The sequence below is a fragment of the Channa argus genome, chromosome 10, assembly GCF_033026475.1.
Source record: "Channa argus isolate prfri chromosome 10, Channa argus male v1.0, whole genome shotgun sequence".
NCBI lineage: Eukaryota > Metazoa > Chordata > Actinopteri > Anabantiformes > Channidae > Channa > Channa argus.
The window spans coordinates 21,960,194-22,228,080 of NC_090206.1; the positions used below are offsets into that span (position 1 = coordinate 21,960,194).

The 267,887-nt window shown below is 40.3% G+C and overlaps 7 protein-coding genes across 26 annotated transcripts; 4 read left to right on the forward strand and 3 right to left on the reverse strand.

The window, feature by feature from the left end:
- Positions 1 to 16,561: 16,561 nt before the first annotated feature.
- On the reverse strand, positions 16,562 to 26,308 carry gask1b (golgi associated kinase 1B). Its single transcript, XM_067519023.1, has 4 exons — positions 25,277 to 26,308; positions 24,156 to 24,373; positions 22,343 to 22,569; positions 16,562 to 20,783 (listed from the first exon to the last, which is right to left on the reverse strand). The coding sequence occupies exons 1-4, from the start codon at positions 26,139 to 26,141 to the stop codon at positions 20,576 to 20,578; spliced, it is 1,518 nt and encodes a 505-aa protein (XP_067375124.1). The 5' UTR covers positions 26,142 to 26,308; the 3' UTR covers positions 16,562 to 20,575.
- A 33-nt stretch (positions 26,309 to 26,341) lies between these two features.
- Positions 26,342 to 35,357, forward strand: tmem144b (transmembrane protein 144b). Of its 2 annotated transcripts, none has more exons than XM_067519025.1 (12): positions 26,342 to 27,279; positions 27,369 to 27,527; positions 27,655 to 27,777; positions 28,655 to 28,754; positions 28,862 to 28,942; positions 29,073 to 29,151; positions 29,252 to 29,331; positions 29,745 to 29,863; positions 30,206 to 30,325; positions 30,977 to 31,074; positions 32,148 to 32,201; positions 33,341 to 35,357. In XM_067519025.1, exons 1-12 carry the CDS (start codon positions 27,201 to 27,203, stop codon positions 33,356 to 33,358), a joined length of 1,110 nt encoding a protein of 369 aa, XP_067375126.1. In that variant the 5' UTR covers positions 26,342 to 27,200; the 3' UTR covers positions 33,359 to 35,357. The 2 variants fall into 2 exon arrangements, with proteins under 2 accessions (XP_067375126.1, XP_067375125.1); XM_067519024.1 differs by having other exon boundaries at positions 26,344 to 27,279; positions 33,310 to 35,356.
- Positions 35,358 to 63,528: 28,171 nt separating this feature from the next.
- Positions 63,529 to 120,139, forward strand: rxfp1 (relaxin family peptide receptor 1). Of its 3 annotated transcripts, XM_067519336.1 has the most exons (18): positions 63,536 to 63,918; positions 69,931 to 70,068; positions 91,251 to 91,334; positions 97,364 to 97,469; positions 100,902 to 100,973; positions 101,691 to 101,762; positions 102,961 to 103,032; positions 103,288 to 103,359; positions 103,543 to 103,611; positions 103,740 to 103,811; positions 104,017 to 104,088; positions 107,478 to 107,549; positions 108,118 to 108,189; positions 108,708 to 108,779; positions 109,538 to 109,767; positions 111,147 to 111,557; positions 111,680 to 111,898; positions 113,391 to 120,139. In XM_067519336.1, exons 1-18 carry the CDS (start codon positions 63,876 to 63,878, stop codon positions 113,816 to 113,818), a joined length of 2,376 nt encoding a protein of 791 aa, XP_067375437.1. In that variant the 5' UTR covers positions 63,536 to 63,875; the 3' UTR covers positions 113,819 to 120,139. The 3 variants fall into 3 exon arrangements, with proteins under 3 accessions (XP_067375438.1, XP_067375436.1, XP_067375437.1); XM_067519337.1 differs by having other exon boundaries at positions 63,529 to 63,918; positions 102,961 to 103,359; positions 111,680 to 111,885; positions 113,391 to 113,592; XM_067519335.1 differs by having other exon boundaries at positions 63,534 to 63,918; positions 102,961 to 103,359.
- A 1,306-nt stretch (positions 120,140 to 121,445) lies between these two features.
- On the forward strand, positions 121,446 to 132,617 carry etfdh (electron transfer flavoprotein dehydrogenase). Of its 2 annotated transcripts, none has more exons than XM_067518411.1 (13): positions 121,446 to 121,685; positions 122,582 to 122,740; positions 123,035 to 123,264; positions 123,429 to 123,510; positions 123,919 to 124,037; positions 125,006 to 125,083; positions 125,454 to 125,600; positions 126,618 to 126,758; positions 127,157 to 127,300; positions 128,323 to 128,488; positions 129,398 to 129,580; positions 129,764 to 129,985; positions 132,074 to 132,617. In XM_067518411.1, exons 1-13 carry the CDS (start codon positions 121,655 to 121,657, stop codon positions 132,235 to 132,237), a joined length of 1,866 nt encoding a protein of 621 aa, XP_067374512.1. In that variant the 5' UTR covers positions 121,446 to 121,654; the 3' UTR covers positions 132,238 to 132,617. The 2 variants fall into 2 exon arrangements, with proteins under 2 accessions (XP_067374512.1, XP_067374513.1); XM_067518412.1 differs by lacking the exon at positions 121,446 to 121,685 and adding an exon at positions 121,733 to 122,501.
- On the reverse strand, positions 132,613 to 140,286 carry ppid (peptidylprolyl isomerase D). The gene is made up of 10 exons (XM_067518413.1): positions 140,079 to 140,286; positions 139,382 to 139,522; positions 138,788 to 138,894; positions 138,302 to 138,490; positions 137,664 to 137,786; positions 137,018 to 137,124; positions 136,216 to 136,357; positions 134,138 to 134,224; positions 133,691 to 133,733; positions 132,613 to 132,994 (listed from the first exon to the last, which is right to left on the reverse strand). The coding sequence occupies exons 1-10, from the start codon at positions 140,161 to 140,163 to the stop codon at positions 132,906 to 132,908; spliced, it is 1,113 nt and encodes a 370-aa protein (XP_067374514.1). The 5' UTR covers positions 140,164 to 140,286; the 3' UTR covers positions 132,613 to 132,905.
- Positions 140,287 to 144,733: 4,447 nt separating this feature from the next.
- On the reverse strand, positions 144,734 to 147,468 carry LOC137134561 (protein SPMIP2). Its single transcript, XM_067519484.1, has 3 exons — positions 147,405 to 147,468; positions 145,938 to 146,167; positions 144,734 to 145,758 (listed from the first exon to the last, which is right to left on the reverse strand). The coding sequence occupies exons 1-3, from the start codon at positions 147,466 to 147,468 to the stop codon at positions 145,702 to 145,704; spliced, it is 351 nt and encodes a 116-aa protein (XP_067375585.1). The 3' UTR covers positions 144,734 to 145,701.
- Positions 147,469 to 149,011: 1,543 nt separating this feature from the next.
- On the forward strand, positions 149,012 to 242,347 carry rapgef2b (Rap guanine nucleotide exchange factor 2b). Of its 16 annotated transcripts, none has more exons than XM_067518000.1 (31): positions 149,012 to 149,714; positions 172,415 to 172,485; positions 175,987 to 176,043; positions 185,577 to 185,660; positions 195,759 to 195,834; positions 198,121 to 198,288; positions 205,218 to 205,235; positions 219,778 to 219,909; positions 224,705 to 224,882; positions 225,991 to 226,127; positions 227,115 to 227,273; positions 227,881 to 228,033; positions 228,218 to 228,382; positions 228,619 to 228,726; positions 228,873 to 229,076; positions 230,658 to 230,766; positions 230,922 to 231,198; positions 231,876 to 232,033; positions 232,502 to 232,516; positions 232,964 to 233,204; positions 233,294 to 233,677; positions 233,872 to 234,083; positions 234,735 to 234,858; positions 235,322 to 235,345; positions 236,537 to 236,754; positions 236,907 to 237,074; positions 237,594 to 237,743; positions 238,881 to 239,082; positions 239,186 to 239,706; positions 240,340 to 240,761; positions 242,208 to 242,345. In XM_067518000.1, the coding sequence occupies exons 1-30, from the start codon at positions 149,646 to 149,648 to the stop codon at positions 240,711 to 240,713; spliced, it is 4,956 nt and encodes a 1,651-aa protein (XP_067374101.1). In that variant the 5' UTR covers positions 149,012 to 149,645; the 3' UTR covers positions 240,714 to 240,761; positions 242,208 to 242,345. The 16 variants fall into 16 exon arrangements, with proteins under 16 accessions (XP_067374101.1, XP_067374100.1, XP_067374099.1 ...); XM_067517999.1 differs by having other exon boundaries at positions 149,013 to 149,714; positions 236,537 to 236,760; positions 240,340 to 240,757; positions 242,208 to 242,347; XM_067517998.1 differs by having other exon boundaries at positions 149,013 to 149,714; positions 236,537 to 236,760.
- Positions 242,348 to 267,887: the final 25,540 nt, after the last annotated feature.

Consider the following 267,887-nt stretch of genomic DNA (forward strand, 5'->3'; position numbering starts at 1 on the left):
TTGCAGGTGGGTTGCAAAGGAACTGCTGGCTCGCCAGCTGTCATAAAGCTAGCTCTGGGACTTTAATGTGTGGGCTGTGAGCTTCTCCTTTAACTCAGTGTCTCCCACAATCTGTGAGATAATGTCTCCACTTATTTACATGACTCTCTTTTGCCTCTGATGAAGATGAATTATGGGTACAGAATACTGCCTGGTTCCTGGATGTCCTGAGGGCAACTATGGCTCGAAATCAAAACGAAGGTGAGGTGCCTACTAATATCTTTTATGAACAGTTTGTGGAATCCAAGTACGGATAACCCCTTTTTATTTTGATGTGTTATACAAAACAAAGGAGAGAATGTGGCTTCAAGGCTCCAGAAGGTTCAAGGAAAACCAAAGGAACCGCGACACAGTCTAGGAAGTGAAGGTGAAACTACTCTTTGTTATAGGAGAGTAAAAAAATTGAACCCTATTTTTAAAACCTGAAGAAACTACAGGGTTTACAGAAAAAGAGCATTCTGTATTCACCAAGCGCTGGGGGAGTGGTGCCGCCTAATGGCACTGCATTAAAGTTATCCTGAAAAGAGACTTGTTAAATGAAGAGCTTCACTTTTAGTTAGAGGATTTAGAGGCCAAAAGCTTTACATCAGAAACCAGGATCTTTCACTGGTTTTTAGAAGAACGTTTAAGATAAAAACCTGTGTGAAAATGTCTTTTTGTCGTTGAGATGACAGTTGATGGAAGCATGTCAATTAAAGCAACGAAACCTAACAGGAAATAAGATCAGTGCGTCGAGCAATGAAGAGACGCTAAGATTCCTCAGACTGATGCCCAAAACAAACAAATTTACCGTCGTTTAAGTGTGTTTCTGACCTGAAGCCGTACTGTACACGACAAAGAAGGAAAAAAGCAGGTCAGAATATCTTATTGATCACTCCATTCTGTGTAGCTTCTGCACCACTTACAGTATAAAAAGGTGACAGGATCTGTTGTTAGAAAGATGCTGCTGTTCACCATCTCCCTCTGCTTTCCTGGCTGCAGTGGGATGTCACTGCCACTGCTGTAAGAACAGAGTGGGCTGGGAGACAGAAATCCCAGCATATAATTAGGACTTTAACTGATTTTGCTGGCACCCACTCCAAAGAACATTTGAATAATGTTCTCAATAGAAAATGAATCATGTTCTTTGATTTCTTAAAGTGAAATTCCCGCTAGAATAGTCTCTAAAGCAGGTCTCCAATTATGCTCAACAGCGCAGAACTAATATTGTTGTTCAGGCTGCATCTCAATAGCATCCAGTGCTATATTAAGTTACTTAATGAGGTGATTCTGGTCAAGTCAAGTCCAACTATACTTTACTGTACTGTAGTCATCAATTCCAAGTAAATGCAAAATGTCACAATCACACGGGTAAAATGCACCTATAGTTGGTATAGTATCACCTGGACACTGGTGTGATGTCTGATACAGTATTTGTCAGCTTCACTTAGGTCCATTTTCAAAAGTTTGGACACCCTTGCTTTAATGTGGAGAGACGGCACTGGATGCGACGCACAGCGATATTGACCACCAAGTGTTTGCGCGACGCTCGGCCTTCTGACCAATCAGAGAATTTCATACTTTTGGCAAGTTTTGAAGCATTTTTGTTGGTTTTACATTCCTAACACCTACTGTGAGGACTGTGCAGAGTGAAAGAGGAGCTGGTTCAGAGCCGGGAGAGGGAGAGTTGGTCAGAGGATGGAGTTGCGCAAGTTGCATATTGTAGTTTTAACAGTGGACAGAAAGCATTTGTGATGGTTTGATCCCAACAATTATTTCCCCAAATCCTTTTTGGAATTCTGCACATTGCATGTTAAAATGTCACAAAAACCCAAAAGAAAAGTATAACAGAACAACCTGATTAACGTATTCCTTGCTTGTTGTCATCCTGTTTATCTGCAAAAATGGATATAAATGTTATTATGGTTTCTGGAAGTGATACCACCAGTGACTTAGGTCACTGCAGGTATTTAGTAGCTTTAACTCAACCTCAAGCCGAGTTTCAAATGTAACAAATAGTCGGTTCTCTTTTTAAAAATGTCTAAACCATAACATACTGTACAGTGGTTCTCTGATGGAGAGGAGCATCCCTTCTAATTGAAGCTTCAGTTTAACAGGTACAGACTGTAATTTCTCTACAATAAAGGACAAATTGAAGACCTGTCTTCTTGGCCGCAATCAGAATGTGCGAGAAAAGGCTCGGCTCAGCCTTGTTAGGTCTTTTGCCTCTTTGGGACAAAAGAGGCAAAAGACCTAAGGAGGCTGAGCCGAGACTTCGTGTAACACGCAGGTGTCCCTCCGTGTAAAGCATTGCAGACATCTGAGCAAGCTGCAAACATTTTTTTTTTTTAAATGTCTTTTGTGGAGCAAAGAAGTTAAAATACTTCTGGATTAAAAGTTGTCCTAGTGTTTAGGAGCATGTTGTAATGAAATCGCCTAAAGGAGCAGATTTGGTTTTGGTGGTGGTCCTGCAACTTTGTCCAGAATTGGACTGATTGGCTGACTTCACGATGGAGCTTCAGCTGCACACAGTGCGGCTGAGCAAATCAAACTGTTTATCCTCGAAATGATTAAGCTTCTCTCCATCTTTGCCTCTCTCGTCACTTCCACTTCATCTCTCTGTGTGTCTCTCTCTCTCTCTGTCTCTCTCTGTGTCTCTGTCTGTCTCTGTGACTCTGTCTCTCTCTCTCTCTCTCTCTGTCTCTCTGTCTCTCTCTCTCTGTCTCTCTGTCTCTCTGTCTCTCTCTCTGTGTGTCTCTCTGTCTCTCTCTGTCTCTCTCTGTGTCTTTCTCTCTCTGTCTCTCTCTCACCCTCTCTCTGTCTCTCTTTCTCTCTCTCTCTGTCTCTCTCTGTCTATGTGTGTATGACTCTCAGTCTCTCTCTCTCACTATCTCTCTCTCTCTCTCTCTCTGTGTCTCTCTCTCTCTGTGTCTCTCTCTCTGTCTCTCTCTGTGTGTCTCTGTCTCTCTGTGTGTCTCTCTCTCTCTCTGTGTGTCTCTCTCTCTCTCTCTCTCTCTCTCTCTCTCTCTCTCTGTGTCCCACTCTCTCTCTCTCTCTGTGTCTCTGTCTCTCTCTCTCTCTCTCTGTCTCTCTGTCTCTCTCTCTCTGTCTCTCTGTCTCTCTGTCTCTCTCTCTGTGTGTCTCTCTGTCTCTCTCTCTCTGTCTCTCTCTCTCCCTCTCTCTGTCTCTCTCTCTGTGTGTCTCTCTGTCTCTCTCTGTCTCTCTCTGTGTCTTTCTCTCTCTGTCTCTCTTTCTCTCTCTCTCTGTCTCTCTCTGTCAATCTGTGTGTGTCTCTCAGTCTCTCTCTCTCACTCTCTCTCTCTCTCTCTGTGTCTCTCTCTCTCTGTGTCTCTCTCTCTGTCTCTCTCTGTGTGTCTCTGTCTCTCTGTTTGTCTCTCTCTCTCTCTCTCTCTCTCTCTCTGTGTCCCACTCTCTCTCTCTGTCTCTCTCTCTCTCTCTCTCTCTCTCTCTTTTTTTCTGTGTCCTTCTCTCTGTTCTAATTGGCTCTTCAGTGAGGGAGACATGTCTTGGAGGAGTGGGTGTGTAACTGTGGCAGTTAATTTAATCAGTGGCATGCTTGGTAAGGCAATGGTTTCTCAGCCAGTCCACTCACTGACCCCTGTGTGTGTGTGTGTGTGTGTGTGTGTGTGTGTGTGTGTGTGTGTGTGTGTGTGTGTGTGTGTGTGTGTGTTTGTGTGTGTGTGTGTGTGAAGCAGGTGATTGACAGGCAGAGTTTATTGTAACAGCTCACTGTCCCTGGAGACCACAGCTATGTACTTTCCCCATACCTTTATTCACCTAGCTGTGCCTCACCAACAGGGGAATATTATGGGATAAGCAAGAGTCCAGGAGGACGAGGGTTTTGTGTGTTTGTGGATCAGATGGGTGCTCAGCATGGTTGCAATGTTGTGAAGCAGCTTCTTCACCTCTCTGTCCGTGTTCATCTGCAGGGTGCAGCTCGAGCTGCCTTTCTTTTAAATTAAATTGGCTTTTGGTTAAAAGTAGGAGCACACAGCATGAAGCATTACAATTAGCATTAAGTGTCAGCCCAGCATGACATGGTTTGAATTAGCGGTAACTGTTTTAAAAGGTTTCCCCAATAGCTGGCAATTTCTCCTGCCAGTTCAACAGATTGACAGATACTGTAAATCTAACATGGGGTACACATCCCAGGAGTTTGTGCTTAAAAGCTGTCCCCTGGATTTGTAATGGAGCCACATTTCCTCAACGCTCTTCAGCCACCTCCAGAAAACATGCGGGAGAACTCGTGTGTGTGTGTGTGTGTGTGGGTGGAGAGCATAGGAATAAATCTCCGCTTCAGATGAGAACAAGGTGATGCGACCGGATGGTGATGAGACACTGACCTCTGATGGAGTACAAATTTCAGCTCAAATGATGAATATAAATACAATTTTTATCATCGATTTCCAAAGGACTGAGAAAAACTGTCATAATGTACTGCAGATGATTAAACGGCACATGCACTGCAGCTTCATTAAGAACAGCTTGTCTGTATTTGGTCGTGTTGACCCAAACCCAGCAGTTAGAGGATTTAAAGAAATGAGTCCACACTTTATTATTCTTATTATTGGTATTCACTCACTTTGCACTTACGCAAAGTCTTTTCTTTTTTTATCATCACCAACATAGTGAGAAGCACACTATTTGAATCATGCTTATGCCAGGTGCATTGCACTAAGGTGCCTCTGGGCGCAGACAGAAAAGGAAACAAAGATTTAAGGGATTAAAACTGAGTCGTGTGGCTGAAGCCCGATCCTATGGTATCAATCATGTTTTAATTCAATTTGAATTGATCAAACTGTGCAGGTGTTCTGTCATCAGAGACTGGCTTCAGTTATAGTGCCACCCTGTGTTCTCTTTGACTCCATGCATTCGCTGCTTTGTCAGCCTTCACCAGTGCTGATGTACTGTGTGCAGTATTGCTGTCTTCTGGCGGCTGTTGGCTGGTTTTAATCTTGGCCGTGCCCTGTAGTCCCCCACTGACAGATTATAGATGCAAATGTTTGGACATTGCTGTGTGAGCTGCCCTGCCTCACCCTCGTGGACTGTGCCCTCACTAATTGAGGCACAACAGCGCAGCCCGGTGGCCTAAAGTTTGTCAGTTAAAGAAGCAAGATTAACTCTCCCTCTTTGTGGTATGTTCCTCTGTTTATTTTGTACGTAGGACTTTGTGTTTTGTATGATTTCTTAAAATTTTTGCCTAATCTTAACCACACATGCAGGACTCAGGTGTCCCCCATTTTTCGCCTGTTCTTCTCATCCTCCTTTGCAAGTTGCAGTTTTTTCTAAGTAGCAGTGTTTAATTCCTCCTAATGTTCCGTCACACTTAGTGTATAAAGGCTTCTCGTATGGGTGATATTTTAATGCACTGACACTGTTCTTCATGCAGCACAAACCGTTCCTCAGCCGATGACTCATTAAGACAGGATGTCTTACTTTTTTTTTCTGCAACAGCTAACTGATGAGGTGATACGTGCTGTAATGGAGCTTTCATGAAGTTACAGCTGCAGAACCAATAACGTGTGAGAGGTTATGATTTGATGTTCTTGAAACGATGAGAGATGAAATATACATATGTACACAAAAAGACCAAAACCAATAATGAGTTTTTCCCAGAATAGTTTCCTGTTCTGTCGGGGGGGAACCATCCCCCAGACATCAATAATGTTTTTAAAACAGGTCACAGATGCATGGTTTAATTCTTTCATAGAGCTTTAATAATTACATTTCCATCATTTCCTAAAGCGACTGAGCATTTTGCTTTTTTGCAAACATTCCTCAAACACAAGCAAATAGCTTTCCGCAGCATTAATTTAATAAAGTATAAAGCAGCAGAGCCGTGCAGATCTGATTGAATCAAAACAACTTGTCACGTCCAACCTGTTGTTCCCCCGAACATAATTTAGCAAGCAACTGACCCCACAGCTACTGTTGTAGTTGCTGTATGGGCTCTAGGACACATCATTGGTCTGACATCACAGAAATGTATTCATGGAAAATTTTATTGTTTTGTAATAAACCACTAATCTCTGTGGAAAATCTCTTGTGCGTTTGTAAAAATATGTCTACCAGTTATCTGATGCTGGCATTTCTGCAGTTGTGCTGTACAGTTTCACAAATGTCGTAAAAATATAAACTAAAATTATTCTGCAGTGCATTTAGAGTCATGTCTGCCAGCTATCTGATGATGGCTGCCTTGTGTCTACAGTAAGTGTAGTAGTATAGTAATAGTCCCTAGTACTAGATGAAATTGTCCCTCCACCCAAAATGCTGCTTTTTATGCAATAAGTTGAAATACTGTGATGCTCATTTTGTTTTGTCATATTGTTGTAGAGTATTAAATTAACTTTTTCTATGATCCCTTTACACCTTTATCCTCTTACACCTGACTGAAAGGTCCACTTAGGATTTCCAATGTGTAAGTACAGTTCTTTGTACTTATATCTTATGACACTCTGCCCATTTTACCTGTGTGGCAGACGTCCTTGGTGCCCAGAATCTCCACAGATCTGTGGCATGTGAATGGAACATAGCATCATGTTTACTGAGCTGCAGGAGGAAGCAATCTCATTCTGACTGCCACTGTATGTGATGGATGTCCCCCTCGTCACAGATCCAAGGATTCAGCCTCACCCTGTGTCATGTTCAATCCACAAAGCTATGACATCTCGCATCTTCCTTATGGCTTTCTCCCTTGTTCTTCAACTTTGTCTGTGTCCCTGTCATGTTTCAATACATCGCTTTTTTCTCTTTGTCTTTGTTTTTCTGTCATGAGTGTGTGTGTGTGTGTGTGTGTGTGTGAGTGTGTGCGGGCACTTACCCCTGTTGTTCGGACTGAAACGTGCTTCCGCGATCATATTTTGGCTTTTTTTCTTTGTGGGGACAAAACGCTGGTAAATCACCAATGTTTGAGGGTTGGACAAGTAATGGGTATAGAGTTGATGCTGGAGTGAGTCTCCAGGAAATGTATGGAAGTCAATGTTAAAAACCCTACAAGGCGTCAGGGCAAAGAGCTCGTTCGATGAAGATTGAATCAGGCTTTCGTGCAGAGTGAACTAACTGGACTCTATAGTGAGTTCTACACTGAATGCAAAGGCACGAAAGTAGTTTGCTGTGAGTATCTGGTCCAACTTTAAGACAAGGGAGAGAATAACTGTTAGATTGTTGAACTCTTCCTTTTTAAAGTTGAAAATCTAAAAAATGAAAAACCTCTATCTTTGTCCCCCCCTTTGGCTCGTTCTCTTGATAATTCTGTGTGGTTATTCTGTTTATCTGTCTGTCCTATGACCATTCTCACTTTCTATGTTCTCTTTGTTCTCTCCTCTCAGTGCTTAGTGCACTATTCCAATTGTTCCATTTCCTGCTTTCTTTATCGTGTCCTCCCTCTTTCTTTGCCATCTCCAACTCGGTTATAATTCTCTTCCCTCCCCCGAGAAGGACACAGAAGAAGGAAAGGACCCGCTACCAACTTGCACTGTCCAAATGTTATTTCCCCTAATTCATCAGCACCAGCTTTTCCCCTCAGTGGAGAAGCAGGATGTTGGTGAGAGGGATGTGATGAAAGCCCCGTGATAGACAGGCTAAATTACTGGCAGTTCCAGTTCCTCTGGGACATGTTCCTCTTGAATACCACAGAATTGGTCGTCTTAGAATTCCAGCATTGAATTAAGGTTTCTTGATATATAGTAGCACCCAAAATGGAAAGAAGACCTCTTAATGAAAGTTCACCACTATATGTCAGACTGCATGCATTTAAAGCTGTTTTCAGATCATATTTTTTATTATTTATTTTTTGGATGAGCTTCTATTTGATACAAACTGCATCGGATTTTGCTGCTCATTTAAAAATTAAGCTGATTGCAGCTGCACTTTCAAAGTCCTTAGAAAACATCACAGTAAGAAGGGGAACTTTTTATTTAAAGTACAATGTAAATTCTAATTTGTTAACCGTAAATAAAGCATGAGAACAGAAAAAAAAGAAATTTGGAATAGGAATTTGTCATTTTCTGCAACACACCTGCCCTTCTTATCTCTCTTTCTCTGATGTATGCAAGTGCTTACCCAGTGCTCATATCAGTCCTTCTGTAGTCTTTCACACTGTACTGCATTAACATGAAATACATTTTACTTGCAGCACTGAAGAACTTAATTGTCCCTCTGTCCCTATCAAATACCAGCAGACGGCACTTCAAGGGCAGTAAAAGGTCAACGGTCAGCAGCACTGGGTTGATGAATTGCACCAGGCTGCTTTGACCCTGTTAAGTTTCCCTGGTGACTTTCTGCTTCCCACTGGTGTAGTAGTGTCATTGCCTCATTTGTTGTTACTGTAATCATTCAAGTTAGCTTTACTCAAAAACAAACTTTTATCGTCCCCGGTTGCTACAGAATCTGACAATTTCAGTTTCCTGTTTGGGCCACGCGCATAAACATGCACGCTCCCCGTTTAAATTCGCAAGCAGGTCAGTCTGACAGATCTCCAGCTTGACATGGAGCAATTAATTTCGGAAGATCAAAACAGCTATTCATGAGTGCATATTTAGCATATTTCCCCAGTTCGTGGAATGAGGCGTTTATGTCAAGCCGTCTGTGTAAAGTGGTGACAGCTGCCTGCCAACTGGTGTCCTGTCTCATTATCTCACACATATCCTGAACCCATGCTGCTACCGAAAACTACCTGACACCCCCAATGTCAGATGAAGGGAATATACTGTCAAACATTTAAGAGTCAAGTGGATGAGATTTCTAAGAGTCGTTTACGATTTGTGGAAATGTGGTGATATTAGCAAGTCTCATCAAAATTTAAATGATGTACTTTAATTTCAAATATTGCCATATTTTTCGAATCCAAGCGGCCATATTAATAAGTTTGTGGAAGGTCACATTTCAAACTAATCCTAAGACCTTCCCACTGATCTCAGATGCATTGTATAAAGTCCACAACATCTTGCTTCTCCATCCTCAGCGACCACATCCTTCTTTTTTCATTTGCCCCATGGAAGCATCTTTGGTAAAAGCACCTCTATTTCTCCTTTGTCGCCATGGAAACTGTCATAAACACATGATTGTGGAGCCAACCATGTTGGGGATTGTTCACAAAACATTTTTGCTGCAAAATGTCTTGTGTAGGCTTTGTAAAAAGATCACTGTTTGCATTTAAATAAAAATATATCTAAGTGCCTCCTAATGGACTTTAATCACACTGGAACTGAAGGTTACGGAGTTTCAGACCCATCCAGCTAATTCCAGTTCTTCCTATTACCGACTCACTCACCCTGTAACAAACTTGATCCTTTGCTTATGTTGTAATAACTATGGCTGCAATGGCGAGTGTGATGTTAATGCCACGTCCCCATGTTGAATTTGTGTTTGCCCGCGCTATGTTGTGACAATCTCGCTGCCTTTCTGCTGGTGACTTAGTCCATGTTTTGACTTGTGATGGTGAGTCTGAAAAGTGCTGCCATTGTCATCATCCAAGCAGCGTGGGCACATACCTCACATACCGATAGTTAACACAGGGTGAGGTAACTTAACTTTCTCTGTATGGACTTCAATGTGTGGAAAGTCCCTAATCGTTAAGCTTAGTGATGCAACATCCAGATGTGTCCTCAAGTGCTGTGAACCTGCCTCTGACATGTCTGTCACAAAGTAATAACAGTCTTCATGTCAAAAGTCTTTAGAGGGATGACATTTATTTCTCTGACTTAACAAATGTTTTGTTTTGTTTCTTCACTCTCCAACTCCACAGACGATTGGAAACAAAAAGCAGTCATTTCAGAAAGAGGTTAGAAATGTGAAGTGGAGCATTCAGCCAATGTCAGTTTGTCACTGTCAGCTGGGTCACCAGAGACCGTCGTCATGTGAGGCAGGAGGGGTTTGACACAAGGAGGTCGAAGTATTTCTAGTTTCCCCATTTCCCGAAGGAGAAGACATCCTGTCAGAAAACTGCATGAGCAGAGAGACAAGAGAGGAGCCACTCCGTGGGTGTAAATGATGCATTTTTCATCACACAGCATTGACGGTGGCCCTGGTTCACTGTGAAGGTGGGAGGTGGCACTGCGGGAATTCGAGTCTACAGTATATTTGCTCCCTGGTTTCAGTCACGCTGGATCCACTGGTGATTGGAGTGAGACTAAATGCAAATAATACAGTTGACTTCAGCTGATTTTGTTTTTTGTTATACAGATGATAAGAGGCAGATGTAAATCACGGGAGATTAAAAAAAAAAGGTGCTGATCATCTGTCTATGTAAATAAGTACTACACGTAAAAAAAAAAAAAAATCCAGCTAAAAGAGACAAGACTCTGATCACAGCGTGACTGAGACTTAAACAGATCGAGACAGAGAACTCTCAGGCTGAAAAAAAGTTTACTTTAATAATTATTTATAAAATTAAATAAAACTATATGAAAATATTAAACAGATATTATTTTATTTTGTTTTTATTTCTTAAAAAAAATAAAAAATAGCCTGTAGAATTATTGTCACTTTGCATCACTTGGTCTAGTTACAGTGGCTATAAAAACATTCAAGCACCTTTGGGAGTTTTCACCTCGTTCTTTATTAGAACACTGAATCACAGTCAATTTATTTTGGCGTTTCTGACAAGGAAAAACAAAACAGACTATGTTGTGTCAGAATAATAAGTTTACTTTATAGAGGTTTGTTTAATTAATAAAATAAATATAAAACTGCAAACAAGTGATTGCATCAGTTTTCTTCCTTTTGAAACCAAAGTCACCTAAATTACCCCTGCTGCAGCCACAGTCTCTAAGATCAACACACCTGTTGTGACAAAAAAAGGAAACTCATCATAACTGAGAGAGAGAAGTAATTACCTATTATATAATTACCATGGTCTTTCCAGTGTCCATGTTTAAGTCATGCACTTGTTTTGAAAACGTTCTACAGAAGCTTTATCTGTGTTCAACCCCACAGTGCGTTTTTTTTTTTTTCATTTAAAAGACTTACAGATGTTGGAAGTAGTGATTGATGGAAAACAGGAGTTGATGACACTGTGGGTGATGACGGTGAGGGTTGTTTGATTTTTAACAATCTTATTTAGACCTTTTTAACCTGCAGGACTTTTAGTGCTCTTGTACTCTTTTATTCAGAATCTATCAGCAATGTGCAGATATTTGTTCATTCTACTGAGACAATCAAGTCAAGTCAATTTGAGTTAAAATACAGAGACTAATAGTAAAAACGTACCATATATTAACTTTTGACACCTGCAATAAACAGTCAGAAAGTGAAATGTTACACGCAATTTTTCTAAACAGGACATTTAGCTTTTATTTTTTTTCCATGTTTTTTCAGTGACCAACGACAATAAATGAGTGAAAAAAACAGTTTGTAAATAGTAAGTAATGCAGATGTGGACCCCACACTGTAACCAACATTTTATTGTACGGCCTTAAATGTGTCTGTCTTCAGCCCACAGTCAGCTCAGCTGGAACAGACTGTATGACTTCACACGAAATGTGCTAGACCTTCAAATTTACCTGCAAATCTATACACCTGCTCCACATTAACTGTAGCTCCATAGTGAATTTTTGTCTCAGTCCTGTCCTTTACTATATGCACAAACCCAGGTATAGGAAATATTTATGATCATGTTTATTTATTTTTCTCTATGTGCAGTATAACGTACTTTTTTAAAAAATTGAATACCTCTTTCCTTTAAAACTTTAAGTTTAAGTTTGAATTCTGATACAACTGGCTTTAAAATCACTTATTAGAAATTATTTTAAGATGTTAATCGTAGGCTAAATCTCTAAATGTCTGTGTCACTTTTAAGGTTTTGGTTTAGACCAAAACTCATTTAATAGTATATGTGATCGTAGCTGAAATAAGCTAAGAATGACTATTAGAAATCGAACGCATTCAACTATCAAACATTTTCAGCCTTGTGAGAAATATCAAAGACACACTACATAATTGCCCTTACATCAGCTCAGACCGATATACTTCTCAGCTTGTCATAACTAGTCATTTACAGTGTTGTATCACACTTTTTGGACCAGCAGAGGTCAGCGGAGCAGCTCTTCTAAAAAGGCCCACATCCTTGTCAGACCCTGTCAGAGCTGCCACTAAACTCCCCACATTAATGAAGCCCCGCTGCTTCTGCAGCAGCTTCAGGGACGTCCTTTAGTTTCCACACACACATTCCCGTAATGACTGACTGAGGATCACTTTACTCCCCCACATACCAGTGACGGGCTTGTTTTGCTCATGTCTCAGGGATCTGTGGTATGTACAGTAACAACATCGGAGGCATGCTTTGATTCACCTTATGTGGCCAGGAGATATTTTTAAAGCAGTGCAGCCAGCGCAAGAGTGGGTTTTATTTTTACCGGCAGTTTATCAATACAATCAAAGAAGCAAAGAAAATTAAAATCTACTAGTTTGGAGGTTTTAGTTTCTGTGGCTTGGTTTTTCCTTGAATGCCTCTAGATGGCACTGTTCTCCTGTCTTTATGGGGCATTTTCTCCACTTTCCTGTACATTCTTTTTACTCTAACACAGTTTCCACAATTTAAAAAAATACTGTACTCTTCTTGCCTTCGCATTATTTCTTTATTGATACATCAGCAGTGTATATCCAAGAAAAGCCAACATGTCAAAATCTTATAGATGTCAAGATCCCCCAATGTCGTCACTCCTTCTCACATACCCTACAGCCCATGCCAGATATGAGTAAAGCAGAATTATTCACCTGATGGTCAGAAAATATTGAACATGAGTTTTCCATTTACATTTATGTTTGCCTGGAAATGAGTCTTGGATTTGTTTGTAGCAGAGCTGCACTTCAGACTAAATGTTAATTTACTCGCCACACAGTGAGTATTTGAGACTGAAAGGTGACGAGCAGACAAGCAGGCGTGACCTATGATGATATATCATGTCAGAATTTAGCATTTTCCCCTTGCAGTAAGTTCTGTCAGCTATTGCCAGCAGCTTCCAAAACTCTGCTTGGCTTGTGATGTCACTGAGGCGGGAGACTACTGGGCATGACTGTTAGATTGAACCCACCGCACCCGGAGGCTGGTCTTAGTCATTTCCTCTTTGGCCCGCGCCGTGTGCCTGCTCAGCCCGGGCCAGACCGTTCCTGTTTGGATTCCTGCAGGAATGGGTAACATTCACCGTGGAAGATTTTAGTTTGGAGCCTTGCCGCCGCCACAGTGGTGCCACATTCTTTCTTCTTTCCTCTTCACACAGGCTGGAGAAGAGCAGACCCATCTGAAGACATGAAGAGGAAAAGAGGTCTTTCGGATAGGACGCCAGTCATCCGGGTGGAAATTTGTTCCATCACATTTCAAAAAGGGTTCATGTTGCCTGTGAAGCGCTTCCTGAGTGACATTTGCTTTAATTGGAGAAATACAATATGTATTTTTACTAGAAAAAATTAAATATTTTATACAATAAACTGTTGCCGGTTTGTGTAACTATTCTTCCTCTGCAGGTGTTGGTGAATCCTGTGTGGTGTGCTCCTGTACTGTATTGACATTGTTTTAAATAAGGAAAACATCATCATCCTGAACACATGTCCAAGGTCAAAAGATGCTTCAATATTATCATTTCACCAGGAAATTGTGAATTGTAACGTGACTAATCTGTGATAATTGAATTTCACAGACATTGAAACAAACCTCCTACGTCAAGATTTATATCACAACTCTCATCCAGGCTGATTTAAAATGGGTTTAACAGCAGAATAACAGCTTTAATCCAGTTAGGGAGCTCGAGGTCAGAGCAATCTACAGGGCCGACATCAAGTTTTAAATTCTTCCTGTGAGACTAATCTTAACTTCTTCTTTGAAAACTGCCCAAACAGGGAATTATTCATTGTGACCCAGTTACGTTTCAACCACATGCTATTAACTATAACCATTCTTTTGTCTGTGGCATTTCCTTAGTCAAGTCTGATTAAAATTATCTTTGAGCTGACTCCGGTTGCAAGGCTTAAAATGGAAATATTTGTGTGTAATATTGCACATGGTCCCTTTAAAAAGCAAAAAACAAAAGTCATTTTTGAAGGTCTTCACAGCACAGTTTGCAAGATGCTGACAGTATCGGGTGGGTTTGCATTTTTGATTATATTGGGATCTAAAAGAACTTCTGCGCTGACCGAGGTGCCCTCGGGCAAGTCACTAAACCCAAAGTTCCTCTCGGTGAGTCAGGTCAGCTCATGGCAGCTGCTGTCACCAAAATGTGTGTGTTGGTGTGTGAATGGGTAGAAAGCAACACTGAAAACTCCTTTGATGAATCCGCTGCACAAGCAGACAATTTACACTATACTATAAAAGTAAAGTAAAGTTGTTCCTGAAAAAATAAAAAATAAAAAAGCAGCTGGATAAACTTCACAAAATTGTAAATTTCATCTTCAAAACAACTTCCAGTGCAGTGTGTCAGACGAATCCTCCAGAAGTCATCTGCTGCCGTGCTCCGACACCATCTGGCTTAAAACGTGCCTCTGGAGACACACAGATGCAAGTGCTCATCACCAAATAGCAGTTGGTTGAAGCATCTTAGACGCCCTCTTTGGTAGGTTGTACACTACGTGAGTCTTACTGAAGTGTTTTACACAAGAAAACTTCTTCCATCATGTCAGCATTGAGTGTGCTGGTTATTTTGACCAGGTTTTTTTTTTTTTTTTATAAATCTCTTTCCTAAAATGTTCCCAAATGTATGAAAGTGCATTACTAATTGCTGGAGGCTAGTTGACTATCTGCATTGTGTACTGGACACTCATCCACAGGGACCTACTGTCTCAGAAGAATGAGAATGTGAGACTACTTCTTGTTTTGGAAAAGTTTTTTGTTTTCATTTTAAAATATAAATTATTATTATTAAAATAATAATTTAGCTGTGACCAATTTTGTTAATTCTGATGTTTTCCTGCAGTGTTAATTTGCACGTAGGAAAACAGCATTTTTTTTTGTGTGTGTGTCCTTTCGTCTTATCCCGTGAGTTCAGGGTCGCCACAGTGGATCATTGTCCGCATGTTGATTTGGCACCGTTTTTACGTCGGATGCCCTTCCTGACGCAACCCTCCCCAATTTCTACCGGGCTTGGACCGGCACTGCACAGCTGGGAAGGGGAATGGGCTGTTAGGGGTTCAGCCTCTTGCCCAGAGCCACTTTTCCATATGGCAGAGACCGGGAATTGAACCACTGACCCTGTGGACGACTGCCTTTATCAACTGAGCTACAGCCGCCCTACCTGAGAAAACAGCATAAAAGCTGAAAAAAGAAACAAAAACACAGACACAAGCAACTTATGCCATGGTCCTTCCCCCCAGTTTTTTTTTTCCCGATGTCCCTCAAAAGCACAGCTTAGTTCCTACACCTGCTTATACAACGCACAGTGAACGGCCTCCTCTATGACTCATGACTGGGGCCTTGCTCACAGTGCTGATGCTTGGGACAGTTGGTTTTGTACATTTACACTCACTATGCAAAAGTAAAGAAACGGTTATGTGACTTACTGTGTTTGTGTCTAAGAAAAGGTGAAATAACAAGGTGAAAAACACAAAGAGAACGATTTAGCATCATGTGATGCGTTGGCAGCTAAAGTCTCGACAGATGAGTAATCCTCCTCAGTCTGCTGCGTGCTCCACATGCCACACCTCTCTCATCACAAGATCTCTAAATATAGAATGTGACATCTACAGCCCACGATTGTTTGATTGTCCCATGGCTGTCTGGACACAGATGCTCGAGATGCCAGCACATGGAAATGTCTCGCCTCCGTTTTTAGTTTGTGTGCCCACGTTTGTCTCTGCTGATTCTGGTGCAGGTTTCATACCTTAACTTAGGAAGTAACAGCACATGCTGCAGTATGTTCTGTTACAAAGAGGAGAACTGACCCTCGTGCAGGCACAAAGACTGTAGGGAAGACATCCTTTAAAGGCTAAGTTTAAAGACCAAACGACTTCCCCAGCAACTAAATCTATCCCAAGATTCTTTGCATGCCCCCTGAGTTAAGACATGGCTCTTGGTCGGGAAGGCTGTCCACTAATAACGGGGTCTGTGGTTTGATCCCTGTCTCAGAGCCAACACAGAGACATACACAGACAAATGTCCAATCACACTCACGTTCACACATACGGGCAGTTTTCGAGTCACCAATGAACCTAGCAGGCATGTCTTTGGACTGGGGGAAGGAAACTGGAGTGGCTGGAGGAAACCCACGCAGAACTCCACACAGAAAGGCCACGGTCGGCCGGGGATGCGAACCCTCAACCTTCTGGCTGTGCAAATGTAATTTAATGAATCTTTATTATGAAAACTAAAGCTCATGACGATGTACCTCTTAAATATAACTCAGTCATTCGCTAAAACCTAGTGTTTGGTTTTATTTACTTTTTTAAACTTACTTTTAGTTTCCTGATGCATCTTCATAAATACATTTGTATTTAATCGTCTTACCACAAACTAAACCAATCACTAAATAATGCAGACAGCAATAATTGCACCCTGTGTCACTGATGTTGTTACTGTTTATGAGACCAAACAAAAACCAAAGACTACATCGAGTATTCAGAGTATGTATCCAGGCCAAAGTTGAATGTTTAGAGGAAGGTCAAGAGGTTTTGTTTGATGGAGCTTGTTTTCCCTTAAAACTGCTCATTAATCAGCTAAAGCTGAATGGAACAAACTGTTGAGGCACAAGTGCAGTAAATGCTTTTCTTTTCTTGGACCCAGCATTGTATCTTTACCGGGAAAGGATTGCCCCAAACTTTCCCAATTGCAGTTTGAAAATAAAAGCAGGGCCAACCGGTGGTTAACGCTGCCATGCAGCCCTCTGAATGATCCTCCTCAAATGTCTGTGAGCAACACTTTGAGCCAGCTCCAGGAGAAATGCTATGCCTCTGACCCTGCATGAACTTCCAGCCTCCCCCAGAATCAGAAAAATGAAAAGTAAGTGGGAAATACAAAGCTTTGGTATAACATGCCACAGAGTAAGGCTTTATCCATGCAGCTGGCAGGAGCCTCTGCCGCACATCTATCCCCCTATAATCCTGATTTGGACGTGATCACAGATGCACATCATTGCACTAAAGAATGTGTCTCCTACTTGCTTTGTGCTTCATCTGTCACAGATGAGATTGAAGCTATTTACTGTAAAAATCTCAAATGTCTCCCTAAATGATTTTATTTGATTGTATTGATACGCAGCAGAGAGACACTTTTTGTTGGAATTGTTCATTTCTCTTAAACCTGTGATAAATAGAAGGGAACATTATAGAAAACAAACCATCAAAGCTACAAGCCCCGAATCAGAAATGTGCTTTAACAACACATTTTGTGGTTTGCATATAAATCTATACATTCAAACTAACAAGTGATGGCAAACGGAGACGCTCACAGAGTCGGAGTGGGATTTGTAGTCTGTGATAAATTCAGCCAGGACAGCTGAGTTAAATCTCCTCTGAGTTAGTTTTTCCTCACAAAGAGGGGATGTGATTAAGAGATCCTGGGAGTGTGCCAGGCCTGCAAAAGATGTTCCTTTGTGCAGCCAAAGAAATGAAACAGACTCTTATTCATTGTGTGCTCCGATTCCACAAATCTCCAAGCTCTGAATTACAAAGTACGTGGCTTTCTGGTGAAACAAGCAAGTTTTGACACGACTTTATCTGACACGTGTTGACATTCTTTCAATCTCCTTTCTAAAGTCCTTATCAGTGTGAGGTGAACTTGATCCAAGAGGTGTGTGGCAGGACACTTGTGTTGTGCCTGGTGGCTTTTGTGCTCAAGGAGACAGAAAATAGGTATTTTTTGGTGCCGTTGTTTATTTTTTTATTTTCTTGTTATCCTGCCGTGTGTGGGACTTACTGGGTGTTCTGACAGTGGCCAAACTCACCTGGAGACACTGGGCATCTACAGAGAGTCTGTAATGCTCCAGGTGCTTCCAAGACGTTCTACATGGCCAAAGAGTTATTAAGGCCTTTCAAAAAACAGCGTGAATTGTACACTACAACCACGCTGGGTTCTATTTAAAAAGGTCTGACAATAAATAAGCTACTGAGCACTTTTTTTGCAGACATTTGCAGCAGAGAAAATGTCACGGTGGCAAACCAGAGTGTTTATCAGGGCTGAGCCAAGGTTACAAAGATAAAGACTTTGTCTGTTTGGCTGTTGTTTGGATTCTGACCAGGCAACAGCCGGCTGGGCACAGCTGAGACCCACTGTCCCAAATTATTCTCATAAACTGGCTCCAAGACGAAACTCCCCCCCCCCCGTTTTCGTATCCCGTGGAAACAAGGAGATAAACAGAATAGTTCAACGGAACTCAAAACATGAAGATAAAATGAAGAGAGAGCGAAAGAAATATAAGCTTGTTATCTGAGAAAACAAGGGTCAAACTGTGTATATACTGTAAGAAACAGGAACAGAGAAATTGTAAACACTTCACAAATCATCCTTAAACTAAACCTTGTGACATTTCTCTTATTTAGTACATTTTAAATACTCCAACTCCTTATTTAACATATTTTAACATGGTCGATCTACCTGAGGACATGGACGTGCAAAAGCATTGTCCTTCAAGGCACAGGAATTTTAACGTGACACCCATTTTATTTTTCACCCCACTAATTAAACTTTTATCATGGATTTAAATAATGCATTTCTTTGTTCAGGGTCAAGTTCCGTTTTGGTGTTTTGTCAAATCGGCCTAAACCCACTGATGTAGTCGGCGGAGGGTAAAGCATCACCTTACTATGGGGTCACTTTTGTGCACGTTCAACTTTTTGTTACAAGATCACAGGATTTGCCTTTGTGCAGACCAGATTTCATTGGTAGGGAGGAAATTAATTTGGATTTCATCTTTAATGCATCAATAAATGACAGAACTTTGGAACGAGTGATTTGGTTCCAGATACTGAACTTCATCTGGATCGTGGTTGAATCACATTTTTCTAATACTGAAAACAAATGCTTGAGTGTGCTGAATCAGCTGAGCGGCTGTTTGTAAAGGCTCGTTAGGAGGGTGGCACATGACCTGCTGAGCTGTACACACCGTTTTTTCAGTGGTCTAGTCACAGTGGGATGGAATATGGTAACACTGGAAAACTGTCAGGGAAAGTCCAGGTCCTAAAGCTTGTATATCAAATGATCTGATCTTAAACGTTTGTTTGTGGCGAAATGAGGTTGAACCCCTAGGATTATTAATTTAGTAGAAGAAGAAATTAGAGCCAATCAGGTGTCAGTCTGGGAGGCCCTATTAGTCCAAGAGGTCACGAGGAACTCCAGCGTAACAAATCAGTACTCATGAATCCACTATCAGGAGAACAATCAGCTGCAGTAGAGGGGAAATAGAGAAAGCGTCTACAGTTTGCCTTCTATGTGGATAAGCCTGGAGGCTGTTGGCAAAATGTTCTGTGGGGAGATGAGACCAAAGTAGCACTTTTTGGCTCAAATAAAAAACATTTTGTTTGGCGATGACCAATCGCTGCATTCCAACAAAAAGTAAGAACCTCATTCGATCTGTGAAACGTGGTGGTGGCAGTTTCCTGATTTCTGCTTCGCTGCCTCTGGTCCAGGACAACTTGCCAGTATTGATCGAGCCATGGATTACGAGTTGTTCAGCCAAACAAACCAAGCGCTTAAAGTGGGATTAGATTTTAGCCCATATTTGGGAAGAAATACACACAATTCTAAAGGGTTCACAAACTTTCGAGTGCCATTGTTAATTGTTTTACACATGCACAAATTGACATTTGTCTCAGTATATATTTTTGTGTGAGGATATGCACAAACACATTTGTTGGAAGGAAGGAAGTTCCACTGCTGAGGACTCTGGGAACTAGAGTGGTTTTCTAACACAATCACACAAAGGTACAGTCTCCAATGATGAAGTAATGAGGGTGCGGAGGAGTTAAAACAACAGCCAAGTGAACGGGTGGCAGGGACACAAGAAAACAACCCTCAGAGCCCCGTCGACTCCAGCTCTGAGCCCCAAACACGCCGTGTTTACAACAGCATAAAAAAGCAGACTTGCTGCTCCGGCTCAGCTTACAGAGCCACAGATTATTTCTGACCGTGCTTTGACTGATACCCATGAGAGATAAATGCCTTTGGAGATGCATTGTTATAAGATGAAAATGAATAAACAGAAAAGTGCTCGTAAAAGGGAATAACGCTGATTTATGAGCTTATACACTTCATAATGTTCAGTCACTGAGCTTCCTCTGAATAACATGCAATATTCATAATGACATGGTTAGTGATGTTTTGATTCCAAAAAACATGAAATTGTACTGACAATGTTGTAGTCAAAGCAAGTGAAGCGTCTTTGGCGTTGGGAGGGTTATTGACCAATTATTGATCTTGCTTTAAAAGGATTGCTGGTCACTCAGGTGTCATTAGCAATAGCATTTATGCGCAGTATTGAGAATCAGGGCTACTTGTGCAACTAATATTGAAGTTTTAGCTGAAGTTTTTATCAGATCACCTTAAAATATCGAGAAACTCTAGCTGGGTAAAGGTCTGCAGCGTGATGAAATTGTTCATTTTCGACTGGCGTTGATCTCATCACGACATCATCGCAGTGATTTTGATCCCATGAGCATTGATGTAGGTGAGGAGGACTTTGGCCCGTCTCTCGATAACGTCGATCAGCTTGTCGATGCCCTGCCGGCCACCCTGGCTCTCCCAGTAGGTCTGGTCCAGGAACAGAGACTGGAGGAGTTTTTCCCTCAGCTTCCTGCTCCTCAGCACTGATACTGCCTGCTCCGGAAGCCTGGAAAGACATAGGCACAGGAACAGCTTAACCTAATGTTGGAAACTGCGGCAACTTTAGGAATGTTTCACAGAGAACAATGATGAACTAGCTGATGGCCAGAAATAATCTAAGCATTCTTCACTGTGTGTGTAAGTGCACGACTATGGCACAAACTAAACAAAGGACAGGAGCTGGAATCAATTCCCAGTTTTTACTGAAAGCAATTGTCTAAACTACTGAGTGTGGCTACAGTCGGAAAAAAGAGGCAATACAATTAGTTCAGAGCTTTGTTACTGCTTCAAACAGTTGGTTAACACTAAAATAAGCCCACCAAACTGAAAAGATAGTTATTAACTCAAACTCTAAGGACTGTAAAACAGAATAAATTAAGTTCAGGGCATGTTAGTACAGTATGTGTAAGCAACCATTTAATGTAGCTGCATGAACAAGAGCTACAGTAGTTTTAACTACTTCATGCAGATACTAGTCCAGTACTTCCTATCTAAAGTGTGGACCTCTCTAACTGGTCCTAAAGTACACTGCCCTGCTTGTTGAGGACTGAGGACCTCTCAGATTCGGCTGTTCCCTTTCAGGGGTCACCACAGCAAATCACCTGCATCCATCTAACCCTGTCCTCTGCATCCTCTTATCTCACACCAACTAACTTCATGTCCTCTCTCACTACATCCATAAATCTCCTCTTTGTTCTTCCTCTAGACCTCCTGCCTGGCAGCTCCAACCTCAGCATCCTTCTACCGATATATTCACAGCAATGCAATGTGATAGATTACAGTTGTAAATTAAATGCAGTGAATTTGGCTCCGAATGTGGAAAGGTAGAAATATGAAGTACTATCAAACTGAAAGAATCAAGTAAAGTACTGTATATCCAAAATACAGTGCTTGGCTTGGTTACTCCTGATACTGCTGTAGCAAAAGAACATACATGAGTTATGACGTATAGTATTTTCTGGCCATTTTACCAGTTTTCTAATGGGTTAAAGCTCCACAAATCAACAAAGGTTACCATGACACCTCATGTCTTTTCTTTGCAGTTGGTTCCAATCAAAAACTAAACGAGTGACACATTTTGTGGTTCACCTCCCTAAATTCCAAGAGTATTTTATTTCCGTCACCGCCAGAGGAGTTTACTCAAATGTAAACTAAAATGACAAACCTCAACAGAGAACGGTTCCACGTGATCAAATAAAATCTAAAGCTTTACACCAGATGGGAAGCTACCGCTTATGAGGATCGAGAAGAATCCATGTTTGGGGAGGCGTTCTTGCCAAGCCACTGTTTGTTTTCTGCCTCCCTGGTGTCATGACTCACTATGATTTATTGATCAAAGATTGTAGGGATGAAAGCAAAACCTACCCTTTGTTGAACCCGATCTAAATATTTGTAAATGGCACAGTATAAGGTTATAATAGGGTTGTAGCCGTAGCTTGAAAAGTTCACAACAGGGTTTGAAAGATAAAAACACTGCGTTTTGACATATTTGCAAGCTGGAATCTTGTACGAACAAATGTAGAGACATTTGGAAATTTGAAATTTATTGATATGATCTGAACATACTCTTTGATTCCCTCTAGCAGCCTGAAATCCAGGTTGTCTTCATTGCGATCGAAGAACCCCTTGTTGTCGGTGAAGACTACGTGTCGGGGGTCATGGTTCCTGTGGACGATATTTGCCACTTGTATGTGGTCCTGGTCCCCACACTGAGCTTGCTGGCCCAGTCCTACACACACATCCTCCTGCCGGGGTCTGAATCCACAACAACTCTGATCCAGACGGTTGTGAATCTGACAAAGAAACATAATCTATCAGAGATTATTGTTAAGGTAAAGATGCAGTCAAAGATAGTATTGGTATTCATGTTTTTTCCTTTCTGCAGAGCTTAAAGGAAAAAACATTCTGTTTTTTTTATTCTGTAACTGATGGTTCTCTGTCGATTATTTCCCTGACCGAAAGCCAAAGTCATAACGTGACAGAGACAGAAACACTAATGTGATAGGTTTGTTCTTTCTCTTTTTGACGAGTGCTGTTGGTTTATTTGCTAAAAATTGAACTTCAAGGAGACCATTTGACCTCTGAGTGTCTGAGATTCAAAACAGCTTTTTCAACTTTTGATGCTGCACACTTTTTAACCCTATTGCAACATCACTGACCCCTTTTCTGTACAGGAACACCAACGCCACATTCCCACAACAGCCCCCAACTATTCTTCATTCTGAGTGCATCATTAAACATTTGACTCTTACAACAGCGTCTTCACTATATTGAAGAAAGCAGGAAAAGCAGCATTTGAGATGTCAGATGTTTCAGGAAGGTTTAGGTGCCACTAACGGGCAACTTTCTGAGAAACCAGTGAGCTGGAGCAACTTACACAGGTGCTAGAAAGGAGTTTTAAAAATCTGTGGATAGTTAAAATATGAATGTGATGGTTTGTACAGTGTCAGAGTCAGAGTCCTTAATTCCATATAAGTTCACTTATATACAAAGGTTATTATAGGGCACGTGTAAAGGAAACCGGGGAATGTTAGTGTGGAACTATATAATAAACACCGAGACGTGACTTGACCTGCTGAGCTCCTAACTTCAAACTGTGTACAGTCCAAAACAGTCCAGTATGTGCATGTGGATGCATTTATACTGGAGTAATAATGGATAGTTCTATATTGCGTGAGTGTTCATGTTGTTCTTACTTTGGCAACACGTCCTGCAGAGGCCAGCTCAGAGCAGGTAAGTATCTTTGTATATTATCAATAATTGCAGTTTGATTGTTATAATTCAGTTTTATAATGTCTTTGATAAGATGTTTTTACTGCTCGGAGACAATATTCATTCCTTTATTTGTAATGAACCGTAACTAATGGACACAAATAATCAAAACTGTCGCACTATGACAGTAACAGTTATTTAAGTAGTAGGAATTTAATAGTCCAAATAATTTCACAAACTCCCTCTACAATATTTGGTCCTTCCTGTTCTCGCCGTGGATTAAAGAATTCTCCAGGGATGGGTCAGTTAACCCCCTTTTAGGTTTTAATTGGAACCAAAATGTCGCCTTGTGAGGCTTCCCACACAGGAAACAAGCCCTCTGTGCAGCCAAGAGAAAATACCTCCGAGAGTATTTAACCATTTTTTTTCTGCAGTAACAGCTGTGGGAGCATGTTGCTGATGTCCGACAAAAAGACGTCTACAAAAGTTATTTGTGAGGCATGTTTGGAATCCAAGCTAGGGGAGGCTTTAACAGGACAAAATCAAACACACACTCAGAAACGTGGTGGGCATTTTCTTTCTACGTTCAGTAAAATGTGGAATCGATCCAACTTCAGTGCTTGTCACTATCGCTGTAAGCTTTCATTTTTCAAACTGCCTTTATTACCTGTAACAAGAAGTCAAACAGAGCGAGTTTACTCCATTCGTAATGATGAATGGTGGAGCAGCCTGAGTTGGGCTTTGGGCTGATGTTTTTATGCCAACATCTTTGTTTCAGGGAGGTCTGGTACTCCCCCCACGTTAACCTCACAGTGGCTGAAGGTGCAGCAGGGCCTTCTGGGTAAAGGGACGCGTCCCATGACACCACTGGACAGGGTCGACCATCTAAACAGGGAGCATAGAGAGATTATGTGGTCGAGGTTGCAGCAGTGTGTTTCATCAAGGAAACAGCGAGCGTTAGCACTTGAAATGACATTTCTTGTTTCGCAAAAAGACACATTTTTACCAGCGAGTCCCTGCTGCTTTCCGGAACATTTGCTGAGATAAGAGTCCTTAAGGGAATTGTGATTTGCATTTCTACAGCAGGGCCAAATGCTTGGAAGATTAAGTAAATTAGCCTGCTGTATCAAATGCGTTGGCTGCTCTTTGGCTGTAGTGAGTTTTCAAAAATGCCTGTTGTGTAAAAATGCTGCGCTGTATTTGGCACAATCACCAAAGTTGAGAGCTGGACGTTCAGTAAATGCAACCAACAATACAACACAACTGACGGTTCTTCGTCACAGACTTTGAATATGACTGGCCTGGAACCAACCCTCGCTCGCTGTCTCGAATAAAGGCCTGCGGAAACCTGTGCAGGTAACGTTTCAGCTTCTTTCTCAAAAGCATGAGCTTGTTTGGTCAGTAGGCAGCTTCACAGCACCTTTCATCTGTCCATAGCCTGTAGTGAGCAAAGCACCACCAGAGGTTTACTCTGTTGATTAGTCTCTGAGTTAAAGGTGAGTACATTTTGTGCTTGGGTGCAGTGCAGTATAAATTATAATGACGGCCTCCATAACCACCTAAATGTGTGACAGAGCTGCTCAGATTCTTTTCAGGGTGATCACGAATCACGCTGGTACTATTTGTGGTTTCAACCTCATTCTCCACTCATGGACAGTATGTTCCCCCAAACCTGCGACCTCTTTGACCCCTCTGTTCATCACTTGCTTGCATCATCAGGTAACAATACATTTGGTTTTATAAGCTCTCGATACTGAGGAAAAGAAGCTAATTTAACTGGTGGCCTACCGTGTAAAAAGCTGAACGCTCTGCTTACAGCTGGTAACGTCCTGTTCAGCCCCAGCACCCTGTCTAAATGGAAAGCAAAGACCTCAGTGCTGTCCACGGGATTGGTGATGATTCCACACTGTCCTCCGCAGACACTGTTCCGTTTGTCGTTGTGTGGACTGGTGGATGCCAGCTTTGGTTCACCCTCAAACATCAGAAGTGGTGGAAGTTCTCCACGGGAGACTTCTCTGATGCGCAAAACGTTGGCATCCGCCAGAAAGCGCATGGCGGCCACGTCCTGTGCGCTGAACCATGGCGGCGCCCTTTGGCTGTAAATTCTTATAGTGCTAACGTGGGGGTCTGCCACTCCATCTTTGTGAGATTTCGGGATTAGACGCAAAGACTTGTAATCAGCCTCCTTGGTTTCTGTCCAGGAGCTCTTGGGTGCAAAGTTGCCTTTGGTATCAGGTTTGTTCTGCGTAAAGGTTGAATTGGTAGATTTATTCCTCCTCACTTTCCTCCTTAATTTTGGTCTGATTGTGCCCCGAATATGTGCTGGTTTAAGCCTCTTAGACTTCAGAGTTATGTACACCACATTGGACCGGTTCGGGATGACTAAGCTCGCCCCGGTTTGCAAGTCCACGGAGCCTAGCGGGGCATCATTGGACTGTAAATTATACGGTCCACGGGCGTGCCGGTTTTTGTCGCGGTCAGTCCTTCTGTCCCGGTGCTGCTGCGAGTATCCAACGTGTGATACCACAAAAACCAAGTACACGACACACACGGTCGCAAATATCAAACTCCTTTTAGAGAGCGGGCGCCTCCGAATTCTGCTCGTCAGGTTTAGAAAGGGGAAGCACAGCCAGTGAAAGCGACACTTCCCCATTAGAACCTATTTTATTGTCATGGTTTTGCGTCTTTTTGCGCCTAACCAGGGAGGAGCGCACAACTTCCGAAAGTCATTTTAGAAGGGAGGATTTGTGCCCACACAGTGCACAGAGGCAAAACAGCGCCGTGTTGGGAAACTACCCTCCAATCTGAACTTTTTTTTAAATTATTATTATTATTTTATTTATTTTAATGTCGACACAACTTCTGCTGTGGATAGCTATAACATCATACTGTGCCGAGAAATCCGGTCATGTGAAAGCATTTAAAACTGTCCGTAAATCCCCAAAAGGTTCTAAAATGAAGCAAGTCACTGTTTGGAGAACCTTCGAATGTCTGATGTAATAACCAGGGGGAATTTATCAGCGTCGTGGCTCTACGCGCATTTAAGTGTAGGAACTGAAGGAGTACTTTAAGGTTTTATGTCGGCATACTAACAATAGTTGATCCATGATTCATTCATGCGGTACAGGCGACATCTGCTGGTTCATTTCCCTAATTATTATTTAACTGAGTGCATGCTGATCATATGATGGAGATAGATTAGACTGGAATCGAATAGCCACACATTTACCTGCAGGAAGCAAATATTTCCTCTGCTGCTATAGGGCTGGACGCAGCAGCCCATTTAGAGGATTTCCTGACTCCAATAAAAGCAAGTTTAAATATAGATCTATTGTATTGTGGCCTGTCACGACTACTGGTGTTAGGATAAGTGTTGCCCTCCTTAACATTCTGGGCACGTGAGTCACACACACTTTTAATTTGAGTTTAAGGGGTTTTATTTTAATTTTTTATTTTTTTTATTCATTTTAATTGCAGTGGTAAACTACTGTAGATGGAGGTGCGGCACCTTAAAACTTGAGCCGCGGCTCTTGCACGATCATTGTCTGACGCTGTTGGATGAGGACGTGCTGCTCAGTTTGATGATCAGCTGATTGGCAGCAGCCGCAGACTCCTCACCGCCGCCGCCGCACACACGCAAACTCACGGCCTCCGGCGGCTTTTAACACTGTGATCCTGGTTACATCGCGGAAAACAAGTGTTTTCTTTTAACATGCTGCGAGCAAAATGCCCACGTCTGTTTGTATTTGTTGCTGCTCTATCGATGGTGAGCTGCCGTCGGACTGAACAAGGTGCGTAAACTCTAATTGGTCAGTGAGGAATGTGGAGCCGCAGGAGGCTAAAAGGTACCTTGGATGTTAGCTTTGCTTTATTTCAAAAGGTGATGGACACGATGCGAGTGAAAAAGTGGAAACATTTGATTTCACCTTTAATTCAACCAATATGACTCACTTCGCCTATGGAGTTGCAGCAAACGCAGCTGCTGCGTTGCTGTATGGAAGCACGTTTGTTCCTGTCAAGCGGATAGAGACAGGAGATGGTGAGCGAGCAGGATTTGACATTATTACATTTTCTGTATTTGAAGTTCATGATATTTAATAGCATGATCGTTAGAGCGTGATGTGAGGCCTGCGGTGTTTGTGAACTTTCCTCTTTTGTGTTTACAGGGATGTTCTTTCAGTGGGTAATCTGTGCGGCCATATGGGCTGTTTCTATGGTTGGAGACATGATGCTCCACTCACCTAAATTTCACCCTTTTGCAATGCTCGGGGGGGTGATTTGGGCTACAGGTATGGTCTTGTCAAAGTTCTGTGCAGTTTGAGATGGGGATGAAGTCTGGCTGGATATCCTGTCAGCAGCAGATGGACTGTTTAAGGATATGTTTTTATGTCCATCTGCTGCTGCCCATCATAAAAAAACTGGCCGACGTGCTTCCTGTGAGAGATGACCAACTTTGAGGACATTGACCCAATTAGGAGAACACATGACCGCTTCCACTGTGGGATGATATCCTACTTAATTTAATCTTCTTTAAGCACACTGACATTTTTTTTTAACCTGAGTTTCAAGTGCACAATGTTTGATATGAAACAAATGGTTTCCCCTGGTTTCATCCCAGTTTCGAACGAATGCTGCTTTGTGTATTGCGTGACAGCACTCTAGTAGACAGTCATCCTGTGTGACAGCAAAAACATTCAGCTGACAAAGTTTGCATCCCTCTCATGTTAAAGGGATCCGCTGTGGCCACCCTGATCTCACGGGATAAGCCGAAAGGACCAAAAAATAAAAATAAAATAATAATTTTTGACCGTTTTTTTTACTACTTATGATCAAAGACCATTTGTTCTAGCTGAGTGTACATTATGTTTAGGGGGAAGCAAACTTAACCCTAAACCTAGTACAATGAACGATGTATGTTCAGCTAGTGCAAATGTTCTTATGATCATCAAGTAACAAAAAATGTCTAGAAGTGTTTGAAAATGTTTGACTAAAGTAATGGATTAGATTAGCCCAAAAGTTTGCATCCCCTTTACAAATCTACAACTTTAGTAGCGACTTGTGCAGAAACATGTTGATGATACTCATTTTGCCATTGCAAAATACTAAGGACATGCAGACTCACTCAAGTGGACATGTCGCTAACTTCTCCACCCATGTCGCCCACAGGAAATTTGGCGGTTGTTCCAATTATTAAAACAATTGGCCTCAGTCTTGGGGTTTTAATTTGGGGATCCTCTTGTTTGTTGATGGGCTGGGCCAGTTCTAGGTGAGTTATATTTTTGCATGGTCTTCTGCCCGGGTATTCACCTATTTATTTATTTTATAATAATTTGACAATAAAAAAATTGAAGGCAGTTTTGTCCTCTTTCACAGATTTGGCTGGTTTGGGATTGCTGCTCACGATGTGTCCAGGCCAATATTAAACTACTGTGGAGCTGGGTTGTGTCTGCTCAGGTAAACTGGGAAGTTGAAAGTAATGTGTTCATCCTATTGCCTGTGCCTTAATCTCTGCTACAGGGATGGAACGCAGGCTCCCAGGAGCTTCCTTTGGTTTTATTTGGGATGACTTTTGTTTTCCTTTCAGTGGGCTGGTCTTTTTCCTTGTGAAAACGGATGTGGAGCTTCATCCCAATTCAGACTCGATCCCACTGCTTATTGACAGGGTGAGTGCGCTGTGAAATAGGATGCTACTTGTCAAGGCGAGTTCTGATCATTTTCAAACGACATCATAGCTCAGTGTTGGGACGCTCGTTCTACTTGCAGAGAACAAATTCAGGCAGTTACGGACAAAGTTCCTCCGAGTTCTGGATAGACGTCATCCGACCAAAGACCAGGCGCTTCATGTGAGCACAACTCCTCAACAATAAGTGGGCTTTGTGCACAATGGCACAATTCTTGAAGACGAATAAAAACCACACCCAGGGATGGTTTAGAAGCATTGGTTCTGATTTTAGTTATCAATAGATCTTTCAAGGATAACTTCAAGTATTTCTCATGCTGCACTTTCACAAGCGGCAGTTAGTCATTCAATCTGTAATGTGGCAAATTAGGCAATAATTAAATAAATGCTAAATCATAATCTTGTCAACGTATAGCAAAGATGAGGCCACAACTGCTTTGTAAATAGGTTTGGATGTGCGTCCCTGCCTGTTTTCCACATCTCATCTCCACAATCATTACGTGAACTTGTAGCTAACTTTAGAAATGGAACCATACTGTACATCCACCCACATTGTCCTTCACCCCCATTCATCAGCGGCTGCCTGCTTGCTCATGTGTCGGGCCTGCTGTATGGTTCATCCTTTACACCCATCCTCTACATCAAGAGCCATTCATCGTGCCGTGACAGCGTGTTCCACGGAGCCAGCGTCTACGGTAGGGTTTCAGTGATCAGGCTGCACCTCTTACGGCTGACTCCACAAAAAGATTTAAACATCATCTCAAATTTAAGAGGTGCCACCCACTGGTGGTTTATAAATGGCACCGGATGCTACAGGGGGCAGCGTTTTAATTAGAGTGGGTTACTCAAAATAAATGTCCAGCAGCTCTTTTTGTATTGCTTCAGCTGTAGTTTGGCTACTAACTCCGTCGACTGACCGCTTAAAAACAATTTTTTGTTTTTTGTTTTTTTGATGAATTTTTGCTGCTGCAAATCTACATGGATAAATACAGGTTGTGTAAAGCTGATAATTCATGTTTCAACTTTTTTTCCCACAGACCTCGACTATGTTTATGCACAGTGCTGTGGCATTTTCGTTGCAAGCACGATTTACTTCACAATATACTGTGCTGCAATGAATAACAAGCCCAGGGTTTACTCCAGAGTCATTCTACCAGGTAAATGACCTCCCCCTCCCTCCAACTCTGTGGTGTTTTTAATATGTGTTGCTTTTGATGAACAGTACAATCGATATTAGTCCTATGTGCCATTTGTATATATGTATGTATGTATTGTAAAATGATCATTGTTCCATTCATATTCTTCGTGCAAAACAAAGGAAAAGCTGCTCATGTCAAACAGAGGCTTTGGTGAAACATTCCTTCATTTTTAAGGGGTCATAATCCAGAAAGGTTGGGAACAACTTGTCCTCACCGCCCGTGTGATTGGTTGCCCAGACCTCGAGCTGCTGCATCAGAACTGGACTCTGATTTAAGGCACTGTTAAGCTCAGTCAGGGACTCTATAAGCTGGGGTGACAAGCTACAACACCCTTTTCCGCCAACTCTATATTTATTTCCGCGAGCCATGAACCAAAGCTTCAGTTTGACTCTCTCAAAGATGGGGAGAATCAGCTGTTGGTGGGGTGGGGGGGGGTATGCTGTAACCGCATTATCTACTGATCAATGGCAACTGAGGTACATCAGTATGTTGTACCTGGTCTTCTCACTGTTTAATTTTTTTTCTATATTATAAATCTATTATACATTTTGTTTTGTTTTTTACTGTTTGATTTTAAGCACATCTTCTCATCTGCTTCTTGTTCTTCAGGTCTGCTGTGTGGATTGATGTGGGCACTGGCAACATTTTGTTGGTGCCTGGCCAATAACTACCAGAGTGCAGTTATTACATTTCCTATTGTCAGTGCAGTAAGTACATCATGACCTGAGAGCTGAGTGGGGCATGTAATGGAAATAGGCTGACAAACTGAAGATCTACTCACTGCTGAGAGGATTCAGAATTGGTTTAGAAGAAGTCAAATATTAAACCGTGTAGAACGAATTTACTCTGGTATCTAGCCACACAAATGCTGGAGGTTGGTGGAGACAGTATAAGAGCTCGATTGCTCAGTCTAAACCACATTACATTTCACATTTTTGTAGAAAAGTGGTCTTTTTTTAAAAAAAAAAAAATGCCAAGTCACAAAATGCATTTGGATTAGGATAGAAGGGAAATTGTCAACTCATGGTTCTTTCAGAAACTGACAGGGGCACCAAAAATTGTCAGTGGTTATCCTCTGGGGTAATTTTAATCGCAATTTTTTGTTCAGCTCGGTTGCCTTGTTCAGTGCCCAAGCATGATTGTGCCCCCTCCACTCTGGCTTACACTGACATGCACTTAATCTTCTGGGCCTCAGTGTGGATACCATAATCCTGCACACCCTGATACAATAGAGTCAGGGCAGCATTTACACTCTTTGTTGGTTTGGAATCTGCTAATAAACAGGAAGGAGGAGGGCCTAAGGATGCTTACATCACCACAATGTGACAGTTTGAGGAGAAACACCCTCATAAGGTCACAGCATTGGAGTAGTGATCACACAGGATCCATTCTGGGCCTGAGCCTAAGTGAACGTGGCCTGGCCCGCCTCTTCAAGCAGCCCGGGACACAGTAGGCTGGGATGTGCCTGAGAAAGGGGCAGAACGATCACATTAGTTGAATGAGACTGGACTTTGCTCAGGCACAGTACAGACTACTTGGTGTGCGTGCACCCTACTTCATCTTCCTCCTTGCTTGAATGTTGCACACTGTCATGTGTTTTTATTTTTTAATTTAATTTTGCCTTTCAATGTGGAATGCAATCTAATCACTATAAAGTAATGCATGTTATGAAAATGCCTATCTCAGGCTTTTAAACTTGTACAAAGTGGAAACGGACTCGAGATAAATGAACTGAAATTGTAATCTGTGATCAGATACGTTTTGTTTGATTCCTTCATAGGGATATGGACTGGTTGCAGCATTTTGGGGAGCTTTGGTGTTCAGAGAGATTAAGGTAAGGTTTACAACACTAATCATGATCAATAGTTTAGGGGTGGGTGTCTTTGTATTTTTTGTTTTTTATGTAGTATATTTTATAATCTTAAAACACGCTCTACTCCCTCAAAGTGTACAAGCAGAACATAACTGCAAAGCTCGGCTGTAACGGTGCACAAACATTTTTGGATTTACGATTTGGTGTAGATGTGTGTTAACAGCAGGTTTGTGTTGCACGTGAACACAATATGCAACTTTTGGTAAAGAAGCAAGAGTCAATTTATCCCAGGGGTCAAACACTAAAAGTGAGGCCAAAGTGTCCTTAAAAGAGTTACAAACTCTGGAGTCTCACATACACACTATGCACAAAGTTCCCTTTTGCATCACAGTTTGACCTCCTCTGATTGGGTAGAACGGTGATCCTCACTCAAAAGCGTTTGGAGAGGGAGCAGCTCTCCACATTAACGTTTGGAGCAGATTTCTATTCAAAGAAAGTTACATACTGACTGAGCAGCTTGCTGAACTAAGCCAAGTCTGGGACGAGCGGTGGCTCGTTGGTCACCGCTGCTAATTCATATCGGCCACAGCCGTAACAATGTTTTTAAAGCAGCTGATCAATGTCCATATTATGTTGCTGAAGACAGATTTTAAGCACACATTCGAAGGTGATTGAGCCCATGTGGGGAATTTTCTATTTGTTGTAATTTTAGCCAGGAGCTCATATTAGCACTTTATGGACAAGCTGCTGTTGTCCAAACTGGTCCAAAGCATTTCCTGCAGCCCTCACGGCTAATGGGTGGACATCCAGAACTATACTAAGGAGCTAGAGCAGCCGTATTTCTTCCATTTCAAATTATATTTAAAAATGTATAAACTGAAATTCACGATAAAAGACAACAGATTTTAGATCTAATTTGTTTTTCCCTTTATTGGACCAAATGTTAACCGTAAATTTAAAACCAAGGAGCAAACCATAATTTTGTGCACAGTTACACCCCTATGATAGACTTCTTCTTTCTACTAGCAGCCAATTGTTCGAACTAGACTCATGGGAGATTTAGATGCTTGAACTATTTCCTTAGAATATTTCATTTTTAGTTCTAATGTTAAACATCTATTTTCCTCAGGGAACAGCCAACTGGTTTATCTTTTTCTTAGCCACCTGTGTCATGCTGATGGGTTCCTTGTTGACTGCCATCTCAAAGCTGTAATAAAGCGGAAGTCTTGTTAAATGAGAACATCTATTTGTCATTTTCCACCAGCTCCCCACATTAAGAAGGGGGGGGGGGGAAGGTGGAAGTGGAAGTACCGGGTTTTTATAAAACTCTTTAATCCCCATCTACATTGAATCCACGATGGTTGAGCTAAATGTAAGAAAATATGTGATATAAATAATGTAATATAAATTGACTGATCGTAGCCTGATCTTCTTGTAAAATAAATGGAGAATGAAAGTGTCGTCGTCATTGAGTAAACATGGTTGACCTACAGTGTGACATACATGTTACAATGAAATTTGTCCTCTGCATTTAACCCTGTACCCCCCCTGAGGGGAAGCAGTGGGCAGCCACAGGCAGTGCCCAGGGAGCTGGGGCTGGGTTTCTTGCTCAGGGACATAACAGGTGCATGAGCTGGGATTCAGTACAGCAACCTTCCACATCCCAGCCTGATGTTCTACCCACTGAGCCACCAGGCTGCAAAATGAGAAGCCATTGTTGCCACTGATGAACAGGTGAAGTATTGCACACCTGACGTAATGGAGTCTCGAAAGCCCGAAATGCCAACGCGGCACAGTGGACGTCCTCAGAGCAGACTCTTATCTGAGCGACACTCTGAATCTACAGCTTACAAACTTCATTTACAGTGTGACCAGTGCTCTAAATGACCACTGTGTCCAGTGCAAGTGATTGATTGAAAATGCCACTGTACAGCATATTTGCTGTCTGTCCACCTATCGATATCCTAACTGAGTCTCCACTGGACACATTTGACTGACCACTGAAAGTGTGAGTAACCGGTAACACGTCCCTGTTCTGTGTTTTGCAGTTCCCCAGTTGCATGTTTATAACCATTAATACTTATTCTACGAAAAACAGCAAAATAATTAGCAGTCCTATTTTAAAAGTAGGCAGCTCGTAGTGACCACTGTGCCTGACTTCAACATTTTGCTTTTGTCAGTAAAATATGCATCGTAACTGATCAAGACAAGCGCAGGATTTTTATTTATTTTATTTTTTTTTATGGTCTGCTTTTTTGCAACTATGACTAATTATCATTTGGTGAAACAGTGTTTTAACAGCTGGAGTGAACCTTTGACAGCCACTTGGTGTCCAGCTCAGCCGTGCTCTGTTCATATCACTATTTTAAGGCAACTATAGCCACGCGCATAGTTTTCCTTTTTATAAAGTTTGTGTTTTACCTTTTCTTGAAAACTGTGTCGTCCTCAAATTGTCTCCCTCTCTTCCTCCTCCTGAAGCGGATCAGAGGTTTTTGTTCTGACAGATTAAAACACTAAAACTAGATGCTGTAGGCCTACGTATGGTATGATGCTTTAAAGAGATTTTTAATTGCAAAGCAACAGTATAGCTACCATCATAACCGGCTAAAAGCCCATCTATCCCCAACAAGGCAAAACGTTCTGTCGGAGAGCGAGTTAACGGTTGTACAGTATTTGCTGTTGTGTGTACTGAATATATCGTCACCTGTGCTATGTTCAGTTTTTGTGAAGAAAATAACCATAAAACATGTTTAACTCATTCCTCAAAAACACATCTTAGGATGGGTTAGGTTGGTGTTCATCACATTGGTTCATATTTTGGCAAAATAACGAAGTTGTTTTAAAGAATGAAATATTGTCCTCAGGTGTCACTATATTGATCTTTTTTTTTTGTTGTTGTTGTTGATATTGACAAAATCAGTTACATTTCTTTTTGTTTCAGTAATCCTGTAGACTAACTCAATATGTTTGTGCTTCAGACAAAATTGTTGGTGCCTTTATAAATAAAGAAGTGTGTGTGGATGGGTGTCATGTTGACATGCAGACCATGTGTTTTCACCACACAGCCCACCCTCTGGACCAAGTTTAGTTCCACATTTAGTTTTTTTTTCTGAATAAATATATGGTGCTAATGAAATAATTTCAACAGAGGCTGTGGAACATAAAGGTAGTGTGATATAAAGATTAACAGTGTATCTGTGAAAGTGTGATTCCAAATTGACTTTGAAAATAAAGCTTTATCAACAGATTGCTCTACCTTGGTCTGCATAAAATATTTTTCTAACTGTAAGCTAGTTTTGTAACTATTCAAATAGTTAAATGTTCATTACAACACACCAGAGTTTAGGTTTTAGAAGACGTGATTCAGTTTGACTTAATTACAGTAAAGCAATGCAATGGTTAGGTTTTTTTTTTTTTTTTTCTATAATTCAGCTGTAGTAGCTCTAGAGCAGAGAAGTTCAAAGATGTATTGTACCTTGACGTGAGGCATTTAATTTCTGCAGGCAACAATAGAGTTCTCATTTTGAATCTAAATTGAGCCATTGAGAGGTTCTGGGCATGAATTTGATTGTCGTCAGCTTTTTTTTTATTGCATAGATAAAATTTGCAAGCTAAGTGAGAAATAAACCTTCAAGTGGGAGAAAACTTTACAATTAGAAAAATAAATGTGCTCCTCTCTGTACTTCATAACAACTGAAGATCGATTGATTCGGGGTAATGAAATTTGAAATTGGATGATCTTTGAGGCACCTGATGGCTCAGAGTAAACAAACATCTCACATGGTGCTTTTGTCTTTAAAGCTGAGCTCTGCACCTCTACGGAAAGTGGGACATGAAATTGAAACCGATTTGTTTTGTTTAAACAGAAGCAGTGTTCGCCATCCTTCATGACTTCTTAGCAAGGAGTTTTAGGTTGAAAGGCAAACATGTCATAATGGTGTTATGCTCTTAAGCAGGATCAGAGGGAGTCCTAAAATGCTGCATCAGGTGTTAAAGCACCTTAATTCTTCACACACAATGCAAGTGTGAGGTCTATGTATCCATGATGCAATGTGGATCAAATATTTTATACAATTGGCAACAAGGATGAAATATCTGTTAACTGCGTACAAATTGGCTCATAGAGGCTTTGATGTTTAAAAACATGCAGGTTTTAAAGCGTTTTTCAATTATTAGCTACACCGAGCTCAACATTACAATGATTAAAGGAGCAGTTTGACAATTTGGAGAAGAAGCTTCCTTGATGATCAGAGAACACATTTTCTTTCCATTAGACAGAGCCAGGCTCTTTGTTTCTCGTAGTGTTCATGCTAAGCCAGAGTGGCGGCTTTAACTCGTATCTAACGGAGAGACATGCAGTGGGTATCAGCTTTCACAAGAAAGCAAATCAAACACCTGAACTGTTCCTTTAACGTCAAACATCCTGTGCTTTTTTTAAGGTTAGGTTTTGCAGACGACTCATATTCTAAACTATTACCACATTATCCATAAGCTTCGAGGCACAATTTCAACAATGTGCCAATGCGAAATAACTTCTATGGACATAAGAACTTCAAAATAACCTCATAACTCACTGAGAAATAAAGGAATGAAACAATGTTTTCAGCTATGCAGAAATGATGGTGTCCTCACAAATTTGCAGCTTACAGTCGCAGAAAGACAAGTGCATAGGTACACGACAAGCTAGGTAGCGCGATGGTCATCAAGACAGGTGTACGCAGATGAGAGCGGATAGGCCACCTGGCAGAGAGCGACTGATAGCTGTCTCCTTTGGACATGGGCTGTTCACAAATCAGAAGAAGCTGGGTAGATGGTGGACAGAGATGGGTAATGAGCTGAAGCAACTGGCTGAGCAGGGATGGCTGGTTGACAGGTGTGGAATGAAAGGTGTGCGATAACAGCACAGGTTGGAGTGAATAGCAGAGGTGTATCAGATGAAGACGAGTGGAGAATGAGGAGGGCGAAGCAGCTGCCGCAGTGACATAAATAGGGAATGAGGATCTGATGCTTGGATAAGTGTCACGGTTAAAATTAATAATTAATTGGAGGGATTAACCACTTTAGTAGCAGCACGTGCAGGAGCTGTTTCAAATAAATCGTCAGTCAAGATCAGTTTATCCATAAGATAAACATGCTCTCAGTGATTTTTATTTAAATCTGTTACGCTGTTAAACAGATTGCATAAAGAGTCAAGTGCACATTCTTGATTCTAGCAATAGTCACAGACCAGTCGAAAGCATGAGAAACTGAGCTCAGGGAGGATGGAACTATACGGTCCTCTGCTTTCCTCTGTGTGCAAAAATGCCCGGGCAAATTATATGGAAGGAGATGCTGTACACTGAGACCCCCCCCCAAACCAATCCACATCCCTTAACCTTTGTAGAAAATCTCAGAACAGAATGAACATGTCATGCATCCAAATCCAGGTGAAAAGGCAGTATTTCTGAAGGTACTGTTCAGTTTGTAGGATTAATAGTAGTAATACACCACAACCCTGACTCATTCGTGATATTACGTAGAAACATTTCAGGGTTTCGTCTGAGTCAAGAGAATCTGAATTGTAGGTCTCTTCTAAGTCAAATTAAAGGTGCATTATTCAAATTGGTCTTAATGGCCTAACTTCTGGGTTTGCCAGCACTCGGTTATTCGTTCAGTTCAGAAGGTTTCACACGAAGCACGGAAAGCTTTGTATTTAGCATGTAGCAAGCTATTAAAGTAAAGCCTAATGTGCTCTTATGCTTCGTTTTAGTTTTCCATAACATGGATTCCTCCATTGCGTTTCACAGCTCTGTGATGGCTTCACAGTGTACGTGACTCCATTCTTTCCATATAGAAATCATTTGCGGCTCTGGAAAAAACTGAACATTAAATGTGTATGCTTTTAAAAGCCTAAAGACAGGTCGCCTTTTTTTTTTTTTTCTTTTTCAAATCCCTCCCAAAGCACTGCTTAGTGTATGTAAACTGGCTGCACATCAGAGGAGGCAGAGATGTGAGATACTCCATGAGGTGAATAGAACAAGTGAATGCTGCTGTGCCGAAAACAACCACACTTACTGCAGTTTTGGCCCATTGATTCAGCTGCTCGTCAGCATGCTTAGAGGCGGCAGCTGCAGCAGTGGCTGTGACATATAGCCCACGGTGGCAGTTAAGATACTGAAACATGATTGATTTCAAATGTCTCGTGCTTCTAGCAACACCCAAGTCACTTAGGTCACAGTGAAAGTTCGGCCTTTGACGGCAGCTTGACAGGGCTGCACGAAGCATGATGCAGCAGAGTCACCGTCTTTCCTTGTTTTCCCGTGACCTCTCTTTCAAAACAACTTCCTGAGCTGTGATTGCTGTGCTGCCTTTATAACGGGCTTTTACAGGACAGGATGGTCTGAAATGTTTCACAGTGGGAATCTAGTGAAAGTCATTGCCATGCAAAGGCAAGTCCTGCATTGGCCAGTTTAAATAACACAACCTAGCAATCTTGTGAATGGACTTTTCTTTTCGTGGGTCACCTTAGGACACACCTCAGAAAAGGTGCAGTTTAGATGAAAAATGCAATTACTGCTCTATTGATCTTTACAGTCTTAATTAAATAGCTAATTTCCTGTCACACTGTTACCTTCAAGCTTTTAATATTCCACCTATTATGACTTTTGTGATTGTATAGCACTTATAGCATACTAATACACAGCAATAATTTTATCACAGAGAGGCTGCAGCTTAGTTCTCCTTCATTTATTTCATGGGAAGCCATAGCCATTCTTTTCAAGTCACCGTGGGATTTCAAGCTGTTGCTAAAGCTGCTGCCGAAGGGTTCTCAGTGGAAACAGCTACTGTACTGTGGGTTTCATTTGAATGGTTATGGTTATATTTCTCTCCCTTCGTCTCATGCCATCTTCCTTAATTTGTCAGATAAGACCAGTCTCAAATCCCCCTGCTGAGCTCCTGCAGAGATTCCTGACTGAGAACACACTTTAAATTAGGCCCCACAAGTGGGTGGGACATTATGTCGGAAAGTGGAATTCTCGCATGTGAATCCATGTAGACTCACTTCTGCAGGGCCGGTGGTCATTTGGGTCACTTTTTTGTAATCAGAATCATTCCAAGTCACAGTGACGTAAAAGCTAACAGTGGCCTGAATTCAGTGAGTGCACCATTTGTCTCAAGTTTGCCGAGAGACGAGTGAGTTTGCATAAAGGGCACAAATGAGAATTAAACACCTTAAATTGAGCACAAGTAAACGCAGTCCTACGTGTTGATTTAAACGAAGCCAAGCAGCGTGTCACAGCAGTAATGGTGTAAGTCACGCCGGCATGACCCAACTCTGGATTTCTTTGCTCTATATTCAAACACCCAAACCTCCCATGATGATGATAATACATTAATACACAACAGGGGTTAGGGTTATAAATCAGTGAATCTCACTTATTTTAATGAGTTGCATTCTAACATAGTGACGTCAGCAAGCATCGCCCATTGATTCCAAAAGAACACTGCAACGGATGAACTCAAGCCCAGTCCGCTCATATTATCATGCAGAAATGTCTGAATCTTTTCATTCTTTTAATGCAGGCTTAGGCTCATTCTGGAAGATTTCAGTGTACCTTACTCTGACCTGTAACTTTGTGACTGTCCGCTTTTTTCTTTTTCAAGAAACTAAAAATATTTGTTTGAGTGACAAAGTCCTTGTTAAAGTATTCAGTCAACTCCTAAGCATCCGTGCACACCTTAAGGTATTATATCGTAATAACAATATTTATATAAGACTAAGAAAGAGCGGCATACTTAAATGCAAATTTATACTTACTTAATTGCTTAATACATTTCTCTCCTAATACTTAAATACCAAATACTAAAATGTTGAATCCAGGACTTACAGTAATTGTGATGGAGTAGCCTCCTCATTGTAGACTCAGATTTACTCAGATCTCAGACGATAGCTCCTGTATTGTCCCTCAAATTGGGTATGGCGACTGCCTCTGTTGTAGATACTCAGGGAAATGTGAAAGTGTCGGAAAGCCCTCAAAATAAACACGATTTCGGTCAATTCATTTTTCATGCTTTTGTTTGAGTCAGAACTAAAGCAAGTGTGACCTATCGCTGTCTGGCATTGCCTCTAAAGCTAATGGTTTGGGACAATACTTCAGCAACTTGCTGGCTGAACCAATCACTGGGTAATTTTCTTCTGCAGCGTGTGAGGCTCTGAACCAGGGAAAAAATCTACTTAGATGCTAGTGAGTGTCATCATTGTTGCCGTGTGTTACTGTGTCAACCATTTTGTTCCCAGTCTTTTCTTCCAGCTCATTTTTGATAAGTGAAACACAGTCTCCTGGACAGAAGGGTTGGCTGGTGCTGCACATTCGGTACTTTGATAGTAGCACAGCTAGGATCACTCTCATCTGTGGCCACATTGGTCCCACTGTTTGCAACAAAAGGTTTCTTTCTAAGTCAGCACTGGAGAGCAGTGACCGCAGGAACACGGCAAACACTACACTGTAAATAAACCGATTCTGGGGTAACGATGTGCCTGAGTGATCGATTTTGCCAGCAAGCTACCCTGGATCTATTGTATATCCCTCTGTAGTTAGTTATAAAGTCTTCCCCAAACGGCTAAATCTCAAAAGAGCTTTTGTTCAAACTCAAAAATCAGAGATTTGACTGAAATCCCAGAATAATGAAGGCTGTAGAATCACTATACCCAGTTGTAGGGAAAGTGTATTACTTCTTGCAACACTGATGATAACATAAGTTCCCAAACCTGACCAGGAAAAAACTAAACTCAACTCCTTATCCCTAGCAAGTAGTTTTCATGCCTAAACTTACCTCTCACCTCTAGTCTTGCAACCATTAAGAATGTTGCTTAATAATTTAATTTGAAAACCTGGCACAATTTGCACAATTTCCAACCAAAGGAAACGGTGATGTTTGGAAATATGAAATATAATTTTTAACAATGGCATCTCATTCTTTTTTCTACCAAACTCTTAGATTAAACAAAGGCATGTACATTTTCTTTTTAATTTTTTATCCTTGAAATGTAGAACATCAGCAGGGTAACATTGATTGATGGCCCTAATAAGAAATTAACCAATAGTAACCATTTCATAGAGCCTCCCTGTTTGACCAAAGCAGCAGGAATAGTGGACCCACAGGAAGAGCGCAACATGTCAGAATGCAAGAAAATGAACGAGCTTTGCCATTTGTAGTTCGGGGAGACAACCTTCTGTGCTTGCTATAAATGTTGCTTTCCATAACCTACTCTTAGCAGCCTCTTAATTGGAGCTTTAGATGATTTCTTCATTAGCCACAAAACATCAGGTCAGCATGCCTGCTTCAATTATTTAAAAAAAAATGTGTTTTTAATGCAACAACGTAACAAACCTTGTGGGGAGCAATGATCCTAAATATACATCATGTGTATAGAGCAGTATATCTCATGCAAACTGTGGCGACGTTGAATATGCACCTTCACCTATGAAGATGGGCTGAGCTGACACTCAGACTGTGAGTGGATATAATGGGGTGAAACACATATAACTCCATCTGATTCAGACAGTCTAAGAGAAGAGGAATGATTACGCTTGTTGAAGATGAGAAGTTTTAGTTATTAAGACTCAAAGCTTTTGGCAGCATACAGAGCAGCCCTTTCTCTGTTATGAGAAGTGTGATCTTTGTGGTGATTTCACCTTTGTGATGCTTGAAAGCCATGTCAAGTGGGTTTCTGATTGCTCTTCCATTTTAACCATCCAGACAGACTTGGCTGCTTGTATTTAAAAAGCTGATGCGACAGCTTGTGCCCGTGCTGATGGACCACACATTATGGTCATTATGCACGATGTACCATCCAGTCCGATCAATGCATTGTCACAGCGTTGTGCCTGCCTAAATGCATGTGGCCGGGCCCCGAGTCTGGAAGCAGTGGGAGGCATAAATGTCAGACTAGCTGTAGTCAGACAGGGAATAAATACATTAGCACTCAGTCACGTGCGAGCAGGTGGAGATGTGGCAAGATTGAGTTCAATTTTAATCTTTAGTCTGTATTATTTCAAGTTTCCCAGGCGAACACGCTTTGACTTCTTTACATGAACGAGATCAGTGGGTTACTGACTGGAAACGAGGACAATTCAAAGCCTGTTTGAAGTGTCATGGGATATTCTTCCCCTGCTGAGCTCTTTGACATTGAGTCATCTTTCCATTCAGCATTTACTGTAGGTAAACAAACGTGTATCCATGATGCCATCTATAAATCCTATGTTCTACACTTTTTTCCCATGTCAGTGTAGTCCTAGGTCAATTGTCCTCGCCGTTGATTTGTAGGGACGGCCACTGCACCTCTCATTAAAAGTTGTGGACCTGCGCTCCCAGTCGATCCGATTGACAAAAGAATCATAATAATAATAAAACTTTTTTGTATTTATTAGCATACATTTTAGAGAGAGCTGTTATTTTCTGCTATTAATAATCTTTTCGTGAACGGGAGGAGAGTGCAACATTGTTTGGCAATTAACACATTTAAATTATCTGTCGGCCTTTGAATTTTTCGGTCACATGAGGCTCAAAATCCCCAAGTGTCGGGTAGAAATGCACTTTGAAAATATTTGCATAATTTTCATTTGTCTAAAACATTTGGCTTAATAAATCACTGATCTACACGATCAGTTATTGTCACGCGTATGAATGAAAAACAGATTTACAATCATCGTAGCAACAGATGGAGATGCAAATAATAATTTTTTAAATGTGTTGCTGTTTATTTATGCGCTCATGTGCATACACACACACACACACACTGTGGTTTTAAAATGAGCCCAATAAAAACACAAAATCTTACGGACGTCAAAGTGTTTTAAACACGTTTGGAAAGAAGAAACAGTCTTTTTATACCATTTGGACTCCAAACATCACCACAGTAACTCTAAAGTCTGACTGACAGTTAATCCAGCTGAGGTGGCGTCGTCAGGAACAAACGTGGCTGCAGATGACATTTGAGAGGACGCATCATGTCTCTGAAAACACACTTCCTCAGTTTGTCTCTCCTCGTGTTTTCACCTTGGATCCATGGAATCCATGCATCTTTAGTGAGAGGGACAAGGGTGCAAGGATAAGGCACAAGGGAGGAACACAGTAGTGCTTAGAAAAGACTTGGGAGGACTCCAAGCAGGCAGCCATCATTTTGGAGTGCAAAGCCATTTACTGTGAATTAGTTACAGCTATAATTGCCTGCTGGTAGAAAGCAGTGAACATCTCTTTTCTTTTAATTTCCCCTGTGAAAGTGAGTTTATGGTTTGTCATTTATTTTATTATCTATTCATTTCTATATTTATATACTGTACGTTTCATTATATATTTTATGTCCTTTATGTTTTACCACTAAAATGAAGAGTACTGAGTGATTGTGTTGTGCGTCTCAGATGATAAACAGAGAATGAAAAAGCAGGTATGGAGACGTTATACAGGTTAAGTTTTGACACTTTTTGACGTTTGTTAGCCAGTAGTTAAAGTTTCCTTTGTTCTGTTTTCTATCAAAGTGCATGTACTGGGATGTTTTGCTTCGAAACCCTTCTCCTGTGTTGTAATACAACATTATATTATTTGCAAGTGTTAAGCAATAACAGACGTTTTACACAACACCAGTCACTAAAGCACTGACCTGCTGTGAGCTATGTCAATCCCAAGCCACAGCAACAGGTGGGTTCCCCATCAGTGCCGCAGTACAACAAGCAAAGAAGACGGCAAATACTAGACTTTGTAGGAATCTGTCTTCTAATAAATTACTTTTCTGTACAACTAAGTTGCAAACACAAATGTGTTTAAGTGGATTACATTTGAAATTTTGTTGACAATAACTGTCCACTCGGAAATATATCAATACTGAATGTATTGGTAAAATGTTTGCATACATTTAGTTACGTTCAGCTAAAGCTGCCTCTTTATTACTTAAGTCTGGCTTCAATCATTAATAAATGTGTTGCTTGATGGAGCCAGTGCATAAAGTTTCCAGCAAAAAATTAGTTGCAAGTTTTAGGAAACAGGTTTTGTTGGTGTACACATACTGTATATATGTCTCACTTCTTGTTCCTATTTCATTGATTTGTGATGAAATGTCAATTTTGTAGAGTGGACCTCCATGAGCCAGTGTGTAGAGACAGTGAAAGGCTTAGCAATTCTAGTTGTGGGGGGTTTTTGACATTTGTCTTTCAATCAGTACTCAACCTTAATGTGACACACAGACCTTCATTTTGACACAGGAGAATGGTCAGTCAAAGACCTCAGGGCAAGTCCTTCCACCTAATGTCAGTGACCCTGAGCAGGATAAGCAGTTGAAGATAATGGATGGATGAATGCATGTGACAAAAAAGCTGTTCTCCTTTTGACTTTTGATTGTGACAGTATGTCCATAAGTCTTTCTTTCAGCTCAGATTGTTCAGGAGGATGTTGTCAAAGGGAAATGGCAAATAATGGTGTAAGACATGTGTATGGACATAATGTTTCCTCCTTGTGCTCTCTGAGGAATAATGAGCTCAGCTGATGGAAAATTATTGTCACCACTTTATTTTTAGTCCATCTTTTCCAAAACTCTTGACAAATGAAGGATACAACCAAGTAGAATTCTGCCTGTGCTGCTCTTACATTTTACCAGCCTGTACAAGTGTTTTTAAAAGAACCAAATAAAATAAGTCGGCAACAATCATCCAGATTTTTAGTGACAAGAAAAAATACCGGCTTTCTTTCAAGCACGTAAAGTGCCGACACAGTATCAGTAGCATCCAGTCAAAAATATTATACGGTAAAAGTAGACACAGTCATGATTTATGTGGACCCTGCTAGGTGCCTTTTGCTTGTTTATGCATTGATACTCGAGCTCTTCCAACTCGATCCAGAGCTGAATAAAATCGAATCCCTTCTTTACTGAACGTCCTTTTGTTCGCCTCGGCTGCTCTCCTTCATATCCACACTTTCCAAAGGTGGAAAGTAACTAAGCGTTTTGATCCTCGCATGTGTAGCCTGAGGTCTGCAAAACCTGGTCAAGCTCTGACACATTTTATCATCATCAAATACATAACCTGATGTGAACTAAGTGATATCAATATGTCGATAGGTCCAACTAACGGCAAATAGACAGTCACATTATGACAATATCATTTAATTCCTATTAAGTTTATAGACCTAATATTTCTGAACCAGGACCTTAAGTATTTGGATCAAAAAGCTCTCTTTATGCTATGTCCGAATACGATACAGCTACAGTTCTTATTTCAGTGTTTCATATATATTTAATATACTGTACACATTTGTTAAACTATTTAACTTATCTGTTCAGTGGGTCTGGCCGTGTGGATGATCCATCACCCTCTTAGAACGTAGAAAAATGTCTGTCGCATTGGAGCCTTCAGAGAAAGTGCCTCTATAGTCTACACAACCAGAGGGAAGGGAATTACACCTGTTGCTGGAGCTTATCATCAGCAAATGTTTAAAGTCAGTTTTTTTTTCTTCATGCTTTAGACATCTTCACTATGCTCTTTAAACACTAAAGCAGTAAGTAGTTTCATTTTTTTTTGCCATAAACCCGACTCTAGTCCACCATCACCACCAACTTCCTCATCAACATCAACAGCTTCATCTGACTGAAGACATATTTGACACATTTTCCACGTTACTTTGAGTCCTTGAACTTCCCTGAACCTCAACAAAGAGGCAGCAAGTTCTGCTTTAGTCCAAAGTCAGTTCCGCTCCCTGGAGGGAAACTAAAAGTTTCCTCATCTCGCTGCAGATGCAGACAGAGAAGGAGCAGATAACAGGCACTGCGAAAGAGACGGACAGCCTGCCTAATGTAACTAATCCCAGAAATGGCAGGGAAATCTTGAAAGCTTGGGCTTTGGTTCAACCTGGAGGAAGATCTGTCCGCTTCAGTTTTAATAAACTTAACCCTCTCTGGGCATAAAATAATCACTAACTGCTGCCCCTTGAAAGCTCAGAGAAGTTAAATTTGCATATTCAATTCCAGAGGTTCATCCTTTATACAAAACATACAGTCAATCAGAGAGGGAGCCACAACATGCTGTTGATAGATCAACTATTAATGCACCTCCAATGTTTGATGCGCCTAATTTAAAATACATTCGACTGAATGATGCTTATCCTGCAGCCACAGACACTATGAGTTTAAGGGCGTCGTATATAATGTGATTGGACACGGCTTACATGTTACTGTACACAAATTATTGTGCGTGTATCCACTAAATTATTATTCACATAATCTCACACATGCACAGACGCTGCAGCATAAAGCTGCTGGCTGGTCCATGACAGGGTTTTGATACTATCGTTATCAAACTATTTAAGGTGGCGTTTCCAAGTGTTTTTAGCTCAGTAGGTACATGTAGCCTTTTACCTTCCAGACATGTGACGGACATGTGACATCAGCCCCAGTGAGAGTTAACTGGGAGACATCAGTTTTTTATTCTTGCTTCCACATAGAGACTAGATATTTGTACTTTAGTAATTCAGAATTTTACCTAAACCAGTTCTTCATGTTTTTGTCGACCTCGTCGACTTAGTGCTTAAACCCAAGAAGATTGAAGCTCAGTGGTGATTTTGTAGCTGCAACAGCAACAGTTGGGTGCAACAAAACGCATGATAAGAACCAGCTAGGAGGTCAAAGGTCGTCTCCTGATGATCACAGCCTTTAATGTGTGCTTTTGCATGTGTGTGTCTGAGTAGTTGCGGTGACTCATTCATTGTGCCTGTTTCCATTCGTGTCTTTTCAGTCTCTGTTGTCTCACAGCAGTGATGACAAAACTGTTTTCATCAGATTTTTTATTTGCTTTGACAGATACACAGCTCAGCACATTTGATCTTCTGCATGGAGACCGGGCCCACCAGGCAATTCCCATCACAATTTTATTCATCTGAAGTAAATAACCCAACTGACGACTCAGCATAAACAAGCAGTATCTCAAAGGGACAATTAAATGAGACACAACGACTCTCATTTTTTAAGTCCTCTCAAAAGAATGAGTGTCCGCGCCTGTCACTTGCTATTACAGCAAAGCAAATACTTACTTTTTTCATCACAGATGCATATTCGTCTTACATCTGTTAATGTTGAGTGACCGGAGCTAAAGCACTTATATGTTCCAACACAACATATTTCTGAATGTATGAATGAGGTGCTGCATTTATTAACGGCGAGTCGCAAAGGAGGAGGGTGGCAGAGGTACAAAACACAGGACTGTCACACCACAGAGCCAAGTCCAACTCCTATGTGTGGTCGAACTCTGACGAGAAAAGCATTTTGGTTGAGGCTGGAGGGGGATTGAGGTTTTGTTTAAAGGTTAATAATCACATTAGCACATTAACATGGCTTGAAAATAAATAACTTGATAAGCCGACGATAAATATGTTGATTGTAATTACACCTACAGCCTCAGTGCAACTCAGATTATTGTGTAGCTTTCCCTGGGAAATTGCTTGTTTTTCATCCCACTGCTTTAGTGATGACACACCCCTGTGTGCGTGCAGCATGGAGTAGTGCACGTTGAGATGTGCTTGTATTAGCATGTAGAAAAATGCAATACAACAATATACATATGATACAGGCTCTTTCAACAACAAATGTATCATCAATCCAGTCCTTAATATTAACTACAGTATATATAGTACCTATAGCTACAGTAACATTTAAATATATTTGAACCTTTATCTATTTCATTTACATTTTTCATTTTTGCCCTTTATGTTACTGAGTCCTTGATCCAACACTTTGTGAATCTCACCAATGAGGAGAAACTGACCGTGTTCATGCTTGACAGCCTTTTACTGTGTAGATATATACTGTATTTTAACATAGCGAAGCCAGAACAACGTTTAAGACGTCCTACAAGGTTATTGTACTTTGACCTTGTCAAATTTGTTTACTGCCTGTCATATTGCAGATCAGAGTTTCCAGGTGAGACCCTTTTCAGTTCCACTGTGATTAGTTTTAATTAACTGTATCTATGTTAGAAAACATTACAATTATTCTACCTCTGCTCAAAACATGTCAGAAATAGTGAAATAAGGCAATGACTAACTTCTCTAGGTATTTTTTATGTTTGCATGGTTCAGTAGATTTGATACAATGCAGAAACCCCTCTCTCGCAGGTAATCATTGTTCGCTCTCTTCTGTTACTGTTCGGGCCACAGCAGCTTAATTAAAGCATCACTGCTGTTTCCCCTCTCACGCTGGCTTGTGCTGTCACACGCCTTTTGGGACATCCTGTATCATCTAAAAACAGAATCTTATATAAGCAGCTAAGGTGCATTTTGATATTTTTACTTAAATCTAAAAAACCCAGCTGCCAGAAGGTGCTAGCCACATTCTCTCGCTCCTTTTTGCGAGAAACTGCTGCTGTCTGCTGTTTTGAATTCATTATCAGTGCACGGATAGACATTTTAAAAAGGGCCGAGGGCTTTCGGTGGATTTATTTAAGTGATGGTGCTTCCTAAATCTCTGTGCGCATTCAGAATCAGTTTATCCATTAATTAACATACAGTATACAATTGTGTTTTTATATCCTACAAAAATAGCACCCGCTAAAACTGTACCTGAATAAATGTGTGTGCAAAGAAACTCTGTCTTCAAGAAATGGCACTGGTTGTCCTCTTATGTGTTGCTGACAAATACTATCAACTGCTAGATTATGGTATGATGAAGGAGCATTTTTTGAGTGAATGAACCATCATATTTATGCACCATACCGCAGAGGCCCTTTCCTGTTCACGGTTTCACAGGTCACGTGCACACTGTCACCTACAGAAGGCCTGTGAATCAGCTATTGTGGGCTAGTAGACATCCGGGGAGTGTTGAGATACAAATGCTAAAGTGTTTTCCCAAATACCAAGGTGGACTGGGTAGATTATATCACTGCCTTGAGTGGACTCAGATCCTTTGGAGTGTGCAGGAATCTCCACAGAGGACTCTGTGGTGGCATCAGCCATCTACCAAACTGTGGTCTGTAGAAACAGAGCAGCAGACGCTGGTCAAACTGTTGAGGTAAGCCACCTCTATTTCATTACCATTTATTATTACTACTACAAGTAATAATGGATTTCTGTTCTTTATTTAGCTTTGTTTCCTTCTAGGTATTTGTCAGGTTTGGTATTTAGGGTGGACCCAAGTGCAACAAGGCGAGAGCGGTTTGGTGAGAAGATAAGTTTTATTAATAATAATAAAAAAAGACAGTAACTACTAAGGCAAACTAAACTTACACTGACACAACTCAAAAGGAGACGATTAAACTAAAGACAAGAAATTAACACAACAAAGTTGAGAATTCTCAAAAGCAGAAAACAAGCACAGCAAAGGTGACCAAGACAACGACTGCAAACCAAACCGACCTTTACCTCATCTTCTCTGTCTGCCACTTCTAAAATACATTTGCACTTTATGTTATTATAAAATGTTATGCAGGTAGTACAAACATTGTCCTCAAAATATATATGTTGTTGCATGTTACTTTTATATTAAGCAAATTTGTAGGAATAAGCACTAAGCTGAAGTGCAGAAAGAAATAATTCAGAAGAAAGAAATAATAAAGTTTTTGCAAACATTGCACAGACAAAGGGGAAAACATAGAGAAGTCATAATCTAATAATGTACTGGTGCCTTTTTTCAATAATTCCTGTGTGTGTACATGCATGCGTGTGTGCAAGTGTGCATGTGTGTGTCTGTTTGTTTGTGTGGTTCAATTACTAGTGGCCTTGCTGGACATTTCTACCTCTATCTCAGAAATGGCGCACAGAACATGTCATTAGATGAAAGTGCACCTAACTTTATGGCAATGTTGGAAGAGCTGCAAAATTACATTTAAACCAAAGAAATATAGACTGAATTTATAGTCTATCAACCACCGCTAACAATAGCGAATCATCACCAGGACTTGGACACTGTGTAAGTCCTGGCTTTCAGCTTTGAGGGTCTTTACAGGTGGATTACTAATGCAGACCTAAAAGCTTCTCACGATGACTTTATTGTCAGAAGGTTGTGTCTGACATGTTTCCCTTTATTTATCCTTTGTTACCAACATTGATTATTCCCATAGTTTTCTAAAGGTTTATGAACGTGACCTTTTGTGTGGGAACTTTATAGGCCTTAGATTAGAGCGAGAGAGCGGGACATTTGCGATTTCCTCTCATGATCTTTTGAAGTGAAAGCTAATCTACATATTTTACTAAATTAATTTCATTTTAGTTTTGTTTTGTTTTTTACTAAAAATATTTTTATCCCAACCTTCACAACCCCAAGCAGCTTTTTATTTTTTCTGATACATACCTCAAAAAGGTCCACAGCTCACAGCAACAAGCTCTGGTATTGGCATTGCAACAGCTTTTGAAACAATAACAACATGATTGTACACAAAAGTGCATTTTCATGTAAGAGAGCAATAAAATATTCTTATTCTGTTAGTCTATTTAAAGAAGATTTTTTTAAAATTGCCATCAAATGTCTTCAAGCTGCTTTGGAATATGATTCAGATGGCAGATGAATGGAAACAATTCATCATCATTATCTGCCTTTTGCACCTGTGAATGTGTCAAACTAACTGTGAAGGTTAAATACATGGAGGGGATGTTTTTTTTTTTTTTTTTGTGGGGGGGGGGGGGGGGGGGGGGGGGGGGGGGGGGGAGGGGGATTGTCTCTGCATAAATTGCATTCATCAATTTGTATGACAATGTTGCTATAGTGATATGTCATCTACATGTATGTGTATGGAAACTCTAGTTGTCCTCACTGTAGCAAACATTCTGCCTCAACCTTTAGTGAACTTTTATAATCAGAGGGTTTATTCAGAGGATTTTGTCTGCTATGGTAATCTGTCAGTAACCCCTGGTGCAGTGCTACAGATCACTGCGTATCAGTAACTAGAAGGTTGAGGTTGTTTTACTGATTGTGACCCCCAGTGCCTACCCACAATCCCCATAATTAAATGTCAATGTTATCTGCATTCGCAAAGATACTGGTGAAACATCACCTTCAACTTGTGCTTCTGCTGCAGTGTAAGAACTGACTGCTCATAGAAATGATCTATAAAATCTGACATATAACATGAAGGCCTGTTAAGTTTACACTTATACTGTAGTTCATTCGAAATGTTAAGCATTGAAGAAGTACAGAGGATTTCACTCAAGCATTATGACTTTTGCAAGGTGATAGTGGAGGATTTGCTCCATCACCACCAGACTCGCAAATTGTGTCGCTAACAAACGGGCCACTCGGCAACACACACAGCGGCGCTTTATAAAACTGCAGTCAACTCTGGTGGAGCGAATAAAGGAAACTGTTTCCAAATATGGATCATTTGCAGAAAACTGTTCTCCAGTACCACACAGGTAATGATAAGGACCCCCCCCTCCCCTATTCTCCATACCCACTTCTGTTTTTACCGAAAACATTCAAGCAGTAATGTTACACAGATTTTAGTGATGTTAGATTACAGAAATAACTTTTGTATCAGAAATTTAGTTTAATGTCTCGATGTGCACGCAGACATGATGTAACAGTGAAATGCCTTTCAAATCGTTTTAAAAAAGCTGCAAACTCGTCCCCACTGCTTTTTTCTGCTGCTCTTACTGAATGACCCTCATCAGAGCCATTTAGTTAAACTATCAGCTTTGAGTTTCATTTGCAGCTTAGTGGGCTGATCAACAGTTTGGCACACAGGCTATGGGAGTGGAGCAAAGATATCTCGCTTGTCTTTGTCCCTTTTATTGAATCAATTAGTTTTTCAGAATCGCCAGGATTTGCCAAAGATTCCCATCCCATGTCCAAACTAACCGACCGATTCACATCAAATACAGTTCATTGAAAATCTCATTCACACAGAAGTCATTTCGTGCCAACACATTTTCATGCCACACCTCTTCTATCTTTTGTTTTAACATGAACAGCAACATGTCCACTACAATCTTCTGCTGCTGCTGCCACTGAAGGACTTTCTCACTGAATGCCTATATTTAGTGGTTTTTGTTTTGTTTCTTTGCATTTGCTTTTATTTTTTTCAAAATAGCACTGTCTTAATATTTTGGACACCCCCCCCCCCCAGATCAGAATGGCTGGCCACAGAAAGCAGCATCCAGATTCAGACAGTGCAAACTCAGCATGACGTCACCGGTGTGCGGAGGGGCCGCTGTGCAGTCAGTAACAGAATCCGTTTGGTGGGGCAGTAAGCAAGCGGGACATCAGCATCATTTACCAAAACAGACTTTTAACTTAACATGGCTGCAAATGAAGTGCAGTGTGTAACGTGTAGTACCAGTAGTAGTTTAGTTTTTCACAAACGACCCAAACAACATACATCCATACTCATATTTCCCAGGAGGTCAGTTGTGTGTTTGTGCGTGTGTTGGGTTATGTTTATGGGTTATGGCCTATACTATAACTGTGGCTTAAGATTGCTTCTCCTCTGGGGACTTGGATCTTTTTCATGGTTATTGCACAGAAAATACCCCAAGTAGTGCAGCTTTTCTACATGGTCACACGTGTTTTTTGTGAACTACAATTACAACTACAATATTTTTAGTCATTTTATTAACACAATGATCCTATTACAGAAATATTATTTCTCATATTGCTTTTAGCAGAATATTAAACTATTATTACCTTGGCATTACCAAGACATTACTCAGCTATTACCATGCTAATACCTAAATATTACACCTATATTACCTTATTTCCAAACTATTACCCCACTATTACTAGACTTTAAAATGTGTGTTACTGTTCAAATGAATTTAAAAAAAACAAAAAAAACAACAGACACTTCTCCACCAAACAAATGGTTTTATGTCTAATCTTTGTTAATGTCCTGTAATAACTGAGGATTCAAAGCACAACTGTTGACGGGCAATATTGAATTGTATTTCAAAAAATTTCTGGAGACACAGATTTGCTGTGTTAAAGATTTACAAGAAGAGCACCTGTGATATAATTGTCTCCATCTTTTTTTTTTAGTTTGTGTTTGTTCGGGGCTTTTATGTAAGCAGACGTGTTTTGTAGATTTTATTTTTTTAAGTATCCTGACAGCAGAACGAGGGCCCGATAACTGCATGTGTGTGTGTGTGTGTGTGTGTGTGTGGTAAGAGTCGTGGTTTAGTCTGAGGGTAAACAACCCTGGAAATCCAAAGGAAAAGTTTCATTAATCACATGTTTGTAACCAGCCCAGGTGCTGCCACTGGCGTTACTCACTACACATGAATATAACGGGTTAGTCTGCATGTTGACTACATGAGCGTTCTTCTTTGTTAAAAGTGCAATGTATTCATCAGCAAAATGTTCCCTTTGAACCCTCCTGTTTGGGGATCATTTAAGGTTCTGTCCTCATTAAAACCAAAGTATCCTGATTATTAGAAATTCTACGGGAAAATCATAATATGACTTCATCTAGTGGTGACTGTTTCCCTCAAGTTTCCCGTGCAGTTTTCGGAAAGATGATTAAAAGAAATGAGTGGGCTGAACATGAAGGCAATTTAAAATACAGTGATATCAGCATTCAGATCCACCAATTTGTGTCTTTTCATTATTCAGTTTCCCCAACAGTATGATGATTCAGAAGTAAAAAAAAAAAAAACACAAGAGGCTCTGCTGACCACAAATCCACAGTCCCTATAGTTCAGATTCCTACATACGATAACAGATTAATTTTGTCCCAGATTGTATTAAATTCAGACAACCATAGCTTTACAGCAAATTAAATACTGGAACCGAGGGCGGCACGACCCCCATTAAATGCTAAGCTCTATCTTAATATTCATCGAAACATTAGCTGATGTCATCAGAGGCAGAAACTAGCTATTCAGACAAATGACATTATCTGCACACATCAAGACACACTTACGATGTTCAATTTTATAAAGAAACAGCAGACATATTCTTTTCTCATTTGACGGGTGGCTGGTGATGTTATCTCTCAGACCAGTATCTTGAATATCTCTGTGGTTGTCTTTCTGATTAAACAACATAGCAGTAGGCCAAGGAAAAGTTTAATGAGATAATTCCTGGACATACTTTACGTCTTACTTCTGCAATGACAGTTAAATCCGAAAGTGTTTTCAAGAAGCACTTTAAACGAAGCCGCCATATGGATAACTGTATCTTTGAACACAGACCGTAGAGTATCAGGCAGACATGCTGGATCCTCGTCATTTGAGTGCTATGACCACAGGAGCATGCAGTACTAGCATCAGGCATGACCGACAGTTATTGCCACGACCGCAAAACTAAAAGTGCTGTTACATTTTCAAAAAGATCAGTGTTGCGATACTGTCAGGTCAGATGTTAGATGGGAATAGTTCCCACTGAAAAGACTCGGGAGCATTCGTGCAGCAGTGGACGTCCATTATGTTGTTGCCATGCTGCTGTTGCCGGCGAAGTAGCCACATAGGCCCTGATCATATAGAGCACAAGAGGAGCACTGCAGTGCTGTTTTTTTTTAGAAGCTGTACAATCTGAACATCTGCATAAAAGTCACACGTGGAGGACACTTGTTCTCAAATACGTTGGACACAGAGAAATGGAGTTCCATGTGCCTGCATAAGACTTCCGAAGATCTCTCCTGTTTGATCTCTTTAATGCTCGGTGCCATCCATTTCTGCATCCCATTCAACTCCTGCATGGTTGTCACGTCTGTGGGATCCTGGTTTTTTTTTTTTATGTTCAAAGACTGCACATTATACACACCCCTACACATAAATATTACATATGCAGTGCTCAGGTCCACTGGACCCGAGGGTAATAAGTGTGTGGAAATTGTAGGTGCCATGTATCTTCACTCTGTCCTCCTACTTAGTCTGCTGTGTGTATGTGTGTGTGTGTTTTGTTGTTCTGCACCTGCATTTTACCCTCTGTCTCGCAGGAACTATATATTCTATATTTTCTCACACTCTGTTACAGCAGCAAATTGGGGGCAATCTACAACATATAAAAAGCTGTGCCTGTGTGGCTCCTTGTCACAATTGATCAAAATGGCGAACAAATTCCCCGCTCAGAAATGGGCCTTAGAAATGATTCTTTTGAAGCTTTGGAAGATGAAAAAGAAGCGGAAGAAGAATTCGGTAAATTCAGAGTCTGAGGGTGAGCTTGAAGAGGAGAATGAGTTTGACTAAGCATGCTGCAAAAAAATAATAATAATAAAAAAAGCTCAGTGGCCAGCTCCAGGCGTAGCCCAAAGCAGCTAGTTACACCCACAACGGACAATTTCAAGAAATTCCTATGCAACACCCACAAACCATGAAACTCAGTAAAAGCTCCTCGTGTGTTGTACAGACTGGCATGAATACATTATGTATCACTGTACTGGATCTGATCGTTGAGGCTTGTGTTGTGTAGACTGACACGTTCCATTTCTAATTAAATTCAAACAAATTGACATCAAAAGCGGTGAAAAGCTTTTAGATTTGCTTTATTCCACCCATTTTGATTGTGATTGATCTGTCTATATTGCTTATAGCTGGGCTCAAATAAACATCTGTTAAGTATTTTCACAGACATTTTAATGGGTTGAATGTATGGTGGCCCCCTGGAGACAAAGCACATACAAAAGGGAAACATGATGCAAATAAGAAAACACATAGTAAAAACGGAAAAAAAAAGGGGGAAACAAGCTGCAAACCAAAAAATAAAAAATAAAAATCAATGCTCAGTGTGTGGAAGTTTCCATATAAATGACTTAATAGCAGAAGGACATTTAAAGCAGCTTTGAGACGTCCTCTGTGTGCTTTCACATTTGTATGTGTTTTCTGGTTTGCAGCACACAGCTTTGTCCCTGGGGGCCACCGTAGAATTGATTTAAAACGCCGATAATGCGACGGGTCTGCTAAACCTGGAACATTGATCGGCTGAGTAACAACAATACGAATTATATGCAAGGGTTAATCGCTGATCACCGACAGGGAGTAAAAGCGGCTGAAAAACGTTGGGAGTGAGCAACATTAACGTAACACAAGCCATGAACATTTAGATGTTTGACGAGTAACATTTCGCCCACACAGATACTCATTGTTTCAGTTTAAATGGCATGAATGGCGTGAATGCGGCATGAGGCAAAACACTTGGATAAAGTTCAGGGGGGGAAACGTTATGATAAAAACAATGTGTGGAGTGGTCATGGATGAACAAACAGTATTTGCTAGCATGAGGGATGTCTGTGGGGACTCTCAGTCATCTAGGTCATGATTATCCCAGAGGTGCCTTTTTAGTGTGGCAAGCTAAAACCTTTTTTTTCGTCTAAAGCCTTTTGGACGAAAGGTGGAACATCTTCAAGAGCCGGTTGTTGGCCAGTCCAGCTGAAAGCACCTTTAGGATTGACGGTGAGTATTGTCTCTGCGCTGTAGCTTGGCCCCTGGTGCCGTCCAGCTCCATTGTTGTCAGAAAGTATTTAAAGCCCATCAGTGAGGTCGTGACATGTTTCTTTGTTTGCCTGAATTACTGCACACGGCCCTGCTGATATATAACTCACCATCAAATTTGCCGCTGAGGATAATTTTTGGGGTGAGCTGTAGCCTATTTAAAAAGTGCATGAATGGCTCCATTAACTGTAATAAAGGTTTGGATCTGTAGAAACACGAGGGTTCACAGACGGACGTGGACAAGTCAAAAGAGGGATTTGCATTTTTACAATGCTAAATGTAAAGTCTGTAAAATACATTTCTCCCCCTAAAAATCTGTCTTCTATGTTTAGTTATTCACATATAATATTATTTTCACTGGATCCCTGGTTTGAGGTCATCATCAGTTCCCTTTTTCTGACAGTTTCTAATTCAGGGACACTTCACAGGGGAACGATTGCACCAAGCACGTTCCAGTTGACAAGCGGCCTTCGACTCTTTGTGGCACCCAATTTTATTTTGTTCCCACTTTTCATCTTTTTCTGTGTTTTTCACTCTGTGTGTGTCCTGTTTGCAGTTTTGGGCTTCAATATCCAAAGCTTTTCAGACAGAACTGTTCCCTGCTGCAGAGTTTCTCAAGTGGAGATTTTAAATTTGCCTCGCTGATATGATGAATGCGCTCGATGTGACTGTTACTTTAATCGAATCCTCTTTCAGAAATTATGACTTTCAAAGTTTTTTTTTTTTTTTTCTCTGTTTCTCTAAGTGATTTTGGTTCACTTTCTCTAAGTTCTTTGGAGTGAGATTATGTCTAAAGATGGAGCTACCTTACCTTTGAAAAATGTTTATAGACCTATGGACCGAGAAAAACTCAAATCTTAAGTGAAACGAAACAGATCTAGCACAGTTATCAGCAAAAATGTCATTATTGTTAAAATTTTTTCATTATGATAAGCCCCTTTTCAAAATGAAAATTAAGTTTGTGATAGACAGTCTTGTCTCTTGTGTGTATGTCTGTGTGTGATTGTGTGTGTGTGTGTGTGTGACCTATTTGCTTTGACATTATTAGGTGGCTGGGTTTTTTCTTTGTGGGAGTGGGGGTGATTTACACTTTCATGACCTAAATTCAGTAACAACAACCACCTTACATGAAAACAATCCACCCTGAACAGCTATTTGTTGTGTCACTGAATTGTCTGCTCTTGGCATTTTGCCTCCTGCTTGCAAAATATCAATAAACGTGGACTATATTGAGGTAAAATTTCCCTCTGGGATTGATGAACTTGTTTGAATCTATTCCCAAAGACAAAACATTGGCTTTTACGGTTCAATGGTGATAATAATACAGGAGAAAATGAATATTAGAAGACAGTTGCCTGGACGATACCCTTTTGTGACCCAGAAAGCTCCAGGCACCTAGCACGCTCATATTTACACCCTGTGGAGATGTTTAAAAATCCTAACATTAATAAGACACAACTTACACTAAAGTGTGCACACCAAAGAAAAAATGCTTCACTGGCTCCATTAAAAAAATAGGAGTTAGTTCTCATGTTTGATGGTAAGTGAACAGCAGCATCAGTTATGTAAAATGAGAGGTCTGCGGTGTATTCGAAAGCACATGACGTGTCCATGTGACAGCCTAATGCTGACGCTGACCCCAGGAGACTTCTTCACTTTCAGATTTGCGCTTTGTTGCTGCGCTGTCCATCATGTGTGGCTGTCTTTTGCCAAACTAAATCTTTTCTGCATTTTTAAAAAAAAGTATATTCAATAAGCAAAAAAAAAAAAAAAAAGAAGGAGTCGTTGCGATTATTCTGTTTGATTGTCACCGTGTGAAGTCAGATGGAAAAGCAGGTGTCAAAGATTGCAATAAAAGAACACCGAGAGGAACTGAAAACAGAAAAGAGGGAGAAGAGAAGGGGGTGGGAGGGATAGAAAGGGTGCAAAAAAAAAAAAAAAAAAAGGTTGGCACATCAAAGACCCCTTCCCTTGGATATAGGATATGCAGCACTTGTCATGTTGAGAGAGTGTTAGTGGAATATCTATAGCTTATCTTTCCAAGTCCTGCAGCGGTTTCAAATATAAACCTGCCATTGGTAAGATGCTGAAAGATACCTCTTCGTGTCCTGCGTGTATGTTGGCGTGAATTATTAAAAACATTCTTCTGTTTGCACCTATTCATCACCATACCTGGTGAAATAATGATAAGGTCCATGCAATTAACTAGCGACCTATATCAGGGTGGACCCCACCTGGATAGACCCCCCACCACCTAAACAAGAAAACAGATAGATGGATGATGATAAATAATTCCTTCAGCTGCCCAAATATCTGAAGGGTGCTGCATATTCTGTATAGAAATGCTGCATGGTATCTCCAGAGCAGCAGTAGTTCAGTGCTGATTTATCAGACCTCCGACTTTAGAGCAGTTGTTCCATTGCTGTGCAGCCACAAAGCACTGGTGCCGGATTTACTGGACGCAACTTCAGGAAGAAAAAAAAAGCTGTGTTCCTTTGACTTAAATGTCCCCTGCTGTGGTGGAAGTTGTGTGCAGTCTCCAGCTGTTTGACGCTGAGAGCTTCAGATGAAATGACATGATATTGTTAAATAATTCGTGGCATTGATCAAGTTCGTTAATATGCTTCTCTCATTTCCAATTCTTCAGTTGTAAATCACTCATGAGTACGCTGCCCGGAACCGTTTCCACTTGCAGCACCTCATGCTCAGGCACAAATTGTACAGATTAGCAGGTGAAATAAGAATATGCAGCTTTTTTTTTTCTGTAGTGCCGCCCAAAACACTCAGAGGCCACATTCTTCAAGCTCCAGCTGATGCTCGTTTTTTATTTTTTTTATATATTTTTTTTTGCCTTACATGAAAGCGACAGCAAATTGCCTAAAACCTCAGCATCTCATTTTGAGTAACCTTCGTGTTCTAGTGTTTGTGTCTGTGTGTGGGAGGCGTGTCTGAGCACCGGAGGCCATGGGAGGTGTGGGTAGTGTTCGTGTCACCAAGAAAATCCAGCTAAATGAGTGTGACTGAACCGCAGGTCGCGATCAATACACAGCATGATATTTTCGAATCAAATTATTGGACGTGACAGCCAGCTGGAGCCCTGCCCAGCTCAGAACTAAATTATATTTATTTACTTTTCAGACTGAGACTTTTTCTGAGAGATTTTCTATTCCTCTTGTCTACAAAGGTAAATCTCTGGTGTTGAATAATTCGGAATCTGTCATTGTTATAGGAAACACATTGGTGAGCTTGAGAAAAGCTGACTAGCTAAACACTAACAAACCAACTTCGAGATCAGCCTCATGTGATTTCATGTACATTTGAATCAACATGAACTTGCTGCAGTTAAATTAATGATTAATTGTTTTAAAAGTCTTAAAGTGAACAGTAAAGGGAATTTACTGCTCTCTGTCTGTTTTTGTTACAATTGACAAAAAGATTCAGTAAATCAATTTGACTCAGTTTTAGTTTTAGTGCAGAGGCCCTTTCATTGCAGAGAAATGATCTGCATCTCTAATACAGTATCTTTCAAAGCTGTGGGGGGGTCATCGCACATTGAGGGTTGTTAAATTAAGAACGTGCATTTGTATAGAATTGTGTTTATTTGCATTCGAGATCAAATGCCATTTCTCAAGCCCGCTGCAGAATCAACCAAAGAAACACAAATAACTAACGTAACATGCATTTGAATGCAAAGATATTCTCTTTATTGCCCGTTCCCAAACTTTTCCAAACAAAGCTGAGAGAGTGGAGACATACACTGAAGTCAAATCAGATAACCTCAGTTAAACAGTGGCAAAGTTCTTGACCGCCATTAAAAATGTGACAAGAAAATGTTAAAAAGACCAATCCTGCTGACAAGCTTTACTACTTCCTATCACTTTATGACAACCTCGCACACATAGCTACGCAGCTACGCTCTCTCCAGTACTTTTAATTTTTCATTCTACATCAGTTTAATCATTATGTTGTGTGTTCCTAAATTATTGATTGCTCTTTTAAAATTCATGGGCTTTTCAGGAAGCGATGACACAAAATGTATAATTTATTAGTAATACTGAAAAGAGATGGCTGCATCCAATCATGCTGCTGGGCTTTAAAAATGATTCCCTTTCCAGCCACTAATTCAATTTTAGGCCTGACAAGCATCACTTTCTCCCACAGTATGTACATGCAGCAAACTGGGAGAACAACTTCAGTGACTGAATTCCCTGTGAAAATGATCATTTCAACTTCAGCCCGTCAAATGTCTTCTCAGCGCAAAAAAAAAAAACTTGATAATGAATTTGATACAATTGCATTTCGTCTACTGCAGAGCTCAGAGATAAGTGTTCTCTCCAAACAACTAGAACATTTTGTCATTTTTGCCAATAGGATCCAAAGTCATTTTCATACACACTTTGACAGCTCTTAAACATTTTCCCATCAATAATAGCTTTGAAAATAGGAAAGTAAAGCTGTGGAGAGCTCAGTTCTCAACACAGATGGGGAGGATGTTTAACTGAATGCCAGGCTCCGTTATTATTCTGTTTCCATTAAATGTTGTGTATCGTATAATTACTGTATAATTTTCACTTTATAATTTACTCTAAGATTAATAAAAGTGATTATTTGTACATTCAAAAGACGTTTTTCGAAATGGAGGTCATATAATTTTACGGAATAAGAATCCGTAGCCTGGATTTTAAAACTATTGGGGTCATGAGCTCAGGTTTTCATGTTTTAGTAATTCAATTAATTCTTTCTTCACTTTCAAATCCTTCAGCACAACACTAAGATTAACATTCAGGAAAAGATCTAAAGTTGGTCTTGGTCTTATTTCTAGGCATATTTTTCGATTCACTAATTCGGAATTAAATTTCTGATTTTTAATTGGGAAACTTATCCAAATGTATCGTTATTTTAATTTGGATTTTCTATTTTTAACTTAAGGGGAAACACCTCTAATGAACCATTAAAAAAATAACTTGTAGCAATGAGTACATTCTAAATGAAAACAACTGTTGGGGAAATCTGTTACACAAAACGTCAGTCAGGATGCAGACAGTTGATAAAAAATGCTGGAGAGGTTTTTCACCCACGTCACCAAGTCATGTGATCCTTTGTCTGGTGTCACTGCAGTGTGTTACTCTGCTGAGTGACTTGGCCTGTGGTGCATTCGCTGTGTTGCGGGGATTGTCACTGAAAGGTCTGTCGAGTGGACTTGTCATGGCTGGTTTTCTGATAAATGTCACAAATGATTTCGATGGCCGTGCTTCACTGTTGTGACAGCCGGCAACTACGCAATAAGTACAGTTTTTTTTTTTTTTTATTAATTGTAGACTGTTAGGACTGTTAGTTCCAATTTTAAGAATGTGTTCTATAATTCTATAATTCAATATAATGTAATTTTAATTCCTGGTGTAAACATTCAACATAATGTATATGCAGGAAAACTGTAAGCGGATGCTTTTAAAGTATAATATTAATATTAATATTAGGTACTTAAACGTCAGCTCCGAGTTTGTATTTTCTCTTTATTTATCAGTCTGGAATTAATATGTGGAATCAGCTTTAACATACACCCACCAACAAACAACTGCAGGAAATTTGGCATATTAAAGCAGCCTAAAGCCTAAAAATACATTTGCAATATCCTTTACCCAAGAACAGAGCAAAGAAATGTAAGACGATGCTTTCACTGTTGTAATTCACCGAGTGCCAAAACATCCCAAATTACTTTAGTTCACCAAGCACCCACAGGGCTTGTTTGCATCTGATTATATGACAGACTGAGGCTTGTGTGAGGAACAAACCCATTCTGAGTTTTGAAAGACACCGAAACGCTAGTTTTCAGATAAAAGGCCCACGACGCAAATGTTTCTTCATGCAGAAAAATGCTTGGAGATAGATTCACAAACTTGACTAGAAACTGTATTTACAGTTTACTTACCTTGTAAAGTGAGATTTGGTGAGGTGATGCGGTACAGTAGCAAACATGCCCCTGTTATAAAGTTTTTAAGACATATTGTTGGCATCAAATTCAAAATGAGCACATATTTTATGAAAACCAAAAAGATTGAAGTTCTCAGTTTGACATGTTTTTTCCCCCCTATACTATGCACAGTCAAAAACAAGTTTTCAAATGACGAGCAAGTAATGTCATTCTCTTTTGATATTTACTGTGTTCCAGCTTTTCTGTAAATGTTTTCATACCAGAGAATTTAAAAAGCTAAGAGATTGCTGTGGTTTACAATCAACAGACTGATTATCTAAAAGAACATGAACATCTTTGTGCATCTAGGCTGTTTTCGTTTTTTTGTTTTTTTTGCAAACAGACATTTGTCCTTTGAATTGGATATTAGTGAATAAACAAATCCTCGGTTGTAAGATCAAAACAGCTTTAAATCTTTAAGCAGTTTTTACATTTTTTGCACTTTTTTTTAACAGACTTTTGATGACATTGCGTTTAAAACTGGCCTGATATACAATAAGAAAACCGAATGTGCAGAAATATTGTGTGAGGGGTGTGTGTGTATGTGTGTGTGTGTGTGTTGGGGGGGTTGTAAGATGAGCCAGTAAACACTGGGGATCAGATCTGACGCATGGATCTCCCTGCCTGGGGTTTTTCTTTTTTTGGTTTCTTTTTCTTTTTAAGGTAACCATTTATAGCTTTAAACTGCAAGAGGAGATAAATCCTAAGTGACAACATCCTCTGGACTCTTCTCTGCTGCTGGTTGCTTTGAGGATTGGAAATGTGATGCACAGGGCAGAATTCTCACCACCAAAAATGTGGGAATCGCACAGGGAACGGGGGCTTTGCTCGGACATACGTCACATCAGTCCTCTGACCTCATCAAACGCACACAAGGGGGGGGGGAGCGCTTTGAAATTGTATTATGAAGGCTTGACTCCGGTCCGTTTGCTTCATAGCCTGCATTTTCCTCCAGTTCAGAGTCCCACATAGCCGCCCCCTCCCTCTCGCTCTCCCCTCTCTCACTCCCGCCCCTCCCGACGCGCTGCACCTGTGCTGCTGCTTTCCGTGCGTCAAATGGAAGCAGCCGGTTCTTTAGTGCGCGCTCTCTGATGAACTGGCTGCAGACGGAGCAGACCTCGCAAAGCTACAGGTTCTCCTCCTCCTCTTCCTCTTCCTCTTCGTCCTCTTGCAGCTGCTGTACACGGACCTTTCCCCTCCGCATGCCCCACGTGTTCAGCACACGCGAAAGAAACTTTTGGTGATTTTTGTTTGGCGCACAAGGTTCTCAATTCGGACAAGCAGCCGTTGTTCATATCGCCGCTCTCCCGCCTCTGCCACCACACACCGCGGGAATTTTCACCCACATCATGCAAGTTTATGTGGCAGTGATATTGGCGTGTGGAGTGTCCGGTAAGTTCAGCAACTTCCTTTTGTCTGACCAAATGATTTCGTGCGCAAGCTGCGTCTTCGTCAACCAAATTGAATTCACTAAGCTGAGCAGCAGCGATGGGGTGACGCCAGGATTCCTGTGGATTCTGCACTGATGGCAGGAGAAACAAATGAAGGGGAGATTTAAGGACCAGCTCGTTGAGGTGTCATTCCCACACGAGGAGAGTCCGGTGATGCTCGCAGTAAATTCGTTGAATGGGCATAAAAACAGCAGGGAGCAGCAGCTCTTAGCCCACTGTGTAGTAACACAATGGATGCTGTTAAATTATGTGGGAGCAGGAGAGACTGTAATCAGTGAAGGGTTTATTTAATTAGAACTTAACTGTGAAAGTCTAATCCAAGCCCAGAAAACCCCCCTGTTTCACCCTATGATGAAGCAATATAGGACGGAAGGTCACTGTTTATTTATCCACTGTGTTTGGGACGTTGTGTGAGATCTACAGCAACTGCAGCTCCTCAGTGCTGTAGATTTTATTATGCCACCAGTGGATTTATCCCCCTCGAAGATCCAGCACAGCTGTAGCAGTAAGCAGTATGTGGAAGCTGCTCCCCGCTGTGTGCGCCTGGTACTTAAGGTTAGAGGCTGAGTGCAGGGTTACATAGGGGTCACATACGGTGGCCCTGAGAGGTCAAAGCACTGCAGTTTTAGAAAACGCATGAAAAAAGGTTAAAAAGACAAGGAAATGATTAGGGTTACCCAGGTTTACAAAAGCACTTCAAAAAGGGAAAAGTGCTGCAAAAGCTACGGCATGACAACAATGGCTCTGGGAGTTTTTAGTTCATTATTTTGTCTGTCCGGTCCCTCCCCAATTTCTACGGGGCTTGGGACCGGCAGTGCACGGCTGGAGATGGGAATGGGCACCGTAAGTTACAATTCATTGGAATCTGCTGATGGATGATTGATTAATGAGACTGGCTCTTCTCTGGGTCAGGATACTTGGTGACACTGCTGCATTTCACTCCATAAATCGTAGCTCTAGTCTTAGTGTTTGTGCAATTTCACTTTTCCAGCAGAAGTGAAACTATCAAGAAACGGAACTCTTCTTTTTTTATTTTGTCTTTGGCTGCTCTGCATCTCCAAAATGTAACGCAAAGAATTCATCAAACATCTGGAGAGGAAAAGAAAATCCCAAAACATTGTGAAAAAAAAAAAAAAAAAAGTATTTTGCTGGGGGAAGTAGATGATGGGCTGGGCTGATGGCTGGTCTTCAGAAGCTCGCACAGAAACTCCTCAGAGGTCTGTTCGACCCCGATTCGCAGTCCGTCAGTCTGCCATCTGGTGCCGCGGAGCCTGTGGTCTTAGCAATGCGCCAGCCACTGCTGGCCACAGTCGCCCCTTATCAGCTTCTGTTAGGCTGAGTTAGCGTCAGTCAGCGAGAGCTATCGCAGTGGCTGTCCAAGCGAATCATTGTGTCCAAACGCTGAGGGTGCTGCCCTCTTGTATTTCTCTTTTCTCTCCACAAGTAAATGCCAAGCCAACTTCACTTAACTTGTTTTACCATGGTATCAGCCATAATGTATTCATAAACCCATAGCTCAGACGGATGACAATGTTGAATATTTATGACAGATTTCCAGCAGGTTGAAGTCCAGTAATGTCCCATGGGAATAATGATTTTTTTACTATGAATACTGATGATGACTGATTATCACGTATGCAGGCATGCACACATGTTGTCAGTTTGCTTGTCTTCTGCTGTGGTTTTGAACAGAACAGAGGTTAAATCACACTTTAAAATTTTTTTTTTTTAGTTGAACTGAGCATTTCTCAATCTTCACATTAAATTATAAATCCACGTGCTACTGTACCTGGGAATGCAGTGACATTATATTCATTTCGACCAGTGCTGTCATTTTTATTGTACCGTTGTATCATGTAGTCCTTACTGCACATGTAGTACATTCATCAATTTGTAATATTTGTGGTTTTACCTTTTAACACTGTGAAGCAGAAGCAGTGAATTGTCAAACTGCTGGACTATGACCCAAGACATTTTTGTCCTCATTAACAGTGAGCACAATGTTGACAATGAAAAGGCTTAAATTTTTAATAAGGCTGTGTGCATTAGTGGGGAGTGATCATCAGCTATCATACTGTCAGCCTGTCCACCTGAACTGTGTTACTGCTTGTAGGATAGTGGGTAGTTTGTTATTTTTTGCTACTTTCACAGCTAAATCGGAAGGTGTTTAATTGCGCTGTTGTGTAATTGCAAGCATATGGTGACGTATTGACAGGCATTGTGTGTCGCCTGCATTAGGAGGTGTCTGCTTAGACATGTTTTGGTCCAGAGAATGGTGATTTTAGTTGGCATTTGTTTAAGATGCCTTAAAACAGCCTCCCATCTGAATTGCTGGCTAAATTGGAACAGTGTTAATTATGAGTTTGGCCCCTGCCAGGTGGGAATTTCACAGTTAAGTGCCAGCACTTAACTGTGACCTCATCACTGTTTTATATTGTATAATTCAGCGAGCAGAGTTAATATTGGATGATCTTCTCTCCTTCAATTGGTCAACTTTCTTACCCAGGAGAAATGCACTGCACAGCAAGGTCTTTATAGTTTTCCAACATCTTTTTTTTTTTTTTTTTTTTTAACAACTAGTTTTTATATTGATGGTATTGTTGGATTTAAGAACTGGTTTCACTAATCATTTAGGAGATTCAGTTGAGGATAAAAGTTGCCAAGGACCAATCCATTACCTGTAATATTAGTATTCTGGGCTTTTCTACCTTCATAGCAGCCAAAGTACTTTACTTGTGTCTCATTTACACACTTATGGCAGCAGCTGCCGTGCAAGGTGCTGTCCTGACCTACTGGGAACAACTTGGGGTTCAGTGACACTACGACATATGGGCAGGAGGAGGCGAGGATCGAACCGCCAACCCCAGGAGTGGTGGGCGACATCCTGAATGACAGCAGCAGTGATTGATATACTAAACCATTAGACCATTTCGTTACCAGGCATCAATACTACGACATTTTTTGTGTGTTTGAATAAAAACATTAAGAATAGACTGTAAACAATTGTGCACGAGTTTTAAATTTCAGATGAAGTGTGGAATTGGATTCTCTAAAAGCTTATGTGTCTCATAACCTGGTTACTTATCGTAGCCTCTACCTGTTCCCGTACAGATGTTTTACTGTAGTGGTTGGCGCTGGCCATGAACTGCCTGATCTCTTTGGTGGTTTGCTGACTTTTCCCTCGCTGCTCTTTCCCTCTGTGTCTGTTCCTATTACCAACGTGTTCCCTTCAGCGACTTTAACTTTAGGATTCTTTGTGGTTTGCCCTTCAGCCTCTACACTGCAAACCTCATCACCTGATGGAGACAGACAATGTGGTCTGACAATACGTTTTCGTGTAGTCGCTCAGTTTCGGCATAGATTTGAAATATTCCCACTACGCTCTCCCACATTTCTTTTACAAGCGGAGGCAAAAAGCTATTGTCAGGCTATAAAGGAAGTTTAAAGTAACACCACCGTCCCATAACTGACATGACACCACCACTAAACTTTTAATTTGGGATCTGATAAAGGTAGTGATCGTGGTGATGCAGCTGGTTGCATCCTCTTATTTACAGTTTCCTTAAGAAATTAATTAGTTAATTTTTTAATGAATTTATCAAGGGAGATGCAAACTTTAGCACCAATAAAATTTTCCCCCATTTTACTATAATATTTATTTTTTTTACAGCCTGTTACATTGTTGTTAGTTCTGATGATGAAAAAACATTTGTACCAGCTGAATGTTCATGTTATTATGTTAGGTGGTGTTGTTTTTAAATGTTTCAAACTCATAAGTTTATGATAATAACCCTGATGTGGAGCTCAGCAGTCTCTCTGAGCTCCATGGCAATATAATAGCAATCTATCAGAATACAGATGTATAGCTGTTAAATGTTGTAACATTTTTCAGTTATCATACATCCCTTATTCATTTTTGTCCCTCCTGTAGTTGGTCATTTTATACATTTCTAACAGTGTATAATAAATAAAGAATAATATTGAAGAAAATAAATTCTAAATGCGAAAATGTGGGTGTGTGTTGATTGCAAACATGCAAGTTACTTTAAAATCATACCCAAACATAGATGCTGTGAGGAAATCAAATTTTAGATCCTTGGACACCTGATGCTCAAACTTAAAAATGCCACAGTATCCTTGGTTACGTTTGTGACCGGTGTGCTTGCAGACATGGTACAATCACGCTGAGCGGTGATTAGATGATACATCGAGTGCACTTTGATTTATTTTATTTTATTTTTTTTATTTGCTGTCTCGCAGGACATGGGTCAGATTTAACTCAGAGGATTACACCACGCTGTTCACCCCATGGTTCTTGTAGCATCATCTTAAATTACTGCAGGCCAACATGTCATGTGGTTGCACCTCATTATGAATTATCACAGCTGCCTTCCTGCTCCATGATGGATTTCTATTTGTATTACTCTGTCTGTACAAGAGGGGGCCGAACAAATAGTGCTGGTAGACCTCAGTTCCTAAACAATTCCTCAAACAGTTAGTCTTTTATTGACGCTTTATTGTTCAGCTCCTGCTGAGTTACTGAGCCTAAACTAAAAGACAGAAACCTCTGTTGTATGTCATTTCAGGTCATCTTTCCAAATGTCAAACATGAAACATCACTAGAACTACTTAAATTATTGATAATGATGATGTGGTGGCTGTGGAAATTTCTTAAACTGATCAGAAATAACACATTGTATCATGAAGCAAATCACAAAGTTTTCTTTAGAATGACTGCACAGTGTTTTTTTTTTTGTTAAGACCATGAGATGTAACTTTATGAACACTAAGTATTTAATGCAGGTGTTATACGACTGAAGTGGCCATCTGTTGTCTATAAAATCTGTTTTTCTTGAACGGAATATGGATGCATGTCTCCAAAAGCAAGATTTGCCATTTGAGGAAATTTCATAATTTCAAAGGATTTAAAAGCTGCTGCAAAATGCTTATGTATAGATGCCTAACTATGAAGACCAGCATGCAAAGGTTGTTGATTTAATGAGACCTTGAACACTTCCAACAGCATTTTCACGTGCATTTCACTTCTCTCAGCAGGAAGCGCTGGTATACAAAAGGTCCAATTCAGCTTAAGTTTCTAGTCAGAAAGACATCATATAGTCTGCAATGGTAAAATTTGTTTATGAGATGCTGAGTCCAATGAACATGACTAAATATATACGCATGCAGACAGTTGCAGGCTGATACTCGTGAGAATGAGATGTTTGCTGGAATGACGACATATTATGTTATGAACTTTGTTGAACTATTGTGTTAGCTAAGCTCATGTTTAAAAGATGATGTTTGTGTATGTAAAGTTGTATTTTTTTTGTTTTCTGCAAATATTATTAATTATAGACATTGCATTGTTCAAAACACAGTACAGTCACAGACAATAAAGGACAGATGGAGGAAAACTAGAAGGTGTTATTGGAAGCCTGAAGCCAGACTGTTAAGCCGATGATAAGGGAGAATCATAAATTCCATTCTGTCCTTAATTGCGTGCCAGTCCAAGGAAACCATTAAAGACCTAATGTGTAATCTGCAGCTGACTTGTCATTGGCCTGTCAGCTGTACTGTATTTTGAACCATAGGCATGACAGGACAGACTCACTACGGCACATGAATAAGGAATTTCGCTAATCAAGGCAGGATGAGATGAGGAGCGTGAACAATGTTCTCTTCCAGCTTCCACGGCATCTGAAATGTTCGACATTCATCACATTTGTCAGTTTGTGTTGTTTGTTTGATCTCTGCATAATTTAGACTCTGATGTAAAGTACAACAGTAGCCGCAGAAGAGCGTTGATTAAGGAAAGACGACACAACTTACAGACGCACACAGGCCACGTGTTTACTCTAATCTCTGACAAGGCCTCAGTACCTCTCTGATGAAGACGAGTTGCACAAATGTTACTTGCCTAATCACGTTCTTGGATATTCTTCTTTGTTTACAGCACTCAATCTCACAGAGGAGAAAGGAGATTGCCCACTTGGATATTTCCCCTGTGGCAACCTGACCACGTGCCTCCCTCAGCTCCTACACTGCAACGGCATCGATGACTGTGGAAATCAAGCAGATGAGGAGAACTGCGGTGAGTCATTGATTCTACTTGAACAAATCCTAATACGACCATGTCCTGTGTGCACTCTTGCCTTCATCTACAGTGTAAAGTGTACAGTGTACCCCGATCACCTGTCAGACCCCTGAAGGTGTCCCCTCGTATTCGGCACAAAGACATCGGCCACAGGTCCTTTTAAGCGGCTCAGTGGGGCCTCTGTGAATCAGACATGATTCTCCAGCACATGGAACCATTCCTGGACAGTGTTTATGCTGTGTCAGTGCACATTGACCTGCTGAAAGAGGCCCCTGCCATTAGGGAGTACTATTGAAGATCAGTGTCCATGTTCAAGTTCTGTCCCTCATGTGCCCATTGTAGGCAACTTTCCAAGGTAGACAGGGGTCAGATTGGCAGACAGACCCAAATGCAGCTGTATGCTCTGAGGCCTGTCCTTCATAGACAGTTTTTACATTTTTAGACCAGGCTACGCTTCGCTGCCCACATGCATTAATGAGCCTTGGCACCCATGACCCTTTTTGCCAGTTGCCCTTCCTTGTACCACTTTTGGTAGTTCAGGTTCTTGTGCTCACCCATTTTCCTGCCTCCAACACAGCCACTTCAATAACTGACTCTTCACTGGCTGCCTAATGTATACCTCCCCCTGACGGGTTCTATATTACCTAGATAATCAATTTTGTTCGCTTCACTTTGTTGTGGCTGATGGGAATATAACATGCTAACACGAGCACAGTATGGTAACACTTTGAAATGTGCGCTTTTAATATTGAAGCATCCTCACCTCTGCTGATCTGCATCTTCACTTTGTGAAAACAAGCTTATGCATGACTGATTTCCTGTATTTATCTTGAGGAGACGATCATCAATCATGACTCCCGTGCTGAAACAGGTGCTGCCTATAAAAATAGCTTATGAGTAATAATAAATGACATCTATGTTTGCAATCTGACTTCTCTGGTTTAGTCGCCGGCAGGAAGAATTATTACCTGGTGTCCTTTTTATTGTCCAGTTAGTGCGGCTGGTTAAAGGTAGAACCATCTCTCTGTGTCTTTAGTATTAACAGAAACACTGCGTTTTCTGTCTGCAGCCTATTCTCAAAGGCAAACTCTGTTTAATTCATCATGTAAATCCACTTCTACTCGTTTGACTCTAAAGTAATTTACGACTTCCACTTTGAGTTCCCAGTTTATGCATCACAACTATGCAGTAGTCTGTGTCATTCATTTGTCCTATACGCCATCTCCTATGTCATACTGAGCTGCACTGTAGTGCTAGTAATGTTATGCTTTGAGCATCCATTGACATGAATACAACCTGTTAACAATTTTCAATTTAAAATTCAATCAGGTGAAAAGAACACGTACCTTACACTAAATGGCAACATTTCTCTTGCAGAGAAAATATGGAATGTAGATAAAGTTAGTGTCTACTGAAAGATGGATGCCGCAGAAGACTAGAATAAACCAATGACAAATAATATCCTTACATTTAAGTGTTTAATAATGACGTTTTCCGTAAATGATCTCTTACCTTGTGAAACATGTTATTAATTTCTTTCCAACTCTACTCACACACATCACGAAGTTTAAGGCATCATTAATTCCTCAATTCCTATTTTTTTTGCATTAAAAAGACGGAAACTACTATTATCCAGTGGTGTCTGAATTGGGTCAGTCATGAGCCCACATAATTATCACTAACTATAGTTTTCTCCTCAGCCTTTAGATCTTTGGTTTTTAGTGTTTTACAGGATGCATCGTTTTTAGCTGCAGGCAACTGTTTTCAGCAACTGGCAGTTTTTTAGGAAACACGTAGGTTAGCAAATATCTTCTACATAATGTAAGATCTCCAGTTTAACATCTGAAGCTCCAGGCAAAGGTTAAAGAGCTAAATATTTACATTGCATGGCCAGAAACGCTCATCCACATAATTGAAAGCTGTTGGATGTGAGACTCTGTGGGTCATTCTGTACAAAGGTACAGAGACTAAAGTATAGAGAAAAGTTGGAATTTTGAGCGTTCAGACTGAAAAACGATGTAAAGCTCGATGGCGAATGGTGTGTGAGTCTTTGAGAGGGTAGGGACAAGTGACTGATATGCACGTTAATATTTGAAGACTAATTAATTGATGTAAAAATAGGCAACTGTTAACACATACAGTTCCCCATACGCCGTATTAACTTTACTGTGCTTGACTGTTGTACTGTCTCCCCGAGGCAACAAAGTATGTTAGGTTTAGCTACGTAAACCTTGTAGGCTATATTAGATTTAATCCCTCAGTGGAAATGTTCATTTATTCTTTTGTTTTAGCGGTTTTATTGTCAACTTTTTGTTTATACATCCGCAGAAGCTCTTAATAAAGCTACAATATGGACTTTTCACAGAACAGTAAAACTATTTCTGGATGTATTAATTGTGAGTGTTTAGGATTTAAGCAGTGAACCTTTCTGAAACTGCCTCTCACAGTACGAAACGCTCTCTGAAAATAGCAGCCTACCCTTGAGATGCACAAAGCACTTGACTCTAATCACATGCATCCATGTGGGTGAGATATTCTAAATCAGATGCAGTTAATATCTGCTACAGTGGTTAGGAACCCTTCATAAATTTAACAAAGTTAAGATAATGTATTTGTTAGACTTGAGACCGTCTTGTCTGTCACGCCTCCACTGGGGCTGTTGGACCGGTTGCAGGTTTGCTTGTGTTTGACCCCTTTAATCTTAGAGCATTTTAAGGTAGTGATGTAGTGGTAGCGATGTCTTAAAGCAGGCCCTGGGATCCTTGTTCACCCCATGCCTAGCTGATGTGAAGCTGCAATGCAGGCTTTGTTCACCTCTTGTCTACGTACCTTCAGGGCTTCTGCTATATTTTATTTTATTTTTTTTAGGACTTGGTATGACACCTTCTGTCCCAAACCTGGGACAGTGCTATCTGCAACCAGAGAGAATGTGTTGTCAGCTCTGTGTAAAGCCTCCCAAGACTTTACACAGGCTGTTCCACCACCACTGGAATTTTCTCTCCATTGATGGAGAAGATGGTATTGTTCCTTCTGGCTCCCTTTCATACAGACGTAGGCATTCAAAGCGTCTTACTTTTTAACTGTGGTATGTCTGCAGTGGTGGTGTTGCCTCGGGGATGCAATGTGTTTTTAACTGAATCTCGCTCTCAAAATGCGACCTGCTGTTCTCCTTTAATTCCACAGCACTAAATCCTACTGTCTGTGGACCAACAAACATTTGTGGTGAACACTAATTTTAAATATGATACTGTTCACTCACAGTGTCTACTGAAAGGCTCCTAAACACACTCGCACCAGAGACCTGAGCTCAACACTGACATGAAGTTTTTGGCTACTAAGTCTTCTTCACATTGCACAATGTTTTTCTCTCTTGTAGCTGTAACCGTCCATGTTATCATTGTCTTGGTGAACTGGAAATTCTGGGCACTCTGGCACTGTGTCTAAATGCATTGATAAAAGTTACGTGAATAAACTGAATTTGCTGACTGAGACAGATTACCAATGTGGTTAGTTTGATTTTATCACGGGCTGCCGTCATGTAATTACTGTGCATGGATTTGGTGTCCGATCAGCTGCTCCTCTGCAGGCTCTCACTGACCGTGCTGATATTTTTTTCATGCTGTGAGAAACCATTTTAAAAAATCCAAAAAAGTTATTAAACACTTATAAAATTTTCCTGTGGCCTAATATTGGAGGCAGCTGTAGCTTAAGAAAGACTAATCAAACACTCCACAAGACTCAGTTGTGGTATCACTACACTTTGATGCCACCATTGTTCATTAATATCTCATTATTTTCACCAGCCGTGGCTGATGGAGCAATTGTACTTTTAATCAGTAACAGTAAGCATGCAAGCTTGGTATACTCGCAGTGTATAGCAATACTGTAGCAACGCCTAAACCTCATACCTTGCCTGTTCATATGATATCACCCACAAAGTTGGAAACAATACTGATTTCTGTCAATTTTTCTCGACAAGATGTTCAGACATTATCACCCTTCACAAAAGGAGAAGCAGTCTTGACTTATTACCTACAAATTAGCAACCAAACTGATGTAAGGACAATTAGTGACTCGTTTTTCTTTTAACTAAAAAAACCAGTCTCAATTTTCTGTGGCCGTCTGAATTGCTTTTATTAAAATGACTTATTTAATAGTATGGAGCACATATAAATGTGTTATTTATGTGTAGCCATATTAATGGGCACTTTTTTTCACCAACAGTCCTCAGCTTGCCATAGCTTGGTTTGTTCTCTATTCACCGGATTATTTTGACGGGCATCCAAGTGATAAACAACAGAAAGCAAGATGAATGTTTTGGAGATGCTGAAAGAGGCTGGGGAGAGAAGAGGGGGATGATTTCCTAGATTTGAGGAGTGTAAAGGAGGATAAAAAAAAGGTTCACATATAATGAAAATGCATGCATTCACGGCAACCTACAACAAATAAACAGAATTTCAAATGGGATGCTCAAAGATGGACTATTACTGTAATGTGCAAAAATGGATAGTGCCCTAGGATTTAGAGGCCTGTCCTCTTCCTCTGAGAAGGAAATTACTGTTGTCTGGATGTAGTTGTAATATATATTCTTGGAAATCATTGTAATTATTTTGTGTTTTCCCTGAGCTTTGTGGATAAAATGACAACATGGGACCTTTGGCCCAGAACTTTGAAGTAAACATGTTTTTGTCTGGTGAATGAAAGTTTGAATTAAAGCAAATCCTGCAGCCCCTGTAGGTTAAATAAAATGTTATATGCAAATCTGTCTGCACAGATTGTTAAACCAAGTGACCGGGTTTATGCATGCAAGTCAGTGGGAAGACTGCAAACTAGAGGGGGGAGGTTAAGAGAGAATAGCAGGAGTGTGGTGTGGCTGTCCGTCCACTGCTGTGACCCAGACTAGAATATCTCAACAACCACGGGATGGAAATTTTGTAAACATTCAAAGCCCTCAGAGGGATGCACCCTAAGATGAGTAATGGCTTTGCTGATATCCTGACATTCTGTTCTCTTGTGCCACCATGAAGTTGACAATTTAATTTTTAAGTAACGTCTTAAAAAAAACTTTCAGAGGGATTCACTAAATGTCCGCTCAAATGTCCAAGCAAATTCAAATGGTCAAGCTGAAAATTCTGTCAAGAGAGTCGGCAGCAGTGGGGAAGTTTTGAAGATCATACCACTGTTCAGAAATCTGAAAACACAAAACTAGTGACCACGAAAACCTATAGGTTCCTTACTTGCAGACCTAAGCTGTCTCCAAACGAACTAAAAACCGTGCATCAACTATTTGATTTATTTCCCCTCTGCTATCACTGAATATACAGATGGCTTTGTGATGTAAGTTGTAACTTCTCTCCTTAAGGTTTGTGAAGATTCTCACTCATCCAGGTCATGGTTGTAAATGTTTGATAACTTGTGTCTTAGACCACCTCCTCTGTTGAGTGGGGGTTGTATAAGTCGGACGTGCATTGATTCTTCTCTGTTCAGGATTTAGTCGTCGGGTGTGTTGAAAGGAGCGATGCAGTTCTTCCGTCACTGCCGAGGTGGTTTCACAGTTGCTCACACTGTAATGCATGTGACGTGTGAGTGGGGTGAGACAACAACGCCATTCTCCATCCAGTGTCAACGACCTAACGACTCCACAGAGTTTACAGGCCTGTCACTCTGAGCCAGTTGGTCAGAACTGATAAGAGGTGAAAGGTCCAGTTGCCACTGAAAAGCTCTTCGGGGTCTTTGTCTCCTTCACATTTCCTGTGTTGGATGTTGTCTTGTATTGTCTGTGTCTTCATATTACTCCCCTGCTGGACAAAAATTTGTCCTTATGGGGAGAAAAAACTTAATACTGAGTCTTGTTATATGTATTAAAAAAAAACAAAAAATCAGCAAATGTAAAAATCTATATTCTTCACACATCTACTGACACAGACCTTGCAAATGAAAATTGTTTTGGGACCGAAGAGGCACAGTAATACAATAATTAGGGTTTGACAAGAATAAAGGCATCATGGGGTCACCACAAACTCGCAACTTTCTTTAGTCACTTTTAAAGCAGGTGCCAGTGACCTCGACAGAATGACAATTGGTGTGCAGGGTTAGAACCGTTGCTTGGCTCGCTGTCAACATACTTTTTGGCTGCCCTGACATACATGCAGCCACACTGACAGGCAGTACATCTGTCTGGGCTGAACCGCTCCACATTCCCTTGCACAGATGGTTTGCATCTTGTGTGTTTTTTTGTTTGGCTTTGTTTTCACACCTCCTACCACATGCTGTTGCTCTCAGCATGCTTGTTAGCGGGGTGAAAGAAGTGGAAGAATTTGCCAGTTGCCACATTTTTGCTCTTTCCCGCCCAAGGCTGCATCACACATTGCAGCACTCTTGTGTGTGCTGCTGGCAGTAGATTGGTGTCATCTTTCACAGGATTGGTCTTGCGTGTTCTCAGCCACCAGCGAAAACTTTATTCCACATCATCAGCTTCGTGTGGAGTGTTGGGGGAACAGGTACCAGACTTTAAAAGGATGCTGCTCAGTCACTGTGATGTTGACATCAGGTCAGTAGAAAGAAAATACTTGAAGGTTTGTATGAACTATGAACACCAGTCCAGAGTTTTGTGTGACTGATGCACAGGCCTTGAGCTCCTGTTATTTACAGAGAGAGAATCACTCATTGGTCTGAACATTTTTCATTACAGTATCTTGCTAAAACAAAATCAATTTCTCATTCCTCCTCCACTTAGAAGCTTTACAAATCGGTGATTATTCCTGGCCTTTTGCTGTTCAAATTATATGGGAATAGTTCTGGCACAGTGAAGCTGTTTGGCTTCCTTTTTTGGTGATTTTTAGCATCGGTGCACTTGAGCATAGTAAAGCTCGTTGGAGTGTTTGTGGCAAACAACATGTGACTGTTGTTGTCTTTGTCAAACCCATCCCCCCCCCCCCCCCCCATCTCTCTTTTTTTTGTATCTTTACTCATTTACATTGGAAACTGATGAGGAAAAAGATGGAGACAGGTCTGCACACTAACAAAAAAATGTGATATAGAACATACAGGACTTTGATGACTTGAGTTGCTCACTTTGGAAAGAACTAATCATTAAGGCGATGTTCACAATTGAAATACAATCACTGACCTGCACCGTGCATGATCCTTTAACACCTCACTAAGGAAGTAGAATGAACGAGAGCTGGTGGCTGACCAGTGTCGCCACAGCGGACCATTTTCCACATGTTGATTTGGCACAGTTTTTTTTAGCCGCATGCCCTTCCTGACACAACCCTCCCCAATTTCAGCTTGGTTGACTGGCACTGCACAGCTGGGAATGGGCTGTTGGGGATTCAGTGTCTTGCCCAGAGACATATAGCCAGGACCGGGGATCGAATCACTGACCCTGTGGTCTGTGGATGACAGGCCTTACTAACTGAGCTACAGCTGACCCCTGCACACATCATGATGATGCTGAAAGGACATACTTTAGCTGTGCTAGGTTATAGCAGCAGAAGAAGGACAGAGAGGACAAATGAAATAGATCAGCGAAGACAAACTAAAGATGTTACACGACACCTTTTTGTGTTTGTTAAAGTTCAGCATAATCATTTTGGACAAGTTATCCTGGCTATGAACAGGCTGTCCAACCATTCAGATATAGATGCCTTTTGGGAAATTGGAATTGCATTGCTTTCCCACCCATTCCTGAACATCACACCATCCATAAACAATATTTCTTATAATCTTCTATAATTACATTGCATCAAGAGGAGTTCAGTGTAGTTCATTTCCCAATACTCACCATTTATCTTTCCTCCATATGTCCTGTTCAGGGTCCAACCTAATGACTTTGTTCCCATGATACCTAGAAGATAGAAGCTGCCCCAATCACCAAGAACATGCTTTCTGGTTATAAAACACCAAACACAACGTCCTGCCTTTTGTTTGTTTGTTTGTTTTGTTTTGTTGAAACTGACACAAGTAAATGAAATATTAATAAGCATCGTTTAATTTTAATTGTCACTATAGGTAACCACGCAGTTGCCCTCCTTAGCCCAGCGACTAAAGACCCCTAAGCATCTCAAACATTTATATTAACGCTCATACTTTCTCTAACATGTGCATCAGAAAATGAACCGTACCTGCTCTGGCTCTGATCAAGGCGTGTGGTGGGGAAACTGAGGCACTCCGCAACACAAAAGCAGCATCCAAAATGCTGTAGTTTCATTGACAACAATTGCCAACAGCTGCCCTAGGCTGCTAAATAGGCTTCGATAGCATTACTGGGTTTAGCCCTGCAGCATGCAGCAGCAACTGAAAAGCACTTGGTGTCACCTGTTTAACGGTTCCTAATTACTAAATCCAGTTTTCTGAGCTAATACATTTTATACACAGTCTGTTTCATGACATTATGCATTGATCCTGGACCCTACCTGAAGTTTTCTTTGCAATAATAATAATTTGCATCAAAATGCCTTTAGTGCCTACAGTAAATCAGGATGTGGATACATAGTCATTACTTTATGTTTCTACGGATGATTTAAGTCCTTTTAATTAGCATTTGACATTCAGTAAAACATAATAGATGTAGGTTGTGAATTGTGTATTTTAGGTTCACTTTCTGTTTTTAAAAATATATATATCTTCGGTGTGTACCTGTGTCTGTGAATGCCTTGTCATACACCCACAGTTGGGGCTATTTTCAGCATTTAATTCCGCTCTCCAGCACAAAATGACTTTGCAGCGAATTCTCTTTGTTTGCATTCAGTTAAATAAAACCCATGTCCCAATGATAAACTGATGCAAGCAGCATGAACTGTCTATGCAATATAGAGACATTCAAAGAATGTCTGCAGAGTTCTGTGTGGTTTTCCTGAATAATCGTTTCAATGTAGATGGTGTGAAAGCTGTTTCGTATTCAGTAGGTATGTAGTATGTCAAAGACGACTTGTATTTTATCAGATTTTTTTTTCTTATCACAATCATTACTTTTATTGACATAACTTCTATCACTTCATTTACATATAACAATGTAGACTAATTAGCCACAATGTTAAAATGGCTGACAGGTGACATATAAACATAAAACATATAAAGTGCGTACGGAGCAGCCAGTTCTTGAAGCTGATTGTTTTGGAAGCAGGAAACTTGAACAAACCTTCACAAGGGTCAGATTGTGATGGTTAGAGGTCTGGAATATCTCCAAAAAAGCAGGGTCTTGTGGACAGTGGCAGTCCACAGAAACGCGGTGAAATGGAGACAGGGTCAACACAACCACAGTCCATGGTCATTTGAGTGTTGGAACTTGACCGTGTAGCAGAGGAAGAAGTTGGCCTGGTCTGATGAATCATGTTGTCTTCAAAAGGATAATCAGGTGACTTTTGAGGCCAGGATATTGCTTTGCCTTCATATTTCCAAGGCCTCAATCTGATTGAGTTTCTGTTGGATGAACTGGACATGCTATGAATCATTCCCTGGCCACCTTAAAGCACCTGCTGCTGGTGTCTTGGGGGCAGTTAAATGAGAGCAACTTCAGAAATCTTGTGCTGCTTTAGGAGTACGAGAGGGTGCAGCCGACACAGTGTTAGGCAGGTCTTTTTAATGTTGTGGATGATAATTTCATATCAAATTTTGATTAATGCCTTTTATTTGTGTGGACCTTTTGTGGCTGTTTCATGTTTCACTGGTGCCTGATTAATGTTAGCTGTGAGTCTGCGTGGATTCTAATGAGAGATGTGTTTCTGCCAGAAATATTGCACATGTCCTGAACCATAATAATAAATACATGGTAAATAGCAATGCCAACCACAAAGATTGATTTTTCTTTTGTCTTTTTTTTTTGCAAGGCAAGCCACAAAGATTTTTTTTAAAGCTATTAAAGTGTAATAAAAACAACAGTTGGGTGCCCATATGAACAGTGAATCTTTTTTTATTAACTGCAAAACCTCCTTGTGTTAATACAGGCTCTTAAAAGACATATTTACTGATTTTGAACATGCTTCTCTCGGTTCTAGTTTGGGTAGTACATGTACATAAATGTCATTAAACTTCCCATTGACTTCCGTATATCAAAATTTCTATCGTCTACAGATGACATAACCTGGAGGAATTTTAAATTCAGATTATGTCATCTTGTTTCTCATAATTGGGGTCTGACTTGTTTTAAGGACCGATTTCTTTACTGATGCATAGACTTGGACAATGGCAGCATCGTCTGCATCACTCACACACTTCTTTGCGCAGTTTGTGTACATCTGTCGGATTTAAAAGGTTAAGCACAAGAGGCACACTTGGACCTAATTATCCCTGACCGACAACAGCATTTTTTAATTTGAGAATTTCTGCTTTTACCATATAACATGTATGTAAAAACCATGGCAACAATGAAAGAGGTTACGGTTGACATTAGGGCAGAGAAAATGGCTACAACTAAATCAATACTGCCTCATGGGCATTATGTATTATTGCATCTTAAGTACACATGACCTCAATGTCTGACCATGTGCACACCTGATGCTCCAAATAAACCAGCTTAGCAATGGTGGCATTTTGATTAAGCGTACATGTAGTAAACAGCCAACGTATCTAAACTCTAAGACTGTCATTAGCCGAGCCGTCGTATTCACTTCCTGTTTTGGACTTTTATTTTCTACCCCTTTTTCATCGCTTCCTGTTCCCTGTTTACTCGTCCAGCTTCACCAATCATCCCCATCCACAATTGGTTACGCCTGTTCCCCTGCCTTTTTAGCTTTGTCGCACTGTTTAATTTGTTAGCTGTATGTTCCCTGGGTTATTTTTGTCTTAACAATTCCCCACCTGCTCTTTTTTTGTTGGCACGTATCAGTTTCTTGTCTGTCCTGTGACGCCTTTTTATATTATTTTTTTGTACCATATCTGTTCTAACAGTGCCTGCCTTTAAGTTTGTTTTTTTTGCTCACGTCTGATTGTGTTCTGCCTCCTATTTCTAGGTTATTCCTTAGTTATCCCAGTCTTGTTCTCTATTTAGCCGTCCCAGTTATTTTTTGCCCCGTCTTGTACTTAAGTTCTCTCCTGTTTTGTGTTGCCTTAGTACTTTTTATGTAATTCTTGGCCCAAGTTTGCGTTTTGTCCTCCATGTTGGAGTGATTTTTCGTTTTTCCCCTTTTTTGATATCCTGTGTTCTGCAATAGTACCTTTTCTTTGGTTTGTCCCCCCTTACCTACCCCATCTCTTAGTTTTTGTATATGTTTTCACATTGGAATGCTGACATTGCTTTTAATCTGCTCTGGTCCGACATCATATGGTGTGTTTGAGTTTCCTTATCACATCTCCGCTCCTGAGTTCATATTCTGGTATTTTAGTTACTGGTTTCATTTGCTGGTTTAATCTCCATTTATTTGTAAATCCTCCCTTTTGGGGCAGTTTAATATGAAGTTTACTTGCACTCTACATCCCTCTCAACTTGTCCTTTTGGGTCCATACACAAAGCCATGACAGACAAGACATGATTCAAAATATGAACCTGTCCTTTTAAGTTTGAGGAGTCAGGAATGAACAAATGATTTCAACCTGTGAAAAATATCTGTGTTATTGTTTTATCAGAAATATAGCATTAATAGTCTGTTTACATTTTTACTAATATGCTATAAAGATTTATGGTATAGAACTCCTTGCCCAGAATTTCTCATTGTGTGCTAACATCAGCTGTTTGTCAAAGCTTTCTGGATACAAATCTTAGAAGATTCAAAAGTCTGACAGCTGAAATTGTACCCAGGAAATATAGAATCATTGTATATATGTGCCCACAGTGCATCACAAAGGACCTTTCTGACTCGATACAGAATACAGCCTCCCTATCACAGACGAAATCGCTTGAGAGATCACAACAGGAACAAATTTCTGTATGACAAGCACAGCCTCTAATTTTTTATTTTTAAACGATTTAATACTTGAAAATTATAAAAGTAATAGAACTAACCATGCACCACTGATTAGCTGAGGGGCTGTGCTTCATCTCAGTAGCATGTTGGCGTCATGTTAGATCAGGTTACAGTGACATTCCCTGTGGACTCCAACATCACAAAGGCTAAACTGAGGTTTTAATCACAGTCAGTTCGGTTGTTGGTTAATGAAATATGCTCGTATTCTTAAAATTCAAGACAATAAAAGGATACTGTAAACACACAAAACATCCTGATTGTCCCATGTTAATAAGGATATGCACTTTGTAATTGGCCTTGATGGGATCCTTTTAACACGTTACCTTATGATATGAAACGGAACAGATTCCCACCCTACTGAAAAGAAATTCAACTTCTGCTATGAATCACAGTGGGTTTAAAGCATTGTTGTGAGGTATGTAAAGGTCCTTGTCTATTAGTTATGACCAAAACAACCCCACAAAACCTTTTTACTTAATGTGGTCTTGGCCCCTTCCCAAACAAACTGTGCACTTGTTGCATGTTTTATAGCATGTTCCTGCCCCAGAATTATTTACCATGTGAGCCGACGAGACAAACTGCTCCACTGATTCGGACCAGAGAAAACAAAGTATAGGTATAAAAACAACCCTAGACTTCCCCTTTTCCATGAGGGGAAAAAAACCATCTTAGTTGTTGACTGATTAGTATCTAAAATGCATTCAGAAAAACTAGAGCAAGACATTACTTCTGAACCTAAACCCTGATAAACACTGTAAATCTGTCCTAAACCAAAAAAGAGACTGGCTCATTTTTTTGTTTTGATATCTTTGTTTCGACAAAGATCTGAACAAATAATAAATCCTCAATTATCAGCACTGCTGGCAACCAACGGATAACTTGGTTTCTGCTGAATGTTCTAATGTTCATGTGTTTCCAAATTGTTTCCCATTTGTTTCTGTTTATTATCTACAAGAAGGGTTGTTTGTAGAGGGCAGTGCACTCATTTTTAAGACTGACCTGGTCCACATCAACCTTAGAAGCTAACACATCACATGTGGCAAAAGTTCATGTTTTATTCAAATCATCTCTTCTCTGCTTCGATGACCAACAGTCTTCTTGTCTTTGAGTCTGGGCACTTAAAAAAAACCGATCTAATTTCAGTCTTCGCGTTTGCAACTTGCAGTTTCACTGCTTCATACTCTCGTGCCAGTCGTTTCACAACTTTTTCTCACAAATCGGTTTTGGGGGGGGGCTGTCAAATCGGCTTCAGTGTAAACAAGCCAACATGGATAATTTAAGGAACATTTCAGAATGAAGCTGCATGTGTGAAAAGGGCTTAAGTGCAAGCTCCTGAAGTCAACCGTTTGCAGATACCGCTGTTCATTTGTTCCAGCTCAAAGAATAATTTCATTTTTTTTTCTTAAAGCTGGTAGTGAAGTCGGCTGGTGTAACACTGGTCAACAGTTTAATCCTCCTAGAGATGATCAGGTTCACTGGAGGTGGAGGAAAACCATACCGAGTCGACTGCATACTGCGTCTGCGGCCAAGCACCGTTGCATCATTGCAATCCCCTTATGTAGTGTTGATTATTTTTCAAATGGAAATCAAAGGTCTAAGGGGATGACATGTTTTTTGAGAACTGATCCATCCAACTGTTCCAGGTCACTTTGTTTCAGTGTAGCACTCACTGCAGTGATACAGATTTGCATTACAGAGCATGAATAAGGTGAGGCTGAAAGGGTCTCGGGTTATAAAACATGAAAGTGCTCCCACTCACGTGTGAATGCTGCTATCTGCACACTACGCAATTAAACTTGATATATCACCATCTGTTGTTGCTGTGGCAACGTCCACTGGGACAACCACACTTATTCTTGTATAGTATTGGAAATTTTAAAATCGATAACTAATAGCTACTGACTTCTGTCCTACCAGCCAACCTAATTACATTTACAGTGTGATCATGCTTAGAATGAAAACCAGCAGGTTTTTGAGATGCTGTCAGGAGCAAAGTAGAAAAGAGCTGTTGTGTGACACCATTTCTCTGTTTTTCTTTTACTGTTGGTAGAGCTTGAATAGATTTTTTTTTTTTTTAACCTGTGACAAGTTCCCATCCACACTTGTTTAACACAAAGACAAATATCGGGGTTGTTATTAGAAGGAAAATGAAATGTTTTGTGTCTGTGCATCTGAAGGCCACATCGCAGTTTGGTCCTTCCTACTTTTTGCATCACTGATGCTGTTGAGCTCAATGGCACCGTTGTTTTTTCAGTTATCGCCTCGATTGAACATTAGTCAGTTTGTTGTGTTTTAACTGACGTGTCATCACCGTAACAGAACGAATCACAAGTTAATCTGTCTTTGAAGCCAGAGTTCAAAGAGAACTTTTCACAATTTTACTTACCACGGTTTGTCAGACCATAGAGCTACATCTGTGGGTTTCTTTCCTTCTAATTAGATTGTTGACTGAAAATATAGATTGCCATATTAATGTGTCAGAGACTAATTGCAAACAGTTTAATTCTCCCTTGTTTGGTGGGTGGCTTGTTTCAGCTTGACTAGCTACAGTTAGGGGTGTGAAAAAAAAAATTATATTACAGCAATATTATTTTTTTGTGATGCTTTGTCTGTTCCCAGAAATGCTGTATCAATTTGTAATTAATATATCACACACAGAATGTTGTGGCAGACTCATTTTGTGTTTAAACCCCTGAGGATTAGATGGATGTTCTCGTTTTCTGTTGCTCTGGTTGCATAAAAAGTTAACTTTAACTTTACTAAGAGTTTAAGCATATTGTGGTTTGTTCTTTCCACCGACAGTTTAACTAAAATTTAGATAACAAAAACATTGCGATATATCAGCTTGCTTACAGAATTATGTATCGTCATACAAAAATCTACCCAATATACACAGTCTAGGTTCCTACTAAAAATAACAGGTTTTCTTTTCTCTGTCTGAAATTCTCATTCAATAATTGTATCACTAATAATAAGAGTAGGCAGCCTGCTGTGCTATTGGTCTAAAGAGGCAGCGATCCATGAACTAAGCCAGTTCTGGGCCATTACAGGGTGTTAACACAGAATCCTGGGCCAGTGACAGCATGACAGAACTGGCTTTGCCACCATTCATCCCCCGTAGAGTAAGTCAGATTCAACAGGAGCCAGTTACACAAGAAGGGAAAAGCTGAGAAAGCTCAACTTCATGTAAATACGCTCTGACACGGTTCTGCTAAGGCGTGAGCGAATTGGGAGCATCCTGATTCCAGCGGGAACCGATGCAGCTGGCCCAGGTTTCTGTACTATCCAACTGGAAGGAATTTTCTACAAGACTGAGCAAAATCATCAGTGCTGTGTTTCTGTTGTCCTAATATCTTACATGTCATTACCACTTGTAAAGTAATGTAATGTAAATGACTGACTGACATGGCTGCTGTGTCCCAGAGGGGAATAGGTCTGACAACATCTGTCCAGTCCAGTCAGCACAACACACCCCAAGGACTACAGATTTGCAACTGCCTCCTACTTTCTATCTGAATGTTTGAGCACACAGTTAGCAGCTTTGTATGTTTTGCCTCCTTGTATTAGATGAATTGAAGTTGAATTGAATTCTCCCTGAGTTTTTTTTTTTTCTCTTTTTTTTTTTTGAGTTGGTTTCTATGGTCATCAGGGTTGGTGAGTTATTGAGTTTTGTGGTTCAATAACAAGAACATTGCAAAAGTAGCTTCTACTTTACTCTACAGAGCCACATCTTTTGAGTAATTTGACCTGCTACATGCGTTGAGACGTTTAATAAGGAGTTTTCCTCTGTGTTTTTCCTCAGTGCTTCTTGGCATATGTTAGTTTCTGGTGATGAGGAGATTCAGTAACACCAGTGGGTGGTGAGATTCAGAAATGGTAATACTGATGGTTGTGAGTCATATTCCTGTTAAGTTCGCGTTTCAATTACCTTTGGTTTGAAGTCTAAAAAAATCCCCCTCCGTTGTCATTTGTGTCATCTTGTGTGAAGAGACATGTTAATTTGTTCCATGAGGGCTTGTGCATTGTGGCCGTATCAATCAACTTTGCACTCTTCTGTATAATAAAGTCATAATTTAGCCTGTTCTATTCCAGAAGGTGTCCAACTAAATAAAAAAAGGTTGTTTCAAATTAGTAATTTCAGTCATTTTCGCACCCTCCCCTCTTCCTGTCTGACATATGGTTTTTACATTTGAACAGATTTCTCAATGTTGAGTATTCTAAACACATAACGTCTCATGGGAGCTTCAGCATCTCACAGGCCTGTTCAGTGACTCTTATGTGACATCAAGAAGACAGATTAAATTTAATCCTCACTCTGTTCTATCTGTCACTCCCTTATGATGTCTAAACACGCCCTCTGTGATCAAACATTCTCATGGACTCTGAATCCTTGCTGAACTTTTGAAAAATGTTTTCAGCTTCTGACAGAACCAGGATAAAGAAGAGCAAAACACAATGACAGGGGAGAAATTTAGTTTTGGACCTGAGCCATGGATCAGTTGTGCGCCATGTTTTCCCCTGCTGCTGCCTAGTGGGCCTTTCAGGAAAGTTTTTTTTTTTTTTTTTTTTTTTTAATGAGTAACATCTTTCTTTTTTTTTTCAAAGAGATTACAAAAGTAGCTTTACAGGTATTTGGACAGATCACTATTATTCTTTGATAATCTAAAAAACATAGATTTCTTTCTTTTATTTTTTGGTCTGTTTTTGGTTTTTGTCAACCTCAGAGGAAAATATCCGGGATGTTAGCTGCTAAATGACCCACTATCCTGATAACTGTCTGGTGTGCTAAGCTGTAGTGTGCAGTGGGTTTTCAGAACTGAAAGCAGCCGCCTGCAGCGACTAAAATATTGCTATAACACTGGTAAAGGTTGTGGGATTGACAGTTAAACGATGAACTGTATACTGGGAAACTTTGTAAACCCACATACTTTTCAAAGGTAAAGTTAAAGCTTGGCTGTGTAAAATATGTCCTGAGGTTTTTTAATATATACTTTTATTTATTATTTCACATAAGGAAATTTCTTGGGATAGACTGCTACATGTTCTCGGCTGCTGCTGGATAATCTGATACTTGCATTTCCCTGAAGCAAATGTTGATTAAATGTGTCTCTAACCTACCGACATTACAATTTCCGGCATTGGTAAACAAAACAAAACAAAAAAGTTAATGTCATAGATAGAAATCAGGAACTGACTGAGAAAATGTGCCTCTGAACCTGTTGTGATGGGATCCTCTGCATGAAATATAATTTTATTGATTTCTGAAGCAACAGTCAGTTCAGTTGTGGTAGAGACACAGGGAGACACGACACAATGAAATGACATTTGTCTTTTTAACCAGTAAATGTAACAAGCTGCTGCTGAATGATTTGATATTTGTTTATGATCAATTATATGTAAAAACTCTGGTTCCATTTTTTTTACAATTTGCTGTGAGCATTTCAGTTTCATTTTCCTATCACCCTGCATGTCCTCCAGACAAGCCGAGGCCAGTGGTGATCGTTAGAAATGTTCCAGTCTTTTTTTTTTCCTAAGACAAGCTGATGTAGTGTGGGTGCACCCCTATGCCCTTCATTTCTGTTTTTTTATATTTGTTAGGTCATACCATGACTCTTAAAACCTCCATAAGTCAGCAACTACAGAATTCCCACCTCTCCAGTAACTAAATCAATTGGGTCTGCCTACACTAACCACCCAAAAATCATCTAGAATATTCTGGAAATTGGGGGTTTCTGTGTACAGAAATGAGCAAAAAATAAAACAAAATGAATAAAGTAGATGAGTATAAAACTGTAAGCATGACCAAAAAAGTCACATGTTTGATTCTGAATCTAAAGCAAACTTGTGAGTATTTGCATGTGTAAGTGGGCAGATATGCTTACGTTTTATGGCATTTTGAATAATTGCAGGCTCCACATCAGGGAGGTAGGAAATCGTAGAGAAAAAAAAAACTTGATTCCACTCTTTTTCTCTCTTAGAAAAGACACAGCGATATCTTTGTTTTAGAGTGAACAGTTATCCACATTTTAATCAGCACTTCTGAATTCAAATTATTTCTGGCTTGAGCTACACTGTGGGTCCATCAGTTTATATTCGTGTGGACTGGAGAATCTACCAGCATCAATAAATAGAAGGATGACGCCATAACTACATTTTCAACCACTGCATCACAGGTTTAACTGTGAATAACTGTAATAGTAATAGCTGTAAAAGTCTGTGGATTTTGTCTACCCATTTGTACAACTGAGCTACTTTTTTTTCCCTTTGAGACATTCAAACTGCATTGTATTGTTCTGCATATTAATCACTAAGATAATGATATGTTAAGGTAAAATTTACATCAGACTCAAAACATAACATAAATATAATTTTTTTCCCACGTGTGGTTTAGCAGGACTTTCACTTTGCAGCTCGTTCGTCCACCGCGGCGGTTTCTTGATCACTGAGCCAGAGAGGAGGAGGAACTTTGAAGTAGTTTTTAAAACTCTGGGTTTCTAAGTTTCACAAGGAATGAGGAGAGGAATGTAATAGAAACGAGGAATGTGGACAGTTTAATTAATTAATCGGAACAGTGCATATTAATAAACAGAAAGTGCCGGAGTGTAGCAAAAATTCTAGTTTTCATCCGTAGTCAGAAAATAAGACCATCAAACACAAATACAAAACATATGATAGACAAACCAATAAAACAGATTAAAGGTGGTCAGACTTGGATAGATTACGTTCATTGCTTCAGATCTCTCTTATGTAGTGCAGTTTGGCGACAGCACAACATGCAGCTTACAAAATGACCATAACGTTGAACAAGGATGAAGGATGACTTACTGCAGGACTGTTATGTTAGACTGCATTAGATTTGGAAAACTTGAGTGTGGGGTAGATGATGCATAGTCAGTCGTTGGCATCATTAGCCGTAAATGTTGCCATTCAAGCTTCTTTCTCTCTGGGTGTTTTGGTTGTCTCTCCCTTTGCTCAGCTTTTGAAGCTTGCGCGCCCTAATTTCAAACACTCGTATTCATAGGAAACTTTTGTCACACTGTGGCCACTGTGGCCACAGCAACCGCACTTTGTAAAATTTGCATATTATACCCAAACTCCGGTGAATGTGCGAGAGACCTCAGACCACTTTCAAAGTAACACTGAATGCTAAATATAAATCGTAATAACAGAGGGAGGAAAAACATGAGCTTTCTTTAAAGGCACCCTGTGGAGTAAAAAGCACTTGACCCGTGGACCTGACAAAATCACTAAATACGTGTCGTAGCCCATTAAACATTTGAAACGTCTTTTTTGTCGTATATTTTGCAGCCTTGTTTACATCAGTGGTCTTATTCTCCTCCTTAATTGGTCATTTAGTTGCTAATTGCTACAGCTATTACTGGTTACCACCCTTTCTGCTTTAGGCTTGTGGGGCGTGTTTGCATCCTTGTGCATTGGCACAGCACAAACACTACAAATCAATTCTTTGTAATTCAGCCCACTTTCAGCCCTATTCTCATGGGGCTATTATAACATGAGTTCTACTGTGATTTGTACCAATTGCAAACATCATCCTTGCTGTTAATCCAGTTCAGATTAGCATTTTGAAATGCCACCAACACTAAGGATTTATCTGATAAATTAGTGCTAGACTGAATCAGCATCTCATTAAGTGAGTGTGTTTATTGTATTTTTATGGGGCCATTGTGCAAATGAAGACGCTTTTATAGCATGTCGGCTGTGATTTGAAAAGATTCTCCAGCTGCATCAGTATGAAGACCCATTTGGAGAAAGGCCAAGGTTCCAATTAGTCCAACACTGAATTTAACAAAGACAGAATTTGTTCCTTTCTCACAAATACAGGCCCAGGCTAAGGGGTTAACAGCAAATCACCCCAGGTCCCCAGACACTACTTCAGTGCCATTTTGGCTTTAGATAAAGCCACATAACCTCAATTCCATTACTGTGTACAGTATAATCGAACAACCGTTTATTCGGCTTAAACCGAGTAACTGTATTCACAAAGTAGATGAGTAACCTCTGACCTGTTTCGGACAGCCTATCAATGGGGAACTCGGATGACATGAATTACCACATGTTTGTTAAATGCGAAGAATATTGGGCCTTGAACAGTGGAGCTGTCACTCAAATCTGGTTGAAGATGATGTCGCTGAAGTTCTGAGCACTTTGTTATAACTGCGTGGCAGTGATTATTGGAGTCTGGGCACATTTCTGAGCTGTCCACACACAAATCTGGGCCACTCCAACTGTGTGCAGGGCTATTTTATTACTATTTTATTTTGTATTATTCTTTTTACTATTTTATTCTGTCTAGTATGTTATTAGCGACTGATGGTAGAGCTGTTATGCTCCTGCTTGGGGAGCACTCTGGACCTACTGAAAGTTTTTTTTACACTCATGCTTTTTGTGTGACAGATTCGCATGCATGCATTTAATTCATTGTTCCTAATCTCTGTAGGTGTGTGTTTCTTCGAGGTGTCACTGACTACCCCTGGCTAATACCCATTTGTTGTAACCTTTCAGTGTACCTTTATCATCTGTTATGGTTCAGCACTTTGTCATTTGCAGGAAGCCTGGTCGCCATTTATCGTAGAGTTCTTTGATGATTCAGGTCACTTTGCTCTTTGCTCTTAAGATCTGGCATTGATTTGGCAGCAGTTTACATTACTTATGCCTGTGATCAACTCTACTATTATCATCATTCATCAATGTGTGGCTGTACCCAGAAGGGTATGAAAGCGAATGATGAGCCAAAGTTTCTAAAGTCACAGCACACTGAGCAACCCATGGGAAGCATTCATTTACATGTCGGATGATAACCCAACAGTAAAGTGTAATGAGTGCGCAAACATTATGCTGTGATGTGACCTGTCCATTGCTAAAAGTGAGCAAATAATTGAAGATGGATGTTGTCAGCCTGTGATTTTTGTACCATTTAAAAAAAAAGCTGATGGCAGAGCAAACACACTGTTCCCCTCCTCTCCTGTGTGTCAATCCTATTCATTTTTGATTGAATATATATTTAAATAGCCATAAAATAAATTTTTAATGCAATTAAAAACGGGGTCCGTAGCTATGTTACGTTAAAGCTCGATTCTAATCAATGTCCAGTGTTATGTGGAAGGCCGGGCCCTGAACCGTGTGCTACCTGTTCCGTTGTCTGGCAGAAAGGAATTTAGTTTGATCTCAATTTATACCTTAGAAAAGATGTTTGCTTTTGAAGGACAACTGATTCATTGTACTTTTCCTTCTTTGTCTGTCTATATTCCTTTCCAGGGGATAACAATGGATGGCCCCATCTTTTCGACAAATATTTTGGAATGCCAAGCTACAACACTGGGACCAAGTCCAATGTGTGTTGTAAGTACTTTTTTTTTTGGTCTAAACTGCACACTCATAAATGTTGTTTGGTCTATTAATGCTTGTGAATGACTTTGTAGCAAAACAACTTGTGGCCATTCTAGTATTAGCGGTGATTTATTTCCTTTTAAATTCTCTTTTCTTTTTTGCTTATCCTTTTACGGCGGCAAATAGAAAGCCCGATCCAGGCTAATCACTTGAGTCGCTGCTTTGTTACAGAATGTTTCTATTCAAGGAAGTGTGAAAAGAGTAACACTCCACACAGAAACCTGGGTGTAATCACCAGCTGCAGTTCAGCCAAGTGCTAATCGGTTTCAGGAGGGACGCAAGTGAGGAATCTCTGTCCTAATGAGACTGACTGGTTGGCTGGGCTGTTTTTAAGGAGGTCGGGTTAGGTCAGGGGGACAGCGTGATATTCTGGATGTGTTTTTCCCTCCTAGTGAAGCCGTTTCCAGACACATGACAACAGAAAGGTTAAGTTATACAATCTAGCCAACCCTTGTGCAACATGAAGCTGATTCGACAACCACATTTTGCAAAATAAATATTGATGTGCATTATTTCTTACCTTTTTATGTTCCTATCTTCTGCTAGCAAAGATTACAAACAAAACTGACCTTTGCTATTTCTCTTGTTGTATTTCTTTACACTGCACATTTAAACTTAAAGGTCATAGGAAATGTTGCAGATTAGGACTCAGCATCTCTGTAACAATCACTCGATGAGTGTAGCAGACTCAAACGGCAGCCATTGTTTAAACAAAAGCAGAGGGGAAACAAGCAAATGCCTTGTAAAGTCTCCAATGTGATGTCAAAATGTAAGGAGGGTAAAAAAGAAAGTGTGTGTGTGTGTGGAGACTCTCAGGTTAAGTTGTCTGGAAGTTCTTCCGTCTGAGGAACGTTCATCAGGGACCTGAATTTATTACCCGAATGTAATGTAGTCTACACAGTCCGGTGCAATGAAGTGTGTTCAGAGCTCTTACCAAGAGGATGGCTCAGCCCAGGAGGAGAATCAGCAGTGTCCCTTCATTTGAAGGACAAGGGACACTTATTTGAGGAAAATAATGTCTACATGCTAGACAAAGAATAAGCCAAAAGAAGGTTTGAAAGAAGAGTGAAAGCAGACATTTATATTCAAGGGGGAACTTTATTCCCTTAACAGAAGTGGGGGGGGTCTGGAAACACAATCTCTTTCCCATTGTCCTCGCTGTCCTTTCATCCATCCGCAGTAGGATTAAAACCACTTCACACTGTCCAAACAAGGAGACCTCACCAAACGACCCATTTTGGTGGAACAACAAGAGTTGTGACCAGTACTGTACATACTTTCTGTTGTCAGCCTGCCGAGCCTTTACAGGTCAGGTGAGAATCAAACCCCACACATAGTGAGAGAATAATACAAATCTAAAATTATAAACCACGCTTGCTGATGATGATGATGGATGACCTTCTGTGATTCTGTAGTTCTAGAACACAAAAGAGGCGATGAAGCGGTACCTCTGAACATGAAGCATTTACCCACCAATTCTGCAGAAGGGGAAAGTATAACTAGTACTTCCAAGGATATGCAATTTATGCACTATTATTAATAACAAGCTCAATTACATTTCTATACAACTAAAGTACAAACAGTCGGTGAAGGTTTTTTGAAGGTTGATTCATGTTAGCTGGACTTCTTTCTTCTTACTTATTTTTGCTCCTTTTTAGCTCTTAGAGTTGCTACTAATTTGGCTGCACAGTTACAGGTTATTAACTGTCCAGGTTATTTCTGTCCCCATCTTCATTACCTTTAGTTCAGTGTTTGCAGTAACCTCAGCTGCTTACTCTGAGAAACCAACACATTCTAGTAAAGAGTATCATCATATTATATTAAATCAGATATATATTTATATTATGTTATATATCTGGTTATTTGTGTCCTGTTGAGCTTCCACATTGCGGTAATTTCCATGTGATTTACTGGGTTAAGATTAAGCACTACTCTCCACGGAATTTAGCCACGTCAAGTGCTGATTTCATGGTGGAGTATTGGTTGCAATGTTATATGTTCATTTTTTTTCTGCATCTAAAAGTATTGGTCTTAATGGTATGTTTCCACTCTAACCTACTTACTGTATGAAGACTGTCCCTCCCTGTAGGTCTGGCTCGTCCAAATAAACTTTGTATTCAGTCTGTGGTTGTGTGGTTGTAAGTCTAGACTGCGACAGTACCAGTGATTTAGGGGGGGGGCTACCTTAAAAGGTGAATACTTATGCAAGACGTGAAAGTGTTCTTTCGTGTGTGTGTGTGTGTGTGTGTGTCAAAAACCCTAATTAAATCGGTCCTGCTTCCGTGTTGAGAAAACACTTCAAAGTTGAGTGAGTACTTTTTACAGACGCTGTATATCCATGCTGTCTCCTCAATCTTTTGAAGTATCTCATAGTAAACTCCTGAGACATTTGATGCAAATAAAAGTTCAAGCACCTACAATCAGTATTCCAAGGGGTTGTTCAGGAAAACGGTTGCAGAACTAAAGTTATGTTTGATATGCATTTGGATTATGAAGACGCATTCCTTCACTGTGAATTCTGTGATCTAGTGACATTGCATTCTGTATCAATCTTTTTTTTTTTTTTTTTTTGGCTTGTTTCGCCGTGATTTAACTTACGGTTTTTGTCCTTTAGCTGGCTATTGTTTTGTCGAACACATTATCAAGTAGTACAATAGTAGTCTATACATTTTCAAAAACTATTGTTTTGTATTGTTTCACTTATTATTACCAATTGCAAATGATGACTTTACCAATGGAAAACTGGACTGTCACTGAACTAACGAGTCGTCACCATCATCACAGCGCTTTATCCACCATCAGCCTTACTGTGCCACTTATACCACGTCCAAAGTAATGAAACTGAAGTGGAGCACCAGAACACTCCACCATGGGCCTTCCTGCACAGGGGAGCAGTGCTATGCACTAATAACTGAAGGATGAAAACCACCAACCCACCCCCCACCCCCTGTCTGCCATCACACGTCGTGAACCACCTCTGGAATGCAGAGGATGCGACAGTTGGACGTCTTGCAGACAGTCATCTGCTTAGATGGCTGCATTTCAGACTCAGTTTATGTTTGATTAATCAGGCGTGTTGATCTGCTTCCTTTGCCATCTGAGCACAGTTTCAGTGTCGGCTAAGGGCTTTTGAACATCCTCACGCAAACCCAGCTCTCGGGCTCCAAAACAGGACAGCATCTCGCTCCAGTCCAAGGTTTTGCTCCCGGAAGAGGTGCTGCACTGTGCATATGCAGTGAATCTCAAGGCTTCTCAAAGATGACGTTGTACCTCCTCCTATTGTTACACTGAAAGTGACAGCAGAGTTGTTTCTGTTAATCCAATTCGGCAGTCTCCCACCAGCCTCTACAGATAAAGGGGCTCTGTGTGAATATGAGCGTTATTCAGTCACAAATAACACTGGTGTAGCACTTCAGTCTAGCCTCCACACCTGGATGTGAAAATGGACTGTGAAGTGTCTAATTAAGCTCAGCTATAATTACCTTGTATGTGATCATCTGATGTGAGGATTTCTTGCATTTTAATGAGGAAAAATGCTTCATTTAATAAAAAAAATCTGAAAAGCCTGTTAAAGTGTAAAAGTTGAACTTTTAGGAGCAACAGAAAACGTTACGACATAACATAACATCATATATAATCAACGCAGTAGCACAATATGCGAAGCAGCTGAAGAGACACGGACACCTGTCCCACACTATCTGGAACAGACTGTATGGGTAATTTGCATGGAACTTGTTGAGGCACCAGACAAGTGGTGTGAGCTCCACAGCCAGGAGCGAGGACCAACAACTGTATTCATGTGTGACGAGGACATTTGCCCGGACTTGACTATAAGCTCAAACTGCCCTGACGTAATCGTACATAACAAGAAGGGGAAAAAAAGCGAAGACTAACAACATCAGCAGATCCTGGAAAGCTAAAGCTAAACGTCAGTCTTTAGGTGGGGCTCGAAGAGTCTGGCCTTGTTTATCATCGGCAGGGAAATAAGATTAGTCTTTGAGTCACGCTTACACGGGCCAGTCACGTTGTGCTATTTTTGGAGAGGAGCCCTTCCCCTTCGCAGCACAGCTCTGAGGGTCACACACACTCCTACGTGACTATAATTTGTAGCTATTAATGAAAGGATTCATTTTTTAGAAAATGTTCTTTCTTTTTAAGTTGGAAATGACAATGGGTTGCACTCCAGTTGTGAGCCTCACCCGTGAACTCTGCGCGCTCTCTCTCATACAGAATTTCATCCATTCTTTTTGTCTGAGACCGAAATAAAATGGCTTTTTTTTTACCCCCCATATTCCAGGTGTAAAGCCTGAAAAAAAAGTTTCAAATCTGTTCTTTAGCAGTCTTAGCTGTTTTGAGGTTTGCCATGTCCTCTTCTCCGAAGATCTGTGTGTAAGAGCATAAGATGCTTTCTGACGCATTCAGAATTCAACTGTGATAACCCGTGTGGTTTTTTTTGTTTTGTTTTTGTTTTTTTAACTTTGAATCAAAAGAAGCCCGGGCTCATCACTTCATAGCAGCCTTTCCCATGAGTATCAGCCTCTATCAAATCTTAGAGGCCAGAAATGCATCACGTACATGCGACAAAGCCATATTTTCATGGCAGTACACAGAGTTATTCAAAGACAAATGGCTATTTTCTAGTCCGTGAAATGCTTTTCCCACCTTTGTGGCACTTTTGTGCCCTGGAGTAGATGCGCAGCACAGTAGCAGAACAATGACTGTGAGCCAAAAAAGAAGCCTGAAAATAATAACTAGAGATAAACTGTTCCTTCCGGCAATGTTATGCATTACTGTGATGTAGTTCTACAAAGATTCATTTGCAGCATTTCAAATGACTTCAAGCTGACAACTGCAACATTATCTACTATCAAGAATCACCACTTTTTATTATTATTTCCAGGAACTCTCATATGATTGTCTGAATGCTGATGTTGGAGCGTTTGTGTCATTGTGCATTACAGTAAAACTGGCTGTTAAAGATTTATTTCTTCTCATAAAATAAAAGTAATGTCAGCTAAATGGCATCTTTTATTGTCATCCACTAAGTCAGAGATGCTATAGCAAGGCGGCAACGAGGCACACAAGCCAGGAAACACAGACACATGGATGCAGTTTGACTTGATTTGTCGAGTTCTTGCTGACCTCTAGCTCCCAAAAGTGAATGACCTTTTCCTTACTTCCATAATAAATCAAATGGCCAATACCTTTGAAATAACATAATCTGAGTCTATCTTATTATAAACTGGCTCACTGAGACCATTCCACCTTTTTATTATCACTGGCTTCATTAGTAAATCAAAGCGTTCCCTTCATTTGAACGGGAGTTAAATACAACTTGTCTCAAATGTGTAATTATCTGTGCAAATGTGTTTGCCTAACAATGAGGGGCCTTTCGTGAACTTCCGTCTGTGGCTGACTGTGATGTGTCCTCAAATATAATTTGCTTTCACTGGAGCCAAGAGGCCTGGTTAAACAACCTTTTCATCATAGGTCGCATATCCAAACTGGAACTTAATTAAAGATAATCAAAGTTGGCTTAACGTAAGGACTATTCATTAAGAAGTCTTTAGAGACTGGGGTTTGATATCAACTATCATTCTGCAAGTTACTCTTTGTATCATTTGTTTTCTTACTGCTTTAATCTCTCTGCTTCTATGCTGATGATTAATTTTAAATGTAGTGGCCAAAACATTAGAACCACCTAATTTTATAATGCACGCAATGACCTCTATAATAAATGCAAAGTAGAATTATCACTTTTGTGACAAACTGAATATAACCTTGTAAAAGCAGAATTCCGGGCAGAGCTGCTGTATTTGGATCCCATTACATTGTACAGGTGTATCTAATGTTGTGGCTTATTGATGCGTTCTCTTCTAGGATTACTAGCTTGCCAATCATCCAAATTGTTCCAGTCTATACACTTTGACACTTGACAGGACAATTTTATTGACATATTCACTGGTGTCCCCTTCTGTCAGTGCTCGGTATTGTTCCTGAGCTCTGCCAGTGCCGAGACCTGGAGTTGGACTGTGACGGTGCTCGGCTTCGAGATGTCCCAGTGGTGGCCATGAATGTCACCATGATGTGAGTAGAGAATAACCCCTTATATTTTTCAATATCTTCAAGCCCAAACCATCCCCAGGAAGCCTCCCTGTCTGACTGTGACAGCCTTTGAAAAGTGTAGCAGAAATTCCCCCAACCTGGAAGGGCCTATTTCACCCCCCCCCCCAAAAGTATTATATGTCCTTGAAAAGTCTAAAGATCACAGACGTGGTTTGTTATGTCTGGGGATGCGGGAGCTTCAAATTTTCTTCCAAGGGTTTATAACTTCATGTCAGTGTATGCATGACCTTTTCAGTCTTTGTGCATCGTTCAAGGCTGCACATATTGACCTGCCCTCATTATCTTTCTCAAAGTGTCTTCATTGTCACTGACAAATCAATTACTTTATGGCATCTTTGACATATATTTGCCAATATTTTAGGATCTGCTCACTTTTTTTTTCTTTCTCCCCTGTGAGTGTAACAAAACTTTTCTATTTGGGAGTTTAAAGTTTTAGGATGCATTTAAATTTCAGGAACAAGAGAGAACTGGTAGAGTTTATACTTTCACCAAGGGCTGTTATTTGGATGGGAAACATGGCTCTGCATGGGAGAAGCTACTATAAATCCAGCTTGCTAATATTTGGCCTGATTATAGTTCAGGGAAATTATGTGGTCTTTCTACATTTTGGAGCTTGAATCCTCAAAACCAAATTTCATGCCAGTTCACTCTAGGATCCATTTTTAACTAGATTTAAATGACCTCAGCAAGTATTTTAGGACGGCATGTGAGGACAACTAATGAATCTAGACATCCATGGTGCCAAGATGGAATGAACCCATTTTAAAGTTGCTTTGGAAACATTCACACTTTTGCACCTTTTGCACATTGTACTGTTGTTTATTTAGGGACCAAAAAAAGCAAATTTTTGAGTTTTCACACAAAAGCCCATAATGACTAAGTCGCTAATGTTTCCTTCAGGATGCAGTGTAGCACCTTTAGTTCTTATCAGCAAATGTCCTGACAACAGCTACTATGGTACACCTGCTAAAATGTATTGTCATTGTCACTGTGACCATGGAAGTGTACTGACTGTAGCCTTTAGCATTTCTCACTGACAGAGGTCCTGTAACATAACCGAGATAACAGCTGCTTTACAACATGGGAACTAAGCTGATAAGACATGTAGAATAAAAAGGCTTTTTTTTTTCTTGCATTAGATTTAGTTCATTTGGGGGGGGGGGGTCCTCCCTGGGGTCTCTTCTTCTTGCTTTTATCTAGAGAATGTCTCATCACTTAGCTTTCACGGTAAAGTTTCACAGTCGGGGAAACTTGCAAGTCTTTTCCTGTTCACTTCAGCCATAGCAGTTATTGCTGTTCGCAGTGCTTTTGTTTTAATCTGTGCCCTCGCTCTGTTTGCACATGAAATTGTGGTGGCACTTGGATAATAAACCCATAACTTATTCTCCATTAGAGGGTTTTCTTCAGGAAAGATTTCAAGAGCGTGGGTGCTCTGAACATCTAAAGTGAAATTAATGAGTTGTATAAATTGGAAAAACTAAAGCACAAAATGACAATAACATTTAGTGGGTGTTTAGTTATGGCACTAAGTTCCCAGACAGCTATTCATCTGCCCCACAATGCACTGTCTTGTTTACACACAACAATATTGGCCCGCAGGCCCAGTTTGCTATCAGAGGACTTCATTTTTCAGCTCCATGCAAATGCGTCAGCATTTGTTTAAATCCAGAAAGTCCCCCAAACTGTCCTCATTGTCTTCTGCACTTACTACAGGGCTGCTAGTTAAATTGGAGGATATCTACATAACCTTTTTGCTAAATTGACCCCAGTTTGCATTCTGACCGCGATAAAATGAACTCAGTTGGTGGAAAATGTCTTCAGTATAATTATTGCATCGACCTGAAAATGAGATGCATGTCTGCAATACATCTTTCAAAAAGTGAGGATGATTTAAAATAAACTTAATAAAGTCCAATATAACAAATTACAAACCCTTTGTCTTTAACAGTTCAGTCAAATTGAAAAATGGAAAAAACCCCAGAAAAGCAGCGCAGGACAAGTTGTGGGAATTTAGGTTAAATTCTACCGACAGCATGTGGGGACTTTTCATACATTAGGGTCTGAAAACAAACAAAACATTACAGGAATAAAGTCTGCGTGATACCAAACAAATCAGTGTGGGTCTCTGCATCTGTCACAGACAGAAACTTTAACCTTTTTTAAAGTCGCTGTTACCTCATCAAACTGGTGTCAAACACAGTGTCAGTTTTATCTGGAAGTGCATGTGGGCTGCTAATTTAACAATTTATTGGGTCACTCACATTCACAGGCACAGAGTATTATCAGCATGGGAAGTTATTTCCATGACTGGGTGCGATTTGGCCAAGTAAGCTCGGGTTCTTCATATTTCACATCAGAAAATATTCATCCATTAATAAATTAGGAAACACACGGCCGAGCCAGGACAGAGTCATCAAGCTTGTCGTCTGATCCGTACGTGAGTAGAAATCAACACTGAGATGGACGAAAAGACGTAATCTGATGGAGGGGGGGTGGGTCCTCTGTAGTAAGCAGCAGAGCCTTACGTATACTGCATGATGACAAACCCTGACAGCACTTTAAAAAGGTTGGATTACTGTTTGTGTGGGCTGAAAGCTGCTCAGACACAAATGTCTCTTTCAACTTTCTTGTCACTGGATTGTGATGTAGCTCTTGAAAGCTACAATATGCAACATTTAGGAATCAGGCTGTAGCTGCAGCATGTGACTTAATCCATGCAGGGTGTCAAATAGTGATGCCATGTCAAAGCTGCTGGCATCTCATAGATTCAGGCGTGGTTCCTTTCTGTGTTGGCATGTGACACACGGGGCTTCACCGTCACTCAGACCGATTAGACTGGCGAGCCTCTATCAAATCCCTTTAAAAGTGAGGATGTCTGCACTGCTGCCAGTAGAATTAAGGATACGAAAACGTTGCTTCATGAGGTTCAGTGTATTTTGGGAAGAAGGCTTGTTTGTTTCCAGGAATATGGTCACAAAAGAGGATGAGATTACAGTCCACAGAATGTAGCATTAGAGGGACCGCAAGTCATAAGAGACTGTGCCGCTAGCAGGAAAATCTTGCATAGTCCCATAACTGACCACTTCTAAGAGCTTAATGTGACAGTGCGTGAGTGAGTGAGCTCTTAATCAGATTCTAATTTGTTAAAAGCTTTGGAATCAACTGGGTCATTCGGAGCCTCTTTCCAACATTAAAACACATTTCAAAAAGCTGAGTAAAGGTGATAGTTTTTCTTGGTCACTCCATTTTCATTCTATGTTGCATTTGAATGTATATAAGGTTGTGAAACACTGTCTGTATTATTTACACAAGTGAAACGTGTTGGTGTAAATTCTACACCCAATTCCCGGTTTTATTGTGTATGCTGCTTGTGAGCTGTGTCTTGTCCATTAGGTCTCTACAGAGGAACCATCTACAGCAGCTGAGAGCAAACACATTCTTGAAGTACCAGAGCCTACAGAAACTGTGAGTTTCTCATGCATTCTGGATCACACATTCTTCCCATACATTTTGCCATATTTTCTTAATATTGTTCTTTTTTTTTTATTTCTATTAACCTGTCCTTTATTCAGTGCCCCATGTATAATAGATGAGCATTACCATGCATGAGGCCCTGCACCATTCATTCTCTAAAGTGCAATGCCTCCATGATACCGATGAGCTGACATAATGACCAGGCATTGAGTCACAAACACAACAAACAAGGTTCACCAGTACAAAGCTGATAAGTGCAGTGCTGCTGGGAATGCTGACAGAAGGTATTCTTCTGTTCTTCGGATGAATACGTTCATTCCCGATTTATGTTGTTTATCAACCTCACCCAGTGCCGCTGACTATGGCGGCAGGAGAATAGGACTGATCGTCTGCCAGGAAGCCTTTGACTGCTTTGTACTGTCAGCCCTCAGTCACTGCTCTGAAGGTGTGACTGGACTGAAAACTTTGGATGTGCGCATGAAGAAACATGCAGATGAACTGACAGGTGTATAAAAGGAACAAAGAGCCAAACACGGGCGATAGTGAAGCTTTTTTTGAGCTCACATTGTGTGATGGCAAAGCCACATACTTTAAACAGGCCACGATTGTTAAAACTTAATATCCTTTTTAATTAAAATGTATTAGTAAACAGTGTTATTGTGTGTAATAAAAATGAATCACAAGCTTGTGCTTCCTTCCTTTGGATAGATATCTCCAGTACAACCGAATTCACAGCGTGAATCCCGATGCATTCAGAGGACTGTACAACCTAACAAGATTGTAAGTTTAAGTATTTTTGTCACACATGCCATTTAGAAACTAAAACTACAATATGCAACGTTTGAGACTCGAGCCAGCAGTGGCAGAAAAAAACTGAAAATCAATCCACTCTGCTCCATATTTGTAAGTTACATCTTATTGGCCCCCAGCTTTTACAGATGTGTGGCACCCATCATTAGTAATATATCAATATACTCAGGGGCGGGGCCAGAAGGGAGGCCGAGGTGCCACTGGCCACCCCAAAATGATTATTGGCCCCCCCAGGTGTGCACCTCCTGTCAGAGTGAGAAGCTGCAGATTTGACCAAATCAGAAGATGAAATAATAAATCACTATTATTAGAAGTAAATACAAATAAATTACCTTTTTTATTATGTCAATTTAATCAAAAACACATACAGTCCATTAGTTATGGATTTGGCATTATTATTAATATAATATTAAATAGTCAGTTCCTTGGTCCTACACGCCTCTGAAACACTGTATATCCTGCATGATAATGAAAAAGGTGGGTTAAGAGGCCACATAGTAACTGTTGAGGCTAAACATCAATACCAGAGGCATCTTCCATGAATTCAGATTACCAGCAAATTAGTGCCGTTTCAGTAGATTTTCTTTTTCAATGTGTTACCATGGTAACATGTCCTTAAAGCTCGGTCTGCTAATGTCAAGAAATATGTTCTCAAAACTATGATTACAATTGAGCCAACAACAAACAAAAGACTTGTTCTTTATTAGGAGTAAATCATGGCAGCCTGGTTGGATTGTTCGTGAAAAAAAGGCTTTCCAGATGATCGGGCCCATCTTCCCAGTAATGTCTGTTTTTAGAGTGAAGAAATAGGCAGTTGCAAATACGCACCATATTTCACATATATTGCTCTAACTTTACAGTGCTGCTTTTTTTTTCCTGACTTTGGTCTGAAAAATAATGAAAAGAATTTTTCTTTTTTCCAGTGTTGGAGAAGTGCAAGTTCCCCACAATGAAATAATAGCTCTTAAAGGTTTGGCAAACCTTGTTTCCGGATGGCGTCAAATTATTGTAACAGGATGTGTAGTCGGCAGTAAGGGACAGCTCCTGGGAGATGAGCATGAATAACAAAATGCTTTTAAAACGCTTGGTTAAATTGTGTAGGTGATACCAAATATGTTACAGAGCCTCCTCTTCATTTAACCTTCCAAAGTTTCTTTTTCTCTCTCAGGTATCTGAGCTACAACAGGATATCTGCCCTGATGCCAGGGGTTTTCCGGGACCTGCACAAGCTAGAGTGGTTGTATGTTTACTTTCTTCTAAATAAAAAAAAGTACAAGTACAAACATGGCCTGCATACCATACTGAGATATTTTACTTTCTGTAAATATTGGGCTGCCGTAGGCAGAGAGCTTTGTGATGAATATTTCCTTCAGATTTTCTTTTTCTTGTATACAGGTAATGTATCACAGCCATATATATTGAAAGTTTTTCTCTGGAATCAATATACTGCAAATGATGGTGAAACTATATCCTGTTTTTTTGTTTTTTTTTATAGGATCCTAGAAAATAACAATATTCATCAGATTTCCTCCACGACATTCTCAGGACTGAACTCCCTTGTTTTGCTGTGAGTTTCCTTACTACTCTACACTAAAGCAGACAGTCCCTCATGGTGATGTCCCCCTCAAATCACCAAACATCCCGCCATTTATTAGAGCTATTATCGATTCGTTTAGAATGAAAGTGGCATCTTGCAAAATTGACGTGGAAAGTGTTGCACCTTGTTATACTGTGTCTCACTGATTGACAGAGTTTTGCTGAACAACTCTTTGACAAGGCTGGATGACATCTGTCAGCAAATGCCAAGATTGAACTGGCTGTAAGTAGGATGTCAAGAGATCAAAAGTAGTCTCGTCTTAAAAGTGACACATCTTTTGATGAATTTATTGTGTCTGTCTATGTGTTGGTGTATGTCTGCACGTTATGCATTTGTGCGTTTCATAACAGGGATTTGGAGGGAAATCTTATAGAAACCATTGGAAATGTCTCCTTCTGCTCTTGCAGTATGCTAACAGTTCTGTAAGTATACATTTACATAATGTAATTCATGGCAAAAGCAAAGTTTCTACTTATGAAATTTAACTTTTTCTGTGTGAAGCTTGCAAATTATTACTGGTTTGCTGTTACCAATGCGTAAAATCAATGTTGCCACTCAATTAAACAGGGTTAAGAAAGTCAACAAGTACTAATGGGATGTTGCTTTGTGTCTATTGCCTTTCTCCAGGGTTTTACAGCGAAACCGGATCAGCCACATACATGAACAGGCCTTCTCTGTCCTCCAGAAGCTTGGAGAATTGTAAGTTCATTTTGTTTGACCGCACAAGCAAATGGTACGGGAGAAAACGTCGCACCTTTCTGCATACTGCTAACAATGGTGCCTTAAAAGTGACCCGGCTTATACTTGTGTTTTGCTCGAAACGTGGGCCACACATGCATCCCGTGACTTGCAACAGCAATATTAGCAGTTGTTTCACACTGGACTCAGATTCTGATCTCCTGTGTGAAACTCATGTGTTTCATGGCCCATCCACAACCCCAACCTCCTCCAGACCAACCTTTAAGCTTCTAAATACACAATCAGGCACTTATGGTAAATGGTAATATGTATCTGTTGGTGGTTTGTAGCTGCTGGTACACACGACCTACTACGTTGTACTTTTGCAGAAGGACAATGAAATTAGGATGGTGACTTCAGAAGTGCCAGAAAAGAGCATTAGCAAATGATAAAAACATTAGACGAACCCTTTGGCAAAACCCGAGTCCTCCTCTGATTTCTCCTAAAACCCCAACAACTTACTAAAGAGTTAAAACTGAACGTAGCTGCAAGGAATAACTGACATGATTCAAGGACAAGAGTCATTTTGTTAATGAAGACCATTTGTTCCAGGGAGCTCCATGGTTCCCAGACGATGATTGATAAGGATTTCGGTGACTTCCTGACCTTTTAATGCTTTGATGAATGTCACCTTGAGCAGTATTAAGTTTTTCAAAGGTTGGTTGGAGTAATGTTTCGTGTTTGGAGGTCCAACATTTTTTCCAGATATTTCTTGGAAATGTTTCTCACGTTTTTCTGAACAATTTGCTGTTTGCCGTGCTATTTTAAACAAGTGAAACCCACTTCATGCTGTACAGTTTCACCCATCCTACAAACAGAATTTCTACATAATGTCCACAAAGATGAACTAGGAGTAAACGTGACTAAGTGAGACACACTTTCACGCCACGGGAAGGAAAAAATACTGTGTCTTTTTTATAAGCGCTGATAATTACTGTCTGTATGATGTACCGTCAGTCGCTTGATAAATAAGAGTTTTTATTTAGAGCAAATAAAATGCAATGAGGTGATAATTATTAACTGGTTGGATTTGTTAAAATACCATCACCATCACATCAAATTGAGTTTTGTTGACCATATTTAAAAGAACTGAATAAATAATAGACTGACCCACAATTTTACTACAATATCCCAGGGAGTTTGTGAGCTATGTGCTTTTTTTATTGATCCAGTTATTATTCACTCTTTCAGATCATTCTTTCAACTCTAACAAGTTGCATTTATCCTTATTTTTGGCAGGTTGTCTTTGTAGTCATGGGATTGTTGCATTAGCAGCAACACTTGTTGTTCTCTTTGTGTCCACTTTACTTCAGTACTACAATGGACACTACAATCTTCCTCTGTACTTTTCATTTTACCGACTCGTAAACACCGAGGTTAAGAACAGCAAGACATGCCTGCAGGTCTGAACGTTTGACTGAAGTTGTGCTCCTGCTGTGATCCTTTCAGATCAGGGTATTCATTTCAGAGCATCCAGCCCGTGTTTCTCTCATTTTATGTGCTGTACTTGGCTCAGAGACGTCTTCAGCCTCAACAAACACTTTTGTATCTGTTAAAAGCCTCGTGAGTTTTAAAAACTCTTCTTCTAAAGTTGACTCGTCCTTTATTGATTTGACCTGCTTTACCTCTGATAGTGTTTGAAAGACAGAAGCAAAATAACTCAGATTTAACCACTGCGGCTGTTTTTTGGCACCAGTCAATATCTCAGGATCAGATATGGTTTCTAGAAACTCCTTTAAAGTGCAGCTGTCTCTTGGAACGAGATTTAGGAGGATTTTTACGAGGATCAAAATAAAACAATGTTATTTTACAAATGCTTTTCTTAGAAGCATGGTTCCTGCTTACAGGTGTTTCTGAAGACTAATTTTTGTTCCTTCACTCTGCTGCTGAGCTCTAATGCTGTCATCACCAATGAGCCACACTGTTGCTCATGCTGACATGTTCCACACGCACTGTAATTTAAGTCAGTCCCACATTCGCCATCCGTCTGCTGAAAATGCATATTGGTGAATTTTGATCTCCATCTCCTCCTGTCCATATGTCGTAAAGTCCTTGGGTGAGACACCGAACCCCAGGTTGCTCCCAAGCGACCGGGCGAGCACCTTGCATAACAGCTGCTGTCAGCACTGTGCGCGTGTGTGTACTGTGTATGTGTATGGTGGTAAATGAGAAGCAATGTTGAACCAATTTGGGTATAGATAAGGTAGAAAGGTGCTGAATAATTGCCGATCATATTAAATGATTATGGTAAATGATTATATAAAACAATTTTTAACACTTTGATTCTTACTGTTGTAGCCCAGTGACCCACATCCCTCCTCCCGATCAATCGGTTGAATTTCTGGCATGTCACAAATTTTGTTCGGCTGTCTCGTGGTGTAAGCTGTTCCCTTGATTCCCTGTATAGCTGCTCTCAAAATATGTTATAAACAGGGGTGAACTGGTTCAAACATTATTGGAGTAACATTAGTGCCTCACATTATGGTTACACCACCCAGTGGTTTAATGTTATGGCTAATTACAGACTGCTGTGATACACAGAACTCTGCTGGAAAACAGAGACACGACCCATCTACCGCTTCATATTTTCTTGTTCTCCTTTCAGTGTAGAATCAAAGAAGTGAAGCTATATTTGTCTCCTTTTGTCAACACTAAGGATCGAGTCTTCTTGTTTGAATAAACTCTATTGTGATTAACAAGGCGACTGACTGATTCATGCAGCGTGAGCAATGAAGTTGGAGGTTATGGCAGAGCCGGAAGGACGATTGAAACGTGTAACTGGACTTAATACATCAAACATGATTGATAGAAGCCACACAGTGTCTGCCCATCTTAACTGGGAGGAAGCAAGGAAAAAAATGGAGGAAATAGTGTTTATACGGATAAAGTAGTTCTGTCCCAAACTTTAACCTAATGGTAAGTGAACAGGCCTGTTACAGGTTCAGTGAGTGTCCTTGGTGCCCTTCGTGTCAGAGGTGATGACTGTACACTGTCTGTATCCTCAGCTGGCTGCTATGTCGTGCAGGCACAACATGTTTTGTGAGAGCTGAGACTCTGACTCTCACTTTTTATCGAGTGTAAAAAGTCGCACTTTCCTGCAACCGTGACCACTGCACATCACTGTCTGCCTTTACACAAATACGACTTACGGTTCGTGCACGAGGTTTTAGGACTATGGGTGGATCAAAGAATCCCGAGGCCTGTGTTTTATTCATTTATGCAAAACTGGCCTCTGAGAGTTGTAGAGGGTCTGTGTTCTTTTACAAATCGGTGTGGATCTGTCTACTGAGTATTGTACAACTGTGTGTTTTTTGTGTTTTTGGGGCAACCGATGTGGACTCGGCGTGCAGGGATCTATCCAACAACAGACTGATGGCGATCCCCCCCAATCTCTTTGTCTTACTGGGGGATTTGCTCCAACTGTGAGTTCTATTTTCACAAATACACTGAAATATAATGTTATGTATTTGAACATATCTATTCCATGAAATCTTAATAGAGACTGACTTTTAATTCAGGCAGAGAATGAAAATGGATTAATCAGTGTTGATCATTTTACAAATAACCTATTTGGGATTTACCACAGAGAAGAGTTCAGTATATTGGGTGACATTGGATTAGACTCCAGCATTAAACTGGATATGCAATTTTTGTGAGTCACCTGTAAATAAACATACTTTAGTGACTTTAGTCTGTCCAACAAGTGTCTGTGTGAGAGGAAGGGGATATGGAAGACCTAGAGTAGGACTGTGGATATATGAACCAGCAAACAAAGCAGCATTAGTTGCTATGTTCTCACCACGGTTTTCACAGCTTCACTTGCAAACTGTAGCTTTAAAGCTGTGATACAGTATAAATTAAGCAGTAAAGTAAAAGTGCACCGGATGACGTTTTCTTTTTCCCGCCTTGAACCAAACTACTGCAGAAAAATGCCCACCTCATTAATGTTCATGTTCTATACCTGATTTTCACTCCTTGTATATTTTCTAGGAATATTTCATATAATCCCATTGTGGAGCTCCAAGATGACCACTTTGACAAATTGCATAAGCTGAAGTCACTGTAAGTATACTGTACTTTGAGGTATGCTGAGTACCTCCTGCAACTAATTACCACCTCCCGTCCTTCTGTGTGGTGGGAGGCACTGGGAGAACTCCCCCATTGTGTTTCGACGTAAATGGGGAGAAGAGCAAACGGACACAGTGTGCGATCGAGCTGAATAGTGACAATGACATAAAGCCCTTGACACTCTTGAGGGAGGTCATTATTATTTCAGCGTTGTCCTGTCGCGTGAGAGTCACAGTGTTTGCTGTAATGGGTTTTCTGTGTTATTTGGTTATAATGTGGTTAATGTGGCCTTTCTTTTGAGACTTATGCATGAGTTCACACGAAGGGTCAAAATCTGTGTCAGCACATAACAGAAGATGCATCTGGACTTTTAATATTTCTCAGTTAGTCCTTGGAGGGGACCTTTGGTGAAGAGTGCACGTGTGTTTTTTTGAACATGCAACTAATCAATGTACTGAAGTATGTCTGTTTGTGTGGCGTCTAACAAAGAAAAAACCTTTTTTATTTCATAGGAGCATTGAGGGGATAGAAATAGGAAACATACAAAGGCGGATGTTTGAACCTCTCAAATACTTGACTCATATGTAAGTACGCCATTGTCATGTTCCATGTTTATGCAGTTAATCCTCATAATTTGATCTGGACTGTCATGTGGACCATAGGCCTTTCGCACATTTTTCTAACATCATCAGGATGTCAGGATTCTGTTCCAACTGCAGATGATAAGTCAGGCTTGCTCTAATCCCTGTACTCTGTGGGTAAAACAGCTCGAGATACACACCCGGACTTCCTGGATAGCATACAACAGAGGGAAAATAAATTCCTTTTCATCCTTGAGTCAAATCGCATAAGCTATTCAAGGATTGGTGTTTTTTTTTTTTTTTTTTTTTTTTTTTTTTTAAGTTCTAGTAAGATACAGTTTGTTTTGCTACAGTAAAACATGTCTTCTTCAACATCTCTCGACACAAAGATAGTAGTGTATCTACTGAAAATACACACACAATGTTTTCAGAAGAACTATTTCTTTTGATTTAAAAATAAATAAAGAGCAGTTCCAAAAATGGATGCAGTATGTTGAAATCCAAACAATGTTTGTGCAGTGATGTGAGCCAGTTGGTCGGTTGCTACACCTCTTTGGTCCAGATTGAATATCTTTTAATAGCTTTTGGATATATTTGCCACGAAGCGTCGCAAACTTGCATGAAATTCATATATGTAATAGGTGGGTTGTTGTCAATTTCCAACAAAATACAAAAGATCACCACAGTGCTTGGTTAAGAACAAATCAGAAGAAGCTTTTCTTGGTTTGTGTTTTTTCCTCTTTTACTCTCTACCACCACAGCTACTTCAAGAAGTTCCAGTACTGTGGCTACGCTCCTCATGTGCGCAGCTGCAAGCCCAACACTGACGGCATCTCATCCTTTGAGGACCTGCTGGCCAACATTGTGCTAAGGGTCTTTGTGTGGGTGGTGTCCGCCGCCACCTGCTTCGGCAACCTCTTCGTCATCTGCATGCGCTCGTACATCCGCTCGGAGAACAAACTCCACGCCATGTGCATCATTTCGCTCTGCTGTAAGTCACTTTGCCCAGCTTTATATCCGAACCACCATAGAACATTACTTACAGTGCAGGTCTGCTATTTGCTACCCAATAATACAAATTTTAAAAATATGACAAACGTGAGGCTGCTTGTCCAATTCAGCCACATTTATATTTATAACTTCATTATGTGTATAGACCTGACTATAGTCTCTTTATGCCACATTCAATTACAGAAGGCTTTTCCATCATAAAGTGTTTTTCCTAGGGCAAGAAAGGAAAAATTAAATAACTAAATAAAGTAAAGGGCAAAATGAGATAAAACGAGATTAAGTAAAATTAAAAAAAACATCAAGCAAAACAAAACACAGATAATAGAATGGAAATAATAGCGCAGAAATAAATCAAAGACACAGGCAAACGGCAGAGATTTCAGTTAAGATTTGAAAGTAGCTAAAAGGGAAAATGACAAATTCTCCAAGACGCAAAGTGCCGGGTCCCTGCTTCCGATGTTGACAGACTTTTGTCCTCAGTAGCAAATGAAGTTGAAATGAGTGTATTTATCTTGAGGTTTTATCAAAAGTGGTTTCATATTACACACACAAACGCTCATTAATTGAAAAACTAACAAAGGTATTATGAAATCTGATACTGATTTAGCATATTTACATAGTCAGCTAACTGCTCAAGGATAACAGTTCAGTGAAGTCTGCGGTTGAGTCAGTAATTGCATTTTCGGTGACTCATCTGCCAAGATAACAGAAGACTTCCTTCCCACAGCTCGTGCCCATAATAAAACACATGGGACGTACATGCTTAATGTTCAGTAACACAGTAACCATATGCTCATGGTGACATGGCTTTTCTTTAAGTGGAAAGTCTGCTGAGAACATGTAAAGCAGAAATTGAATGTCACAGCAGATATCTGCTCTTTGCTGCGACATCATTTGCTGCTGAAAGCCACACAGGAGACAGCAGTTGTTATTCATTATCTCACTATAGGGCTCACTTGCTTAATACAGTGACCTTTAAAGGCTTATGACTAGAATTTCAGTGTTTTCTGTTGCACACTACACTCTGATGTTGGAGATGCGACAAAAAGGGCTTAGGGTAATAAACACACTTTTCTAGATGTTTTTCATCCTTTACCGACAATAGATTACATCCTTTCATGCAAGTAGGATACTGCAAGTAGGAGTTGAGCCCGTCGATAAATGTTGATGGCTTAATGTTACCTTGAGCCTCTAGTGTCTGAATCTAGCCCCTATTTTCCATTAGTTCTTTCTCATGTTCCAGGCTTTTTAAAATGATGTCCACACAAAAACACAAACAGAATGGAAAAGGAACCGCGCGTGTATGTGTGTGCGTGTCAAAATGCAGGTTAAGGTCAACCAGGTTATCCCATATTGCAGGTGCAGATGGGCTGATGGGCATCTACCTCTTCATGATTGGCGCCTATGACTTGAAGTTTCGTGGCGAGTATAACCGCCACGCTCAGGCCTGGATGGACAGCGGCCAGTGTCAGGTCATCGGCTCGTTGGCCATGCTGTCCACTGAGGTATCCGTCCTGCTCCTTACTTACCTCACTCTGGAGAAATACATCTGCATCGTCTACCCTTTTAAATACTTGACCCCTGGCAGGCGACGAACTGTCACCATCCTTCTCAGCATCTGGGTGTTTGGCTTTATCATTGCCTTCCTGCCACTGGTCTGCAAGGGATTGTTTCGCAATTTCTATGGGACCAATGGCGTCTGCTTCCCACTGCATTCGGAGCAACCTGAGACACTGTGGGCCCATGTTTACTCCATCGTCATTTTCCTGGGTAGGGATTTGTTACTTTCTGTTGCTCTCTGATCAATGCTGTAAATGTACAGTGTGAGTGTCTTTGTATCCACTGTTTGAGTCGTATGATAATCCAGAAACTAACCAAACGTCTCTCTGTAGGTCTGAACCTGGTGGCCTTCCTCATCATCGTCCTATCCTATGCAAGCATGTTCTATAACATCCAGAGAACAGGCACTCAGACCACGAAGTACAGCAACCACATCAAGAAAGAGGTGACCATCGCCAAAAGGTTCTTCTCTATCGTCATCACTGACTCCCTTTGCTGGATCCCGATTTTCGTCCTCAAGATCCTGTCACTGCTGCAGGTGGAGATTCCCGGTATAGTAGAAGTGCTCTGACCGTTTAAAGGAATATTTTCATGAAAAGCCTACATTTTGAGTATCCGATTACACCCTCTTAGCAGGCTTGCACTATGGTTTCTAGCCGGTTCAATCACAGCAGCAGTCACCTTGGATTTACAGGAGTGGATTGAGAGTACAATGGTTTAAAGTAGAAACCAATCAAATGTCCCCAATAGTACAGAATTTAGCTTCTAGACTATTCTAGATAATATATTAAACTTTTGGCTTCCCCACGTATTTGATTTAGGATTGTCCAGGCTCCATTTTGGCCTCTCCAAAAGCTGTTGTTTTGATTTAACACTTGAGGGAATTATGCTGTCTCCATCACAACACATAAGCTCCAGATTGAGCTGATAAGCTTTTGTTGTCTTTCTCAAAACTGCTTTTTAAATCCTGCTCCTTTTTGTGCTTCATATCTCGTGTGTTTTTTCACACCCAACAACTCGTATTTTTTCTGCTTTAATTTTATTTCTGTTATCTCAGTATTCACTTGAAATAGTTTTCACATTTGTTTGTAACATTTGTTCTAAAACCATTTAAATTACATTACATGTCATTTGCAAGACGCTTTTTGTCCAAAGCGAAACAAAAGTGAGGAACAAAGTGAGCAAAAAAAAGTCAGGAAGGAGAAAGATGTCATTAAAAATGTTTTCAGGTTAGAGACCAGTGAGTGTCAGATAAGGGGGGATTTTTGTGCAGAGGACTTCAACAGCTTTTTCAATATTGGGAATGAAGGGAGTGAGTGACAAGTGCCTGCTCAAGGAGTTGGATATTATATTCAGACCGGTGGAGTCTGATGTTTGTCATGCTGTAGAAAGGCAAATATGCATGTCCCCTATACTATACAAATAAACTAGAATCATAGCAAAAACATCTTTCCTCAAGTCACTTTACCAGCATCATCTTTTCCCATCTTTGTCTGTATCCCCAATATGTTGGATCAGTCATTGCTTTGGAAAGAATTTGTTATATTTTCCACTTCTTGCACAAAGTCCAGACCATTGATCATATACTTCTCTCCATTCGAACTGGTAGGACAGCAACAAAGAACAGTTTTTACAAAAGAGACTGTTTGTTGTTTTTAGAAATCTACATTGATTACAATTAGTTTCTAAGGATGTTCAATATGGATTTGGATTTTCTCTGAATCCAAACAGACTGTGGATTCTGTCCTCTGCCTTTTAAAGCCTACATTGAAAAGAGTTCCCGAACATTGGCTTGAATATTAGAGGTTTTCTATGAGATATTCCTTAAAGTATTTTATTTACTGTGTTTTATGATTTAGGCCTGTTTAAATGACCATACTTAACTTAGCAGAACCCATTACATAATACACATAACCCAGTAAACTGTGGCTCCCTTATAAGATGACTTAAAGATAAAGCTACAGGAGGTTTTGATTGATAAAAGACTCCCAACACAAAGCTCCGTTGTTTTATTTCTTCCTCTCGTTCTCTCTCCACCGGCAGGTACTATATGCTCCTGGGTGGTCATATTTATTCTTCCCATCAACAGCGCTCTGAACCCCATCCTTTACACGCTGACCACACGGCCTTTCAAAGAGACCATTCTGCAGGTGTGGGCTAACTACAGGCAGAAGAGGCCCCTCCTCAGCGCCCAGCCAGTTCGTCCGCCGTCACTCACCTGGCAGGAAATGTGGCCCCTGCAAGAGAACAGCCACAGCTTCACCCCGGGGCTCCCTCCGGAAATGACAGGCACAATAGCCAAGCTCACCCCTGTGGAAAATACCGGCGATGGATACAATGACATTACTCCCTGCTCTCAGCAGCAGAAGCAACAGACAGTCCTGTCGGTGTTCTCACAGAAACAAACAGTGGCCGACACACCTACACACAACCACATGTACACACCGACGAACGAAGAAACTAACAATTAGAGCATTGATCTGATCATCATGTCATCACCTCAACGAAGTACACGCAATTCAGGTTCATTCATTTTGTAAAAAAAAAAAAAAGCCCTTTTTAAAGGGACAGTCTATGATTTGTGCTGAGATTTCTCTTTGTGTTTGAAAATCATTAGTATTCATTAGTGTTTTTAGAAATCCCATTGTGCACATGCAGCAGCCTTCACAGTCACTCACTGCAGAAATCCCTTAAACAGCAGTAGCAGCAGTCCCTCTAATGAAGACTACATGCTGGCTCCAAAAAAATCTCTTATCAATACAGAGCAGAAGCCTTGTCCCCACTTGCGGTGAGACTTTTCTTTCCACGGGCTTTCATTGGTCAGTACACTTTCTCACAGACGGCATCATTCCTTCTTAAAGCTACAACATGATAATCTATTTTGTCCATGATCAGAGCTGAATACTAATCTATTACAATACTGGCAATTACAATTCGGAAAACTTAGCAATTTTAATAATAATAGGAGGTAGAAATACAACTACTACTTCTGCTAATGTTTTACTGCACTGCTGTAGCTAATGTTCTATGGAGCAAATTTTTATATTTTTGCAGAGTTTGGACAAAAACAATCCGTGTCGAACTGTTTAGAAATGGCACTGAAAGAAACCTGCTACCAGATGCTTTTATAGTTGAGACAACAGAACTTTACATACTTTGTGTGACTTTGTAGCATTTTCCCATTAAGGTAAATATTAACTTTAGTGATCAATCAGTATATTATTTATGGCACTTCAAAACAGTATAGACTATTTTCAGCCTTATTCATCTCTCCATTCCAACTTCCTTCCCTTAAACCATATTAGATTTTCTTGTATAAAAATATGGTCTTTGCTCCCGTAGGTTTTCCACTTTATCAGGTTTATTCATTTCCTCAGTTTGTGTCTTTTTTTTTTTTAACTTCAGTTGAACCCTCCACAAATGTGTGCCACACTTTTGCAAACTGTAGTCAGCCCTGTACTGTTCTCTGTGTTCATCTGGGATTTCTGTGCCATTCAAGAAAGAAGGCCAGTAAAACCCCCAAGGGTCCTTACCAAATGGCAGCATTGGACAATACTGACTGCTCTGAGCGATATTACATCAGCTCCAGGTAACTCAGTGTTACATCAGCTGTGTGCAACTTACCTTATTTCCACTGGCTCCGGTTTATTAGCAAAAGAGGCTCATAGGTTTGCATTTTCCTGTCATTAAAACTGGGCAGACATTGTGACTCTTTATTACTCTTACTGTGTTAAAACTGAACATTTTAATTGTCTTTAATTGCCATAGGACATTACTTCAACAATGAATAGAATGAAGGAACCAAATTAGCCAAAGGTGGCTGAGAGCTGCAGACAGTATGTTTCCGTTCAGCAGACAAGTTCAGTCTCATATCACAGCATTCTAGTTTTATAGGTTTGGCTGCAAATTTTGTTTACTTTAACCCAATTTTTATTATATAGCACCAATCCTCTCAAGGCTCTAGTATTAAGGTCAAGACCTTACAATCGCCCTTGAACAAGAACTAGGTGACAGTGGGGAAGAAAACTCCCTTTAATTGAAGACCCCTCCAACTGAACTAGGGAAGAAGGTGGGTGGTTGAAAGCAGCAAGAAGCAACAGGAAACTGGACAAGTTGATAAGGCCAGAACGTGCACACACACACACACACACACAGCTCAGAAGCTGAGGAAGACTGAGAGAAAGACACACAACTATGGGCAAAAGAAGACAGTGCTAATGATGTAATGGTGGCAAATAGCTCTAAGCATAGTGGTAAAAGTGGCGTCTGCCTCCAAAACCTGAACTGGGAGCTGGTTTTTTGGAAACACAAGGAACCAGAAGTAGACCTGCACTTTGAGAACAAAGTATTCTAAGCATAAAAAAAAAAAAAAAATTATCCACTACTGTTAGAAAATTATATTAAAAATAATATAGGGCTTTAAAATATTGAAGTAATGTTAAGAGGTCTTTTGGCCAGCTATGTGGGAACTGCTCAAACTGCAGAGAGCCGACCAAACTTAGACTGAAGGTCTCTGCTTAATGTATCACAGTGAGCTGCTGCCTCTTTTAGTGGCTTATACATTTGATAGAACAAGTTATAAATATGACTCCTTTTATGTGTTAAACCAGTGACCCAAGTAAAATTCAGTCCCTGCTGTTTTTGCAGCTTTCATTGATTGCAGTGGCAGCGCTCTTTCAGTAGGCATGACAAGCCTTCGTTGCGTTGCACCATAATTACTCTCTTCTGCCCCCTGTTTTCATGATTTAAGTTCTGATTCTAAGACATTAGAAGTCTGTTCTCAGAAAGATGTCATTAAAATGTGAGCAGAATAGTGATAACTTGACATGATGAATTTCTATTAGAGCACTAGTGCTTTTGTCATTTCTTTGCACATGATTTTGGCTTTTGAGTTTTACGCAATATTAATTTTGACTGAAATTATTTTTGGCCACCCATCAAAAGACTAAATTATGTTTCAATTATTTTGTTCTTGCTTGCAATGCAAATGCTGGCTGAGCCAGACTACTGTAGGTAGTTCCCTACTGACTGCTACTGGCACAGGACAAGTTCCAATTAGTTTAAAATTAAAGTTACAGAAAGCTGCATGCATCAGGGTACAGTATTGTACTGTCTCTATATATAACAACTCAACAAAATGACAAAGCATTGTCCCATGTGATTAACCCCATTGGGGAGCTGCAACTTGCAGATATTTCTGTTACTTTGACCCACTTCTAATATTGTTGTGAGTCAACTGCTAAACCTCTAGCAAAACCAAAGTTAAAGAAGAAGTAGATGTATAATTGGCCAAACATTTGATGAGTGAAATGATTTTTCCTAAGAGAAAATAAAGTATTGCTTTGGGTTTATGAATCAACAAACTCTCCTAGTGTTTCTAAAGTGACAAAATGAGTGAATCATTGAAAGTGATACAATGTCCTTAGTTTAAGAGTCTCTTGAAACAAGGGAATCTCTTGCACATTTTTCTGGTGGCAATGATGAGGATTTGTTGGGCTGCAGAGAATGTGGAGGCGTATGAATATTTTTTTGTTGTGTCTTTAACAGAAATAATATACCAGTGCTTTTATTTATGCAACAATGACATTTTGAGGTTGCAGTCTGTGATGCACTTTTGTGATCAATCTTTTCCAGTACTACATGCAGTGCATTTTACAGCCATCACTTCACAGCGGTGATTCAGCCTTGATTCTGTTTTCTTAAAAAAAATAGACTTTCCCTGATGCAATTTGCTGATGAAGAGGTGCTTCCAAAACATTTTGGAGCAGTGTGTTTCTTGCTTCTAGCAGCAGGAAACTCCTACTTTATGGGAGTAAACAGTGGAAGAAGTGGGTAATTAGTGCTTAACAGAAACCGAAAATAGCAGAGGCTCAAACAGTGTCAAAGAATTTCAGAACAGTTTGCACCACCTGCAGGCAACTACTTTGACAACTTCCCTGTTACTTTTTAGCGTCAGTAGCAGCAGGATTCAAGAGATTGTAATTTCTGCCTCTGTGCCACTTTGGTCCAAATGTCTCAATGAGAGTTGTTTGACAATTGTACGGACATTTGTAGTGTTGAGGGCTATTGACTTTTGTGATGCCTTGACTCTTCTTCTAGCAACACCGGCAGCTTGAGGTTGTGGTGAAGTATTTTAATAACTATTGGATGGTTTGCCAGGAAGTGTTTGTGTTTGACAAAGACCTTAGCTGTAGTTAAGGTTCAGTCATTAATTGATCTGAGTGTGCAAACCAATGCTAAACTGAAACAATGAACACAGTGAACTTAATATTAGCATGTCAAGCATCCTGATTATAGTATTTAGCACAAAGTGCAGCCAGTGGTTCAAACTAACTAAATACATTTACTTACATACTGTATTTAAAGCTACAGTATAAAACATTTTTAGTAGAAATATGCTCCAAATTTCCCTCTTTCTGAAGAGTTGATGCCTCCTATGATCCAGAATCTCAATAGTACAGAGACATTCTTCTAAAGCTTACACATTTTTTACAGCAAGGCTCACTCTACTGACCAATCGGATGACTTCAATAATTTGTGCTTCATTAGAAAGTTTTGCAACATTCAAATTTGTTTTCCCTTTTTTTTTTCGGATAATGACTAATTTGTGACGGGCTGTACAAAGATTAAAGAAGGAGCAGAGAGTGTGAGGGCTGGTAGAATTTAGAGGTGTCCTTTCTCTGCTACTTCACACTTCAACCTCACTACATTTCAGAGACAAATATCATAATAATGAACACAGGAGTTACGCCATACTATGAAATTCTGATTTGCAAACCCTTCCTACCACAGTGACAGAAATAAAGTAATATTTTAAAAGTATATTTACAGTAAAAGAAAAAAAACCTGTATATTAAACAGGTAGTTGTATCAACATCGGCTGTGGATGAAAGTGTCCTGTGCGCATATTGTGTGTATGAGGAAAGATTGCATTAACACAGTACAGATATGAAAAGAGGTGTGTATCGAGGTGCTAGCAGGCCGGGAGCAGTTAAAGTGACAATGCTGTTAAAAAGGCAATGCAAACGTTAAAGGGGGGGGTGGGGGTCGGTGCTGAGAGCTATTTACAAGCCTAATGGCCTGTGGATAAAAGCTGTTGGTCAGTCTGGTTGTTCTAGATTTCACACGTTTGTCTCTCCTGCCTGAGGGCAGAAGTGTGAAGAGGCTGTGCTGTGGGTGTGTGGAGTCTCTGATGATGCTGTGTGCTCTCCTGATGGTCCCGGCGCGGTAGATGTCCTACAGTGATTTGAAGTCTGCTCCTGAGATGTGCTGTGCAGTTTTAATCCCACGCTGGAGAGCCTGCGCGGCATCCCAAATTTTCTCAGTCTTCTTAGGAAGTTCAGCTGCTGTAGTGACTACTTAATCGCGTACTGCGTGCTGTGAGACCAGGTGCGAGCGTCAGCGATTTGCACTCCGAGGAATTCAAAGCTTTCGATTCTGTCCACCTGCGTCTCACTGATGTAAAGTGGGGCATGCGTTTTAGTCCTTCTCCTCACATCATTAGTCATTTCCACACAGTCATACGTGACGAACGTGTAAAGCAGTGGGCTCAGTACACAGCCCTGGGGGGCCCCTGTGCTTACAGTTCTGATGCATGGCATGCAGCTGCCCACTCTGACTGACCAGAGCCGGTCAGTTAGAAAGTTCAGTACCCAGTCACACAGGCTTGGTGTGAGTCCAAGTAATTTGTAGGGGATGACTGTATTATTGGTCACTGACTCAAAATTCACAAGCTTAGTGCAGTATGTTAAGTTATTAAAAGATTTACAAAACAGAATGGTTAATAAAAGTACCATTGCTGAAGTAGTAACACTCGTTCCCTGCAGGTGTTGCAAATGATATAAATGCAGAATCCCTTTCTTTATTTGCCATTATGAGCCCGCTTGTAGAGAATTACAAGCGATTTCCACAAAATAGTTTGCTCATAGAAAGACTCATTTGAAATGTGTAGCTTTTGTAGCATTTTGTAAAATTTAAAATTGCTCAAGCTGCTTAATCTCCCTTTTAAACTGGGTTTGTTAAATATGTGCGACTAGCCGCATCATAACACATTTCATGCTGTTTGTTACTTAGTTAACCTCATATGGATAACAGTACTGTACATGTAACTTACTTTCAGCAACCTCTTCATGTTGTGACAACCTTCCAAGCTTCAGCATTCATCCGGTCTGCTAAGGAGGGAAATGAAACACGTTTTATTCTGTATTTTCGCTGAATTAATTGCTTTTGTTATTTTAGTGTAGTGTTGAATGTAATGCATGAGATAATTCAAATATTACAAAGAATGTATTTAATTTGGGCGGGTATATATGTTGATTTAAATGGATTGCAGCTGTTCGGGCAGCAACTATAAAATGTTTTTTATAAAGCCTGTCTAAAAATTCCCCAGCTGGTCTGGTGGTTTAAACTTCACTGCTCAACTTCACCTCACCAACCCAACACCACACATTATTTTGTATTTTTATTTTTTTTAATCTGTGACCTGTACAATTAGAAATTGTTTGTAAAGTGACCATAAATGCTTCTGTGCTTAGCTTTGTTCAATAAATTACAAAATCAAGTGTAAATGTTTTTTTTTCAGACATTGTAAATGTAGGAATTGTATAGCAACGTGCTATAACACAGAAACTACATTTGTACATTGTATGTGGTGTGTTTATATTACATTCACATACATGTTGACCCTAATCGAAAAATGCTGAAAAGACCGAGAAGCCAGCAATTTGTATTGATGGAAATGTTTATTTTCACTTCATTTGTTGTATTGACCAGTGTACAATAAAAATTACTTAGGAAGGTTGGCTGTGTGATTTTTGTTTTCTTGAATGAAATCTGCATGGTGACTTGCTGTGTGCATTACCTGTTTAAACTGCTTTTTAAAAAATTGATAATCAGCTTCCAAAGCAAAGTGCAATGATAATAATTGTATGTACTTATACTCCATAATCCCTAGTAAAAAAAAGTCTGAATTACTTTAGAAGATAAATAATTTATTTATCATTTTTAGAAAACCCAGATGAGTTAATTCCTTTTAGACACTGAGAAAATAAGAAATTTATTTTTGAAAAGGGGGACCATAAACATTTGGCTGAAATAAAACCATACTGGAGATGGAACATGCAGCCATAGAATATAATACTTTGATGCATCAATATATTATATAGCCAACCTGATGGCAACTGGCAACATTGTTTCAAATGGCTTCACAGCATGATGTAAAATATGATATCAGCTTTGATGTCAAATATCAACTAACCATTATTTTTTTACAAATAATATAGGCCATTTAAAAAAAATGTGAATCTTTATTTTTCTTTTTTTTATTTCAAAAGTCAAATATTAACTACTTGCCTAACACATATAAGTACCACTTCAAATTCCTTACTCAATGTTAAGTACTTAGTACACACTTGCAATTTACATTAAGTACTAAAGTACTTAAAATGTACACTAAGAAAACAAAGATGTTTTTATTTAATTAGAGGATCATAACGTGAATGTAACATAAAGTTTCTACAGAACCTAGAGGCCTTCGTACGTTTCATTCTAGTTATTTTTGACAATTTCCTTTTTGAAAAATCATCCAAGCCTGTGATTTGCACTGACAGAGCCACGGCCCCTGTGCTCTCTATGCTGGACCCTGCAAACAAAAGTCAATCTCAAGACGTGTGGAGGGGGAGCTGACTGATACCATTTTATTTGCTGCCACTTTCTTTGTTTTTATCATGTATATTTGCAGAGTAGCAAAACAACTGTAGTAAGAAAAAAGTGCAGTGTTGCCCTCCAAATTATAGTGCAGTAAATATGGAGCATAAAATGGAAATACTCCAGTACAAGAACAAGTAGCTCAAAATTGTACTTATGAGCAGCGCTAAATGTACGTAGTACGTACAGTACCAGCTAAAGGGGTTTATATCTTTAGAGCTTTTTTATGTGTAGTCTGTATGCTTGGTAAATTAATAACATGGAAATAAAATAGTCAGAAAGTTCAGTGTAATCTCTGGCCTCCATAATGCGTCGCTCCTGACCCAAGCTCTGACAGAGAGAGCTCTGCACATGCGCAGTTGTTACTGTGTTGGGCAATTACGTGAACGCCGCCGCAACAGCGCAGCTTTCGACGCTCCCTAATGTTCGCGATCGTAGACGTGTTTTGTAGCTGACCACGGCTCGACGTTTGCCTGCAGAGCGGGCCGGTTTGCACGGCTTCTCCCACTGGAAGAGAACAGAGGGCACCATACTTTCAAGTCGGCCGAAGGGGAAAGAATCTTAACGCTGTCTGCTAGTGAGCTCACGCTAGCTGACACAGAATGTTTCCAGCTAGCAGATATTCGTGCCAAGGTATGTCAGCTAATAGCCACCTTGCTAACAGATTGCCAGTTTGTTGTGTTGGATATGGACGCGGCTCAGCTAACTGGAGCGTTACTGACGGTGTCGTCACTCGTTCTTACCAGATGTCATTGTTCCCTTCAGCCGTTTTTTCTGAAATTTCTTCTTGGGCTTTGTACATATGCTAGTGGCAGCGCTAGCCATAATAGACTAAAAGGCTCGCTGACATTAGCATCAAGCTAAAATGTAGGTGAAAGTTCAGTCGGTATATAGGTCACGGGAATAGTGTCCTTGTGCAGGGTAATATGGCCAATTGACATCTTGTTAGGAATCAAGTGACTTGCCATCGGTCCCAAAGTTGCAAAAAACAATTGCGCTTTAAGATTAATGTTTATTTGCAGCCTTAGACTTTGAATTTAGATTAGCAGTAGTCACATTTGTAATGGTCCTAATTAGCTACCATGGTGCTGCTACTGCTATGTAACTGGTCTGCACTCTTCTACCTATTGGTCCCCAAAGCGCTTCACACTGCTTCTCATTCACCCATTCGCACTCACACACACACACACACACCGATGGGGGAGCTGCTATGCACCTGACCAACAGTCACCGGGAGCAACAAAGTTGGGGTTCAGTGTCTTACTCAAGGACACCTCGACATGTGACCGGATGAGCCGGGGATCGAACCAACAACCCTATGGTTGGTGGACCGCTCTACCTCCTGCGCCCCGCTATGTAGCAGTGTGACAGCTGGCAAGTCCACTACCTTAACCACTAGAAAAGCTGTTTGTCCCTGTCATGGGTTTTTCATCAGGTTCCACCAAATAAGTGAGCACACACCATCTAGAGAGCATGTGGGTACATACACACAAGTTGGAACTTAACTGAGGCTGTTCTCTTTCTTGCAGCCCGCAACTGTATCAGGGCATTGAAAACAGTACAGAAAGAGCATATGGCCCCTCAACTGTACACAGCATTGCACAGGAGGACATGCTCTTCAGTGTCAGCACCGCGCATCACAACACACTACACCATCCATCCTCGGGATAAAGATCCAAGATGGGAAGGTAAGGTATCTAGAGTTACTTTAAAGTACAATGATAGCATTTTTTTCCTATAATAACCCATAGAAAGAGATCCTGTGGCACAAAAGTTAGATTAAAGATCGATCTTTCATTTATTTAGTAAATGGTCTTGTGAGGAGCATCCAGGTTCCAATTAATATGAACATTATTGTAACATGAATATCGTGTGCCAATAGTGGTAAGACTGTTTCCACTGCAAAAAACAGGACCTTTAAACCCTTGCAAGAAGAATCTAAATGTATTTCCCACTGACTTTTTTTTTTTTTAATTTCTCAGGAATTGAAATGGAAAGGTTTGCTGATGAGGCAGATGTGGTGATAGTTGGTGGGGGCCCTGCAGGTCTTTCAGCGGCCATTCGATTAAAACAGCTAGCTATCGAACATCAAAAGGAGCTGCGAGTGTGCCTCGTGGAGAAGGCTTCTCAGATTGGAGCACACACTCTGTCTGGAGCCTGTCTCGAGCCCACCGCACTCAGTGAGCTCTTTCCTGATTGGAAAGAACGAGGAGTGAGTGTCTTGTTCAGTATTTCTTTGATTTGGGTTTATAGATTGGGGTCTAAATAGATGTCCCTTCTTAGATACAATACAAATAGATTTTATTTGTACATTTATTTAAAGCTACACACAAATCCTTGTCAAACTCTCAGAAAAACTCACTGTTCTTACCCCAGGCACCTCTCAACACTCCAGTGACCGAAGATGTGTTCAGCATTTTAACAGAGAAACACAGAATCCCCGTCCCAATCATGCCAGGTAAAAGGCCAACATCTTTTGGAATGCAAATGGTATCATTTTTAATGGCATATAAATAAAGTGTTACCAAGTACTGCCCCAGAGAATGAGAGAGCGATTTATTGATATTTTTTACGGTTTTACTCAGTGATCAAAATTGTATAGTAACTATTATTATATGTTATTTACTGCTGGGAATAAAGAGAAGCCAAGCAGATGAGAGCACATGGAGTTAAAGCAGGTGGAGAGAATTGTAAATTATACAGTGCATCTGAGTGGCATGCACATCTTTTGAAACCATAATTTAATAGTAATCACATGGTTGTCATGGCACTAAAATATGTTTGTCTTGCACTCGCATCACATTTGCCAGTGGCATCTTGGATGTAATATTTCAATGTATGCGTACTTTTTTCTTGCTCGCTCTAGGTCTACCCATGAAGAACCATGGTAACTACATTGTGAGGCTTGGGAACTTTGTTCGCTGGCTGGGTGAGCAGGCTGAGGAGCTTGGCGTTGAAATGTACCCTGGTTATGCTGCAGCTGAGGTGAGATCTCCACTGAAGCTCTTAAATGTACTGGAGGACACCTATAGACTGCTCCTTTGCTGCTTTAAATGCCAAAAAGCGGTTCACATAATCTGTGTGCAGCGTTAATCCAATGATTCAATTTGATGACGGAACAAATTAGACGTGATGTTGGTGTGTGCTCCCTGCACAGTGGTGGAGAAACTGGCTTAAATATAACACTGCTGCCTGTGCCAAAAATATGTCAGTGTGGCAGAGACGAGAGCCTACAAGCACGTGGTGCTGCATGTTTTGTGCTTGCAATGGAGAAAGAGAAATGAGCTCTGTGTGTGTGTATGTGTGTACGAACAGTAGGCAAGGCAGTGCTACCTCACCATTTTCACACTAAGCTGGCTCACCACAGAAATTTTATAACGACTTCTAATTGAGGTCGTGTGTGATGCCAGTACAAGGTGTACTGGCTTTATGATTACCATGGTCTCTCTTGTGATTCGCTAAGCTCAACAGCCAATTAAGGCTGTTGAAAAAGATGTGACAGAGTCAGTTGTAAGTACAAACAAATGGCATACAAACCTTTTTTTTTTCACTGTATACAAGGATATTGAAATCCTGTGGGAAACGCTTCTATACAATACTGAAACTAACATTACTAAGTATACAATGTTTAGCTGGACTGTGTGTGTATATGATGTGTATAGATAATTTGTCCATTAAACCGTTTATATTTAATGAGTTATGTGCTAAAAAATAATCAAACTGCACATTTTTGAATATACCCATGTCTTTGATTCATGGAAAAACTTATATAGAGCTTAGTATTTCTGCTTTTCTGTAAAGTAAATTGGTGAGAAGTCATAAATTAGCCAAACAAATGCTAAATGTGTTCACATGGTTTGAGAGTCTAACTACCTGATGTTATACTGGGCTGGAAAAGAAGACCATAGTCTAAACGCACTGTATGTATCTGTATGTGTGTTACTTCTGTCTAGGTTTTGTTTCATGAAGATGGAAGTGTAAAAGGAATTGCCACCAATGACGTAGGCATCTCCAAAGATGGCTCACCGAAGGTAAGCTACTGTACAGTAACAATATACACATTTCAGGCCTTTTGAAAAAAAAATGAGGCTTAAACTAACTTAAAAAAAGACCACATGTACTGGTTTTACTCCATCTGCCATTTAGAATTCCCATTAACTGACCTTTATACTGTACTGAAATAAAAATCTTTCATTAGTACATTAGGGATTTCTGTGCATCATTCAGTACATTGTAATTTTTCTAATGGACGTACGAGAGTTTGTGTGTTTTTCTTTTCATTTCCTATGTGATTCTAACATGTTTTGCACATGCACATAAATTGCAGCTCAGTAAACTATCCTCTGTGCGTCTCATTCTTGTGAAAATACATTAATGCATCCTCCTCTTCTCTTCCTTCAGGATGTGTTTGAAAGAGGAATGGAGCTCCATGCTAAGGTCACATTATTTGGGGAGGGCTGTCATGGTCACTTGGCCAAACAGCTTTACAAACAATTCAATCTGCGTGAGAACTGTGAACCCCAAACCTACGCCATTGGCCTGAAAGAGGTAAACAACGTGTGCTGTGTGCAGCAAAGTAATGCTGGCCCCTCTGCTGCTGGCCTGCATTTTCTTCCTCCTAATATGGTTGGACTAGTTGTTTCTAAGGAGAAATGAGTGCACTTGCACTAATACACTGTGGTAAAGTCAAACTTTAACCGTAAAAATTGAATTATATCTTTACGGAAAACAGGCTTCTTGACTTAAAATTGGAAGTTTTTACCACAGCAAGTTGTAGAGTCACCATCCCAACTTGTATTACTCTAGCAATAACTTCAACTTTGAAGTAACCTGTGTTGATCCCAAACATTGTTAGATTTTCTTGTTCATCCATTATCTATAATTACCAGTCATATAAATTTTGAACGATTAATTAAATTAATAAAAAATGTAGATAATAATTAGACAATTATTTGCCGTTCCATTTAATTTGTTAATTTTCATGTCTGATGATAAAGGCACAGAAGGAAAATGTGAACAGAGACCCAGACAGTGCTCTGACCTTGGTACTGCCCTAGAGTGAATTTTATGTTGTTTTGAATGTACTTTTTTGATTAGATTCATAATCTTCCTGCCTGCAGTGATGCCAGTACTGCAAATATTATTGAATTTATGAGGCAAAATGGGAACCTTGGAAACCCGGGATCAATTTGCATCAAAAGAAAAAACTTCTGTGTTTTTTTTGTTTTGTTTTTTTAGACTAAACAATATTTTTACTTTTACTGGGGGGGGAAATGTAGCAACAGTTTGGATTCTGCTGCACTAACCATGAGGATAATTTAATAGCATATTACCTGTTTGCAGCTTAAGGCATTTTTTGACCTAGGCCTATGTTACGGTCCAGGCCTGTGTGGAATTTCCCCATCATGCAAGCACTTGCTTCACTGGGAGGAAGTCAAGTGCTCCCCTTCTGCACCAGTGACACTGCTGCACCCCCCCCCCAGGGACGAATGTGGGTCTGAAAGAGGCATATTATATACATGAGTGTAAATGCTTGTTGAATTTGTCCCCTCTTTCTTTGTTTAGCTTTGGGTGATTGATGAGAAGAAGTGGAGGCCAGGCAGAGTGGAGCACTCTGTGGGTTGGCCCCTTGACAGAAACACCTATGGAGGGTCCTTCCTGTATCACCTGAATGAAGGAGAGCCACTAGTCGCCCTGGGCTTTGTGGTGAGTGCATTCTGACGTATAAACAGAGTTGACAGCTTGATGTGAAGCAGGCAGTAAATAACTGAAGGATTATTGCTGAGCATCAGAATAAGTAGTCATCTCGTGGGCAGGTTTACATTATTACTGTAAAATGAGAAGCCAAAAAAATATCACCACCTTCTGTTGCTTCTTAATACTAACATGCTGAGACTCGGTCCATACCTGACCAGACCTGACCAGACCTGAAAATGCCATTCACTTAGGAAGTGACCATTTAGCCTTACAAGACAAGAATATATGAGAATGGATTATTTTATTCCTATATTGCATAAGGAAAATAAGAAACACCTTGAAAAAGTAATTGTCTAGTTGGCTGTTCAATTGTTCGAATTAAACCAGCAAATCTTTCTCTACCTCAGGTAGGTCTTGACTACACCAACCCTTACCTAAGCCCCTTCAGAGAGTTCCAGCGCTGGAAACACCATCCATTTGTAGCTCCCACTCTGGAGGGAGGCCACAGGATTGCATATGGAGCCAGGGCCCTGAATGAAGGAGGATTACAGGTACGTGTGCTCATTACCTATCGTCAACATCATTAAGGACGATTATAGAGTAAAAAACTTGCTATGTGCACAATAAAACTGAGCAGCAAACAAGCTAAGCATTTGCAGTGACATATAAAATAAATGGCACCATAAAACGGACCTAAATGTCTCAAGATTGTGTTCAGCTACACCACTGGGGAAATCACAAGATGTACTTGCTGTTTTGTTTATGTAATCTAGGAAAGCCCGCTGTGCGTGACTCCATTAAACTGCCCATTTCCCCTAAAGAGGTTGTTAAAATTTAATCCTACTTTGAAAAGAGACTAAAGCTGAAGTGTAGAGTCCAATTTGTTGTTCACATCATATGCATTTTTACGACTCTGAAGTGGTTAGTTACAATACTGAAAATGCAATAGTCAATAAATTCGATGATCTGTCACGTATGCAGTGCTATTCTTATTAGTTAAATATGCTAAGTTTCACTATAGACGACACACAGATCTTTGAATTTTAACTGCCAGTCATTTTAAATATAATGATTTATATCAGTTGTGATTTAAAATGTTTTGACAATGAAACAGATCGAGAAGTACGTGCTGCTCAGTTGGAGATATGAGATAAGTTTTATACACTGTGGATAGTTCCCAGACATCTCTAGCAGACCCACGAGATGCTCAAGGGCTTATACTGGTTGTCCAGGAGGAGCTGGCTGGGGAAAAGGACATTGACTGCCTTGTTTTAACCTGCAGCTCTTGTGACCTGGATTTACAGCAGATCAGCATAGAAATAAAGGCTCACTTAATTGTCATTAGTCATGAGCTTTGGAAGTTGTCCTGTTGGTTGAAAAACACCGACTGCATACTTTTCTTTTAAAAGTAGAAGTAATTATTTGGCATTACGGACATGCTGGTGGCATATTTGCTCCGGATGCAGAACACCTGCCAAATTCTTGGAAGTCCAAATCCAAAAGTTTAAGGTCTTCAAAAGTAGAACACAACAAAGTTTAAAATGAACTCTCTCTTCTCTCTACCCCCCCCCAGTCTGTTCCAAAGCTGACTTTTCCTGGGGGGCTGCTGATTGGCTGCAGCCCTGGTTTCATGAATGTGCCAAAGATCAAAGGCACCCACACAGCTATGAAGAGTGGCATGCTGGCTGCTGAGGCCATTTTCCCCAAAGTCACAGAGGACACGGATTCGGAGACGGCAGGTACCGAGCTAAGAATTACTACTAATCATGATCGTTGCACCAGTTGCTGTCTGTATTTAATTTCAGATAATCCAAGGGCAGTAGTTTACTAAAAAATGGATTAAATCTCTGAACCCAGTCTAAACAGGGTAACACACTAGTGGATGGGAAATTATTTAAAGTTACATGATCACAAACAATACTGCCAAGATGGGTTGCATCAGGTTAAATGTCAGGTGGCAACATTTGCCAGGTATGAAATGGTCAGTCACACTTTTTTATTATTTTTTTATTTTTTTAAATCTAACTCTTCAAAGAAATACAAGAAAACTTAAGAAGTCCAGTGGGAGTAAAATGCTTTGTGCCCAAACTACAGGTGCATCCATCATAAAACTGCAGAATCATTAAATATCTTGTCGGGAACAGTCTGCTTAGAGACACAGCAGTTGCAGGTTGAACTCAATCCAGTGGGAACCTTCTGTAGTGGAGAGTATTAAAAGTTTTTGTCACACTGTAGAGACTTGCAGTGTTTACATCATTTTGTCAGTTCTCTATAGCATAATGACAAAACAGTAGACATTTTTTTGTAGCCTGGGTAAGAATAGTGTAATTACATGGTATTATGCTGCACAGATGCCGTGTTCTGTGTAAGCGTTTGAAGTGATCTGCCTTAAAACTTCCTGACAGTTTGAAAAATAGCAGCAGAGTGTTGTAAAAGCCAGTGTGTAAACCTGACTTTGAAATGTTATTATATAGACTTATTTTCTAATGGGAAATTCTAACCTCCACATTCCCTAGAATGGGTTGAAGTAAAGTCATACTTGTTGAAATCTTTATTTGACAAGCTCAAGACCTTGTGCTGCACTGCAAATGTGCAGAAAAGTAAACATGACAAAAAATGGGATATTAAATGACTTTTCTTTTTCGTAGGACTTCATGTACCCGAGTACGCTGAGGCCCTGAAGAATTCGTGGGTGTGGAAAGAGCTGCACTCGGTGCGAAACATCAGGCCATCGTTCCACAATTACTTTGGCCTGTATGGTGGCATGATCTACACTGGGATTTTCTACTGGATCTTCAAAGGAAAAGAGCCATGGACACTTAAACACTGTGGTGAGTGATTTTCTTGTATGTACAGTGGAGCGGTATAGATTTTCACAGTGTATTGCTGTGCTGCTGCAGAGCAGTCAGCGATGGAAGCACAATACCTGTGTAGCTTCACTTTCTGTGAGATGGGGAAAAGAGAAAAGAAGAGAAAATCCACATCTTGTTACTGCTGTGCTCGATCTGTCTCAGGCCTTGATGCCCACCAGCTGAAACCAGCTAAAGATTGTACTCCAATTGAGTATCCCAAGCCTGACGGCAAGATAAGCTTTGACCTGCTCTCCTCTGTGGCTCTGAGCGGCACCAACCACGAGGGGGACCAGCCCCCCCATCTGACCCTGAAGGATGACAGCATCCCCGTCTCAAGGAACCTGGGAATATTCGATGGACCTGAGCAGCGCTTCTGCCCAGCAGGTAACATCGCTGAAGAGCATCACCTGTACATTTTGTCAGTGTGTAGCTATTGTACTTTCATTTTTGTGGCACATAGTTTGACATGATATACATTAGTTACACATATATCAGGGCTCATATTAAATGGCTCATATGCTCTCATATATAGAGTTAGAATTCCTGTAAGATTTCAGCAGGGTGTCAGAACGCTTTGGAGCAGTCTGGGGTAGCTTTTTGGAATTTTACTCTCAAGGACAGTAAAGTGTTTCTGCACAATGCTTTTTGTTCTATTGTCCAATCAGATGAAGTGAAAGACCCAGATTACCAAAGTATCCTGATTATTATGCTAAAATAAGCCATGAAGCAACAAGGATCCAGGCAAATCTTCTGGAGAAGCCTCTCTCCTTTCTCTCTCATAAAATCCACATGGATCTCTCATTCTGTGTTCAGCGTAGTTGAAAGCAGCCTTTCATTGTCAACTATGGACAGGTTCCCTCCACCTGTCCATTATGCAGGTGTTTAGAAAAATGATAAATGTTTAGAGATGTTTAGATAACCACCGGTCTTTACTTTAACGGATAGGCAAAGGACAGGGATTCAGTAGTTGCCTAGTAACCGTAAAATAAAAAGCATTTTGTCAGATTAGAGCCTTTCAACATAGAAAGGCAGAGCAGTTAAGATTTTTTTTAAACTTGTAGCATGTCCTGTTTGATTAGGCCCTAAGGCTTTTTTTCGATTTTTTTTTTCTGCTGTCATACAGGCCAAACACATTACACAAGAACATTATTATTTTATCAGATTAATGGGGGACAGGGTGTTTAAAAAAAGGGAATTAAATCATTAAATAAATCAATTAAATCATTAGCCCGTTTTTGAAATTGTTGGCAGGTTTCTGTTCACTCAGTAATGATCAATTATTACTTTAGCACCACAGTTAAGGGGTCAAAAGAACATATCGATCTACAAGTGTTTAAAGAAGTTTGTCATTTCCCAGAAATGAGATACAAAATAATGCATTAGCTGACTTATATCCTGAAATGAGGTTTTTTTGTTTGTTTGTTTTTTGGAGAAAGCAGTAGCAATGTTTCCACCCTCTCACTGCCCCAGGTGTTTATCAGAGGTCTCCACAGAAATGACAGGATGACTTTTACACATAAAAACTTGTATTAGAGCCACAACCTTTGTTTAAAACCAACATGTCTCACGCAACACAGCAGAAAAATGAGGTGGCATTTCTATCAGTGCTGCAGTGTGTTTATTGAGGCCAGCAGAATTTGCCGTCTCTGGTTATTCGGTGTGTTTATCTAATTTCCAGTGCAGCATTTATGACTGAAAAGCTAATTTCCTTAGGTTAATCACTGTACTAATTCATTATATGCGTAGCATCGTTTGTACTGTTGGGAGGCGCAATAAAGCAGAACACGATGAACTAGTTGACTAGTGACAAATTTATTTTACATTTTTGTGCTACTGCTTGGTATTATCATTCCTTTACAACCTGCTAAATGTAAAAAAATAAAGCCATAGAAATGCTGCAAAACATAGAATGTTTGACTAAAACCATAACTTCACTTGTTTTCTAAATGAATGGTATTGTCCACAATCTCCATCGAGACACTGAAATAACGAATGACCAAAGTCATCATTGTAACTTTTCAACAGCACCGATCCCAGTTCTAAGATTCCAGAACATCTTGGATTTTGCCTTGTCGAGCTTTAACCGTAAACTTCCTCCCACAGACCTTTGAGCTGCTTTTTATATCCAGGCTATAAACTCCAATTCACAGAAGTGACTGAAAATTTAAAAAGCCTCCTAAAAATCACTTTCCATTAAAGATTGTTAACACCTGAGTACTGCAGTGGGCATCAACAGTCTGAGCTACATTTCAGCTGTAAACCATTGTAAAAGTTTTTTTAGACGTGTCCATTGATCCATGGATCCAGAGAGTTCAAAACCATGTGTTGCTATAAGCGTCTGCTAAAAGTTTTTCATGTTCCTTTTCACTGATCATCTTCTAAACCAAAAAAGAAGCCCGTGACAGAAAGTGAAACACAAATTTCAGTGAAACATGAGTTTGTTTTCTAACCAGTTCTTTCTGACACCCCCAGGTGTGTACGAGTACGTTCCTCTTGAAACTGGAGATGGGATGAGATTGCAGATAAACGCTCAGAACTGTGTCCATTGTAAGACATGTGATATCAAGGACCCAAGCCAAAACATCAACTGGGTTGTGCCTGAGGGCGGCGGTGGTCCAGCATACAATGGAATGTAAATGTGAAGGTTATTTCTTTTCTTTTTTTTACCTTTTTGTGTAAGATTACACAGTGCTTATCAGTGAATGGCATTATTGCCTATATGGAACTGAACATTTCCATATAGCTGTTTTTAGGGTACGGAAAAATACCCCAAAAAGATTTTAGAAAACTGTATTTAATAATACAGGTTTATTAAATTAAGAATGTGGCCCAGGGGATATGAAACCCATTCACAATACAGGACCATATGACACTGAAGTGAAAAGCAGTTTTGTAGTTTACTGTATTGTTGTAGCTGTAATATCCACAATATGGGCATTTAAAGCTGTTTAGAAGTCACATTGATGACAGTATTGTACATAATACCTCAGTAATGAATAAAGAACACCTGACAGTTTTCCTTTTTAAATTTATTGACCTTTGAAAAACAAATGACAATAAAAACGAATGTACTGTCTCATAATACAGGTACAACTCTTAAAGCCCTGAAACAAAGACCAGACATCCAAATCTGTTGGAACAGTGAAGATAGGTCAAATCTTAAGACAGTTATTCCTCAGTAACAATACACACAGTGACAAATGTGCGTGCTGGAAAACCCATTTACAGATTTTCTCATAGTTACAGGCTCCTTTGTATGTGCGGCTTTCCCTTTAGCGAGGACGTGAATACTGAGACGCAATATTCACGCAAACATTTTGGCATAGATTTTCTTCTCTTTCTCCTTTTCCTCTTGGATTTTCAGTTGGACTCTCTTCATTTCACTGCTGATAGCTGCAAAATAAGAAATTGGTTTCACTTAGTTTTTCAAAAATAAAAAAAAAACTCAACAAGTAAATTGATAAAACAAATCCTATTATGCTGTTTTAGTTTGGACTGGATCATTCACCTTGAATGTTAAGGTTTCAAACTTTGATTTTGGTCCCTGTGTGTCCACTTTGGCATATTTGTGTCTTTCTGCACAATATCAGTTGCACTCTAAAGACAGGCTGCTCCTGAAGGCACAGGGAGAGCATGACGCGCACTGATAGCTCTTATCTTGTAGCCAGCAGCCAATAAACTGCAGCTTAAAATATCAAAAGAGCATTACAACACTGTCAAAAGCTGGGAAAAGCTGCAGATTTGCAGAAAGCCAGATTCCACTGAATGAACGCGAGCTTTTACACGTTTCTTCGGGTCAAACCAGTGCAGGTATAATGGAAGAATGTTCACAAACTAAAACCTCTTTGTTGTGCACGTAAGCATATCTTACTTTTGCAAAAGAATACACATACTCATAACTGTTCATATTGTCTCATGCAAACATAATCACTCATCTTTCCGTCGCCTTAATAATGGAAAAAAAGAGTGAAGCCAATTAACTAATTATTACGGAGTTTTTCCCATAAATTTCAGTTAGGAGAAGGAAAAAAAAAACCACATTGTTTTTCCTGACTCCTGGAGTATTTTTCTTAATGATGAATTGCCCACCTTTGTCTTCTGGAGTTATTTCCTGAGCTTTCTTCAAATCAGCCTGTCAGGCAAGAAGCACGGAATCAGTTTGGTAAATCAAACAATGCATTTTCCGATTAATCTAAACAAGTCATGTAGGAGGAATAAATAAGAACTTCCATCTGCCAAATGGCCACTACAACAAAAGAGTGTTTCTATTCCACTGAACAATTTCATCAAATACACAGTATAAACAACATTCCTGTGTTGCTAACACTATGCAAAAAAAGTAACAATGGAAATTACTGTCAAATGTAAACTTTTTACAAATTCAAATGATTTTTGTTTTTTAATATTTGCCCATTATGAATTGGATGATTTGCAAATGATTGCTTTCTTTTGTTGATTACAGTTTATACAACATCCCGTGTTTACTTTAGTCTCTTAAAGACTTTAATTTCTCAACGTTACTTTAGAAGACGTTACCATGGCTTTGCTGTATTCCTTTAGCCCCTGCCAGGCCTGGGCCCTCCGGAAAAGTGCCTTAGTGTTTGCTTTGTCCAGCTGTAAAGCCTGTAACACAAAAGTAATATACAAAAAAATTGAAATGGTTTAGTTACTGCATGTAAATTTATTTAGGTTTGCATTTGTATTCTGTAATATTCTGCAGTAATCAAGTAGGATTGGTGAAAACTAACATTTACCCAAGCATGTTTACTTAAAGTATACTTAACATATGTGTGTATTGACAGTAACTTAAATTAATTTTTCAACTGATAGTTTTGCAACCTCGATAAAACCTCTAGGAAGTCACCACTCCTGGCCAAGTAATAGTCTGATACACAGCCACCCATCTAAATCACTACATGTCATTTTTACACCTTTATACATTTCCCAACAGTTTTCCAGAGGTTGGAGAGTATAACGTTTCAGAAAATGACAATACCAACAGTACGCATGTACTTGTTAAAAGGTATAAGTATGTTGTGGATTTTTATCAGAACACAAACACTAATTATCACACAAGCTAAGGTGGAGGTGTAATAACAATCTTCCCCTCCTAAACATAGTTGTAGCTATTTGAAAGTTACCCTCAGCCTCCCACAAACAAACTGGAAAACTCAAACTTACACATCCTACACACTGTCCTATTTTAAATAATATATCTTAAATCATTTCAATTTACAATAATGGCCATACAGCATTCTGAAAAATACCTGTAGCCAGACAAAGAGAGTCATAGCTCTGTTGAGCCTAGTTTTCCCTCAACTCCCAGCAGCAATAAGTTTCTTTACAAATACATTGTAATAAATTAACCAGACCCACCCCACAATCAGCATCTACAGCAGCTCTAAAATCATTTACGGTGTAAAACATCTAGCTAAGTTCAACTATTGCTTCATCTAAACCATCAACATGTCTGCGACTCCATCACAACTAGATGCTTTACCATTAACAGTCCATATTAGATTTGATCAACGTGTCTTTATTAACAGGCTATGTAGAAAGGCTTTATAAGGTCGGTGTCATTGACCCTCTCTTTAAATAACTTTCCCTCGATCCACGTGTTTCAGCAGTTTGGTCACCACCTGCCCAGGAATAACTTGTTTGAAGACTTCCAGTCAGGGTTTAGAGTGAAGAAACTAGAAACTAGTGAAGAAACAGCACTGTTTACTGTCACTAACCATCTTCTTTTAGCTTCAGACAACAGTCTCATCTCTATCCTTGTCCTGTTACATTTTAGTGCTGCATATGACACCACTGACCACAACATTTTACTACAGAGACTGGAACATGCCATTGGGATTAAAAGGAAAAACACTAGGTTTGTTTAAAATCCATCAGATTTGAACGTTTTCATGTTAGTGAGGAATATTACAAGGAGGCAAACGTTAATTGTGGACTGTTTACATTTTATTTTGACATTAGGAAAACCTCCACCAATTTCCATTGCTATGCAGATCTCATCCAGCTATATTTGTCTATGAAACCAGACAAAAACAAGTCAATTAAACATCAAACATGCCTAAAAGACAAAGGCCTAAATGTCCTGTAATTTCCCATTTCAGAAAAAACCACACTTATTGTATAAAAATATCAGCTGTGCAATCTAAGACGAGCTTTGGCCTCCACTACTATTGTAAAGAACCTTGGAGTTCCCAGAATTCTTCAAAACATCAATATGTCCTCAGCTCTTCCCCTCTCCCATCTCTTCATACATGTTTATACATCATCATTGACATTAACTATGTGTCTTCCTTCTTCTAAGTGCTGCTTCTCTTGTCTTTGAAGCTGTGTGTCTCTCTTCTCTTACCACTCTCCACTCACCCCAACCAGTCACAGCAGATGACTGCCCACCCTTAGCCTAATTCTGTCACAGGATTCTTCCATTACAGGGCGTTTTTCCTCTTCATCATCACTTTTGTGCTTGCTTAAGGGGTATGCGTTGGTTTTTCTCTATAACTCTGTATGGGCTTGACTTAATTTAGTAAAGTGCCTAGACATGATTTTGTTGTGAATTACAACTATAGGAATACAATTTAAACGAATTCTGCATATGTCACCTCATCGCAATTGTCTAGAGCATCCTGCCATAGCTGCATCTTCAGCTTGCAAGCTGCTGTGTTGAGGTAGCAACTGAGTGCTATAGGCTCCAGCTTCTGCTCCACTGCCTCTTCCAGCTCATCTCCACCCACCTCCAAATACCTACAGAAGAAAAATAAAAGAGGAAAATAAAAAAAAAAACTCGCTTGTTGTTGAATCTGCAGCCAGTGGGGGCTTTTGTTTATCAAAGTAAAAGGATGGATGGATGCGGTCTGGGTTTCAGAATCGTTACAGCCCAACTGTTCAAAGTGTAGCAGCTGGCCCTGTCACTCAGAAGCCACATGGCTCCATAGCAAAGAATCCTCAAGTTAACACAGTTCAAATAAATAAGTCACCACTGATGAGGTACTGAAAACAACCACCGGCGAAATATCGTTCCCTGTTCATAAACATTGTTACTTTACTGTAAACTCTGAAAGTGACAGAATCTTTATTTTTCATGTTTCTGGCAGTTTATTCTTTCAATATGTGATCATAACTTTAAGACAATACCTTTTTTAAAAATGTGCCCTGGGAATACAATTTCTGGGAATACAAGTGTACAACCCTGAATATAAGCGCACAACCAGCCCTTAACACATAAGCCACAAATAATAATTTCAAATTTAATACTGAGTGTAGTAATTGGACAATGTACGTAGATTATATGAGCTAATGCATTTTGTTTGGTTGGCTGCAATTAAAGTGTGCTTCACAAATTTGTGCTTAATAAAAGTGAATGATGACTCAAAGAAAATCACACAAATGACTTCTGTACCGTACCTGAGGGCTTTGCTGTATTTGTTGACAGCACCTATCCAGTCTTGATTCTTAAAAAGCTTGTTTCCAATATTCTTCACATCCTCCGCGACAGAAAGGACCTTATCAACCTGAAATAAATAACACAAATGATACTTAATCCTCTTCTATTCTCAAACATATCGCTCATCTAAAAGTAAACAGTGTCCTTTTTTTTTTTTTTTTTTTTTGCATGTCTGTAGAGGATTTCTCATGGATATAACTGAGTGCACAGTCAGGTCTGAGAAAAGAAGGACATTGCTTAAATAAAGCGGGCAGGAAAGTAATTTAGACAATCGGACAAGCGGTAAAAGTTTATACTATACAAACTCATCTTTTCGAGCTAGTTTCCAAATGTCAGTTGTAATGCATCATTCCTCATTTGGAGGACGAGTACTTTTAGCTGGTTGTGTTAGTAACTTCTTTTTCTCTGCTTTCAGTGTTTGCTACACTAAGCTTGTATTGATATTGAAATTCGTACCGATCCTCTCGTCTGACTTAAAATAAGACGGCGAATGGGCACATTTGCCAAAATGCCAGATGGGTCCTCTAGCTGCCCAAGGAGCAGCATGATGCTACCTGGCAAAGTTCACTTGTGTCCTTGAAGATCAAAGTCCTCACTGATACTTACATCTTTAAAGTCGATGTCGGAGTCCTCTGGGAAATCTGGGTGCATGTCCCCTGACCCATCGTTTGGTGCAACGCCCCAGCTATCTCCATCCTTATGCTCACCACAGTCTGCTATGACACATGGCTACAAAAGTAGACATCAGAAGAAATTTCAGATATACGTCAGGTGTAGCACAGAAAATTTCCAAAGGTCAGCTGCAGTGATTTTTCCAAATGCATATCATCCAAACAACCTATGCGTAGGAGCTGGGATTAACATTTCTTTTAAAAAGGTGCAAACCTATAAATCCACTATTTTAGAAAAGGAAAAAAAAAAAAGCAAGAATAAATGTTCAAAGAAATACTAATCAAAAGGTATAAAGTTATCACAACGTTGTTGCTGATGTAACTCCGGAGAACTGCTGCTGCCATTAAAGTGACAGCAGAGGAAGTAATAATCGTGATCTCTCAGTGTGCAATGGATTGCAAAGCCCTAATTTAAAGAGAGAACCTAGCATCTGAAAGCAACATCACTGTCACTAAAGTAGTGAAGCATGTACTACTACAGACTACACTGACACTTTTTTAAAAGACAACTTGGTGAAACTGAAAATGCATTATTTTGGAATTGAACAAAAAAAATGAAATACAAATCCTTACCTTTACTGGGGCATCCTCTTTTGTTTCAATGGACTCCAACATTTTTACAACCCCCATCCCTCTTAACACCTGCCCGAAGACCACATGCTTTCCATCCAAGTGCGGCGTAGGGACTGTAGTGATGAAGAATTGTGAGCCGTTGGTGTTGGGTCCGGCATTGGCCATGCTTAGCAGACCCACCCTGTCATGCTACGTGGAAAAAAGAAGATAAGTCATTATAAAGAGAAAGGACAGCAGTACCACCTCCCACAAAGGAACGTGGCACATCTGATAAAAACTACGATCATTTTAATCCAATTCACCCACAACAGGGATGCCCTGAGACAATCCTAAAAATAAACTAGTATATTCTTGAGCAGATTTTGTCCTTAAGACATTTTGCCTCTAATGTAGTAGTATGTCCCAACAATCTGATGGTTGACCCTTGCAAATCCCCTCCAGTTGAGTCATACAATGATAATTGTGTTGAAAAGCAGATATCATTACCTTGTAGTAGAAGTTTTCATCCTCAAACTTCTCCCCATAGATGCTCTCTCCACCGGTGCCATTGTGGTTAGAGAAGTCGCCTCCTTGAATCATGAACTCCTTGATGACTACCAAAAAAATGTGAAGTTGAATTACATTTCCTGACCAACCAGCCTGACCTTTAATAGTGCTTTAGACTCAAATGTAGAAAGAACTCAAAGAACCTATTAAAACCCACATACTTAGTTTGCATCTTAAATCATAATCATTCTCATGACTGTGGCTTTTATTTTACAGCGTTAAACAGCCGACTATTACCAGTCTGTTTAAATAGTCTTTAGTTGCAACAATTTCTCAGCTGTCTGTGTAGTGTTTTTGTATATTGAATTATTGTCTATAATTACAGACCATGATCACCTCAACATTTTCTTCATCACCAATTTAGGACAGAGCCAGGTATTTAACATTTGTACAGATTTCAATGAAGTGAAGATAAATACATGGTACTTTTTAGAAAGGTGTTTGGTACGTAAGCAACTACCGTTGACTTCCAGGTGTCATGCCAAAATGAAAGTGATCACAGTCCTTTTGTGTGCAGATGTGATTGCTATTTACTTCGGTGGAAAGGGCATCCTTTAAAGTGCAGAGGTTTCCCAGTGGATTTGCCAATGCCTTTCTCTCCGGTGCAGAGCGCCCTGAAGTTCTCAGCAGTCTTGGGAGTAATGTCAGCAAAGAGCTCCAAAACTATTCGCCCAGCTGTGAACATAAAGATATTTGTTAGAACTCTACCGAACTCTAAACTACCTATGACATAATCTACCAAGATGTTCAACTCAGATAAAAGTATTTTATGTTACTAAATAATAGAACAGTGACGCAGGAGATAGGTTACAATAGAAGCAATAGAAAAACCCTGTCGGGGCTACATCTAAGTTACCACTGTGTTTTAATTTTATGAATTCATTTTATTAGTTATTCAATCAATTAATGCATTCCATAAATTTGACTTAATACATGGATGACAGCGACTTGAGGCTAATAACTAACGTACATTTACAAGTATGGACGTTAATAGACAACACAACTACACGTGGTTGATCGCTTCATTCATAAGGCATGAAACACGCTCTGTGACTAATCATTTATCTGACTAAAAGAGTGTTCACAATAAATGTAAGTAAACTATTACACGTGCAAACCTGCTCTGCGTTACAGTAACGTTAATTCAATCCCTTTCTAGAAGTTACCAGAAAGGGCTAAGGTTAGAACAATGCTAACGGTGCGAACCGGCCACACATAGCAGCTAGCTGACCTCTTTCTCCATCGATGTCTACATCGAAGAAGACACGGGGGTTTTCGGGTTTTGAAGGCCTTTCAGAGGGTATTGGGTTCGACATTTTCAGAACAACGAGATGTAAGACTTGATTCCGCTAACTAAGCTAACCACCCGGGCGACGCACTGAAGCGGGTTCAACCAGTGAAGAAGCATGAAAAGGAAGCAAGTTCCTGTTGGAAACTTCAAAGTAAAACCCTACTGACGACATAATTGTGCAACGGCCATAGACGGCGTTAAAAACGATAGTTGCTTCCGGGGCCCTTTCTCGGCTTCCGTACTATACCAGTATTACAATAAAAAATAATTTTAAGTGGCTGAGTAAAGATAAAAAACGGATTTAAAAAAGGTTATTTATAACGTATATATAACATGGGGGTTACAAAACATAAGAACATGAATAACACTGATAAAAAAAAAAAATACTCCAATGCATAAAATCTGACGTCATCAAGACGCGGGCGCACCTTCGTGTTTTTTTTAAGTGTAAAGTTTGCCCTTTACAGGTAATGTCAGGATCAGTTAATCAGCATAAATCCGTACACTTCACTAGTGGAACAGCACTAGGAAATCCCCAAATGTCACCGAAAGAGGAGCTGTACAGATGCAGTCACTACTGATCTCAGTGTGACAATTTCTTCATCACTATGTGAGATTTACTGGGGGTACTCAGACTGGGGCACATCCTCAAAATAGGGTGGCACATTTTGGGGACAGATAAAGATCCATCCTGTGGAGGGTTAGTCTGCCTGGTTGCCACACAATTCTAAAATTCAGGGTCGGGGCTGGTTGGAGCCTAGCAGGGTGCAACCTGGACAGGTCAACACAGACGGACACTCTCACATTCACATGCATGTGTTTGGACTGTTGGGGGAAACCGGAGTACACGGAGGAAACCCACACAAATACAGGGAGAACACGCTAACTCCACACAGAAAGGACAAAGCTGTTCAGGGATTCAAACAGGGGACCTTTTAGCTGTAAGGATGCAGCGCTAAGCAGTTAGCTTAGCCTCTGTGCTGCCTAAAATAAATTGACATTGACAACATAACCACCTGTGATAATAAAATATTTAGACATTCATTAGTTCACAATTACAGTGTAACTAAATAGTGAAATGTTTGAATTTAAATACTAACTCACTTTGCCTGATGTTAGCTGTGGCTACATAACACAAAAGGTGATGCCTGAACCTTGATGATGTCAGGTTTTATTCAGTATTCTTAAGTTCAATTGAATAAATTTGGTTTTAAATGTAAATGAGTTGAATTTAATATTATTGAGTTTCATTCATTTTTATATTTCTGGTGATGTATGAGGAGAAGAATAAAGGCAGGAAAAAGAAAGATGAACATTTAATTTGATGAATCAGCTAAGTAATAAAATAATAAAATACAGAGAGGGGGCTGGTAGCATGTCTGAAATATTCTATCACACATCCAGAACTAAATAGCAGCCCATGCCAAACAGTAAATCATAGGCCAATGCACATTTTCCAGACCTTTCATTGAAAAACTGTTTACATATGACCAGAGTAAAATCTGACAAAAGCAATTGAAATAAATCGCAATCATCACAATAGTGCAAAAAAACATACATTGCTATTAAATAGACATGTGTTTATACAAATACATCACAGTATAAAAAGCACATTTACATAATAAAATAAATGGTGGTGATCTTTGTCTTCTGTGATACTGGCATGTTAGGAAGCTCTGGTCATTTGCACCATTTTTTTGCAAAGCTCCAACACATCCAAAGATAGTAAAGGGTTAGACACCTCTGTAGAAAGGCAGATCCTTGATTGTACGGTACAAAGATTTGGGATTTGAATTCTCATTAACAACAGAATAGATCACCATATCATATTCATAAATCATTTGTATAATGAACACAGTCTGAATCTAACACCTTTTCCCTCATGACGTCTCTTGCTTTTTTATTCACAAAATACTGGACAGCTACTGCAGGAGTGGAGTTGCCATGACTCACCTTCCAGTTAATCACACCTGAATATGTCTGCTCTGACATATATCATGGATAATTATACTTCTTGAGGTCTCTTATATTGTTATTCAGATAAAACAGAAATTAAATTCATAAACAGATTCTCTCTGTTATGATGGTTCACGAGCACATAAAAGTTAGCTTCAGGTATCAGAAACCAAAAAGGTTGGTGAACGACTTAATTAGACCAATGGGGAAATAATGACGAAGCTGTTTCTAACTACAGATCCAAACCACCTCAGATGTCCCTGAACTCACACCAACCTCCTGTGAATTCACTGCTGGATTATGAAGCTTGTGCTGCCGGCCTCCACTCTGGCTGAATGTCGGGCACAATCAGTCTCGAAAGAAAAAAAACAAAAAAACATCACGTTGTAAGTTATCAGATTGAGGGGCATCCTGTTACAGTGATTGTGTTACAAGCAAATAGCAGCCGACCCCTAGAAAGTGGTATATTTGTGACTGAAAATCAGTGGTTTCGCTTGTGGTAAACAATCATTACAGTTATCTACCCCAGACATAAGTGGGTATGATTGCTTTAGCCATGGGGAAGGATTACCAGTTGCTTCTCGCACAGGAATCATAAGTCTGTATCTGCGACACTTGACCTGCGATGGACAGATATCACCGGTATTTGTGGGGGAATAACCTTCAGTTCATGAAAGCAATGCCTTATATGACATGTCATAGCAGATTGCTAGAACATTGGCAAAAAGACCTACTCAATACTTGGATGGTGTGAAAAATGAAACTTTTGAAACGTCAACACGTTACAGGGATTAAACGGAGTTTAATCAAACTTGATGCATGCATCTCATTAACAGGCAGGTCCTCCAGCTGTTGTGCGTGGCGGAATGCCACCTGCTCTTAACTCTGTCTCTATGAAACTTATTGTGTTGACTTGCTGTGAGTCATCCATCATGTTCTGGGAGGAAACAAATATGAAGCCGTCAGAGGCCACAAGAGATGGTGGAGGAAATGAATCAGACTGTCAACTGACATCACTCATCTACATTTACACCTTGCTGGGTGTGTTATTTTTACTGCATATTAAATGGTCACCTTTCAGAGAGGTTCTGATTGGTTTCTTCCGTCACATCTTACACATTTTTAGTTTCTGTGTTTTAAAGCCCTGTATACGGAGCTTGTTATTAAAATCAGCAGTTTACTAGTAGCGGTATTTCCTGTATGTACAGTATACTGGCTGGGAGGTTTGATTACCTTAGGGAAGGACACTGACAATATTTTCTGTATTATTTGTGACCCAGCTCGTGGATCTATGTCAGGCCACAAGTGGATTGGTTCTTCTTACAATGTCAGCCTAAGGAAAAAAAAACATTCAAACCACCTCAAAGGGCTGAATGATGTTGCCTAGACTAGCTTTTTGTTAGCAATATAACAGCTGTGAATCCTCCTTCAAACACAATCAGGGTATTATCGTGAGACAAGCTGGATCCCATGAGCTGCTGATACATTCCTGAACAAACATCTACGAAATCCTTGAAGCGTGTCTTTTCGCAGTAGGGATCCTACATCGTAGTGTTTCAGGTGGCTAAACTGGGTGTGGTTGCATGGAACCACAAACATGAGCGTGATCTGTGATGCAGTGTCAAATGTTTGCCATGTTTGCATATCGCTGGGCACATTATCAAAGTTTACTTGGAAAACGTACTTTCTTTTAATCACAAAGTACGTATTTCCACATGCTAACTTTGTTGGGTCTCATGTTTCTCGGTTTTTTAATTGAAATATTGTATTTACTGGATACCTGAATATGATCCAGTGCTATTTAATCAATCCAGTACTATGTTAGAATAATATGTTTCTTTTTGTGTTATACAGAATACAGCACAAACATTTTCTAACCCGTGAAAATGTTGCTCACATCAGAAGTGCTCACTGTGTTCTTATCCCCTCGACAGACGTACAATATTAATTCCTCTATTGTTATGTGTTTTTGTATTGCGGCTGCTGGCTGAGCATCAGTAGAAAAGGCTGTTTTTCTTGCTTCTAGGAAACGGGTCATTCCACACTTCTGGGCAGTTGTGAGATAATAACAAACCATTTCCACAAATGTGCCAGGCTGTTAGCTGCAATAACCAACCCTGCACTCACGTGTGAAAACCTCCTGGACAGGGAACACTCGTCCAATTCAATCTGCCTCATAAATCTCAAAATGTGTCACCCTGCCTAGTCTCTGCATGCTTGTCTGTCTGTTCACTATCCCGTTTTATTCTGTCACAATGTCAATGTAGTTTTCCCTGATTTATTTTGTCTTGATTGTTAATGTGTCCCAATATGTCATTGCTGGCATTAGTTTCTTCTTTATAGACTTAAGACTGTGTGGGTTAACATGGTCTACACTACACTTTGGGGCTTTGGATGGTTTTCTTGCCTTTGTTATTTAATGGGTAACAGATTGGCTAACACTGAGGCAGTGACTTAGATGAATGTACAACATCTGCAACAAGAATAAATGTCAATAACCTCAGAGTCTTGCTCCCATGAGACTGTAATTCTCATTAGAAACCAGAAAACAAAGTAACTGAATAAATGAAAACTAGGGAACAATGAAAATGAGCAACATAAAATGTGTCACTGAGGTATTGAACCAGCATGCTGACAGATTCATAATGTCTCTGAGACTCACAGCTACTCCTGCAATTACACATAATGTCTGTGTCAAAGCTAATTCTGTTTTTAGAAGTTGGAAAACTTTCAGGCAAAAGAGAAGGTGAGTTTAGCCCACACGAACATTAGCCTAATGTAACAGTTAGATGAATAATTTTGTGACTCCTATAGAAAACACTGTTTTCACAGGTTGGTTGGAGGTTAGTCAAATTATTCTTCAGTAGATGATCTTTTGACCACAGTATAAACCACAGCATTATCCCTTCCTGTTTTGATAATAGTAGTGCAGTGGTTGCATGTTCAAATGAGGGGACTGTCAAGGCTTTAGCAACTGATTACATCATTTACAAATATTTCAGTGGCCTATTGTGCCTTTCAAGTATCTGCATTTAGTGCTGCTTTAGGTTTCCCTAAATCTGTGGTTGCTGTTCCTGAATGCCTGCCACAAGTGGGACAACCTTTTACCAAGCGATTGACACTGGAGGAAAGGTCAGCTTGTTGCTTATTTGTATCCTTCTGTTTATATGAATCTGATGGTAAAGTCACGGGGAAAAGAGAAAGCTAAACAGAGCCACCAATTTCCATTCAGCATCTCTTCCATCGAGAAAACTTGATGTATGAGTTTCTTTAGTATACGGGTATTTACTGTTAAAGCTTGTTGAGGAAGTAATGTTGTTGATTGTAATTTGCAATATTTAAGCGCAGAGCATTTGGTAATGTTAGTATGTTTGTCGGCAGTGCAATTTTATCCATGTCTCTCTGGCTGATTTAGTGTCTAGAGCTGTATGTTCCCGCAAATGTGGAAGTGTTGCATTATGAATGGGTAAGCAGATAACCCACAATGTGGTCACTCAACACTGTGCAAACCTGAGATGTTCTCACTTATCCCTCAGACACAGCACATGAGTGTAACACAATCCTGTACAATGGAAACAAAAGACATTCAGCATGTGCAGACTTACTATTAGTTCTGAAACCTGTGAGCCACTTTGTCCTCCAGCGCTGTCCATATCTCTGTTTTCTGTTAATAAGATAAAGAACTGAGTAGTTTAATTATAGCTGCTGTACTTGAAAGGCTGTTCCGGCATAACATCTTAAGCTATTTCTCAAAGTCATGCTCAGCATAACTTTGTGGCACCTTACCTGAAGGGTGATGCTTCTACATACTCATTTGCATAAGCTGCACACAGTGAGTTTTACCTTGATTTGCATATTGCTGAGCAGCGTCCCACTGTTCAACAGCTGGTTATACCGCCAGCCCCAGCCAACCTCACCCACGTGGCTCTTCCTGGGCATGGGAAGGGGGGCCTGAGGTGCAGCTCGGAACAAGTAACTGAGGTCACCAGTGGCCTCAGGTGATGAGGCACCCACACCGATGTGCTGGCTGAAATAATTTAATCTTGGCCTGTAGTCTCCAATTCCATCTGGACCTTGTTTAAAAAAAATCAAGTGATAAAAAATTCAGGCCGCGATAAAATATAACCCTAATCTTTAAAATCCAGATTGTTTGGACATGTGTGTATAATATTTTCTTGGCATGAAATACATTTTAATATGTAATGGTGATGCAATATTAACAGCAAACATTGAGGAAAACAGAAAATATTATCAATATGAGTAAAGTCAGTAAATACAGTAAATAGAGGCTGTTGTAATGAATACAACAGAACTGAAAGAAACTTAAAAAGTTGGAAACTGTTGATGCAGGGTTTGACATTTTAAAAGATGAATGTATTTCAGAGCGTGCGTTCTCTTCAGTGTTACTTTTTGAATGTATTGACTGTGACTGCCTGAGAATTAACAGTAATGATATCCTCATCTTTATTATCATTCGCACTTCCGTGTTCCGTGCTTATTTGGCGCCCAACTACTTCGGCATACCTTTAGCTTGAAACACCGTTAAAACTGCACAACGTTGAGCTACACAGCTTTTTAATATCTTTTGTACTTTTTAAGATTTTTATACTTTTCAAAATTGATGACATCATCAATGACATAATTGCCTTTATCCCCTTTTAAGTTTTTAAGGGTAACTAGCCTGGAAGTTTGCCTAAACGATATACGTATATGGAAGCAACAATTCAGCAAAAACAGTTGAGCTTTTTGCAGCTTTGCTTGGAAAGTCTTTTCAGCTCCTCGGATGTATTCAAGAGTTCCCTGTGAAATTGCAAAACACAGACAAAACACAATAATAACAGATATTTATTTATATTTTGTATTTCATTGTGATATTTTTGCACATAGCAATGTAGATAGTCTAATGCAAAAGTACTGAACGAAAACTAATCTACATCAGCATGTTCTAATGCACAAAGAATGAGATATTGTAGAACTTCACCCTGACATGCATTAGTACTGAAAGGCAGATATAAAAATATGTCAGCTTGCTTCTAGCCCAGGTTACAGTGCCATCAAGTGTCCAGTCTCACTAAGACGTATATTTACTTAGACACTGTATAATTATTGCACATTGCTTTAATGTCCTTAGCATCATCTGACATGTCTGACAAAATATACATTTACACAAATTAGCTATATTGTTAGTGATAACAGTAAGTTCATATTGCAGCTACAAAAACAGCGACATTGCTTTAATTTAAATTGCAGCATTTAGTAATTGCACCCCATTGAATGACATAAGAGCAGTAGGCTACATTCTTCTCCCACCTGTAAAAAGGATCCTTTGTCCATGCTGGTGTCCCTCTGCAGCTTTTGCTTTGTTCTGCGTCATTATTACTGCTACTATGTTTGGATCTGTTGAAGGTTAGAAACACTCATATAATGAGCACCCTTAGGTGACAACTTGAGCCCAGCTGTGTGCTCTGCTCTGTCCGTGGGGTTATGGTTGGTTGTCATGCAACCACTGGTTGTCATGGCATCAGTGGTTGTGGCCTAGTCTGATCCTAAAAGCTGGAGATGTTTCTGCCACTGGAGCATGTCGATTTACTATCCAACATTATCCAGCAACACATTATAAAAAAATTAACATAGAAGCAGAAATCTATTTTTTTAATTGTAATGATTGAGGAACATTTTAGTATTCCTATTTTTTCCCTGCATATTCTTTTTAACATCTTCATCAGTTGTTTTGTGTTGTATATTTCCCTATTATTTATTTTAATATATATACTATAGGTACACAGGTATATAGTAGTATCGGTAGATTAAAAATATTTGCACATAACCACTACTCTAAGCTATTGTATTCTACAGGCTTATGCGTAGTTTTTTTTAATGACGCCTTTTATATGTATTATTTTTGTAGTGTTTAGTTAGGTTTGCCTATCTGGGTAAGTTTTCTAGTTTATTGACACACCATTGAGAAACCTTTGCATCTGTAGCGCACAACAACACAATAATAATAATAATAATTAATAAATTTCGTTGCATTATTAGCCACAGTCTGCCTATAATACTAGAACATTACACAGTTTACCTTATTCCATCTTACCCCGATTTCCACCAAAGACAACACATGAATGTCTCTGTATTTCCCCACAGAATCACTAGGTGCCACCAACGCCCCACTTTTCCTGATCACACCTAGTCTCTCTGAGTCGTTCTTTTTTCTTTTTTGTTAAATGGACTCGCCCATGAGTCGCCTCTTGTGCCCAAATCTCTGTCAAGTCAAACATAGATAACCACGGCGAGAAAGGAAAGGCGATGATTTCTGCTTCAAAATAAGAGTGTGATTGCTCCGCCCACAAACAGGTTCACCATTAGGGCAACAATATCATTCAAGCTGAAATTCAGCACAAATCTGGAACGAACTAAAACCAACTCTTAATGTTCTTGCGCTGTATTAAAGTGCATACTGGGCAAGCTCATTATAAATCACGCAATCTCTTGTGCAATCACTGTTCATCCCTGGATTTAACCGACTTTTCATTGGGTGAAAATAATTATCTGACGCCTGTTCCACGACACCTGGGCTTGTTGCACTAATATGTGCATAATTCATACTGTTCAGGCTAATGTACGTTTCTATTTAGTAATTTGGCAGATGTCTTTATCCGAGGCGATTTTTGTCTTTATCCAGGCCCAATGGCATTTGCATTTCGGTTAGGTCCCTTTACATTATCGCGCCCTTTATGTGTACGATCAATGCAAAATATACTGCGAGGAAACAACAAATCAACATTTACATGAATTCACCACAAATCTCTCGCCCTATTGTTTCTTTGTATTCACACCGAACAGGTTTCTCGGCGGGAAGTTTATTTTGAAAATAAAGACGCAGGAAGTGCTATATGAAATCTTCAGCGGATGACGGTGGTGTGTCAGTCACCATGGTGGCACACAACAGAGCCCAGCGGCGGCGGGTCTATCTCCACTTTTAGCCTCCTTAAAAATGCTAATATCATGATTTCTCTCAGTGAGCGCACCCGGGGCTGCCTGCTATCATGGACACAAGGCTGTTGCTGACCGGATAAGTGTTAGCATTTAGCGCACTTTTTTCGTCTGGTACCTCCTACACGGGATTTCTTTTCGTCGCTAGCAGAATGCTGAAGAGACAAGAAACGGCTTTGATGAACGCTGGCTTCAATAAGGGGACATTTTTCATCATAAGAGAATAGTTATACGAGATCGTTTCGGCCGCGCATTTTATTTTTTATTTTCTTGCTACAAGTTTCCTCTCGGCGGGGACCGGTGTTGGCAGCCGGTTTCGGCTCGGGCAACAAGAGACACGGACGCCGCGAGGAGACTGCACGGGTGTGTGGCTCCAGTCGTGGCCTGGCCCCGGGCACTCCCAGCTTATCCGCTCGCGTCGGAACACAGGCGACGAGAACAAAAACAAGACAACAAGGAGGGGGACTGCTGTTCAAGAAGTCCGTACTTCTGGATTTTTACAACCCCCTTTTCTAGAATAAGGGATCCAGTGTTCTACAGACGGCGTCTTCCAAAACAATGGCGTCTTATGTGGATAACAGCTTTCGGCAGGCTGTGATGATGAACCCGGCTGAAAGGACGCAACAGGTCAGATTAAATGATTTATTGTGTTCAACTTCGAAAGAAAGAAAGCCCCGTTTCCATTGTGTTTCGCCTCTCAAAATGCTACCTCGTAGCATCGCAGCATCCACATCTCATGTAGCGTCCTTAAAGCGCAACAGCGTTTCTCTTTGCAACTGTTGCCATTCAGCCTGTTCCAGTGTGAACCTATAGCCACATCCCGCTAAGCCCTTTATCAGCGGAGATAATCAAGGCCACTTAACAGTACGGGAGCTGCAGCCATGCTGGGAATCTAACCTAGCTCACACACCATCCGTTTGGGCGTCTTGTTTTTTTTTTTTTGTACATGTGGGAATCGGGCATTTTGCAATGGTTGTGTTGCGTGCGGCCCAAGCTTCGCCTTTTGAAAGAAACCTCTACAAGGATGAGCACATGAGGGGCAGGGAATCGGTCGAATCCCAACCCTAGCCAGCAGCCCGGGCTAGCTTACCGCAAACAAACGCTGGGCCACTATACAATTTCTAAACGTGCTTCTGACCTGAGCTCCTTGTTGTAGTTGAATACTTAGTTGGATTCTCCGTTGCCTAGAAGACCTAATCGCTTCTGAAGCTTAGTGTAGCTACGGTGCTATATCACTGAAGTATCTGATAAAAGCCGGACAGTTTCCTCCTGGAAGTGTGAGTTCTGGTTGGATGGTTGCAGATAATGCAAATCGTGTGGGCGAAATACACCCATTAAATCCAGTTCGACTCCGTAGATGGGACTTATTTTGTTTGCACACAGTCAGCGCTGCACAAATGGATGCTGCTTACACACAACTGACAATCACTGGGCCACTACGCAAACCAGTCGGCTTCAGTTAGTGGCACAGCCATCTGCTTATCTGTCTGCCATTGAGGAAAGAGTTACATTGTCATTGACAACTTGTTATCTGGCCTAAGCAATAAATCTGACCATGAAGGAGCATAATTTCATTGGCATCAGTGACCGCAATGGTAATCTATGACATAATCAAGCGTTTTATACTTGGGTTAAAGGAAATGATTCTGTCATTTGAAACTAATTTTTGTCAGTGAAATGAATAAAAATTTAATTAGAGCCCATACTACATGTTTATGAAATACCTCAAATGGGTTTTTTGTATCATTAGCCGCATAAAATGTAAACCAATTAAATTAACTATAATATACAAAAGAAAGTCAGTCAAAATGATTCAAACAGACCGTTTAGATTTATTCTGTAAAAATAACGACATCTTCAGGCCTACATTGTCTTGCTGACTTTAAAGTATGATATCTGAAGTCAGAATGCCATTTACTGACGTTTTCCCAATCTACCAAGAATATGAAGGGATAAATTAAATATTTGGAATTTCTGAACTGGAAAATTGGTCTGAATAAAAGAGGCTGAGGCTTGGATAAATTATGTCACGCTGGGGAACGAAAATAATGACTGGAATGATGGTCACTTAACACTCTGGAGCCGTGGCACGAACCCGTGCTGTGTCAATATACAAACATTTGATTCTGGAGTCAAAGTAGAATAAACCATTCTACTTTTTTTAGAATAGACTTTGTTTAAAAATCATCTGGTCAGACGGGAAAAGTGTGATGTCAATGGGATTCGGAGTCTGTAGGAAAAACTTTTTTTTTTTTCACTGAAATAAAGCACTATTCAGGGTATTAAATATCATGTGACTGTCTTCTGTTCATGTTTTTTCTTTTTCAATAGCTGCACCTTTGCTGGTGTTCCTTTCAGGTGTTCAGGGAGTGTGACACAGTTTATCCTAATGGCGTTGGCAGGGCCTCTTTGTCAGGATTAGCTCACGGTTAGAGGAATCTGTCTTTATCGCTGAGGACTGACCGCATTGGGATTTGACCCTCTGCCTCACCCTGTTGTCACATGACAGGTTAAGTAACAGACCACCTAATGGCTAGTGTTCACACTGGTCCCGTCAGTTTCTTGTCAGTTTCGTTTGCTCAATTTTGTGTTGCAAATGAAAGTGTATTGAATTTGTGACAGTGATCTAAGTCACAGCCTGATGCTCCGTGGAGCACAGAAGAGAGGAGGAGGAGGACAACACAGCTTTTCTGGAAAGCACTGCTGCACATTATTGCAGTTGTCATGTAACTTAAAACAAGATTACATGACATGGCTATTTGATCTGTTATTGCCTTTGCATGACAATTTCAGTAATGTATTGGGGGGGTAGTGGTACCCCATTAAATGAAACCGAAGTGTTACTCAAACATAAAATGTTTGAAGTTGTAATTTTTCATTTACCTGATTTACCAGTGATTCCTTTCCCAATTATCAGGCTACACATTTCACTCCTAATTACCCAAATTCCCCTTAAAATTGCTGCTGTTGTTGACGTTAACCTTAAATAAGGTTGTATGTTTAATTTTATACAGACCCAATTAACTATGGCTTCATAGGGTTTTATGTTAGAAGACCTTCCTTGACTGCTCTTTGGGGGTCGGTAACTTCAGATATGCAGTTCTCTTTGATGATTGGCCTGTGTTCATCTTTATCTACACAGTGAGGTAGTGGTAACTTCCCTAGAGTGAGTGTTCACCATTAAGTGAGAACATCAGGTTTTCTTTTTGAACGTTGTATCCAGTGTTTGTCAGGTCATTGGTCATGGGTATCAAATATGTCTTTAGCGTTTCAAAACCTTGGCTTGAACTCTGAGATATAGGTGTTTTTATAAAGTCATCGATTCAGAATGTCAAAACCCAAGCTTTAGTAGAAGGGGAAGCTACAGCAGATGAGATGTGATGGGCCATTTTCATATAATGGATTTACCTGAAATGTAAATTTTGATAAAGTGTCCATCTCTTTATATAGTCACTTAGTCAGGAGTTGCCAAAGTACGAGATCCGAGACTACACCAACTAATCGTGAAAGTGAAATCACGTTATGTACCAGGAACAAAAACTACTGTGCACCTGACTCTTGATGGATCACATGGATGGCATACTTCTGCTTTCGCTTGTGTCTATTCTCAGCAAGTGGCTGGACTGAGGTTAAACGCTTTATCCTCTTGTTTAGCCAGGTGGCAAAGCTAAAGGCCACAAACAAGTCTCCTCCACTGTCATGGCCCTTCCATAGCCAGAAGGACAAGGTGCCTTCTTTACAGCTTCCACACTTTCTGGACATAGACAGGAGATGCCTGCATGGACGTAAGGAAGAAAACAAATGCGTTTGGGCTTTTAGTAGGCAAACAGAAGGTTCATCATGTACCAAACTAAAACAAAATATTTGGCATGCAAGCATAGCAGGATTGTGCCCTGCTAATTGGTCGAAAAACTAGTAAAGCAGTTAGGTTTTTAAATTATTTAAGGGAGAACAATGTTTAATTTCAGATGAGCTTACAAATACAAAGCCTATTAGTTTCTGCTGATTTACACAGTAAATTGCAAACCGTTTTATAATTGCGAGCAAAAATGGACTATTCATTGATTTCAAATGTAATTATTGACAGTAAACTTGATAAAGATTATGGATTCAGCCTAGTCCTAACAAATTAAAGTGTGGCTAATAATTAACCTATACCGGAACATTTGCTTTAGGTTTTAAAATTGGCCAATGCTGCTGTGTTTCTCAGCATCCTGTCCAATACAAGCACCAGGAAAAGGGAAGGCGTCAGGATGCTTTTTGAACTCAAGCAGGAAGAAGGTCTTGACAACCGAATCCCTTTCCCCCTCAAATCTGTTTTTATGCTCTGGACTTGGGTGTTGTTTTGTGACTGCCTTGCTGTTTTTGACAGCGTATCAGAAGAATGTGATCATCTATTTCAAATCTTTTTACTATCTCTATTAGTCTATTTTAAAATGCACCCTTTTTCTCCAGTAGTCATGTGTAGTTTTCCCAGGTAACACAGGGTTTGCTAATTCTCCAAAGCTCTCAGCTGTAAATGTAGGAACCCGTTTCCTTGGCCTTTACTTGCGTTGGACAGCACTAACCCTGTAGTGATGTCACATGTTATTCTTGTGTTGAAAGTGGAGGCAGAGCACAGGCTACGATGGTTACTCACACCGCGGCCACAGTGATATATTCCCCCCTAGCTTAAATACAGGGGTTGATTTCAGGAAGGAAAGAAAGAAACAAATGCACCACACAATGCCCACACAGAAGGCCAGCAAAGCCTCTGATTGGCTCATGGGAATCATGGTTCAAAATCCTTGTCAGCATTGCTATTATATTGTAATGGCAATAAAATATAATCCACACTTCTGGTCAGTGCTCTCATAAAAGCTATCGATTATTGCATTAAAAGCATTTATTTCTTGGAGTTACGACTCTACTGGGGGAACTGATTAAATGACTTCATCCCGAGTTAATCATATGGAATACACCAGGATGTTTGTGTAAAATCTAACTATACAGCCGCAAACAGCGCAGTTTATGTTTGACTGCACCAGATGACAGTATGCTAAACACACAGTGACTTTTACCCCACAAAAAAATCAATTAATACTAGTGGAGCAGAGAACCAACCTAAAGCTCTTTAGTGTTGGACAGTAGTATTTCTGCTACTTGTGGTTGTAGTAGTTTAGCTTTATTTATTCATGGCCAGGTACATATTTACTTTTAAAAGTATAGTAAAATCAGCTCCTTTAAAAAATGTCTCATATCAATCAGGGATGATATTGCGTTCCAAGTGTCACCGTAAGGAAAGTTTTTGTTGCCTTCTTCTTTTGAATCGGAGCGTGATCCTCTGTGCACAAGTCAGTCGTTTTTCCCAATTTGCTAGGCTTGGTTGATCTCTGGCGACAACATGGCAACAAGATGCGATTTGTGTCTGCATTTCATTCTGGTCCACTGAGGCTACTGAGACTCCTTTGCTGGAGCCTGTCTTTGTATTATTGATGAGTGGCGATCCAGAAAGGACCAACTGATGATTTTTAAGATGGTAGCAAAATACAAGCTTGCATCAAATATATATCTGATACTAGTACTCTCTACTTTTTAAGGATGAAATCGTGCTTACCCGGGGATGCACATAAACGTCGACACTGAGAGAAGAGTGTTGTAGGTAATCATAGGTTGCAAAGACTCAAAAGAGGCCCCAACCTTTCCTTAAATCTGATCAGCAGCTTATTGATTTACATTACAAAGTGAGGAGGCGGCACTGAAACAAAAAAGAAAAGAAACAGACTGGTAGATGAGCAGCTAGCAGATAGTTATAAAATATGAACAAACCTTGCATGTTTTTTTTTTTCTTCTGCTCTCCATTTACCAGTTTAGTGTAGTGATTTGTTTATAACGGTAACTTCCTGCTTTCGATTTTATTCTAGTTTTGTAAAAGCAATACTGTCCCTGTGTAAAGAAGTGCAATACACATCTGCTAATGTCTCCCAACCTAACTTGCATACATTCGAGTATTTGCAGAATGCAGGAGCATTATTCTTGGTGTGTGTGTGTGTGTGTGTGTGTGTGTGTGTGTGTGTGTAGGTACCTTAAGGTCAGGGATTAATGTATACAGTTTTTAGTACCAAGGAAAGTTTTGACAGTGTTTAAAGTAGATTCTTCCTTAGGAGGTACATGTGAAAACAATGTGTTCATTTTGCAGAGCCTGCAAAAGTATATTTGATATGCCTCAGATATTATTGTTTCTTTTGCAACAATAGAAGTCAAGAGGAAGTCAAAGTAACAATTTCTAAAATGTTTACAGAGAGACCCCATGCTGGTTTCTGAGTTACTTACTCTGCATTCATATCTTCAGAATTTTTATATTCTGGTCTTGAATGCTGGCTTACTGAGGGCTTACTCCAGTTCATTCACACAGTGGGTGCTGTCATCTGGTTGGTTGTGAATATCTGTCTTTATTACTTTGCAAGACAATCTTTGCCTTTGTTTATTTTAGTTTGGATACCGGCCTGAATTTATAGTTCTTTGTTTTGACAATTTATTTTATCACCATAGACTGGGGCTGTGTGTCAGGGCCACACTGTACATTTGTAATGAATCACACACCATAAAATCAAAGGCATGTTTTAGTTCCTTGTGTTCACATTGCTAGAGATATTTTTAAAGTGAACAGTTCTGGAGTTAAGGCTCCAGAAATTCCAGTGGCCTTTACAGCAAAAGGCAGTTGACCTCAGTGCCACTGGGCAACCACAATCTTTACATAACTTAGCTTGAGACCCACTTGGCTGCTTGGAGAGCTTAAAGAATCAACCAAAGCCTGACATACAACATTAACATGACTGCTATTAAATAATGTTTCTTGCTGTGGTTGTCTTCAAGAGCCTCATTTCTAAATGAGATTTTGGAAATTCCAGCCTTTGGAAAACATTACACCTACAGTACAGACAAGATTAATAGAATAAGTGAAACATATTCTGTTGCCAAACTCAGCAGGCGGCCCCTAAATCCTTGACCCGACAATCTTTATTGCACATTGAATTCTACAGAGTTGAAGCTAATTAGATATGATTTTAAAGTGGTAATGGTTGTAATACCACCAGTTCAAACTACCATGCTTCTTTAAGCAAGTTTGGCACTTAGCCTCAGTTCCTCGGAACACAGGCTCATTCGGATGCATAATCTGCTGTATAATCCCTCCCTCTTGGAGAACTGCTCAGACATGACGTGGATCAGATGCAGAGCTGATTAATTTGTGTGATTAGGGAGCTCTAAACCCCGGCATACAGGTTCTCCGTGTAGCTAATACTTGTTTACAGTGTTTATAATAATGGAACCTAAACATAGGTGGTGTTGCATGAGCAGGGTCAAGATCAGGGCAACTTATTTGGAAAGGCTCCACAAAAACAAAACAAATTATGCTATTGCCTGCGGATTTTAATTTGTAGAATAATGTATTGCAGGGCTGCAAATTCTTACAGCTTTCCAACATAATTTGCTTCTACGATCCTCAATAATTAGGAGGGAAAACATAAGCTCTAATGCTCATGTTTTGCACAGTTTTTTTTTTTCTCACATTATTTATTGGCCAGTACATGACTGATATCCGTGTACTTCAAACAGCATTTTTTATACCATTTTAAACATATTGTGCAGACTTGGAGTTGTTTTTCTTCAGCAGAAAAAAATAAATGGCACCTTATGTTTCCATCCTGCCACTTCGTTGTGGAGCCACATCCAGCTTCATTAGCATAATAAAATTTTTTGTCTGTCCACTTGTAGGAACCAAGAGTCATTTTCAGTCAGTTTCAACACTATGCCTGCAGTGAATTGCTCACCTGCTTAGATTTTAGCATTTTTACATATTTGTCAGTTACAGGCTGGTTATGTCTCACTGCCTTGGAATCTTTAACAAACTCTCTGGCAAATGTAATCTACTTGTATGTATCCTCTGTTGTAAAAATCCTTGTTAAAATAATTTAGTGAATTTATTCTAAGGATGGGTACTTAACAGTCTTTGGTTTATCCTGGTGAGTGTAAGTAACTGGGAGGACTGACTAAAAAAGAGAAAGTAAATCTATGGAATGATGGAAGAATAGGACAGTGATGAGATGTGTGTGTGTCAGCCTCATTTATAAGCCAAAAAGCTAAGTTGACACTTTTTTGTGAAGAGCTTCTCACCAATGTCGCCCTCTGCTCTTGAGTCATTACACCCTTTGGTGGATGTGCCTTTGATACTTATGTGGTCTGTCACGCCTTGTGAAAACTGTGCTTTATTAACAGCTGTGATGGTGATGGACAGGTGATTAGGTGGCATGTGAGCTAAGAGAGGTGATTCATAAGCATAAGCGAAAACAGCTGTCTGTGCTTATCGATGCTGTTGTCAGAAGTGAAAAATGCTGCAGCAGCAGACCTTGAGTTTAGCCACTGGGGATACAAGTGGACAGCCTAAAAACAAAACAAAGAAAGGAGGAGGGGGAAGGCCCCTCCCAACATTGTTTTCCCCATTTAAACATTAGTGATTAGAAATACTGTTGTTCCACTTCCTGTGTGCAGTGGACTGGGTTGGTATATGATATTTGTCATGCTGAAACCTTATCTTTGTAATTGGTCCCTGAGGGTTCGTCTAACCTGTGGTTGGTCACGTTTTTAACTCTGCAGCGCTCTGTCTCTCTGTTGCCCACCAGGGAAAATGTCCATTCATTACCAAGGCCTCCACATAATCTGATTCTAAATGTAGTGTTTGACAGTTTGTCCCTGCTTCCTGCTTTTAGGGAGAAGGGGGGATAATTATCTTAGCTTGCAGCTGAACCACAGATTACATTCTCTTTCTAATGGCTCTGAGTCCAGACCGCTTGGGTGCCAGTTGAGACCAGCTAGCTTGTGTGTGCACAAACTTCTAAATATCTTCCCTCTGGCACATGTTTGGAGAAATGTATATCGCTGTAATAGAACATTCCCTTGCAGTTGACATTAATTGCATTGTAATATCCATTTCTTGTAGTTTTTTTTTTGTAACTGCTGTGATTTCAGTTACAGCTGCACATTAAATGGGATTAGCTCATCTTCTTCTCAGACTTGGACCAGGCTAATTGACACTTGACTCTCTTGACCTCATACATTGCCAAATGCTTTCCCATATGGCCCTATATTTCCTTCGTACTTAAACCCCTCTGGTAGAGAGCAAACTCTTTTTATTAATCATTCTTGCCACTATTGGTATGCAGATCTTCTTATGTATTACAAAGCATTGACGTAGCAAAGACAAAGTATGAAAAACAGTCTTACATAATGCCAAAGTAGCAGTTTTTCTGTAAGGCTTATGCTGGCAAAATCTCCTTGAAAGCACCATTATATGATTGAATAATGTGTTTAGTTCCTCTGTTCTGTTTGTGAGCCAACATTCACAGGAAAAGGCTGAACATTACACTGAAAGGAAAAGATTGTTAAGAAAAGGGGTGTTAATGTGAACTGCACAACCAAACACAATAGGCAGCAGTCAGTCACAGTAATAAACTAGTCCTAAAATGTCAGTCAAACTCTCAGAACTGTGGTGGTCATCAGGCCAGTCGGTGCATTTTAGGAGGTGCATCGTGCATCCTGTTAATGCTATTCTGTGACAAGTGAATAGTCAGCATAGCTCATCAAAAAGTCACTCAATGCTGTGCTAGTTGAAAAGTCGACTTGATGACAAAGTCTTTAGAAAATAAGTTAATAGAGTAATGCTTGTCTGAGAACAGATATCTTTCACCTGAAGATGGATCTTGTGACTTAAAATAACTTTTGATTTTTCAATTAAATCGAAGTTTCCCATTAATTTCTGGCGTGTATGAAGATCCTACATTAGTTTTTTTTATTAAAGCCATCCACTGATACAGTGTCAAACAAGCATCCCAGGGTTTCATGGTGAGCTGAGAAACACTGAGTAAGGTTTATAGGTCCTTGTTTGCATTTGCTTTGAAAGCTAATTTGTCGCTGAATCATTTATGGAATATTAGGAGAGAGTTTGAATAACATGAATGTCAGTGGTTGCTTGAGACTTTGATGAATTGCATTAATAGATGCTATCTGAAAAGATTACTTGGGTTACTACAATGTGACCATGTTCATTCTACCGTGCGATAGGATATGTTTATCTCTGCAAGTACTTGGGTTCTCTAATTGTTGAGAAATATGTGACTCACATTGGAGCAGTATTCTCATCCGATACAAACAGGCAGTGCAACAAAAGTAAAGGTCTGAGTGCCTGTGGCTATGTCAATATTAGGCTAAATAAAGACAGTATTTGATTATAATTGGAGGGAAAGATGCGGGCCATTCATGCAGGCTTTCCTATAGGCTTGGGTGCTTTGGGTCTAGCATGTGGACCAACACAATGACTCCCTGTTACAACCAGCTTCAGCTTGTCAAAAGTAGTTACAGTCACTTCAGTTACATTGACACTGCACTGGAAATAGCTGTTTTAGCTCAATTGTACTAATAGCAGTTGCACACATGCCAAGCAGACTTAAACAAAGGCTTGTGTTATAGCCCAGTACCACACGAGTACTAGTTTACCTACCCATTCATATTCACCATCATGCACACACTCTCAGACTGATGGTAGAACTGCTGTGCAGCTTGCCTGCACTCATGGGAGCAACTACATTTGGGGTTTTGTGTCTTGCTCAAAGACACTTCCACATGTGACAGGAGGAGCCAGGAATCGAACCTGCAACCATGAGATTGGTGGTCAATTGCTCTACCTCCTGAACTACAATAACCACAAAGTATATAGAAAACAAACTAGACTAAAAAAAAAAACTAAAAAGGGAAACATACAAACAATATTTTCTCTATTCTGTTTTGGGATTTTAACTTAGTTGCAGAGGAAAGAGGAAACTAACTTGTCATTGAAGTGCTGAAAGATCACAGTGGTTCACCATGTTTCTTTTGTAAAACATCCTCAGGATATAGGCTGAAAGCCCCTTCCCTCTTGAGCTTAGGCCTATTTTAGTCTGAGTCAAGTGAAAGGGTTTGGGTGGTATAAGACAACTTTGTAAACAGGAAACGTTTAGAGCGAAACTGCAATGCTATACAGAAGAAATGTATGGTCAATTGCTAAGTACGGCAACTCTTGACCCTGAGCAGGCCTGAAAGTGATGTATCCAAGTGTTTTTTTTTCCACCAGCTTTTGAAAACAATGCTCATTGTGTCTTTACAGTGTGACAATCACAGCATTTGAGATAAAATGGGGAATAAGTCACACCTAACACGGGCAGGCGCTAGTTAGACCCTGTTCCATTGTGATGGCAAAGCATGAAAGAGCATAGATGACAATGCCATGGCTCCTTGCTCAGAGGGAACATGCTGTTCATGTGCTGATAGTCCAGCAGCCTGGAAACACTCTAAACATGGGACCACTGGCACTGCCATGGTCATTTTAAAAGTAAATTTAGGAATTGATGCACCCGATTACCAAATTTAAAGCAGTAAGTCTTTTAATTTAACTCTTCATTTCCCTTGTTTCCGAATTGTGGTAGTCTTTCTGTTTGTTACTATGACATACTGTTTATTGCAGGTAGTGAATGTGCAATGTAGTATGACTGTATTTTATGAAGAACTTGCAGCAATGAATAATTCAGTAGTATATCTTGGGTTATCTTCCATTATTTATCCAAATACAGACATGCTAATCTTTTTACATGCTGCTAAACATTAGCATGTCTGCATTTGGGTAAATAAAATAAACCTAAAAAAGAGTTATGATTCACCATGAGGGGGAAAAACTCCAATGGGCATTTGCATACAATAATAATTTTTTTGGAATGACCTTTCCAGTGTTGTTCAATAAGTAATATGTACTAAAACATAGCATTTTATGCATCTGCAGGAACATGAACAGGACATGTTTTGTAACAAAAGTAAGATTTTCTTTCTTTTGTCTTTTTTATTTTTAAACAAACTTCAATGTCCCTCCAGTGAACAAGGAGCGTTTGCAGCCTTGGGGCCCAAGAAGAAAAAATCTGGCTTCTGTGAATACCAGTCTCATAGTGAAAGATTTTCTCCGGTTGTTTCTTAGCAACCAACAGCAGAGTAGCATTGTAATGCTGGAATTACTTTATGCTATAGGAGAAAGCAGCAGACATTCAAAAGACTGATAATTGAATTCCATAACTATTTCATATGCACCAGGAGGGCAGTTTGGGAATAATATCTGTACAGAAAATGGACCAGATGAATGCAGTCACAGCAAGATATTGAACCCAGGCAGAGTTGTGAATCAGTGTTATTTTTCTCCTATTGTGGAACACTGGGGGATTTCATTAGTACTCTTCTCCAGCCTTTGGCTTATTTGTGTCAAGTTAATTGGACAGAAGAAAGGGAGGAGAAGGAGGAACCAAGTGTTGTCGAATCATTTAGGCCACCAAGCTAGCCATTTGCCCAGGGAAGATTAAAGCACACCACCGTCCCGTTTTTTTCCACAGTGCCCCATCTCGGCTTATTTTTGCTTTGAGCTCTCATGAATTGATCTTTATGCGATGTTGCGTAACTTTGCAGTGATTGCACTGCTCCTCTTTGAGGCCTTTGTTTGAGCGAGATGTAGCAGGTTTCATTTGGCCAGACAGCTGGCTTTGTTCCTGATTATGGACCTGCTACGATGAGGTTCAGTGACAGAGCTGAGGGATCCCTTTGTCTCCAGTATCGTGTCCACTGGTAAATCCACTTTGAGCCATTGTTGTGCTTAGGACTGCTTGTTTATGACTACAATCAGTGTGATGTTTTTACCCAAGAATAATTAAGTCTCCATTAAAAAAAATATATAACTCTTTTTTTGTAGGCAATAGAGTTATGAAATATGCCAAAGATGACATGTCAACCATTGAGACTGAAATGCATTGTTCATTGTCAACCAATATAATACAAAAACCACAAATTATTCTATTCATTATATTGTAATAACATGGGGATGTCAGTGGCTCAGTCGCTAGAGTGGCCACCTAGCGACCCTTGGGTAGGCAATTTGCCCCCGACTCTGCCTGGCCACATGCCGAGGGCCCCTAGCCATTGAGGTTGCACAAGCCATGACACATCTGAGCACTGGTCCCAAGTCTGGTAAAACTGGGGAAGGTTGCATCAGGAAGCGCATCCGCTGCAAAACTCAGTGCGCAGACAACATGATTTGTTGTGAGGACCCAGAGCTTACAGGATAAGCCCAAATAGAGAGAAAAATATATAATAACATGCAAATCCTAAAGTTTAAGAACCTGGACCACTAAATATTTGCCACCTTGCTTCAAAAATGACTTTATTGAGTTATCTTGACTCAGTCTCAGTGTTCTTCTGCATTTGCTGTGTTTGGTCTTTTGAAACTGCATAATTCCACTCTGACTGAAATTCCAACAAAGGAGCTGTTATTATTTTTCAATTATGAAGACCAAGAGTGGATGCAGTGTGTGCGGAGACGATGTGTTTATGTTTTTGTAGAGTGGTTGACACTGAATAGGACTGTGGTCAGAGTAGCAGCTGTCATAGTGTAATACTGTGGTCTCAGACTATGTCAGGAGGCCATTACTAATAATGAGTTCACAATATTTACAACAATAGTCCTAAATTTGTTGTAAAACCTTTGCATGGGTAAAACATGTCACTTTGATTAAGTCATTAATAACCAGAGCGGGGAAACCGTAACAGCGTACTGATTTGCACTAACCCCACAATACTTTCTTCTTTCGTGAGATGAAATGTGCAGAAAAGAAACTCCACACCTGAACTTTTCACCTCAGGATTCCCTTAAGGTGGATCCTACAATTGCACACGCACTGTAAACCCTTTGTATGAATAGTGGCAAAAACCTGCATTGTTTTGTACTTAACAGCAGCACCAATTAAATATATAATTTTTTTAGCATTAACTCATAGATTGAAACCACATAACATTCAGACATTTTGCATCAGTGTTGCTTTACTAACACTGTGTATAGTATTAACACAGCAAAATGCAGGGAATGCAATTCTTATTTGACAGAAAACTTGCTTTTACTGTTATAGACAGCAGTGCAGTCAGTTCTCTGCAAATTCTGCATTAGTATTCGGTATGATGTCTGAAAAAACTACTACTTTGGGTTTGGTTTGCTAAAAGCAAACAAAGGAAGAATAAGTTGGTAATCTTCTACCTGGATGTAGTGTTTTTCTTAGCATGTGCTGTTTTGCTATCATGCAGTAATTACATGGGAATCCTACAGTAAGTTATTCTCAATGCATTATTTACTAAGATATAGTTTGACATGACACCGTGATGCTCACACTGCTGCTTTATAACAGTCTTTACTTTTTTGAAGGTTTGGTTGCACGGTTGTATTTTTTGACGTGATGAGCTGAAGACCTTTAAATCAACATCTGTGTTTGTTGGCTGCATTGCTGAACAAAGGCGAAGGGTTGGACAGGTCAATTAGCTATTAGCATTCCTTCTGGCATGCTGAGACACATCTGTGGGCTTTCTATAAAACATAAACACATTTTTGTTCTTTTAAAGGAATATTGTCCGGCATTGCTGCACAACTCTTTGAATAAACCTCTACCTGCTGTTGGTTGTGCAGTTCGGTTCATCTAGTTTGCATTGCCTCAAGAGTCTGAGTGCGTTTTATTTCTCAAGGGTTTTATACTGGGAGGCAGCTCAAGTAGGTGCTGTTAAGCTCATTCACATGCCTCCCTGATTCCTGTTCCAGCCAGTCACCATGTCCACCAGCTGCCCGACCATGGTGGGAAATAAACCGCAGCTCCCAAGTGTTTTTTAAAAACACTCTGTGACTGCAAAGGTTCTGCTCCACCAGCCACTTCAGCCACCCACCATCATTCACGCGTTTAATGCCATTCAAGAAATTCCATCAGGCTTATGTGAAATGGGCCAGTGGCTGCTGCATTAGGTGCCTTCTAGTAGACACTGTAGTATTTTCTTATTAAACACATCTGAACAGGTGGCAGGGGAAGTGTAATTGTTTGTCCAGCATTTAATTCAGCATCTGAGGCAGAACGGAGGAGGGAGAGGGCCATGTCCTTTGCTAGCTTAACCCGTTGAATTAACACCAGGTTCTTAATGTTAATAGGACTGCTAATTAGCTTTGTGTACAATGTGCCAACTTCATTCAGGCAGCGCAGGGTTGTAATGTAGTCTAATAGTGCCAAGAAATAAAGGACATTTAAAGACTTTAAAAAGTATTTCTGTTACCCATTTTCAGTAAACTGGATTGTTCCACATTTGATGTGTGTAATTTTATTTCGGTCTTTGGAGGGTTTGACTTTCCTTGATTAAATTTTTTTATTTTTTTTTAAGTTAAGCAATGAATGTAATGTTTTGAAGTGGAAGCTCTTTGATTCTGCCAGTGGCGCCCGTTGCTATCATCACATGCTGTGTCTTTGTGAAACGGGCACTCAGACCTCGACGTTTGGCCAGAGCAGCCACAGATAGCAGCATAGCGTCACTCACCACTGTGTGACCTTGTTGTAGCCGACAAAGCCTCCACCTGCTCTCTCACACAGGCTAATGGATAAAAATACCCAGCAGATCCCACACTTCTCTGTCAATAGAGATTCAAGGACAGCTGCTGGCTGCCCTGTTAATGCAGGGAATGTACAAACAAAGGCAAGGGAACACAAACAGGCATGAACACATATTAACTCAAACATAGACAGACATGCACACAGTGGCATTCACTGGCGCATCCTTCTGCTACCCCTCAGGTATATGATGAATGTTGTGCACATTTTACTAAACTGCCATCTCTGCTGTTTTGTCTGCTCCAAGGGGTCTGCCCTCCTCAGTCCCACTTGGCACAGTGACACAGACATGCTGCGCCATTTGTGCTGAGCAGACGATATAATGCAATATATTGCCATTAGCAGATCCTGCAAACAAGCAACATGACCTTCCAACCTTCAGCGCTGGCTGTCTGACTCCCAGCTGTCTGTTTATCTCGTTACACTACTATAGGCTGTTTATTTGCTCATCCAGCAGCTTTGTCCTTTTGATTATGCTCCAGAGTTTGCTGTAAATAGTTTTTCCGCCTCTAATGCTCACATATGCTCCTTATTAGACAGCCAGGCATTGATGAGTTGGACATTTCATTTCACACAAAGTCACATAACTCCAGTGTGGACGGCTTAAAAAATGTTAAGAAGGATTTTTCCACCTTTTGTTTTCAATAAAATGACATTTAGCTATTTATTTAATTGACACGAAGGAGTAGAGTAATTGCTGTGCTTTTAGCAGCTCTAAAACCGACATAATACTGAAAATGAAACCTGTTAAGTTGGACCCAAAACATCAACTAATTGGCCAGTTATAATCTATAGATGTAAGTACAAGCTGATTAGTTCCCCGTTCATTAGCCAGTTAAATTAATAAGTAATTATTTTGTTCATTGCTAAATTTGTTTCAGCTTTTCTAATTACATTCCAAAGGCCAGTTTGTCTTTTTCTTCCACTGTCTCAGTCTAGAGATACAGAAAAAAAATGGAGAGAGAATAGCGTTGCTACCGATTTACCCACTTAAGACTGGTTCCTGTATGGATTTATTGTCCCTATAGTTGACCCAGATGGTTCCCCCACATAATATATAGCTCATTCCATAGGTTAGCAAGCTGTAGGGGGTGGGAAGCAGAACTGAGGTGGCATCTTTAGGCCTTGTGTGTCTGCATTTAGACGGCCACTGAGACATTATTTAGCCAGTGTCATCTGAGGAATGCGAGTCTCACCCCACCATGACACACAAGACGGCCCCTCCACTGTCGCAGTAATGGGATCCATGAATACTGAGAATGAGGGGTTACTGGCACAGAAAGGCAAACCGGGTATAGGTCGAAACTTCAAAGCAATGGGTCACGGTTAAGTGTGGGATTGCAAAAACATGTTGAATGAATGACTCAAATGTGGAAACCACACATTTGTCCACACCTGTTGCAGTTTAAGACAAGAAATGCACATTTGATTGACTGACTGATTTAATTGATTGATGCATTTGCACACCGTGCCATCATGGTGCTGATTCCAACCTTCAAGAGGCCACCGCTAAGGAGATACTGGAGTTGAGGATGTTGAGGATATTGAGAAAAAAGCTTAGCCCCTAGTGACTGCTGAGCAATTGTTATAAAGGTTGTCCTCGTTCCAAAGTCAGTGGGGATTAATTTGTGCTTTTTGCAGCTATTTTCTGAAATACAACAACAACAAATTCCCCCTGCTCAGAGTGCTGTGATTAGAGCATCCATTCCTACTTCGGCTGCCAAGGATCAAGGCTGTCTAAGCATCTTAGACGGGGATGGTGTAATGAGCCGACTAGTAGAGAAATGCAACTTTGCTCCTGCAGGCTCTTACAAACTCGAAACTGCAGTAGTGCAATACTATAGAGTGAAAGTGAAGTTTTCCTTCACTTCACTAGACAAGACTTTTTTCAAAGTATTGCAGTATTTGCAGTGAACAGTCTTTGAGTTGATAATGATCTTTTGAAAAATTGATAAAGAGGAGTATGTCAGCTAAGGCCTGTGTGTCAGACTGTCACACGGACAGAGGCAAGGATTATATACAAATTTCACAATTTGTGAAATAGTGAGATGTTACTCACTATGAAAGCTCATTCAATACTTTCAAATTTGTTGGTGGCACTGACGGAGGAACATATGCCTCACAGTAAGCGACTCTGGTTCCCCTCGCTCTCTTTCTGTTTCTCTCTTGATAAGACCTGCAGCAGTTGGCAGCCTCTTTTAATAGTTAGTTTTCTATGTATACAGAGAGAAAATGTTCATGATGTACGTTTGCACTATACTTTTGGAAATTTTAATATTTAAAAACATTTATTTATAAATTTTTATTTATATTGCTGTGTAGTTTTATAATTACATGACAGTGTGTCTTGGTTTTGTGCCACTCCAGTTGAATGTCTTGGTCAGACAATACAAGGCAATTAAAGACGTCACCTGGAGCTCTGAAATAATGTATCTGACTTTGAATTGATTGTGCAGATTTCAAATGAAAGTGTGAATTGAAACCTGTTTATCGCTTGGCCAGGCAGAAACAAACATGCAGTTGCGATCTGTAATTTTGCAGGCAGGATCCAGGTTTGCATGATCAAATCCAGATGGCTAGAAATGTTAAAGGAGACACCATCATTGATTTACTCTGCTGGGTGACTTCATGAGGACAGCACATCACAGAAACGGCCGTCACATGTCTGCTTTTATGGGGTTGTAACACTCAATTGGTCAGTCATGCACAATATAAAAATGTAATGTCATCACCTGCAGTTTGCTGCCGCAGTCTCTGGAGATGCAGTAAATGACACTCTCCACAGAATTAATTAATTTTATTAATTTTAAATTAATTTATTTTGGGACAATAGACATGTTAACACATGTTAATGACACATGAATATCAGGGCTCATGCGAATTTTGAAACTCCGGTGTCCTACTGCTTAGGGCTAACAGACGTGTTCTTCACCTTCCTGCCCAAGGCTCTTGTTTCTGTCTCCCACAGGGTCTTATTGTTTTTGAAAGGTTGCCGCTCCTTTATTTGATGTTTATGTTCAGTAGGTGAGCTCTGCTATCTGCACTCAGCCAGAACCAAATGAATAAATGGATTGGCCATTTGTGCCGGACCAGACGAAAGCTTCCTATCAAGCAAGGAGCCACTGTGGTATTAAATGATAAGAAGCAGAGGTGTTCTCTTACCATAGCTTTTGATGGCCCAGAGCTGTTAAATTAATTAAAACAAACTTAAATCAATAATTAAATGATTGACTACGGCAGCGGTTACGTTTAGGATTTGCGTCTCCTTTTTTTTGTCTGTCTGTTATTCTGTTGCTTAGTTGACATTTAATCCGCAACAATTTGGAAAATCAGCTCATCTTGGTAGTTATTTATAACACATAATATACATGTCACACATTTTACTGTTCTGCTTATTAAATGTGAGGTTCTGCTTCTTTTTCATATATTTTATCATGAACTGAACAAATGCTGTCTTAGTAAGACAGTAAGTAGAGCATCTCCATTTTGGCTGAGAAAATTGCGAGTGAAACTACTTAAATACTTGAATAATTTATTGCTTAGTGGAACAACAGAAAATGAGTCTCTAACTATTTTCCCAATCAGTAAATAATTTATACCCAATTTCCTGAAAATTTGGACACTGCATAAAATAAAGAAATAAGAATAGATTGCAACGTTTTGTAATTAATTTAAAAATATTTTACACTTTAAATAATATAATTGCAACATAAACAGAAATTTGATTTAGAATTTGATGCCACTAACGCATTATTAAAACTTTTTTTAACACCTTGTTGTATCAACATACTTTCAAAATTGAAAGCAACTGTAAGTATAGTTTTTTTTTTTCCCTATTTCTGCTTGATAAAAGATTTAAGATACTCAGAAGTTCAGGGCCTGCTTTGTTGTATTTCTTGTGTTACAATCCAAAATGTGGATCTGGACTGCAGGCAGGACAGTTTAGCACCTTTGGAACCATTTTGTTGTGTTATGTGCAATATGTGGTTTGGTATGGTGTTGATGAAATAAACAATCAGAACAGAAGTGGAAGTTATCAATGCTGTATGCACTAATGCACCCCCCCATTACCACAGACGCACTGATTAAAAAGTCAGATGGTCCCTCTTAAGCATGGACAATGCAGCATCCACAAATACCAAAATGAATTAAGAATTTGGAATCCTCAGGACTGAATTGCTTCAGTCCATTTTAAATGAGCTCTTGCAGTACTTTTGAATTGTGTGTGTGATAAACTGTGTTCACTAACAGTAGTTAGTAGTAGTCTGTTGTTAATGCAGTGCTGCCTGAGGTCTTAAAGATCATAATCATTCAATATTGTTTTGTCTTATCCCTTTTGCAGATTAACCTCTTTCCAGATCCAGGTGTTGATCATATACATTTTCTACATTGGGAAGCATTATATCCAGTCATTAAAAAAAACCTTATTCCAGGAAGACGAGCTTTCATTTCCAATCATGATGCTGAACTTTTGCCAATTACCCTCAATAACTAACATTAGCCTCAGTTAACGTGCACAAACTTGAACTTCACAAATGCAAAAATATTTCATTCAACAACAGGTTATGAAACAAAACAAACAGCATTATTTTATAGCATTTGTTGGTTGATCTGGATTTTTGTAGTGATGTATTTTCATGCTGCTTGTTTCCTCTGTAACCTCAAGCACTTTTCTTGTCTCATAAGGCTCAGTTAACACAATGCAGAAACAACAACACAACTTCCCTGACCTCCCTTTGCCCACTGAACACTTCGCCGCTCAACGAGCTGGCAGCAGGCCTGACACTGCACCCTCTCCCTCTGGGCTCTTAACATAATGGGTGGAAAATGGAGGGCGTCTTGGTCAGTGTGTTTGTATTCGGGCTCCAAACAGGGAAGACAAGGCCTGCTATTGTTTAATTTGTATCCTGGAGGAAATTCCTCCACTCGCTTGGCTACATTGCACTGCTACCATCTGTGTTACAAACGAAGGTGTAAAGCGATGACATATTGTGCTGCGTCAAGGAAATCGGTGGGGAAATACACAGAGAAGTTCGAATGACAGTAACCGGTATGTGAGAAATGCCACTGGTAGTGTTTCACTACCAGCTTTGAAGAATATGTTAGGCTTTATCGAGGACACCATCTTGGTATGTTTTTCCTCCTGTAGGAGCCACCTGTGTTCCTGGAAGGATAACTTTGCAAAAGCAGGAAGGAAGGGTTAGTGTGTTACTGGTGCATTCTGGGAATTTAAGCTACTGCCCCAAAGCTTAAAAGCCAGTAGTTTGGAAGAAACGGACAAGCTTTATTCAGCACACACGATGAGCAGGTTTTTGGCTCGATGAAGGCTGCATCAGCGTGTCCTAGTTTCAGTTACCTACTACTCCTAATCAGATCTCATCCCTTCCAATTTCTGGTCAATGAGGAACCCTGTTTTCAGATGTAAGTGAACATGAAACAGGCCTACAGTGATGTTGAGAGCAGGGATAAACAACCTCTCCTTTTGATCTCAGTACATAGACCCAAATCGCCTTTTAATCTAAGTTTGTGTAAGGCCTCATGAATATTTATTGTGGAATTGTTTTAAGTAAAGCAAGTAAATTACAGAACAAAATCAATGAAGCCCTTGTTGAAATCACGAGGTTTGCTCCTGTCCATGTCCTACAATTTTTATATATCCTCTCCCTGTACGCTTCATGGTGATTGTGTTTGACTTGGTCTAAAAGGAGAGCAACGAGAGAAAAAAGTCAGAAAATGTAGGGCCCAGGGAATGGAAAAGATGGGGTCCTTTACATTCTTTCCATACAGTCAATCTGAAATATTTGACTGAAGCCACAATTGATGGTTTTGCATATTTCTCCCTGTGAGGCTGCTGTTTGTGTGTCACTGTGGAATGGGAAAAAGAAACTTGCAACACTGCCACCTAGTGGCAGCTTTTTGGATGGATTATGGCTCAGTTGATGAAGTAATTTCTCTCTTTTACAGTGAACTCAAGCAACGGTCTGTGTGTTCCCTGTTATCATTCTTTTTGGTTTGGTTTAAAGTTTGTAGCTGTTAAAAAAAAATAAACTACAACTTGTTTTAAACCTTGGTGGGCAACTTCATATGCAGTAATTGCTCATGAATCTGCATTTTGCATCCTCCTATAACCTTCTTCCAAGTTCTCATGCAGCAAGAATCCAGATGATGGATTAGTCAAGGCTATAGTTCCTGTATAAACCAGTAGGTGGCAGTAGATGGCAAAATATGGCTTCTGTTAAATGGTCACTCCTATTCATAGTGTGTCTCTGAGTACAGACTTTGGACAGAAGGATTTAGTTACAAAGCTAACACTGTGATGTAATAGGGCTCGGCAGCCCTCAGGACAATACAGCTGTCGTTCTGTGTTGATGTTGTAAGAACCAAACCCAAATTAAGTTGAAGTCAGGGGTTTGCCTGACTTCAAGGGGCTAACACAAAGTTGTTTTGATATGAATGCACAGTGTAGTTATGTGTCACATATATGTGTTGATCTTATATTTACAGCATTTGTAAGAGGTGGTAACAATTTTGAGTGGGTGTTTTTGCCGTATTTTCTCACTGGCCAATAAAAGGTTGTTTGGTTTGTCAATTTTAATCATGTAGATCTGAGGGTCAATCCTCTCAAGGCTTTCATTCAAAATTATATATAATCATTTTCATAAACACATCATTGCAATTGCAATATCAGCATAAAACTGTCATAAAAAGTCCTTTAACAATGCTCACACAGACATTATGTGGCAACTTACCGGCATATACTTTTAATCAGCTTTGTTGGGCAACATTTCATAAAAAGTTCATTTAGCTTATGCTTGTTGCCGTCAGAAACATAACTCACGGACAGGGTGGCCATTCTGCGAGGTTTCATGTTCATGTCTGTTTGTGTGTCCGGCAGAATCTTAACACAGCTTCTGTTGTCCCTCCACTCTGCTGTCACCACATCTACCTCCAGTTGCCGCTGACAAAGGCATCTCAGTAGCTGCACTGCAACACACAGACTCTCTCGCTGACACGCGCACGCGCACACATGCACACACAAACACACAAAGAGACTGTGTGCCCCAGTGTGTACCAATAGACAGTGAAGTAGCTGTACAGGCTGCCAGCTCACAAAGAGGGCTAGTTTGTTTCACCTCCGACTTGGAGTCAGGCCAAACAATCTGAGAGCTGCTCACTGGGTCACTTAATGAAGTAATTGAATAGGGAGTTTTGAGCTGTGCAGTGTATTGCTTTTATATTTTATCTGTGAGGTGCTTTATTGCTTTCTATTCCAGTGTTTAGTCACAAAAATCACTGTCAGTCTCTTTGCGAAATGTATTCTGTTGAACTAAAAGCATATTTGTCCTCTGTATCATGAATCATCACTGTTTTAATAGTAAAACAACATTGACATGGGATTTCCATATAAAGTTCAAATAGTGAAATTATTAGCAAACAATTTGGCCAATTATATATTCAGAACCTCTATTTGTAGCTGCTAAATGCTCTACTATGTTCACAAGTTAACTGCTGGTAACTGCTGGTAACTGCTAGGTGGTGTACAGTGGCTGAAAACAGCTACCTGTTGTGGCTGGACAGAGTTTGAGAGTGGTTAGTATAAAACCTTACAGATAGTGTAGCAGTTCTTGGCCATAAAAACAAAACAAGAACTCAGAGTTGCTCTGAATATCCATTTAACTGAGGGAAACCTAAATACTAATTTGGGTGATAATTCTCTGTGTTTAGTTTGAGCAGCTCCTTTTGCATCACAGATTGTTAATATTAAAATATGGATGATAGAAAATTAAAGCTAATTAACACTTATTCTCTTTACCCCAGGATCTGGAGATTGTCTACTCTTATCTCCATGGAATGGAGGCCTTGTCCAACCTGCGAGAACATCAGCTGAGGTGAGTGTCTGCACAGACTCCACCCACTTACCTAACTTAGAGCTTGAGATTCCAGTCACGTGAATATAATCCATCCATCCATTATTGTAACTTATCCTGTTCAGGGTTGCGGGGGCGGGGCTGGAGTCTATCCTAGCTGTTATTAGATGAGAGGCGGGGTGGTACACCCTGGACAGGTCTCAGGGCAAAAACAGAGACACATACATAGACAGACAACCGTTCATGCTCACTTTCACACCTATAGACAAATTAGAGTCACTAGTTAAACTAACATGCATGTTTTTGGACATTGGGAGTTAACTGGAGCATCTGGAGAAAACCCACACAAGCACATGGAGAAAATGCAAACTCCACACTGAAAGGTTGCAGGTGGCAGGTAGATTCAAACAGGGGACCGTCTACCTGCGTACTGGCATTGCTAACCATCCCACCACCACGCTGGCCATATGAATATAATAAGAAATTAAAACATGGTGGCAGCTCATCTGTGTCTGCTTCATAACGTTCATGAAGCAGACACTAACCACACATTGGTTGAAATTACTTTGCTCTCTGAAGATCAGATATGTTCAATTTATCAGGACCTTTTCAGAGGCCTCTGTTGCAATTCCGGAATTTTACAAAAAGAAAGTGACACATGCCCTGAAGTGTCCAAGTGAGGACAAAGAGGAAACTCTGATTTTACACATCAAGGTCTTTGTACAGTTGTGGGAAAGTTCTACTGTATAGGTGATAACTGTTGTATAAACCTTTTGTGGCAGAGATGCTCAAAATCAAACAAAGAGTACATGCTTTTTACACTGAATGCCCTTCCTGCCGCAACCCTCCCATTTTATCTGGGCTCGGGACTGGTGTGGCCCTTGATGGCTGGGCAAGGCCACACCTGGTGAGGTTAGATTCGATCCCGCGGAATCCCAACCCGATGCTCTGCCCATTGAGCCACCAGGTCTCCCAAACTGCCTCAAAGTGGTAGAAATCAATGGATCTAGAGTTAGAAAGATCTGAGCTTACTACATGTTTGCAGCCCACTTCTCATCTTTGCTAGACGCAAGTTGCTTGAACATGCAGTCATGTTACATTGTGGGGAATGAAGGGGCCATGGTTAAATCTCTGGTTCTGCTGCACTGATTTAGATCCTTTTTTAAGTTATTTTAAGTTGTAGTACTCTGTACTGCCCCTGAATACATCATCAACATGAGGACTGCAACTGATTACTCATCTAGCGCAACAATGACTTATGCTGATTAAAATCAAAAAGGCCACTTGTATTATTTATCTGCAAAAGGTTGCTTATACCAGACGGTATTAATGATAATATACATTGTTTAGTTTTATACGTTAACCCTTAAGGGTTTTAAACATGTCGGCCTAAACTTACATGGTAATTCAGTTCTGCCCTCCGCTCATGATTTTACCTTTTTGCTCTGCTGTCAGCACATTCGCCTTCCATTCTTTTCTGTTTGGCTTTCTTTTTCCAAACAGTGCAGATCAGAAGTCTGTTCCCAGCGTGCCTTGTGTGCATACATGTGGATTCTACAGGCGAGGGAACAGTGTAGCAGTACATGACCCCTAAGCTAGAACATTCCTCTGTGTGACCCCTTAGAGGCCTCCCACCCCACACTAACCCTTCTCCCTCCATGTTTGGATCGTAAGGAATGTCCCTCTGGTCCTATAGACCAACCAAACACTACTGCCAATTTTGGTTTCCCTAATTTAAGAAAAATAAAATCCCACTCTGGGATTATGTTTTTTGTTGTTGTTTTTTTCTTCACATTTTCATGAGACAGTTGTGTTGTTTCTCCTGTGGTTCTTTTTTTTACAGTGACATGTTTTTAAGAGCCAGGATTGTTTTTCAGTCCCTGTGCAACATGACAGTCGCCCACATCTATTTTTGAAGCAGTTTTGTTTTGATCAGCTTGTGTTTACTATAGTTGTCTGCCTGTAATGTTGGGGTGCAATTGTCCTCTGTGGACGCGTGTTGAGAAATCCTCATATGGATAACTTTTTAATCTTTGTATGTGAAAGAAAATAAGGGCTTTATTCAAAATCAAAATGACAAATTGAGTATGGCGTGCCAGGGTCGCTGTTGCAAGCCACTGTATCCAGTTCTTGTTTAACCAGAGTGAGAGATGTGTCTATGTTCTGGGTAATATGGCAGACACCTTCCCAGTTGGTGTTGGCCTCCGTCAGGGTCACCCCTTGTCACTGATCCCGTTTGTGATTTTCATAGACAGGATTTCGAGGTGCATCTGCTTTTTGCAGATGTTGTGGTTCTGTTGACTTCACCAGACTGTGACCCTAAGCTTGCACAGCAACAGTTTGCAGCTGAGCATGAAGCGGCTGGCAGGCAAGTCATCAGCTCCATGTCTGAGACCATGGTTCTCAGAGAACGGTGACTTGTCCCCTTCGAGTTGGAAATTGGTCACTACCCCATATTAAGGCGTTCAAGTATCTTGGGTTTTTGTTCAAGAGCAATGGTAAAATGCATTGTGCGATTGGCAGGCAGACTGGTGCAGCATCAACAGTAATGTGGACATTGTGCAGAGCCGCTGTGGTGAACAGTAAGCTAAGCCACGTGAAAATGATTTACCAGTCAATCTGTGTTTCTCACCTGTGGTCATGATCACTGGGTAACATCCAGAAGAATTCTAAGATTGCATATACAAGCGGAGAAAATGAGTTTACTCGAGAGATGGAGCAGGGAGCTCGGACATCCAAGAGAACTTGGAGTAGAGCTGCGCTTTCATGTTAACAGGAGCCAGTTGAGGTGGTTTGGGCACCTTGGAAGAATGTCTCCTGGGTCCCTCCCATTGGACATCTTCCAGGTACGCCCAGCGGTACCCGTGGTAAATCCAAAACGGGTTGGAGAGATGATATATCTTATCGGGCCTGGGAACGCAATCATGCCAGAGGAGCTGGGGCAAAGGATTTATAAAAAGCCTTACTAAACTGGCTGCCACTGTAACCTGATTCTGGATAAGTAAAAGATAATGGATGAATGGACTGAAAATTAAAAATGTTACCTACTGTTTAATATTATTTTACTGATGGAAGTGCTGGAGAAGAAGCTAATGCTCACTCAACTTAACGTCCAAACCCTTTGTATGTATCTGAACTGGATACAGACAGTTGTTGTGGGGCAGAGGCATAAAAAGACAATGCTATTGTCCTTTGTTCTCTCTGCTGTGCTGTGCTCTTATGTTCTCACAATTTATTGCTGACTACGATTTGTTTCTGGGTGATAACATTTTACTGTTTTATATGTACAGTACAAGATTATCTGCAACAATATTGTATGTGGCTGAAAGTTATTCTGGGAGATGTAGGAAAAAGGAAAACAATTAATTTAACAATTTTGCAATTTTGCTTTTACTGAATGGAACAAAACAAGGCGCCACATTAACATTATCTGTTAATACTTTATGTATGAGTATATAAGAATTTTACACATTATTTCTTCTGACTGCCATTCACCCCTCCTTTTCCCTTTTGGTCCTACAGGTTAATGTGTGAGACGGTGCGTTATGAGAGACACGAGGCCAATGAAGTGCTTTACTAGTAAGTACTACAATGTCTGCAAATCCATGGCTGTGTTCACTGAAGTGTCAATGGATATTGATGGTATTTACGTATCCAGAAACCTACTGTGCCTTTCTACCAGCATATGAATGCAAACAAGACTGGTGGCAGCCAATTCAATACTTCTGTTTGATCAAAGTGCCCTGTGGCCCAGGCCCAGAGTTATTGAGTATCTCTGGCATGGCATCCCACCTTCACACATCGGAGTGACGCAAATGGAAACAAATGTCCATAAAGAGCAGAATCACGCAGACTGTGCCTTTTATGAAGAGAGCGTGTGTTTCACTGTGTGTAAACAACTCTGCTGCACTACTGAGCAAAAGGACATTCCTTCTAGGAAGACCTAGGGGGGATCTCCAGTCTAATTTCACTTGGATTCAACAAGCCACAATGTAATGAATGGACAGAGAAGAAAACTGTAGCTAGAATGGCTTCTAAAAGCTTTTCCACCAATCTAGGTAAATTTAGGTAGTTGCTAGTGAAAATGCCTATATGACTTGTGTTGTAGAGAGTTAATATGATCGGAAAGATGTATTGAAAGGTTTCAGATAACTTCTTAGTGGGTTTAGATCCACTTAAAAGGACAACACATGTAGCGTTTCACCGCTGTCACGTGTTGACGTCCTCCAAACACCCATGGTGAGAATAAGAGTTAATTAACTCCATTAGTGTCTTCGAGGGGCCAGAGAGGGTATGTTGTCCCTTCTCAGGCTCCCCCGTGTGTCTTTGGGGGGTTATGTGAAAGAGTCAACACCTCATTAGAAGCCCACTTGTCAATGTGGGAGATAAATAAACAGTAGTACAGATTTAGCAATGGTCATGTGGACAATGGACTTCAGTTTCAACAGGATTTCTTTCAACCCCCCATACCAACACACACACACACACACACACACACACACACACACACACACACACACACACACACACACACACACACACAGATTGGCTAATTTGTCTGCGCTGGGGACCTCTGCTGTTGTCCAACGATGATTGAAAACAAATCAGTTAGAACCACAATTCTACTCTGTGACATGTTCTTTAATTCCAAAATGCTTGGTTGAAAAAATATTAAACTTTAAGCAATGTCAAAAATGGATTTTAATGTAAGAGTAGTCAATTGCATAATGCCATTATTACAATTTAATCTTTTTATTAAGATAAGGTGGAATTTATTTGTTACAGCAACACAATGACTGCGTTTAAGTGGACTTAAGTAACCGGGTTAGAATTGGCTTCTTCGGGAAAGCTGGTTTCTGAAATTGGGGTAGGGGATTAGGAAAATCTGGTTTCTGAAATTGGGGTAGGGGATTAGGGAAACCTGGTTTCCACAGGTAGATTTCTGTCGGAGAACACCGATTATTTAGCCATGTGGATGTGTAACCAGGTTTCTAATCTGCTTTCTCCACCTGCGCATTTGCGTAACCAAAGGCTGCGGAGAGTAAGCTGCACGCAGCTTAGTGACAGTAGAGATTGTTAACGTGTTAACGGGGGGATGCCGCCTGTTAACATGGGTCCAACAGAAAATTTCATTTACATAAAGTGACTTGTAGAACTTTAATTAAGTCACTTTCCCCTGTGGATTTTTAAAATTCAGACAAAAAATTCAGAGTTGTGGATCAGCTTTATGTTTCTTTCCTTTCTCTCCCCCTGCGTCGTCACTCTGATGTGACACGAACGCACATGCAGAGAAAGAAAAGTCAAAAAGAAGCATTTTCCATTGTTATACTGTTAAAATCAGGGGGAGGAGAAATCAGGTTAGTCTTCTGCTGCATGTATGTACGTAACAAGGTTACTTAAGTGCATGTAACACCGTTTCCCCAAGTACCAGAGAGAGCTGATGTCTCTGAGGAACCCAGCTACTTAAGTCCATGTAAAGCGTCAATGACAGGCAAGGAAACCTGTAAAACTATAGAACACAATACAAAGAATAGGGCACTGTGAGGTTAAGGGGTTAATATGCAGGATTAATTTTTGTTGCACAAATTTTTGATAATTAAAAAAAGTCAGTTAAGAGAAGCACTGTTAAAACAAAAACAGATGATGGACAGAAATAGTTTACTTGTATGATAAAATTCAGTATAGGTGATCACAGAGCAAGGGCTGAACAGTTGTTTAGCGAGTGTAACTAGCTCTCAGCTGTGATGTAGCTGAATATTGGTGTTTTCTGACAGAACGAGGAAGGAAAAAGAGTGTGAGAACGAAAGCACTGATAAACCACAGATGGGTCAGTGTAAACACAGTGGTAAGGGAAATTGAGAAACTGCCTTTGTGTACCCCTGGGCAAATGCACACAAGCACAGGCCTTTAATTATTTTAATTTTGGGGGGGGGGTTCTTGTTTCATTGAATTTACACTTAAAGTTGTGTATTTGTGTACATGTTTAGAATTATTAAGTGAAAATGTATGTCAGGACTCTGATCTGTAAAACAGCAGCCGATTACATTGAGTTTCCAGCCTTCATTTCCTTATCGGTTTATAACAACAGCATTAATCTGCAGAGAAATGAGGGCATTAAAAGCCAATGGGGGAATTGAATGTGATAGTGTGTCTCCTAAGTCATAATAGATTCTATGGTTTATACATTGAGACATTTTAAAGATGGCAATAAAGGGAGTTCAGCCAGTTAAATAAGCCCACAATCAAATGAAAGATGTTTTTAGCAGTGCTTAAAATGACTTTTAATGAAGTAATTTTTTTTTCAGCAGGCTGGCACATCAGCGATAAACTTCCAGTTTTCATCTTGAGTGTCTTACACCTACTTTCTTGAAAATACCCTTTAGCTTCAACAGTGTTAAGAGGCAGAGGCTGGTGGAATTTATCAGAAGCAAAGGGAGTAAAATGACAAATGAGGCACAATATTAACAGAGGCGGGCAATTGATGAAATTCTATCAGTTGTTCATTTCACAAATATGATATTTTAAAACAAAATCAATTTACAATTAATTAGTATTTCCACTAGGCGCTTTGTGAGACACTATGAAGATATTAAATGGCAATAAGATTACACAATTTGAGGAATGTGTGTAAGTAATGATGTTTTCAATATGACTTGATTAGCCATTAAACCTTTTTGGGGGGAAAAAAAATCACAATTTGTTAAAGCCCCATTTCATCAGTTTACTGTCACATAGTATGACATAGAAAGGCATCAGCTTCTCTAAACTGGGAAGCCACTGACTTGAAAGAATTATCACTTGTCAATTTTGATTTTTAACTCGCAAAAAAGCTCAAAAGATTGAATCAAGTTCACAATTTATTGCTAAGCTGTAGATATTACTGGCCCTGTTTCATTTAAATTGGAACCGCATTTCATTGTTTGGCAGCCGTCTTTCTTCTGGGCCTTCCTCCTTTTAAGGGACATCTACATCCACAAGAACATTTTGTATAGAACTAAATCCTGGCTACATATTTGTGTTTTTTTTCCCCTTTCAGTACAAACCCACCAAATTCATACAAATTGCCTCGATAATGACCTGCATGCTGAAAACCTCACTCTGATTATCCCCGGCAGTTGGCAGTCTTGGAAGTAATGATAGGAGGGTAGGGGCAAAAGTTAGAGTTCTCATCTTTCCTACACACACACACACGCACACACACATGCTATCTCATGGAAACTTCCTATGCTGTGAGAGGCTGAACCGCCGACGATTTACCATCCAGAGATCACAGTGCTAAAGTCCTCCGTAGATGGAGGCTGAGCCACCAAATTTTACTGTGGCCAGTGAAGTGGGTTAACATCTTCTGCTCGGCCTTTCACCTCTTCCATCTCAGCCTCTTCAGTGCAGCCCTCAATCCCTTGACCTTTGTTTCCTCAACTGTGATCAGTCCTGCACACCGTTATCAAGAGTGTAAGTCTTTCATTAAATTAGATCTGATAGGATTATTTAACTAACCAATTTACAGAAAACTAATACATTACAAACATTAAAGATTTTTTTTCTGGTTGCAATTTCAATGGGGGGCTACCTGCAAACGTTTTGCTTTGAGATGAAGTAGGGGAGAAGACTCCATAGATGAATTAAATCGATTTTGCAAGCCGCACTTTTTGAACAAATGAACAACAATAAATCAGGTAGACCCTTATGACTTGGCAGTGCAAGGATTATTGACCCTGATGTCCTACCCCCACTCACATTCCCAGACATCATCAGTTATCAAGTGCACACACTTTGAAAGGGCTTAAACATTTTTAAAAACTATTGAACCTGCATGCACAAGCTGGCAAACTTGAGAGCACACTCATCCTTGCAAAAGTCAGTTGGCATTCCTCTAGAATTACAAAAAAGCAAAGTTGCTAACCCCAGTTATTAAAACACCCACAAAATTGCCTGTTGGCTAAATACCTCTACGCCGTTTCCCATGCTGTTCACGACTGGTCAACAACGTCATTTTATTCCTCCCACACGGACTACGCAAACATTCATGTGTCCTATACACAAAGCCTGAAGCTGAGGCAACTTCATTTATACCCAAAAAAACTCAACTCTTCATACTTTGACTGATTTAACTTGGTCAGAATGTGACTAATGACCCAACACCAGATTTGTTTTGTTTTTTTTACCCATTTCCAATCTGGAGTTTTTACAGATGACAGGGATTCACCACATTTGTTTGCACCTTTGCACTAAATGCTGTTGCTTTTTCCTTTATTATTATTTTAACACAAATGCTTACTGGCAATCATATCCTGTTTAATCCTGCTGAAATCCTAGTAAACCAACAGAGTCTAAAAAGAGAGATAAAAGGTATTTGTCCCAATGAGAGGCGACTGCAATGATCCCAGTAAAACAAGCTAATCACCAAAACTGGGTGACTAAACCATTGCCAGGAGAGCAAAAAAGACTTGCACCTCAGACATCTGTTCCAAAATCAGGCGTGGCAACTTTTCTTGTTTAAATAAAATTGATTGTACTTAATAGCAATTCTTTGGTATTTCATTTTTTTTTTTTTTTTAGCTAAAGAAAATAGGACATTTCCTAACTTGTTTTCATGACAATATTAAAAAAAGAACAGTTTGCTGACTGTGATATTTTAATCCCTGGCCAAGGTTTAGAGAGAGCATTGCTCCCGTGCAGCTATCGGAATATTTTTCCCCCACGTGCAACTCCCAAGCTGCTGGCCTTCAGAAACAATGTCACAGCAGGGTAGATGTACAAACCCGCAGGTAATAAAAATGAAAATCTAATCACGTCCCAGTGACTAGTCAGCCTAAATATTTAGACAACCCTGTACAGTCTGCATGGTATATGAGACACTGACATAGAGACACTACTTAAGTGGTAGATATCTGACAGAGATGCTAATTAAAAAAATAAAATAAAAAGTATCGAAGGGAAGAAGTTTTTAGACTGCTGTCCTAACATACTGCTTCAATGTTGCAAGCACGCTGTATTCTCAACAGATATCCGTATTCAAATTGAGTAAATCCTGAAAGTTTCTCCCTGGTTTCATTGCTATAGTTTTTGTTTTTCTTCTTTTGGAAACATGTTGGGAATTTCAAAATGTAGCCCACACTATTGTGTCACCGAGAGTCTCTTGAGAGTTACATGGTGAAAGAATGATAACTACACAAAATGGTCATATTTTAAGTTTAGCTTGTTTATATTGCCTCTCAGTTGACACACCTCCTTTGTTTGGAAATTCCTGTCATCCCACCATCCTGTCAGTCTACACTCTATTCAACCCTTGTAAATCTAGTGGTTTGTTGACATTGGTTTGATTTTCTGGGGAACAGTCATATGTGCAAAATAATAGTTTTAATTGCAAAATCTTATTTAAAACTATACTGGTGGAGAAGTAGTGTTGACTTGTGCCTTTGCCACAAACTGGGCTTAAACATTTGATGGAGCTGACAAAATTCACAAAGCATTATTTGTACATAATATATTTCAGTTTTTTTGTGTTATAAGAGATACATAATAGCAAATGCATAGTTGTTTTGTTTAATTATCTTATGACAAAAGGTAATTAATACATACAGCTGAAACTATTAGTCAGTCGACATAATTGAAGTAATCTGCAACTTTTCATCATCAGTTGGTAATTTAGTAGTTATGTTTAACTATAGGATCCTACTAAGACAGTTCATTCAACCAAAGGACCATCACATATACACACTTACATTATAGTCAGTCTGAAAAACTATCACAGAAACTATTTTAAATATAAACTAGTAAAGCTTCAGATTCATGCGGAGGAACGAGCATCTCTTAACCTCAAGCTGCGCTGTACCAGGAACCAGTCTTCCCCACTTTAAAGGTTCCTTGTACCAACTCTAAAGTCTCCCTTGTTATCTGGTGTCATGAAATAAGGGCTCTGAACTCAATTAAGAAACAGAATTCTCTATGTTCATGTTAATTAGTTGCAGTAAATTCTCTATGAAGTATTAAAAATATCAAGTCATATGTGAGTCTCCAGGACAGCATTTCTCATAACTGGAAAATTAAACATCCTGTTTTTCAATGCCTAAACCTGTCGAGTCAGCCAAAGTGGCCATTTGATTATTTAATGAGCTATATTTTTATTTTAACAGATAAACCTGATCTTATGAATGCCTTTACGCTATAATCACCTTTCTCCTGTGATTTTAAGCCCCTTTCCACCTTCTCCACAGAATCCTTACAAACCCAATTCCCTGTCGTTAAAAGGTTTGTTTGACAATCACTTCCAGGACGGGTGACCCAGTTCAGTCAAGCTGTTGAGTCTCCTATCTCCTACTTCTTTGGTGTTGCATCTTCCCTTCTTCCTCCTCCTCCTCCTCCTCCTCTGCTGAAGTTCTCGCTTTTTTGGTGCATCTGCATGCCAGCAATTAATAATTGAGTATTTCATTTGTGTCATGTTCCAAATGCAAAGAGGAACCAAAAATGGATCGGGGGGAGTATGGAGGGAGGCGGCTGGAGATCAGTAGAGGAAAAAAGAAAAGGAATGGTTTTGGTGTGAAGTAGTGATGAAGGTTCTACAATGTGTCAGTAGGGTGTGCTGTCTGCAGCCTCATTAGTTCTGCAAGGAAAGTGTGAAGAGGAGGAGAAAGTTGAAGTGAGACTTTGTTCTTTGTAATTTAAAATAACACCTCAGTCAGCACAGAAATACGGGTTGTCGATGCTGCATCTATGTGAAGGTGGGTTTATAATAAGCGCACCCGTCCTTTACTTTTTTGTACGCAAAATTCAAATACACCCTGATGATGAATCATTCATTTTATTATTATTTTCCCCCTGGTTTTAATAAAACTCACACTAAGGTTAGGTAAAAATGTTAGCACAAGCTGCTGCCTTATTAACACCTGAGCACTTTAGTACAAGTACAAAACATGACAATGTGTCTCACGTCATAATGTTCACCTCATTTGCTTTTTTTTGCAGAGAGTTGAATAAGAAAAATTAGACCACTCTAATGTCTATGGTGACCATGAAGTTATCAATACCAGCTGTTAAGATTAGCTTAGCAATCATGGAGAAACAGCATTTTATAATTTTCACAACTTTTTTTTTTTTAAACTTGCACAGACAGATGCTAGGATGTAAAAAAGAAAAAAAAAAGAAAATAAAAAAAAGAAACCCTTAGGGCAGTGACATACCAAACCATTGTTAATACCGTGGTTCTCCTCTTGTGCACTGAATTGCTAAGCCGAACAGCCAATGAGAGTTTTTCTCTTTAACTCACAGGACCAACACTGTTTCAACATGTTGAATTGCCAGCAAAGCCGCAGAAGCCAACTAATGTGGGACATAATGCGAAAACTAGGCAGAGAAATGCGAGAAATGTCTGCATTGCTTAGTTGCATTTGACTGTAGGATTTTATTGCCTTCAAACAGGTTTAAATGTACCTTTTTATATTTGTGTTTATTTAAGAAGATTGCAGTCAAAAGCAAGTGAGTGCATTTAAACTGTTCCTTATTATAAAAAAATAATTGTATTGTTTGTACTTTCTCTTTTAGTAAAAAGTGTATTAGCATTTGTGTCTATCACTGTTGTCAGAGCAGTCATCCATGAATTGCAGGATCCTTGCCACATGTTAACATGTTTTGAATGGCAGCTGTACAAAAAACATTTCCCGATGAAATCGATAAAAAAGACTAAATCCAGCTCTAAACGAAGACACAATATTCATAATTTTAGCCCTGAAAGCACCAGTCACCAGAACAAAAATTAAATTGGGTTTTGTTTACTGATGCATGTGTTTGTCAACCATTGCAGAAATTCATGATATTCAGAGTATTCATGTCACATTCCCGTAGACAAAGCCAGTATCAGTGTTATGTGTCATGAGAATTCTTCCTTGTCTGCTCTTCCACTTCCTTTTAACTGTAAAACCAACTCTTAGTTGACATGTTTGACTGAAAAGGGGCCGCAAAACAAGGATTGTCTTTGTCAAAATCAGAATTGGTTTCCTGTTTAATAGACTAACATAGTTTACCTTCCTGACAAAGTACAGTTTGTGTATTCAAGTCTATTAAACTGTTTTAGAAGTAGGAAGAACGCTGAATCATCAGCATCAGCATCCGTAGTGAAAATGAGACTCTGGTAATGATCACTATAAAGCACACTGGCACAACAGCAGTTCTCTCTGCGACATTTGAGCCGAGCTACTCACTAATAGCACGTTTTGTTGCCTTCTGACTTATAAATAAAGTTAGCATGAACTTTTTTTTTTATTTACTCTGTCTCCATAACATTTGTTGACATTTGCTCTAGGTTAACATATGCAGCCTCTCTGATAATCCTGCATGTACTGAGCCTTGAAGATTCAGGGTTTCTTAGCCTTGTGAGATTATCTCTTTGCAATCCCTCTGGTGGCTGTGAAAGCCAGCAGATAAGAAGGATGAGCAAGGAATAAAACTGATGAATTTTAAAAACGGCAATATCCTCTAAAAATGACCAGCCTGCCAGTCCTGATTTAATGTCTGAAGTTTACGCATTAGTTGTTCATCTTAACACCAATTCTCCTCACTGGAAACTTCCGTGTTCCCTAATAAGGCCTGTGGTTCATTACTGATGCTTCATAATTCTTACAACTGGAACCAGTGCCTGCAACTTAAATTGGTAAAAAGGTCCCTGCAAGCATGATGGTAGATGTCCGTATACTTGTTTGTTTTTCTACTTATGGTGTACAGGCCTGACAGCTAGCTGCATCATTCAGGGGTCAGTCTGAGTTTACTTCGTCTGCAGTGCCCAATTTCCTCGTCGGCATGTTTCAGCAGGGCCATGGGTGTGGGTGGATGAGAGATGATTCTTCAGTTCATTCATGGTTCACAATCTCTTGTGTTTTGTATTTTTTTTTTTTTCTTTTCAACCTAAAAACAAAATCACTATTTGGCACAGTTTTTTTCCCCCCACTGTTGTTCATTATTCTCTTTGTCCAAAAGAAGTAGGACAAAAGTAAAAAATTGCTCATCACAGTTTCACAAACCTCAAGAACATACTTCAAAAAGCTTGGTTTTTTTTTACACACTGTGTTCTGTTAATTATATATAATATTAATGTTTTTCTCTTTCTTCCTGTCTTACAGCCCTGATGATATTGGAAGTTGCTGGTACATCCTGTTGTCTGGCTCCGTCTTCATCAAGGAGTCCATGTTCTTGCCCAGAAGCAGGTACAATCATTGACTAGCCATTTTGGGTCTGGGAGCTGTTTGAAAGTTGAACACGGCTCTAATGAAGAGCAGCTTCGGAAAGATCAAACAGTGGGGATTCCATCTTTTAAAACATTGTTTGCAGAGTTGCTACTCAAGATTAAACACATACTTGTTTAATTTCCCAAAAAGAGAACTTTTAATGTGATTACCTCCCCACACATAGGTTCATAATGAAACCAACAAGTTAAGCAAGTGGAAGTGCAACAGATCCAGTAGTTGGTCAAATAAAACTAGCACTGTTCTTCCAATTAAACCATTGTGTGTTTATATAAACATCCATAGAGTAAAAAATTGCTGTAGTGATTTACAATAAGCCTCTCGCATGAAGGCATAAACATTTGACAAATATTGTACATAAAAAAGCGTAAACATTACTGCATACACCAAAATAGAAGAGGTAGAGCAGTCATCTACTATTGGATTGTTCCACCTGTCACACGTCGAAGTGTTCTAGAGCAAGACACCACTTAGCTGCTACGGGTGAATACAGGCCGGCTGCTCAGGAGCTCCCCCATCGGTGTATGAGTGTGTGCGTGATTGTGCGTGCAAATGGGTGAAGCAATGTAAAGCGCTTTGGGTTCCACTTTTAGATTCCATTCTTATTTTTGTTGTTATCCATGGTAGTAGTTGAAATCTTACTGAATCTTTTCGAATTACATATAGTTGGATACTGTAAGGTAGGGTTGTTCCAAAAAACAGATATTAAAAGAACGAAAGACGGTAGACTACAAGTTTGTATGGTTAATAGTTAATAATAATTATCTTTGACACTCTCAGAGGACCAAAGAGTCACGTTCAACACTCCAGCTCTCAGCCATCAGCTCACAGCAGTGGTCACCACCTCTGAAGCCAAGACCCAAATGTTAAAAGCTGTGATTTCACAAGTGGATCTCTTACATCAACCATCACTGTGGGGGCGTCTTGAAAACAATGATCTTTTCATCTATTAGCCTTGCATAACACACCTACGGCCACTCGGAATCGAGGCCGTCACTTTAGCCTGCGGAGCAGAGCCGTCCTGGCAGGACAGAGGAGGTCGGTGGCGGCCATTCTCTAGATTCACACGAACGTGGGAGGCATTTAAAATGGAAAGCTTGATCAGAAATGTGCCAAAAAGCAGCTCCCCTTAAAAATAACCTTTTCAGTTTTGCCAAGGTGAAAGTGTGTGTGGGAAGCTGGAGGGGGATTTGCAGGTATTAGCAGATTAATGTTATTGCCTGACCGCACTGGCTGGGGAGAGGAGGGCTCTAAAGATGTTTACTAAGCATATGTAGCACAAACTCTCAGCTGTGAGACGGTATACCATTCATAATTAGCTCACTTTGTTTTAGAGCGACGCCAAATGCACTGCACAAGACTGTCAAATTTGTGTCAGCTGCACTAAATTACAAGCTCCTTCCATCCAAACCACCTAAAAATCAAGTATGCATGTATTTCTCTCTATGACAAACTGCGTATTCAACGAACACAAACGGACAGTAATTGCAGAGGTACCTCGCATCATACGGTGCGTGCTGTCTGACGTGAAGACATGCATCAGTGTTTGGTTTCCACTTGTATTTTCATGAAAACAAAGCTCAATGCTGATACAGCCCTAGTCAGGAAAATGGCTGCATCTGTCATTTGTTGATTTACATGGTATAAATGATGTATTTCCTCATTTCTTGTGGTTGGTGAGTAATAACTGCTGACTTTCAGAAGACAAGGTGGAAGCTGTGTATTGTTAATGTCAAACTGGTTAAACCAAGTCAGATGGTCGGTGGCATTTTTAAACCAGTTTTTTTTTTACCTTTCAACAGCTAAGAAAAACTGAAAAAATCTGCACTGACTCTACAAAGCTCTTAGATTCAGGATCATCAATCATGACCCAATAAAGCTTTGGTGTAATGATTAATATAAGTTTATTTTTTATTGTAGTGTGCTCACTGTGTTGTAGTGCTACAACACAGTGAGCCTGTTCTTAGAGGGTTATAGCATGTTGACCAAACTCTGAACTGGCACAGGCCCCAACATAAAACTAGCACCTAGTTAATGCAGGTCCAAAAGGGGTCGGGGAGAAGAGTTATATACCATTAAATTTGAAACTAATTTGGATTATTGAAATGGTGAAAAGTGCGTTGTACTAGAGTTTGATTATGCAAACTGAATTCTACATCCTCCCCATTTGATTCAATTGTTGTCTTTAATGATTTATATTAAGACCAGGTACAGACTTTGGTGGTTGGAAGGTGCAACATCTGATTTGATGCTATTAGTAATTGGTCTGTTAAGTTTTAAACCATATGAGAACTGATGTAGATTCCTAATGTTGCATATTTAAAAAAAAAAAAAAAAACTCTGTGGGGGGGGGCACATTGTCATTCAAGATTTCGAGGATGTCAAGGTCATGAAACTTGCTCAGCTCTTAAATAACACTTTTTTTTTTAAATACATGTTTTAATCTATAATAAGGGGAAGAATAAAACGCATGACAGCAGTGTCATGACAATATTTCCTTGTAATAGGAAAAAAAAAAATATTTTAGAAATATTTTATACCCACCACACAGTTATGACACTGGATAACTGGAGGCCCTCTGACACCAGTAGAGCAGATAGTACAGATGTCACATATTTGAATATTAAAATATTGTTTGTTTTGGGGAAAACGCACAAAAAATGTTGTATCAATCTGTATCATTTTTAATTTGCTGTATAATTTAAACATTTACCTCCTGCTTAACCTCTCTGTCATCGTGACCAAGAAAAGAAAAACGAAGTCCATGTTGCATCACCTTGTCCAGAAAGAGGAGAAATTGTGGGGGCAATATGGCTCAGAGGGGAAATTGGTTGTGACACAAGGAACTGAATGGAGTCCAGTGGGACTTCCTGAAGCTTTTAAGGATTTGGTGGAATTGGGTTTCAGGCGGGCTCTGCCCAGAAATGGCTGTTCATATCTGCACTGGAAGCAAGGTGGAAAACCTGATATGCCTCCATCATGTCTCAATGCTCTCTGCCCCTCTCTTGTACCTGTAGTGAGATGTGATAAGGGGAAGATGAATGAGTCAGTCATCAAATGGAGACTCTGCACTTCTGTGCCTTATTTAACCCCGAGGCCAGTGTGAAATCAAAGACAACACCAATAATTACACTTAATAAATGGGCAGCACAGGTTTAGAACACTTTCATTCTGTCATGCTTGTTTTTTGTTGCTATATTTGTCCTTTTTGGTCTGTTTGGATTTAATCATAATGACATAGACCCGACACCAGAATATGGATCGTACCTGAGCGTTACTTGACCAATAGCCATTAAGGAAGCTGATTGCTCAATTTTTGTAAATAGATTTGATAGTTGCCTTTTGTGACAAAATGTTTCTAGATCCCCGTGTAAAAAATTGCTAACAGTAACTTCCTACTATTCCCTGACACATATCTTGTCAACATAGCTGTATCTAACATAACTCCTGCCATGACACCAGCCATTTTTTTTTGTTTGTTTCAGTTTTAATAGTAACCCTCAGCTTGAAACTGTTAACTTCCACCCTTTATTGTCCATGTGCTGTTGTTACTTCCCTTCATGCATGCTGCTCTTTGTCATTATCTTTTGACTGCTGTCAGGGCTTCGCCTTTGTTTGGCAAACCAAACCTTTAAACTAAAGTAGCAACAAGGCTTCAGGTTTGCAGAGAAATTTCAGTCTCATCACATTTATTTGTGTTCGGGAAAGAAAAGGTCAGTAGAATTGAAAGCACTTCCTGACAGCCAGCAGCAGCTCAGGCAGACTCATCTGGGAGGTGACAAAATGATTCTTTGATGATTAATTTTCCAGCTGTCCACATACAGATCTTACACATTTCTTGTAAGTATTGCTTACATATGTTATTTGTATGATACTTAAAAGTTCATAAGTTTGAACTGGGATATATATATATATATATATATATTTTTTTTTTTACTGCTCACATGGATAGAAAAAAACCTTCACCGAACTACAAATTTGATGTTATTTTTTCCAGACTTGAATTCAAAGTTGATGCAGATATTCATGTGAATGTTCATAAGCCCGGGTGTCGTTACAAACCTAATAGTAACAGTTTCAGATACAGTGCTTAGAGGTTTTTATTATCTTTATTGGGGATTTAGTTGTAATCAGAGAGAAGAGCGTGTGACTGATTTGAGATGCCTGAATTCAAACCAGAGAAACAAGTTCTCAGGAAGCAAATAGAGAGTATGCTCGGAAGTATGCTAATCAACCAACAGTTACAATGAGCTCTGTGAACGTTCAGCTAGACATTTAGTTAACACTTAAGAACACAAGTTAGCTAAACTTTCTCACCCTGAAATGCATCACAGCTTCATATGGTACATTTTAATTAAAGGGAGGCATGACATGGTTGGTTGCAACATTTGAAGCCTGAAAGAGATAATCACATGTGACTCATCTGAGAGACGTGGATATAGAAGTCTGATTACTAGCTCTTCCTTTATGGACATGAGTTCTCTTGGGCGATAAATAAAATAAGTAAACAGTGGCAAGTTTAGTAAAACCAAACAGCACTGTAAGAGCCAACTAGGGTTTCCTCGGATTTTGTTTATGTATTGTAAGGTTGATTAGATTAAGAAGTATACATATAAGTGTACTGATGATGTCATTAATGACATTCTAGGGCTTCGCTGTTTGCCTTTATTGTTTATCATTTGAGTTTAACCATTTGTCAGTTAGACAAAGCATAATCATTCGTTACAAGAGAGCAGTTTCGCTTGGCTATTGGAAGGAGCATACGTGGACACCAAGAGAGACAGTAACTGGAGCAAAGGAACAGATCCACAAGATGGTGGGGACTGCAGAAAGGTTCAGTGTGTAGCCGTGAAGGCACACGGTTTCTTACCGTGTTCTGTGGATTTAGGAACCACTTTGAGAAACCTGTTTGATGGAATTGATTCGTGATCGTGTTTTGTGAAATTACTATTCATAAACGCGTATTGTAGAATTAGTCCGTTGTCGGCTAAGTTGAGAAACAGGGAAAACAATAAATGTTCAGAGATCATTGTATGACGAACACTGGAGTGGATAATTGTTGGACCACTGGATACGAGTAAGGTCGCCCCTACCGGCATCATTATAATAAATTGTAAGTTGTAATTAAAATATACAAACAGATAAAATATGAAAAGCAATAAAAGGGCAGTATTAATGTTAATAGAAGAAATCACACAAACACAATATAATGGTTCTGGGAGACAATTAATAGCAAATAATATGTTAACTTGCTATTGATTATGCAATATCAGAGTATTTTATAGTTCATGAGTAACTTCAAAAACTGTCCAGACCTCCCCTCCCCTATGGTCTCTCTCTCACACACACACACGCACGCACGCACATACACACAGCCTCCACCCTATCACTCACTTTAACTCTGTAGCAGGAAGTGAGTCGTACGCTGGAATGCAGTCTTTAGTCAGTGCACCACATTACACAGAGAGAGAGAGAGAGAGAGAGAGACTGGGCAGAGCCTTTGGACAGAGGCTGATTCACGTACACTTTCAGAGCCACACATTCCCATTCTCATACACAACTCCTAAGATAGCAGCACTTGGAGTGTGCACAGGACGATATGCAGCAGTCACACCAAAGACGCCGGATTTGGGCCATGCTTGTCGTACTTGCTCTGGACTAACAGTGGGGATACATTTTAGGAGGAGGGATCCTCTTGTCTTATCAGGTGGCAGTGTCACTCTGGGAGCAGTTGTCAGGGGTGAGTGTTCAGACCACAGCAGCATTCAATTCCTGTATGGGACTCGATAGAACTCTGCCTGGAAACTCTTGTGTTTTTAGTTTTCTAGTGTTTTAAAAAAATCTGACTCGTCTCCAAACTGGGAGCTGGTTGCAGTAAAACCTTCAAGTCTGGAATGTGAAACATGACTTTGATGTTATTTTGGATTTGATAGTGTGCACCGTGTGCTGCCAGTAAAAAGGGGTGTGTGTGTGTGTGTTCTCATGTTTGGGGGGTTCAACATGACTTCTGGCAACTTTGAAACCAAAACAAAGGTGGAGCTCCTGCTGTGGTGAGAATGTGTTTAGAAATGGATGATTGATTGAAACATCTTGAGCAAAAGTTTGGAGCAGCTGGCCTAGTCGTTCCCTTTCTTACTTCAATTTTTCAATGCCCGTTCTCTTTGCCATTACAATGTCAGTGAAGTTTTATTTTGGGAAGCAAAAGTCACGAGTCAATTGCACACACTTGGCAGTGGTGTCACCTTCTGTTTTAGAAGTGGCAGTGTTTGGGGCATGTTTTTGAAGCAGACATGCTGTTGAATTTTGTTTGTTTGTGAGGTGAAATGTGGCTCAATGGGCAGCTGCAGCTCCAAAGCGAAAGGGACCCAACAAGCCTGGATTGTGTTTTCATTGACAGTCGTGACCAGTCTTTTGCATAATCCCAAACTATAATCTTTGTCCTTCTTAAGGGTCTTGGGGGGGGGTTAAGAAAACATGGTGTGCCCTCTCATGACTTACTCAGTTAAATAGCTTAACAGAGTGAGGATCCCCCACTACTCTTTTCCCTTCACCCTCCTCCTCAGACCAGGGGTGCAGACTAGGGATTGCACTGGTTCAGTCAGACAGCAGAATGGATCTGAGGCTTTGGCTGTGAACTGAGCGGTAAATGAAATGCTGGTGATGCATGTGGAATGACATTCCAGACGCCCAGGCTTGTTGTATAACCGGGGGAAATGCAGGGCTGCTGAGGCGGGGGGGATGCCAGTCCGTCAACTGAGAGCGGGCGAGAGAGCGAGCGAGCCTCAGGGCTTAATTTGAATATTAGCTCCTCACTGCCTGTCAGACACCAGCTCATGCTAATTGTCTGACTGCAGAATACAAGTATATTTGGAAAAATTTTAAAAGGACAGTTGCAGAGATCATGTTTGGCATTAGTCTCCAATTGTTATACTTAAATTACTATGTCACCTGTACAGCAATTTGAATGACGCCATAAAAAAATGATAAAATACGCCATTTTATTTGAACAGTACTTGATGGACTGATTAATTAATTTTACGGTAAGTTGCTAAGTTGAAATGTAAACAAACAAACTGGTGCGTGACTTAGTTGGCCATCAATGTTATCTGCATGTCATCTTCAGGCAACAGCTGCCTACACAAAGTGATGTGAAAAAAAAACACAAACCTCATATTGACTTGTTCACCTGAATTCCTTAATGCTGAATTATTCATAGTGTAGATCGTGCACAGTCTGTGGCATCATTAGCTGACCTGATACAGATTAAATATTTGCATGGGTCAAACTTGGTGCAGAGACGCCCACACCTCAGTCCAGCAAACCATCCACTGGAAGAATTGAATGTTTTCGCAAGGCACATTATTTTTGTTGTCTAAAACATACATTCACCCACACTACAGGTCTTATACATTTTATATTTGCTCAGAACTAGTCATAGAACAGCAAAGGCTTTAATCTTCAAACAAGTCACTTTTGTGTGGGAAAAAAAAAACACACGCCCCCTCACTCTTCACTTCCATAATCCCCTCTTTAGTATTTCACATTGCTAGTGGTATTTTCCTCCTGCGAAATGGAGGATTGGATTACTAATGTCAGGAATGTGATGTGGGAACACGATGGAGCATGCCACTGGTGTTTGCATTTTGGTGGCCCAGCATGTTTTGTGAGCGCAAAATGGGTGGACTCACTACTTGTTTTTCCGTGGGAGAGCCAGCCAAGGTAGGCCTAACAGGATCAGAGCTGGTATCAACTCCAAATGTCTCTAAAACCAGATCAAAAGGATTCATTTCTCTGAAGCTACTGCCCAGCAGACAAATCATCTTTGCTGGAAGTAAGTTTCAGGCGAATTACATTTGTCTTTTTGTGAGAAAATGAATCAAATGCGCCCCCATACTGTAGCAGTGTTTGGCCCTGTGGTGGTATTCAGGCTCATGTAGCCGAGTTAAAAAGCATTACACTGCTCAGGCAAAGCAAACCGCAGCTATCAGCATTAACCCTCTCACTGCCCTAAATAACTCAGTCAATCATGTTGTCTTTGATTTTAGAGTTTATATGTCTCAGCAGTAGTTTTCTTGACACAACACAATGCACAAGGCAAAGAAACGTGGACAAATTGATAAAGTAAAACTGTAGTTCCTGCAGAGAAACAAGAGAACAGCTGACAAAAGAGGAAAAGAGCACAAGATGCAACAAAAACCTGGGGAAAGGGAAAAGGAAACCAAGCTAAATCAAATTTTTGAAAATAAAAGGCACCGAAAATAAAGAATTTCTTTGTCTTTGTAAAAGTGGCCGATAGGCTATCGCAAGCTCACTCCAACTAGCTGGTATTCGTTTCCAAGCCTGACAGAGCTGTATCCACAACATTTAGCAATAAACCTAGGGCTCCACAGCATTTAGGCCATGCTGTGCCCGAGGTTTGCACCTGTCAGCGTGATTGATGAAAGTTGCCACCTCCACAGCGTTGGTACAGGCAGCCAAACATCACTACTCGCTGTTCACTTCGTCTGTGAGCACTCAGGAGAACTTTACACACCTGGAGTTACTCTGTCTGACGAATTGGCTTAATCTCTCAATTGACTCAATTCATGAGGTGAGAATAAATAAAGACCTGTGACCTCATACAAAATATGATGATTTAAAAAAATGACGATGCAACTGCCATTGTTTTAATCAGTGACCAATCTTCTCATTATTCTTTTGGGTAAGAATTTTTTTTAGTTTGTGAAAAGAAGTAAATGGTGAAAAATAGCCATCACAACCATTCAGATGTTTTTGAGTAACTTGTTTTCACTAACAACTAGTCCCATCAGTTTCTTGTGACAAAGGCAAGAATCAAACCCATTTGACAATTTGACAACATGCTAATAAAAACAAATCTGCTGACAGTTCAGTTAGGAAATATATGAAGAACCAGCAGAGTGGTGGAGTGGTTAGTGATGCCACCTCACAGCTAAAAGGTCCCAGGTTTGAATCTACCCGTCGGCTGAAGCCTTTCTGTGTGGAGTTTGCAAGTTCTCCCTGTGCTTGTGTGGGTGTCCCCTCTTACATGTGTGTTAAGGTAATTGGTGCCTTTAAATTGTCCATAGGGTTGAATGGGAGTGTGAATGATTGGCTGTCTGTTTATGTTTCTCTGTAAACAGTATATAATAAAAATAAAAATCATCTGCCACAATCATTTTTTTCCTATAATGATTATACTAATGATACATGACTTATTCAACTTGTTGCAAGCTATTTTTCTTTATTGACTAAATTTAAATGTATGTTATGGATATCTTAATTCAGCGCAAAGAATTCAGGATAAACAAGTGTTTAATTTAGATTTATATAGAAAGGTTTCAACGATTTAAATCCCAGCTTGTGAAGGTAAATATTCCCAAACCATCGTCGTATAACACAAGGCAGGTGCACAAGCACCACAGCAGCCTACTTTTTCAAGACACTTGAGTTTATCTTACGAAAAAACCAACAAGATGTGGGTCACATTCCTAATCGGTAGATGTCAAAAATAACAAACAAGGAAGTCCTTGTCTCTTGATTGAGGTCGGCCACGCAACAAAGGCAGCATTCTCCACCCAACCCACGGGCTGGATCTCCTCCTGCTCAGAATTTCCACACTGTCTGCCAGTCTTTGAGACATTCTTGTCTCTGCTTCTTTTAATATTCCAAGGTAACCCCCACCCCAGCCCACCCAGCCCACCCCCTACCCCAGCATACTGTACAAACTGTGATGTCATGGTGGACTTTTCCACAGGCGGGTGTTTCCCTTCAGGGGGGAGAGGGGCACAGCTAGAAGGAGGAACTGTCCATTCAATGCTGCTCTGTTCAACATTTTACACAGGAATCCTACACTGCCTACATAAAACAGTCGGCAGAGAGTTACCTGTAGGCTTTCATAGACTTTTAAGTTCAGTGCTGTTGTATGAGGTTCACAACGCCAAAGAAAAATGTCAAGGTGCTTTCATTTACAAATTCTACAGGAAAAAAAACCTGAAGACTGTGAAGATATTGACTTCTAAATTCTAGTTTTTTCCCTCTTTTTTTTTTTTTATCTTCTAGTTTTGGGAAGCGATCAGCAGGCAGCCTGCGACGCGGATGTGAGTGCATCGTCCTGGAACCCTCAGAGATGATTGTGGTGAGTCTCATTTTTCAGACTTTTTAGGATGCAAGTGTCAGCGCAATACCTCAAGCACACCACCTAATATTCACCTAACTGAACGTTCATGTTAAACAGTCACAAACAATTGCAGCAAGGCGGTGGATGCATCAGTGGCTCACTCACATCTTCTAAAACTAAACATGTGCACCTGCTTATGTCCAAGCCTGGTAGCAATTGTGACACGGTTTGATGGCGATTTAAAATGTTGGCTCACACAAGAAAATATCGAGAACTAATCATTCAAATCACAGTAAGGCACAGAAATCGATAGTAGCTCAACAATGCAATCGTCTCTTGAAGGATCCTGAAGATCATATGCAGTGCTGATGATGATTTTGCACTCAAGGGCAACAGTATATTTGAACTAAAGATCGTCCTTCTACAGGTTTGAACAGCTGTTTATCACAGTAGTAGAAAATCACTTCTGTGTCTTATTTATTTTAAATAGAATGGTTTAATTCTCACTGTGATAGAAGGAAGTAGGTAAAACCTTCCTTTGCAAAAGTTATTACTAAAGAAGCTGATCTGATTAATTGGGCAGTGTCTTCAATTAGAACCTCTGAGATTTGGATTTCATTTCTTTCACACTGTACCACCTCAAAGACTCTGACATGCACAGAGTACACGGTGAAAAGTATGGAATTTATGCTTCCCACCTACAAACAACGGCCTATACTTTCCTTGTCGTACGTAGGAAACGGGACCTCTGATTGGAGACCACAGACACATAGGACACACATGAAAAACACCAGTTGCGGGCAACAGCTTTTTGAAAGCACTGAACAAAGCTGCGCAAAAATGTATATTCCCTTTTTACTGCAGCCAAGCAAACATCACACATCTACACATGCATACACACGCTCCTCATCATTTCTAGCATGTGCAGACCCCTGCGTCTTTATAAAATGAAGACATCAAACCAAACCCACGTCATGTCAGTATGAAATGAGTGGTGGGCACTGCTGCAGTCACAGCTTGGTAATCTCCCTTTTCATAGGCTGTAATTGCCGTGTCTATGAATCTGCGTTGTGCTGTAGATGTTAACTGAGCTTCAAGTGTATTACACACTCTCAAGCCCCCAGAAAATAATACCCCCCGCTCTGCTTACTGCAGACACTCTGTGGCCTTACCCCTTTCGCTGTTATAGGTGCCAACTCACCCTGTAATTACTGAGGAGGGTTTTGTGCTGCTGGAACAGGGATACATGTGGATTAACCCCCAAGCCCCCCACTACAACTTTGAGTTACACACGGAAGAATGCACATGCACAGACGAGCGAAGAGAAACGGAACTGGAAAAATAAGCCGCTCACGTGTCTGTACTGTACACAACACATGCATGCACACACATTGCTCATAGATAAGCAATTAGACACACAATCACACTTATGCTCTCACTCTCACACAGCTCTCCTGCCGTTGTCATGGCAGCAGTTGGTACAGCAGGGGAGAGACTTTACTGGTGTAATCCCAAAGGCTGAACACTGTGAAATGCAAAGCTGCAGTGAAAGTAGCAAGTAAGAGTAGATGGGGGAATGGGCCCCAGAATAATAATAATAATAATAATAATAATAATAATAATAATAATAATAATAAACCTAATGTTTCTCTTTAATAACCCAAAGGTAGCAGAGTCGTCCCATCTAACAAGTTTTTAGCCAGAAATACTTAACCATAAAAAAACTGTAGAACATGACCTCACTGGCTGCTCTTCTAAAGTAGTACAATGAGTAAGCTTCCACCCCTCCCCCTCCCCATGAGTTAATTAAAATGGCAATATGGGTATGGTTATCTTGTTTCAACATATAATATCCTTGTGGTTAATATGTTTATCAGAGATGCAGAGTAAAGTGTGTGTCTGTGTCTGCATTCATCTTTTACTCCACTAGGCTCCATCTGTGTCTCCCTGTCTGTCAATCAAACCATTCCCCGTTGCTCTTCCCTCTCATGCTCCCTCCTTCACTTCAAATTCTTTTCTCAGGCCTCTGTTTCTCCCTTTCTCAGTCTCTCTTTTGTCATGTTGTGAGCACCCTTTGACGTAGGTGTGCATCGTGCAGCCCACACACACTTCTATATTTATGCAACAAGAGGGATGGGAGGCACGGAGGAGGAGGAGGTGGAAGATGTAGAGGAGGAGTAGAGGAGGGTGGGGTTTCAAAGGACCTGTGTGTGTATTTTGATGGGGAGAGGGGAGGGGTATGAATGAAGACGAAGACATTCACTCTCCCCCTTCACGTTCTCCCTCCCACCCTGTCATTTCCAGGTGGACTATATGGATGAAAATGAGGAGTACTTTCAGAGACAAGCCTCTCACAGACAGTCCCGTCGGCGCTTTCGGAAGATCAACCAGAAAGGGGAGAGGCAGACGATCATCGACACCGTGGATCCATACCCCACCGGAAAGCCACCCATAGCCCGGGGATACCACACGGTGAGTTGAACCACTCTTAGCGTATGGTGTTTACCCTCGCTGTGGTGGATCGCTGTGTGCTCCAGAGGTGGCTTAGTGTTGCTCTGTTGAGCTCTGTTGGTTCTCCATTTGTGTGTAGAACAGAGCTGTAGAATTGTGCTCCCTGGTGCTTCAACTTCATGTACTCTTTTCTTTTGGTGGCCTTAGCTGACCCTTGGTGACATGGGTTGCTGTGTTGTGTTGTTCCATGTCTTGGGGAAAGGTGCACTTTGAGCCTGTTTTTCTAATCTTCCTTCTTGTAGCGTATAATTGTTGTTTTGCCCTTTTTTTTTTAGAGAGGAGTTGCTATATTTTTGTGTAAACTATAACTCCTGCTGGCTTTGGTGTGTTGCTTTGTCTTCTCTTTAATAACTGTTTTTATTGTTTGTTGAACATCTCAAGTAGTTTGTATGTGCTATGCCTGTGTCCCTGAGGTGCTGTTTGACTCCAGTTCTTACAGTTGTCAGAAAAGTCCAGAATTTCTTGTGTCTAACATATGCACTTTTACAGACTCATCAATCTATTGCTTTAGGAATTATCATCAGCACCGTTATAAGCGATTTAAATGCAAATTTAAAGCAAGTTCAAGGTTCACACAGTAGCATAGTTACTTGAATTTACAGGTAGTGTGACATGAGGAGTCACATGTCACACTTTACCTACAGAGTTAATGGTATGTCTCAAATAAGAGAAAAGGAAGTCGCTTTGTTTGAAAGGAATGTCAAGAGGCCATGAGAGGAATTTTTTGGGGTACAGTATGATATACAAAAGATCTGTTTACCTTTTGGACATTTGCTTTTGTTTAGTAAAATACACTACAACTTTATATTCTCTATAATATATATACTATATACATAAAAAGTAAAATCACTGTGTGTGTGTACACACGTATATATGTTATTTTTATGACATTTTCTCATTCTAATAATCTAATTAAAGCACACCTTTCAAAAAGCATTTGCTTTGAACAAAAATCAGCATTACTCTATATTCTTTGGATTGTTAAGATTGAATTTATTGAGAAGGATTACTTTCGATTGTTTTTAGGAATGGTACAGCAGATGACGTTAAAGATGTGCCGTTTGTTTGTGTACTGAGTGATTCATTTATATAGAGATAATTAAGGGAGGGAGAGAGTTGGGGAAAGGAGATGGTGTTTGGATGATGCCTCCCTTCATGGGGCTCACAGCTGTTCTATTCTTCTAAATTTTGCTCTTAACAGCAAAGCTGGTGTTATTACGATTAGTCAGTTAATATTCTGAATTAAATGTAAAGTAACAGTTTGGCATGTTGGGGGCCAGATCATGCACTGGCAACAAACTGCGCCATAAAATGAGAACAAAAGTGTAGTTTGTGGCTCTGATTCTTTTCTTCAGGCTCATTCAGTCACAGTACCATGCAGATTACTGATTTGACCCATGGGAGGAGGATTGACTCTAGCAGAGGAAGAGTTTGTTGCCCATTGCATTGTACCAGACCTTCTCCCCTCTGTGCCTTCTTTCCCTGGGAATAGGAAGCACAGTATTTTCACACTGATAATGTAAATACCCAGCATGCAGTTGGCGCACACAGTTTATCCTGTTCTGCACAATTTCACTGCATTCCTTTCATTGCTGATGCTCCCTTGGGTGTGCTGTCAGTGCACCGATTCTTTTTGGAACACTTGGAAACTATCACTTTGAAAATGCAGCAAACGTCACTTTCCTCCTGGCTTCACGCAGCCCCACCCTTTTCCCCTAAATTTAGAATGACTGTGTTTTTGATTCAAAAGGCTGCACTGAACTTTCTCATGGCCCCCCATCTCCCATAACACACTCAACTCTCCTTGCTCTAGTACCATTCCTGTGGGAAGGATGCAGCCGGTGCCATGGCAACCAGCAGTCCCAAATGGGCTCTGCTCGAGTGCACTTAGAAGTACATTCGGAAAGGAGGCAAACTTAACAAGAGTGCAGTGCGCTTGGGCTGCTGCTGCTGCTGCTGCTGCTGACAGAGGGGTGGAGGGGAGCAGAGCGACAGAAGCTGAATCTGGGAAGATGCTAAGCTGACATAGCAAGCTAATCTTCAGCATTTAGAATGCCAGGCACCATGCGGATTTTCTTCCCTCCTACCCTGAGGCATATTTAGGAGGTGAGAAATGCACAGTGGAGAAACTTAAGACTGAAGAAAGGATCTCTCCAGCAGGCAAGGTTTTTATTCAGCTTAGTCACTGCTATGAAGGAAAATGTGAGGACAGGTACCAAAACTTCACAGGAACGCTCCGATTTCACAGCATCACAGCTCTTCTTATACGAGGAACACTGAAGACGAAACTGATTTGTTTAGGGCTAATATAGTTATTGTCAAACTTGAATACTCTATTAAGTAACATTTTGATTAGTAATAAAAAAAAAACAAAAAAAAAACATCCCCAACACAGGGTGATTGATGTCTTTAAATTGTTTGTTTTGTCTAACATCCAGTATGTGAATATTTTATTCAAATGCAAAAAACAGAAAAGCAGAACATACTCACACTTAAAAAGATGGAAATCCTTAAAATATGCATTTATTTAAAAACTAACTAATGTATTGCTGTAACCATAATTTCTTGGTTAAGATATTAAAAAACAATCTGCTACTATTTTGCTATAAGTAAGTACATTTTCAAGAAAATATGACATTTGTACTCTTGTTGTATCTAAATGTCTTTGTAGAACATTTTCTACAAAGATCATTTTCTCATCCTGTATAGACCAAGAACTAATCAATTCAATCAGCTGTTTTATTAATAATACAAATGCTATGTCCATCCCTACGCTGATCATTTGCTTAGTTGGTTTTTGAGGGTATATCTCAAACAGCTACACCCCCAGCAGGAGATGATGCTCTTTTTTTGCCTTTTAACATTTAATGATTCCACAGTCATTAGCATAAATGATTCATCCTCTGATCATGAAATTGCTGCTATAAAGGCAAAATATTAGGGAAATACATTGAAAACGTAGCTATTTTAAGATGAAATTATCTCAGATTAACCTCCTCCTTTTAAACTAGAGACCGATAGGATGTGACGCACTAATTCCAACCTTTGTCGTCAGTCTTTTTTTTATTGAAATCAGTATCTCAAGTAGTCTTTGCTAGTAGCAAAGCGACCTTCACATGTAGCAAGTCTATGCTCTGCATGCAAGGTCACAGGTTCAATCCCCTGCAGTGACCAGTATCCAAACAGCTGTGGGGCCTGCTGTTGTCCCTCAGCAACAGACTGAACGTGCTCACTCACTGTAAGTTGCTCTGGACAGTGTCAGCCTATTGCCTAAAATATATATGCTAACCTAGTAGTGGTTAGCACTCCCGCTTGAAGTGCTGACACACACACACACACCTCAGCCTCAACTCGCCACCCTGATCAAAAGCAAAGCTATTATCTGTATGAAGTGCATTATTTGTTCCTCCGGGTTCATAATGCAAATAATTTTTTTTGAATGGCTAAACACAGCTAGCCACTAGCCATTGTGGCGGTTACCTTTTCTCATGCGAGTCATAAAGAACAGAGTGTTTCTTCATTATCCATCCTACACCAGCTCTCATTGGACAAGCGCCACCATGGACAGGTTGTCAGTCAACCTAACTGTGTCTCTTTTGACTGCAGAGGGACACCGAAGCGCCCAGAGGAAACCCTCCTCACAGGCAGGCCACAGCTGCTGGATTTTGAATTCTCAATGCCTCATTTGACCTCGATCTCGAGGTTGACTCACAACAACCTGTACAACAGTCTGAATGTCATCTACTACTTTTGCAGTCATTTTTTTCTATGGGTATTTAGTCTGGATCTGAAATACAAAGAAAGGCATCTTGATTATTGAGCTATGGTTGTCTTTGCTGTCTTTGTAACGGGTGTTTAGCAGTGGTAATAATAGATTTGCTGTATCTGAAATGTGGGTAGGGGTTAAATTTGCCGTTTTCAGACAGAACTCTTCAGCAAGTTGTGCATGTGACATTACTTTTTAAGAGGCTCTGATAGTAGCATGTTACAGCAAAGCCGACTGCTGCTGATAAGAGTGTCTTCCTGCTTCCTCCAGAGAGAGCTACAGAATGACCTTTGCTATATTTCAAAGATGAAAGTAAGTTCTGGCTTTGCTTCTAATGCGCTGTTGTTCAGATTTATTGGCAAGGACCACACCTAATTTTGATTTAAGATTTTCCTCCTTTTTACCTCGGTTTCACTGTGAGCTCTATTTCTATTATGTAAAGTATGTCTTGTTTTTTACCAAGTCTCTCTCTCTCTCTCTCTCTCTCTCTCTCTCTCTCTCTCTCTCTCTATGTTTATCTTTTTACATGTGGGATGTGGAAGAAGAGTGTTTTGAATTCAGCACCTTGCTTGTGTGCTCAGAGCAGTGGCTTGACACTTGGGTGCCTTGTTCAGAATGGACAGCAGTCATTTCTGTCATGTCTGTCTGTCTCTCACTCACACACACGCGTATACACACACGCACTCACTTGATCTTTCTATATTCTCCATTGCAAAAGGCTCGTAATCTCCATTTTTAAGTCGCTCTCCATTTTGCTCTTTATCTCACACACGTTATCTGTTTCTCTAGTATCAACGGCCATATGTGCTGTTGATCTGATGCACACACAAGCGCACACACACAATCACACACAGATTTTTCCCTCTGATCTTTCGCTCAGCCCCTCACTTAAGGTCTTTTTGCAGATTGTGTCTGTCACTCGGTCTGAAATGAAATGTTGACATGGCTGCCAATCTCCCGTTCACTGGACACTCCTGATTTTATCGATAACAAACTGTGGTAATTTCCACTATCTGCTGTACCAGCTTTCCTCTCTTTCTGCCCTTATGTTTAAACTCCACTCCAAACACTCTGAGCAGATGAGTAATATTCCTCCTCTGGGTTTACTCAGTGGCCAGTGGGGCATCCAAGGCCTCAAACAGCTGTTCTATAATTATACAAGCAGCGGGAGGTGGACGATCAATACTCCTTTCCTCCACCCGGGCAGCCTAGTGGTTTGCGAGGCCGCCCTGTAATCACAAGGTCACAGGTTTAATCCTCACAACAGCCAACGTGTCCATCAGCAATCATGTGCACGGTTGGAATGTCCTTGACAGTGACATTTCTCACTCATCTACTGACAAGTTTTTAATAGATTTGTGGAAGTACAGTAGGTAAGCGTGCCAGTGGTATTTCCATTCGTCGCTGGGGCCTAATTATGTGTGAAATTACTAGGAAACAGTTGTGTTGTGATTGTGTGTTGCATTTAAGAGACTCTTCTTAGGGTTCAAAGACTTAATTACTTTAAGGAGTTTTGATGGCAGCGTACACTTCTTAAGCAATAGTTTGACATTTTGGGAAATATGCTTTCTTGCCAAGAGTTCAGTCAGGAAATTGATACATCTGATATGTTGAGTCTGGAGCCAGGAAGCAATTAGCATAGCTGACGGGAGAAAACCAGCTAGCCTAGCTTTGTCCAAAATCAAGAAATTCTGCCAATTTCCATTTCTAAAGCTCACTAATTGATATTTTATTCTATCTGTTTGTTTAAATGTATTAAACAATACATCTGTGGTTTTTATAAGCCAAGGCTAGTGGTTTTTCAGAATTTCTGTCGTCACGCTAATCTGAGCTTGCTGTCACTTCATATTTTTCATACAGATGTGATGATGGCAATAATTTTTCTCATAAAGAATTACGTTCACTCATTCTGTTACTGAAGCACTCTCATACAGCTGAATTGCAGAGCATTACTTTACAAAATGTGATCTTGAATTTTTATATTTCCATTCAAATAAATATGTTAACTTTGAAAAAGGCTCTTCTTTGGCTGACTGCTTTAAAAAGAGAGATGGCATCGGTGTCAACCTCACTTCAAGAAGAAACTGCATTGGTTTATAATTCTTTTCATTTAGAAACCTTTCACAGCCACCTACACTGACCTGGCCTCTGAAAGTTATGCAGTTCAATGAGTTTCCAACAAATTACATTTAGAAATTTTCCCTGAGAGATATTTTTTTGCACGGCTTAAGGACATGTATGTTCATTAGAGAGCATTCGAGGTGCTGTAAGAGGATTTTGTTACTTGTGGACAGAGCAAGGCTAGCTGTTTTCCTGTTTCCAATCTAAACTCAGCTAACAGCTAGTGGCTCCAACTCCCTAATTACTTTCCAGACATGACAGTGATATCGATCTTTTTATGTAACTTTTGGCAATGAAGCAAACACAAGAGAATCATTGAAAATTTCAAACCAGCTCTTAAATTTGAGAACTGCTGGCATAATATAACCAGCTCCAAGGTTTCTCCAGCCTTGTGTTTGAGCAAATTAAACCAAAAGTTTTAAAAAAAAATTTAGAAAAGATCTAATTGTTTAAAATAAAACACACATACACACACACACACACTGCACTTTATAATTAGACTCTTATTGTCTGTTTAGAGGTTGAAGATGCCCCACTGTGCTAATGAGAAGGTTGAGAAGTTAAAGTGATCTATTCAGTAATCCACAGGCATGCTCCATGTAAGGTTGTGTGTGCAAGACAGAATAATAATGCATGTGTCTGTGCGCACCCTGCCCTTGAATAAGAGCACTGAGAAAGTTGAATTGTCACCTTGAAAATCTATTAATCCGCCGAGTCCCACAACAATGAAACAGATTTCACCAGTAAATTAAATTAATTCTGCCTTAACAGAGGAAAAATGAATGCTACTATATGAAAACAAGATTTTCAAATGCAATTTTAGGATGCAGTCTCATACAGCTACATTCTGTCAATGTTTAACTTGGATATTTTTCTCAATTTGATGCAGAACGGTGAGGCGTTCACCCACAATTTCTCTCATCCTTGACAGGCAGGCAGCATGTTTGATAACTTTCATTTCCTCTGCTTCTTTTCATTGCTCCCTCCTTAATCTGGCTCCAAGGAATGCAATAAACCTCAGGTACCGTATCTATTAACAATGTTTTCTGTTGTGTCTGCTATACCTAACTGTGTGTGTGTGTGTGTGTGTGTGTGTGTTAGCATTTTCTAGCTGTCTGTGTTTGTGCTTCTGCTGGTGGTTTTATCTGCATCTGTTCCCCCTTTGTTGTATCTGTACCTACTGGTAGACTTCCTTAATAAATACCTTCCATTTGCTAGCATGCAGTCTGATAAAGCCTGCAACACGCTCCAATTCTATTACCTCAACAGCAACATGACTTGAATTCTTCAAAAACTGCTCTGATAACAAAAAAAGCTGTTATACATACACTTCACATAGAAACAATGAGCATGTTTGGTAGAGAGGGCAGTAATAAACATTGCTAGGGAACAGCTTATAGCACTATAAATTATGATAATGGCAACAATTTAGCTGATGGAGGTGCATAGCTGCTGAAACTTTTTTCTGATGTTCTTGATGTAATGGTGTCGACTGTGTTAAAGGTCTTTGGAATATTATTATCCCCACTGTTTGGGTGTGGTTCTAGTGAGTCTCAGTGTTGATATGATGGAGGGATTTCGATGTTACTGTGCTGTGTGTAAAATCCCGTCTTTGAAACATACAAATTTAAGCCTAGCTATTTGTGTCTAATATTTGTGCTGGTTGGACAGGTATATAGCATGTAAACCCATTGTAATATCACCCGGAGCAGGATATCATATCTAAGTGTGGGACCCCATGATGAAATACTATCTGAGCAGAAATGGACAGCAAGGAAGAGTTTGAAAAGATCAGAGCTCAAGGTGCTGAGAAGTCAGACCTGCTGAGAAATGCAAGAGCAGAGAGAACAAACCTGCCACTTTGAGCTGAGGAAAAGCCGAGCTCCTATTTTTAGAGCCGTCCTTTGTGACACCCTACTCTGCTTCAGCTGTGCACTGATATAAAAGCCTCAGTTTTGAGTAGACATTGTGTAGGAACTGCAGCGGTGAAAGCAGAAACGGTTCATTGTACATTGATTTTCTTGCTTTCTCACCTCCTGCGTTCCTTCATCTGTGGTTGTTTGGACTCAGAATCATACAAGGGAGCTTCGTAGGGCTGCAATTAACAATTGCTTTCATTATAGCTTCAGTGTATTTATTTTGAACAATCAATAATTTAAAAAATGCTGTAAAACCTGCTTGTTTTGCCCAAAACCCAAAGATATTCAGGTTAGTGGAGACTAAGAAAATAGAGCTCTGACTTGGAACCAGCAAAGGATTTAAATGAAAATCCAAATAGTTAGTGGATATATTTTCTGTTGATTATTTAATTGTTTTAGCTCCAAAGCTTGACATTATTTTGAAGTCAATGAAAATAGTGAACAATGCCTGATTGTCATAAAGGGTAACGGAACTGATAAAAGATGACATCACTTCTCTATTCTCTAGAGTTTGTAAAATGAAATAATTTTATATTATCTGTTGCAGGTGAAGCTTCCTTTCTTTCTTTTTTTTTCTTTTTTTTTGAGCTCCAAAGCATCTGCTGAAAGAAAATGTGCATTTGTAGTTAAATATAGCAAAACATCAAACACTGTGTTTTGATGGAAATAGAACGGATATTTTTGTGGAGTCAATAACAACTGAAAGTGTGCCTTGTGCCAGTGAGGAAAATAAGCTGCTCGTTTACAACCAGTTGTAATTCTTTCCTCAACCGGTGTTACACAACATGCTTACTGACATTTGATGGGCTTTTCATGTCAGTTTTGACATTCAGAGACCTTGACAGTTGAGTATTTTCAAAAAGGTTGACAGATGACATTTATTTTGATGATAATGAGTCTGCACAGCGAGGACAATAAGGTAGCGATTTGCTTGTGTCACTTAAATTTGATCAAAATATCTGTAAACAATTGATAGCGGAAGTGTTTAATCTGTTCATTGTTGTGCCGTGTTAGAGAATGACAGATGCTGCAGTAGATATTTGAATATTAATTACAATGCCGGTTATACTTGTCGGGTTAAAGGATGTTTTGCATTTAGTCTAAAAATAACATTTTACACTGGATCTACACTTGGCTTTCAGCATCATAATGTTGGGACTAGACGGTGAGAGGAACATAATGAAAGACTGACGGTGTTTTAAGTTTAAAAGACTATGACATACAGTACATATTACATTTTTAAAAAGCTGACTTTTATTTAGGATTCAAATATCAGCACTGCATAAACACTGATCATCAGCAAAGAAATGGACAATAAAACCGATTTTAAAGGTAAAATCCTTTTACATAACGTTGCACATTGCTAACAGATCAGGTTCAACAGGAACAATTACTGCTTACCCATTACTTTGTGTCTGACCTGCCCCACAATAACATACATCTGCTTTTTATCTGCTGCATTTCATCCCGTATGGTGTTTGACCACCAGATCACATTGCCGTCATTTGTTTTTTTTTTTTAGCAAAACTATAAAGACATTTTTCTTCTAAAGGGCTTCAGAAGGTGTAGCTGCTTTTAACCACACTAGCAGCACGGCTTAGTCTGTGGTCTTGTTTGTCGCTAACTATTAACTAGCCTGTAGCTTTATACACGTAGTTGACCTTATGTCCATTTCCTGTCTCTATCTTTTATTACCAATATTCAAAGGCAGACAAGGACATTGGACAAGAAGCAGAGATATGCTACCTTTTGGCTCGCTGACACACTAAGACCACCTCATTCCAACTTAAGAATCTTTCCATTCACAACCTTCCGTTGTTTGCCTAATCCGGAAGCCTCTAGTCACTGATCAACTTTCCACTTACTAGGCAACAATCCTACTTTGCCTCATATTCTCTCAAACCCCCTGGTTTCATTTGTTTTTGCTGATTGTTCGCTCCTTGTAGCAGGCCCCAGGGTTAAAACAGATGTTTTGTCCCTTTGTACCTTACAAGTGTAATCCTTTAAACATGCCTGGCTGCACATTTTTCTAGCAAATTATTTTCAGAGCAGGATGCAGGTGACATCACCTTGATAAATTAAATAATCCCTCGGGCTCCAACAGCTATGAAAATGTATCCTTTTTATTAGGTCTCCTTTCTTATTCTTACAAGGCTATTTAGAGCCGTTCTAACAGTACAGACGTCAAGGATTAATGCACCGAGCTAACACGAGGGCTGTGTGTTCTCTATATGTGGCCTTTGACTGGCCTGCAAACAAATTCAGCAAACAAGGTTAGACACAGATCAATAAACAGACTATGTTAGATTTGATCCCCAGTGCATGTGTTTGAGAAGCCATGTTGTCTGAGAAAGTAGCATCAGACAACGGGACCCTACTATGCACCACTGAATTGTCGGTATTAATTTAAAGGATATTTTTAATGTTGTGTGTTTCTCGTGTTGACAGCTACAAAGTGAACAGGACGTGAACCGAGCTGAACATGAACCGTAAATTACTTTTTAGTAAATAAAAGTAAATTACCTTTAATTTGTTTTTAAAGATGTATTTAACTGCCAATTTCCTACAGATGCAGTGTTGAAGTACGCAGAGAGCCTAAGTGTTTTTTTTATGTGATCTGTTAATGGTAAAAAAGGCTAACATGAGGCCATTAATCATGCCGGACCACATTATTCAGCAATCATCAACATTTCGGTAATCATTTTGATCACTTACACGAAAGTGATGAGTGGGTAAAGCTCTTTTAAAAAACATATCATGTATTTATTAAATTTATCTTACAAATCTTCTCTGATCACCAAAGTGAAACTAAAATGTTGTATTGAGGAGAAATCAAAACATGCCTCTGGCCAGTGTTTGCTATCAGTATCCCACTACATGTCTGCTTTTCTTTCACTCAAGCTTGGTGTAGATAGTAGACACTGTAAAACAGGATTTGGGAAGAGGAACTGAAACACTGGGTCAGGAAGTGGGCCTGAGACATGCAGAGCAGATGTGACAAAACTAGTTGGATTTTTTTTTTTGTTTTTTTCTGGGATTCTTGTGTGCTTGCATGTTAGTTCAAAAGTAATTAAGTGAATGATTCTCTTGGTTTATCAAGCTGGTGTATTTATTTATTTTTTTGTATCTCAGTCATGCTTTGTTTGTAATGCTGAAGAAAATGCAGAACAATCTCATGCTCGTGTTGGTTTGTGCACTGACTAAAATGTGAGTGCAGTGTGTTGTTGTTCTAATCACAAATGTAAACCGTTGAATTAAGGTTCAAAGGAGGCGGGTTGCATTTAAAGATGTTGCCATGTAATGATCAGTTTTTCGTGTGTGTGTTTGAGATCCAGCAACGTAATGAGGTTTTTTGCGGAAGCAAAGCTGTAATGCTATGCACCATGAAGCAAAACACAGTCACGTGGTCGACCTTATAAATGCACAGAACAGTTCCACATCAGGTTCTCAGACCGTGTACAAATGGCAGATGAGTGAGGAGGGGGGACACAGCCCCCCCTCCTCACTCCCCTCCACCTCATGCATTTAGCACTCGCTGCAATTGAGCGTGAGTGCATTTATGTTATCCTCAAGTGGCGTTTTTCACGTCACTGTCACAGTCCCCAAAGATCAATGGTCCCCCTTCCACTTTTCCTTTATACAGTGAGCTTGTGATTAGTCAGTAAAATGATTTTAAATGAGAGGGGGTGGGGGTCTGATATTTCCCAGAGGGGACCCCGTTGCCGAGGAGATGTAATGATGCCCAGTGTCCCCCTCCCCTGAAGTGATGTTAATAACCAGGACACACAGCAAAGCACCTGAGCTTTTTTGTTGTTTTGATACATTACATCATGGCTTGAGGCGGAAGAGGTGATGTCATACTGGGTCTCCAGCTTCCCCCCCCCACCACCACCACCACCACCTCCCACTCACCTCCCCCATTGCTTTGACTGGAGCAGCTCCAAAACCAGCTAATAGTATGCCACTCTCTAGGAATTGTCTGAGGCACAGCAGCCATGCTCTTCATGTAACATGCCAAAAGCTCCAGCCTCAGCTGCGTCTGCACAAACATAAAATAAACATGTCCGATATGTTTATATTTTTTTAAAATATACAGTAATCAAGGGCAGTAACTATTTATTTCATATTTGAGTCTGTCTGCCTGAGTGTTGATAACTCTTTTCTGTACAATTTAGACATGAAGATTAGAAATACTATTCTGTTTGAAAGTAAATAATGTAAGGTTGCAGCTGAAAATGTTTGCAGCCATAATTACATTAAACATATTCTATAGAGAGAGAGACAGAGAAAGCAAATCCTCAAGTTGAGAAGCTAGCAATGATGAATGTTTGGCATTTTACTTCACACATTACTTAAATGAGAAATTGGTTATTAAAATAGATGGATTTTCTGTCGAGAGACCAAGTAGCCTTTTAGTAGATTGTATTTGACAAAGGAGCTGCAGATTTATGCAGCTCTATTGTACCAAAAAAGATATGACTGCTCTGTTAAGAAAATAAATAGCATAAAAAAGGGTAATAGAAAATGACTGAAACTGTCAAAATGCAGAAAAGTGGTATGATGAGAAATAACAATGGCAGTAAAAATAAATGTCATATCTGTTCTTTGAGGTGTTGTCGGTGCTGCTCCGTCATCTATAGAATAAATTCTGACAGCTGTAGTACATAATATTATGCTTCATCTTGTTTCGTCGCCAGGTCGGCCCATGAGACATGTGTCATTTGTTTATGTCAGCAGACCTGTGTCTCTGGGGGCTAGCAGCAGGGGCTGCCACCTGAACTAAACACGTAAACACATTTTCTTCCTGTCACCAAGCAAAGATCTCTATTTGTGCTGCTGTTAATTAGTTATGTGAAGGTGAAATGTCAGAGTCTATTGGCACTCTGTTTTTTTTGGGGTTTTTTTTGCACATAAACTCGTCTCTGCTCCCTCCTCCATTTCACCATGTCTCGCTGCTTCCGTCGCCACAGCAACTGAAGGGCCTGGAGGGGTGTGCAGGGGGCTTTTTATGCTCACCCAGTTGCCATAGCTATTCCAGCTGAGCGACAGTGACATCATTGCTGCCAGTCTCCATGTTTCCCTGCTGCCCATTCTGAACTCTCTCTTCTTCCTCATGCCTCTATCCCCCATTTCAATGTTTTATACTCCTTCTCCCAAAATGTGATGCTGTACTCTTTCTCTCTCGCTCTCTCCACACCTCTTTTCCCAAGTCTTTCAAGAAGAAGTGCTGCTGTCTCCTTTTCTGTCTCCCCGCCCAGGAAATGGCTTTCCTTCATGCCGTTACTATGCCAACCAGTTCCAGCTGCGGTCTAGTGTTGAAGTGAGCATGATAATGGCATTACTCGCACTGTGCTCCTCTCCTCCCTCCACCTCTCCATCCTTCTATGGTCCATCCAGCTATTTCTCTAACTTATTTTATTTTTTATTCCCGTGGCTGCTCAGCTGCAACTATTGCCTGTCCTTTCATTTTATGTGTCACCTCATTTCATGTCTTGTCTCTTCTTCGTTTTAATTTTCTCATCCCCTGCTGTCTTTTTGCCCTGGGAGTGTTGCTACAGAGGAGCCCGGCTGTAGTTGCTGCTATTACAGCCTCACTGTTAGGCAGGGAGGAGGTCCTTCTTCCCCCCCCCCCCCCCCCCCCCATATCCCTCCACCATCACCATGGCCACTACCACCCCCTTCCCCTCCTCCACCCCTGGCACACATACACACATCCCTCTGCTCTCGTTACAAACAAACCTCTGGCTTTAACGTTCAGTACCTCTGTGGAGGCTGCAGGCGTCTGGCTCTTCAAATAATCTAATGGTGCATAAAGGCGTTTGTGTGTGCGTGTGTTTTTGGTGTGTGTAGCTTTGCTTTCAGCTTAGGGAGGGGAGAAAGAGAGAGGGAAGGCGGAGGACGCAAACGTGAGTTAAAGTGTTGTCAGCCATTTTTCTCATCTTTTTTCCTCCTTTTTTTGCTGTATTATCGGCGCGCTTCCGCTCCTGTTGGAAATGTGATTGTCAAGTGCGCGGAGAGAAGAGGCTGGCTCGCCCTCACTGGATAAACGGATGTTTTTTTCGATCTCATCCTCTTCCACTGTGGTTTTACGATATTTCTGTGGGGAGCAGCGGGGAGGCTGGAATAAACAGCAGAAGCTGGGGTTGGCTTGGACAGTCTAATCAGGCCAAGGAACATCGGATACTCCCCAAACTGTCAAGCCGCCGCCTCCTTCTGGAGATAAGGTGCAAGCGAGGGAGGGAAGAGGGCAGGTGGCTTGGATGGAGATGGGGGTCTGTACTGTAGCATAGAGCAGCTCCGGGATGTTAGATTTTAGCCCGGCGAACATTTTTTCATTATGAAACCATTAGCAGCTTCAGACAGCAATGGAGTCCCGAGCCAGCAAGATAAAACCCCGGTAAGTAGCCTATCGACGTGCAACGTTTTCTCTCCATCTTTCTTTCTTTTTTTTTTTTCCTCCCTCATTTATGACCGACTAGATATGATTACCGGCTCTATAATGGATGTGCATCGGATTTCTATCGAGCCTCTATAAGATGAATGAACACAGGGCAGACCAAGGACGCGGCCGGAAACCCGAACTGGTTGATCAGAGGCTGATTATTGCTGTGTCGAGCCTGCGATGTGTGTCAGTGTGTTGTACTCGAAACGGCCGCCATGTGCTTGCTGTCACTCACGCGCGCAGACACACGTACGCTCTTAATGATCTCAGAGGCGTTTTAAGAAGATAAGTTGGAAGATGATGGAAACATATTTTAAAAGAACTACTGTAGCAGGCCAATATGTTGACAGTGATAAGCCAAAGACAGTGGGAGGCCTAGAGATGTAATGGTGATTTCTCCGTTGATTAAAGACGCACACACAGCCAGTGGTGCAGATGCATGTGTGTCAAACGACCGACGTTTCTGTCCTCATTATGTTTTACGAGCTGACAATATTTGATTGTAGCTTCATAAAACATGCCCATGAAATTAAACACGCCAGATGGCATTTTCAAATCCAACACTATCAATAGATCAGGCCGATTTGCTGGAAAAGGTGATGTCATGTGTGGAGAGATGAAGCTGCCCTAAATTCAGTTAGCCCACCTTTTAGCCTCTGCTGCCACCCAATAACGTTCCACTAACTGATGCAAAACGAGCCATTTCGAAGCAGAGAAGAGTAAAATCGACTCGCTGCATGAATAGAGTGTCTCGGGCTTTGCTTCAGTGGTGTCCAGCTGAGGCGCTGGTTTGATCCACCGGTTTATTTACCGCTGTTCGCTGGTGGCGCTGTCCGTGGTGCTGGAAGCAGGCGGCAGCTCCAGCAGATACTCTCAGGCCTGAGTTGATCTGCACCTGTACGGTAAACGGATTGATCGGTTGTCAGCGCTGCTGGCATCACTCTCTCTCTCTCTCTCTCACACACACACACATACACATACACACACCCATACATAGGGGTAAGGCTGTAAATCATACTGATGGACGGTTCCAGAAATGCTGAGCAGAAATGCCGAACGGAAAAATCACCTTAATATTCCTGTAATAGTCATAGAAGTGTCATTGTTGATGACATATTTTATCCGCTTCTCTCACTGTGTGTGCAGCTTCACTCACGGGGTCTTGATAAGGACCTTTTGATAAGGTTGATTGAGAATCTCATTTTATAAAACCTCTAAATCCACACATGTTCTTGTGACATGTTTGCATATTTTCCTGCATGATACAGTGCAAGGCAGTTCGAATACAAGTTGTAAATTTTTGCTTAGTGTTTAGACCCAAGACCAATGAGGTTTGAGATTTAGTATTGCGATATTAGTATAGTATGTCTCACTGTCTTTTTTTGTCTTAAGTAAAGCACTTGTTGCCCTGTCTTTAAAAGGTACTGTGATGCTGACAAAGACACTGTGTTTTGCTTTGACCACAAAAATAAAAGCAGGTTACAAGATCTTAACATGCAACTCATTTTAATGCTTGGCTGATGTCTTTAGAATCTGTAGAACTAAAGATAAGGTGGGTCATTTGAGTAACCCCCTTTTAAAAATAGTTTTGTCAACATGGATTTTGCCAGGTTTTCTGGGAGTCAAGCACAGAACACGTCTTTTCAAGTATTACATATTTGTTATTCCAGAATTATTGTTGGCAGGTTACAATTATCTCCAAAACAAAATGAAAGCACTTGAAGTCGAAGCAAACAAGCAGACAAGGCAGGACGTTAACACAAAGGCACTTGTATGAGTTCAACTGGTTTTACAGATCACTTTATATCTTGTCTGTAGGTGCAGTTGTTTTTCTTAAAGTATTTTGGTTTGATTTATTTTCGATTTGACATTTTAATTGGGTTTTCATCACAATGTGATATTTTTGTCCCTCCCCCATCTGTCTCGTTTCTCCATCTTTTCCCCCTTCCCCTTCATTTCCTATTCGTTTTCTTATGTTTTTAGCATATAAATGGAGGCTTGTGTAAATATTCATTTAGCTCAGCTGGAAACCCACTATGGGCAGAGTCAATTACAGCCACCAAATCTTATTACAGTAATGACATCACCCTAGTAGGTTTATGACAATTGGCTGTTACAGTATGTGTATAATCCCCAGATTGCTTATCTTTCCTCTGGAGACCTGTGATTTCCAGTGTTGTATCTGCATTTTATCTTTACTTCAACTAGGAACACATTGACTTAAACTGTCACAGAAAAATTTTTGTTGATTTTCCCAGTTAATACAGATAATATTTTTTGCTTTGTCCATGCTTAGTTCTGCAGACTGTCTTTTTATCTTTATAACGATTATAATTAATATGATTGATGCATCTATATACTTAACATCTGTTTCCAGATGTTGTAGCCTTGCTGGCTGATAATACATCAGCTGGCCATTGCAGTCAGCAACTTCACACTTCAATCCATTTTCATTACAACTAATGTAACATTATTCTTTATTTACCTGAAATGTTAAAAAAAAAAAAAAAGTCAATTTTACGGCTCTTGCCTCATAATCTTGTTAAAGCATACAATATGCTACAACAGTGCTAACATTAGTTTACATTCTAGAGGTTTGTTGCACTTCTGTCAAAAGACGTTTTGCAGCAACTGACATCTGTAATCGAGTGGACTGTATTCCTCATTGCAGATAATCATCTCCTCTTGTCTTACTTCTGGCTGATGTGGTGCTGACATGTGGAGCTGTAACTAGGGAGGGGAAAGCCCAGTGAGCATATCAGGCCCATTTAATCGGACACCATGCTGAAAGGGCTTTAATCTCTTGATCCGTGAGGCTCAGGAAAGCGAGAAGCGTCCATCTTGGTCAGGGGAACCTCTGGGATGTGCCTGCTGTCTCTTAGCATCTCAACATTGGCATTTTTTCATTTTTCACTAGTATACAAAGTTTAAAACCGCACATATTAAATGGTTAAAGGAGCGACACAGCCTCAGGCAGTTTTAGCTGTTTTAAGTCACAAAAAATATGTTTGGTTGTTTTCTGTTTGCGTCGGTACTTAAACCAATTAAACTGACAATTTAATTTGGTTATTTTTCACTGAAACTAGGACACTCTTTGAAACTCTTGGATGCTTTGTACCCCATGCAGGTTTGCATTTCGTTTGGCCAACCACACCGATAGACGTCTAGCATTGTAAGCCCAGATTCACCCCCAGCTCATAAAGACGTAAAGAGATTGACAGCCAGTCAGTCCTTCCATCCAGGGCTTCCACCCAGCAATCTAGGTCATTAGGTCTACAGTGTAATTTAAGGAGTGCCACATCTGCTCACATGTAGGCAGAACAGAATGTTGTGGCTCGAGCATTAGAGTGATGCTTAATCCTCCTGTGACAGCTGATTGTACATATTTTCAGCTCGCTGTTGTGCAGAGCTCACTTGCAACAGACGTACAGAGAGGCCTACATACAGTTAGACAGTAAGCATAATTGCATTCTATGTGTGATGCTTTTCATATTACACATAAATTTAAACATTAGCGTGTTATTTCGGCACTGTGCTGTCATAGTGCTACTGAAGAGCTAAATCAGCATGTGTCATAATTGTTGTACCGGCATCCATTTTGGCCCCCTCTCTTGCATGCCACTGGCCCCAGGAGGTCATTGGACCACATGCTTATAGACTGAATGGACCCTGGCTTTTTGACTGACAGACTGATGACCTAAATGAATGGTGGGAAAGGATTAAATGTTTATCATGCACTCACTTTTAACCCTTTTTTCCGGCTCCCCCTTTATCTCTTTTTCAAGTGGGAAGGGACCTGTGTATCAAGTGGGGGTTTTAGTGAGGGAGAGGTCTTTATTATTGGGATATAGACCAATCTAATGCCCGGTAGAAAGTCTGACAGAATCGTGTGTGTTTTACTGTTAATTCCAAAACATTTAACTGATTTATCCTCTATGTTTAGAGTATGTTAAACATTTAGATACAGTATTTCTATGACTTTAATATCTATTATGATTCCTACATAGCAGTAGGGTTTTGGGCAAGATTTTCTTTCCTTTTCTCCAAGTAGAGTGCAAGTCATATGGAGAAATATTTTGTTACTGTCAACAAATCCAATAAGTACTCATAATGTTAGTTTGAGTACTTTTACAATGTCCCCAGTCAATTTTTGTTTCTCAGTACCAAGGGTTTTCAATTATACTAGGAATCTAAATGTCTTCAAAAAACGCGTCAAGAATGCAAACGTGTACTGTAGATCCATTTTTTTTTTAAAGGATATATGTTTAGCTCAGCATTGCAAATGCTATGCAAACTGTGTGGAGAATAGACTTATTTCCAAGTGACAAGATACTGTATCACTGTACAGCTACAGTTCTTATGTTCATTGTAGGTTAAAGAAACATTTGGGACAAAAATGTAGGTCTGTGAAAGAGAATGTTGTTACACATCTGTAGAATCATTCAATTGTTGATTTTAATCTATTTGGTCTTTTCTGAGAATAAGAACCTGTTCTACAAACAAGCCACTTTTCTTTTGAGAATACCTTGGTAAAGCTCAAGTCAAGCCTTAAAGCGACAATACTTTGATATCCAATGTCTAATAATAAATAAGAAAATGCCCCATCTGAGGTTTGTATTGCACAATTGATATACTAAATTGGTTTTGGTCCCAAAAGTCATCAAAAGAAAATGTTATGAGGCTTTATCACTGCAACAAAGAGAACACAATGATGACCAACCATTATAATAATGTGGAAGTCAGCTGGAGACGTTCAGAGTGAAGTCCACCAGACAAGAGGATGGGAAATAGCAGCCTGAGGGGGGTTAGAGACTGACTGGCCCCTCCGGTCGACCATTTTCCTTAGTGCAGCCAGCCAGATAATTAAATGTGATGGCAATCTTTGACGCAGTGTAACCACATCACACCTCGGTGCCACAGGAGCTGCGCTGTCTGGCTCTCAGTCTGTCACTGACACATAAAGGTGATTTGTGTAAAGATATCTTATAATCTAAATTCCCCGTTGCAAACATCTGAGATAGGTCTGAAAATAACTTCCCACACCTTCTGCCAAATCAATTCAGTGCCACAACACATTCAAGCTCCACAGTTGGGATGAGGATCATGCATATTTAGTCAAAACTACTTTCCAATATTCCAGCGATAATGGCAGGAAAACACGTTTCCCTCATATCTCCAAAACTCTTTAATTAAGCTGTAATGCAGATGAGTGCTTCAGGAACTGTGACGGCAGACATTTTATTTAGAGTATGTTTGAGAGCAGGGATGCTCAAACCAATTTACTTGCAAATGAACCTGCTAAGATGCATTTCTGTCCAATTTATTCCATTTGTTTTCCAAGTGAGGCTTGAGTTCAGCCTTTTGAGATTGATTTCCAAAAAACTAAAGCAGCAAACTCTTTTACCAGCCCAACGTCCTTTTTCTAGTAGATGATGCTGAAAACCAGACTACTCTCTCTTTCTATACATATAAATACATGTATTCATTTCTTATTTATTGTGTGTATATATACGTTAACAGCTCAGATGTGAAAAAGGTCTGTGAGTGGCCCAGTGAGCATGCAATATGTCCAGTATCAGCCTGAATTAGTACTTGTTGGAGCAAAGTTTGCTTAGTCTGACTTTCATCTGCTGGCACTTATCAGGGCTCTATTTACTGTTTTTAAAGTAAGTTTGCAGAAGGAAAATTAGTATATATGCAAAAACAAACTCCACATATGAAATCATATTTTCACTAACATCATATGATTAATAAAGTAACCTAGTTAAAGCAGATGAACTTGACTTTTAGGTGTTAAAATATAATATTAATGATCTACCAAAGCCAGATATGCTGAAAGTGGTTCAGATGTTTCTCCCTGCTGAGTATTAAATATATATTAGTAAATAAAACATCTAGACATAAAATATTCACATCCCTATGAACCAGTTTATGCTGTTTGATTAAATTCGTCATTCAACCCCCTGGCATTCTAGTCAGATTTGATTATTATCATTCAAAAACACTACATGTATTACATTTGGAATAATATTCAAAATGTCCGTTGAAGTGTTGACTTTAATATTTATTTGACCTTTCCAGGTGGTGCAGTAAACAAACTGTTACTGAGATTTACTTTGTAAAATAAAGCTTGACGTGTTCACAATATAACACTTTCTTCATTGTAGATATCTTAATTTAAAAAACAGTTATTGTAAGTATTTTCTTAGTTAATCAGTCAATAAAATCCAATTTTACATCCTCAAAGGAGTTTTTGTGCAACCAAAGATATTCAGCTGCTGAAATAACACGGAATAAGCAGAAAAACCTCACATCTAAACATTTATTACGTGCAAGCATTTATCATTTTTTGCAATAATAGATTCTTAACAGTTTGGCAACCATTGAGTGATTGCTGCTGCTCTAGAAGTATACAAACTTAAAAGTACAGCATGTTCTTTGAATAAACTAGAGTAGCTGTTGCTGCTCTCAACTATTTTTTTTAATAAGTGTTAATGTTTTATTCATCTGTGTCCTAAAAATCCAGCAGGGGGTTTCTGATGTATTTTATATTTCAGGGTCATCTCCACAGAGAAGTGGGTTGGCTCGTTTACAGAACAGCTAATTACTGCAGAGCTTTCCGGTTCCTTATACAGTATAAATTACTCAGAGGGGTTTTCCCCATTACATCCTGGAGTTCCTTTAAGCTTTTCTTCGTGAGTCTTTGAATTTTGGTGTTTCCTTATTGTAAGCAGCCCTTCGGATTTGTTTGCCGAGTACACGAAAGGAATTTCAGGACAGTTAACAGCTGATATCAGAAAATGTATAGAAAATCTGTAATTTTCTCAGTTGAGTAGTATCTCTGTCATTTAAAGACTCAAATCTAAAGGTCTTTTGAAATAGTTGGCCAAATTTAGCAAAAATTAGCCCAGATCATTTTAAACATGGTTTTACCAGACACACGAGGTGATGAAGTAAATGGGAAATTCTTTTTTTATTTTCATTTATTTTAATTAAGTCAAGTGTTGTTTTAAAGTTGATGCGTAGTTTGAGTAGATTTTTAATGATTCAAGATGTCTTTTTATTTTTTTTTTGGTTACATTGCGTAATCGCTGAGTGTTTCTCCAAACGCCTGTCAATCAGCGTGAGTGTGAGTGACTACTAGTGGCTTCTGGGTTGGCTGATATTGACCATCTGTGTGTGTGTTGTGTGTGTATGTGCAGCTCCCTGCAGACTTCAGCAGACTTCACCTGGCCGACGGCTTGCACCCACAGGTGACCCACGTCTCCTCCAGCCACTCAGGATGTAGTATCACCAGCGACTCTGGAAGCAGCAGCCTGTCAGACATTTACCAGGTAAGGCCTCCACACCTTTGGTGATGGATCCCCAACTTGGACTTCCCTGGATAGTTCAGTAGGTGGAGTAGTTTGTTAACTAGTAGATGCATTTGTAAATTTAGCCGAGGGAGTCATAAAATGTGTCACAAGAGAAAGAACCTCCCTCAGCCTAGCTAGGGTTAATGTTTGGCTGCTAATTTTCTGTATTTACTTCTTTAAACGTCCTAAAAAGGAAGTGAAATTCTGAGTAATACCATTGTTTTTAACACTTGGCTGAAGATTAACACTTCCAACTCAGATTTCATATGATTTATATAAACTAAATATGAAATGTTAACTAGCTGCTATTTTGTATATTTTGTTACCTTCGGACAGAGTCAAGCTACCTGTCATCACCAGTCTCTTTTCTTAACTAAGCAAATTATCGCCTGGGTTCACTTCACATTTGCTGTGCAGATATGATAATAATCTAAAAAAGGGAATAAGCATATTCTCAAAACATCAAACTATTCATTTGAAGGGGCCCAGGAAGACTTGGTTTGCGTTGGCCTATTATTTAATACAGTAGTAAGTGTGGTTTTACCTGAGATAACAGAGTATGTAGCGGATGTAACTTCATGAGGAAAGTGAATGATTTGAAATTGAAACGTGCTTTGATAATAAAGGTTTATTGTGTTACAAAGTAATAGTAAATAACTCGCTCATACATAGTGAAAAACAAACTGTCATGCTGTTATGTTTCTTACCAAATGTGATGATACATCTGTGTATATTAAATGGATCTTATTTCCATTTGGTAACACACACTTTGGTTAAATGACAAATAAAGCAGTGGAAGGGCGAGTTAGTCTCATTAAGTAGGGTAAGAAAGGAAAACTCGGCAGCCAAATAGGCTGTAAGACACTAATAGCACACTGTCACTGCTTAGCAGGAGATGAGCAGGCATGCTTGGTGGGTGCGAGCAGGTGGTCCAGCCTACATCCTGACTCCAGCTCTGCCTCATCGCCTCAAAGCACAAGTACAGAACTCAAGGGAGGGATGGCATGCAAATATTATATGATGGGGAGCCTTAAACGCAATTTGTCTCGGCAAAATTCGACTAAATAAATTTTATTGATAGAGCGTGACCGACATAATGAGAAAATAACATACTGAAAGTAAGAATAAACAAAGAATTGTGAACCACACTAGCAATCTTACCCACACCAGAGGTAAATCAAACACAATTTAGCTGAAGATCACACATACAGAAAATCTTCTGACTGTGGATGTGCCTCAAACACTGCAACTAATCCTCTTAGCATAGCGCACCCACCCCGTTGGCTCCAAATACTGTCACCTGCTGTGCGCCTGTTCGTGTGTGCATTGTGTGTGTTTGTTTGTGAGCGTGCTAGTGATCAGGAGCATCGGTCACACTCATTTTGTTTTGTATAGGTAACTTCCTGGCTAATTGCATGACTGTGTGTGTGTGTGTGTGTGTGTGTGTGTGTGTGTGTGTGTGTGTGTGCTTTACGCAGGAGTATTGCATTGAATTGTTTGAATACAAATATTAAATCATTGTGATGCCTTGTGACGTCCCAGTGTTGTGTGTTATCATACAGCAGTGTGTGAGAGTATGTTTGGCCATGGTGTGGCTGGCTGGGGCAGGTTGAACAGGCTCTACTGTCCTCAGTCTGTGATCCAGGTCTTACAACCATCTGCTAGCCAGTGTCTCTCTCTGTCTCTCTATCTCTGTCTCTCTGTCTGTCTCTCTGTCTGTCTCTCTCTCTCTCTCTCTCTCTCTCTCTCTCTCTCTCTCTCTCTCTCTCTCTCTCTCTCTCTCTCTCTCTCTCTCTCTCTCTCTCTCTCTCTCTCTTTCTCTTTCTCTTTCTCTCTGTCTCTCTGTCTCTCTGTCTCTCTGAATACTGCCCTGTTTTCAATTCTTCCATTTTCTCTGCTAGATCAACACCTTCAACTCTATAGGGCCCCTGTGTGTGAACACTACATTTACTTGTCCTACTGCTGTCCAATTTAGAACTTAAATAATCGCTTAATGCCAATGTGCAGCAGGAGGTAGAGTTTTCATTTTTTTAGTTTTTGAGTGTGTTGTGAAGCAGTTCCTGGTTTGATTGTTTCATATTTGAGGATTTCCTGCTTTTCTTTGTCTTTAATGTTCATAAACCAAATATGATTGGTGTTTCGATCTTTTTTTTTTTTTCTTCAATATTTGAGGAAATACTTATTGTCAGTTACAACCCAAGTATAATTCAACCACAGTATACATGCCAAACTTGTGAGTAGTTCGATGCAGTCTCTTGTGTAAACCCCTTGACACTGTTTGCATACAATGGCTTGGACATGCCCAAATGACATTTTCAGTTTTTGTCTTGCTGTACTTGATTAAGCGTCTTAGAGAATACATACTAAGCTATTTAGAACAAATGGATGTCTCAAAACACACGAAAATGTTGTTTCTGCCTTTCTCTTTTCTTAATCATCTCCTAACCCCTCAGATTTATCTTTAGACCACTTGGGGTAGCCACTGCTTCACCGGCATAATGAGGATTGAGTGAGTAGTAAACAAAGAAGATAGGGGGTCTTTTACCTGTCTGCAGGGTTAAACAACTGGTGTCAACCCATTTTAAATTGTGAACCACCTACTGTCAGGATTGAAAATAAAAAATAAAGGATATTATGACAATGAATCTCTATCGCTATCCTAGGGAAACCAGCATGACTCCTTAAAGTGTTTGTTTTATGCAACATTGCTTTTTTATCATTAGCTAAATTTGCACCCTGCCAGTGGTTCACCGGCTGTGTTTGTGATCCTCATTGGGGGGTAGGGGTTAAGTAAATGGATTACAGGAGGCCTTATTGTTTACTCTTGAGACAACAGGATTTTTAATAGCACAAAGCAAATTGGTATTATTTATCTTTAATTTCAGCATACATTAGATTTTTCAACATTACACTGACACTGAGATGAAGTGTTGCTGCACAGACAGGGCTACAGATTTGAGATGAGAAGCACTGAATGCTTTAGCCACTGGTCTAAGCAGCAGAGCTAATATCCCATCCTTTAATGGTTTCCAAAACTCAAACTTCCTTGTAAGAGTCCACCATCGTTCTCACGTCACCAACAACATGGTGCACTGTTTTGTGTCTGAATAAATCATGAAATTGGTCCTTCAGAAGGATGGGGAATGCATTGATCCAAGAATAGCCCTGATGAAATATTAACCACACCTGACTTGCCCACTGACTCTTAATGCTTACAGCACATATAGGGTTTTGTGATGCATACGTGACATTAAAAAAACCTTTTTAGAAATACAAAGGCTGTGGCTTTGTACCCTGTATTTAAATGCAGCATGCAGCAGATTTAAGGTTCCTCCAAGTGTCGTGTCGAGTGTTTTTCCCTGTGTTGCAAAAATCAGTCTCAAAGGATTGTGCATCCCGACTTTTCTTGTGCTGATTTGTGTTTTTCACCTTATATATTGTCTGCTGATGTTATACCAGTCGCAAAAAAGTCCTTATGTTTAATTTGGGCAATAAATGTGCAACTTTCTGTGCTTACAACATGCTTTTCAGTTGTGGATTTTATGTACTACTATTGTAATGGATCTACTTTATAATTCTTTTGGAACATTACATGAAATAGGATTTTTTTTATTTTTTAATATTTTTCTACTGTATACTGTTTCTGCTCTCCACTGTCAAAAGACATCACACATAAGCTCACAGCGTCTTTGCGACTGTCCCAGTTACACCCATCACGCCGTGTGTGTTGCTGGTGACGGCCAAATGGCCACTCAGACACTGGCCTAAATCATTAATGAGCCTTTCGCACATGACGTTTGAAGAGGTATGACATAGGGTTTTGGTGAGGGACTGGGAACAGAGACTTTGAGCCCTGAAAAATTAAAAGCAGACTGACAATCTCGAAGGTGAAGATGCGTCTGGCTCTGGGATTTTGCGGGCAGTTTGCAAAGGCCACTTTTTATGCTCTTTCTGTCGGGCACCATATTGAGGTGAGAGGGTTTTGTTGTTAGGGGGTAGCAGGGCTTGTATTCCATGTGCTCAATTTTTCCAACTACTTTGGTTTATTCTGTAAGAAGGCTTCATGTCGTGTTAGCTTGAACCAGACAGTGTGGCATCTCTGTCATTTATAGAAATAGTTTCTTTGATGATAGCAGAGGAACTGTGTTCGCATCACTCATGCACAAGTAATTGCATTACTTTCACTCTTCAGCTCCACACACATTTCATCTTGTGCTTTCAAAGAACAGGATCTGAGGAAGGCGGTGGAGTTTGCTGAGGGGAGAAAAAAGTTGGAAGTTAATTAGCAGACTGTTTGGTATGCAGTGTTGACGCCTGTCTTTCTCGTACTGTACTGAATACCTCTAATCCATTTCATGAAATGGGTCAAATCTGCACTGCAGTTCCACTGTTCGCTTTTTGTTGGTTCGCTTTTTGTTGGAAATGCTGTGTTACAGCAAATGTTTGTGCGGTAAATTGACTTCTGTGATGTGTACATGTTATGGAACCTGCACCCGTGTATCCTCATCGCGCTGATTTTTTTACCTGGCTGTTTACGAATGACTTTGCTCAGCGGTTACCAGCGTTCATAATGAGCGTGCATGTGGGTGATTTGGTGTCTTGGTGAAAAATGTGGCATGAGATGGACACGCTGGTTTCTGCAAAAATCCAATCTCTAACCTCCACGTTATGAGACCTCAAGCTGTATTTTGCTGCTATTGGGCGACGACAACAAATCCCTCCTCGTGCTCATCACAAATCGCTGACTAATTTCCGATCTGTTTAATCTTTGTAGGCCACCGAGAACGAATCAGGTGACATGGACCTGAGTGGCCTGCCAGAGACCGCCGTTGATTCTGAGGAGGACGACGATGAGGAGGACATTGAGCGAGCGTCTGACCCCCTCATGAGCCGGGACATCGTGCGGGACTGTCTGGAGAAGGACCCCATGGACAGAACTGACGATGACATTGGTGAGATCCTGGTCATAGCTTTTATTGTCTCTTTTTGTTTGCAATTCCGTCTTGAAACAGTGTATGAAAAGCACATTTGCTGTTTGGTCAATACAGTGATTATTATTTTAGTTAAATACTTCATGTCTTTTTTTCTGTAAACCTGAGCATGTGAAAGTAAAACGGTATTGTTCTTCTTGTCCCAATTTTGGATGAGATCAGCGCTGTATAAAAGCCACTTCCTCCTTACTTATTTAAGTCACAGTAAATTTGCCCTTTTTGTCTTCCTGTTCTCATTTACAATGTGGCCACTCAAGTAACTCTCAGAGCCACAGCACACGAGCAGTATCATGTCGCTTAAAACTATGACTCATCTCCAGTGATAACGAGCGTAATGTTTTTTTTTTTTTTCTTTTAAAAAGAAGTAAACGCATACTCTGAACTTGCAGATGCGGCTGTGGACTGGGAGGGGATGATGCACTGATTGTAGACACAGTAAGAACGAGTGCACCTCCCCCCTCCCTCCGTTCAGTTATCCCACTGTTGTACTTTCCTCCCTGTCGGCAGGCTTTTTTAGGTCAATCTGGCCCATCCTCTCGCCTCACCTCTCCCAGCACATCAAACTTTCAGTGCTTCCAGTGCACTGTCCTACGTTGGACCCCAGTATAGTTTGATACAGAATGTCCTGACATCAAGGTTATGCGTAGAATTTTCCTTAATGACACCGTGCAGCTTACATCTAGCCTTCCAGATACAGATTTGATGTGTCCTGGTTTAATCTTGCTCTGAAAAACATGACGCCTAAATATAATTTAATATTTTATATTTGATTATGGTTGACAAAATGCACTTTCAAGTTCAGATTAGTGCCCTTAAGCTCTTCAAGTCACACGGAGATAACTGGTTTAAGCACAGGCTCGCCTTCTTAGTTTGTATCAATGGAATTCATATTCGGCTTTATTTTTTTCAAATGATGATTCGTCTTTTGTGTGATGATCCATTTGATGCTTAGCCTCCAACTTGTGCCTTCTTGGCTGTCTCTCCTCTGAGTGTCAACACTCTGTTTTCTCTTTTTTTCCCCTCAACCTCCTCCACTTCTTCCTCGATCTCTCCTTTTTCCCCCTCGCAGAGCAATTACTGGAGTTCATGCATCAACTGCCAGCGTTTGCCAACATGACCATGTCAGTGAGGAGGGAACTCTGCGCCGTCATGGTTTTTGCTGTGGTTGAACGCGCTGGGACCATCGTTCTAAAAGATGGAGAGGAGGTGTGTGTTGGTCCACATTCAAGCTCACATACTATAAGCCCTGACTTGTGTTTCAGTTTTGATGATAAGACATTTACAAACATGGCATTCACTCTGCCAATGTGGATTATGGATAATTGCTGTTTTATGCATTTAAGATTTACAATACAAGACAAATAAAAGTGTACAAAGTGAAGTGGTCTGGGTTTCTCTGTGAGCTGAACCTTAGTCTCAACTCCTCACACCAATGAACCTTTCTTCTTCCATTTGATGTTTTTTTCTGCTCTATTAAACCTGAATAGTGACTCTTATCACTGGGTCTTTCAAGAGTGCCTTTAGCTACTAAAGCAGGATCGCTTAATCTCTAGTCAAGACATAGCATGAGTTTCAGTGAAGACAATGTATTTGTTTTTTTTCCCTTTTGTGCTGTCTTGCACTCCAACAATAGAGAGCAGAACTTGCCTCCAAGGCCTGGTCACTTTAGTAAATGTCTGGTCATAGAGAATTCAAGGTTCATTGAGCATATTGTTGCTGTTGGGGTAAAAGCTGTGACTCTCCAAAGAGTCAGCTTTTCAGGAATACTTGAAAACACCCCTATTCTACTTCATCATCAAAAGAATTATTATTGTTGTTTTTTGTCCAATTGTGTACACGTTGCTTGTAACAAGACTTGAGTGAACTTGCGGCTCCATTATTATAGATAAGTTTTGTGCTGCTGGGCAGCTTTAATAATCCCATGCCACTGCTCCATCCCTTTGAGGCAAGTAACAATCCATCTGTTAGTGCAGCAGTCCCCTTGTAGTTACTGCATATGGTTCTTTTTGATAAATAACTGTGACTCATTAAGGAACACCAGCTGCTGGGAATATTATCAGCCTGAACTTAATCTGATCTACAAAGTTATTATTATTGTAAAATGTGCTTTTTCCTTCTCCTTTTGTACTTTTTTTGTTTTCTATTTTCTTCTTTCAACATTTAACTACTATGTTAATGGGTTTTCGGTTCTAGTTGGACTCCTGGTCAGTGATTCTGAACGGTTCGGTGGAAGTGACGTACCCTGATGCCAGGACAGAGATCCTGTGTATGGGGAACAGCTTTGGCGTGTCACCAACGATGGAAAAGGAATACATGAAGGGTATCATGAAGACCAAGGTTGATGACTGCCAGGTAGGATCAATCACTTTTGTGTGGCTTTAGCAGAGCATTTCAACTGCTAAGTTTAAGAGGACAATTTACTCTGCATCTCAGTGTGAAATGCAGGGCACAAGTCCTGGTGTCTCATGATGTAGAAACCAGCAACAGGAGTTTTTTGTACTCATGATGCTGAGACTTGCTTCCGATTAATTGGGATATTTTCTGTGAATTGCCCATTTCATGTAAAGCACACGTTGATGTTTTTTGGGACTAATGTACTAAACAGTGAAAGTAAAGAGACTGAAATATTTTTATTCTTTTTTTTTCATTTATCAGTGGGTTGTTTTTTCACTTGTTAGGCAGAATTTCTGTCTAGTTAGCTGTTAAACTTTTTACTCACCTAACACTAAATCTGCTATTTATTTTCGAGATTCAGTCGGTTTACTCCCTGTTAGTCTCTGCTCTATCTTTGAAGTGATGGCAAAAACCTAGAGGGGATTCAAGGGAGCACAGTACCAGAAAATACATGCATGTTTAAAATATACAATTCAGAATTACAACTTATTAAATCCTTTGTAGGGGTGTTTCTAAATGTATGAAATGTGGTTCTTTAACTCTTGTTTTGCTCTGTCTTGTCCAGTTTGTGTGTATAGCCCAGCAGGACTACTGCTGTATCCTCAACCAGGTGGAGAAGAACATGCAGAAGGTTGAGGAAGAAGGAGAGATTGTCATGGTGAAGGAGCACCGTGAACTGGATCGCACTGGCACCAGAAAAGGACACATTGTCATCAAGGTGACAAATCTACATTCAGTCGATGCACATTTTTCTCAATTTCATGAACAAAATAGGGCGGGTCAGTCAGCTCCATTAACAGTATGTACGACACCGTGTTGTATTGTATGTTTATATTCAAATGAAATTTTGAAGAGCGATTATCTTCCATGAAAGTTTTTCACATCATTATCTGTGACCTCAGGGCACACCGGAGCGTCTCACCATGCACCTAGTGGAGGAACACTCAGTGGTGGATCCTACCTTCATCGAGGACTTCCTGTTGACCTACAGGACGTTCCTCTCCAGCCCCATGGTTGTGGGAAAGAAGCTTCTGGAGTGGTTCCACGACCCAAGTCTCAGGGACAAGGTACGCGCAGAAGGAGTCACATATGCAACTACGTGCATGAAATAATGAAACTATTCAAGTATTGACGAGACATAAGACTAATCTGCTAAACTGCTTTTGGACACAATTAAAAGGAATTTGTATGAATAGCTATGGGAATGTGCAGTAGATATGTCCTGATGTTTTGGATTTGGATGTGTAGAACATTACGGGTAGGTAAACTGAATGTTGACCTGTTTTGTTGATGTATTTTCAAGGTTACACGGGTAGTCTTGCTGTGGGTGAACAATCACTTTAATGACTTTGAGGGCGACCCTGCCATGACTCACTTTCTGGAAGAGTTTGAAAACAATCTGGAGAAAGAAGTAAGTTTAACAAGTGTCATCAGTAGAGACTTTGGACAAGTACAACTGTATTTGGTTAAAATGTTTAACTTTTCTGACTTAATAGTTTTGTTTATTGTTGTTTTGTTTTTGTGTTTTTTTTTTGTTTGTTTGTTTGTTTTTTTAAGAAAATGTGTGGGCACCTCAGACTGTTAAATATAGCATGTGCTGCTAAAGCCAAGCCACGACTGGTGACTTTGACCAAGCCGTCCAGGGACTCTCCGCTGTCATTCAGCCTTCTTGGAGGGCAGGAGAAAGGTTTCCGCATCTTCATTGATGCTGTGGAGCCTGGGAGCAAGGCAGCAGAAGCTGGCCTTAAGCGTGGTGATCAGGTAAGAGATCGTTATCTTTTATCATGACAGGTTTGGTGTCTCACTTAAAGACTCATCCACCATCCTCCATTACATCCCTTTTTGTCACTGTTCTTATCTGTTACTACATATTGTGCAGTAATTGGGAAATGTTTTGTAATAGATTGTTTACATTATTTTATGTTATAACTGGAGTTTAGGGGGAAAGAGCCCAGGTTTAGCAGCGTCAAAATTGTATTCAGCAATTGTACAGTGATTTCACATTAAAGCCCTTCAAAGCCCATTAAAGCTCTTCTTACTCTTGAAGTTCATTTTTGTTGTGTAATTAGTTTTATATTTTACTTTAACTGGCCTTAAGATGGTTTTTAAAAAGCGTAAATTTACCTTGCCAGCAGCTGCAGGCACCTTGTGTTGCTTTTCTGCTCATAACTTGACTTCTCAGCCGTTTTCACACTCTGCAGTCCTCAGGGCTTTGGGCAAAGTCACTTATAATCCCTGAAACCATCTTTAGCGTCTGGATGCGAGTTAAGCCTTCTTGACTCGAAACATCCCCTGCAGCTGTTTCCTCAAAAGGAAGCAGAGAAACTTACATCCTTGGAAGCATTGACTCTCTCATAACCTCTTACACCATTCATTTTGTAACTGCTTTAGTTGCCAACTGAGCTTTGGTATCACTTTGTTGTTTTGTCACTGAGCCATCGACAGTAGTCCTTCATTGGCGGACTCTAAGCAAGAGCTCACTAATCAATAGTGAGCCAACAACAGATATTTGGTCTTCTATTTACATTACAGTCAAAGGTGACTTCCTCTTATACTAAAAAGGAAGTGGCAGACGCTGGTTAGCACTTTGTGTTAAAATGTAAATGTCCTGCCTCTTTAGAAGATGTCAAGCCTTCGAGAAAGAGACAAAAGATTGTGTTAGGGTCAAAACCTTGTGTTGACCTAAAAGTCATGATGTTCAACATACCAGAGGTTTGAAGTTTACTGCCTGTTCGTTCCCACAATAAAATGTGCAGGTCAGCTCAGATTGACATTTTTCTTCTTTACATAGTTTTCAATACTTGTTCAGATCTAACATGGTAGACAAGAACTCCATAGAAGTCATTGCTTGGAGCATTGGAATTCCTAACCACATCCATAACATTATTTGGCTTCAGATTTATATTTGATTTATTTAGAGAACATCCACTTATCTCAGTATTTCTACTGTGCTGAGTTGAAAAGTTCTGTGCAAAGTTGTTGGAAAATGTAACATTAGGTAAAAAAATAAAGTACAAAGGAATAGATGATAAAGGGAGTGGGTCTTGCATAAAGACAACGTCAAGTCTCTGTCAATTTCCTACTGTCCACGCACATCTTGTGGGCATTGTAACAACAATCCTGCCCACTGTGTATACAGTTCCTGGATTCACTCAGTAGAAAATAAAGTAATGACGACAAAATGGTTTTATTTAAGGCTTCTAAAAGCATTGGAAGTGGGGGGAAGAGTATGCTGCCAGAAAGATCCAACTGTACTTCTGTTGCTCTTAATAATTCTATAGTAGGTAATATATTGGGAGTAGGTTGTGCATCAATTAATGGATTTCTGTTTTCTCTCTTCAGATCTTGGAGGTCAATGGGCAGAACTTTGAGAATGTCCAGCTCAGCAAAGCCAATGAGATTCTGAAGAACAACACCCACTTATCCATAACTGTGAAAACTAATCTTTTAGGTAAAATGTCTAAACAAAAAGGGTTTTTATTATCTTTTCTTGAGAGAATAAGGACCTATGGTTTTAAAAAAAGAGAGAGAGTTACAAGTCGTTGTCCACTGAAACTGCGGCTTATCATAAAACCCAACTTTTGTATGTTCCTACCTCCCCACCAGTGTTTAAAGAGCTGCTAACCAGACCAGAACATGACCATGATTTGGATGGTGAGGACGAACATGACCGAAAGAACGGGGCGCCCCACCTTCCAAAGATAGGAGACATCAAGAAGGCCAGTCGCTACTCCATCCCTGATCTGGCAGTGGACGTGGAGCAGGTGATGGGCCTGGAAAAGGTCAGCAAGAAAGCAAAGACCAACACAGTGGGCGGACGCAACAAGCTGAAGAAGATCTTTGACAAGACACTCACCAGCATACTGCCTCCTAAACCATACAAGTAAGAGGCTCTATTGACCTGTGTGCATGGACAGATTGTGAGAAAATGAGAAAATGCCCCTCTGAAGTTTCTGGTTGTTTTGAGTCTGATTTTATATTGCTTAATCTTTGGTCATTTTATCATATTGTTTAGTCATTTTCTTTTCTTTTTTTTTTAAATTGTCTCTTTGTGCTTCTTTTGGATAGATTAAGGTAGCTGGTCATCATTCTTAAGTCCTTTTGTGTCTTTTTGAAGTTGTGTATTTCTTTGTGGTCCTCGTGTGTCCTTAAATGACCTCTTCCAAACAAGACATGTGAACAGTGTAGTCGGACGTTCTGGTCCATGGTTGGTTTTACAAGAGAGATTAGAGATGCAGAGTTTTCGCCTATTCCAAGAGCTGAGATTTATTAACAGCAAGGAAAGTGGGTTTGTCACTCAGATTATCAATTTAATTGTGTTCCACCAGAGGAAGTAATCAATAGGTTATTTCTGTTCCTCAAAACCAGATGTGAACCTCTCCTATTACCAGCCAGTCAATATTACAACATCTAGTTATATTTTCTTTGTAATATGTACTGCACAGCCAGAGTTGTCCGCAGATTCCACTTTGTGCCATCACCCTCGTGCTGTCACCCTCTGCCTTCTTTCGAAAGAACTGCAGTCTCACCCCTCTCACGCGCTCTCTCTTGTTGCCATAGTGATGTTTGCGTGGGCCAATCACAGGACGACAGCATTGTGGGGATGAAGCAGTCCAAGCAGATCCCACCGGCGCTACCCGTCAGTGGGAACCTGTCGTCGTCAAACCCAGACCTTCTGCAGTCTCACCACCGCATCCTTGACTTCAACAACCAGCCTGGTGTGTTTTTTAAATGTCATGTTGAAATATAAAATGTCTAACTTAGGCACTAATAGTTTGGCACTTGATTATATCATCCATTTTGGGATTGTTAAAAAGTCTAAAGCTTTTTCACTATAGAGAGGCTTTTATGGGATGTGAGATTTTAATAATGGGTATCCTGAAAAGTGGGGTTTTAGGCCATGAAGCCAGTTTATCACGTCCTAGTATCCATTTAAGGGGGCTGTTGTAGATTAAAAAACATGGAATATTATCTAGCATGATATTGAGATATACTGCACATTGATATGGTACGGAATCCATTAATGAATCATTTGACTTATTAATCTTCACCACAGTCACATCATCAAGACCTACAATCTTTTTTGATTTAGTGACTTCTTAGGGCCAAAGGTAGAAACATAAAGCTGCCATTTATGTTTTATTTAATTAACTTCTTTCCATCACATGTCGTTTATGTCGTTGCAGTCCCAGTGATACTAAGTGAGTATCTTTTCTCCCTGTGATACTGCCGCTTGTAGCACACTCATGTCTTTGCCTTACACTCATTCATCAACTGCTGCACTCTAGAACAAACTCGGTTATTCTGTGTTCTTGCTTGTGGAATCTAATTGAGTAAGGCAAACAGCATTGCACTGTCTGCTGCTCTTCCAGTGTTCTCTGGTCATATGGGTGTTTGATTTTGCTGTGGAGATTGGGGGTCATATGATCTGCAGGGGTCTGCTTCTGATCAAAACAATTAATCTGTTTTCTGGGTAATTCTCAGATGCTTTTTACTATTTTTGCTCTTTATTAATCCACTCTCAAACCTTTGAAAGAGAAAAAACAAAAGTGAAATCTTTGGGGGTTTTTTGACTATTGATATCTTAATGCTCTTATTTCCACCATGTTAAATAGTAACCCCTCAATGCCATCACATGTTCTCCACAGACATGTCAGATCAGGTCTTGCGAGTCTTTAAAGCAGACCAGCAGTCCCGGTACATCATGATCGGGAAGGACACGACAGCTAAGGAGGTGGTGGCCCAGGCTATCAGAGAATTTGCCCTGACTGCAGCGGCCGAAGCTTATTCGCTGTGTGAGGTGTCTGTCACGCCAGAGGGTGTCATCAAACAGAGGCGATTACCAGACCAGCTTTCTAAGCTAGCAGACAGGATTCAGCTAAGCGGCAGGTACTGACAACTTTGGTTTTCCGTGCTCGCTGCTGGTGATGTCTCTGATGTGAAAATAATCAATTTTACGTGACTCATTCTGTCATCAGATACTACCTAAAGAGCAACATGGAGACAGAAACCTTATGTTCAGATGAGGATGCCCAGGACCTCCTTCGAGAAGGCCAGATCTCTCTGTTACAGCTAAGCACAGTAGAGGTCGCCACTCAGCTGTCTATGCGGTCCTTCGAACTTTTCTGTGCCATCGAGCCCACCGAGTACATTGATGACCTGTTCAAGCTGCGCTCCAAGACTGGATCAGCCAGCCTGAAGCGTTTTGAGGAGGCTATTAACCATGAGACCTTTTGGGTGGCCACAGAGGTTACGCGGGAGCCCAACCAGCTCAAGCGCATGAAGACCATCAAGCACTTCATCAAGATCGCTCTGCACTGCCGCGAGTGCAAGAACTTCAACTCCATGTTCGCCATCATAAGGTGTGTAAGAAATTGTACGCAGTGTCGGACTTTGCACCACTGAGTAGTCATCTTTAATGTGTTCAGTTCTACTTTTCTTAATCACTGTGTAATCATATAAATGTTATCTTCATTATGAGGTGATGAATAAGCCAAATTAAAGATTAACTGGGATCATTTCCACATTCTCATGGCAAATATGGTTCTTCTCACAGTGGCCTGAACCTGGCTCCAGTGTCCAGACTGAGGGGAACATGGGAGAAGTTACCCAGCAAATATGAGAAGCTGTTTGGGGATCTGCAGGACCTCTTCGACCCATCAAGAAATATGGCCAAGTACAGGAATGTTCTCAACAACCAGAACCTCCAGCCACCAATCATCCCCCTGTTCCCTGTCATCAAGAAGGACCTCACTTTCCTACATGAAGGTAGATGCTGCCATTTATGTTTTTATTTAAAAATGTCTGCAAGTGATCTTATGTAAAGTTTCATAGCAAATGATTAAATATCTCAGAGTGTAAAATGACTCTTGTTAATGTAAGTACACATGCTGTATCCTTAAGCAGGAAAACAAGTCCTAATACTAAAGATTGTACTGTGTAGTATGTTTGTTCTGTATGGTTTAGTTTACACAGAAAATCTAGACCTTAAATACTAAAAATCTTTTTGTATCCATTTAATCAACTATTCCTATACATAGTAATAAATATAATAGAATTTAAAACATTTCAAATGACGTGTCCGTCACTGTATTGTGGTTACTCCATCAAGCTAACTAGTTAGTTAATGTTACTTGCATGTTTAGTGAGACTAGATTAGTTTGTTTTCCTTTGCTTTTTTCCATTGACTCAATATCTACCTACTGTTATTTTACATTAAGTTACATTAAAATGTTTTTCTGGCATTATTAGCTATCTCTCCAGTTAATTCACAATATTTTGGAAAAGCTTTACTCATGGTTTTCTAAGAAATGACACATCTTTGCCATTATCATTGATTTATTTTGTGTAATTTTTTTAAACAGTGTCAGATGTGTGTGAGCTACTGGTGTTCACTGTCTTTCGTTCCATATTTGTTAGGCAATGACTCTAAAGTGGACGGCCTAGTCAACTTTGAGAAGCTGAGGATGATTGCCAAAGAAATTCGTCATGTTGGGCGCATGGCCTCTGTCAACATGGACCCAGCCCTCATGTTCCGCACCAGGTAAAGAAACATTTCGAGCTAAGACCAGATTTGTAATCATTAATAATCCTTCACCCTCCCTGTAGGACCAATCAGCACTCAACTGACTAACCAAACGTTCTGGGGTTAGCCAGTTCACATAGATTCAGTCAAGATTTCTGCATCACGCTTTTCTGTCAAGCAGCTGTTTCCTCTGGCAACTGTTTCCCTACACATATTGTTGGCTCAAGATGTGCACCGTGCTCCTGTGAAAGTGTGTCTTTGTCTAATGATGTAGTTTCCTAGAGAAGTGTTAGCATTTGAGTTCATCTCTGCTGCCTTTCTTGTGGGTCTGTGGTGGAATTGCTTCTCTTTGGTGATCTTGGTGGTCTTTCCTGTCCTAAGCTTTGTCTCCTTCTCTCTTTTTCTCTTTACTCATCCCCCCCCCCCCCCCCCCCCCCCTTTTGCCCTCCATACTTCTCTGTTAATGGCACCCATTCTCTAGGAAGAAGAAATGGAGAAGTTTAGGGTAAGTTTGGTGACCCTACGACCTTTTGCCCTCTCTGCATCACAGCCTTTTTTTTCTGCCAATTTGCCTGCCTCTTTTTATTCTTTGAACAATAACTGGTTTGAGTTTTAATCCTCCCACTAACACTGACTGACACAACCCATACTGTAGGTCATAAATTAAACAAAGGTCACCTATGCTAACATTAACTAATGCTGGACTTTTTTTTTTTGTTTTTTTTTACATTCTACAAAATTACTTACCATGTGAAAACATAGCTATTACATATAAATATATCCTAATTATCCAGCATTTTACCTTGGAATAGCAAATGTGACCTTTGTGATACGTTGCCTAACAGAATGCTTGTATTCTCCGTTTTAGAGTTTACCTGTTTTTGAGGTTTTATCTATATGTATCAAACCTCCAAACAGGCAGAGAGTGTGCATATTAAATTGTTGTTGGGGTTTTTTTTTTCCCCATGCTTTACATTCTTGTGGCTACATAGGATATAATTTTGATGGGAAATACTGCATTTTCCCAGTAAGCAAGGGCAATATTCTTGCTCATAAATATGATTTAGAGTCTTCTAATTATGAGAACGATGCGCTGGAATTACAAGTTCTGTATTTCATACTAATGGGACTGTTTTCTTATAATAATGAGAACTTAATCTCATGGTGATTAAAAGCATTTTTCTTGTGTGCAATGTTGAGAATATGTGTAAAATTTCAGTATCACTTAATTTAAAACATTATGTGGAAATAAAATCTAGTAAGAACAAATGTGGGTTCTCATTGATTAACAAACTCTCACTACGTGCAAGAAAAGCCTTTACAACTACTACTACTACCAGCTCTGACTCAGGCCACAGAAATGTGAAGTATGACAATGTTACACAAGTAGACTACCCTTCCCTATACTACCCTGTCATCACCCCACCCCCCGCCGCTATTCGGAATGTCTGGAATGTTTTGGAGTTCAGAGAAATTCCTAAAGCTGCTCTCTGCATGTCTGCGTTTGAATATCATGCTCGCAGTATAGACCAGTAGCGTTATTCAAACAGTTACACATAAACGAAGGCTCACTACACGTTTAAAGTCTCATTAAGTCTTTCTATACCTTTTCTATTTGTGTGTGTTTGTCTATGTCCGAACCTGGAAATCTCTGTGTTATGTGCATGTGTCTGTGTGGATGCCCGTGCGCGATCAGGTCTCTAAGCCAGGGTAGTGCCAATGCGGCCGTGCTCGACGTCACGCAGACAGGCGGGCACAAGAAGCGAGTGCGTCGCAGCTCCTTCCTGAACGCCAAAAAGCTTTACGAGGACGCGCAGATGGCCAGGAAGGTCAAACAGTACCTGTCCAACCTCAGCCTGGAAACAAACGAGGAGAGTCTACAGACACACTCTTTGCAGTGTGAACCCTCCATTAGTACGCGTGAGTTTGTGAAACAACTTTATACACAGGGCCACCACTTTGGGACATGTTTAAAAATTTAAGCATTCGGCCACTTGTTCCATGTTACTGTTTATGTGCATATTTAACTGTTTTTTTATTTTTTATTTTTTTTTTGCCCCCATCAGTGCCCAAGAATGCCGGTGGGAAACGACCGGATACCTCCCCAGTCGTGTCCAGAGCTGCCAACCAACAGAGGGGCCAGTTGCCCAAAGGAAACCAGGCCTTGCAGGTCCCCGCTGTGGCCCTGTACCCATCCCGAAAGAAAGTGCCCATTAAGGACCTGCCACCTTTTGGTAAGTTACTGGAATGTGTACATGTGCTACCAGAATGTTTTCCGCCTATTGAGAAATGTATGTATCCATCAAAATGTAAAAGTGCAGTGGATGTGTTAAGTTATGTAGAGTTAATTTGTGAACTGAGTTGTTCAGTGGTGAAGCTGAAGTCTCTGTGAGCTACCAAAAGTGATTATTATAACCACACCGTAAAAGAAAATATACATTGTTTTTTGGGGTTTTTTTTGTACAGACAGTTGTGAATTGAACAAGAACAAGCCTGTGAACCAACTGTTAACCTGCTCTTCTACAGGCCACTAGTGCAGTATTTGCAGACAACAGCATAGCCAACCATTCCCTGCTTCTTTGGGACAGTTCTGCCACCTAGAGGCTGTCTGGCAACATGCAAATCCCCCCAAAAAAATCCTCCCAAAAAAATAAATAAAAATCCCAGACAGTGCACCTTAGCATCCCAACAGCCTTGGGGAATGGCAGCATTTCTCACGCTAATTCTGCTCATCTTCTTGCAAATGCCCACAGGCACCAGTTCTCCCCAGTCTCTGAAGAAGATTCTGTCTTTATCAGAGGAGGCGAGCGAAAGGCACCGGAGGCAGCCAGAGGACACCATGTCCAACGCCTCCTCCCAGCTCTCCTCCCCTCCCACGTCCCCCCAGAGCTCACCCAAGAAGGGTAAGCCTATGATCTCCTTCCCACCCACACCACTCTCCAGGCTCCTTCTCCGTCCCAATGTGTGACAAATGCCATCTGGTGGTTTCTGATATGTATTGCATTATATCCCATGGTTTGCATTTTGAATCCATTAAGAAAACCGGAGTTTTTAGTGCTGAAAAAGGGTCAACTTATTTTAGACCTTGATCAAAAGGCTGGGAGCTCACAGAGGCAGAAACATGTGTTTGTTGTATTCTAAAAACTACTTCAGCTCAATGTCAACTGGTAACAATCTGTTGATGATCAGAACTTCCTAGTTATAACGGCCCAGGTACTAACTACTAAGATGCGTTACACGTTGTTTACGACTCGTCTTAGCCTAAAAGATTTTTTTGATTCTAAGTTTTAGTTTTTTGTTTCATCAACACTTTTTGGTCTTTGGAAATTCTTATGACCTACTTTCCCCACGAACCACTGGCGTTTTAGTATTTGTAATATAAGAAATATAATTTTTAAGAGTTAGAACTTTAGAACTGCTGTTACAACTGATTCAGTTAGAAATGTGTTACATTACCAAAAAAGTACTGCATGTTTTACATAATAGTATATTATAATATACAGGTATCGTGAACACAAATATTCAAAACAACTATTTTAAAGTATGCAACAAGAATAAAACAACTTTTTCTTCATGCCTTTTGCTAAACATCCTGCTGGAGTGTATGGTTTAGCTGTAGAGCACTGGACTTTGTGCACAGAAGAGGCAGCTTCAAAGGACTTCTTGTCATATTTCTTCCATATCTTTATAGGTATACGTTTTAAAAAACTCCCCTCATTTCTACTGACTCTAAAACATACACAGAGCGGAAGAGGGTAATGTTGATTAACCATAAGTTACCTTTGGACCGTGGCTGAGACCTCATCCTGCAAAGGCCTATGTTAGAGCTCTACTGTAGGCCTTTTCTTTTTTTAAATGGTCTCTAATTCTATATCTCCAGTAAGATTTAAGTGATTTGGATTTGTTTGTCAGGTTTATTTTTTGTCACAGTACATGACAAGTTGAACCAGACTTTCCTCTCTAATGATTGAAATGCCAAAAATATTTGTCATTCTCATAGGCAGTGCACTAACTTACCTTCTGCTCCCCCTCCTCTTCAGGTTACAACAGAATGGGAGATGCCTACTCAGACTCCAGTCACAGTGAGATCTCCTCTCGCTCTAGCCTCGTCAGCAACTCTTCTTTTGACATGGCCCAAGAGGACCGAAGAGTCCGTCACTCTGGAGGAGTCGGGGAATCGCACATCGGTGGGCCGCGGCTGGAGCGAAGAGCCACCACTGACCCGGACCAGTACAGCCTCGGGTAAGAGCACCTAGAACTTAATTTGGTGTTTATTATGAGGTGAATTTAAGTTGTGTTTTATTTGGCTGATTTTAAAAGTAAAATCTTTTTTCTTCCACCGTAGGTCTTATTCATCAATGCAGGACTGTCGTGGTATTTATGCCGGCTGCCCCACTGTTCTCTCCTCACCCAGTTCAGAGGAGCTGACGCAGGACCAGGGCGATCGAGTTTCCCTCGATGCTGCAGACAGCGGCCGTGGCTCCTGGACTTCCTGCTCCTCTGGTTCCCATGACAACATCCAGACTATGCAGCAGGGACGTAGCTGGGAGACTCTAGCTTTTGGAGGTGGCGGAGGCATTGGAGGGCTCCCTCCTGGTGGACCAGAGGCCTTGTTAAGTGGACCTGCTGCCCTGTGGGCAGCACAGGCCAGAGGGAGCTGGGCATCTGCCAGCTCCTCGTCATCCTCGGCTGCATACTGGGGAGAGGACTCTGAGGGTGACACTGGCACAATCAAGAGGAGAGGAGGGAAAGATGTCAACGCTGACCCGGAAACAAGTAGCATCACATCCACCGGGTCAGAGGAAGCCAAGCAGCTTGGCCGGCCATCTCCATCACCAATCACCACTGGGGGTAAAGGCCTCATTTGTGAGTGACTGCATCTCACAGTCCTTGTTGGTCACATTTCTTTAGAAAGAAACCTATTTATTTAACCTATTTAAGTTTTGGGTTTTTTTTTTATGGTGAATGTGAGGGACTTCTTCTTTAACTGAGAGTCTCTTCTTTTTACTTGGAAACCTCACAATGACAATAAGACTCAAAAGGTCACTGTAGCCACCAAAGCAATAGTCCATAATATCCCATAAAACAGAAGTTGTTCTTTTTACATCCCTGTTGTTTTGCTTGTGATCAAAAACCTGTTTTTGCACTAATCTAAACTTGGTATGAAACAAACATGATAGCTGGATAAATGCAGAAGTGACCTTCATCAGGCCAAAAAATGGCATCACAGTGAATGATGCTTTTGTTTCTTAAGCAGTAAATTGTGGCTGTTCTGGTGCATTACGTGTTTATTATTTTAATGCTAAATGTAATCACAGCATCTCAGATCCATTTCAAGTTGCTTGTTTCATATCTTCTCTCTCATCATCTTTATTTTCATTTTCTGTCACCTATCTGACCATCATTAATAAAAAAATTCCAAAAGAGTAGATCTTCAGTCCAGAGTATTTAAAAGGTATTTTTTAAGTGCCTTCATCATCTTCTTTTGTTTCCCTTCAGCTCGGAAAGAAGGCCGCTACCGTGAGCCTCCCCCGACTCCCCCTGGCTACACAGCCCTGACCATCTCTGACCTCACTGAAGGACAGCACCTGGCTCCGTCTGTTCCAACGTCCACAGCGACCCACTCAGGCCGCCGGCCACCAGACTACACCACGGCTCTGCAGCGTTCGCGGATGGTCACCCAGTCGCCCGACTCCCATCAGGCCCACCAGGGGGCCAAACAGCGGGCGGGCGGCCTCCACCGCACTCGCTCGCCAGCTGAGGACCAAGAGCCCGAGGAGGAAGAGGATGGTGAGTCCTTGTCTCCCAAACTAGTCGCTCTGAGGAAGGCAAAGACAGTGGCACAGCATACATCTGAGACTCCCAGACCATGAGAGTGTGTGTACAGGGGTTATCAGGCAGGGCCCCTCTTCGCAAGGCAGGTAAAAACTAATTTATCAGGTTGCCCTCTCCCCCCTCCACTCCAACGAACCTGCATGTGAACAGGAACACTCACTTGGACTGAGAGTGACCATTCTTTCAAACAACCAGCAGGCTCGGTCCCACTCCAAATTACAATTCTCTATCAGGTGAAATTTAGTATTTATGATCTGGGAATTGTTCATTTGTAGTGGGCCCCCTCACCTTTAACCTAAAATATGTCATCATGCATGAATCATACTGATTAGAACAGAAACTCACCACTTCTCTGCCACCACACATTCTGCTCTTGTCCCTCACTGTCTCCCACACCGTGCCGAGCAGCATCCATTAGCAGGCACGGTGCCGTTAGGATCCTATCACCCATGCAATCAAACTCAATGCCTGCAAACCTGCACCTCCATTCTCCTGCATCAGTACACACCTGGTTTGCCTACAGTGACTCTGGATCGGTTTTGTATCACTGTGCTTTTCTGGTAACAAAGAAAAATAGAAATGTGATTAGATGTGACTGTGTTATTTAGTGATGAAGGCTATTTTTATTCCCACCACTCTAATAAGACATTACTTACAGTGGTAGATAAACCCTTTATTGAAATCCGACACAAGCACAAGCTGAGAAATAGAAAATATTACCAACAAGCAGGTTTTTCTCGCTACCAGGGAACCTGTGTTCACTTCAATACAAAATGAAAATCTAATTACTCGCTCAAAATGTGTTTGAGATGTTTAAACTACAACATTTTACCATGAATTTTATTGGTAAGAATGCTGTAAGTAAGACGCCAACAAAAATGTGCTGGATTTTGCAGTTGAAAGTACAAGTTGCTGTTGGGTAGCCAATTCTGACGATTACAGCCCACCGGCTCCATCGCAGTTACTAGAGACAGTTCAGTTTATTTGTAGCCAGTGCGCTTAGCTTCTACTTGTTTGTGACTGGGACAGAGACTGGAATATAGAAATAGATGGGAAACTCTTACAAGGCAGTTTAGAGCAATTCAAAAACTGAAACCCGCTAAAAACTCCACTACAAATCTGTTTCTGTTTAACCAAGTGTGGCTCCGCCCATCCACCAAGGGATAAAGTGGGAGGGTATCTGGGGTAAAAAAAAAAGAAAATCATGCCAAACCAACGTGTGGAGCATGTTCTTCTGTGGCCACCCCCGAAGGGACAAGCCGAAAGCCGTCGATCTTTGGACTTAAATGAATGGAAAGCAGTATATCGTTCTGAAAAATGATGGCGGGCTTTAAGAAAATGTTTGGCAGCAAAGTATACGTGATTCGGGCACAGATTTATTCAGCAGCAGCGGGTTTCCTGAGTTTTCTGCCTTCACCAAAGTAAACTCCCTTCACACGTTTTGACCTTGGATAGAATTAGATTTTACATGGCAAATCCACATTTATCATAAGCCGTCACTGACCTCTGACTTGTTCCTCTTGTTTTTGCAGAAGATGAACAGGTGTCCGCGGTGTGAGGGACAACAGTGGACGTACTTTTGCAGTAACTTGAAGTCCTCCTGGTTCGGGGTGGGCAGGAATAAAGACACTGACGCACCAATAAGACTCATCAGTTACGTATGTGCCTGCCGCTTCCACTTGGCCCCCCCCCCCCCTCCTGACCGGTGGATTCTTCTGCTCGTCGCCCTCCCCTGCCTTAAAGCATCATGGGGGGTTTAATGACCCTGCATGCAAAAAATACTGTGAAGAAGAAGAGATGGAGACAAGGTCAAAGACAATGACAAAATGCCCTGCACTTTGGAAAAAGACTGCAGAAACCTAACTGGCACTAGGCCGTCAGCCTGGCCACATACACATAGAAAACCACATAGATGTTGCTGTTAAAAACAAGACCGGCCCCCAGTGACAAAACCCCGAACCCACCTGATAACACAACAGCATCATGATGGGTTGAGCTTCACCTGCACTTTGTCATTTTCTACTTTCTAAAAAAACAGAACAAAGTAAAAACAACAAAACAGACTGTTGTTGGAAGACAGAGAAATCGTGGTTGACTTGACTCTTAATTTTCAACTTCCCACTACTTTTTTTTTTTTTTTGCTTTTATTGTCTTTGACTGATTGCACTCTGGGGGCCGAAAAGAGAAACCAAGTCAGCCCATCACTTCTCTGTCTGGACTGAAACAATCCATGTGTTGTTGAGTGTTTGAACTCTTAATCCAGTATTATCTTATGTGTCCCATGTGAGAGCTTATCAAACGTCAGTTCGAATCAAAGCTAGAAGAGGAGCTGAGTTTGGAGAACCAAAATGCACAGTGTACATGCGCACACACACACACACACACACACACACACACGCTGAGTACATTTTATGTACACACACAAAAACAAAGTTCATTTCTAAAGATAGCACTTTCAGCACAATGCAACCAGATGTTACCAGACATTTATCTTGGATACCAGGGTATGAGTGAACCATATCTTCCTGTCATCCCACCTTGGAGCTTGTCTGGTTACACAAAGGTCTTTTTATCATCCTTTGGCTCGCTGTTGCAACAAAAGCATATACTGTTTTGTTAGTGGCCTGCAAGCGATATCAAAAAGCACAGAGGTGATTCAACACCCACTGAAAACTGAGCCAACATGTTGGTCAGTGCAGAGGCACAGGAGGTAACTTAAAGCAAGTCACAAAGTGCAGCAGTAGAGAAGATCAAAGTCTGCCCCCTTTAAGCAGGGAATCCTATATTTTATGAATCAGTACAAATGGTGAGCAGTGACATTAGAAATGTTGCCTCTTGTCCCTTTTTATTTTGGTATGAATGGATAATAGGCCAACCAGGGTGGTAAACATCAGCAGAACTTAGAAGCTACTAATGTATAAATTGTGTGTACCTCTATCTATCTTTGCTAAAAAAAAAAACAACAAAAAAACGATCTTGTACAGAGTCTTATAATACACATATTTCCCCTCAACATCAAAACATCCACCAATTCAAATTGGGCTTTTTTTTTTTTCTTTCTACTGAACATATGCCACATTATGTGAATGTCCAAAGCGCCTTACGATGCCATGATTGCATACATTTCTATAAACGGTTGTTTCCATCTTGAATCCCCTTGTTTCAAGAGCAGTCTTGAATCAAGCAATAGTTGAGTGAAATGCCTTATTGATGATTCTTCCCAAGATGCGTTGGTAACATTAAGACTCAGTACAAGATGAAGCTTTTTCTTTCTGTTTTATTGTAACGTGGCTCCACATGGCGACGTACTATTTTAGCTCTGGCCATTACAGTAGTGTCACGGTGTTGTAGAACTTTCGGTCTACACACAGCACGACCCTGCACCTCTCCCACTGCTGTTGTGCTACTAGATTTATATCTTCAAAAAAAACTGTTTTAAGCTGTTACAGACCATCAGCGCAGAGGATGCTGTATGCGTATCACAAATGCCTGCGTCCAGCTCTCCACCATATCTTGCCGTCAGTGGAAAATGACTGAAGATTTCCATTTTTCTTTTTCCTTTCTTGACTCCGGTGGAAAGGTTGACATATGAAGAAACATGTTTTCAAGACTGCCAATCAGAATGATTAGACATTTAATAGTGAAAAGTACCATTTTGTTTCCTTCTGTCACTGAGTCGCACTGATCACATTGATCAGTCTTGGAAACTACAGACTGACAAAAGATGAATGAGTGCAGTGTTTTCCACTGTGTTCTGTGACTACACGTTAATATTTTCATGCATTTCTTTTGTTATTGTTGTTTTTTTGTAATGGCTGCAGATGGAATGTTCATAATTTGTAATACGGTGGTGACATGCATCGTTCACTTCCATTCAACTCTGAAGACAATGTGCATATTTAACGGGCCGAGTCCTATTTCGAAAAACAAAAAATTGCACAAAAATGTACATGCGTAAAGATAAGTGTAGTAGGTAGAACTGCTACTGCGTTTGATGTGTGATGTCAGTGAGAAATGTACATTTAGCTGGTGATGACCTTCATTTCTTCATGTTTTTCTTGTACTACTTTGACCTGTATGTCTTTTAAAAAGACAATGGTGGAGTATGTATCAGTTGTTTTTGTATTTTTAATACAATAATTGTAAATATTGGTTATATTTTTGTTCAAATGTACTATGTTTATGCCTCAACATCCAGTTTATACGAAGCTGGGAATCAATAAATACTGCATAAAGAATCAACACCTAGATTTAAATGCACTTCCTTCCCCCCCCCCCCCCCCCCCCTAGATGCCGTCTAGTGTTTGCACATGGAAGCAACTTGAAAAGTGTAACTCTCATTCTTTTCTATCTGGCCGCAGTGTGTCAGAATTAATAAAAAAAAAGAGATTCTCCCGTTGCCTTTATTTACTTTTCTGTCTCTTTGTTATCCAGAGCTATGAGGACAGTCCCAGCTCTCATTTTGCATTATCATTGTTCCTCGGTTACTTTGTAGATTAGCTCTTTCATAATATAATTTCCAACTCGCTGTGCACCACATCTCCATAATAAGAAAAATGGGGCGATATCAAAATTATTACCTCTGGCCAGTGTTTTGGGTGATACATGCTGTTCTAATGGTTTCTGTTGAAAGAAAACACTCAACGTGTGCATTTATATTTTACTGTAATTGCAGAGATTTACTTTTATTTTAATAACTTAAGAAAGATTAATATTCTATGAATAAAACATGAGAGAAACATTTCCATTAGATTAATAAAAATGTAATTTAAAATGACGAGTTGCCTATAGCGGCATAATAATAGCAGCCAGCCTGAAAAAAAAATCTTATTAAAATATTATCATACTCTTAGATCATAAATCTATACACTACTTAGATAATTAGATTTTTAGGGATAAAGAAGTTTTTTTTTTTAAATTAAATCAGTGCTTTTAGACTACATGAGAGCATCATCAGTGTGTTTGATGCAGCATGTTTTGGCCTCGCTTCTGCTTCCTGTTCCTCAGTGCTCGTGATGACCTGGGGAAATGCCCCGCACTCGTACACATTGACATGCTGACGTTGTTATTGTAGCAGACGCCATATCGCAGCTCAGCATATCCAGTCCTCCTGAATAAAATGGACTCGTTGAGCCTAGTTTCCCCCCCAAATCGCAGAGCCGGGGACCCAAATATGTCAAACTCCTACCACAAGGGAGGAGGAGCTGCCCTCACACACGTGCACCCCGTCACACGGTCAGCCCGGCTCTTTGGCTGCGTTTGTGTTTCTACCTCACACACACACACACACACACACACACAGAGAAGGATGTGACATGTAAGGTGCTGCAGGAAACGTTTTGTAAAGTGTCCGTCCCAAAAAGGCCAAACGGCCTTTACGAAAACCCTCTGGAAGCAGCATTCAAGTCCCACAGCTGTAAACATTTGTAAAACTTGAGTCGACTTGAAGCGGTGGGGCCTTAAACTCCAGTGGTTTTGTGAGTGAAGACACTAAATGTTCCCAGCGCAGACTCATGTAATCAGACCTTTTTAAAGCATAAGTAATAAATCAGTAAATCTTCAGTCTAAATCCATCTTAATCTCATTTAACAGGAAAACATTTCCTGGGTTTGTTTTTTTTTTTTTTTTGGGAACGTGATCATGTTCATCCTCGTGCCATTGATTTCTCATTCAGTTCACAAAGTGCGGCCTCACCGCAAGGAAACGACAAAATGTGACATTAAAACGGCCTCTCACACTTTCTCTTCCTAATTCCCCATCCGAACAAATGGAGGCGCAGCCCCCGGTGCTGACAAACCATGTCTTCATTGTGATAAACTATCTGAAGAAAAATACTCTCACTGCCGTCGGCTGCATTCGAAAGATAACTGTGACTGACAAGAGGATGGATGTGAAACCCAAACAACAAAAATACCCCAAGCAAAGCTGCTGCATGAAATTACAGAGTAAACACTGCTGTAATCTGTGTCCGACAGTCAACCCCCCCCCCCCTTGATACAGTTTGCGGCTATGTGTTTACTACTCTCTTGGCTCTGGAAGTGTGTTGCTCCTGCAGAGGCACCAGGGGGCACTCTTCTCTATAAAATGTCAGCACATGGACCTGTGCACTGTCTCCCCGGGCAAAGGGCCTTATCATGGGGTAGCAGGCAGCCGGTGGCTCTCTGTAGATAGCCCACTGACTGTGTGTGGAAAGCCCAGGCCCAGAGTTGTTGACCGTGTTCAATCGAGGCAGCCGTGGGTCATATTATGGGACTGTCTGGATTCCTTTCATGGTAAATTGGATGAAGGCAGCAGCACTAGAGCTGAGGGGAGTGGAGATGTCACAGCGTTCACTGGCCTGTGTCTGGACTCCACGGGGCTACACAGACCCGAGCAGACAATTCAGTTAAAAGCTGTCAGAGTCAAAGAATTGAGAAAAAGAAAGATTAATAAAAGCTCTATGCTTCTCTGCCCAGGTGCTTTCCTGCACAATTTGCTGTAGTAGGATCCAGTGGAGGCCGTGTGTGGTGGTGATGGTGGGGGGGGGGGGCTTTTGAGCACATTTCACTCCTTTTTTTTTTGCTTGTATTTGAGCAGAATGTTCACATTTAGCATGGTTCATACAGGGGCTCAAGCTGTTTCTATCACTCACAAACCCTGAGTGCAGGGAGCCTGTAATGTAACATCAGCAGGAAGTTCTTTAATTACTGTAGGTGCTTACCATGAATATTTTTTATCTCATTGGAAACGATCCCTATTATACGTCAGCTGTTTTTGAAATATGTCTGATATGAGGTATTGCCATGAAACATTTGCTTGTGCTGGAAAGCAGCATACTTCATATACCTTCATACAACCGAGATCCTTTGCTCCGTCCTTGCAGCTGTTTACACTAGACTGTAATAATACGTTTTTCAAGAGGCCATTGCCACTGTAAAAAAAATACAAAATAAAGCAGCATTTCGAGCTGCAGATCTTATGACACCTTCAAAATCAATACTACAAATCAGCACCTACAGTGTTTTAAAGCGACTCCCAACTATCCGGATCCGTTATTATCTGTGCCATCGACCGTTTGGTTATTTTTGAGAGAGGGGCCGTGTTCTCCTGCCCTGCTCTCGGTGCATCTGCTCCTTTGACTCTGCTGCGACTCTGCTCTCCAGACTCCACTGAGGTAGATTAGCTAGATAGCGAGGTCTGCCACTGACCGAGCACCTGCAAATGTGCAGCGATAAGAGGAGGCACCCACATCACCAACATCACCAGCAAAACCATCCATGCATAGTGGAGCAGCTGCATCTATCTGTCTATCTATCTGTCTCTCCTTGAGATGAAGTCCTCCCTGCTGTTCCCAGTGTCTCACTCTCACTAGTCCCATAAATAAATCTGTGCCTTTCTGCTCCCTGTTGCCTCAGTGGATGAAGTGACTCTGTGGAACCTGTCGCCTCCTGCAGTAATGACTCTCTTGTCATTCTTGGTGCTCGCAGAAGAAAATCACAGAGCGGTGAAACATCCTCTCGGCATCTGCTGTGTCGGAGCCAGAATGAAGGTCCGGAATTGTTATGGAAATTACTCTGTACGAGTACGACAGTTCAGAGCTTCAGAGGTGCTGGCAGGAGAGCAACCATCCTCATATATTTGTGTACTGTACAACCACTATTCCATATCAACACTGACGCTTTACAGTTAGTCAAAGACGTCTGGCAACGTATAGATTTTTTTGTGTGTGTGAGGGAAAGCGAGTAGGAAGCATGAAACTCACTAAGTGACTCATTCCCTTGTGTGTTTTCATATGGTGTGTTCTGCTCCTGTTCATAGACCCTGAAGGATCCCATCTGATTGCTATCCAAGCTGTAAATATAGCTGAGAGCTATGCTTTGAGACGCTCTGAATTCAAATGGTTCCTTTAAGGGAACAACCACCCATGGACTCACTTACAAACCTGCCTTACAATAAGCTCGTTGGCATGCAGAGGGAAGAGGCTGGCCCTCCATTTCAATGGCCTGCCCAGGCTGAGTGTGTTAGCATTTGATTACAAGGTCTCAACCTGCAGATAGGGGGTTATTTTTAAATACTAAAATGGTTTAAGAAGTCTATTATAAAGCAATAAGTCACAATTTACTGCTCGTCATGCTCCACAGAATCGTGTGCATTAGCTATATGTTACAGCACTGTTTAAAATGCGTGGGTATTACAGTGGATCTTTGTGGAAAATATTAAAAAACAAAACAGTTGTCTTTAATGTCACGATGTCCAATTTCTCCTTGGGGATCATTAAAGTTCCATTAATCCTCTTTCTGAATGTCACTGCAGTCTGGTTTTTGTGTTAATTTATTCAGTGAAATATTTTCTTAAATGGGTCTGAAAGAGGAAATTCTGCATCGTTTCACAGTTCGTGATGAACGTGCCACTCTGAGTTTCGCCTCGGCGTGACGTCAAACTGGACACGAGTGACGACATGAGTGTCCGTCCGCCTGGACTCATTCAGCCGATCGGCTCATTATTCGGATCAACTCAACGACCCTGGAGCATTTGGGTTTTTCTGTGGAGGTCGAGGAAACATCTGATAAAATGGGCTGAAGAATGTACAAAAAAAATTTAAATTGGTCTCCTCTAACATTTTCCTAAAATTTCTAGCCTGGATCTGGATATTTGACCTGACTTTGCAAAAGCTGAAGACAGCCGTTGTTCTTTGGCATTGTTATGTTGCCACGGCCGATTATTGCTGAGCCGTAGGTCCAAGCGCGCGTTAGAAACCTTTTTTATAATCTTAATAATAGATTAGTGGGCTTTAAATGTGCTGGTAGGAGGGATTTAAAACATTTGGACCCATTGGTTTTACCTCCTCTGGAAATGTTAGATCATATTAGAGTCAGTTTTGCATCTTGAGTCATAAAACAGATTTTATTGTCCTTAATCTGTTGTAATCAATACCAGTGAGGTTTTAGCGGCGCCCTATTTATGGCAACATCTGCAGCAGTGAACTCCAGAATGCAGCGCTCCTCCCCAAGGCGAGATACTGCACAATCCAGCAGCTGTGACAGTCATCAAAACAATGAGCTGACATTCACCTTCCTTCTGAACCACTAATTGGCTATTAGGCCTGAACCTACGTTAGAAGGGCCAGAGACACTTCCCTCTCACATCACGTCTGACCTCTGATGGGTCGGCTCACCTCCACACTATCTTGCTGCTCTGCAAAGTGCCCACATGAGGGCTGTGGGATGGAGGGTTGGGGGGGGGGGGGGGGGTGATGCTGGTCGATATTTGGAACACGAGTAATTTGGGGATAAGTGGGGAAACCCGTGGTGCATTTGCTATGTGTTCTTCTGTTGCTCTGCTGCAGGCTGTTTGAGCGATTAGTCATTTGATAGAAAATGTAACAACAGTAATTAATAATCCATTATTATTGAAGTTGTTTGTCAGCAAGCATTTCCTGACTGCACTTTCTCAAAAGTGAAGAACTGGAGCTTGGTCAAAACAAAAGCCTAAAAACATCTCTCTGGGAATTTCTTCAAAATCGAGTCAGTTCAAGATTTAGTCAGTATTTGATGGTGATGTAATAAAAAATATTTTAAATCTGATAAATCCTAAGAAAACATAATTTTATAGACTTATTTATTACAATATTCAGAAAAGTGGGGAAACTGTTTTACATGCAAATAACAAAAGAATGTTATGACCTCCTTTTAATTTGAAAATCTATCCACAGCATCCTAGTCTGTCAGTAGTGGGTCATTAAAGCTGACATTGGTAAAAAGTTTATTATAGTTTATTATATTTATGCCACAATATGTGTTAACCTGAGCACAGCGGATCAGCGTTAGGTAGCTCGCTAACATTTGCTAATTAGCGCTCACCTTTGCTGACAGAGATTCTCATCCTTTCTTTAGTTAAGGTGTGATCTGAAAATGTGTCGCTTTGAACAGAAGGAAAATGAACAGGTTTGTACTGCAGTATTATGAAATTTCTAATATTCTTTTTCATCTCACAAGTCCTGGGACTGAAAATGATCGATTATAATGCTGCAAGCAATGTGCATTAAGGTGCCCCCACCCCCACCCCCCCACAGCATCATAGCTGCAGGTTTTTGGACTGTGTGCCAGTAACATGTCAGATGGTCCCTCTCCTCTTTAACATGGAGACAACGTCCAAATAGAATTTCTGATTTTCACACAGTGTCCACTTCATCCAAGTCCATTTTGAATGAGCTCAGGCTCAGAGAAGTTGCTGGTGTTTCTGGATCTTGTTTATAAATGGTTGTTTCTTTGCGTGGCAGCATTTCAACTTCACAGACGTGTCTTTTGTATTGGATACGTAGATGATGAAATCCCCACATTTCTTGCTATTTCACTTTTTAAGTTGCCCGCGCAGACTTTCACAGAGGGATGGATCTCATCACATCCTTTCTTCTCAAAGACTCTTTGATGCTCTGATTATACACAATCAAGCCACTGACCTGGTGCCAATTAACCTCATTATTCAAAAAATGTTCCACCAGTTTGTTTTGTTTTTTTTACCTTTTTTTCAGTTTTTCAGTCTTTTCTCGCCCCTGTTTCAACCTTTCTGAAATGTGTTGCTGGCATCAAATTCCAAATGGCTATATTTAAAAAATGTATATACATTTTAACACTTGTTAGCTTTGTACTGTTTACAAAGATAAATAGCTTTCTTAATAATTTGCACATCAATGTCCCACATTTTCTGGAAATGGTAAGTTGTAGCAATGCAGTTATCCACCAATCTATCACAATAATTAATGTAGTGTAAAAGGTTGTTTATTATTAAACTGTGAGTCAAACATTTCAATAGACATTATAATGATACAGGTTCTCAACAACCATCTTCTAACTCTGTGCTGCAGGGAAGACGACGGTTAAAAATAGAGATCAAAACAGGAGAAAATCAAAGACGGCTGGATGTTGACGGACAAAGAGTACAGTAGTTTATTCATGGCTGGATTCACTGAAAGCCCAGTTCTGAAATGAAGGACCCGCTGTACACCGGTACATGTAGTTGAAGATGGACAAAAGGTAAACTCACAGTTCAGAACATCAGAACAGCTCTTTCATGTCCTTCAGTGCTTAGGGAGAGAGAGAGTCCGGTTTTGTCCACATGAAGGGACATTGCCAAGTCCTGGCTGTCACCACTTCTTAATACAACCAACCACATTAATCTGAGGCTCTTTCTGCACAACATAGAAGCCTGCGTTAGTTTTGCCGTTTCTCTTTCTGTCTCTGGACACCAAAAAACCCCATGCAGCCAGGTTTAATTACAGGCTTGTTATCTTAGTGGACCTCTGAGGTGAAAAGCAGTGGGCTGGGGACACACACCAGATAACGAGGGTAAGTGTGAATCGCTTTACAGAAATGATGTTTAGACCATAGATGATTTCATGATTAAACATGTACGGCCCACTTTTAAAGACACCCCCGGTTCAATAACCTTTTTTTGTAGAAAGTTACCTGCAGAGGAACGAAAATAAATTGTGCAAGCGGAAGTGGTTTTGCAGCACATTACATGCAGAGCAACTTCATGTCAGCAGCTGGAACACAAACAAATCTGGGGTTAAACTTGTGTTGTGTAAAGGTGATTTAATCTCTAATGTTGTTTAAAAGACTTTGCATAATCAATATTCAACATGCAATGATGTGAGGGAGGGGTGCTGGTGCGGGTGGAGGGGCTCTGCCTCTGAACCAAATTCTCATTATGCATCAATTTTATACTTCAAAAGCTTCTCATACAGATGGTCAATAATTCATCATTAACAGCGAGCTGTGACAGACGACAGCTGAATTTCATAAACCTATCGCATTTGTATGAAGCACGTAAGTTCGAAAAAGTGCCGACTCGTCGCACAATGGACAGTAAAAGTTTGCTTTAAAGGTCAGAGGACGGCAGCTGGTTGGCACAGGCAGCTGAATGTGAATGGATTAATTAATTTTTGGAACAATATGCAAGTATATTTCTAGGAAGAAAAAAAAACTTATTCCACTTGAGAGACAGTGTCATGGGAATAGGTACTGATTAATTATTAGTTAAAAGCTCCACTGTACATTATCAGTCCCCTGTTTGCTGCATGCACAAGCCAGTGTTGTGGACAGTGGTGTGCCGGGGAGGCAGCGCCACAGCGGGGGAGGCTGGCAGCCTTCTGAAATCCTGGACAGCCTGAAGGCAGCAGCAAAGGGGACGATGAGGACTGAACTGAACTCCATCTTAGGCAGCATCTCCCACCCCCTCTGTGGTGGGCTGAGAGCTACAGACCATCTCCAGCTTCTGCTGCGGCAGCATCACAAGGTGCAGGGCAGAGCATTGCATTTGGTCTTGTGTAACAGCTTCCTCTTACTGCATGAGGCCAGGAGCTAAATTCAACCATCAAATGATTTATGGATGTATGTAAAACAAATTAACAACGGTTCTAATAACCCAATAATCATTATCCCGAGTAGATATGTTAATTCATCTTCTTGACACTTCTTAGATGAGAAACAGAAAAAAGCAACAATTATTTTCATGATCACTATGTCTTAATATACTTTACGAGCAGGAACAAGTACGATCATTTTTTTCAGGTTTTTTTCGGTGGAACATTTTTAGTCGAAATAGGTTCCAAAACGTAACATTTTGTGGAGAGATGCTGTTGAAGAACAGCGCAGACACAAACGGACGGAACAGCACGGACAGCCACGCAGACATTTGTTTCTAGATGTGTTTAAGTGCGGCTCAACCTTCTGATCGGTCAGAGAATGTGAATAACTTCTGCCTGATCAATACACTTTATTGTAATTTAATAATGGCTATTAACTGGTGGAGTGTGGCAGATGGTAGAAGAGCACAGCAGAGCAGAGTGGATGGATTGGGTCTCATTCCTACTTCTGGCTTAGGTTGCAGCTGTATAAATGACTACAATTAATCTCTGACGCTGTTGCCAAATAATTGACTAACAGAGTCATTAACTAATTGTTGCAGCTACTATTTAGTTTCTTGGTCCCTGTTGCTGAAACTTTGAGAACAATGCGCATCAGTAGGAGTCCAGTGTAAACGTGTAGTAGTGGGCCTCTGTAGGATCTTAATCTGGTTTAGAGATAAAGATCAGCAGCTCAGAGAAAAATCTGCCCAAAGCTACAGTAGGTTAGTTTAGATTTACTCCTCTGTATTCAGATTATTGAGCGTATTCATTTGGAGACTGAGGTTCAAAGTTATTATTACTTACATAAAGTCTGGCAGAAGTACTGGGACTGTTTGTGACAATGTGAAACTCCAGGAATAAGTATTTTCCTTAGTATTAAAAAAAAAACTTTAATAAATGCAACTTTCAATCTGAGGTGAATTAATCCGTCCATATACATAGAGGTTTGATTGATTGATTGACTCACCTGAGGACAGGTCACACACAGCTCAGCCGCACACTCTATAGAATACACAAGTGCACAAGTGAGCACACACAACGCAATCAGCCAGAAACAGTGAGGCCTGTTTTACTTTAGTGCAGTAATTATAATGAAAAACAAGCACTGAAGTTTTATGGAGTTATTTTAGATGAGCCTCGTGGAAGAAGTTTAGTTTTTTTTTTTTTATGAAATTGTTAAAAAAGACGAGACATTAAAGTTTTTTTGGGACGCCTGTCCCACGCTGCACAACTTGTCCAGTAGGTGGCAGTGACGCATGTGAACGTTAATTGCCGGGACGACAAAAGAAACCAGAGACGAAGAAGAACTTAATTAGCTTCACCTGACGCCTCCTGAGCTCCTCCAGCCAATGAACCCAGCGGAACTTGGCAAAAAACTGACGCAAAAGTACCAGACAGCGTTTAAAGTCATTCCCAGCACCGTGGACCCATTGACCTGGACTCCAACCTCTGATAGAAGACAAGGCGAATTAGCTGTTTCTCTTGTGTTTGACTCCAGTCCAACCGTGGTTTGTTTGTGGACAATGGACATTTCCCTGCCGGAGACGCACGTTCAGCATGTTTGGATGTGGACCTGTCTGCAGAGACACCGGAGTCCCCTGCTTCCCTTCAACAAGCTAAGTACCTGCCGCTTTTGTTCACTGTGGTCAGTTCGTGTGTTTGTGGGCCTTTTAACTTTGTGAGGCCTGTGTGTGTGTGTGTGTGTGTGTGTCCTGTCCTCTGCTCGCTGTTTGCTTTCTGTTTGTTGGAGGACGATGACGATGACGATGATGATGCTGCTGCTTCTGCTTTTGCTCTTTGTGCTTCTTCACATGAATTATGAATGTCTGCTTTGGAGCTGAGGGCTCATTGGTGCTGGTTGTTTGTTCATTTTCTGTTTGTTTACACCGTGGAAACACGAACAATCATATTTCAGTTATTTTGCACTTTTTTTTTTTTTTTTTTTTCCTTAAGTCAGTGCCTTTTTGGTGAGTGGTTGGTTCATTGCAAGTTGGGTTTTCTTTGGGCTTTTTTTATTGCTTTTTAGGACATAAACATGGCTGCTACCAGAACCACTTCCTATAAATATTTCAAAGTTATATTGGCTTCCTGTAAATCCCCAAATCCTTTCTGACACATATACAGCGCATACTCATGTTCACATTTTCACCACCCGGCTTATATTGTGATTAATATTTAAGGGAAAATGTCAATAAAGCAGCGTGACAGCCTGCTGCACTATTCTGCATCTCATTCTAAAATACTGAGCAGCTGTTGGTTTCCTATTACTGCTTCGTTACAACAGCAGTTTTTCTCCTGGTCGTCTGCTTGTCACATTTAAATATCTGCAGTTAAAAACTGCATATTAATTATATTCTGCAAAGCAGTTGAGAATAAGTAGCAGATTTGCCATAGTTCACAAAGTCGCCATCGTCCGTCGCTGGATCAACTCGAGATGTGTTTTGTTTTCCTAGAAGTAAATCGGATTTGTTGGAGGTGGTCGAAGTAAACAAAGGAGGCGGTGGATGTCGAGATTTAGGTGGGAGATTTTTGAAAAGAATTCTGTAATGTGGTCGGCGTAAGCAACAGCACTGCTCTATGTCTTTGAAGTAACTGTATGATGATGGGCTGAATTTCATTTTATTTATTCTTTTACATTTTGAAGCAATATTTTAGTGGCATTTTAACCTGAAGTTTTGTTGCTCTTCTTCTGTATAAATGATTAAAATACTCACTGTTGCACAGAATAACACAAACTGCCCTTTTTAGATGTTGGCTGTTCATTTACAAGAACGTGTGCAAGTGCAGTCATAAACACATAATTGTTGCTTAGACAAATATAATTAATTTAATTACAGGCTACTCCCCACTCCCTCCTCTTCGGTTGTTGTATAAAAATCTGAAAATGCAAACATGTCAGCATTCCTTCCCTCTGTCATGATGAAGGTAATGTCTTCTAGAACACAGCCAATTTAGTTAAGTTATCTTAATGGGTGTTTTAATCTAACTTTGTGATGCTCTCGCACACTTTTGGCCACAGGTGTGTGTAAGCTGATACCTGGCTTGACTGACGCCAGGAGCAGAATCACTGACATTGATCACTAACATTTTTTTAAAAAAATGCTGGAGGACAGTGTGTATGCCATCCTCAACACTAAAGGTGAAGTACCACTGTACAATTCCAGAACTGTTTTACTGCTGATGCTGGGGGCTTGGTGTAGATGGTGGTCCTGCAGACCCACGTTTGCTTGTAGGACTGTCGGGAACCTTTTGAGAGGGGTCCTGGGACAGTCTTTGGGAGCTGACAGAGCTCTGAGGTTTTGTTTTTGTTCAGCTCATATTTTTGGAACTTTAGCATTGATTAATGTGGACAAAATCACATTCGTTAGTTTCAACTGAAGCTGTTAATGTTATTGTGAAGGTAACTAAATGTATTTCGTCAAAACTATAAAGTGTAAATTTTAATTTGTTAAATTGATTTCACAACTTTAAAACGTTCTGCTCTTTCAATATGTCCATCCACTTATGTCTGTCCTACTTTTTGCTGCTCGGCCCTGTAGGAATCACTGAAGTTATTGTATATTGAATAAGCCATTATCCTACATCACCTGTTAAAGAAAACTAGTATGCATGTACACTCACTGGACACTTTATTAGGTACACCTGTACGGTTTAATCTGCTACAGTGGGTCAAAGTGGGTAGTGGAGTCGTGCTGGAGTGAATTATAAGAAAAGGTGGCTCTAATGTTTTTTGCCATCTCATTCATTTTAAATGAGGTGGACGTAGAATTCCTGGCAGAGCTGCTGTATTGGATTGCATTAGATTGCACAGGTGTACCTAATAAAGTGGCCCATGAGTGTATGTGCTTGCAGTACAGAGAATCCCCTGGGTGGAAGTGTGTGTTTGTTGGTTTGTTTTTTTTACCGGACTGGGAACATGGCTGTAATTGCTTTCTTGGGGTTGCTGTTACAGTTGGGGTTGATGCTCTTCTTCAGCTGTAGCTAGCTGATGTTGGTCAGCAGAGGGACTTCCACACTATGCTGCACGGGGACGTGGAAGGCTGATGGCAGCATCCCGACTACAAGCCGCCCATTTCCCCGCCGCTGTCCCTGGAGAACCGCCAATCAGCTCCCGGTTATTAGTATTCCTGTGTCCTGCCTTGTGTTATTTTCACCAGCTGCCCACCAAATATCTGAGTCGACGTGTGCATTTAAATGGTGTCCACTTGAGTTATCGTGAGCCATTAGCATCTAGACGGCCGCTTTCACACAACATTAAGCCAAAAGCCAGAAAATATCACATTCACAACACGGCCGCGAGAATTAGTTATGTGTGATTTTCTGATGTGAGGAACTGAAAAATTAAAGACAAGTTGAACATGGCCTGCAGCAGCAGCAGAAACTACATAACTTAAACTTAATCTCCACTGTATATTAATGGAAAAAAGAAAAGATGAAATGCATAGTGTACGTGCCCTAGCAAAAAATGAATTGTATACCATTTCTCCTAGAATACAATTATTACTTGAGGTAGCTCTGACTTTGGCAAATGCATCCGAACAAAAGCATTTTACACGAACGGCTTTGTCACTGAACTATATAACATAAATTAGCAGGCACCAGTAATTTTTACCCGCCCGACCTTCTGGACTTAATTTTGCAGAGTTAAATGTTCAAAGACAAGAAATACACCTCACTTCTGTGCGTAACTCGTGTTTGTGGACTATTCACTTGCACAACGAAGCAAGTGGTTATTTTTGAGAGTGTTCTTGCAGCAACTTTCAGGCTTCGGAGCAACGATCATAACCGGCAATATGTGAAACTACAGTGACTCTCTTTTTTTTTTTCAGTATTCCTCCTTCTGAGCACTCTCAAAATGAAAAAGGAAACATTTGAAAGTTAAAATGGCATCATATTAGCTTCTGCAGTAGTGAAGACCCTGCAGTGCTTTACATAATGAGGAAACCATTATTAAACATGACTGCAACTGTGTATGGAGCTGCAGTCATTTTCAGCCTCACACTCCACATTAACACGATACTCAACCTGCAATCGCGCAATAAAATTGGACCATTTTATGTATATATCTATTTATGTATATATCTATCCAAGGTAAATAATGTTTATGCAACTGGTATTTAATAGCAAACATTTTTAACTCTTTGAATTTGGGTGTGGTACTAAATAATTGACCCCCCCTTGGATATACGTTTATATTTGGCTTTACACAATTAATGTTCATAATTATACGTAATCAATACATTTGGGGGGGCTAAGTAGTCAGAATCCTAAAATTATTCCATAGACCATGATTTCAGTTATCGATATACTAACAAAATATTTAGTGTTGATTAAATAGCAGGATTTGAGCTTGATGTTGGAGAAGACATGGTTTGTTTTGGGGTTTTTTTCCCCCCTCAGATCAACAGCTAACATTGTGCTTTTTGATGTTGAGCCAGGTGCTGCAAATCATAATCACTGAATAAACTGCAGTCTCCTTTTTTATTGATTCTTATCGATTTGTTTCTATGTTTGTAAAATGTCAGATGATCAGTAAAATGTCACTCACAGTCTCGCTGTGCTTGTAGGTGCTTTCACTTCACAGTATTCTGATTGATTAGACCACGTGTAGAGATTGTGATCATCCTGTTTTGCTGCACGTTCTAAATTATGGGAGTTATTACCTTTTTTATTAGTATTACTATTGGCTCATTTATTTGGTGACACTGTTGCCATGTGTGCATATTCCAGGAGTAATAAACATTAAAATCTCTCTATTCATCTGCTATTTTGATATCGTGTTGAATCTGTTATGGTGCTTGTGTTAGATTTTCTTCCTTGGTGTTTTGCAGGATCTGGAGTCTTTCACATAAATAAGTTGACTCCAGCTCGACCCAACAGTGGCTTATTAGTTACTGGCAGGTCACTGTTATTGTTGTTACTAAAATCGTACCATATAAAAGCCTTTTTATCTGGTGTGTTTTGGTAATTTTCTGGTTTCACTTCCAAATCAAGTTTTGTTTGTTGGCTTTTATTTGAGGAAAGGCTGCCAGGTGTAGTGAACTTTACTTTCAGACCATCTACTGAATTAAAAATGCACGGAGGCCGAGGTAACTACAAATCTGGCATTTTGGAAATGCAGCCAGTATCCTTCTTAAGCGAAACAAGACCTAAATTGGTCAGTTGTTTTTATGGTGGTAAAGGCTTAAACATGGTGTATTTGCCCTATACACAACAGAAAAAGCCAAGTTTGAACTCCTTAAAATGTCCTTATATGCCTCTTGCTTCAGTAAATCCTCTGAAGTGAGGAGCATGTTTTTCCTCCAACTTCAGTCATTAACAGTCAATAGGATGCAGCTGTATTGACAGAAGGGATGTGCCTCAAATTCCCTATCAAATAATTCCTTATCAAATAATGGAACGGATAAAAATGATCAGTCAGGGGATGACACTAATGGAACATGCCCGACACCCCTCAGTCTGCTATGAAGTTATTTTAGTTTATGGATGATTGTTTTTGCTGTAACCGCAGAGTGTGTCTGTGTGTGTACCATTTCCAGCAGACCTGTAAATTAAACGGTGTTTGCCGTCTGTTGGATTCTACAACTCAAAGGCAGTTTGTGAACACTAAATGAAGGAATGCTGCGACTAGCAGGTCTCTGAAAGAGCACAGGTACTTGAGTCTCTCCTGGTGTTTGGTTTCAGTGCTCAGTGTTAATTTTTGTGTGTGTGTGTGTGGTCTAAATTAGTAGTGCCGTCTGCCCCTTCCTCCATAAACAATCACTTCCATGTAACTAGATACAGCACAACACAATAATGTCAGCAATGACCATAATAGCAGAAATAAAACTGTTATTATGGTCATGAATAAAATGGTGAGGGCAATTATTGTTTTAGGTTACTGTATTATGACCCCCCTCATCTTTTTTTAGTGTTTGATTCATGAAGTCACGGCCCCAAAATGGCTGCTGAGCCCTAAGTAGTTTGATATTTGACTGAATTGCTTAACTGTCATGCATTTATGTGCAGAGGAGCCAGCGTGAGTCAGTCGTCTGGAAGGCAGATTGGAGGTCAGCTCCGCACAGTGCCAGTGGCTGTGAAGAGCTGGCTCCGTTTCTGACTGTACCACCGTTTTTGTTTTTCCCTTCATATTTTCAGCAGAGTTTTCTTCCTGACTGTCTGTTGGGATACTGAAATGCATGCTGCCATCAAGAGCTGTAGCTTCAGAAAGATCCTTTTTTTTTTTCAACCTCTTTTTTTTTTTTTTTAGGGTGTGTGTGTGTGTGTGTGTGTGTGTGTGTATGATATACACACTTTTAAAACAATTTCTGACAAAACCGGATTTACACATCTGTATGTAAGATCCTACAGTTCAGTGTATGTAAAGACAAAACCAGACCACAAAGTCTGGACTCTCTGGACACATAGCAAATCTAGCACTCACATTCATTCTTCTGGTCACCTGCCTATTTGGGCTCCACCAACTTCTCAAGGCTTTTTTAACAGCTGATCTCTCCAGATTATTATCCCCTGAGTTCATGGTCGCCGCAGCAGGTCTTTAGTTTGCGTGTTGATTTGGCAGTTTTTACTCCGGATGCCCTTCCTGACACAGCCTTCTACTGGGCTTGAGACCGGCACTGCACGACTGGGGATTGGGATGGGCTGTTTGGGTGGCCACTCTACCAAGCGAACCACTTCCACCCCCTCTCCACTACAGTCACTATGCTAGTTGTTAATTTGTTGGTGGCCAGGAAATCTTCAGTGGGGTTATTAGGATTTTTCTGCTGCGAGGATTTGATAACACATGTTAATGAGAGCAGTTGCAAATCCTAGAGCAACATACTGAACCAGCAGACACTAAAATTGTAGGGATGCTGATACCAGTATTGGGCATTGGGCCTGATTCTGCCTTTGTGTACTCGTAAAACTTCTCCGCAGGTAGGCAGGGGTGGAAAATCATCTGTGGTTTAGAGCTGTTTTAGGATAATTGAATGCGACAAAAGTAAAGCTGCGGACTCTGCTGTGCAGAAGGTCTAGTTACGGTCACACTTGTGTTTCTGAAGGAGAGTTTAAAAACGTCTCATATATGCGACTGACATCAACAACAACAACAAGGGTTTTACTTTGTAACTAGAATGTTATTTTACCTCCATGTTCCTGTGGGGACTCTACAGTTTATGTTGTCCGTTGTCAGTCCTCGCTCTCTTCTCCTGCACTGTGCCGCTGAGCTGAACAGCCAGTCGGGGAGAGTTACTGTGGATGTCTCACCGATGGGAACGCTGCTGAATTAACGTGCTGAATCAGCTGAAAAGTGCCGTCGTTTGTGCAGGGCACCACAAAAAAACGAGAGCAACAGACGCCCGCTGATGGCCCAAACAATGGCTAGCGGCCTACTTTTAGCTTGTTGTGTCATGGCCTAAAGCAACTAAAACACAACACCTAATTACAACCACAAAGATATTGTTGCAGTATTTATGCCTGTGTTTTTAGTGGAATACTAAATCGACTAGTGACCATCTGTGACATAATTTTGAACTACTAAAAATTTGTCGAATTTGTCCAGTGTGAGAGACGGTGAGGAAAACTGCAGCATGTCTACAGTACAGCTGCTCACAGTTATGGGCTCCCACAACTCAGTGGCTACATTATTGTCCTGTGAAGTAATAAAATGCAGCCAGCATCTGAAGAGTGCACAGTCCACTTTTGTCATATTCCAAAAAGGCCAATGTATTTAAACCTTTTGGGCTTTAAGTTCCACGCGGGCTACCACACTAGCAGGGGAGCGTGGTCCTGTTTGTTTAAGACTGTAGCATACAGAAGACGGCATGTAATCCTGCACCACCGCTGGAAAGACAGACAATCCTTAATATGATTTTGTGCCTTTTCCAGCACGATCCCGTCACACCCCTACTGCGTCTCACAGCGTACAAAACGCATCACACTCTGCCAGTGCGAGTGCAGGCATGTAGAAAAAAAAGCATATCTTATCTTTACTGCTGCTGTCAGCTGTGACCATTAAAAGGAAGGTAAATTACACAGTAAGAGAGAGTGTGTAAAAGAGCCCATTAGTTCTTATTAAGTATTTTCTTTGCATTTACCACAGTCTGACCAGCTGACAGCTCCCTGTGGCTACAGTGTGCATGTTTTCCCAGCTTCTTTGTTTTTCTGGATGAAGGAGAAAGCTCACGGTTCATTAGCAGAATGCGGTGGAAACTCTTTCAGCAGGTTCTTTTCTTACTGTATTTCATAGCCCAATCAAAGAGCTGCCATTTGTGCTGAGTGCAGCCACAGAAAGTAGCAAACAGTGTAGAAACTTATTTTAGGTTGAATAGACTTACTGTCAGTGGACTGTAAACACATTGCACCAGATACATGATTCTGTGAATACTTCCCATTTTTTTATTTACCGCCAGTACTTTAACTGCCTTTTAGTGTTATTTTAATAACTTTTAAAGGTAAAAATGTGTAAAGTTTGCTTTTGAAATGAAAACAGCAGTTTAGAACCTGTCAATAACTCCGTGCACACACAACGTCCCCAAAGTACAGTGTGAACTACGCACATTGTTAAGCTCTGCCGTTTCTTAATGATTTGAAAACCTGCAAATTTGATTTAGTGTCCTGTCTAGTTTCTCCACTAACTTGTGGCAAAAAATGTCAGTCTCTTTCTTTAAGGTTTACAGTCCCTGCAGAGACTGCATAATGTGGCTATAAAAAAGGCAACCAAGAAATATGTTGAATGGAAATTTAGTGCACTACAGGTGCGGTGACTGCATTTGTTACTGAGATGGCAACACGCATAATTGTTTTGTCCCGTCAGGATTTCTTGGACGTTTTTTGTGATTGCTGTGGCCTACAATGCCTGATTTTTGTGACAGCTTTTTGATGGTTGTTGCAATATTTTCATGATGTTTTAAACTGCAAGGTTGTGCAGAATTTGACAGATGATTTGTCTGATTAATTGTCCTGAACTACGAGTAATATGCTGAATGATTCTGATGCTAGTGGATTTCTGCTCTTGATATACCTTTAAGCAATGCACCCACATGAAATAAACACTCCTTCCATTTCGTCACTTTCGCTAAACTTTCTGTTACATTACCCAACGACCATTAATATAAAGCTGTGGTTGTGTTTTATGGTGGTATAACCTAAACAGAAAATCATTTGCTAATCAGTGTTCAAAATTGCTTTTTGGTGTTCCTGCCTAAAACATTAAACTAAAGAATAAAAACTTTACAGCTGCATCCATCCCAGAGCAAATTCATTAGTTGCCACTCACAGTATTGATTAAAATGCAATTGATCCAAGTTCTTTCTTCAATTTCACAAAGCAGCCGCCTCAAAAGAACACAAAGGCATCTACAGACAGCTGAAATGTGGATAATGATTGGCGTTTGTGCATTTGTTGTCTGTAGAGTTTCAGGCTGTGGATAGATCTGAGTTGCTAACTGTACACTGTGGTGTCTGATACTAATCTGGGAATATATCAAGTGGCTGCTAAAGCAGCAACAACAGCAGTTTGGTGTTACTTAGAATTGAACTTCCTTTAAATTCCAGTTTTATAGGCCTAATTTTTACGTGTGTATGTTTGTGTTAACTATTTTAATTTGAAAAGCAACACTAAGTACACTACATTAAAATTTCAAAGGGACATAAAGTGATCTATGCGCGTAATCAACATCTTTTCCCAACCAGGAATCGCAGCATTGACTAAACGTCCCCATCCATGCTCTGTTTATGTATTATTGTGGCCTGTAATGGACACTAATTGTAAAGCATCAGTTTAATTTTGCAGAGAGCGGAGGGTTTTTGTTGTGAAAAAAAAGAGAAGTGGTATTGGACTCGGCGAAGTCAGACTTATTGGTATTGATCAGCAAACCCCCCCCTCCAGGTATATTATGGCAAGTTTGTGGAGTAAATGCCAAACTTATTGCTTCTTTAAAACAATGAATGGGATCTATAGCTTTCATTTTGAATTTGAGGTGTTGAATGCACAAGGTTGGTGTTAAATATTTACTTAATTCTATTTTTTATCACAGAACTGTAACATAACTGCATGCAATATAATCATGTGTTTTAATCAGTGCCTCTTTTAAGATACATTATTCGTTCTATTAATTATAAAATAAATCCGGTCTTTACAAAACTCCAAAAGCAGACAATGAATAGTCGCATGTCAAAATTCAGTTTGTATTTTTAGCTTAATTTGTTAATATTATTCCAAATGCAAACCCCAGGAATTAGCCAATAGCTTATGTTTATTAGCTGATAAATAACTAGCAGGTGCAGTACAGACATGCTTGAAATGCTGAAGAAGCTTCCAACTACACATGTACAGTTTGTTTGGGAGTAAGAAACAAAAGGGGAGCTTTTTGGCCATGTGGTCTAAAAAGGGGCATCGTCTGTGAACCATTGCTAATGAGGCTCTCAGCGGTAGAAATGTGCATCAACAGCGTCTCAAAAAAAGTAAAAACAGGCGTTGGCACAATCGTGCAAAATGGCCTCCCAATGCTTGGTGGTTTGTTACGCAAAGTGGTAGGAGGGGGGTCCACCCAATGAGGAGTATGGGTAATTAGTCACTGGGGCAGCAGCTCAAAGTCACGGTCTCCCTCAAAGCAGTCGTCTGTTGCATGCTGATAACATTGACATGTCCTCCTCTAGCACCACATTCTGCTGCATGCCAGACAATGGTAGGGGAGCAGCGAGCGATAGGAGCTTAGTGGTAAGAAATAATATTGAGGAAGACGGTGACGGATGAAGAGCAGGGCTGACCTTCGCTCATTAGTGAACCGACCTTCCATAATCGATGAGTGGCGCACTTGAAGGCACACACACCCAGCTGACCACACTTGGACTTCTTATACACAGAGTGAAGAGAATGGCTTGCAGATTATCCATAGGAAATTTGAGTGCATTCTCTTTGTCATTTCTCTCTTGCATTGTAAGAATTGGTGGGTTATATTCAGTATTTCCTAGAGAAAATGAGAACCATAGATGAAATGTGACAAATATTTCCGTGGATATATCTAAATGTGCCCTACTGGTAATCCTTGGTAATATTAAATTAAGCATTGCGCTTACTTGAACCTCGTTTAACCTGCAACTCATCTGTGCCTGGTGATGGTGTGACATATGATGGACTGACTAATCGATTAATTGACTAATCATTGCAGCTCTATTACAAATGTGGTTTCAACCAAGCATTAAGTAACTTGGAAAATGTTTGTCCATAAGAAGCTTCCGCTAGAGGTCACGTGACTGGGCCTTTTGTCATATCGGACATCATTGCCAGTTACTGCACTGTATCATTTCTTGATTAAATGGTCCATGAAAATGAATATCAATAATTGTCTTATCATGAACATCATTAGCTAATTTATAGTCTCTGTACTGGACAGTCTGTAAGGACAGTCTAACCGGAAAGCCGTAGTATCTGACCTTGATGCAGTGTTGTAGTAGCAGGGTAACGCAGTGGAAATTAACTTTGAATTATTGCTGTGGTATTTAAAGACATTGATCCATTTGTCAGGTGGCATTTTATTTGACACTTGTAAAGTATGTTCAAAACAACCAGCAAACTATAAGCTTTCACAACATGTTTGACACGGCATTTAAATCAACGACACAGTAATAAAAGTCAAATAGGAAGCTGAAATGCTCTAATCATGGTTAAATAAAATGTCTGTCCTTGAGTCTGCAAATAAAGTAATGCATTTTTTTTTTTTTAACCCTGTATTCTGAAAATTACATTACTGGCTGAACTGCAAACACACTTAAGTTTTCATATATTAAAAATAGCCAGTTGCAAGAAGGTGCTGAGCCTACAGTGTGCGTGACTGTAACACGTCGAAACTTAGTTGGACTTTATGGTCTCGTGTGTGTGTGTGTGTGTGTGCGTGTGTGTGTGTGTGTGTGTGTGTGTGTGTGTGTGTTGACCCTTGGGCACCAAAAGCACTTGGTTATGATTAGGAAAAATTTAATAAACACCTTGTAGGAAGAGAATCACAAATGGGTTAAAGGGACTACTTCTAAGGCTTGAGGGGTTGTTTGAAATCTACCTCTGAAAAACTAGACAGGCTTGCAATGTTTACTGAAACCTCTTTCTTTTAAATTACTGACTTTGCCGTAATGTTTTTCTTTAATTAAAAAATAAAAAATAAAATCAACCAATGACTTTCCATCAGTCTGACAATGCTCACTGCCGAGGTCGGTCATGTTTTGATGACTGAATGATACGGTTTGTGGTCAGGTAAAGAGATGTCTTAGCTTGTACTTACATTGAATTGAAGCTTTTATAATCTAAGGTATTAAGAACCTGGTATTTTACTTTTATTAAAACACAAGTTTTATCTATAAGTTGTGTGTATACTCTCACTTGTAACGTAGATGTTTGAGTTCCCTTCAGTCTTTATAATAAGAGATGTGACCCATGGCCTCATGACTCTTCGTCAGGGCTGTGGGATGTTTTTCTATCTTTACGAAACAGAAAATGCAACATTAAGCCCCACTTCATTCTGTGTTTGGTGTCAGGTAAGCAGGGTTTGAGCTAAAGCCCTCTTTTGTAAAATTCTTCACACAGGCCTTTGTGTCATTTTTCATCCCTCCCATGAGAGTTTGTCCAGACGTGTGGGCCGCCATCCCCATATTAAAACGATGATCCTATGGCCCCCTTGGCCTCATCTAGCAATGCCAGATGATACACCGTACAATGTAGAACAATGATGGTACACACAGTCCACACATTTTAAGTGTTCTACATGCATTGATGCTATTGCTGGTTAATTGTTAGCATCATTCTGTTGTAAGTGTTGATATTAACCATCTGTTAGGGCTGGTTTGGGTGGATTTCAGCCTGGACATGGGAAATAGTTGAAAATGTATTTATACACTGATGGTTCTGGCACGTCTGATTTATGCCCAATGATTGTTGATTTGTTAGATCTAGGTAAGGTGTTTTTTTTTTTTTTTTTTTTTTTTTTTTTTCCTTGGGGCATACCTGTGAAGAAGTGCTGAATGAATAAATTACAGTTGAGAGGTTTGAATGCTTTTGGCCTTCAGCTCAGAATAAGTGCTGCCCAGGTCCTTGGTGCTTTGCCACAATAAATGAGCATATCATGGCAACAACTAGGGCTCTGTTAATGAGGCTAAGAGGGAAAACCTATACCACAGGCACCCACAGTGGAGTAGGTGAGGTGATGTATGCAGCTAGCTGGTGGTCAAATCTGTAGTGATGCTGTAAAAAAAAGAAAAAGAAAAAAGTAATAAGGTGGGAATTAAACTCACTTTTTTAACTGCCTTGGAGGATGCCTTCAAGCAATGTCTTCATATAATGTTGCCCAGGGCGCAAAAAATGCCAGGACTGCCACTGCCCAAAGCACATCGAAAACATTACCTACAGCCACAAACGCAGCTCGGGTCTGTGTAATGAGCAGCTGATCAATCCACTCAGCTTCCCACACATTCTGTCTCAGCCTCATTTGGCTGCTCTCTGATGTGTGGAATATCAACTAAGTCAGTCAACAGGAAGCACTTTAATGAGCTCTGAAAAGCCAGACTGAATGGAGGCATTTCCACAATTCCCGTGACCTATTAGATTTTTTTTGAATTCTGCTGGTATTTTGTTTGCCTATGGAGGCGGCTGAGTCTAGTTTGAGATGTGATTTGAGACCAGGGACTTGAATCTATTGACCTCACCCTGTCAAGACACTGATATTTCAACTAGGGCAAAAGGGCTGGCAGTAAAACTACACTGTTCACAGCAACTAATAAACTCTCAAGTTGATGGTCAGTCTCTCTCTCAAGATGTCAAATATATGTTGTAGGTCTGTGCTTAAAAGAGAAACAGA

Bases quoted from the DNA above. Each gene is read 5' to 3' on its own strand.
- rxfp1 (XM_067519335.1), top strand. From the start codon at position 63,876: ATGCAAGTTTATGTGGCAGTGATATTGGCGTGTGGAGTGTCCG. The intron at 91,335-97,363 runs GTAAGTACTTTT...CCCTTCTGTCAG, and splicing joins GACCAAGTCCAATGTGTGTT to TGCTCGGTATTGTTCCTGAG. The intron at 103,612-103,739 runs GTAAGTAGGATG...GTTTCATAACAG, and splicing joins ATGCCAAGATTGAACTGGCT to GGATTTGGAGGGAAATCTTA.
- ppid (XM_067518413.1), bottom strand. From the start codon at position 140,163: ATGTCGAACCCAATACCCTCTGAAAGGCCTTCAAAACCCGAAAACCCC. The intron at 138,491-138,787 runs GTAATGATATCT...TTTTCCACGTAG, and splicing joins ATGAAAACTTCTACTACAAG to CATGACAGGGTGGGTCTGCT. The intron at 133,734-134,137 runs GTAACGTCTTCT...CTTGCCTGACAG, and splicing joins AGGAATACAGCAAAGCCATG to GCTGATTTGAAGAAAGCTCA.
- rapgef2b (XM_067517999.1), top strand. From the start codon at position 149,646: ATGGCGTCTTATGTGGATAACAGCTTTCGGCAGGCTGTGATGATGAAC. The intron at 149,715-172,414 runs GTCAGATTAAAT...TCTTTACCCCAG, and splicing joins CGGCTGAAAGGACGCAACAG to GATCTGGAGATTGTCTACTC. The intron at 237,744-238,880 runs GTAAGCCTATGA...CCTCCTCTTCAG, and splicing joins CCAGAGCTCACCCAAGAAGG to GTTACAACAGAATGGGAGAT.
- tmem144b (XM_067519024.1), top strand. From the start codon at position 27,201: ATGCTGCGAGCAAAATGCCCACGTCTGTTTGTATTTGTTGCTGCTCTA. The intron at 28,943-29,072 runs GTAAACTGGGAA...TTTTCCTTTCAG, and splicing joins GCTGGGTTGTGTCTGCTCAG to TGGGCTGGTCTTTTTCCTTG. The intron at 29,152-29,251 runs GTGAGTGCGCTG...TTCTACTTGCAG, and splicing joins TCCCACTGCTTATTGACAGG to AGAACAAATTCAGGCAGTTA.
- gask1b (XM_067519023.1), bottom strand. From the start codon at position 26,141: ATGGGGAAGTGTCGCTTTCACTGGCTGTGCTTCCCCTTTCTAAACCTG. The intron at 24,374-25,276 runs GTAGGCCACCAG...CTCCCTGTTTAG, and splicing joins AGCGTTCAGCTTTTTACACG to ATGGTCGACCCTGTCCAGTG. The intron at 22,570-24,155 runs GTAATAAAGGCA...TTTCTTTGTCAG, and splicing joins TGTTTGACTTCTTGTTACAG to ATTCACAACCGTCTGGATCA.
- etfdh (XM_067518411.1), top strand. From the start codon at position 121,655: ATGTTTCCAGCTAGCAGATATTCGTGCCAAG. The intron at 121,686-122,581 runs GTATGTCAGCTA...TCTTTCTTGCAG, and splicing joins TAGCAGATATTCGTGCCAAG to CCCGCAACTGTATCAGGGCA. The intron at 125,084-125,453 runs GTAAGCTACTGT...CTCTTCCTTCAG, and splicing joins CCAAAGATGGCTCACCGAAG to GATGTGTTTGAAAGAGGAAT.
- LOC137134561 (XM_067519484.1), bottom strand. From the start codon at position 147,468: ATGACGCAGAACAAAGCAAAAGCTGCAGAGGGACACCAGCATGGACAA. The intron at 146,168-147,404 runs GTGGGAGAAGAA...TTTTTAAACAAG, and splicing joins ACAAAGGATCCTTTTTACAG to GTCCAGATGGAATTGGAGAC. The intron at 145,759-145,937 runs GTAAAACTCACT...TCTTATTAACAG, and splicing joins TCAGCAATATGCAAATCAAG to AAAACAGAGATATGGACAGC.